At 33.9% G+C, this 202,496-nt stretch overlaps 2 protein-coding genes across 2 annotated transcripts; one reads left to right on the plus strand and one right to left on the minus strand.

The window, feature by feature from the left end:
• Positions 1 to 3,512: 3,512 nt before the first annotated feature.
• Positions 3,513 to 168,329, minus strand: stol (voltage-dependent calcium channel subunit stolid). The gene is made up of 25 exons (XM_072546474.1): positions 167,865 to 168,329; positions 153,322 to 153,403; positions 122,849 to 122,959; positions 122,355 to 122,577; positions 97,406 to 97,537; positions 77,093 to 77,388; positions 68,538 to 68,648; positions 59,288 to 59,480; positions 52,863 to 52,999; positions 49,341 to 49,421; positions 49,205 to 49,285; positions 49,074 to 49,148; positions 48,199 to 48,318; positions 48,074 to 48,145; positions 45,959 to 46,100; positions 45,858 to 45,903; positions 45,147 to 45,334; positions 37,815 to 37,899; positions 20,379 to 20,477; positions 16,747 to 16,999; positions 16,244 to 16,495; positions 12,402 to 12,516; positions 9,566 to 9,851; positions 8,504 to 8,702; positions 3,513 to 5,484 (listed from the first exon to the last, which is right to left on the minus strand). Exons 1-25 carry the CDS (start codon positions 167,993 to 167,995, stop codon positions 5,383 to 5,385), a joined length of 3,612 nt encoding a protein of 1,203 aa, XP_072402575.1. The 5' UTR covers positions 167,996 to 168,329; the 3' UTR covers positions 3,513 to 5,382.
• A 6,189-nt stretch (positions 168,330 to 174,518) lies between these two features.
• LOC140451756 (uncharacterized) lies at positions 174,519 to 179,711 on the plus strand. Its single transcript, XM_072545604.1, has one exon. The coding sequence runs from the start codon at positions 174,519 to 174,521 to the stop codon at positions 179,709 to 179,711; it is 5,193 nt and encodes a 1,730-aa protein (XP_072401705.1).
• The last annotated feature ends 22,785 nt before the right edge of the window (positions 179,712 to 202,496 follow it).

A 202,496-nucleotide genomic window follows, 5' to 3' on the forward strand; every position in this document is an offset into this window, starting at 1 on the left:
CACAGGACATGCCGCAAGCTTAATGGCCAAGTATTGGGTCTGAAACCTAACTGATCATCAGATTGTAACTCTGACACTTATTTTAGAAACAACTGAACTATGGCATAGATGCAAAACGTTGAATGTAAAGTACGAATCCAGTGGGAACTGTTTGAAACTTTTAAAACACATAATGGACTACGCCAGCATCTGTCTCTTGTATAAGGTTCAATCTGTCTTTGGAAAAAATAATACGTATGTTTTAAATAACAACCACCGGCTCAATATATAACAAATCAGTGTAAATCATTTGCTTATGCTGATGATCTCAATATTGTTGGGAGAACAGAAAACGCTGTACGAGAGGCGTTTGTAGCACTAAAAGAATCAGCTACAAAATGGGTTTAATAATAAACAACAACAAAACCAACAACACGGCCACTATTTGTTATAGAAAACGACGTTATCGAAGCAGTGAACAAATTTGTATACCTCGGAGCACTCAATAATATTGAAAATATTACCGCAGAGATAAACCGCAGAATTTGCACAGCCAACACATGCAATTTTGAGCTCAATCTCTTTCTTAAATCCTCAATTATATCGAGAAATACTAAGATATGGTTCATAGACCTGGATTATAACAAAAATTAATGAAAACATGTTTAGATGCTTCGACAGAAAAGTACTAAGGCGAATCTATGGAGGGGTGAATAACAATGGAGTGCGGTGAAGAAAATACAACTTTGAACTTTATAGAATTGAGCAGGAACCAAATATCGTATAATATATTAAGATAGGAGTCTGAGGTGGATAGGACATATAATGCGGATGGTAACTGATATGCATTTGAGACAAGTTCAAGTATAGAAATTTTTTTTATCAGTTTTTACTACATTCTGCTAGAACAGATTAGAATAATTAGATAGTTAGTTTAAAACAATTGTATAAAAACGATGGAAAAAGATCTTACATCGTTTTACATTAATATGCAAAAGTTGTGGGTTTTCTAGTTTTATATTGACAGTTAAGGATATTTTTAAAACACTTTGTATATTAACACAGACATTCTTATCTATTAACGTTCAAAATATACAATTTATTTATGTTATTTTATTTCTGTAGGTTCTTTTAATAACAAACAAATTTTTAACGTATAAAATTATGCTATAGGCTATTTCATACTAAATGACCTACATAAAAGTTTAGAAAAATTTTAAAAGATATAAATTTTACATTTCCTATTCATATTTAGGTAATATTATGTACAATGTACACGCATATAAAGAGAGAAAGAGACATTTCCAACAAGCGATTATTGTCTGCTATATGAGAAGACTCATACAACGCAACGACCCGAAACGATCAACCCTTAGACCCCATCACACAAGTGGCAAATATCCACCTATTCTTTTTTATCTTCAGTTCCGTTATAGTCATAACCAAATCACAAATGATTTAAATCTTTATCCAATATAGGCTCTATGGTTATGACAGTAAGGATGCAGATGCGGAATTGTATATATTCTAATAATTTTCTTCTAGGTTTTTGTTGTCATTATTATAAACCTTACAATTTTCCATATTTAATTTTTGTAAAACACCAAAGGCATCCAGAGAACACAAACAGATAAGAAGGCTACTTATTACTCGAACAGGCCGTAAAATCATGTTGTGCATGAATCCCCTCCGGCTGTTGGTTGGACTACAGTAACTAAAAGCTTATTCAAAACAAGAATTACCTTCAAGTTTAGTAAAATCTTGAGATAGACTCAAAGAAAAGTCATTCAAAAAAGAGAAGGCCCAATTGGAAAACTATTGGTAAATTTTAACTCTTCTCCAAACCTTTATCTAAGACCGGGAAGCTTCCGAAGTCACTTAAAGATTTTATTTGTCATGTTTTGACCGCTGATAATTTTCTTTTATGTATAGAGGGTCCATTTGTTTCCTAGAGAAACTCTCAACCATAGATCACATAAGTACATTAAGAATCATCCTAGAATAAGAACAATAACTGGTAAAAGGACATAAATGCATATTTGGTATATTTGAAAGAGTAAATTTTTCGACTGAGTAAATAGAGACCAGATGTGGAAGTTCCTAGGAAAATATGAACTCTCTGTAAATTATATAAAACTGACAAATTTGTCTTATAAAGATTACAAAGCCGCACTAGTACAGACAGGAATAAAAAAAAGATACATCGAGAGGATATATAAGGACATCAATGGACACAGATGGTGTGTTCTCTGACAGAAAAATTCCAGATTCAAATTTAGATTTTATTGCTTGATTGAAATAGTTCGTTATCTTAAATTCATATCATTTGCCGTGTGATCTTCCTTTGATTGTATGTCAGATTTCAGAGGAGAAGATAGATTTGTTACATATTTAAACCAGAAGATCACAAAGCATTCTCTCTTTCTCGAGAGCGATAGTGAAAAGTAAAAAAAATAGAAGAAAATTTATCTATTTAAAACTATCTTTCCTGACATGGCGCAAGTTTTTGATAAAGTATAAAACGAAGAACTTCATCGGTATCGAAGGGGTTGTTCTTTTGCTGCTAAGAGCAAACCAATAAAATCTCCGGTAAATGCCTAACTGATAGTTACGAATGGGTTACAGCTAAAAAGTCAGCCGGCTCTGTCAACGAATCCTACCTCCTACGTCCACGAAGACATAAGTCGCGTAATCCTCGGCAATATATGGCGTATTATGAGGGTACGTTATATACCAGAAGGAGAAGGGTGAAAGTCTGGTTTCGGCACCTTATAATCGGAACACACCATCGAACCCTTACCAACCCGCACTGAGGCAGCATGGTAAGGTATGCCTTACAACCTCTATTATGAAAGGCATATTCAAATTTTGGCCCTCATTTTCCGCAGGCCCAAATGGCCCTGAAGTGGGCAGCTTTCGGGATTAAGCCAGGAGGGCAGAGGGTGCCAAGAATCTGACATATAACTGCCACTCGCTATTAAATCAATTCAGACTTGTGAACTGGAAAAAGAAACTAAAAATATAAAATGTGACGTCATAGGAATCAGCGAAGTAAGACGGAAAGATGAACAGCTCTTAACGTCAGGAATTAACGTCAGGAAACACTTTCTACCACCAAGGAACATCAACGAGTAGAACAGGAGGTATTGGATTCCTAATTAACAAGAAATAGAAACAAAGAGTAGTAGAAATAACTAATATCTCAGATAGAGTAGCTAGCTTAACCTGACAACTATTAAAGAGATACAATATACAAATTATATAAATATACGTCCCGACTATTACTCACACTAACGAAGAAATAGAGGAACTCTACAGTAACATAACTGAAGCATTAAATAGCAATAAAAGTCACTTCAACTATTTAATTGGTGACTTTAATGCCAAAGTGGGAAAGAGAAAAGGCAAGGAACAAGTCATGGAAAAGTATGGAGTCGATGACAGAAATGAAAGGGGAGAAACACTGATTCAGTTTGGACACTACTAAAATATGCCTATTCCAAATACACTCTTTGAACCACTAAGAACGAAATTGACTTTATTCTAACTAACCAGATTGCTACAATAAAAGATTTTAGTGTAATAAATAAATTTCAAACAGGCAGCAACCATAGAATAATCAGAGCAAAAATTGTTCTAGATATGAAATTAGAAAGAATAAAATAAATGAGTAACCGGTATAAATACATTTTAACAATCTAAGAGAAATATAACATCACTACCAAAGGAAAATTGATGAAAGATTACATGACCAAATCTACAGCTCTCAATTAATGGGAATAATCCTTGATAGTGCCAAAGAAATCGGAGGCTCGCAACAACAAAATGAACAAATGTTAAATAATAAAACCAAAATAATGTTAAAAGAAAGAAGGGAAGTGAAACTAAATAACAACATACAGAGAATATAGTACACAAAACTTTGTAAGACAATAAGAAAAAGTATTGAGGAAGACATAAGAAAATACAATGAAAGACTGGCAGAAAATGCAATCGAAAACATAAAAAACTATAAGAAAACAAGAAAAGCATTAATCATTATAAAGAAGCAAATCGTTGTTTTAACAAACGAAAACACCAGAATTACAGAGAGAAAAAAAAAATAGATTTCTTGAAGAAGCAATCAGTAACCAAGTAGATGTACCAGAAGTCCTTCATTAAGGAGCAGAATCGACAATTACAATAATTAAAAGCGGTAAAGCAGCTGGAATAGATGGCATAACAGTGGAACTGCTTAAATACGCTGGCAAAAAAATCTGAAAAATCTTAGCAAGCATATTTACGAATTGCCTGAGATCAAGATGCATACCAGACCACTGGAGCACAGAAAACATATTTCTCATTCATAAGAAAGGTATCAAAGACGATATTAAAAACTACAGACCTGTAATAAGATAATCAACAACAGATTAACAAATGCATTAGATGCTGTATAGCCAAGAGTGCAAGCTGGCTTCAAAAGTAGATTCAGTATTCTGAATCATATCCATACGCTTCGAGAACTAATGACCAGGGCTAAAGAATATGAAGTACCGTTAGCATTAACCTTTCTTTCGATTCTATATATCCCAAGGCAGTAATAGAAGCTTTGACCAACCAAGGCATTAACAAACCATACATAGAAACTTAAGCAATTATATACATACAAACAAAAGCTAAGGTAAACATTTATGAAAACACTCCAGAATTTCCCACTACCAGAAGCGTCCGACAAGTAGACGCAATATCACCAAAACTCTTTACTGTAATTCTAGAAAATATATTTAGCAAAATGAACTGGCAGAACAAAGGCCTATCGATTGATGGAGAAGACCTTAGCCATCTAAGACTTACAGAGGACATCGTTCTGATTGCTAATAATCCTGCAGAATGTTGAATCGATGATGAGTTCTGTTGAATCCTTGGAGATGGCAGATAATTGCCACTCGTGTGATACGAAGATTAACTTTTTTAGATATGTGAAATTCAAATAAATGTTAACAAGCGAACTAGCTACTAATTCATATGTACTGAATAACGCGATATGGTATTTTTATTGTAATGCTTGTACAGAAATACATTACTTCCACATATCACTAAAATAGTAATCAAGTAACAGTAAGGAGTTCTTAAAAATTTGGAACTTTTAAGTGTTTTTTCAAAAATATATGATATCATTTCGAAAAATCACCGTCTACAACTTTTGATATGTACAAGTACATCAAAATTACTCCTCTATTTTATAAATTATATTAAAAATTTAACTAGTACCATTTGACTTTGTCAATACAAAAACTTTACCTACTATGTGTCTATTTGCAAATGATTTTACGTTATAACTTTATAATTAGTATAAATTATATGTGACATAGTACATTACGTCATAGTCAGTATTTAATAAACCTAGAATTTATATGAATTTAATCACGATAGACAAGCGACAAGGCAATTAGCAAAACCTATCAAAACTGCAACAACATTAGTAGGCATCCCAGATGCCTCTCCACAAAGATGAATTTCTGTTTCCTAAAAATATAAACACATTTAAAAGTTTACAACAAAACAAAAATTAATACAAACAATGATTCAGAATTATAATACCGTGTAACATTGAAGGAGCAATGTTCAGTAAAACACAAGGAAATTCATCCTTATGTCTATCCAGAAAAGGATCTAGTTGTAGCTCTGAAAGACAGGATCTTCTGATATTTTTACTACAATTGGTCGCATTGCTCCCGAAGTTTACCAAGTTAATTTGCTCCTATTCTAACTTGGCTATACCATACTGATGACAACCAAATAGTTAGGAATAAGTATTTAGGGTTGCCTTTCTACTTTTTATCTATTTTCTTTGTATTCAGGTTTTGAGTTTTTGTCAATAAATTTTCTTCATCTATGTTTATATGAGGCTACAATATTGAAGCAAATGTTGCTCGTATAGTGCGGTTAACTGATTAAGAGGCACCAAATTACATTTTGAAAGAAATTGCTGTAGATTACCTTTCTCAATGGGTTGAAAGAGAGTGAACTACAGGAAGCTTTACGACTACCAAGACCGAAAATTCTCGATAAAGCGCTTGCGATTGCCTTAGAACACGAAACAGCTAGTCAAGCTTCACAGAGCTATCGAGTACCAACCTCGCTAAAGAAGGCGACGAACAAAACGATAAACGTCTGGAGGAAATCATACGGAAAGAGTAGTTAGTAACACGATGCCGAAGAGACGCGAAAGCAGATGTTGGAATGCTGGCGACGTAGGTCACATTTGCCGTAAATTACAAAACAATATTACAACAGTCAGAAAACTAGACCAGATCGAACACAAGACTGAAAGAGTTTATTCAAATGCTAACGCTCTGTCGAGACGGCCATTCAGTGCAAGTTGTAGACACTGTATTAAATTACAGCAACGAATTTACCCCTTGAGACGAACCACCGTCATTAACGATCAATTGCCTCGTCAACTACAAGACGCCCAAGCAGATGATCCTTATATAAAAAAAACTATTGGAGGATGCGTCGAGGTGAGAAACCTTCTTGGCAAGACATTAGTGCATGAAGTCAAGTGCTACTGGTGCCAATGGAATTACCTGGTACTAAAAGATGATCTTCTGTATAGAATATTTAAGAAAAATGATGATACAGAATCTAAACTTCAGTTAATTGTACCTAAAAGGAAAGTATCAGAAGTATTGCGTCAGTTGCGGTTCATCAGGTAGACATTTTGGTATTACGAAGACTATGCAAAAGGTTCGAGAACGGTTCTATTGGGTAAACTGTAAAGATGATGTAAGGAGATGGTGCCAGAAATGTGAACTGAGCGCAATCAGTAATGGTCCAGTTAGTATAAAGAGGGCATCCATGAAACAGTATTATGTTGGTAGTCCTATGGAAACAGTAGCAATCGGCATTGCAGTTCCATTTTCAGAAACAGATGATGGAAATAAATATATCCTGGTAGGTATGGATTCTTTTACGAAATGGACTAAGGCCTATGCGATACCAAATCAAGAAGCTGTTACCGTTGCAGAGGTACTTGTTAACGAATTCTTCAGCCGATTTGGTGTTTCCTTGGATATCCACTCCGACCAAGGGCGAAACTTCGAGTTAACTGTCTTCCAAAACGTTTGTAAATTGCTTGATGTCAATAAGACCAGAACGACACCGCTACATCCCTTATCAGATGAAATGGTTGAGAGGATGAACAGAACGATGGCTAAACACCTGTCCAAAGTTGTATCCGAACATCAAAGAGATTGGAGAGATTGGAACCAGCACATTTATTTATTCCTAATGGCCTACTGCTCAGCTGTGAATGAAACTACAGGCCAGACTCCAACCTGCCTGATATTGGGCCGTAAAGTTCGTTTGCCCTGCGACCTAGAGTTTGGCTGTAGACCTTCCGAAGAACATGTTGCAAGCGAAGAATATGTCGTCCACCTGAAGTTAAGAATGAACAACAGTCATGAACGTGTGTTGCATTAACCCGATGAAGTCATGTCCTTCAAAAACAGTAGGCTGTTATTTCTTTTTGAGTGGTTTATGCAGAGCTGGAGTCCTGCAGATTACACATTCCTGGGTCTACATATAGAGTTGATGATCGGTACGCTTAGATGTAAGAAAGGAGCAGTGAAACGAAAAAGCTAAGTTTGACGTACCCCATATACGCGTGTTCGAGAACCTTTCAGATAGCGACCAAGGTACGGAAACGTTACCGTTCATAATACGCGAATAGAGGTGGTTTACTTCCGATAATTCTAGTATTCACTATAAGTATGTATGGGAGCGCTGTATGACAATAGACCCCGATGTGGGGATGAGATCCTATTTATTTTAATAATCAATCTCTTTTGCTGATGTTATTTTCTTAACGAACTCTCTCCATTTTTTTCCTGTCACGAGTTTTCTGGGGCCAGTATCTTATTCCTGCGTTTTTAACTCTTCTTCAACCTCTTGCAGCCACTTTGATTTTGGTCTTTCCCCTTTCTTTCTTCGAAATTTTATTCCTTTTTTAGAAATTTAGGTGATTTTTAATGATAATATTTTATAACTGAACAGATTATTTAGGCACATTATAAAATTATTGGTTTATTAAAATTATTGCAATATTTTAGACAAGTAAACTTCAAATAATTTTGAAATTATTCGTCATTCTTCGGTTTATGACATGACATTGTGGATTATCTGCTTTCTAACGGATTATAATTACTGTGCGAAATCAAATCCGAGGTTTTAAAAATGTAGCAAATTTACTTTTGCTCTATAGTGACTACTCCTTGTGGATGATATTAGGAAAATAATTTCGAAATGGGTAAAACTAGATAATATTACTAGTACAAAATGTCAATGAAGTATCTAGCATAATTTAAGCAAAGTGGACATGTAATCATAATATTTAAACTATATGTTTGTCACTATTTACAAGACCCGCTAACATTTTTGAAATATTACAAGAACCATATATATCTATTATCTTTATTTCCCAGAGATTTTATTTTTTAAGGATTCCAGGTATTAAAAAAATCCCTATGGCTATTTTACTTACCTCTGGATGATAGTTAATACATTTTGGAGGTCGTTTTCTATAAAGACTATCTTTTGGTTTATGGAGACAACCTCCGTTTTTGGATTCGTAACTAACTTCTTGAGGTATAATACTTAGTTGTTTGCTACCACACGAACATACTGTGTCTACTACCAGTAGTATCAAGTTGCTATGTGGTATCTTTTGTACACTAAATGGTCTAAAAATAATAAAAAGCATTGACAATAAACTTCAAATATTTGTACATTATATGTACATATTTTAGCTATAGTTACATACTAAATAGGTAAATAAACTAAACGAATGTCAAATAGTTGTTTTATGGGCAGTATAAACCTCAGTTTTAGCTTACAAGCGAAGTAGTAACAACTCCAGAAGATGCCAACCCCTAGCGTTGGCGAAACGTCGAGAATTAATCTCAGAAGACAACGGCCTAACAGCCCGAACAAACAGTTTAACAAGTTAGACGATGGCCGTGAAAGCCTAACGCATTTTATCATAAAAACTGTGTCTCTTAGCAGGTACCGGATAATCTCTGCATACTTATCATAAGAAAACATTAAAAATAGAGAATAAAAAGCACCTCTACAGACACATATTAAAATAATAATAACATTCACTCGTTTAATTCAATGGCATCTAAATGGGTGTTACACAATATTATTAGAATAAAAAGCTATACAGTGGCCCTAATATACGAGCGCCCTAATATACGAGTGTTTTGAGATACAAAAGTGTTTGAAGAACACTGACGAAAATTAAGCGCTTCCGTAAGCACTTCACCTTTTCTTATGTTTTTTCAGAATATGTATACATTTTTTTTTACTTATAAATAAATGTTTCTTCTTTTAAATACATTTTTCTTATTTAAAAACACTTTACAAAAACAACTAACGTGTTTTTGGGGACTGGAACTGATTAATGACATTTCAGTTAATTTCAATGGGGAAAATTGCTTTGACATACGAGCAATAATATTACGGAACGAATTACACTCGTATGTCGAGGTACCATCGTTTATCAAAAATAATAAATATGACATATAAATTTTATATATCTTACCTTTCACAGCCGCTACTATGACAATTCGTAAGCTTTCCTTTTAAAGGATTGCTTTGGCCACTAGTGTTCAACTTCTCTGGTTGTAAAATGTACAGGTCCACCTTCCGATCGCAAGGTCTGATGCCAACATCAACGCCTTCCATAGGATCAGACTCATATGGTGGAATAAAAGATGGTGAGTAAGTGTTAGAAGGAGGAGAAAATACTGTGTCTTGTTCATCTGTAATTTCTTCGCCAGTTGTATACTGTTCTATCTCATAATCGGAATAAACGCCAAATAGATCATCTTAAAAGTTTAAAATATGTTGGTAATATATTCATTGTTATTATAAAGATTGTATAGAGAATATTGTATAGTTTATTAGGGAAGCTTTCAGCCTACTTTATAGCTTGTGATGGTGCATAATCATGAGTATTATAACCAAATCGATTGCTAGTACATTGTTTATAGTTACAACAAAGTCACATTAAAATGAGTTTTCTTTGTGATACACTGCACTCGTGATTTTTCAATCGCTCAAAATCTTACCCAAACATTTCCTTACATCTCTACACTTTGTAGCGTTTTATTTTCGTAAAGCTTAAATTTTGACAGTAGTATACCAGGTCACGCCGTACTTAAGTTCCCATGCCATTAATTTTGTCTGGGTGTAATTATTTTAAAATTATGTAATATTTCCCATGAAATAACTGCGTACTATAAAATCAGCTGTACATTATTTTCCCAAAGTACCTAATAAGAATGTCTATATTGCCACTTAAATTCTTAATTAGCCTGGCAATTGGTTATAAAAGAACCGATTTGATCTTATTTCTTAGTTTTTTGTCACGATGGCCCTTGACGTCAATTTACAAGTTTTTTTTTTAATACAGTTCAGTAGTGAAAAACCCACGTATGTGGCAAGTTTAATTATTTTTTGCCTGAGAAACTTGAGAGAATGGTTTCAAATACCAGAAGCTGCGAACATAATACAAGCGGCACAAAACAGAGAAACCTATCGTTTGGTGGTCGCCAACCTTTAAATTTAAATTTAAAAACAATTATACGCAATAAGTAAGCTAATTAAGTGATAAGGTGAATAAGAGTTTTTTATAGGAGCCGTTGAAGTGGAAGGAACTCTCCGCTATCTTCAAGAAACGACTGAATACCGGGGGAGAGCGAAGTAAAATTAAAAATGTCGTCCAACGAACTGACGGGTGAGGGCAAAAAACTGCGAAGAGGAGATGAATAGGGTGAGAAGGAGAGAGTTTAAGAGAAGTAGAAAGGTAAATAGAAAGCCAATAAAGGGAAGTGGAGTGGAAATGGAAGAAGAGATAATGGAGATACTAAAACAGTTGGACTTAGACGTGAAAGATATTAAAAGAGAGCAAAGAAATTATGCAGAAGAGTGTTGCAGTGTGAAAGTTCTAGAATTAAGTACCAAACTTGAGTACCTAGAGAAAGAGAAGAAAAAGGATAACGTAATCATAACAGGTTTGAATATAGACTACACTATAGAATATAGATATATGCTGAAATCGGCCATGGGATTATAGAGGAAACTTTACAAAAATAGCTAGGGGTTAAATTAGCTTTTAAGATAGGGGTGAGCTTCTCTAATGCAGCTAGAAAACCAAGAAGAAAAGGAGAAATGAGAAATAAAAGAAAATTAAACGACCTTAAAGAAAAAAAATACATAAACGATGATTTGACAATGAACTGAGGAAAGAACGCAAGAGGAAATAAAGAAAAAAGCACAAGAGACCCGAAGAGATTTTAAAATAGTACAAAGAGAGGTTTCGGAAGGCAATAGATGGCAGAGTATGGAGTTGAAACCGAACAAAAGGGGAACTAGACCCACAATGAAACTTGAGCCGATCAGTAGAGATGGATCAAAGGATAATAGAACTATGGCAATGAGTTAGGACATGGAGAGATTATTAATAGGCGAAACAAGGAAAATAAGGAAAAATAAATGTCATCCAAAAGTATAATCTGGATAGGTTCCTGGAACATAAGAAGTACTTATGAAGCAGGTGTCCTAAAATATATAGTGCCAGTGTAAGGTTTCTGTGTACGGCCAGCTTATTACCACCTGATCTTCTTCTCTTTGACTACCTGAGCTGATTTTCGTTACAACTTAAAACATTTTCGTCACAACTCGGCGTTTATATCTCAAAGATATATTTAAAGAACCATAATATAAAACACTACAATATAATTATAAGATATAAAGAAGTGTCACTTAAGATATTTTGAGCAACATAGTTTAGCGAATTAATTGAGCATTAAATACGTCGGAATATTATTGTATTTTTAATGTTCATATAATGTTTAACAAATATAGATATAAATAAGATTTGTGCTAGTACTACTAAAAAATTGAGCAAAAACTGATAATATACAAAATGTTTTAAAATAGCAAGTGATGAATATAAAAGAAAAGGGATATCTATAAACTACGTCGTTGAGGGTGGGGGAGACTTTGCTTATTACGTTGGTATACGATAAGAGGGTGGAGAGGGGACATGAGTTCACATCCGACGTCGTTTGGTGTATTTCAAGTCGTCGCTGTTGTCTTTATAAATATAATTTTTTACTAGCTTTTATGATACATGCGAAAATACAGTTTTATAGTTAATTTTAAAAAATCCAGAAATACCATTGAATTTTTAAAAAAATAACTAAAAGGGGGGTAATTGCGACGTCGAGGGAGGGCCTCGACTGTAAACGTCACTTTGCGACGTAGAGGAGGGGGGTATTAAAAAGTCAACACTTTTTACGACGTCGTTTATAGATGTTCCCGAACGATCTAATAACAAATAAATACATTATCATTGTTTTTTAAAAACTTACCACTCTCATCTCGATTGTAGGCTAAAGCATTCGTGTAAGCCTTATTTAAATTCACCAGAAGAGAAAATATTGTTTGAATTATACAACCAAAAACCGTGTTGACTGGGTTAAATATCTAAAAATAATAGTTAATTAGTTATAAAGGTATATACAAAGACGACAAAGAGTCTATTATACACAAAATGTCTTTAACCGCCCCAGTGACCATTTTTTTGGTTTTAACCCGTTTGGTGACTTGCTTATATCGTCGAATTTATTGTTGGTTCACTTATTAAAGGCGTGTAAGGACCACTCATGTTGATCGAGACTCGACGTGATTATGGAGCTCGTATGCCTTGTCCGGGCTTACGGGCTTACGAGCATAGCAAAGCCCTACCTTTTAAATTACTTGTTCAGTTAAGTGGATTTCTTTGATGCACCGACAATCGTCCAATAAATGTAAGTCACTGGCTCTGAGTCACTAGAGGCCACAAGAACAACGAGCATTGCAAGCCACACGAGCCTTAATGCGTATACAGACGATTAGTGAGGCTTGTAATGCTCGATGTGCCTCTTCGACTCGTTGCCGTATTTGTAGTAATACCGCAATTGAAGATACTGGTACAAAAAGAAGGTAGCCCCACTGGTACAGATGGAACACAGAAAAAAATATGGAGAATGATCAAGGGACAAAGAAAAGAGAAGAATGAGCTAATAAAAATGAAACACATTCAAAAGCAAACATGGGCAGACTACTTTCGATCCCTACTTGCTAAAGGTGACAATAATTAATCACCAACACCAGAGGTAACGGAAAACAAAGAAAAAAATATTGAGGAGGAAGAGGTGAAGGAAGCATTAAGAAAATTAAAAAACAGCAAATCACCAGGAAAGGACAGAATACCGACCGAACTCGGAGAACCAGATCTAACCAAATAATTACTAAAACTAATCAAAAAAATAATAGAATAAAACCTAATTCCTCAAGAATGGAGATCAAGTATCCTAATACCTCTCTTTAAAACGGAAGACAAGTCGAACCCGGAAAATTAAAGTGGCATTAATTTATTAAACACAAGACTAAAATTAACAACCAAAGTGATAACAAATAAACTGATTGAAATTATAATACTAGCAGAAGAACAACAAGATTTTAGGTCGGAAAGATCATGCACCGACGCTTTATTTATAATAAGGCAAGTTCAAGAGAAATTAATAGAATACAAAAAACCGGCATATCTGTTTGGTAGTCCTTAAGAAGGCATTTGGCCGGGTCAAATTAAAGGACGTTATCCACGTATTGTACGGAAGAGATACCTTTGGGAATAAGCAAAACGATCGAAAATATCTACCAAAACAACACAATAAAAGTAAAAGTAGAAGAAGTACTAAGTGACCCTATTGAAGCTGGCAATGGGATAAGACAGGCAGAATCGCTGAGTACTCTATTTTTCAACCTGATTATGGATGAAATTATAAAAAAATAAGAATAAAAAAAAATACCAAATGGAAGAAAAACAACTTATAATAATCTGCTACGCAGAAAACGCAATGCAACTCTCTCAAAGTGAAGATGATTTACAACGTATGCTGCACCAATTCAATATAACCGCCAGAAAATTTAACATGTTAATTTCCCCAAAACAGACAAAATGCATGGTTATAACAGCAAATTTATTAAGATGTAAATTGGAACTGGGGTAGAAATTAGAAATTAGTACGATGGGGTAGAAATTAGAAACTGTGATGAATACAAGTACCTAAGTATGAAGATAACTCAAGATGGAACACTCGATGCTGCTATAAAAGACAGAAACATACAGGGTAGAAAAGCCATATCCATGATGAACGGAATTCTGTGGGACCAAACAATATCTAAAGCGAACAAACAACTCATATACAACACCATACTTAAAAGTGTAATCACATATGGCAGCGAAGTTTGGCAAATGAAACAAAGAACAGAGAAACTGTTACTAGCAACAGAAATGGACTTCTGGAGAAGAGCAGCAGGAAAATCAAGAAGAGATCGAATACCAAATGAGAGAATACGTGAAATGATGGGAGTCAAGCATATAATAGTTGATGACATAAAAACAAACAGTTAATATGGTACGGCCATGTACAGAGAATGTCAGATGACAGGATTCCAAAACAGATTTTGACGTGGACACCACAAGGGAGAAGGAAAAGAGGAAGGCCGAGAAAAAGCTGGAGAGAGGGAATTGAAAAAGAACTAGAGGAAAGAGAAATCCCTCCAGGCCTATGGCTGAATAAACAAGAATGGCGGTTAGGAGTCGGAAGGCGTCGGAGAACGCTGTAAACCGATAGTAGTAGTAGTAGTAAATTGGAACTGGAAGGTTAGATAATAGAACAAGTGATGGAGTTGAAATATCTAGGCATCACATTATCTAGCTACAGAAAGCTCAAAACAGAAGTGGAAAATCAAGTGAATAGAGCAAACAGAGCCGCAGGTTGCCTTAATGAAATAATATGGTGAATTAAAAATATCGGGAAAGAACAAAACTTGACACAGGGAGAACAAAAAGGATGTTAGAAACAGCAGAGATGAAAACACTTGGAAAAATTGATAGTTAAACACTATGGTACAGAGCTAGAAGTACAGATATACGACGTAGATAATTGGAAATTGAAAAAACTTTGCAAAACAATGTTTCTGATGAAAGAGATAAATTTTTTAAACATAAAAATGTTGATGGTGGTGTGTGGATGTGTTGGTGGTGTGTGGATGAATTGTAAATCAATAGTTTAAGAGTTTTAAGGAGTTATTTAAGATGTTGCACGGTGTATTCACTGTACAAAGATACTGTGATATGTTAGAACCAAAAGCGGGACAGCAAGTCTCTTAAGATATAATACTCCAGTCGTCAGAGACGAAAATCCCACTGAACCTCTAAAAATCATACGAACAAGCTGAATTTTGCCGAGAATATTAATTTTGGGACCCCAAAAAAAGTGCAAAAAAAGTTTAACACTTTTACCCCTGGGCTTCTTCCTAAAACCCCCCTTACAGGGGGTAAAAACGAAAAAAAAAATCGATTTACCAAGAATTTGTACACCGTAGAAAAAATTGTTTCAAATAAAAAATATAGCTGAGATAATTTTACATGAAAATGTTTATAAGCATTTTTTGTGTAGAAAAAACGCTTGAAGCGACTGTCGTTTTTGCATGTCAGTTCCCGCGCGAAATCAGTGTTCAATAAAATTTGTATCAGCTCGACGGTAAAACCTCCATATCGTTTGATCCAAATGTCCTATCGACAAAAATCAAGATAAGTTTTAAAGGCAAAGAGTGCAGCTTTCGTATGAAGTTTTTGTATTTTGCCGAGAATAAACTCAGTTTTTATAAAGGTGTTAAATAAATTAACGTGGCGCTTTTGTCATTTTTTACGATTCTCACGAGATCAATACAATATATCCCTTTTATTGACTGACCACTATAAAGTTTCGATTAGTAGAGCCTCACCTTTAAAACCTATAGCATGAAATTTTAGTTTTGAGTTTTGGCAACAATTGTGAGGCATTTGAAATATGCTTAAAAAACGCTGGATTTAAACTTTCACACAATAAACGATCTAAAACATTTAAAACTTTTTTTTTCCAATTACACTAGTACGTTTTTCAAAATAACCCGGCACAACTGGAAAGTTGTTGACCATAACCATTACACACCATGGATGTAGGTTGTAGGTTCTTCCTAGTTGTCGATTACTACATTTACTAAGTCAGCGACGGTAGCTTTTAACAATTTTATTTGTTTGATTATTTTACCGTTAGTATACAAAAGCATACATAAAATGGTATTTATAATTAAGTTTAACATAAAAAAAATAAATACTAACCGATAATTTGTTGGAACTTCCACTAAAGTGAAATTTACTATTAGAACAAGCTCCCTGATAATCGTATACTGGTACTTTTACGTAAATTCTATCTTGAACCAAAGAATCCATAATAGTTCCATCTATCTGGCCAAAAAATCGACCAGTGTCATCGTTATTTTCAGAAATGATTATAAAACCGTTATTATCCAAAACGTAGCAATCGAGTTTATCACTTGCGCATGTCTTTTTGCAAGAAGAAGATCCTGTGCACTGTAATTAAAAAAAAAAAGATTTAAATTGGATTATCAACAACGAACATTATCAATCTTCTAAAAAAGCAACGACTGTGAACTTCTACATGTTGGTAAATGGTTCATCAAGTTCTCAACCATTCACAGGTTTTCATCTATTAAGTTTACAATCAAGAATTTGTAATTGCCATAATTGATAAAATCTTCAACAAGAAAAAGTAAAATAAAAATATGATATTATTTATATTATTAATCTAATTATTGTCTTACCTTGGATGTTATGTTAAAAAAGTGCGAGGCCAAAGTGGAATGCTGGTACTGTAATCCCACAACGGCAGCAGGTGCCCTATGACCTTTATGCTCAACAAAAACAGCATGTGTGGCTGTTATTAAAGGTTTTCCATACGATCCGATATCAAAAGGTACAGAAAAAACAAAACTTTCTGGCTCTATAGAATGCTGGTCGACAGCTCTCTTATACCAAGTTTCGTCCATTGCTCTGACGTTATTTTCACTAAAATGACTGAAAAAGAAGACATCGATTGATAATTAACAATAATCACCACATAAAAAAATTAAATGTTAAATTTCTTTTACCCGTAATCGACTTATTTTTTTTTTAATTAAATTATTGTTTTTTAGTGGATCTATTGTCACTATATGCTCACAGTTTAGATTAATTAGCCTGATGAGCCATTTTCTGTAAATTTTACTCAAAATTGTACATCAACGAATATACAGAGAATGCGAAAGAAACCTGAGCGACAATCAATTTGGATTTCGTATGGGACTTGGTACAAGGGAGGCATTATTTGGCCTCCAGATATTACTACAAAAATGCCGAGATCAGCGAAAAGACGTGTTTCTCTGTTTTATCGACTACGAAAAAGCGTTTAATTAAGTAAAACACATTGAACTCATAGAAACCCTAACACAACATGGTATAGACCATAACACTGTAGCACTTATTATTAAAAAACTATATTGGGATCAAATGGCGTCGATCAAAATAGACAATCGTCTGACAGCAGAATTGCCAATAAAAAGAGGAATTCGTCAGGGCTATGTACTTTCTCCACTGTTATTCAATATATATTCCGAAAAGATCTTTCAAAATGCCCTCGAAAATATTGAAGAAGGAATAAAATTCAACGGAGAATACGTAAACAACTTAAGATACGCAGACGAAACCGTCATTATTGCCGACAGTGCTGAGGGTTTACAACGACTTTTGAATATCATAACCAAAGAGGGTTGGGACTAAATATAAACACAAATAAAACAAAAGTAATGGCTGTTACACACCAAATGTCGACATTAATATTTGTATCTATAACAAACATATAGAACCAGTACAAAGATTCCAGTATCTAGATTGCTGGATAACAAACGATCTTGACCACGAGGTCGAAATACGTGCTCGTATAGAATATGCTAGGTCCGCATTTCAACGAATGAAAAAATTCCTAATAAACTCTACGTTATCGTTGGATATCCGATACCAATTTGTAAAAACGTTTATTTATTCCATATTACTATATGAAGTGGAAACATGGACTCTCGGAATTACAAGTATGAAGCGTATAGAGACCTTTAAGATGTGGATTTTTCGAAGGATGCTGAAGATCTCTTGGACAGAGCACTGATCAACAACGAGGTGCTAAAAAGAATGGGTACTGAGAGAGAACTCCTAAATATTTATCTAGGATATATTTACAGAGGAGAAAAATACAACTTCCTACGACTTATAATGGAAGGAGAAGTGGAAGGAAGAAGAGGTCCAGGAAGAAGAAAATGCTCCTGGTTGAAGAATGTAAGAGACTGGACAGGCATGGATACACATTCGATACTAAGAACAGCTCAAGAGAGAGCAATTTGCTGTAGTTATAGCCAACCTTCAGTAAGGAAGAAGGCACCTTAAGAAGAAGAAATGTCACTATGGAAGTTTCATTGATCAATTACATAAAATAATAATCAGTACTTGAAACGATGAACAAATTTCGGGAAGAGTGGTGTATACAGTATCTCTGTATTGATGACCTAAATTAATTTCAGTAGATATAGAGAATGAAATTTTCGTTAAGTCACTATCTATCCACAGGTACGACTGTAACAAACTTAAGTTTGGGACTATGACTCATACTTCGACAATGCGCAATGATTCGTGTTTACTAGTGTTACCATGGAAACGACCAGGGTGCAGTGTGCTGCTTGCCAGTGTTAGAGTTTTACAAGTACGTATCGCAGAGAGTATTTGACTTGTTGATTTGGTGGTGTTGGATATTTTATTATTTTTTTTATATTAGTACTTAGTACATTGGTAGTAGTAATTAGTATATTATTAAGTCATTTAGTGTATCTATAGTGTGTTTAGTTTAGTTAGTAATTATAGTTATTTATCAATGTGGCTCCTAAAAGATAGGATTAAAAGGACTGGGATTGAATAGCGAAACAAATGCAATAATTTATAATGTTACTACATTTATGGAACAAGAGGTGACACATTTCAAAGCAAAGCATACCTTTAAGGAAATACGAAACATTTTTTAGACCCTACGCTGGACAGCCTACTATTTGCTGTTAACACTGGTTCACCTGAAGAAAGCCTTTCTGATAGTGATTAAAATTCAGAAATAGTGATCTTAAAATCATTCGAGGAATCATAACTAAGACAAATAAATATATTATTTAATTAGTTAAAGTAAATTAATTACTAGTAAATTATTTCTTTCAGGACGATTTTTCTTTCAGGACATTCTACAAAAAAATATACAAGAAACATAAAAAACGGCTTCGGCAACCGAAAAAATATAAAAAACTACTAACAAATTAGGGAACCATGTTGGATTTTTTGTACTCAGGACTCATACATGAAGAGCATTTGGCTGATAGTGTGCCCCTATCGCGCATCAGAGTGCTATAATAGGGGGGAAAGGTATGGTCAGGAGCATTGGAGAGCGGTGGAGCGAACAGGAACCTGTTTAATGCACGAATTAATACACCTCGCTACAATGAATTGTTACACCCAAACGTAATTTCAAGGGTCTCTCAGGCTGGATTTAATTAAATTACTTGGAATATCTAACAGATTTGTAGTAACTCTCTCTTTTATTCGTAGCCGTAGATACTGCAGCCAACTGGCTTATTGTATATTTTCTATTAATTCACGATACGCATCCCAGAATTATGAAACTCTGTTCCATAATTCACATGAAATTGAAAATAGTATGTAAATAGTAACATCATGTACACCATTTACTGGATGGAATATAAAACCGCAGAATATTTTTCGAGTGATTATGATGGTAAATTCTAAGACGCAGGGGAATTGGTAGAAAACAAGCCTCGTGGATGACGAATATCACAGAATGAACCGGTAATATAGAAAAACTGTTCAAAATACCAACTGATGCTTTACTGAGGATGTAATTTTGCTTTTGAAAAATTTTACTCAGCAACGAGTTTACGTTTAGTTTACGTTCACTCGCGGAGTAGATATTCGTTCAAACTTACATCACATATTTTGGTAAATGTATGAACGTGCACCAGCGCATTACACATTACTAAATTCCAAATTACTAAAATTAATGAGTCGGGGTAAGAGCAGCTGTGGCTATTACTTCTCTAGAGACAGGTATAATTGTGGAATTGGATGATGGTTTTGATTGTATAACTCCTGCTAAGAGTCGCTGTTGTATACTGTGTACAGTATTGGTGCCAAAACGGAACCTTGTGGTACTCCTGCTGTAGGAGTAAATGATGTAGAGAATTCACTTCAAGCCTTTATCGTGATTTTACGATAGAACAGAAATTAAACAAAGGATAATTCTAGCAAACAAGTGCTACTTTAGCCTATATATAAAAAAGTTAATTTTCTTGTATGTTTATAAATAGGTACTTACGGTTCATTTGTTTTGATATTCGTTAGGTTTGTCCACCGTAGAAGACCGCTTCTCGTAGCCACAAATGACAGCGTAGATCCGAAAATTTCGTAGCCTTGGCTGCAAAATTTTACTATGTTATTTAAGAAATAAACAGTACATTAAATACAAATCATTGCTGGCGTCACATACATCATTATCATGGAATCGTGTGGAGTAATGTATTGGTTTTAATATTATATTTTTTAGCAAAATTTAAAAATATATTGTTGGTTTCTATCTGAAGTTAAAATTTACAAAACAAGTGTTCATCAAAGAAGCTATTATGTAGGCACTTAAGTGCTGTATAATCCCGGGTTTGCTTTACGAAATGTGAGCTTGAACTCTATAGAAGGCATCTTTAAAGATGCCTCATACGTTGATGTATGAACTCATAGGTTGATCGAGCGATGAATTATGAAGTTCTCTGCGAAATGGGTCCAGAATGTGAAGTGCGCGTCACAATAAAAAAAAGAAAATTGGAGTACTTTTATTATAATATGAAAACGATGATAGGTATGGTTCACTTCAATTAATTATTTAAGGAAACGTGTTTGATAAAAAAGGCCTGGCAAGGCGAGGTATTTCCTGGCACCATAACCAAAAAACTTGGTTCAATATGTCGACCAGAGGGCTGTTTAAAGCAGCTGTAGACAAATTTTAAACCACAAGAAGAAGAAGAGTATTCTCGTAATCCATATTATCATTTCTTTTTCTTGATATTCCAGTTTTAGCTCATCCTCGTTTATTACTACTTCATTATCCTTTTGCGTTTTTACTGTTGTTTTTACGTTTCTCCATCTATGGAGAAACGTAATAGATCAATTTTGAATGAGAAAAAACCATATGTTCGCCCGAAGTCTCCGGTGAAATAAGGAAGATAACCAAATGCAATCGGATCATTATTCGCAAGACATCGCAAGCTGTCACACTTCTCTTCTGATAACTGACTATTTGGGGCATCCACCTTATATTCCTGATTTGGTACCAAATAATTTTTTTCTGAATGTTAAAAATAAGAACTGTTGATACATTTAAAAACAATAATTTGGAGATGTCTCAAGCGAAATGAAAAGTGGTTTAAATATTTCGAAAAATGTGTAGATATTTAAAAAACAATAAAGATATTAGTACTGACGAACTACTGGTTTTTTATTATAAGGGTCAAAATACAAATATTTGCACCAAACTTTGAAAAATAAAATTCATAAAAACATTATTTTTTTATTTTAGCATGTATTTAATATACATAGTGTAAGAACAAAAAAATATTTCTAATAGAGATTATTGGACAGATTAAAGGCACAATGTTAAACAACAGTTGGCAGTGCATAGGTTGTCCAGATGATTTGGTATTTCTAACAAAATTAAGAAAAGAGCGAAATAAAGTTTTTGACAAAATTCGAGGAAGGAGTTGGAAAGGACATGTGGTCTGATTTTAAACCAATTGAAAAGAATTGAAATTGAAATTAATATTGAGATAAAAGTGACAATAATAGAAGAAAATAAATATACAGTACTAAGAAATAATTGAAGAGAATACAAAAACAGTAACAAATAAAAGAGACGCAGAGAGAGAAAGAGATGAAAAACTAAGAAGTGGTAGCATAACACAATATTGAAGGCAAATAATGTGTCTAATGCAGCCAAGATCCGAGTATATGAAACAATAATTTAACAGTAATGCACGAATTTGAAATATGGACCATGAAATCTTCTTCCTCTTCTTCTTCTAATGGTACTACAACCCTCAGTAGGTCTTGGACTGCTTAATACCGTTTTTTCATTCTGCCCTGTCAGATACTTTCCTTCGCCACTGCCTGATGTTCATGGTTTTAAGATCTTCCTCTATATTGTCTATTCTCCTTTTATAGGGCTTTTATTTTGTCCTATTTGATTGAAGTTTCCATTTCTGGAAACATATTTGTAGGTGTAGTTGTCTACCTTCTGATTCTCATGTCCATTCGACTTTGTGTACTTTATATATTTTTTTTTTGTTTCATTTATATTTAGATCAAATTCAGTGGCTTCCTGTTTCAAATCTATAGCTTTTTCAGTTAATACTGAAAACTGGATCTTGTATTGATACAGCCACTCATATCTAGTTTTTTGAGTTGTTGAAAATGCTCCTTCCACCTTTTTATTAGTTCGTCTTTCTCGCTGATAATTACCCCGTTTTTGTTCTTGCACAATGTTGTTCTCGTTATTTGTGTCCTTGAGTGTATCACTTGGTTTTCTTGTAAAATTTCCTAGTCTCTCTTCTATTATTATAGTCTGTAACTTGTTCTATTTTTCTATTTAACATTTCTCTCTTTGGACTTTAGATTCCTAAACCATGAATCAAAAGAAGGAAATTAAGATCGTTGTTGAGAAAAATACCATATGGATAATGGAGGGGACGAAATAACCGAGAATTTATGGAGGGAAAATAATAATACAGACAATTAGGGCACCTTTCATCGGAACGATCACATCAAGCGTCATAGACGAGAGATGATTTTGATAACTGGTCCTCATAAGACACCTAACTCTCACTTCACGTGCCACACCCTGGGTAACTGCATTGGTCTGCAGGCTAGACTAAGTGAGGGTAGCCAGACATGGTAAAAAAGTGACCGAGTGATTGCCGTTATAAGCAATCCCCCGACTTACTGGCCACGGTTCTGGCCACTGGCCACTGGCCACTGGCGGATGAGATGATAATTGGAAGGGCACCTTTTTGTCCTAAAATTGGTAAATCGGTCTTAAAGGCGGAGGAACCTATTAACAATGGTCAACGTCATAAAGATGGAGAAGGCAACGGGGAACCACTGCATTAAAGACTCGGAGAGTACCCCTAGTATAATCAGCAATAGGATAATAAGCCAAAGAAAACATAATACTGATCATGGGATTCGGATACCAAGATCCGGCAGAAAAGGACAATCACAAGACGGCAAGGCCTTTTAGGTCGCCAACAGACGAAATCTTTGCCAATATAGTACAAAGAAAATGCTCACGATCTACACATGAAATGTTAAAACATTATACGAGGCTGGTAAGACTCATAATGCAATCAAGGAGATGAATAGACTATCAATAGACATCATGGGAATAAGCGAAATGAGAAGGACGAACTCTGTGCAATGTGAAATTAACAATCATCACATAATAATATATTATTCACGTAACTCCAACGGAAGAGACGAAAACGGAGTAGGTATAATCTTAAATCAAGAAACTGTCAGAAATCTTAAAAACAACTTGATACCTACCCAATAACAACTAACATTATCCCGGTATATGCCCATACAGCTGACAAACCAGACGACATAAGTGAAGCATTTTATAATGAATTATTTAACACCTTGAAACACCTTCCCAAAAAGGATCTACCCTTGATTATGAGTGATTTAAATACCAAGATTGGTAGGGGATAATCGGGAGAATTCATAGAACAGTTTGAGCTTGGAGAAAGAAATGAGCGAGTAGACCGATTGGGTGAATTTGTATCAAAAGAAGAGTTTGTACCAACACTTACTTCAAACTTCCATACAGAAGTTGGAAATCATCTCAAGATATTTCAGGCCACAGAGTCAGAAATCAAATAGATTACATTATGATTAATAAAAGACTCCGTAAAAGCATTACATCAGTCAAGACATACCTAGGAGCCGATATCAAGTCAGACCATAACCCATTGATTGGCAAAATGAGGGTCAGGCTAACGAAGATTCGATATATTGTCAACCCAAAATATGACATCAGGCTACTCAAAGACGAACGCACAGAACAGAGTGTAAGACAGTATATACATAGCCATTCTTCTTCTTGCAGTACCGTCTCCTATCGGAGGTTGGCTACCATCACAGCAATCTTAACTTTGTTGGCTGCAGCTCTGAACAACTGTATTGAACTGCACCCATACCACTCCCTTACATTTCGCAACCAGGAAATCCTCCTACGTCCCACATTTCTCTTTCCCGAGATTTTTCCTTGGATTATGAGTCTAAGCAGAGAGTACTTTTCTCCTCTCATTATGTGGCCCAGATATTCCAGTTTTTTCGTTTGTATGGTTTTTATGACTTCGTATTCCTTCCACATCTTCAGCAGAACATATTTATTTGTTACTCTTTCTGTCCATGGTATTTTCCACATTCTCCTGTAACACCACATCTCGAATGCCTCAATATTTTTGATGTTTATCTTTTTCAGTGTCCAGGCTTCCATGCCGTACAGCAGAACGGAGAAAACATAGCACCTTAACATTCTCGTTCTTAAGTTTATATTTATGTCCCGGCTGCATAGGAACTTTTTCATTTTGACAAACGATTGTCTCGCTATCTCTATTCACCTTTTGATTTCTCTTGTCTGGTCATTAGTATCAGTGAAGCAAACCCCTAAATATTTGTAGGACGTAACTCTTTCAATGGCCATTTAAATACCGTTATTCAAACGGATTTAATAGACCAGGAGCTTGAAAAATTGCATAGAGTTTCACAAGATATACAAGAAAAATTCCTCAAACCACCAAAAATTAAGAAAAAATCGTGGATGACAAATGAGATTCTAGATATGATGCAAGAGAAGCGAAAGGTCAAAGATCAGGAAAAGACATTATACAAAAGAATAGACAAAGATCAAAAAATTAATCAGAATGGCTAAGGACACACAGCTGAGAAAACAACGTGCGGAAATACAGCTATTACAACAGAAACAGATTCATTCAATATGCACAAAAAAGTTAAAGAAGCTGCAGGCTTATACAAGCCTAGAAGAGTTGGATGTTTGACAGACAACCAAGGTAATCCACTACTAAGTATGCAAGAGAGACTAGATACTTAGGAAGAAATATGTGGAAGTAACATTTGCAGATGAAAAGCAGATTGCCGTTGAAGACATAGAATGGCAAACAGGACCCCGATTACCATTGAAGAAGTCACGGCAGCTATTAGAAAAACTAAAGATGGTCCAGCTGTAGGGCCTGACAAATTTTATACAGAATTTCTGATACTTATTGACGAACGAGGAATAAAATGGATAACGACTATATTTAACAAAATATATATAACTGGAACTATTCCCCAGAGCTTCGTAACTATACCAAAAAAATTAAATGCAAGAACATGCGAAGACTACAGAATAATTAGCTTAATGAGCGACTTACTTAAAACGTTTTTAAAAGTGATACATAACAGAATATATAAAAAATGTGAAGAACAAGTGTCATGGACACAATTTGGATTCCGCGATACCTTAGGCACCCGAGAAGCTCTATTCGCTATACAAGTGGTGCAGGGATGGCAACTATGATGTATATATTTGTTTTATCAACTACAAAAAGGCATTTGATAGAGTAAAACATGAAAAGCTCATATCCATCTTGCAAAAAGCGGGCTTGGATGATAAAGACTTGCGAATTATATATAATTCATATTACAACCAAACTGTCAACATTAAAGTGAATGACCAGTTGACAGAGACAATCTTCATAGATAGAGGAGTGAGACAAGGGTGCATTCTGTCTCCAATGCTATTTAACATGTACTGGGAGCGTATCTTCGATCAAGCACTGGAACAACTACAGGAAGGCGTCTTAGTTAACGGGGTGCCTCTAAACAACATTAGATATGCTGACGACGCAGTAGTGTTTACAGATAGCCTAGATGGTTTACAAGCAATATTATCGCGCATACTAGATATAAGTCGAGAATATGGGCTGGATCTCAATACGAACAAAACAAAGTACATGGTAGTTAGTAAGCGCGAAGTATTAAATACACATCTTTTGGTAAACCAATAGCCAATTGACAAGGTAAACAGCTACACATATCTTGGTACTAACATAAACAGTCAATGGGACCACTCTACTGAAATAAAACAATGCATAGGGAAAGCAAGATCAGCGTTCGTAAAGATGAACTCTCTTTTCAGAAGTCACGATTTACCACTTAGTACCAAAATCTCTATCATCAGATGTTATGTATTTTCTACTTTATTATACGGAGTAGAGGCATGGGCTCTCTGAACTTCTTTAGGAAAGCTCGAGGCCTTCGAGGTGTGGTATTACAGGCGCATCTTACGAATTTCATGGGTGGATAGTGTGACTAATATTAAGAATGGGCAAGGAATGCGAGATCACTAACACAATCAAAGAGCGCAATTTAGAATATCTTGGCTATGTTATGAGAAATGAACACAGATATGGCTTATTGCAACTCATTCTTCAGGGTAAGGTATTTGAAAAGAGATGGGACATTTTTAGGGGGTCGTTTGGCCCAACATGTCACCTGTTACCATGTAACATGTCATTTGACCCAATGACGTATAAATCAATACTACAATATGTAATAACAACTTTAGAAACTGTGCCGTTAGTTCTTATCGGTGTTCAAAGCATGGGGTTTCAAATTAGGGTTGCGCCTTAGATTTCTCACTCCTGTTCCAGCAGATATGAAAGTTTGTGCACGAATGCCGTACTATATCAAATTGGTGAAAAAGTTTTCCGACTACTCCTGGTACCAATATATTTGTACGACATTAGGTCGCAGGTCATTATTTTCGTATTACCTACCTAAGTTTTGTACCTTTGCCGTACAAATATGTTTGGCCAAAAAGTCCCGGCCGGCCCCCCTTTGAGTGGTAAGTTTATTCTTACCTGCGCCTCACCTGTATCGATAAGGATTGACGGCATATTTTCTAAAGTTGTTATTACATATTGTAGTATTGTTTTATATGTGATTCATGCTGGGTCAAATGACCCATTAAACATCTTTCATGGGCTTGTAGTCTAAATGTAATTCAAAAATATATTTAACACATTCTAAAACACTTTCTAATAATTAGTTATTCCTCTTAATATTAATTTATTTTATACATTGTTATTTTATACAAAATAAGATCAAACTTGACAACTTATGAACTTGTAGCACACCATATTATACTTACCATCTTCTGTATACTAAATTATTATTAAAAATAGTAAAAACACGCATAAAATTTCAATTTCATAAAAATACAGAATATACGACGGCGGTCAGAAAAGCACTTAGCCTCACCGCCCGATTGTGCCGCTATCGCAAGACAAATTTACCATCTTGTAGTAGATTCTCGTAGACGGCTGGCTAATGCCAAAATTTCAGACGAATCAGACTCAAATTTTAGAAAAAAAGAAAAAGAGCAATATCGTTCGGTGATTCAATTCTTGTTTTTGGAAGAAAAATGGTGCAGTGAAATCAAAAAGCGCTTGGATGCCGTATACGGTAACTCTTCTACTTGAAGACGACCATGAAAAATTGGTTTAACGAGTTTCAATGTGGTTGCACGTCAAGTTTTGTTGAGGTTCACCCAGGTGTCTCGAAAACGGCTACCACGAAGAATAACGTGACAAAAATCTACGATCACATATTGGTAGACCGATTGACAGTGGGCGAGATAGCTGAGATATTAGGTGTCTCAAAATACCGCCTAGGTAATATGCTACATACAATTTTGGGCATGAGAAATCTGTCGGAACGGTGGGTGCCGCGTTTGCTCACTCTGGACAAGAAGCTCAACCGTGAGACCACTCCAGGGCAGTGTTTGATGATGTATAAGCGCAATCCAAAGGATTTTCTGCATCGTTTAGTGACCGTCGAGGAAACATGGATCTATTGGTACACACCAGAGACCAAGGAACAGGACCAAGACTGTCCTATCGGCCGGACTGGGGATGGCCATCGTTTTCTAGATAAGATTTACGTCGACTACCTGGAGAAAGGCGGAGCAGTCAGAGGGCTCTACTATGCCGAATAATTAGGCAGATTTGACGCCAAATTGCAGAAAAAACGACCCCATTTGGCGAAGAGAAAGTTCTCTTCCAACTTTATAACATGCCGGTTCACACCTCTGCCATTGCCAAGGCCAAAGTGAGATACGAACTGCTGATTTGGTCCCGTATGACTTCTTTTTGTTTCAAAACTTGAAAAAGTCACTAATCGGGCCAAAATTAAAGTCAAATGAGGTCATCGCCGCCGCGCAGGCCTACTTTGTAGTAATATCGAGCTGAAATGGGACTATGTTGAAAAATAAATCTCCACTTTTCCAAAATTTTACTTTTTTTTGTAGGCTAAGTAGCCATCGGACCGCCCTCGTAGTATAAAAATAGTGACAAAAATGTTGTTTTAAACTTAAATATTTTAGTTCTTTGATGTCAAAATAATTACTTTCCGAGCCTGTTCATTAAATCTGAATAAAATATCCACAATCAGTTTTTATTTATAATAATTTTTAATTTCGATTTGAAACTTTTATCCCTCTGTATACCAATAACAACAAAACTATCGTATATATCTATAGGAACTTTTAGTCTTATAATTTAAAAAATTATTTTAAATTATTTAGAAAATATAGTATATCAGTAACAAAATATTTACTCAGTTTTAGATCTATAAAAACTCCATATAATTTTTTGACACGATTGGACTTAATTAACCTTCTTCAACAATTAGAAGAATAAAAAATTATTAATATTAATCATCTACATCTTATACTAAAATTGACATAAATTTGTTCTAAAATAACCTTTTTTAATACATTTTGTCCTTTGTCATTTTTCTACTACTTTATTCTTTCAGTTTGATATAATGGACCCTTTATACAGCCTTCCAACTCACTCTAAGTCAAAACTCAATAAATTTTTGTTTTCCAAACTTTCACTTTAAGTAAAAACTGTTAATAATGGACCTTTTTGGTCAACCAAACCATTCTTTCACTAACTTTTCCAGATTTAACTGAATAAGATTAAGATTTTAATAACGCGTCTTACAGCTATTATAATTCTGGTTGATTATTTAGGACTGTACCATAACACATATCTGTTAGAGATTATAGACCAATACATACAGTGTTTGTATTTTTACTTTGTCCTCAAACTTCCTCTTTTCTAGGCTGTGAGTGAGAACATTTTGGCCAATCGAAAGAAACTAGAAATTAAGTAGTCATTATCCTGGGCTCTACAACCCATTACAGGAGCAGTTTTATGCTTTCCAAATCTTGGCCTTGGTTTGCCAGCTACGCACTCCTAATTTTCTTAGATTGTTCTTCACTTGGTTTTCAAATGTAGCTCTGGTCGTACGTCTCCTTCTTCCATCAGGTCATTGGTTATATGCGTTTTTTGGGTTTCGTCCCCTTCAATTTTTTACATGACGTAACTATCGTAACACGTTTATTTTGATGGAACGTACCTATAATGACATTTACTGTAGAGATGGCAGAGCTCAAAATTGTAGTGCTTGGATCATAGTTTGTTTTTCTGCATATTTATTTTATTATACAAGGTGTTTCAAAAAAGGTAACACCGTCTTTAGGATAGGTAAAAAACTGAAAAATAATTGGGGTTTGCTTTGTAAAAATTTTTGTAACGCCATCCGTTTTCAAGATAAAAGGCGTTAAAGAACAAAATATATATGCACATTTTTTGTAATGTGCAACATTGTAATGAAATTTTATACGAATATATTTTGGAAGCTGATACATCCCAGGTATGATACTCCCGAGCGCGAAATTGGGACGAGTTCGCGCATGACGTCACAATGAGAGTGATTTTAAATATTCCCCGTAAGAACATCGTCGCTCATAACACGATTAATTTTTAATAATTTGTAAAAAGTCATTTTATAGATTAGTAGAGTCTCTATTGAACTATTTCGGATTTATTGAAATATAGGTGTTTTATTATTTTGATTGAAAAAATTAATAAAAATACAGTGAACAAAAATAAATCTGTAAAATAAATTTGTGAATTTTATTTAAAACTTTTTTTTCGCTTTTCAATCCTAGGAAGGTAACCTCCATAAATTTTACGAGCTCTCTTTTTATTAGCTTGTCTTATTTGGCGTCAGTCTTAAGGAGGAGATCGAGCCCTCGTCTAGTTGCTTGTCAATAGATCAAAATAAATGATCAGTAATTATCTGTAATAAAATCGACAAAACAAACAAAACACAAGGTTTTAAGTTACTTTTTGGTTTAATTTTCTTTTATTTCTCATATCTTTTTTAAGGGTTAGTTTAAATTTCTTAATTTTAAAATATATTCGAGATCGAAAGAAATTGTATAATTATTTGTTCCACAATCCTCTTCAACTCTTTTGTAAAGCCCTTCCTGCCTTCTAAGTTGATTTATGAATAAACTTTTTGATTGTGGTAGATGAAGAAAAAAAACAGCATGAGCTAAGTTCCTTTCTTTGATTCATATTGTAGCAAATTCAAGCTGCAAATTTCTTACAAAGTCTTCAGGCTTAAAGTGTTTGGAACAAGTCCTTGAGGTTTTATTATTAAATTTGTCTTCACTGCAACAAAAAATCACCCACAGTTCTTAAGAAAACCATGAAATCTACCATGTTTTATGATTTATCAACATCTTTTGTCTGATTACCACTGAAACAACCAGCTACTGCACAACGCATTTTATGTTCAGCTTATAAATTATTTTTAGCGAAAGTCCCGAAAAATACAGGAAGGGTATGAGTATGGTTGAGTATTAAGTACTGCTCAATAATAATTAAGCATCTCTCTCTCTCTCTCTCTCTCTCTCTCTCTCTCTCTCTCTCTCCAATGGCGCTACAGCCCAAATCGAGCCTTATCCTCCTTCAAACTATGCCTCCAACCTTGCCGGCTACGCACCGATCTTCTCCAGGTTCTCAGGTCTAGCAAATTTTGCGCGTCCGCTGTCACTTCATCCTCCCACCTTTTCTATGGCCTTTCTTTTGATCTTGCGTCCTGAATTTTACTATTTAGGGCTCTTTTTGGCAATCTTCCGGTCTCCATTCTCACTACATGACCAGCCCATTGAAGAGTCTTAAGTTTAACGAATTCTGAGATCGGTGCCTCTTTGAAAAGTTTGTAGAGTCCATGGTTGTACCTGGATCTCCATGGTCCATTTTCGTTAATAGGTCCAAATATCTTCCTTAGAACTTTTCGTTTGAAGACTATCAGCTTTTGTTTTGTGTCTTCTGTCATCACCCATATCTCGCATCCATAACATACTATTGGTTTGATAATAGTCTTGTAGAGTCTGATTTTCGATCGCCAGTGTGTGTTTTTGGAACGGAATACATGGGTGAGTGAAAAGTAAGCTGTGTTTCCCTATACTGTTCTTCTTAATAATTAAACATACCGTATTTATAACTTTTTAAACACCAAAATATTGTCAATATAAAGTAGGTATACCTACAAAGCCACTATCACTTTTAAAATCGCATAAATAGTTCAGCAAAGAATCCAAAAGCTAAAAACTTAATAAAATTCCCGTTATAAACAGATATATTACAATGACGACCACTCTCACTGTGACGTCAAGAGTAGGAGATCTGCGGAAAGTGGCCTGCTCAATATCATACATACATCCCATGAATTTGTGTTTATATCTTACTATCATAGAGGGTGCTAGTAACATAATTTGTACGAAGTATTATTCAACCTAACTTTTTTAAGGGTAGAATTATTAATCAAAATTTTAAATAAATTTAAACATCATACAATTTTATATCAAAAAGGTACTCATGGTAATGAAACGATGTGCTGAACGTCCTACAGCAACAGTGTTCAACAGTTCAACAGGACCAGAAGCCCAATCCGCGTCCACTCCAGAAGAACCTGAACCCGGGAAAAACTCCGATCTCATAGAGATCGTCCCAAAGCACCCTATCGAGAGGGGGACCAAAAGATACCGGATATGGTGTAACAATGGGAGGAAGACTGTGGTAAAGATACCGCGAGGGATAGATGGCATCACAAGGCTGTAGACGTCATTCACAAAAAAAAGGTATGTTACCTTTTTTTTCCAAAGAGAAGGTTGTGTAACGATGTGCTGAACGTCCTACAGCAACAGCGTTCAACAGTTCAAACCGTGGGGGTGTCGATAATCACGCATCCATTTCCACGACAAGACGACGAGGTGGGGTCCGGAGCGGCTATTTAAAGCGAGCGGCTGGCGGAGTTAAAGGAGTCTTGTGGCTAACGCTCTAGGCTCCCTGGCTCGCTAGTGCATTGAATCTGCGAGCCAACCCGGACAGAAAGACTTCCGCAGTGAGGATTATGCTCTGTCCTTAATCAAGCACAACTCGTGGGTATAGTGGATTGAACGTTACCGTCAACTCTGACTCAGAGTATAACGTGGATCTGCACAATCGAATATTTTGATTGCGAGAGCGTTTGGCGCTTCCGCTGGACTGAAGTGGAAGCGAGTATAAGTATGCGTGCGATCGAATTCGCGTATTTCATTTTCTGTTAGTAATAATAATTTTTCTTTTACAGACGTCCGCCGGGGAATTCACTCTCGCGGGATCCAGGCGGGGATATAGAATATATTTTAGTTTTATTTTTGTACATACGTTAAAATTAATAGATTTATTTTTATTTCAACCTGTGTTTAGTTAATTACTGAGTCTGTCGCCTCGAAAGAGCTACCCGTCACAGTAAAATTTGATACTGTGTATCTTTTTCGGAATATTTAGAATTTTGAATTGAAAATTATGTAGTAATAACCGATGCTGGTATAAAGTAATGATAAAGATATTAATTAAAAAAAATCACAAGAAGAAAATTAAAATTAAGACTAAAAACATATAATAAAATTCAATTAGAGTAAGTGTTCAAAATGTCCTCCGTTTTCAGGAATTTTCCTTTTTTCTAAGGAATCCATGAATCCATGTCATTTAAGTGACGTTAAATTCTGTCTTCTAATTCTTGACGTGAATTAATCTATGTGGCATAGACTTTTTCCTTAACATACGATTAAACTGTGTAGTCCAAAGGATTGAAATCGCATTACCAAGGAGACCAATGAATAGGAGCTTCTATACCTGTATCAATCCATCGATTCCGAAAATAATTATTTAATTACGACACCTTCTATCAAAGTGCGGTTGAGCTCCATCGTGTATAAAAAATAAAGATCTTCGCTCGTTTATCGTTAACTGTGAATAAGTGATTGCTTAAAATATCGAGATACATATCACATATCACTATTTACATTTCAAGGTAGAATATGATGACCTATTAATTTGCTACCTAAAATTTCTGCCTTAGCAATAACCTTAAATAATTGTTGGTAATGTTATACTCTTTTGACTCGTGTATTCTTACGACACCAGTAGTGTGCATTATGGGAGTTAAACATACCTTGTCGTATAAAGGTGGCCTCGTCCATAAAACGAATGCATTTTAAAAAAATTGGATTGAGGGCTGTCCTTTCTTGCAATGTTTCACAAAAATCCACTCTAACCGGTAGTTCGTCTGGCAAGAGCTCTTGGACTTGTCTGTAATGATAAGTATGTAGTTGCTGCTCCTTCAGTCTCCGTTAAGTACTTGAAGAGGACGTATTTGTTTTTCTTTCCATATTCCTTACGCTGACTGTTGGATCTAGATCAAGTAAATTTAAAATAATATTTTTTTATTAATTGTTTTTGTTGTTCTTGGTCCACCAGAATTTATTTTATTTGGTCTCACATTCCTAGTTCCTCGACAACGTTTCCTAAACACCCGCCTAGTTTCCTAATTATGTTTATTAACAATCTACATCATAACATAATATTAAGTAAATGTGTTACAGGTTTTGGGCGTGAAGGAGAGACATCCAATGATCATCATCATAAGTTGCATTACAGCTCGTTATGAGCCAAAGCCTTCTTCAGAACAATCTTCCATTCGCCCCTGTCTCTGGCAACTCTTCTCCATGCTTTAACTCCGATGGATTTTAGATCATCCTCTATGTTATCTTGATACCTAAGTTTTGGTCTTCCTCTGGCTCGTCTTCCCACTGGTCCTCTTCTGTCGAAAATTTTTCTGATTGTTGTGTCTTCATCTCGCCTAATTACATGTCCTATCCATCGAAGGCGTGCTAATGTAATACATTTTACAACGTCAGGTTCCCCAGTTCTTCTGTACAACTCAAAGTTGTAGCTCCTACGCCACAAATCCTGTTCTTGGACTCCTCCATATATTTTCCTTAGAATTTTTCTCTCGAAACGTTGCAATTCTTGGTCCAATCCATCCAATGATATCTCACCTTATTCTATTTTGGTTCAGTTTTGAAGTAGGTCTTGGGGCCAGGTTCTATCTAGTCTTCATGTGGCTGGACCGTTGTTAAATAATTCCCTTACTAGCTCATTTTCATGGTGAATGGTATGTTCATGTTGTGACACCGTGGCTCGATGGATTTCTTCTCTGATGAAAGGAATGTTTAAGTAGTAGTGAAGTGATTGATTACTTACGTACCATGGTGCATCTACTATCGATCTTAGCACTTAAGGCTGGACTCTTTGGATAATATTCAGCGACGTTGGCTTTGCACAGCCCCATAGGTGTAGTCCGTAGAACCAGATGGGTTTGATTATGGCTTTGTATAGAAGAATTTTGTTTTGGATGTTAAGTTTTGATTTACGTCCAAGGTGCCAATACATTTGCCGGAATTTTAAGTCGAGCTACCTTCTTTTGGTCTGAATATGTTTCTTCCAAGTGCGACGTTGGTCAAGATGAAGGCCAAGGTATCTAGCGTCTGTTAGTGTTGGTATTCTTACATTTTCCATTCTTACAGGTGGGCATATGTTGTAACGGTTGGTAAATGTTGTTTGAGTTGATTTTGTTTTATTTACTTTTGTTCTTCATTTTATATCACTGAGTATATTCGGATGATGTTGCAGGTTTTGTGAGGCTTGTACGGGATCTTCATTTACAGCTAGTATTACTACGTCGTCAGCAAAGAAAGCGATTGTAGTATTATTAGTCTCTGGTATATCGGCTGTGTAGAGTGAGAAAAAGAGCGGCCCTAGAATACTACCCTGCGGGACTTCGGGATTGATAGGACAGAGATTGGATTGTAAGTCTTTGAATTTTACAGAGAAATATATATGTGACATGTAGGATTTAAGTAGGAGGAAATAGTTACTGGATAGTGCTATTTTTACTTTGTAAAGCAGACCTCTGTGCCAGACTTTGTCAAACGCTTGTGAGATGTCTAGAAACACAGCACTGCAATATTTCTTTTCTTCAAGACTTTTTGATATCTTATTTATCATTCGATGGATCATATGTTGGGTAGTGGAGTGATTTTCCTGAAAACCAAACTTATGTTCTGGAAGTAATGTTAGGAATTCATGATCTGCGTATATCCTTTGTAGCAGCAATCTTTCAAAAACTTTGCTTACGGTTGGAAGTACGCTGATGGGTCGATATCTCGACTCATTTGAGTATATTTTAATTAATAATATCTAATTTTACAAACAACATGGTTTCAAAAATCTAATTATTATTGACGTATCGTCATGGCAATTGGTCTTATCGTATCCCATGACAAACTTAGAGAAAATCGAGATACACTTAATAGAACTTTATCATTACTTTATACCAGGATCGGTTTTTACTTTATAATTTTCAAATCAAAATATTCCGAAAACCGTACACAGCATCGAATTTTACCAGGAGTACCTTTTTGGTGTTAAATTTAAAATTTTGATTAATAATTCTACCCTTAAAAAAATTAGGTTGAATAATACTTGGTATAAATCTTGTAACTACCGCCCTCTATGAGAGTAAGAAAGAAAAACAAATTCATGGGATGTATCAACTTCTAAATAATACTTATTCGTATTAAATTTCATTACAATGTGGTCAGTAGTTTTGTCAAAATCGTAAAAAATGTGTAACATTTTTTTTTCTTCGACGCCCTTTATCTTGAAAACGGATGGCGTTACAAAACTTTTTTACTATGCAAACTCCAATTATTTTTCAGTGTTTTACCTATTCCCTAGACGGTGTTATCTTTTTTTGAAACACGCTCAAATATTTTCAAAGCAGATTTAGCTCTGTTCGTTACTTTTCGTCATCGTCCATGTTTCTCACACCTTTTGGTTTAATAAGAGTTTTGTATAACAGTGGTTTCGTTCCTTTTTGTGATTATGCTTCATATCAAAAGATTTTTTAGTAAAAAAGTTCGATTTGCTAAATATATTCTTCTGTTAAGTCCTACGCTGATTGTATTATTCCAGTTTATTTATGAAATCTAGATATATGAACTCTCTTACATCCTACATTTTTGAATAAGCGTGTTCCCATCACTAGATCTTGGGTGCTCTTAGTTACATGTTACTTAGTTTTACTTATATAAATCTGTCCCCCATTCTTTTTGTTTCTGTTTTTTTTTTTGCTGTGAGAACTTTGATTAGGTCCGTTATTCAATTTTGCGAAAGTTTAAAGAGCTGCTCGACATTGCAAATATCTGTTCAACTCGAATGTTCTTCGGCTATGATGCTTGTATTTTATCAACTTTCCTTCATTCTCCTTTCTTGATCTATATTATTAGTTGTAAGATACTGTACTGATTAGTTCGAAGAATGTGATCTAGAGAGGAAATTTTTTGACATTTTATAGTTGTTGTGTTGATATCTGGATCCTTGTATAGTTCAAAGTTGTATCTTCTTCGCCAAATTTCAATTTCTTTTGTGCCTTTGTATATGTGTCGGATATTCTTCAGATTTCGTTTGTAAGAATATCGCGGATAAGATTGGTGAATAGATAATATTATGATATGATAAAATGCTGCTCCAAGGTAAGCAGTAACCTTGGTATAGCCTGTTGAGTAATATCTAGTCAATCTGGTCTTACCGGTTATGTACTTTTATCGTTTAGTGCTATATAGACATCTTATTGTCAATTTATACCAGGTATTAGTTAACTATTTCGCATTGCAAACAGAAATTAAAAGAATTTCTGCACGATCATTACCTTTTGCAAGGCCATGCTCTTTCACTAAATCCCGCCTCTTGCCTTTTCCTGTATTCGCGTTGAAAAGTCTTGTTAATAAAAGTTTGACTTTTCTGAAGGCCATCTATTATGTTATCTAGTTTCCCTATCTAACTTTGTACCGTATTATTTTAGCCTAGATTATCAATTATCAGGAATAGGGAGGGAAAGATAATGGGTGAATAGGAACAAACACTGGAAATATGGGCAAAACTGACCAAGTATATACTGTTATAACAATTATTTAAATCCAAAATAAATATTATTTATAGTTTTGTAAGTATGTTTTACAATAATTTGTTTTCAAATCATAAAAAGGAGAACAAACACTTTTTGGGGTGACTATTTTGGAAAGGCTAAAATATTATCACATCTAAAAACTTCAGAATGTTTATCTTTCCAAAATAATAAACATTAAAACACCACAATCGCAGGGGTCTAAACAAACTCTTTTCTAGGTATCTAAATCACATCTAAGCAAAATACAGTTCTGTCTCAAGAAAAAGTCTTTACCTTGTACCATACCACTGTACCATTAGGTTGCCAATAGGGCTAATGTGCAAAGAATTAATTAGTTAAATTATTGAAAAGGTGCAAAAATTAAAATAATTAAATAATTTCATAGCATGCATAATAAAATTTGTAAAATTACGACACTTACTGCTTGTCGGACCTAACCGGATGTTTTTCTAAACCTTCTGTTACCATAGCATCCAAAACGAGAGACTGTATTAATGTTTTGTCACCTGCAACAAATTTAGACATTAGGTATATATATAATGTTGCAATTTGGCAACTTAAAATATTTGAAATATTTATAATTCGAACTATTATAGAAACCCCATCTTATGCAAGATTTTAAAATTGTAGTAGCCAACCTCCATTGAGGAGAGGGCACTCACTTTAAGAAGAAGAAGATGCATAATAGATGCCTTCGTTCGACCGAAATTAGAGAAGAATATCACCTAGTTTAACAAATAAGCGACATTGGCGCTAGTAGTAGCTGCCACCACTGCCGAGATGACGACTAATAAGAAACACATGGGAAGAATCTCTCTTATTTCTTAGAATCACCCACGGTTCGTAGACTTACTACGGTTGCCTCTTCCGCCTAACCAATGAACATTAAGCCCGAAACTGTAAAATGGGTTTTGTATTCTTGTGAACTCTGGTGACGTAACTCAAGCATCCCCACCCCAGTCGGAAGAGGCAACCGTAGTAAGTCTACGAACCGTGAGAATCACCCGTCCAGCAGAAATGTCTACTGTTGTACACTCTACGTGGTACAGCGCCACATGGTGATTCCAAGATTGTGGTATGTTTTGTTGGCCAATTTATAATATTGTTTGCTGTTACATGAACAAGTTATGCTATTTAGGTAATATATATATAAATAATTAAGATTTATTCTATTTCAATTGTTTGTTCACTTGGCGCCAAAACCTTGAAACTCGCTCGGTTCTTAGCAGAGTTCTTTTTTGATTTTGGCGAAGTAACTATAATAAGTCCTAAATCTGGCATATAGTTGGCGCCATTGATAACGAATCTATATAAATTAGATACTACCAAAATCCATGCTTTGTCATCTGACAACATTTTAGTTCAATCTGAACGTAAGTTTATAAGTTATAGGTTTATAAGTAACCCTACTTTATTGATTAAAAAAAAATAAAAAAATTAAAATTGTGTATACAGATGAAGCCTTGCATTTTAATCGGAAAAATGTTGTGGATGTGTTATTCGGAACCAATACTTAAGAGATGGCATGCTGGCTTTACGCGTAGTACAGTCACAAACAGTGGCACACCCAGAAATGTCTTAGGGGGGGGGAGGTTTGAAATTTTTTTATGCTACCTCTATTTTGACTCCCTAAAATTTGGGTTTTAGTTTAATTTAAAGTACTAAAGATAGCGGTGCCAAAAATTCAGGTATCTGTTATCCTGCCTACCAACTAAAACCACCCTCTCTTACTTGTGCGCAGTTGACTGTCGCACGTACCGTACTCCGAAAGTGGGGTGGTCACTGTAAGGCCGATGACATTTTTAGAACACTCCTTTTTCGTATCTAGATCTTATCTATTGTTCTGAAGCTATTTTCTTGTGGCATTTTAAAGTAATCACTATTTTAATGGGAATAGGCCACAATTGAAGGTTAAAATAAGGTTATTGACGTTTGACATTAATCCAACTTGTAATCTAACTTGAGACGGCTATCGCCGTATTCCCGTTCTCCTCCGCCAATCTTCCCGGTCCAAGGCATGCTTCTCCTCCAAACCTCTCGATTCCATCGCTCTTCTAATTCTTTCATTCCATGAGCGTCAAGGTCTACCTCTTTTTCTTCTTTCAGGAGGCTTCCATTTGTGAAGTTTTTGGGGCCAACATTCGTCGGGCTTTCTCAATAGATGTCCAAACCATTTTGAACCTCTTCTTTCTATTCTGTCAATGACCGTTTCTGTAGCATTCATGTTATTTCTTATAGATTCGTTGATCTCCCTTTCCTGCCTTGATGTTTTAGCACTTCTTCTCAAATAATCAATTTCAACTGCCAACAATCTTCTCTTCAGGTCTGCGTTAATTGTCCATACTTCAGAGCCATAACAAAGAACTGATTCAATCATGGTTTGTCCTATTCTTTTTTTGTTCCTTTTGGAAATGTGATCCCACCATAAGGAGTTCAGACCTCCAACAATTTTACGTCCCTGATTAATTCGTGTTTAATTTCGGTTTCTTCCAAGCCGTTCTTAGCAATGAGTGGACCTAAATATTTGAAATTTTCCACTTGTTTGATTTCTACGTCCTCGTCTATCAACGCTTCAAACCTTGCATCTGAATTGATAACTAAGTAAATATTCTGTTTTCTTCATGCTGACTTGTAACCCCAATTTTAAATATTATCTCTATAGACGCTTTATCATAAATTCTAGATCATAAGAATCTTGAGCTAGGATGACTTGGTCATACGCAAACATCAGGGAGAACAGTACGTCATTTTCTATGGGGATTCCCATTCCCTGGCAGGGGTTTTTCCAATTTTGGAGGGCTGCCTCAATATATAAATTAAACAGTAATGGTGACATACTATATCCTTGTTTTAGTCCTTTAGTTACTTTTATTGGCTCTGATAGTCTATATCCGATTTTTAGGTAAGTAGTGTTATCCCTGTATACTTCTGTGATTATTCCTAAAAGGTATGGACTAATGTCGAGTTGTTGTTAAGCTTGCCACAATTTAAGTCTTGGAACTGTATCATACGCCTTTTCTAGGTCGATAAAGGCTAGATGTACTTCGGTACCGATCGCTATTCTTTTTTCTATTAATTGTTGGAGTATAAACAAATTATCAGTGCAAGATCAAAGATCAAAAATTCAAACGTCAATAAACTTATTTTAACCTTCAATTGTGACTTATTCCCATTAAAATAGTTATTAGATCTTATCTCTGTCGTTAGCTCAGTTGGTGTTTCTCTTCTTCTTCTTTCTTTTTAATGACTGCTCGGATGTAATTGTGAACACTATTCCATCCCTCCGTATTTCCCGTCATCTTCACGATCATCTCTGTTACAGTCACAGGGTTCATACCTATTTCTTTATACATTTTGTTTCTCTCCACTGTACATCTATTACACTCCAGCATTTTGTGAGTAACAATGTCGAAATATTTGCAGTATAAGCATTTATCTGTATCTGTCTTTCTGAACCTATGAAGATACGCCCTAAAACAGACAATCTACCCAGTCCCTTAGGCTCGGGATGAGCATCTTTGTCCACTAAGCAACATCTTCCTTGTTGTTCCACTCTTCTTGCCATCTTTCCATTGATCTTTCCCTTTCTTCTTTTTTTTATAGCTGTTGTCAAATGTTCCCTTCTCCCATAGAGATGTCTCTTTTCTACTGCTAACACATGCAGAGGAACACAGCCCGTGATAGTCCACAAGGCCGCCGCAGATACATTCCTGTAGGCGCATGCTACTCGCAACCGACTCGTTCTGTCTACTTTTTCATAAGCCTAATATTAGGTATCCATATCTAAATATAATAAAAAATATTATTAATTATTGTGTATTTATACAATAATACAATAATTATTGTATTCTACATATTTAAAGTGGTAATTTAATTATTCAATCAGCGTTTTGGATTTTTTGTATTATGTGTAAAAGTCAAGTTACATTTTCCTACTATTCTTTATATATTGTTTACTTTATATGCCCTGGGGGGGGGGGCTTTAACCCCCCAACCCACCCCCCCCCCTGAGTGCGCCACAGGTCACAAACGATAATCAATGCTCTGGTCGGCAAAATGTAACAGTTGCTCCAAAAAAACACCCACAAAATGCACCGAATGGTTTATCTATGGTAAATTCAGACTGAGTAATAAATTAAAGAAATAAAAGTTATTAAAAGGCACTCTATTTATCATTTTAAATGAATATTTGCTCATGAGATAACAGTGTTCAATAGACTTCGGGAGCTTTATTCAGCTATTTCAGCAATAAATAGGAATTTTATGTTGCTATGTAGCAAAGTTAATACATGAGTCTACCACTTCATAACAAAATCAAATCAGCAGTCAACTAAGTGGACAGCAGCAGGTAAAAGTCGTCCAAAGCGATTAAACGCAAACAAAAACTGACAAGATGTTCTTTTCGGTATTTTTTTCTTCTCTATAAATTGTCTGTTATACATCCGACCAACTGCATACAATTGTTTATTGTGCATCTTTCATTAGCTATTACATAAGTCCGCAGAGCTTCGGCAGACCTGCTATAAAGTTGGGTCCATGGTTTTTTACTCGTGTGTTATTAATACTTGGCGAGATATAACATATACTTTTTATCCAGCATCATTGCCTTACAAGCATGAAACTAAAGACAAACCAGCTACCGCCTGGTATTAAGTAAAGACAAAGGTACAAAAGATAGGTACATAAAAGACACTTGAGGACGTTTTTAGATTTTAAGTACAATTTTTGACGTTTCTGGTTGGTTTACTTGTGGCTGTCAGTTTGTTGGATTTTTTGCTGTTTTTTGTCCTCTTTTGCATTTAGAAGTTATTTATATTACACAAACAATTGTTTTCACAACTAATTTTATCTTGAAGTTTGAAATTTTATTGTAAGTGTATTTTATTTTGTTATTAATTTACATAAAAAGTTAACCTAGTTCACACAGTTAAGGAATGGTTTTGTTTAAGTTTCCGAAAAAGTGAAAGAAATGACAAAAACTAAATATTTTATTGAATTTTTTTAGATTATGCCTGGAAAAACTCTTACCTCACAAGCACAAGAACTCGTTTTAAATTTAGTCAAGTACTTTGAATTAAATAAAAGGAATGGGAACCGTTGTCATCTATTCAAGAGGTACAAAAAACACAATTTTCAAATGTGCACTATTATAAAGTTTTATAAAGTTTTATAAAGTTTTATAAAGTTTTATATATGATGATAAGCATATATATTATTAATATTATTTATTTGCCACCTTCATTTTATAACAAAATATTTATAATTAGGAACTTTTTATTTTTGTTTTTTTTTTCAATTTAAATTAAAAATACTGATAATATTGTTAATTTTGTTTTAGAGGGTAGCAGCTGCACTTAAATTGGCGAGGAAAACAGTATACAATATACGAAAAAGAAAAGTAAAAAATCCTATTTTATCTTCTCCAGAAAAAAGCAGACCTCGTTTAAAAACGAAAACTACTGATTTACCTGAGGGCAATAAAATGGCAATTCGAAATACAATATATAATATGTACCAGGATAGTAAGTAAACCAACTTTCTGTTGAGAATTACCCAACATGTTACAGTAATATATTAATATAAAGAAATTTTTAGAGAAACAGTAACCCGAAAAAGTAACCCGTGAAGCGTTGATCAATGAGCTGCAGACTAAAGAAATTGTTTCTACAAGTAAAACATCATTGAGTAGAATATTAAAAGATTTGGACTTTAAATTTAAAAAAGATGATCATCGAAGAGCTTTAATTGAAAGAACTTATATCACAGCACAACGAGCGTGTTTCTTACATAAATACAAGGAAAACACAAATAGTACATATCCCCGAGAAGTTGTATTTTTAGACGAAACGATTTTTTGGAGTGTACGTAAACCAGGTGATTATGATGGAAACAATTTATTGCGGTTCATGCTGGTTCAGCAAAAGGTTTTATTTCAGACGGCAGTTTGTTATTTTGTTCCAAATCCGTGACTGCAAATTATCACGGTGAAATGAATAGTACAATATTTACTAAATGGATAAGTACACAATTACTTTCTAATTTAAAACACCCATCTTGATTGTCATAGACAACGCACCCTAACATAGTGAAACCGTATCACCCAAATTTTAGATTGCAGATTGCAAGACTTACTATAAAACATATATTTGCAGAGATGGATATAGAGGTAAACAAGTTTTAAGTATGTAGAAGGAAGCAATTCAAAAGTCTAACCAGGTCGCAAAGGGCAAAAGTGGGTAGAATATACTAACAAATTAAATGAAGAGTCGTTTATTACAGCATCATTACAACAGCGCAGTAAGATTTTGTCGAATGCAATTGCAGTACAATAATGTTGAAAATCGGATGGGAACACACACGTACCGATTTTGCAGTATGAGTTTTACTTTCAAATCAGAACCATGTCAGATAACGATATACTTTTAGCGGCTCGTGCTCTTGGCAAAGATTGGTTTGTGAAAAGACACATACTGTCACGTACATTTATTAGAAGCATTGCGATTATATCCAAATAATTTTAATTCCCTTTTGTAACATGTTCAAAAATTATTAATTTTCTTTTTCACCAACTCTTCATTAGTATCCGCTTTCACTTCTTGAAATTTAGCGACCAAAATATTCACAGCTTTTTTTCTAGCGGTTTTATCATGACATGACGTCGATTTTATTTTCCAAAGACACTCTTGTTCTTTATAAATGTCAAAGAAATCTCTTAAAAACTTCTAACTATAAGCCCTTTTTGGAAATTTACCAACAAATGCTTTTTTTACACGATCGAATTTACGACCCAACCAACTCTGGTCGTACTGCCGCAGACTGACTTGTTTGTCTGCCGTCAAATCGCGCCGATTTGTCAAATGGTGCAAATACACGATCAAATTACGTTCAATTTTGCAGCATTCGACAAACTCGTACTGCGGCGTTGGAACGTGAGTGGTGGGCTTAAATAATTAACATTGGAGATAACAGTTCGTATTCTGAAGGTCATGAAAATGAAATATGAGAAACGAAAAACATACGTTGAAGATCTTGCAACAATATTATTTTGGCTAAATAATGTTTCATTCTTTAAATAATTTTACTGTTACCTATTACATCAATACACTGTAAATGTTATTGTATATTTAATCATATATTTTTTATAAATTGTTGATTTATTTATTTATTAACCACTAATAATATTAAAAGAATTTATTTAGCTAGTTCAAATGTAGCTGTAATTCTGAACCAAAATTTTAAAGCAAAACTAAAATTTTACATTCGATTTATTTGATAATGTCAAATTTTATAATATAATCCGTGATCGAAGCAGTAGCTACTTTCTGTCACAGTAACTGTTGCATGGAGTAAATTTACGACTTATTTCGTATGTTTTAACTGATGACGCACTGGTAAAGAACCATGGACTCAACTGTATACAAGTTCTCCGCCAACATCCAATGGACCTCTTATTTGGCCCTGGTATACCAGGTATACCATCGGACCCGGCTACGTAAGTGGTCGTTAAGTCGTGTAAGGGCTGCTTGCGCGTCCTGAAAACCCCAATACTAGACTTTAGTCAGAAGGTTACATGAACTTTACTTTTGTTTACCCAGTTGTTTTGTATCAAGACAACATTGAACTTTCTACATTTCTACATTTTGTAGACTTAGAACAGTAACTCATTTTTGAGTGATCTTCTGGGTTATCTCATTGACACTAAATTAAAAACAGAATATCTAACCTAACATAACCAAAAATAAATATCACTTACAGTAATATGCGTCCTTATCTTGCTTTGTAGAGGCATGATGGTGCTCTCTTTGTAAGGGTGACCTGGGCCTGAGAGACATCCATTTCCATCCTGGCCTTCGGCTCCTCAAGAGAAAGTGTAGTACGCGCTCTTCGGCGGTTTTAAACCACTGCTCTCCTGAAGTACCACTGGTGTATTCACAATATACCCTAAAAATATTATGATAAATTTCTTGCTTTTGTAACAAATATATAGTTTAGTATTTGTTTAATAGAGCAACTGTTACGAATATACAAGGGCTGCAAGGGACAAAACGAATCATACATATGTCAGGAATCAATTTTATTGATGAAAAGTGATTAAAAAAGCAAGAAATGTGAAAAATAAAGGAATATTTCGCTCGGGGGATATATTAATAACATAAATCAAAATTGAAAACAGTTACAAAAAAAAAACAGATACATCAAACGAAGGCAGAAAAATAATCAACGAAATTGAAAAATCTTATATCAAAGCAGTATCAATATTCTCTAAAAACGACATAAACTAGAATTTAAGAATTTAGTTACGTGGCTCTTCAATAATTTAAGATGCCATAAATCTACAAATGATCACCAAAAACTCATTTATGACAGATGCTGCTTACAAAGTTACTAAACTTACGAAACTACTTCTTCCAGACTAAATACCGTGATCTTTCATGAACTGTAAAGTACTATTTTTTGAACTTACCAGTCAGGATGTACTCTCCAGTTTTCGCCCTTAAAATAGTCACTCACTGAAACAAAATGAATTACTGCAGATATTTTCCAAAAAAAAAGTTACTTTCATACCATTCTTTTGACTATGTTTTATCTCCTGCTCAGCTAAGAGCTCATACATGCCGTAGCCTTCTGGAATGGCCAGACCTAATGAGAACGGTGTTCCCTCTATGGGATTGTAAAAATATTTATTCCTTCTAGTAGTTACTCGCCGCTGTAAAAAAGAAAGAACGATTATTTATACGGAAGAAAATACAATTAAAAAAAGTTTAGATTTACTAAGAGTGAAAGCTTTAGTTTTGAAATATCAACAATTACGCAATAAATTGTTGACAATCTTGATATTGGCAAGAGTCTTCAAACGGAACTAAAATAGCCAACCACTTAGTTAAAAGACAATAAAGGATGCGAAGAGAATATTGTATTAATTTGTGAAAAATTTTAAGATCAAAAATTTATGGTTTGATGTAGAAGATCACTCTCAAGACCTAAGCGGATAAGTTGGTATCAAAGAATAAAATAAAAGAAAAATAGAATAAAAGACGCCCTGACACAATTTATTGATGAAACTCTATGAGCTCCTCGATATGACGGATGTCGGCTCATTAACGGGTGCCCTAAGGTGATCCGTGTGGGAGTCGTGGAACCTAGTGCGATAGGGTCCTAGAGTTAGCGGTCGTCGAGAAGAGGAAGAGCAGATGATGCGTGAGGTGGGTATACCGCTGAAGATATGCTCAATCAGAGCGGTTTCGGCCTACACTAGCGGAACACAGTGTGATTGAGAGGGCAAAGGGTTTTAGTGGGTAAGCTCTCGCCCCTGCGAAGATTGCGGTTGAGTGTGTCATATGTGGCGGGCTCGACGGCCATCCCAGCGGTGGCAAGAGAATCCCACATAACCAGGAACAGGACTTGTTATGTTAGGAATTGATGAAGATTTCCCACCTCTTAAAATATGAAAAAAATGCTCATTATAGGGTACTTAAGGTTAATAAGTACTGAATAAGGGTTCCTTACTATAACAACGAATTAAAAAAACCGGTGAAAAGCTGTTAAGGCTAAAGAACTCCCTAAACCAAAACGTTTGCTAGTATATCCAGGGACCACAACTCAGGATTTGAATATCTTTTTCTACTTCTTGGAGATCTTTCGATCTGTTTAATTCTAAAGCTGCCTCTGGTTAATTTCCTGGGAGGTAGATTGTAAACTATCTCTCCATCTTTTAGGTGGTCTTCCGGGAGGTCTTGAACCGAGCGGGTTGTTTTCTAGGGCAATTTTTGGGAGTCTATTCTCATCCATTCGTCTTACATGATTGTACCACATCCTCTTACGCTGCCTTCCCCATCTTACAATATCTTGAATTTTGCACTGCTCTCTGACGTATGTATTTCTCACCCTGTCTCTTCTTCTTTTGCCCACTATTGTTCTTAGTGTTTTTATTTCGGATTTGAACGTGATCTTGGTAAACCAAATTAAGGATTGAAAGTTGGACAATCCTGGGTTCCAAGCGGGGGAATTCAAGGAAGCATTGAACATAAACAAAATCATCATAATCAGCATGATCCTCAACCTGTATGCGTTCACTGCTGGACATAGGTCTCCCTTAGCTCTTTCTATCTGCCTCTGTCTTATACGGCTTACATTTAGTTACTGCTAACATGCTTCAGATCGATAGTCCATCTGGTTGGTGGCCGTCCTCTGCTCCGTAGTGCTTCTTGTCTTGGTCTCCACTCGACCATACGTTTTGTCCATCGGTTGTCTGATAATCTGATGACGTATTCTGCCCTAAATTTTGGAGATATGAGCTAATTGTGAGTATACCAGGCACTCAGATTGAAATATGTATCATTTCTTGATCTGACCTCTTTAGCTAGGATAAATCCTTAAAATCGCCATAAGAAAGTTGATGACTTTTATCTAGAGTACGGATTTTTTGGTAAAACTTAAGGTAAGAGTAGAGTGAGGAACAGAGATCTCTCTACTAAGTGTCAGAGACAAATAGTATCTTACTCGATTCAAGAAGAAAAAGAGAAGGATCTATAAATCCCAAATGTCCAAAATACTTTAAAAATAACTAATGTTAGTAAGATGTTGCTAAGGAAGAAAGATAATAATTGTATATATTCTTTTTCTACAAAATATTCATATGGCAAGCATTTAGAGTAACTACTTTATTTAAGACCTCCTTACCATGCTATCGTAATGCACTTTCACCCCGATTTCAGTCTCGCCCTCTTTCTGGTCAATCATATCGTGCCTCAACTACAAAAAACGTATTAGTAATAACTTATAAAAAAAACCAAAAAATTACTTACATCTAGAAGAAGAGTATGGTTTTCTCGAGGACCGTTTTCATTTTCAACCAACTCCACTTCTGTTAAATCAGCTGATATGTATTTTGGTTCCAATGTGTCCTCATATAGGTCGTTATTCTCCTGAAAAATGCCCCTATAATATCTATATATTTTTATACAAAAGAACTGAAAGCTTAACGAAAATTGGTTTTTTGTGGGCTCCAATAATTTAATACCAATCCAAGAGTACTGTTAGATTACTATTCGGAAGCAGATTAGCTCCCACCTGCTGACAAAAACTAAGTGACAAATGCCGTAATTAAAGAACACAAGTACCATCGTCATCAATGGCGTTACAGCTAATTATAAACCAAAGCTTTCTTAAAAACTACTCCTGTCTCTGGAAACTTTTCTAAACTCTTTAACTCCTGAATATTTTATGTCATTCAATGCCTGTAAAAATCGTAAATGTCCAGATATTTGTTATTCATCTAGTTGTCCAGTACGATATATGTTAACACTGCACTTATTGGTGTTCTATAGATGGTTAGTTGAATTTTCTGGCAGTCTTTTTCTGTCCTAAGCAGTGATAACAGTTGATGGCAAACAACTACTCTTCAGTCAATGTCGATCCTAGATAGAAAGGTTCGTCCATTTTTAGAATGAAAGAGCCTTTAATGTCGTTCTTTATTCGAATGAGTGTTAGTTCCATTAGGAACTTCTTATTGGAAGTTTATTTATGGAATATCATTGAAAAATATTTTTCCCGCTAGCCAAGTCATATGAACAAGGTAAATAGTAATGGAAAAGAACATTAAGTACCAATAAATTGGACCCATTTTATTTCATTCAAATTTCTTAATTTTTCTTTATCAAATTTACCATTTTCCACTTACCAATGGCCTTAAATCCGGGTGATAAAGAACGTGACCATTATTGTTTACAATAAAAGAATAACCATTAACCCCAAGCTAAAACAAATTTGAAATAATCACAAAACTTTCTTGTTTAATTAGGTAAACCTTACTTTGTATGATGGCACTAACTTCTTGATTTGATCAATAGATACATCTGTGCCTACAACACCTAAAACATTGGCAACTCGAACCTAAAACAAAAATATATTCATTTCTTGTATTTCATAATAAATAATCAATCATTACAGAATGATTCCGGCGGTCAAAAACTGGAGTGGAAACGGTTGTCATGAGTTGGCCACGTTTGTCATCAGAGAAGCTGTCAGCCTGGAACAATAGTCAAATCATTATTATATTAATTTTTGTTTTCTACTAAAGATGTTCGAGAAAAATCGAAAAAACCTGTTTTTTCACAAATCAAAATCACAAATTAAGGAAAATAATACGAAAAACTTTACAGGAAAATGAAAATATTACAAAATTATATTAAAATATATTTGTCAAATGTTGATGTCTAGACTATGTATCAAGTTCATTGCTTCAGATGTTGCTACAAGGAAGTTACTCTATGGTGACAAAAGTAGTGTTGTTGTATGGTCTAGCTTTCATGACCGCAGTCACAATCTGGACACCGAATCTTACCCCAGGATTACTATTATATCATATTTTTGCTGCTCAAATATCAATTACCATAATGTTGTATGAATAATGTAAATAATATTTGCTACTACTAGTATCACTAGTATCACAACGGCATAAGGCATAAGGATGCAGAAAGCAAAGGAGAACTACTGCATTAAAGGTCTTTTGGCACTCCTAGTTTTAACTATCATAGCTGTAAATAATTTAAGTCAAAACATTAATGGTCATGGATCTCGGAACCCAAGATCCGACAAGAGAGGACAATCTCAAGACTGCATGGCCTCTCAGGTCGTTAATATGCGAAATCCTTGCAAAATAGCCACATGGAATGTTAGAAGCATGTTTGAGTCAGATAAAATATATAATGCTATAAAAGAAATGAAAAGAAGGCAAATCAGCATCCTCGGAATAAGTGAAATGCGGTGGCCGGGATCAGCAGTATGTGACGTAGATGGATATAAGTGTACCATGCCGGAAATACCGATGCCAACCACAATAATGGAGTTGCAATCGTAGTAGCAAAACACTTAGCTCAATCAGTATTAACTTATATCCCCATAGCTGACAGAGTAATGCTAGTGAAATTTAGTTCAAAGCCGTTCATTACCAATGTAATTCAGGTCTATGCCCCAACATCATCCAGTGATGAAGATAAATTAGAAGCATTTTACAAAGATCTTACTGACGCTCTAGATGTTGTCAAAGCAGCAGCAAATACCATAGTCCTCGGAGATTTTAACACTAAAGTCGGCAGAGGACACTGTTTGAACATTGTGGGGGATTATGGCTTGGGAAACAGAAACGAACGTGGAGATCGACTTGTCCAGTTCTGTCAAGAACACGATTTCATTATATCGAATACTCACTTTAAACTACCACCGAGAAGACTCTACACCTGGAAGTCAAATGCAGAATCAGAGGACAAAATTATTAGGAACCAAATCGACTTCATTCTAATAAAAAATCGATTTAGAAACTGCATCAAATCAGTTAAAACTTATCCAGGTGTTGATATTGGGTCTGATCACAATCCCATAGTAGCTGTAACCCAATTAAAATTTAAAAAGGTGATCAACAAGAAGTCTCGCAAAATATTGATACAGCCCAATTACAAGACGAGAAAGTTAAGGAATCAGTTCAAAGACAACTGAACTAAAATTTAATTTGGAAAAATATTGGTGAAAATGTCGATGAGGGCTTAAATAAAATCGTAACAACAGTAAAAGAAATCTGTGTGAGAAATTTACAAGGCAGGTCAAAGCTAAAAAAGCAGGCTTGGATGACAGATGACATATTGGATTTGATAGAAAAATAGGGACTAGCGAAAAACAAAGAAACACTTTATAACAGCATCCAAAAAGAAATTCGACGTAAAGAAGCAAAGAACATCTAACCAAACAGTGTCATGACATTGAAGAACTTGAAAACAGATACGACACGTTTAACATGTATAAAAAAGTGAAAGAAGCGGCTGGTATCTTCAATAAGAAACAAACGGCATTGCTACAGGATGAACATGGTGAAGTAATGTTTGAAGTAGAGGACAAACTTAAAGAACGGGAAAATTACGTCACGAACCTATTCGAAGACGATAGGAGTAGTTCACCTCCCGATATTACTAACTGCGACGGACCCCTAATAACACACTCTGAGGTTATAAAAGCCATATAATCATCAAAAGATGGCAGAGCGATTGGTCCTGATGAAATTCCAACTGAAATATATAAGCTTATAAATAATAGCAATGTTTTAGAGGCTATAACTTCGCTTTTCAATACCATTTATACCAGCGGACAACTACCTAATGGTTGGTCTAATTCACTGTTTATAGCTCTATCTAAGAAGAAAACAGCAAAAACCTGTGCTGATTATACAACCATCAGTTTGGTAAACCACTTATTGAAAATTTTTCTGAAGGTAATACATGGTCGTATCTACAATAAATGCGAGGAATACCTGGATGACACACAGTTTGGTTTCCGAAACGGGTTTGGAACGAAAGAGGCACTGTTTGGAATGAACGTACTTGCTCAAAGATGTCGAGATATATCTGTAGACATATACTGTTGTTTTATTGACTTTCAAAAGGCATTTGATCGTGTGTAGCACTCTATATTGGAATCAAACAACATCAATATTAGTAGATGGGGTGGAATCACAGGCTCTTAGTATTAAAAGAGGAGTACGGCAGGGATGCCTCTTGTCACCCTTGCATTTCAAAGTTTACTCCGAAAGAATTTTCAGAATAGCACTTTCTGAAAAACAAGAAGGAATACTTGTGAACGGTGAAGTCATCAATAATTTGCGATATGCGGACGATACAGTTCTCCTAGCTTCTAGTCAAGAAGATCTGCAAACGCTACTTGATAGTGTCGTTGAGAGTTTTAGGGAGGCAGGTCTGGATCTGAACATACGGAAAATCAAAATATTCGTAATAAGTAAACAACAGCATATAAAACCGTCTATATATTATGTAAATAATACAAAGCTTGGGCAAGTTGATAAAATCGTTTACATTGGACAGCAATTAAATTGTAACGCAGAAAGTCACGGCGAGATTAGATCTAGGATAAAGCAGGCTAGAGCGGCTTTTAAAGGATGTCCAAGGTGTTATATAAGAGAGACCTAGAATTGGCATTGAGGATCCTACTACTTCGCTGCTACGTGTTCTCGGTCTTACTTTATGGTGTCGAGTCCTGGACTGTGAATAAAATCGATCTAAATCGCCTTCAGGCTTTCGAAATGTGGTGCTATAGAAGAATTTTTAAAGTTTCCTGGGTTGAGAAGATTCAAAACTCCACAATACTAGAACGTCTCAGCAAGACTACTGAGATCATAAAAAGCATCAAGCAGAGACAGCTGGAGTATTTCGGACATGTAATGAGAGGTCCCAGATATAGGTTGCAACAAAATATCATGCAAGGAAAAATAGCAGACAAACGCAGTCCAGGACGAATAAGAACCTCATGGTTGAAGAACTTGCGAGATTGGTATGGTGTTGGTACAAGCATGCTATTTAGGGTGACAGTGAATAAAATTAAGATAGCTATGATGGTAACCAACGTTCTGAAAGGACATGGTACATGAAGAAGTATCACTAGGAAAAAAAAATATTGGAATACTTACCCTTCCCCCGACGTATGCAGGAGTCCAATATATAGGGTGATCATTTTGATACATCACCATTGGCCTAGCCATCACTTCGATGTAATGTAGTACGTTTTCCCGTATTTCGTCATACATTTGTATTCGTGTATAATATCCTAAAAATAAATAATATAATAACAAACAGTCAAGTTAATAAAATTGTATATCATTCTATCGTTTCCTTAGGATATTCCAGGTTTTTTAGGCTAAAAAATCAAGAAACAAATTCAATAATATTTAAAAAAAGAATAGACCCTCTATGTTTAATTTTCTCTAGTATATGATATATTATGTAATTTCGATTTCAAGGTTGAATGGTGAACTTCATGTTTTTGGACAGGTCGCAAAGTCTCGATATAATACAGATACTTTACTCTGGATAAAATTTATTAAACATTTTAAATTTTTTCTATTTCTTAAATATATTTAATATTATTTCCTTCATATTCATTCCAGGATTTAGGCATATATTGCCTGTTTCGGTATCAAACTTTCCTCTACTTAATAATTATATTCATCTATTCTGTATATACAGGGTGAGTCATGAGAAACTTTACATACTACTATTTCATATGGAGGCCCCTATGGGGAATAACAAATGACCATTAAAAAGTGTCTGCCTCCATTGTTTAATAATATACAGGGTAAGTTTGAATTTTGACTGAAATTTTTATTGGTCATAGCTTTTGAACGGTAAGTTCGATGTCTCATATTTTAAACAAACGTTACACTACTACCTCCTAATCAACTAATTTATTCATCGTAGAAAAAAATCAGCTCCGGCTTTAAAAAATTAGTTCGTTTTGTTTATAGCAAAAATTTCATCCTGTATACGGTTTTTGAAAACTGTAATAAGAATTTTATTAATTAGAAAAATACAAAATTAAAATGCCATATTTATTTCTTTCCTCACACGATTACTTAATTTTTAATTAAAAAAATTAAATTTGACTATGAATTAAAAGTTTAGCAAAGTGAACAACCCGTGTAAAAAATGCAACTTTCTTGCAAAAATTAATCCTTTTTAAACAAACATTTAATTTAACATTTAACAACCAAACCAGACCTGATTTAAACTAGAAAAAGCCAGGCTCGGTCTTAAAAAATTAGTTTGTTTTGTTTAGAAAAAAATTTCAACTGTGTACGGTTTTTGAAAACTATTCTAACAATTTTATAAATAAGTCAAATAGGGAATTAAAAAGTCATATTTTTCTACACAGAATTACTTAATTTTTGATTAAAAAATCAAATTTGACTATGAATTAAGAATTTGGCAAACTGAACCACAGATTTAAATAATTCCGTTAGCAGTTACGTTAAAAAATAAAAAAAAATTTGAAAATCTATTTAATTTATTATTATTTAAGTATTATATATTTAGTTAATAATACATATTACTTTCACAGTAATACTATTACAGCTTGTACTTTACATTTTAAATAATATAACCCTTTGCAAATTTCCACAATTTCAGAAAATACAAATTGTTTTGAATAACACTAGGTGCAACAAATTTAAGTTTGGGAATGTGACGTAGTGTTTAAAGCAGGTGGGCGGACTGTTTCTACCAGTGGCGGGCGGAAACAGGTAGATTTAAAATAATTTTTTACAAGTATATCCAATTAAGTTAACAATGAATTTGTTAATTTTTATTTTCATAGCTCATTATGAAGTTTATAGTCAGTTGCACTCGAAAAATAATGAGTAAAATATTAGTAGTACTTTAATAAATAACAAATTCCTCAATACTTACAATTTATTAATATTATTTATTAACATTACCCCGAATGAAGTGTTTCAATAATACAAAAAAATAAGTAGTTTATTTTAACTAATTAAGTAATATATTTATTTGTCCAAACAAGAAGTTAATTAGTTAGTTATGATTCCTCGCATGATTCTAATATATCTATTCCTGATTTCGAATCACAGTCTTCATCCTCAGAAAAGCTTTATTCGGATAAACCAGTATTAACAACAAATTGCGTAAGTGGTCCAGCGTAGTGTCTAACAAATGTTGTTTTTTAATTAAAATGTTTTTATAATTTTGCGCGTGTTTACATATATTAATCCACTCCTCTAATAACACTTCTTCTGAAAATTTAGTTTTTGCTATATTTTCAACATCATTTATTTTAAATGTTTTATTATGAGTTGTCACTCTACCTTTTATCAAAGCTCATATTGTTTAGATAGGGGTTTAACACCGGATGATAGGGAGGCAAGTGAAAACCTTGATGTCCATAATGTTCAAGCTCAAAATATAATACATATATATAGATGGAAAAAATGTCATAATATTACCGTAAAAATTATTTTAGAGGATTTTTCGGCAAATTAAAATAAAAATAATCATTGTATAATTTTGCTGAACGACCTTTAACTCGTTATTAGTTTCGTAGACAGTCGTTAATAAGCGTTTTATGAAATTTTTGTCAAAAATATAATTTAATTTATTATGAAACTTTAAAAGTAATTATGGCGTACATTACTGTTATTGTTATAACAATTGACTTTTTAATTATAAACATGCACCTTAAAAATTCACACGCATATTAACGCACACAGCGTTAGGTACAAATGCAGTCTCTTCTCCAGCCTGAACAATAATCAGTATTTTGTTTAGTGAACTTTAAAGTTTTTCCACTTCGATGTGCCCAGTGATATGGTGCAGTATGGCTGATGTGTACCTTTCATCGGTATAAATTATGGTTCTACCCTCAGATCAAAATTGAATTAGCGGCTTTAAAATTGTATTCGCTTTGAAGGAATATTATAACTTTTCATTAGGACACTCCTATTGTCTTCGGATTTTCGCATTGCCTTTGGATTTTCGCCACCTGCAGTTTGTTCGAGATGATTTGAAGAGTATCTGTTCAAAAGTATGATGGTTTTATTTGTTCCTATCTTTTTAGGAGCCATATTGTTAAGTAACTATTATTAATAACTAAAATAAACACACTATAGATACCCTAAATGACTTAATAATACACTAATTACTACTACCAATATACTTAACACTAATATAAAAAAAATTAATAAAATATCCAACACGATCAAATCAACATGTCAAGCACTCTCTGCGATACGTACTTCTCAAACTACGACACTGGCAAGCAGTACACTGGTCGTTTCCATGGTAACACTAGTAAACACGATTCACTGCGCATCGTCGAAGTATGAGTCATATTCCCCAACTTAAGTTTGTTGCAGAAAACATCGTCATGCATAATATTTGTTTAGTACTTTATCGTTAGTGTCATGATATTGAAGTCTCTGAATTATATGCCATTGTATTTGCCTATTTGTCTAATTTATAAAATTCTTATAAGGGTTTTTAAAAACCGTATACAGGGTGAATCTTTAACCCTGTAAGCGCGCTTGTTGCTCTCAAGCAACGTTTCAAACTGCAAAATTTCCATATTCGTCGAATTTTACCACAGTAGGACTGTGTGTTATGCAAGCAACTACCGTTTGTCTGTGATTCCGGCATGTGCGCCAACTGTATTAAACATCATTTCGATTGTGAGATTTCAACAGCAGTGTTGTAGCTCCGAAGTTCATAGTTATAAAAAAATCGGTAAGTAAAAACACGTATTTTGCTGTAATATTTTTAGAATACCTTTAGGAAAGGTATATTTATAATTTAAAAGATACAGGTACTTTCTATTTTGAGGAGTTTTAGCAAAAACTTCACCTAAAAAGTATATTGCTTAGAATCAACGTTGACGCTAAGTGGTAATGGTTATAACAACATTAATTTTCTTTTCAGAAATATGGATATCCCTTCTCTTACGTTTTATGGAGAAAAACGAGCTACGTAGTTCCTATTAGGGCAGATGTATCAGATACAGAAAGTGTATATGCTGATGAGAATGTCGAAAGTAAGCATTTTGATAAATGTTTAACTGCAGATTCGGGAGATGAATATTATGAAATTGCAAATAGGTAGAACTAAATATATGGAGTTGGTAATAGAAAAATCTGATATTGACCAGGAAGAAATAGCTTTGGAAGAGCCACAACCCAAGAAAATAAAAAAAGGAAAGAAACCAGTAGTAACATATACTTGGTCAAAAGAAGACATATCTACAAATTATGTTCCAGATTTACCTCCATCTGAAATAACTGAAATTTTATCACCACTGGAATATTTCACACAGTTTTTCTCTTTGGACTTAATGGCTGATATTGTGCACCACACTAATATTTATTTGATTGAAAAAACAGGTTCCCCTCTACAAATAATTAATGCAGAACTTACAGATATTTCCATAACTCTTACTATGATCATTATAAAATTGACTGCTATAAGTGATTATTGGGCCGGAAATACTCGAATTGACAAAATAGCGGACATAATGCCTTTACAACGTTTTACTAAAATTAGAAGGTACTTATATTTTGCTGATAATTCTCAACTATTCCCAGATACTAAAGACCGATTTTTCAAAATAAGGTTCCTAACAGAAAAAAATTGAACAAACTGTCAGAAGTTTCACCTTGGCAATCAATATTCTGTGGATGAGACTATGATTCCTTACAAAAGCACCTTTGCAGGGAACTTTAGATAATATATCAAATATAAATCACACAAATTGTTCGTAAAAGCAACTGTTTCTGGCATTATCACAGGCTTCATAGCTTATCAGGGTGCGTTAACGTTTGATCAGTTAGCGGGTACCTCAAACGAATTGACAGATATAGAAAAGGAGTTAGGTGTTGGTCCCGGTATTGTTGTTGCACTGTGTAAAGCCATTCCAAATCCAGAACAGACGGTAGTATTTTTTGAAAATTATTTTAGCAGTATACCATTACTTCCATTTAAAGAAAGAACTTTGGAGTCCACAGCTTAGCAACATTTAGAACAGATGTAATTGTCGGTTGGCCATTAGAAGCTGACAAAGTTATACAAAAGTGACCTAGAGGCGGCTCCTATGTCTATAAATCTAACTCTCACAAGAGGATGATTTTGATAAAATGGCATGATAAGAAATTTGTGTTAGGTAGTACACATGTGAGCCGGAATGACATAATAAAACAGTATAACCGGCACATAGAGGTGTGGATAAAGCTAATTCTCTTTTAGGATTAAACGGCAGTCCTAGTAGAGCTAGGCGATGGTTTTTTTTACATATCTATTAGATATGTGTGTTGTCAACACCTGGCTAGTATATAAACATCATTGTGCTGAGCTTAAAGTAAAACCAATACCTTTAAAAAAATTTAAAATGGACATAGCTGAATCCTTTTACCAAACAGTAAAAATAAAAAAAGAAGCGCCCTTCACTGAACGAAACGGTCGAAAAATTTTAACTCCTATGAAAAGCCGACCACATGACATGACTAGGAAAGACAAAGTAGGACACTTGCCTATCTATGGGCCAAAAGGGTGTGACGGTTACAGAATTAAACAGCTCTAATTTCGAATTTACTAAATGGATCGTAATTTACCAACGCTCGTTTGAAAGGTATTTAAAAATACTTTAATTTATCTGTTTCTATATTTTTTTTCTCGTTTGGTTAAATTTTGATAATTCCATAATTCATATAAAATTTTGTAACTTTTCTTTTCGTTCTTCTTAAGTTAAAATCGGTCCAGTAATCTCAGAGATATAGCTCTTCAAATGTAGTGTAAAAAGGGCTATTTTTGACACTTTCGAGGGGCATATCATAGACCCAGGGGTCGAAAAAACTAGCTATAGGCTACTTTTTTAAGATACAATAATATACTAAAATTTGGTAAAAATCCGCAGAACCCTGTTACAAAAGTGGTCGAAAAGTAAAAATATTGCTCATATTATATATATATAAATATATATATATATATATATATATATATATATATATATATATATATATATATACCATGATATTACTTTTAAATGCGAGTCTCACTATTCTTCTAAACATATTTCATGGTTTTTCGATCATCAGGAAGAACTTGTGACCTCGAACTGAAATGAAACGATCCCTCCACTTGACAAATATTATAACACAATATACAGGTGCACATTTGTAGTGACCTCTATAAGAAGAAACATGAAGTCAAAAGACTTCTCATCGACGGCGATTTAAATAAATTTTCATGCGTTGCTTCTCAATTGTGCACCGAAAGGATTATTCTACTGTTTATATTGTTAAATTATATTTTATACATAGATTTCAATAGACTTATACCTATACAAAGCTTTTGCAAGTATTACGGTCGTTTTCTTTGTAGCGGTATATTTTTCTATTCATCCATTTTAGTTATCATTTCGTAAGGAAAGTTTGTCTTATACCTAAATCATTATCAATTGCAACGTAATAATAAATAGACTCATTAAATATATGTAGGTCTTTTCATTTCCGTTTTATATTATTATAATTTCAACATAGGAAATTTAAAAAATAATACTCACCTTTATGCGCACAGGCCATCCAATGCACTTGGCTTGCACTGCTCGAGTCTTTGCCAATGAGATACGTGAACACCCTAACTGGACTATGTGGAAAGTTGTACATTTTGAAAATTTCTTTATACGTAGATGGAGGGCCGTCAGTTATTAACATTATAGCTTGGTTACATTGGCATCCCTGACCTGACCTGTTATACTATAAAAATAGCGACGTCATTAAATTGAACATAGTAGACCTAGAACTATATAGCACACAATATTTATTGATGAATAAAAATTATCTATTCCCCACTAATTACTGTAACATATTGACCATTTTTGATTATTTTTGATATAGACTTAACATAAATATAAAACAAAATTAAAAAGATATCGCTGATTCACATTAATAGCTTTTATATAGTTCAAATGGAATTGTAAAATAACTTGTACCAGATGTTGAAGAGTTGGCAATACTGCTGAAACAAATTTACTATCTATTCACAGCTGATGTTTTGTTTACTGTCAGCCTAACCTCACTTTCTGGTTTCCAGTACGTGTGCTCAGTAAATTGTACAATCGAGGTTATAAGATCTCTGCTAACAGTGTTTGTTATACTTGTGGTTTTTGTTAATAAAAACACCAAAGAAACATTACAGACTTTGTGAAAAAGGTTTATTTTTCATATTTTTGAACTAATCTTGGTGATCAGGATAAATCTTGGGCCCACATAAGGTATGTTAAAAGATCTTAGAAAATGATCAAAAAAGAAGAAAATTTTGCTGTTCCTAAGGTATGGAGGGAGCCTAGAAACCACACTGATGATTATTACTTTTGCGGTCTTAACATTACTGGCCATAACTTGAAAAACAAGAACGTAATAAGCTACCCTAACCTAATATTAGCCTTCCGACCAGTAGAGCCCGATGTAGATTTGACGGTCCCAGAACCTCCAAATGATTTGAATTCTGTTCAAACTGAAGTTTTTTCTGATGTACAGTTAGAGTTAGATGTGCAAGATGATTAAGAGTTTCAATGTGACACAAAAAATATAGGACCTAAACAGTTTACGCAGATCGAGCTTTACGACTTGGTTAGGGATCTTGGATTGACAAAAGAAAAAGCTGAATTGCTGGATTCTAGACTAAAAGAAAAGAACTTGTTGGCAGTTGGAACCAGCATATATATAGAAAGATAGAGCAGCAGTTTTGAATATTTTTTTAACAAAAAGGTAATTAAGTGTAGTAATGCTCAGACATTCCAAGTCTGATGAACGAGTTCGGTGTTGAATAAAAAAAAAGAAGACTGAAGACTATTTATTGATTCATCCAAAGATAGTTTAAGAGCTGTTTTTTTTATGCAATTGTAACAGTTAGGCATCTATGTCATTCTGTACATATGAAGGAGAACTACGAAAACCTAGAAATAGTATTATAAAATTTGCTATTCTGCTCATGGTTGGATGATAAGTGGCGACTTAAAGAAAACACGCATGCTTCTTAGTCAGCAAGGTGGTTTTACCAAATTTCCATGTTTCTAGTGTGAATGGGCCAGTAGAACTAGGAATCGCCATTGGTGCAGAAAGAACTAGCCTGTGAAGGAGTCTTTAAAACCCGGTGAGGTAAACATTCCAGCAAAAACCTCTACATATAAGGTTAGGCCTCATAAAACAGTTTGTAAAGGTATTGCCTAAAGATGGAACTTGTTTCAAATGTATGTACCAAAAGTTTCCAACCCTTTTAGAAGCTAAGCTTAGGCTAAACCGAAGCTGTAGGAGATGAAATTCTAAAAATTATGTTCAACGTTAACTTTGAAACCATAAATGAGAAAGAAGCATGGATATCATTCAAGCAAGTTGTTACAAAATCTACAAGCGGCTTATCGCAGAAAGCTATGCAAGAAGCTTGGAAGAAAAAAGAAAGGAAGAATAAACCAATTCCATCTGACTAGTGAAACCTACATTACTACACTGTATCATTGTTTCAAGTAACCTACTATAAATAAAAATCATGATTGTGATTTAACATTAATTTTACTATATACCGTATAAGGATTGTACACTAAATAAACTAAATAACAACAGTAAGCTGCTCAAAAACTATGGGCGATACAAAAAAAAAACTAAGAACGAATTTGGTTTCCGCACATAAAAATCGACAAAAATCAGCTATTAAAGTCTAAAAAATTTTTAACCAAAATTTTTTTGTTGGGCTGTGTTATTTACATTTATCTTCTTCTTGTTCTTCGGCTTTTCCCATTATGAGTTCGCCGTTTTCGTCCTCCACAGCACTCTATTCTCCCAGTCACCTTCTCTGAGGTCTCTATCTATCATAGCATTTGCGACGTATGTTTTCCATCTTGTAGCAGGTCTTCCTCTCCGTCTTCTTCCCGGCGGGTCCCAGTTTAATATTCTTTTCGGCCACCTATGCTCTGGCATTCTTTGTACATGCCCGTACCACTGCAGGGCTCTGTTTTCCAACTTTTTTGTAATTGAGCATTTTACTTCCATTCTGTTCCATATTTCCTCCGTTCTTATTCTATCCGCTCTTGTGATTTGTAGACATCTTCTCATAAAGTCCAGTTCAACTATTCTTATTTTATTTCGTATTGTTGTTGTCATTGGCCATACTTCCGCTCCATATAGGGTAATATTCATCACTATGCTTTGAAAGATCCTCTTTTTGTTTTCTTTGGTTAGAGTGTTGTTCCATATCACTCCATGAAGTGCTCTTGTGGCTTGTTTTCCCCGTGCTATTTTCATTTCTATATCTTTCATACAAGTACCATCTCGGCTAATCATTGACCCTAAATACTTAAAAGCCTTACAACTCTTAATAGTCTCTTCTTCTAAACTTAAGTTCAAATCTGCAACTTCGGGTCCAATACATAAGTATTCGGTCTTGCACATATTTATCTTGAGTCCCCAAAGTTCATATTCTTCCTTTAATTTCCTTATCATATATTCCATATCCTCCCTGTCTTGTGCAAAAATGACTTGATCATCTGCAAAAAGTAGTGAATGTAATATATTCTCTTGTACTGGTATGCCCATTGTTCCGCATTTTCTATACCATCTTTTCAAAGCCTGATCTATATATATGTTAAAAAGTGTAGGTGAGAGACCACATCCCTGTTTGAGGCCTTTTGTTGCGGTGATTGTTTTTGTTATTTCATTACCTAACTTTATTTGCACTTGTGTTTCTTTATACAGTCTTTGTGTTATATTCACCCATTTCTCTCTAACGCACATTCTTCTCATTGCTTCCCATAGTTGTTTCCTGGGCACGCTATCGTATGCTTTCTCTAAGTCGATAAAGGTCATATGTGTTTCAATGTTTTTTTCTTTGTTCTTTCCAATCACCTGTCTCATAATGAATATATTATCTAAACATGATCTGGCTTTTCGGAATCCGGCTTGTTCTTCGCTATAATGGTCCATGTGTTGTTCTAGTTTTTCTTTTATAACTGATGAAAAGATTCTTGCTATTGAAGGCATTACACTGATCCGTCTGTAGTTATTTGGTGACCTTTTGTCACCTTTTTTGAAAATCTAGGACATGTATGATAAATTCCACTCATCGGGAATCTTCTCTCCTGCTTCGATTTTATTGAACAACATTCGTATAAAGGATACTATCCTTGCGCCTCCATATTTCAAAAATTATGGAGGCGCAATTATTTACATTTATTTAAAAATAAATTACACTACCTCAAGTCATTGTTTTCATATTAGTTGTGTAATCCAGTTTTTTGTATAAATAGCTCCAAAATATCACTGCAAATGATAATTTACTAAGCGTAAGTTGTAAAATGTGGGCTTAATTTTTTACTAACTACGCGAGTGTTGGCGTGTGTTGATTTTTAGAGAGATCACTTACGAAAAGTTATAATATTATCATAAAAGGTAAGATTTTTAGTGAAATACCTATAGATTGTTGAACATCCGTTATTATAAGCGCTATTTTGGTTTATTGCAGGTAAATATGGACAAGATAATGGAAAACCAGTTACTAAAATGGTATGAAGAGATAAACAGCGATGTGGAACCACTAGATTCTGATAAGGACTTAAGTGATGTTCGTTCTGAACACAGTATCCACAATACAGATTCTGAGCAGTCCACACAAGATCTACCCAGTGATCCTGAAGATGCCATGGAAGAGAGCGGTCAAGATGATGGTTATCCAAGATTTTATGGCAAAGATAAAACACCATGGTTAAAACATAAGAAGCACACTCCCAAAGGTAAGACCAAAGCTTGTAATATTGTTACGAACTTACCTGGGGTAAAAGCAAAAGTAAAAGGCGCCAAAACCATATTAGAATGCTGGAAATTGTTTTTCTCGGATGCTATGATCAATAATATTGTAAAATATACAAATCAAAAACTGAATATGATGAGAGTGTTTTATACTCGCCCTAGGGGTTGCCCTGCTGTTGACTGCTGACGAGGAAATGCAAGCATTTATCGGACTTTTGTTCCTTGCTGGGGTAAAGAGAGCGCAACATTTAAATACTGATGAACTATGAAAATTAGATGGCACAGCTTCAGATATTTTTGCAGCTACTATATCTAAGAAAAGATTTCACCAAATAATTCAAGCTGTAAGATTTGACGACGCCACTAAGAGGCAAGAAAATTCGGCAGTTGATAATCTTGCACCCATTCGAGATATATATGAAATGTATGTCACTAACTGTTTATCTGCATACACTCCTGGATTCTATGTGACCATAAATGAAATGTTGGAAGCGTTCCGTGGTCGATGCAAATTTAGGCAGTATATACCAACTAAGCCAGCGAAATACGAAATCAAGATTTATGCCTTGGTGGACGCTAGAATTTATTTCATACAAAATCTCGAAATTTACCCCGGCAAACAACCTGAAGGACCATATCAACTACTCAACGATGCATATAGTGTAGTAAAAAGACTTATACGACTCATAAGTGGAACCGGTCGAAATGTAACTACGGATAATTACTTTTCCTTTGTACCCTTAGCCAACTCTTTATCGAACGATCATTGCTTGACAACGATAATACTTTGTGTAAAAACAAACAACAACTTCCCCCTGAGTTGACAAACGTAAAAGGAAGACCTTTATGAAACAAGTGTGTACTTGTATCATATATGCCAAAAAAACTAATAATGTACTACTACTTTCAACACTACACAGCGATGGTTTCATTGATGAAAACACTGCGTTTGACCGACAGCAAGTCAAGCCTACTACACTGATTAAATCGTAGAAGAATATTTGCACAACTCACTCCTTCCAGTAGAAGATAACAAAGAATGACCAATGACCAACCTGTGCAAGTTGTACAAGAAGCTGCACTTCAAATTTGCAACGATAAGACTAATTCTGTTATTATATTAAAATTTATTTTATTTATTTATATAAAATTATTATATTAAAATCTTAATTGAGAAAACCAATGAATACAACCTTCCGCTGTACTTAGCATTCGTAGATTATGAAAAGGCTTTCGACAGCATTGAACACTGGGCGGTGGAAGAAGCTCTGGTCAATAGTAGCATAGATTCAAGATACCGACAATTGATACATGATATTTACCAAAACGCAACCATGACCGTAATTTTGGACGACAAATTAATAACGAATAATATAAAAGTTAAACGAGGAGTCCGACAAGGCGATATAATTTCACCTAAACTGTTTACCTTGACCCTCGAAGATATAATAAAATCAACAGATTGGGAAAACAGAGGAATGTGTATTAACGGAAAGTACCTAAATCACCTTAGATATGCCGGATGATAGACTCCTGATCTTCTCGGAATGACAAGAACTAGAATTAATGCTGAATGAACTTCATGAAAAGTCACTGCAAAAAGGCCTGAAAATTAACTTCAACAAAACAAAAGTAATGACAAACACGGAAGACCAAGAGGCAATAAAAATACAAACAGAAAAAATAGAACAGGTAAATGAGTATATATATCTAGGACAAGCAATCAGAGCTAACAGAGAAAATCAAACAGCCGAAATATCGAGATGAGTAAGAATGGGATGGGCAGCGTTCGGCAAACTTTCTTACGTTCTAAAAAATCAAACAATCCCTCTATACTTACGAAGCAAGGTATAGAAAACGTAACCAGTGGATTAAACCAGAACAAAGACAGTAGACGCGATAGAACAAGCAGCAAAACTGAAATGGAAATGGGCTGGACACAATGAACGTCTCCAAGACGGACGATGGAACAATGCCATCGGAAAGTGGCGTCCATACAATGAAAAGAGATCAAGAGGCAGACCACAGATGAGGTGGAAAGATGACATCATAAAACAAGGAGGTCCCACATGGCAGAGAACAGCTCAAGATAGGGAAATATGGAGAGAACTGGGGGAGACCTACATCCAACAATGGAAGGATAGAGAATAGGTTAAAAAAAAAAGACTAATTCATCACAATCAAGAGAAGCTTTACAAGAGTGGATTTTAGATGACAATCTCAATGGTGACTTAAGACGTGAAGACATAATTAAAGAAATCTACAAGGAAACTAAATTTTTGTAGCTGGCTGTATACCATGTATCACAAAAAATTTATTTAAAAAATTCCTTTATAAACATATACCTTTCATAAAGGAATTTTTTAAATATTTTTTTTTATTAAAGAAATGACAGAATCTGATGAACACGTGACCCAGGAAGCACAAGAAGAAAAATTTTTCACCGTCAACTATGATGATGCTATATTGGATGAAAAGATAATCAATCTAGCAAAACAATGCCAAATATATAATCACTTTCGGTAATCCGGGCACTTTTGGTAATCCGACATCCTTTTGAAAGGGTGTTGGAAGATTTGAAACTAGCATTGTCTTTTGTAAAATTGAATTACACAACTTTTATGTCCGATACAAAATTATACTAAAATTAATAGTTCCTGAGATATATACAAAAAAATATGAGAAAAAATATCGAATTTTTTTCATATTTTGTTCAATAAAAGTTAAGCCTACATTTTACAACCCACGCATAGTGAAATTATCATTTCTAGTGATATTTTGATGCGATTTATGCAAAAAACTGCGATTATACAGGGTGAGTCATAACTATTGGGACATAGACTAAGGACAGGTTATTTGGACCAAAATATCGCTATTGGGCCAAATATGCCTTAATAAAATGTTGCTGAGAAAAAAGATACAGGGTGTTAAAGTTAATTTTTGTTTTTCGTTTTTTGCTAATAGTTTCCCTGTATATTTATAAATTGCTATCAAAATTGGCACAGAGGCATAATCTTAGACAAGAAATAGTATTTTATTTACAATTTTACGTTTTGTCATAGAGGGCGCCACGTGGATCATTCCTAATGATCAAATTGAGTCTAAATTTTTTCTGATGAAACTTTTTAGTAATTTTTATTAGAAAATATAACGTAAACATCATTTTTACGTAAAATTGGTACTCTTGTTTAAACATGATAATTTCAACCGTTTTCGATAAAAACGCAGTCGAACTGCTTAGAGTCTTAAAAAAGGATTTCAAATATTATTTCATTTATGAAAAGTATGCTTTGGACTGTCAGATAATTGTTGGTAAATATCATTTGTTTAGAGTAAATTATTTTTGATGTGACAGTGTAGTGTAATGTTGCATTTTTTAAAAGTAATCATTACTTTTTTTTATTGAAATGCCTCGTCACAATCATTTTACTAATGAAGAAATGCGAGATATGATTTGCATATACCCTCAAGAAAATTTTTGCGATCGCTCGGCAGCCAGAAGGTATGGAATGTTATTCGCAAACAGAAGGCAACCAAATCACAAAACTTATAAAAGATAAAATTTTTGCGGTCGCTCGGCAACCAAATCACAAACTTGCAAGATTATATCGTAGTTTAGGTGAAACTGGGTCATTTCACACTAAAAATCGGGGTGTTAGACCGAAACAAATCACACCTAATCAAGAAGATGAACTTTTGGTTCGAGTAGATGAAAATCCTGAAATAAGTTCACGACATCTATCAGCAGCAACAGGAGTAAGTCAGTCGTCTATTGTTAGAATTCTAAAAAAGAGAACCTCCATCCTTATCACTTCACTCCTGTTCAAAATTTACTTCCAACAGATCTTCCACCACGGTTACAGTTTGGCCAACGTATTCTGAATAAACATCGCAATGACAGACACTTTATTAAGAATATTATGTTCACCGACGAAGCAACTTTTACCGGACGAGGGGTTTTTAATTGGCGAAATAGTCATTATTGGGAAGAAGAACACCCGCATGCTATTAAAGCTAGACATTTTCAGCATGAGTTTAAATTGAATATTTGGTGTGGCATTATAGGCGACCAACTACTAGGGCCTTATGTTCTTCCTCCGAATTTAAATGGAGATTCTTATTTATCCTTTTTTTAAAATACTCTTAGTGATATTTTAGATGATCTGTCCCTGGATGTAAGAAGAAAAATGTGGTTTATGCAGGATGGAGCGCCACCTCATTTTTCATTAGCTGTTAGAAATCATCTTAATGACGTATTTCCTCAACGATGGATTGGCAGAGGCAGTGATTTTCAATGGCCACCAAGAAGTCCTGAGTACAACCCGCTAGATTTTTATTTTTGGGGACATATGAAGTCCTTAGTTTATGCCAATGAAATTAATACACGAGACGAACTTTGGAGATACATTCAAAATGCAGCTAATCTTATAAGGGGACAGAATAATATTTTTTTAACGTCCGAAAATCCTTTATAAAAAGAATTAGAAAAGGCATAGAAATCGGAGGAGACCATGTAGAACATTTAGTTTAAGTTTTTGTGAGTTCTTTTAAGTTAAAGTGTGTTTAGTTTTGATTTATCGTCAAAACGGAAACCTTACGTTAGTTGCAACTTTGTTTATTAGTTTGGTATTTGATAGTGGAATTGTAAATAAAATACTATTTCTTGTCTAAGATTATGCCTCTGTGCCAATTTTGATAGCAATTTACAAATATACAGGGAAACTATTAGCAAAAAACGAAAAACAAAAATTAACTTTAACACCCTGTATCTTTTTTCTCAGCAACATTTTATTAAGGCATATTTGGCCCGATAGCCATATTTTGGTCCAAATAACCTGTCCTTAGTCTATGTCCCAATAGTTATGACTCACCCTGTATACTTCACACCTAAAAATTATTTATTTAAGTTATTTAAGTTATTTTAGTGCTGATCTCACTAATGGTTTTTTCGAGATATTTTGGTTATAATATTTATCAGTAACAATAATCAACATTGAATAAAACAGAACTTACCTTCTGAAGAATTTCAAAAGCAGTCACTAATGCTGATGTAAAGTTAGCTATATTTTCGGGTTTTAACGTCCCTAAAGAGTCTTTCAAATATTTAATATTTTTGTCGTTTGCCTAAAAGAAAATCGCGTTACGGGTTATTTAATAGGAAAACTAAGAATAACAATGATAATAAATTATAAAATTTGTTAAAACCAGAAAAAAGTTTAAATTTACCTAATCGAAGAGTCTAAGAACAACACAAATAAAAAAATTATATTTTGAAGTGAGATAGATATCCAAAATGTTTAAAATTTAAATATTAAGGCATTTGGCATAAACACACTGTGAGAACCAAAACTGTAGCTTTGATAATTAATAATCTATTAACTTTTCTGGTATCTGAAAACTTATTATTATTTTGCACTTGTACTGTTTTTAGACTCACTAATTCAAATAAAACAACGAAAATTGCTAATTTCACATTCCTCAAAACACATTGGGGAGCAGTTCGGCCCTGACAAGTAAGGCCCACGCCAATTGGCTGCAATGACAACACAAATATCTGCTAATTTATGGTAAATTGTTACAACATAAAAAAATTAATATAAACAGCTTAAAACAACCTAACGTTAAACTAGAGGTCACAGAAAAATTAAATGAGGCAATAGCGGATATCACGGCAAAATCTAAACAACCGGACAGTGTAGAAGACAAATGGAATTGTATTAAAAAAGCTATCGTAACCACCACCAAGTCTCTGATCGCTTCCCAAAAGTACAAAAAGAAGAATTGGATGATGACTGACGAAATATTATCAATGATGGACGACCGCAGATCATTTAAAAACAAAGACCGAACCAAACGTCAGCAGATTAACCAATAAATACGAAAAGATTGTCGCAAAGCTAAAGAACAGTGACTGCTAGACAGGTGTGCAGAAATGGAGGAATTGGAAGAAAAACATGACCACTTTAACATACATAAACTCGTTAAAGAAGTGACAGGTCATACAAAACCTTGCAGTTTTAACAGTATTGTGAAGGACAATAAATTAATTACTGATGCCAAGGATCTACTTCAACATTGGAGAAACTACACACAGCAACTATACTCAGACAACACTAGAAGAAACTCTGAAAGAGAATATAAAAGTGAACCCTCGCCCAAAATATAAAGTCAGAAGTTGTAAGGGCAATCAAACAGAGTAAATGGGGAAAAGCACCAGGCCCAGACGACATATACATAGAGGTTCTAGCAATGTTGAGTGAAGACAATATAGACGCCTTGGTAGATCTTTTTAATGACATTTATGGGCCCGGTCAAATACCACACGATTGGCTTCAATCAACCTTTATACCAATCCCAAAAAAGCCAAACGCTAATAGTTGCAACTAATTTCGAATGATCAGCTTATTGAGCCCGGTCCTAAAACTCTTCTTAAAGATAATTCACGCAAGAATATACAACAGATGTGAAAGAGACATTAGGCCCACACAGTTCGGTTTCAGACAAGGATTTGGCACAAGAGAAGCACATACTGTCCTACTTCAGAAATGCAGGGATCAGCAAAAAGATGTCTTTCAATGCTTTATAGATTGCCAGAAACCGTTCGATTGTGTTAATCATTCAGAATTAGTAAGATTACTCCAGGAACGTTCGATAGATGAGAATGATCTTAAAATCATAAAGAACCTTTATATGAATCAAGTAGCATCTGTAAGAGTAGGACTGGAATCTACATCATATTTCTCAATCGAAACTGGTATACCACAGGGTTGTGTTCTGTCGCCCCTTTTTTAATCTTTACTCTGAAACGATTTTCGATAGAGCCTTAAGTGACACTGAAGATGGAATCAAAATCAACGGACAGACTATTAGTAATCTTCGCTATGCTGATGATACAGTCATAATAGCTGATAGCCAAGAAGCGCTACAACGACTAATAGATAGAATTAACACTGAAGGAGAACGACTGGGCTTGAGGATTAATATAGACAAGGCGAAGGTAATGCTGGTTAGCAGAACACGAAATATGCAATTAAATATAAGAGTAAACAATAAAAACATCCAAAAGGTCCCCAAGTTCAAATATCTCGGTAGTTGGATAACTGAAGATCTAGATCCAGACATAGAGATACGTAGCAGAATTGAGCAAGCCAGAACAGCATTTACTAATATGAGAACCTTGCTAAGCAACAGCAGCCTTAACTTAACGCTCCAATATCGCTTTGTAAAATGTTACATTTACTCCATACTACTATATGGTATAGAAACCTGGACCATAAAGGCCAATGTGATGAACCGATTGGAGGCCTTTGAAATATGGGTATTTAGAAGACTACTTAAAATTCTCTGGACAGATCACACAACAAATGTCGAAGTATTAAATCAAATGGGCAGAGAATTGCTGCCAATAATAAAAAGAAAAAAAACTGCTTATCTGGGTCATATATTTCGAAATTTCAAGTACCAGTTCTTAAAGCTTATTATGGAAGGGAAGATTGAAGAAAAACGGGGCATCGGAAGAAAGAAATACTCATGGCTTAAAAACATAAGGGATTGGACAAACCTCGATGCCCATGCACTCTTTAGAGCCACACAAGACCGAGAGGAGTATGCCAGAATTGTCGCCAACATCCACTAATTGGACAGGGCACCATAAGAAGAAGGTACAATATAGTTATTGTGCTTTGCATAATAGTGATAAGTAATTATTTGTAGTACTTCAGATCTACGTAACTACATTTGGCACAAGACACAAGAATGTAAATGTAAATACGTATGAATATGGAATATGTAAGAAACCTAATACAGAACAAAGCGTATATTTGCCTCGAGAATATAAAATAATCGAGTCTGTATTTACCCCAACAGTAAAGATATTTGGGAATTTTCTGACAAACTACGGAGAAATTCTAGCACGTAAATTAATTATATACGCTACTAGACTGCTGCTGTCAAACCTATGTCCCACACATTGTCATTGTCATTGAAGAATACCTAAAAAGTCTTGGTTTTCTCCAATATCCTTTTCTTCGAGCAGGTATACTAGATCCTAAATATAGCAATATCTCCACCTCCAAGCAATACACAAAAATCTACTGCAATGTCCCAAACTGAAAATCAATCGATCCATATCGAACTAGTAAATAATCTTGATAAGAAAATTAGCCATCACAAACTCCGCTCAAAAGAGAACAAGTTCTGCACTATCACTCTCTTCAACGGCACCAACAGTGGAGAAGAAAATATTTATTTTACTAAAACAAAACCAACAAATGAAAAAGCTAAAACTAAAATCACAAACACGAACGTTAAGAACCCTAAGGAAACTACAATAAAAGCCTTATTACAATTTGCAAAAAAAGTCATAAGATGAGCTTCACCTCCATATACTTTTGGCTACACAGAGATGATACGCTTTTTAGCAAATGTCTTTTTAGGAAATATACTACTTGATATTTATCTCAGTTTAGAAGAACGGGGCTTAAAAGATAGAATACAAACATAAACGTTATGAATCCTGAGGAAACTACTTTATATGTCGCTAAAGTTAGATAAAAACAATCTCGGAAGCGCACAACACAGCAAATTTAGAAAAAACAGGAGCACTACAAAAAACTTGAAATCAACAATAAATAAAGCTGTGTCATTTGTGAGTGACCCAAAAGTGGGTTCATCTCGACGTTTCGCTACAATTGTATGTAGCTTCTTCAGGAGAACAAAAAAAGAAAAAGAAAACAAAAGACAGGAAGATGGGTAGTTAGCAACGGTAACTTAGTTACTCAACGCAACCAGAGGCGAATACTAACTACCAAGATGGGCAATTGGTCACAGTAACTCAACTACTTAACGCAGCCAGAGGTGAAAACCAAATGCCAGGACAGGGATTCACGTCCAACAGCTCAGAACACTAACGCGTCGAGAGGCGGGGAGTGAATCCGACGATTACTCCGCTACCGCTCTATTTATAGTCGCGGTGACCTGTCGTGTCGGGACGTATCGGCACACTCCGTGGCGCGAACATCAAGAAGCGCGCGCTGGCCAATCATGTGGCTGCATCGTGGTAGCGGGACCGGACGGCGGCTCTAGACTGAGATTCCAGATGGGAGACAAGTAGTATCCTTCCTCTCGATTGATATTATGTGGATTTTTTCGGATCTCTAGAGATTCGCGGATTTTCCTGGAATAAAAGAAGGGGCTCTTAGAAATAATATGGGTTTTTTCGAACAATATGGAATGACCGGTTTCTTGGCAGTGTTCTGCAACTGCAGAATGGGAGAAAAGACCTGATCGAATGCATCTTTGATGCTCTTGAATCCGAGTTTTGACGGAACGACCAGTTTCGCCAATATACACTTGTCCACATGAACAAGGAATAGAATAGACACCACAGGAAGATAGGGGCGGTAATGGGTCCTTAGGAGAGGGTAGATATTGTGAGATTTTCTTGGGTGGTCGAAAAGTAGTCCTGATACCTTCTTTCCGAAGAATTTTGCCAATCCTATCAGTGACACTTCGGATATACGGAAGAAAAGCCACAGGAGTATTACCCGAAGATTCTGAATTTGTCGTCCTAGGGTGTAAAGGGGGATGTAGATGTCGGTGTGTAATATTTTGAATTGTGGACTTGGAGTAACCGTTGGCGACAAGGGTTTTTTGCAGATGGCCAAATTCTTCTCTAAGGTTGTCAGGTTCAGAAATCGAAATGGCCCGATGGATGAGAGAGTTGATCACAGAATTCTTTTGGGCAGGATGGTGGTGTGATGAAGCATGTAGGTAATGATTCGTGTGAGTCTTTTTTCTATAAACAGAGTGACTCAATCGGCCATTGGGCTTGGAGGTGACTAACACATCGAGAAAGGGAAGGGACCGATTATTTTCTACTTCCATTGTGAATTTTATACTCGGATGTATCCTAGATGATCTAGGAAGGGAGAAAGGGTATGTTGACCATGGGGCCAGATGATAAATGTATCATCAACGTAGCGGAACCAGACTTTTGGTTTTAAGGGGTAAGATTCTAGGGCTAAAGACTCAAAGGCCTCCATGAAAATGTCAGCAATGACAGGGGAAAGGGGAGAACCCATTGGTGTTCCAGATATTTGTTTGTAGAAATTGCCTCTAAAAGAAAAATATGTTGAAAGGAGGCATTTTTCCGCAAGATCTGCCAAAACCAAAGACTTGTTATCATTGGTCAAGTGATCTCGCAGAACAACTAGAGAGTCATGTATGGGGATATTGGTAAATAGGGATGATACATCGAAACTGACGAGAATGTCTTGGGGATCGACCGTGAGGGAGGAGATTAAGGTGATGAAATGTGTGGAATTTCGGACATAAGAAGAGGTACGACCAGTATAGGTCTTAAACTGATTCGACAAGTACTTTGCGAGTTTGTAGGTAGGAGAGTTAATCGTAGTCACAATGGGACGAAGAGGTACGTTGTCTTTATGGATTTTGGGAAGACCGTAAATTCTGGGGCAGATGGAGTTTTTCGGAACTATGGACTTCTTAACATCATCGAAAAGATCGGATTGTTTGATGGCATGGGAAATTTCGCGTTCGACTCTAGGAGTGGGGTCTCGAGAAATTGTATTATAACAGGATGTATCCCTAAGTAAGTCGTTTACTTTCTCTATGTAGGAAGGAGTATCCAGGATGTCTGTGGCATTACCTTTGTCTGCAGGAAGGATTATTATCTCAGAAAGAGAACGGAGATTTTTGAGAGCTATGAATTCCTCACGAGATATATTGGAAGTAGGGATTTTGGCTGTATCAAGACATTTAGCGACGTCAAAGCGGATACGGTCGGCTGGAATTTTGGGAATTGTGCGGAGTGCCGCTTCCACATTTGAAACTATTTCTTCGGTAGGAATTCTGGAAAGAGTGATAGCAAAATTAAGACCTTTAGATAGAAGACTGCTTTCTGCACTTGTTAATTGGTGAGAAGAAAGATTAACGACGGTGTTAGTAAGAGGTGAATGAGAAGTAGAAGTGGTTGAATGTGATTTTTTCTTAGATACAAGGGATTGGAATTTCTTTTTGTGAGTTTCGTTGCTTAGAAGAAGGATTTTATCGGCTTGATGATAGGAAATGCGGTCTATAAGTGACCAATCATCGACACTAAGAATACTGGAGAGTTCAAGATGCAGCTTAAAAAGTTTTTGGGATTGAAAATTAAGGGTTTTTCGAATATGTTGAATCCGTTCACGAAGTAGAGATAGGCTGGCTCGATGTAGAATTCGGGAAGAAGATGAAGAGGAAATGTGATGTTTTAGAACAAGAAAATTGGGAACCAAGTTATTATCACGACATCTAGAGAGGAAGGTGAGCGAAGAAAGTAGAGATGAAACTTTGGAGCGAAGATTGGAGAACTCTGAGGTTTTGCGGAATATAACCTCCCCGTAGAGGTTGGTCAAATGAAATCGTAGGCTTCCACGGCCAGAGTCAGAATTATAGTTTATTCGTCTTCCGGGTTTGGACCGTGTCATTTGTGAGTGACCCAAAAGTGGGTTCATCTCGACGTTTCGCTACAATTGTATGTAGCTTCTTGGAAGACGAATAAACTATAATTCTGACTCTGGCCGTGGAAGCCTACGATTTCATTTAATAAATAAAGCATTCAATAATAATTGCAAAGTTCTAGCAGTCTTTTTCGATATAAATAAGCCCTATAATTCCATTTGAAAGTATCAAATGTTTGAGAAACTAAATTCTTCGGAAATTGATGGTCATTTCATAGTTTTCGTTGAAAGTTTATACGTTGACTTTAACGAACCTCCTTTAGGAATTAGAAGAAATTGTCTCACTCTCAAAGAATCTCTCATTATCGAAAAAACCTATAATCAACTCTCGCTAGCGATTATAATTGCCCCCATTCATGAGTCATAAAACCCAGAGATACAAGCTTAACCAACTTCTCAAAATATGATTTCCCTTGCAAATTTATAGTGGAGACAGATTTAAAGGAGACATACCGCAATTATTTTTCTGTCTACACCTAAAAACTACCTTAGATGTCTCTCATTCTTCTTTCTTGGCCGTGTTTTCTATTTTCCCCCACTCTTGCCGGTCTTGTGCAGCAATCTCCCATTGTTGTATTCCCATCTTACGTATATCACCTGTTACTGCACTTTCCATCTTTTTCTTGGGCGACCAACTGTCCTTCTGCCATCGGGCATTTCTCGGAAGATTGTATTAAGTAGTCTTTCATGATTCGATCTTAGTACATGTCCTGCCCATTTTACCCGGTCTTTACAAGGCCCAAAGGTCGTCCTCAGGATTTTCCGTTTTAAGACTAATAATTTTGTTGTTTCACGCTGGATCAGTGTCCACGTCTCACTTCCATACGTTATTGTGGGGCTAATTACAGTTTTATATGCCCTTTTTTTAGCGTTGAGAGTCTTTGAGATCAATTTTGATTAAAATAGCGTCTCTAGGGAATAATACGCTCTATTTCCTGCCATGACTTTAGCTGCTAAATCTTTTTCATAACTATTTGTGGCTGTTATCACTGCTCCCAAGTTTTTGAATTCTTTGACAACTTCGAAATTGTATTCATTAATTGAAATGTTATATCTAATTCTTAGTCTTCGATTTTTGGTAACTACCATGTACTTGGTCTTATCTTTGTTGACTTTAAGGCCTATTTCCCTGACCCCACTTTTAAAAAGGGTTGACTAGCAAAGGGGAATAACAGAGGGTTAAGTGAATCGCCTTGTCTTATGCCCGTTTTGATTTGAAACTTATTTGATGTACTGCTGCCAATTCTAATACGTGCACATGAAGCCTGCAAATACATCTAGGCTAATTCTAATGCTCTAATGCCTCTAAAAACCCTTATTCCCCTGTGGTTGGTGTAGCCGTCGTTAACAATGCAGAAACTTTCAGCTACCGTTAAAATACTCAAGATATTATAAAGGCAGTGGTATTTACAGACTCTTTCAGTTTCATACAAGCAAGCTGAGAGATGAAAATTACAAACTTGCAATAAATTACAACACATCAACTCCGAGATACAGTAGTACCAAATGGACTTAATAGAAGACATTAACTCTTAAAACCCAGATGGAGAATAGAACATACCAAACACCTCCTACGCAAAGAACCCTCGATACGAGTGAATGATACGCTTGTGAAACACCAAACAAGGTCAGATATATTATTATTGATTACCCTCTGTTCTAACTCGAAAGAAAAAAAAGTGAACTCCTACGTGATATAAGCAGTAAACTTAAAAATTGTGAAAAATTTACTTTTTGAAACATGCTGTATTGTAGTTATTTGTTAGTTACTGTGCATCGGCTAATAAGCTTTCTCTGTTGATGCGGTCAATAAAAAACACAATGTTACACAAATATAAAATTTGACAAAACAGAACCCTTAAATCAATTGTTTATAGTTCGTAGAATGAATAACGATTTAGGAATTTTATCACTTATCACTGTTCAACCGGCTGTGATAAGTTTAATATTATAAATAAAGTTTTATATTTTAAGAAAACGCAATTTTCAGTATTTTATTTATAAAATAAATTCTTCTAATTATTTTTGGAATACATTATCTCTTCCTACCTGCGCTAGCTGATCTTTAAAACATGGCACACTTTCTTGCGTTGTGTCAGAAAACGAATAAATATTTACAAAATCATTATCGGATAAAGTGTCTAGAATAGCCTCTGCTGTAGCTCTCGCTAAGTTGGCTCTATGCCCTGTCATTGATCCGGAATTATCGATTAATATAACTAAGTCTTTTGGAGAAGTTGCGGCGTTTACGTACCAAGCAGAAGATCGGAAATCGTAAACGTTCCGATCACTTCTTGGCCTTTGCCATACTGTGGAGATAGTATCATCTGGAGGCCAAGCAATACCTAAAAATATTGGAAAGAAATAATTTATTAGCCTCATAGTGATACGTTCTAATAACAATTAATCGTTTTTGGCAAACGTTAAATATTTTAAGGTTCACACAAATTCTCTATTAGAAACAAGGCTAAATAAAAATCAAATACACTTAAGGATAGGATAGGGATAAAAACATGGCCACTCGTTTCTTGTGTAGGGACCCATCAAGACATTTTTATTAAGACAAACTAGACTAGGTCACGGGCAGGAGGTATTAACAAATGGGGTAAAACAGAGGTTTGGATTCTAATTACATAATGTTTGTAAACACATATTTATATACACATAATATGTACACATATATACACACATATATACATATATACATATTTAACCATATATGAGCTAAATATCTATTTTTGCTTCTAAAACAAACTTGATTAAAAGGTTGTATATTTCTTTCTCTTGTTGTGTTAATAAAGTAGGAATGTTAGTTGGTAGACTTACAAACTTTTTCAGTTCTTGGTACAGCATATTTGTATGTGCAGTATATTTTTGACACACTAAGAAAACGTGATTTATATCGGCTAAAGGTTTTTCTGGACAGTGAGGACAACACGGAGAATCTAAGATACCAATCCTTAACAAATGTGCTGGAAAGCGACCATGATTAAGTTTTAAACGTGATATAATTGATGACTTATATCTATTATAATCCCACGAATTGATGTAAGGAATGTTCGTCGGTAAAACCGGTTGAAGTTTAAAATAGAGGTTCTCTGATGTAGTTGAAAATTTACTGTACTGAGTTTCCCGTCTAACCCTTACATCAGCCTTATATAAATTAATAAGATCTGATGGATTGCACATGTTTACTTTCAATTTTGGGTCAAGTGCTTTGACTTTTTTTATAGATAGAAGAATATTTTTATTATAATGATTAAAAGGAGGGCTTTTAATGGCGTTCAAAACTGAGAGAGAGTCTGTTACAATTACCACAGATAAAGGTAAATTTATCTCGCACCAATCTAATGCTTTCCTAATAGCTATAGCTTCTGCACTGAAAATCGATAAATAATGAGGGACTTGATATTGCTCAACATGGTTAATATTAGAAACTAAAAATGCATAGCCTGTTTTAAATCTTTTTTTTGATCCATCCGTATAGATGATGATTTTATTCTCTCCTAAATTACAGAGGATAGATTTGAAAATTAATTTTGATAGAAATATATTATCTGGATAGTTTGGAAGTATAATGGTTGGTTTAAATATTAAGGCTACAAAATCGATTTCGTAAATAGGATATTTTTTGACTATGTATTAGTTCTTTATGTCTCTCAGTGTCAATAAAAGCATCAGCAAGAGGGGGAGATGTTTTAATTCTCCAATATTTGTTTGTAAGATTCTGGACCGCTATATTTGATATTTTTTTGACCATAAATCTACTAAACGTCCTATACTTTATTAGCTGTTTATTAGCTAAGTACTCTCTTCGAAGGCACAAAGGCGGTTCTAGTGCTTCAGCGAGAACTGCACAATTCGGTGACGACATCATAATTCCTAGACTTATTTTAATTGCCTTATATTGAATTCTGTCTAAGATTAATAAGTTTGATTTGCTAGTTGAGGCATAAATAGTACATCCATAATCCATTATTGAGCGGATGTATGACTTGTAAAAAGTAAGAGATATTTTAACATCTGCACCCCATTTATATTTCGAAACTACACGCAGAAGGTTAAACCCTTTCTCACATTTTTGCTTTACGTGTTTTATGTGGCTGGTCCATAGGAGTTTATTATCTATATAGATGCCAAGATATTTATATTCTTTCACTACGGGTATAGTAAAATCACCTATGGTATACAAATCGGGTGTTTTAAGTCTGTACCTAGTAAGACACATAACCGCTGTCTTTTGCTGTGAAACACTAAAACCCATAGTATGTAACCAATCACGCATGCAGCAAAAAATATACTCTAAATCTGTAATACATCGTTCATATGAACTATGGATAGTATAGAAACAAATATCATCCGCGTACTGTATAACTTTTATAGTGCCATCCATCAAACTATGCAGCTCTGCTGTGTATACATTAAATAAAAGTGGACTCAATATTGATCCCTGCGGCAAACCGTTATATACTGTTCTTGGCCCGTGGAGTACATTTCTGTGGTCACGAATATAAATTTTTCTGTTTAGAAACAAATTTATTAAGTTATTTGATACCTGTTTGCTGATACCCATTCTACACAATTTTGTTTTTAAAATACTCAAATCAACCACATCATATGCACCTTTTAGGTCCACAAATAGGCATAACATGTATTTGTTATCAGATAAGCATATTTGTGCATCTGTAACCATATGGGTCAATGCAATCATGCGTTCAAAAGTCTTGGTCAGATAAGACATTAACGATATAGGTCGATATGATGAGGGTAATTTTGGATCTTTAGATGGTTTTTTAATTAAACATATAACAATATTTTTTCAATCCTCAGCATAATCTTGTTTTACCCACCAGTTGTTAAAAAATTTTAAAATCATTTGATTAGCTGAAACTGGAAGATTGTGTAAAATTTTATATGTGAAACCATCCAAACCGGGAGCCGTGCTTCTGGTTTGGTTTAATGCCAAAATTAACTCTGAATAGGTAAAAGTTTTAGACATAGTATCTGAAGTAGAACAAAAATGAAAATTTTTTTGATTGTCTACATCGACATTAGAGACCGAAGGCGGGGCCAGCTGATTCAGAACATCCTCAATTTAATCTTCGTGCAATGGAGGTTTCTTTTGTTTATGATATTTGTTTCTTATAGCTTTTACACAATTCCAAATGTTTGAAAGGGGTGTAGATCTATTGAGTTGATTAAGAAAGGTTATCCAACTATTTTTTTGTTTTAACTTGAAAATGAGTTTAGCCTTTGCTGCAATATTTTGATAATTCAGATAATTTGTAATATTTCCTTGTCTTCTGAACAATTTAAGTGCGTGGGAGCGACTTTCAGCTATATCAGAACATTCTTCGTCCCACCAATAGGGCCTTGGGACAGAAGGAATGAAAGGCTTTTTAACGGGCATGGATGCAGAAGCTGCTGAAGATATAACTTCAAATAATTTTTTTGTTATTCGACAGTTATCTGAATCATTTAGAGATAAATTTGTACTGATTTCATTTTCAATAAATGCTTGAAAGGCTGACCAATCGGCACGACCGTCATTCCACTTGGTTGCCGGATTGATTTCGAAAGATATGGGAGCAATTTGAAGCTGAATCTGAATAGGGTAGTGATCAGAACCTAAAGTGTCTTGATATACGGACCAATTTACTAAATCTGCCAAAAAAGGGGAGATAAGAGTTAAATCAACTGCAGAGTGATTACCATTGGGATTAACTCTAGTGGGCGATCCATCATTTAAAGTAATTAGTTCCAAAAAATCTAAAGCTTCTGTTAAATCCTTTCCCCCGCGATCTTCCGGAATAGTGCCCCACCTGTAATGGTGTACATTAAAATCGCCGCAAAAAATTGTACGAGAGATATCAAACTGTACCAATAAGTTTAATCAATCTTTTTTGTGGCTGCTATGTCTGAAGGTTTGTATACTGAAACGAAAGAAATATTTATATCTGGAATAAATACTGCACATACTTCAATGCCCCTTGAAAAATTTTGAATTATTTCACTTTCTTGATAGTTAATTGTTTGTAAGATAAATATACCAACTCCACCATATCCGTCATCACGACACCTTTTAATGAAATTATATCCCTTTATATTAAAATTACTATTAGACCTAAGCCAAGTTTCGGAAAGTATGATAATATTAACATGGTTTTTATTAAGGTAATTTAACAAATTATTTTTATTAGATGTTATTGATCTGCTATTCCACTGCAAAATTACTAATTGGTTTTTAATTGTTTGTTTATTAGCCATTTTTAAAGTTTAATCAGTAAAATAGTTTTTCACTTGAATCTGATTCACTATGTGTTTCCATGGCATCATTTGGATCACTCGGAACAAACGCACTTTCTACAAAGTCCCGGATATTAGATTCCATGAGAGTATTTGGTGGTAATTGAAAATTTTTTTGAAATTTATTTATGAAGGAGGTAATTAACATTATAGTTTTCTCTTTATAGTCCATAAATTCTTCTCTGTAGGGGTTAGGTATAATGGGTTTAGGTTTTTGACTAGGTTTAAAAGATTTTTAACAGGCATCGTATCTGGTGTAGGAGAGGTTGGGTGTGTTCGTTTAATTGTTTTAATAGTATTCACTTTAGAAGCTGGTTTTGTTTTTTTAAAAGTAATATTAGATGATGAACTGTCGCCAGAAGTATTCGGTAAAGTTGGAAAATTGTTATCGTTGTTTAAAATAGAGAAACGGTTATTCGTAGCCACCTTCGCATATGATGGATTATTGTATATATTTTCGGCTTCTTTAAAAGAAATGTTTTCAACTGACATAATTTGTTTTATCCCCTTTTGCTTTGCATATACAGGACAAATACGTGAAATTGAGGGGTGGTCGTTATTATTACAATAAATACACAAATTATTTTCTTTACAATCCTCTTTTGTATGACTTGTATCTGTACACTTTTGCCATCTCTCATTTTTTTATTTACATTGTCTAGCTGAGTGGCCATATCTCAGACATTTGAAACACTGTACAACGGGTTGTATGTAAGGTTCAACATGAAAATTGCATAAATTTATTTGTATACATTTTGGAATTTCATTTCCTAAAAATTCTTCTATTATCATTTGTCTATTTACCAAAACTACGTTTCCATCAGAGTCTATAATTTTCCTTTTTTATACGATTGACACTTGATACCTGTTTGTTTGATTTGATAGCCGTTAATAAATATTTTTCAGAAAAGAAAGTATCTACCATCCTGACAACACCTTTTTTGTGAGTGTAGAATTTAGGTATAAATGCTATTAACTCATTTTTTAATATAACTTCGTGGTTAACTAAACTTTTGGCTATTTCTAAGGTATTAAAAATAACCTTTACCCTATTAACTCCTACCGGTTTAATGTCTATTACATCTTTTTTTAAAATTTCATCTTTAAGGAGAAAGTGCCCTATTTTAATTGGAAAAAGTCTCCCTAAATTTTTATTTTTATGTTCCACAAACACATAAAATGGACCATTATCTCCTGGTCTATAACTGTTATTCATATCTATTTGCTGAACATACCTGCTATTCTCACTATTAGTGTTTTTTTCATCGGGCAGCTTATCGCCGCCCGTTTTTTCTGGCATCACTTACGCCTTAAAAAACTCTAATACGCTCTCCGTAAATATCAATACCAAAACTAACAACTAATTACACTTCTTATATTTTACAAGAAACAATCACCAGCTAATTCACAAAACTCGAATACGTCCACCCACCTTGACTAACGAATTCGAGATCAAATACACTTATTATGCCCATAATACAATAATAGCAAATACCTAAATTAAATAAAAACCCTTCTTTAAAGGACATTTGTTATTTTATAAGAACAATGAAATACAAAACGGTACACAAATAAATTATGTCTCTAAATAAAGATCTTTATGCAAACATATTTGATAATTTTTAATGTGTCTGGTCCTAAGCTGAATTGTTTTTATAATGCCAACAAATCTGTACTTTACATTCACTCTAAAGTATTACTCAAACCACTCAGTTACTCGAAACTGGATTTAGCCTCCACCATAGGATCCAGATTATGACAGTAGACATAGAATAACGGTATTTATAAATTATAGTTATCTTGACCTACAAGAGAAAAAAAGAAAGAATAACCCAAGGAAGAAGAGCTCTAAGCAGATTAAATAATAATATGTGGTGGCAAAATGACATCAGCAAAGGAAGGAAAATAAATTTCTACAATGCTATCGTGAAAACTATGGTACTTTATGTAGTTGATACATGGAGATGAACAGAATATGACATATACAGGGTGTCCCAGACTAATTTACCCACGCTATATCTCTTAAACGAATAGAGATTTTCAAATAGGACAAAAAGTGATCTATTCTACTTGTAATACACTTTAATATGGCGTAGAAAAAAATCATTCCCTAAATATTCATCTCTTAGTTACAACCCCTAACTTAAATTTTTTAACAGCACCCTGTACATTTTTTTATAGTTTTGGATGTGGTCTTCTATCGTCTATTCAACAGATTTATTAAAAATAAAATCGGTTTGTAAATAATCAAGAAATCAATTTATTTTTTATTTTTGTTGTGTCCCAGACTAAATTATCCAGGCTATATTTCTTAATAAAATAGAGATTTTTTAAAGGGACAAAAACTTGTCTATTCCATTTGTAATACACTTTAATATGGCGAAGAAAACATCATCCCCTAAATATTCATCTCTTAGTTACAACCCCTAACTTAAATTTTTTAATGGCACCCTGTACATTTTTTATAGTTTTGTATGTGGTCTTCTATCGTCTATTCAATCGATTTTTTAAAAATAAAATGGGTTTGTAAGGTATCAAGAAAATATCAGTTTATTTTTTATTTTTGTTAAATTAATCAAGATAGCCTTAAAAAATAGAATAGAAAAGAAAAATCATTTATTGTCACTGAAATTAGATAAATCGTCAATATTACAAAATAAAAGAATGAAAGTAAAACAAAAACAATTTATTGCAAACTTTAAATAAATTGCAAATTGATCATACTACTCGTACAAATAAAATACAACCTTAGGAACAATAAAACTTAAAGGAACAATAAAAATAAATGCAATAAAAATTACATGAAAAAATAAATCAAAACACCAACTAACTAACTTATATTATTTACATTAAATGTTCGAATTGTAACCCACCTGCTGCAACACACATTTCGAATCGTTCCAGAAGATTTCTGGTATATGTGGCTCGAATCATTTCGGGAGTAATTTGGCGACATGCTTGTCTTATTTTTTTCTTTTAATTCCTCTAAATTTTGCGGTTTTGATTGATAAACAATATCTTTTATCGCTCCCCAAAAGAAAGAGTCAAGAGGTGACAAATCACATGAACGTGCGGCCCACATAATTTCTGGAGAGTTGTTTGCTATTCAGTGGTTATCAAAACGGTTTTGTAGGTAGTCACTAACGATTCTCGCATTATGTGGAGGAGCTCCGTCTTGTTGCCACCACATTTCTTGACGCTCATGAAGAGGAATATCTTCTAGCAAATCGGGTAGAATGTTTTCTAAAAAGTCTAAATATCGAACACCTGTTAGAGCGCCGTTAAAAAAGTAAGGACCTATAACACGGTCATTAAATAAACCGCACCACACATTTATACCCCAAATATTCTGAAATCTTGTTTCCATCATCCAATGTGGGTTCACGGGAGACCAATAATTGGAATTGTGACGGTTGACAACACCATTATTGTGAAATCTAGCCTCATCACTGCACAATATTTTTGATAAAAAAAGTGGATTATCACTGATTTTTAACATCATTTTTGCAATAAACTCAAGACGTCTTTGGTCATCACCAGTCTGTAATCCTTGAACTAGGTGCACTTTAAAAGGATGGTACTTAAAATCTTTGAGAATTCTATGCACAGAACTTTTTGGAATGCCACATTCACTGGCGAGGTTTCTAACAGACACCTTGGGATTAAAATTAATATATGCTTGTACATTAATAAGGTGTTGGTTACATCTTACTGTGCGTTCAATTGTACCTCTTTTATTATTAGGAAAATGTCCCTGTCTAAGTGAGCGTTCCAAATTCTTAAAGGTTTTTTCGCTTGGAATGTTTCGATTTGGAAACCTTTCTTGATATAATTGTCGGGAAATTCTTATATTTTTTAGGCATTCTCCATAAATCAAAATGATATTAACGTACTCGTCAGGCGAAAATAAATAAGGCATATTGAAATGTTATAGATACACAATTACAACAAATATAATTATTACTGGTCTAATACCAAACGTCAAAAATAATAATTGTTGATTTGACAGATCAAATCATGGCAACCTGAATTAAGGGTAATATCCAAGACGTAAAATAACCGCAAAAGTTCAAATATTGTGACTTTATTATAAGAGACTTTTTTGTTAATTTTTGCACACTTAATTTTGCACACTGGAAGATAAGGTATGCTCCTACAAAGACCAAATTTTGAAAAATTAAAAATAATGTTTAAATAAAAAGAGTGTGTACTTCGTACGCACGTAAGAAGTTATACTACGTAGTTAAAATAGTAAAATTTTCAATGATAATAAAGCATAATATTTCTTTTCTATTCTTTTTTTTAAGGCTATCTTGATTAATTTAACAAAAATAAAAAATAAACTGATATTTTCTTGATACCTTACAAACCCATTTTATTTTTAAAAAATCGATTGAATAGACGATAGAAGACCACATCCAAAATTATTAAAAATGTACAGGGTGCCATTAAAAAATTTAAGTTAGGGGTTGTAACTAAGAGATGAATATTTAGGGGATGATGTTTTCTTCGCCATATTAAAGTGTATTACAAATGGAATAGACCAGTTTTTGTCCCTTTAAAAAATCTCTATTTTGTTAAGAAATATAGCCTGGATAATTTAGTCTGGGACACAACAAAAATAAAAAATAAATTGATTTCTTGATTATTTACAAACCGATTTTATTTTTAATAAATCTGTTGAATATACGATAGAAGACCAGGGGTTAGGGGTTGTAACTAAGGGATGAATATTTAGGGGACGATTTTTTTCTAAGCCATATTAAAGTGTATTACAAGTAGAATAGATCACTTTTTGTCCCATTTAAAAATCTCTATTCGTTTAAGAGATATAGCGTGGGTAAATTAGTCTGGGACACCCTGTATAATGTTGTATTCAATGTGGGCTCCGAACATTTTTAACATTAACAAAGTTTAACAAATCCAGTTTTACCAGCAAAATAACCGCTTTTAGTACAGACCGATATACCTGTTTTAGCAGGTGTACAGGGTCGGACTTACTTTTCACAAACGTTTATCGAAATGAATTCAAACATGGAATCACACAACAGTTCTACAATACAAGATCTTCAAAGTCAAATAAACGCCTCACAGTCATACTCTTTGGCAGCGTCGAGAGTGCAATTTCCTTTAAAGTCCCAAGCAATTTATCCAATAAACAAATAGTGGATGATTTTATAAATAATCATGGTCAAATAGAAATACAAGGTGAAATTGTCAGAGCAAGAAAGTTAGTTACACCAGCGGAACGACTTGTGATCTCTGGCGTATGCCCTTCAATACCGCACGGTTTGCTAATCAATGAGTTACAAAAAATCGGCATAGTTCCTGTCTCCCCCATGACATTCAACCATGACATTCGACATATTTTCGAAGACAAATCTATTCAGTCCTCACAGTCTAACACTACCAGAGTCATTTACTCTTGTTTTTGACAACACGATATATAGAATATTCATTTCTCAAGACAGTTTAGTTTACTTTAGATGCAAGAAGCCAAGTCACATTGCTTCACAGTGCTCCGAACCACTAACTCAACTAAACCCCAACCAGCATCCCTAATTAAGCATCGGTATCCAGCGCAACAAATATATCCTTGCAAGCACCCAATGACACAAACCCTTCTCAGTGTTAACAAATGTCTATTTCTAATATCCCGGAGATACCGAACAAAGTAGGTGCATCAAATAAGGACAGTCACATAATTACTCAACCAAAACGTAACTTTGATGAAATTATTTCACCTGAAGCAGATCCATCTTCAAAAGAATGTAACATTTTCCACCACCTAAAGTCCAAGCAAAATCTAAAAAGGCCAAAATTAGTTCAGCAAGCACTTCTGAATGCTCATTTTCTCTCTTACTTGACCCTGCTAAAAACTTCATAGAAACTCACCCTCTACCTTTCCCTCTAAACTTTGATTAACTTAACATGCTCCTAATGAATATTACGGGATCAACAGATCCATCATCATCATTTTGGCTTTACAACCCTGTGTGGGTCCTAGCCTCCCCAAGAATTTTTCTCCAGTCGTCCCTATCCATCGCCTTCCTCCGCCAAGCACGTATTTCCATATTTCTCATATCTTGGTCTATGTTATCTAGAAATCTTGTTCTGGGTCTTCCTCTTCTTCTTTGACCAATAGGTCTATCAAGGAGCGTTTTTCTAGCTGGGTCGGTTTGCTCCATCCAACAGATCCTATAACCACAATTCAAGAATATACCACAGACCTATCAGCTTTGTCCCATATGCTCAGTCAAGTTTACCCCCATTTAAAGGAATGATCCATAAAACGTAAATTCACGTCCATAAGGAAAAAAATCCATAATTATCTTGGCAGTGAGGCATCGGACGCGGAAAGTGACACATCTCAATTAAGCCAACATTAAAATTCAAGTCTCTACTTCAGTGGAAAAAGGAATACCCTAAAATTATCAAAGCCGAATTAATGAAAGCTCAAGAAAATTTCAAAAGAATCCACTTCCTGTGGATACCATGTCATATAAGCATAGAAGGGAATAAAGAAGCAGATACTAGTGAGCGTAACGCATTCACCAGTGACGCATCAGAAACAGAGTGTCGGAGTGTCGCAGGCGATCTAAAAGTTTATTTCAAAAATAAGGTGTTAAGTGCGTGGAATCGGGAGTGCAATGACTCTAGTTCGAAACTCAGAACCATCAAAAGTGACATTTTTTCATGGAAGTCCACAGCCAGAAGTAGAAGATGCCAAACTATTATTACACGTCTACGACTTGGACAATGTAGGTATACTCACGCCTATCTCCTCTTAAATAGTGAACCTCAAAAATGCGAAACATGCAATACAGTAGACAGTATAAAGCACTTCTTGATAGACTGTCCCAAATATGTAAATCAAAGACAGTTTTACAATTTGCTAAATAACCTGAAAGCACTCCTCAACAAAAGTTTAGTTCCGGACAATTTATTAGGTTACTTAAAATGTATAAATATGTTACACAAAATTTAACTTAATTAATTGTTACAAATGTTCAATTGTTCACAAATTGTAATTAATTGTTACAATGATTGATTGTTACACATGATCGATAGCTATGGAAATCATCAGATCATGCAGAATATTACGATGGGACAAAGTCAGAAACAAATAAATAAAAGAAACTATTAAGGCTGAAAAGACCATCGTAAAAGATCAACAGCAATTAAGATTTTGTAGACTTTTAGTACGAATTAATGAGTCGCAACTTCTAAAAGCAGCGTGGAATTGGAAACCAGCCGAGAGGAAAAAACGTGGAAAACCCAAAACAATTTGGAGATCTAATATCAAGAAGGCAATAAATGAAAGAAACTTAGACGACGAAATGTGATTGTATAGAAGAAGATGAAGAAGAAGTTTAGAGGACAGACAGAGATAGATAGACAAACATATGCTATGAAACCGAAGTATTACTAACATTCACTAGTATTCTCTCCATCCAACTATGCAAAATAATATTGATCCTCTGACCTTTTTTCTCTCCAAATAATACTCTCCGAATATTATAAAAATTAAATTAAACCACGAATATTTCTCTTCTTTTGTCTTTATAAAATCAGAATATTACAGAATCCCTTTTGGCAGTATAATAACACCCTGTGGAACATTTAAATCAGATATTTTTGAATATTTCAAATATCAGAATTACACCAGAAAGTTATTATGAAAATTTTTACAATCGAAATATTTCATGTCCAGTCAATATATCCTTTTGGGTTGCTTTAATTCACTGCAATTCCTTTTCTAATACACAATTATAGCGAATAATTGTGACCATAAAAGCAAGTAGATGGAGCCTGATATATTATATGGAATGCTTGCCAATGAAATTTCCCCCTTACATCATATCAGTAAGATCTATTTTATATTTTCCTTTGACGACTCTTTATTTTGCTTGTTGTGTTCCAGTTGGTCTCAATATTTGAATTTTTAGGTGAGTTGGTTTCATTTTTTAACTCTGCATATATTCAGTTCGTTTTATCTATTCAGTCTACTCTAAACTTCCACTAATATATTTAGTCCATACAAACAAACCAAACTTATAAAGTTTTCAACTCTTACAATGGAGCAAACACTAAACTATTGATCTGAAAGAGCCACGATCCTATTCTCCAGGTGGAAAACAAGAGCACCGCGAATGAAACGATAGCTTGTGCTTCGGTATAGAGAAAACAGTGTTGCATATGAAACAGTTTTGCCTGGGATTTTACCGGGTCACGAATATTTCATAAAATAATTAAGAAAGTTTAATAAATAAGGTCATTTTGTTGCCTGTCGGCTATAAAAGTTTAGAGAATTAAGTTATAAAATTTTAATTAGCGACCATTAAAATGTAGTTATTGTCAAAACGGCACGCAAACTTGCACATTTATACACAGCTCTTTCGAAAATAGAGACCGAAACCATCTACTACAGCTTGAATAATCATATATAAACTACATGAAGTTCTTTATTAGACTTGATTTGGTATTAAGGTAGAGACAGTATCAAAGGGTACAAGAGACGAGGAACATTGGATATACTATTACTAACATATATTACAAGAGCCATCTCATCCGAATAAATATTTATAGAATTCCAACAATAACTTAAAGTACAAAGTGAGACGTCGTTGGTATTAATGAAGTAAGAAGAAAAGGCTGTAAGAAAAAAAATGACAAATAGGAGAGAACATGCTTTAGAATAAGTATATATCTCGGAAATAGAAGAACAGAACGTTGGAAAGTATTAAGAAAAAATGAGAAAAGAGAATACCAAGGACATAATATCACCAAACCTGGGAAAACTACTTTGCAAACATGCTAATGGAAAACAGAGAATTTAAAACCAGTAAAAACATGAATAAGCAGATTACAACTAAGGGTTGTATAATATTCAGGAGAAGATAGTTCAAAACACAAACCTGTTGTAGCCATAATTCTAACGAAGGAAACAGATAAAGCTGTAGAAAACGTCGTCCTATTCTCAGAGAGGATACTGAGGATACTACTAATGTTACAAAGACAAACAAAAACAATAAATGTGAATATATTACAAGCATATGCACGCAAACAAGACTATGAAGAAGAAGAAATTGAAAAATTCTAACATGATTTAGAAAAATTATTAGCATCTAAAAAGAAATACGATATCGATATTGCCATGGGAGATTTTAATGTGAAGATGGTGAAGGAGAACAGGAAGATATCATAGGAAAAAATGGTCTGGGAATACAAAAGGAAAGAGGAGATATGATGGCATCTTTTTGTTTAGAAAAGCAACCAATAATAACAAACGCAATTTTCAAACTTCCAAAGTGTAGTCTTTACACCTGGAGATCACCAGCAGATATACCTGAACGTGTAGTTCGTAACCAAATAGACTTCATATGTATAAATCAAAGATACAGATATTCAGTATTAGCAGTCAAAATATATCCAAGTGCAGAAGTACCAATAGATCACAATATTCTGCTAGGAAAAATAAGACAGATTGGTTAAAAGTACTAATGTGCAAACAGTTACTATTGATAGAGGAAAGATGTCAAATGATACCGTAAACAAAAAATAACCAGTGTATTAGAATAAAAAATAAAGCTAACATCAAGCAAAGATAAAAGTAATGAGGAAAACTGGAGCAGATTAAAGATATATTAAAGACGATTTAAGAAACAAAATTAAGTGCACTAAAACCAAGAAGAAAACAAGGGTGGATGACAGAAGAAATACTGGGACTCATGTATCAAAGAAGAGAAATTAGAAATAAAAATAAGAACGAATACAAGAGGATCCAAGTAATAATCAGGCAGAAGATAAGACATGCGAAAACACAATTTTATAGTAAAGAATATAATGCAATTGAACAATATGAAAAGAAACACGATACAATTATTCCAAAGTTTAGAAGACAAAAACGGAAACAGAATATTAGATATGAATGAACAGTTAAAAGAATTTAAAAACTACATTTCTGAATTATTTGAAAATGAAAGAGTAGAACACTATACACCAACTGCTATAACAGGTGTTTTTCAAGATATATGCTAATTTGCCGAAAGCGCCCCATGTCAGTTGTGTAGTTGTGTTATCAAACTAGGTAAACCAAATCAAGATGCTGAAATTAAAAGAAGAACACAACTGGCATGGGGCGCTTTCGGCAAATTAGCATATATCTTGAAAAACACCTCCATTCCTGTAAACTTAAAGAAAAAGGTGTATAACACATGCATACTACCAGTTTGTACTTACGGCTTGGAGACAGTAGCCCTTACCAAAAAATCTGCTAAAAAATTAGAAACAATGCAAAGAGCAATGGAACGAATCATGCTTGGAATATCACTAAGAGACAAGATTAGAAACACCGATATAAGACGTAGAACGAAGATTAGGGATATTGTGGAAGAAATTGCAAAAATGAAATGGCGCTGGGCAGGTCACGTAGCCCGATATAATGACAACAGGTGGACACGGAGAATTCTAGAATGGAGACCAAGGACGACAACAAGAAGCGTGGGAAGACCCCAAAAAAGATGGGTAGATGACATAAGAACAGTGGCAGGCAAACAGTGGATTAGATTGGCGCAAGATAGAGAAAGATGGAAGCAATTGGGAGAGACCTACATTCAGGAGTGAATGGAAAATAGTTGACAAAGAAGATGAAGCTATAACAGGTTCATTTATAACAGAAAGTGAGGTTACATGGGCAATACAAACGGCAAAAAATGGAAAAGCACTTATCCCCGATGAAGTAAGTGCTAAATATTAAAGTTTTGGAAGAAAATGGAATTAAAGCACCCTGTAGTCTTTTGAAACATATGAATATAGGACGTTGGAGGTGGATAGGGCATGTAATGCGGATAGAACGAAATGACCCAGCTATAAAAACGCTCTCTTCCAGAGAAGAAGAAGAAGAAGATTCAGAACAATGTTCCTTAATAACATCAATGAAGACATGAGAAATATGGTAATACGTGCTTGGCGGAGGAAGGTGATGGATAGAGAGAAATTGTTGAGGAGGCTCGAACCCACGCAGGGTTGTAAAGCCAGAATGATGATATGGTGGTCTTTTTAACAGAATTTATGACACTGGGATATTACCAACTGATTGGCTTAAGTCGACATTTGTCACAATACTAAAGAAACATCGTGCAAAGACATGCAGCGATTATTAGTAACACTCAAATCGGATTTAGGAGTGGCTTGGGTACGAGAGAAGTCTTGTTCAGTATCCAAGTTCTCATCCAGAGATACAGAGATATAAATCAAAATATATAGATCTGTGCAATCGATTTTGAACAAGCTTTTGACAAGGTCTAACATACCAAAATGCTAGAAATCATGAAAACAATTAGATTGGAGTATAAAGACCTACGAATAATTACAAATCTATACTGGCATCAAGTGGCAAGAATAACAGTTAAACAAGAACTTTCGGATAAAATAAATATAAAAAGAGAAGTGAGACAAGGCTGTATACTATCGCCTTTACTCTTTAACTTGTATTCAGAAGAAATATTTAATGAAGCCCTAATGGAGACAATAGAAGGTATTATTGTTATTGATTTAACCGTAAATAGTATTGGAACTGTCGCTGGGTCGACAGAGTAGGAAATTAGGAGATCCTTAGAAGCCTGAATCAAACAACACAACTTCTCAATATATTACGGAGACGCAAGCTGGAATACTTCGGTCACATTATGAGACACCCTGAAAAATATGAACTTTTAAATTTGATCACTCAAGGAGAAATCCAAGATACACGTGGTCTTGTTGGAACAAGAACATAATAGCTGAAAAATATAAGATAATGGTACGGAAAATCGACTACATCATTATTTAGAGCTGCTGTCAATACAGTCACGATAGCGAATATGGTAGCCAACATGATATCCAACGATTGATAACGGTCATGCAACGAGAAGAACAAGGAAAGAACTTAAGCTCCCTCCCTCAGACTAAATCTTAAATAATTGAAGGATGTGTTTGTAAATCACTAAAGAATGAAAAAGCGCCAGGTCCAGGAAATCTAGTACTAGAACTAAGAAAAAAGAAACAGAAAAGCTATACTCTCTATTGAAAGATCTGTTTCAGGAGTGTATCAATAAATTGGAAGTGCCAGGAGAATGGAAAATATCCTATATATCAACAATACACAAAAAAGCGGACAAAAGCAACTGTGATAATTACTGGGGAATCCATGTATTATATGTTGACTTAATCTCCCTAATACCAAGTGTATTCGGCAATCATCTCCAGCGTATCTATGGAACTTTAATATAATACATTGGAATGTCCTTTGTGACATTATAATGTGTTATTATATCTGATTTTTTTCCTGTCTTCGAAAACTGCGGAATGTTGGAGTTCGGAAGATAAGAGATTTCGAGTAGACATAAACTGTGAAGGGATGCACGTTCTATTCCTTTGTAGCGTTCCGCATAGTCTTAGTTTCTTGTTGGTGAGATCTTCTGCTAATTCTAAAAAAGTGAAGAAATTATCCGTAATAATTTCATTCCAGAATGGAAACCAAATCTAAAACTACCCTTCTTCCGTAGTAGAGTTTCGAAGAATTTTCTTATTTACCCAAATAAACTTGTTAATTCCCACAATAAGCGGTATCAATATCTGCAAGACACCAGATCTTAATCCCATATTTTGCCGGTTTGCTTTTCATGTAGACTCTTAAAGGACATCTACGAAATGGCACTAACTGTTCATCAACGGTAAGATGAGAACCGGGATCATAGTGATTTTGACAATTACTTACGAACATTTCAATCACGTTTCGAATATAATAGGTGCCAGTTTGTCGGTTTGTCTACGGTATTCCTGAATATCTTTATAATCAAAACGCATCCAGTTGGTTATTTGTAAAAACCTGGTCCATGGCATTGCTGTAGAATATAGCGGTCTCTTCAAACGATGGTCATCTTGTCATAGCATTCCTACAGGCTCTCGATTATTTTGCAGGGTACCAGCGCAGATTAACAGTCCACTATATAGACAAAAATAGACAGTCTGTCACCAACATTGTTCAAAATATACGGAAAGAGCACTAGCTATTTGGAAATAAAAATGCTAAAACCTTTGCCCATACCTTTGGATGACGTTACAATGTTATATACACTGTCGTGTGCAGACGATCAAATTATTATAGCACAGGATATAGACGATATAGAATATATGACACGCAAGATGGTAAAGGAATTCACGAATATGTCATCAGCTACCCCTCATGTACCTTTTAGAACTTTTAAATATCTGTATAGATATTTAAAAGATTTTTACGTGAAATCGATGAGTTTTTTCACAGATAGATTGAACTATGAGTGAAGGAGGAATAAAGGTTTGGCAGCAGTGCTATTCTCTGAATGGTTACACCTACAATATAACTGCATATTCAGGAAAAGATATAAACAATGCTTACAATCAAAATATATTGATGAATTAGTTGTATTTAAATTATGCGAAAGTTTTCAAAGTCATATTGTGCTACTTGCTATCGACAGATTCTTTACAAGTGTAAACATTTTGAGGAAGTTTCCATGTGAAGTACTTGGAACTTGCATGAAAAACAAGAAGAATATTTTCATAAATCAGAGACATTAAAAGCAAAAATATGGTCAGAAAAAAGAAGTAAGGTGCCCTAATATTATAGATACAGTGAATAAAACAATGGGAGAGGTGGATCTAGCTGAAAAAAAGTTCAGGTATATGACTTCTATAGTCATAGTGAAAGAGAATCTACAAGCTGTGTGAAAGTCAAATTTCCCCCAACCAGTTCGGGTTCACAAATGCTGTTGGTACTATACGCATGTCTGGTTGATTACGAGAAAGCGTTTGATCCAGTACAGCACGCCAAGATGATGCAAATACTAAAAGAAACAGGAATTAACAACCAAGATCTAAAAATAATTAGAAGTCTCTACTGGAATCAGACAGCAAATCTCAGAGTTAAAGGTGAACACACTGACTATGTGAAAATCATGCGTGGAGTGAGGCAAGGCTGTATTTTATCTCCTCTAATTTTCAATCTGTACTCTGAATGAATATTTATCGAAGCTTTGCACGAAACTGAAAAAGGTATTCTACTAAATGGTTGCCGGCTAAACAACATCAGATATGCAGATGACACCATATTATTTGCGGACAACTTAGAAGACCTACAAGTTCTTATGAACAAAATCACGTATTACAGTCAACAATATGGACTCAATATAAACGTTAAGAAGACAAAGCTTATGATAATTAGCAAGAAAAGAATAACAGAAGGTTAACTCTACGTCAACCAATCCCCTGTAGAAAGAGTGACGCACTACAACTACCTCGGCACCATAATAAATGAAGAATGGACCAACAACCAGGAGATTAGAGCACGCATCGGAAAAGCTAGATCCACCTTCAATGGGGATGGGGGCCTTCTTCAAAAGTCACAACCTCTCTCTTAATACAAAGGTAAGAATGCTACGATGCTACGTCTTCTCTGTCCTTTTTTATGGTGTTGAATCGTGGACCTTAAACGAAGATATGTGCAGAAAACTGGAAGCACTTGAGATGTGGCTATATCGGATAATGATTAAGATCCCGTGGACTGACCGAGTCACAAATGAGGAGGTCCTCAGAAGAATGAATAAGAATCGAGAAGTACTGACCACCATCAAATCTCGACAGTTACAGTTCTTCGGACATATTATGCGAAATGAATCCAGATATACTCTCCTTCAAGCCATCCTGCAAGGAAAAATATTTGGAAAACGAGGTCCAGGAAGAAGAAGAACATCTTGGTTAAAGAACCTCAGAATCTGGTTCAATACAACATCTGTGCAGCTTTTCCGCGCTGCTGCAGATAAGATAAAGATTGCCATGATGATCGCCAACATTCGTAACGGATAGGCACATCAAGAAGAATATGACTTCGACAGAAAATCTACAAAGTGGTGGAAAAAGTTTTTTAAAAAAGAAAACCGCAGAATTTCAAAACTTTCTGGCAAATTTCGCTAAAGAGATAGTTTTGGTCGGACGACAGATTTGGCTAAAGTTACAAGGAAGATATGTGCTACAAACTGGTTTCGATAACAAAAAGCCAAACTTCTACTAAATATTGGAGATCAGATGCCAATTCCTACCTGAGATTGATGGTGCTACATAAAATGTTCACAAGAAAGGAAAGATAAAAAAACCAAGTTTTTTTGGTGATCTTCTAGCGTTCCACTTGGCACAGATTGCTTCACTCTGTATTATTCATATTTTCAAATTTTTTTTTTTTAATGTTGTATAACTCTGTATTGTTTAATTTTATAATTTTTTTTGCAAATAAATGAATATTTACCTCTATGCTTACACTTTAGTATTTTGAATACCAATGGGATATATTATACTTCCATATACAATTGGGACAATATGTCCCATCCGTATCACTAATCATAATAAATCAACTGACCCGAGCGTATGCGTACCAATAATAATGATTCTAGAAAAACATTTCTATTTTATTTGGACCTTTTACAGCGCAAGAAAGATGCTATAGAGTCCTACTGCATAGCATGTATAGATGCTATATCATTGCAATGTATGTGTTTATAGAAAATGTATATATATTTTGCCCACTTTTTAAGCGATTTGTATATAAAATTAGAGTTTATAACCATTTCTTCAATTCCAAATAAAGAGTAGTTTGTAGGACAAAGATCACGCGTCACATAATACCTAAAGTAATAAAATCTTACCTTCCTTTTTATTTTCATATAAAGATCGGTATATATTCATGCATTAGAAATGTAATTGCTACACCATTTTTTTTCTAAATCGGAATATAATTATGTGTATTTAAAAGTTTAATGATACTCTAATATACTACTACTATAATTGCTTGTAAATTAGTCTTGGAGTTTGTACTCCTACATAATGTTGCCTTACAAGTTGTAAACAAGCCACGCGATCTTGGAAAACTTTGTTCGAGCACTTTGAAAAGCTCATGTTTTGGCAACTTTGGCAATGTTTTATTTATCTTTTATTTAAAACACTATATTTTAAACAAAAGTTGTCAATACTGCTTATTCTTACCTGGATATCTTCGTAAAAAACCTGTGGAACTTCCAAAAAACTGCCATGATAACGAAGGATCTCCTTCGTAATTGTTAATAAATAATGGATCTAGGTTTTCAGACCATTGTATTGCATTCATAACATCGGTATCTAGAAAAAAAGAAAATACATCAGCTTACTGTTTTTCTGGAATAAGCAATAAATAATGGTTAAAAGAAATTATATAACCAATTCGTCTCAGAATATAAGTATATTCATAGCCGATAAAACATTTGTCCATGTCACTGGTCTACTACCAATTGAAATTGATTTAAACGGAACCTGGGAAACGATTACGACATGTTCTAAATGAAACTACAAAACTAATAACACTAAAAAAGAAACAGTGGATGACGGAAAGGACAATTAATTACTAATATGCTCTCGAAGAAACCAAATTGTAAAGGAAAACAGAAAACTGTTTTTGCTTGCTTTTCTTTAATTTATGTAATTTAGATATGTTTTTGTACATACTTATGACAAATCAAATAATGAAAAAGAAAATTTTTAAAGTGTATAAACAATTTATTTCCTAGCTAAGCGCTTTCGCCTTACAAAGTCATCTTCATAGCTATAGTCAAATTCTTAAAATATCACTGCTAGAAAAGATCTCATTTGGTAAAAAAAAATACATATTTTTTTAACCTATTTAAAATATTCCATTGAAAAAATGGAAAATGGAAAAATGAAACACAAAAAAGACTATATACTGGACTCCACAAAAACACATTAAAAAATTTGGTTATGGTATGGGTGTCAGAACCCAACCATTTGTTGGAGTTGAAGCAGCATATAGAATAGATAAGATTAATTTTACAAGTATCATGTATCAATTGATACAGTTCAATGCTTATAAAATATACAATAAATTCTGGTTGGGAAGAATGGAAAAACAAGTTTTGTGACACATATGCAGACAAAGGATGCTCCAATGAGGTATGCCATTGAGTTCAGATACATAAATGATATTATGGTATTAGAATATGCTCTTAAAAAAGAGGGACTGACTACAAATAAAACAAGTTCTTTTCTTCTTCTTTTCCTTTTATATAGACTCTGTACGTTTTTCATTGTGCCTCCAGTAAATTATCGTTCCATCGTTTTCGTAGTCTTCCTACTGATCGTGTTCGTATTATTTGTTACCCAGTTCTTGATGTTCTCCACCTTGTATTTACGTCGTATATCTGTACTTCTAGCTCTGTCCCATAGTGTCTTGCCATTAAGTGTTTACATCTCTGCTATTTCTAACATCCTTTTTGTCCTCTCTGTATCAGGTGGTGTTTCTGCCGCATATGGCATTATTGGTCTAATGACTGTTTTGTAAATTCTGCCTTTCAGTTATTTCCCGATATTTTTATTTCACCATATTGTTTCATTCAGGCAACCTGAGGCTCTGTTTGCTCTATTCACTTGATCTTCCACTTCTATTTCCAGCTTTCCGTAGCTAGATAATGTGATGCCTAGATATTTAAACTTCATCACTTGTTCTATTATCTGACCTTCCAGCTCCAATTTACATTTTCGTAAATTTGCTGTTGTAATCATGCATTTTGTCTTTTTGGGGAAATTAAGATGTTAAATTTTCTGGCCTTTAGATTAAATTGGTGCAGCGTTGTAAGTCATCTTCACTATGAGAGAGTGTAAACCAGGGATTCCAGGTCTGGGGATTTTTCCTCAAAATTGGGGAAAATTGATAATCTTTGGGGACTGGGGAAAAACTTTTTTAAAACGACTAATATCTGGGGAAATCAAACTGGTTAAAATATGTTATTAAATTTAGTAAAAAATAGTTATTTTTGAAAGTCCAGTAGTTATGTGACTATTAAATAAAATTTAGATTAAATAAAGATAAAATCGGGGTGACTGATTCCACATACAGGCTACACTCAATACAGCTTGGTGAATTGGCGCTACCGCGAACAATGATATTGCCTGGGGTTCCTTGACACTGTCATCTATTATGAACCACCTGTGTATGTCCGAGTTTCATCGACTTACAAGAAACAAATAAAATTATCAATCCTTTTTATATATAATATTAAATAAACTTTAATAAGATAAAATCGGGGTGACTGATTCTACATACAGGCTACACTCAATACAGCTTTGTGAATTGGCGCTACCGCGAACAATGATATTGCCTGGGGTTCCCTGACACTGTCATATATTATGAACCACCTGTGTAGGTCCGAGTTTCATCGACTTACAAGAAACAAATAAAATTATTAAGACTTTTTAGGAGTCATGAACCATTGTCATTTGTCATTATCTGTAATTCTATATAATAACTGTCATACTGTCAATAATGTTAAAAACAATGGACTGCCGGAGTTATGACGTAGATTTTATTGACATCTGTCAGTTTCACTTTCCAAACAAACGTTGTTTAGTGGGGATAATTTGTATTTTTCGTTATTTTTTCATTTTTTTTACAGAATCTTTCCACTTTTTACAATATCTAAGTATTCTAATAGTTACTACAACAATTTTACAAGGTTGTGTAAATAATAAAGATTGTTGTTTTATAAAAATAGCAATAAAGTGCATATATCAATAAAGCAAGGTTAGAATTTCTTTAATTTAATCTTTTAAACTATATTTCATAGAAATGGAACATTGAATTATGATGGCATTATCGTAAAAAACACTATACTTAAAAAGCAGCAGAGGACGCAAAATATTAACTTTATAAAAATTAAAAAGTCTTGAGATTGGGCATTTCAACTTTTTTTTGGAAAGTAATAATAACAATATGGCCGCCGTGACATCACACTCCGGTCAGTGTCACCAATAACATATCTCTGCCAATATTACTTTACAACGCTTCTCATTTATTTCGAGCTTCTGTCATATGTCATATAATCCGTGTATAATATTAATATACGCCATATGACAGAAGCTCGAAACAAACAAGAAGCGTTGAACACTCACATGGTTGGATATAATATCGGTAACCTACATGGCAGGCAACACACAGTGCAACACGGGTTACATACATGTAGCAGACCATTTGTTAAAAACGGAAATATATAGATCTGGAGAATTCTGTTCAAAATCTGGCAGCTTTTAATACACAATTTGAGAAAATAAATTTTTTGAGCCTGGCAACGCTGGTGTAAATAAACAAGTTGTTAGATAGAAAAATCATTATTGATTTGATATCTGTCAGACTTCCAAATTATATAGCTGACCGAATTGATAGAGACACTTTAGAAGAAACTGAAGATTTATCTAATGAAATAAGTTTAATCACTCCACGCACCTCAAATGAACATTAAAAGGATATGTTTTTTATAAATCGTTTAAATAACATGATAATTTTAAACCGTAAACTACTGCAAATTGTTAAAATTTATAGTGATTCTTACTCTAGCCAGTGCATTAAAATGTATAAACACTACTTCAGGAGTGTTTTTTGGGACATCTAGGATAGTGTAGTATCATACATAAACAACTCAAAATGTTTCATTGTAGTTTTCAACTACAATTTTATCGTTCATAAAGAAACTATTAGAATTGTTGATTATGAATCTAGTAAAATAACGAAATGGAGATTTTATCTTACGGAAATATTCAATTATTTTAATGAAAAATAAAATATTTGTGACTTGTTTTTATATTTTATAGATAAAAGAAGACTTAATGAACACTTTCTTACAATTAACGACAAACTCGAAACTTTAGACTTTAGAGTTGTTTCCCTATGGAACTGAGGTAACGATCTGTATAGAATAGAATAGAATTTATTTAGTCAATATACAAAAATAGTTTTGTTTTTGACAAGTCAAAGGAATAGTGATAATGTACATACATACATATAAAATTTTTTTTGCGAATTTAAACATTACAAAAAGATATTTAATATTAACAATTTAAGAAAATGTATTTCCCCGATCAAATGCTTTGGTTAAATCTTAAAGCCACATAAATGCCAGGTCCAAAGTTAAAGACAGAGAAGAGTTTGCAATTGTAGTAGCCAATCTTTATTGAGGAGATGCCACTTTGAGAAGAAGTACGACACCGCTGATAGAAGGAATCTCTATAGTCTAGTCGTTAGAAATTTGACCTCTAAAAATCATACGAACAAGCTAAATTTAGCTGAGAATGTCAATATAGAAGTTTACTACTTTTTCCCTAGGGCTTCCCCCTAGAACCCCCCTCGTAGGTGAAGGAAACGAAAAAATCAATTTATTAAGATTGTTTCAAAAAAAGGTAACCCCGTCTCTAGGGTAGGTAAAAAACTGAAAAATAATTGGGGTTTGCTTAGTAAAAAATTTTTCAAATCATGAATGTGTTGCTTGTGTGAGTCCATTTCAAAAGGTAAAAGAAATAATAAATTAGACTTACTCACAATCAATTTAATTTAACTGTCCAGACGACCGGTTTCGCTTTCTACAATATGCAAAGCATCTTCAGGTCACGATACAAAGTTAAATAAATGATGCCGGTACTCTATTAATTGATGGTTGAAAGAACATGGTTCAAACTATCTTGTATTGTTGATTGGAGAACTCAAGTCTGCTATTGTAATTGTTTGACAGTAAACGGGGAAGTTCTTGAGGAGACAGATTTTATACAATGAAGTAGAGATAGGTGTAATGTAATTGTTTGTTTGATGAAAGTAATGTTCTATACCATTAAGTTATTTAAAAGTTATTTATATTTATTCTAGAGATATATTTATGAAATGTGTGTTATTTATTGAGATTTTTGTTTTTGAAGGTGACAGTTGTAAGACAATAAATGAGAATAGATGTACAAATTGTGTGGGTGTGCAATTATATCAGCTTGTAATTATCAAATTTCTTTGATAAAGTTCTGTTGCAATATGTGGCATATGGTTGTAAAGTCCAATATATAAAGTTAAAATTAAAACTGAGGACACTTTAAGACACACAGAAAACACTTAAAAACGGGGGGACGAAACAGACATTAAATTTAAAAAAGGGAGGATTTGAAAGTACTACATCTCTTACATGGAGACAATGAGTTTTTTTTTTAATTTTTGTAACGCCATCCGTTTTTAAGATACAGGGCGTTGAAGAAAAAAAAATTTACGCATTTTTTACGATTTTGCCGAAACTACTGGCAACATTGTAATGAAATTTTATACGAATATGTTTTGGAAGCTGATACATCCCATGAATTTGTTTTTATATCTGATTCTCATAGAGGGCGCTAGTTACACGGACCGTACTAAGTATTAGTCAATATAACTTTTTTAAGAGTATAATTATTAATCAAAATTTCAAGTAAACTTAAACACTATTCAATTTTACACGAAAAAGGTACTCTTGGTAAAACTCGATACTGTGTACCGTTTTCGGAATATTTTGATTTGAAAATTATGAAGTAATAATTGACGCTGTTATAAAATAGTTAGTAATTAAATAAAACTCACAAGAAAAAAATTAATTTATGACTAAGAACATAAAATAAAATTCAATTACAGTAAGTGTTCAAAATGCCCTCCGTTTTCGCGAATACACAAGTCTATTCTTTTTTCTAAAGATTCCATTAACCTTCTAAAAGGTAGGGGATCAGCTATGATGTCATTAAATTGACGTTGAATTCTTTCTTTCAATTCTTGACGTGAATTTACCTCTGTAGCATAGACTTTTTCCCTAATATACGACCAAACTGCGTAGTCCAAAAGGTTAAAATCGCATGACCGAGGAGGCCAATGAATCGGAGCTTCTGCACCTCTACCAATCCATAGATTCGGAAAATGATTACTCAACCAATTACGACACCTTCTATCAAAGTGTGGTGGAGCTCCATCGTGCATAAAAAATAAAGATCTTCGCTCGTTTAGCGTTAAATCTTCTAATATCTCGAATAAGGAATTGTTTAAAAAATCAAGATACATATCACCATTTAAATTTCCAGGTAGAATATGATAACCTATTAATTTGTTACCTAAAGTTTCTGCCCAAACATTAACTTTAAATGAGTGTTGGTAATGTGATACCCTTTTGACTCGTGGATTCTCATCACACCAGTAGTATGCATTATGGGAGTTAAACATACCTTGTCGCGTAAAGGTGGCCTCGTCCGTAAAAAGAATGCATTTTAAAAAATTTGGATAGTGGGCTGTCCTTTGTTGCAATGTTTCACAAAAGTCCACTCTAACCGGTAGATCATCTGGCAAGAGCTCTTGGACTTGTCTGTAATGATAAGGATGTAATTGCTGTTCTTTCAGTATCCGCCAAGTACTTGAAGAAGAAGTATTTGTTTGTCTTGCTATATTCCTTACGCTAACTGTTGGATCTTGATCAAGTAAATTTAAAATATTATTTTCTTTATTAATTGTTCTCGTTGTTCTTGGTCTACCAGAATTTATTTTATTTGGTCTCACATTCCCAGTTTCTCGACAACGTCGTTCAACGGCTCTAAATGTTTTTTTACTTGGTAAGTTTCTTCTAGGAAACTTTTTTGCATAACGTGTCACAGCTGCACTAGAACATCCTAAACATTCGCCTAAGGTTAATAACATGTCAGTGTATTCAACATTTGAGTACATTTTGATTTGATTTTACAAATAACAAGGCTTCAAAACTCTAATTATTGTTGATTTATCGTCATAACAATCAATAAATGTCAGATTTCCATGGCACATTTGGAGAAAATAGAGGTATACCTATTAGAACTTTATCATTACTACCAGCATCAATTATTACTTCATAATTTTTAAATCAAAATATTCCGAAAACGGTACACAGTATCGAGTTTTACCAAGAGTACCTTTTTCGTGTAAAATTGAATGATGTTTAAGTTTACTTGAAATTTTGATTAATAATTATACTCTTAAAAAAGTTATATTGACTAATACTTAGTACGATCCGTGTAACTAGCGTCCTCTATGAGAATCAGATATAAAAACAAATTCATGGGATGTATCAGCTTCCAAAACATATTCGTATAAAATTTCATTACAATGTTGCCAGTAGTTTCGGCAAAATCGTAAAAAATGCGTAAATTTTTTTTTTCTTCAACGCCCTGTATCTTGAAAACGGATGGCGTTACAAAAATTTTTTACTAAGCAAACCCCAATTATTTTTCAGTTTTTCACCTACCCTAGAGACGGGGTTACCTTTTTTTGAAACACTTTGTAGAAACTGACTTCATTTGCGGCAAAATATAAAATACAAAAAGCTACTTACTTCACATTTAAAAAGCATTTTCATTTTTGTCGATGGGACAGTCTGATCAAAAGTTATCGAATTTTTACAGTCGAGTTAATATAAATTTTATTTAAAATTGATTTCGCGCGTACCTGACATTGAAAATCAGCAGTCGCTTCAAGCGTTCTTTCTAAGAGAGTGGTTCCTTCTACTGAAAAAGTGCTACGAAACATTTTTGTTTAAAATTATCTCAGCTACATGTTTTATCTAAAACATTTTTTTTTGTTACGGCGTATAGATTCTTGGTAAAACGATTTTTTCCGTTTTTACTCCCCTACTTAGGGGGGTTTAGGGGGAAGCCGGGGGGTAAAAGTGGTAAACTTTTTTGCATGTTTTTTGTGATCCCAAAATTGACAGTCTCAGTGGCATTTTCTTCTCGATGACTGGCATACCAGAACAAACACAACAACCAGAAATAAAGAATCATCTAAGTTCTAGAAATGCAAAACTATTTGTAAGAGTTAGCTATTTTGTTGGTTTTAAGTTAGTCGAAGTCAGTTGAATTTGAGTCGTAACAATTTTGACGTTTTAAAAATTATTTTGAGTGACAATGAACTCTAAATAATTATATGTTAATTTTTTAAGTTATCAAGTTTTTAGATAAACGGTTTCAATACTACATTAAAAGAGTTATAAAATACGTATCGCATTATCAGTCATCTAGTCTAGGAGAGCCGGGGGGATTGAGTGTGCACTTTTATCCTCGGTACCTTGACGTTTCTTATATTTTTTGGTGCGTAGAATCGATTTTTCGAGGGTACCAGGTTGAAAACCCGTTAGATAATTTGTTATTAACAATTTAATTGTTTAAATGATTGTATATCCTAAACTATAAGAGATATTTAATTTTACCAAAATGAAAATTGTTCTTTTTGAAAAAATTAACAAAACGGCGTTTCGTAAACTCTAATTCGATTGTTATAACCGGAGTTATAACAAATTTTATTTAAAAATAGGCGTTCGATGGGGCTTTTCCAATTATAACTGCTTTCATACGTGCGATTAAATTTCCTCTCATTTTAAGAGTTATTGTTTCAGCCTCAAAAAAATTTGCAAAATTATTTTATCTTTATGAATAAAAAAGTTATAACAATAAAACATTAAAAATTTCACTAAAAAGTTGCGAAATAATTTGTTAATAAAAGATTTAAACAAAAACAAGCTATAAGCTTGAAAAATCTGGCTAATGGAAGTTATAAAACAACTCAAAAACACATTTTAAGCTTTGGTAAATGTTTCTATGTTAATTTTTGACCAAGATATGGAACTTTCAATAACGCACTCTGAGGCGCACGGTCAGCTCGCAGCGAATACGGGAGCCCGTATACCACGCGCGTATATCAATTTTCAATATCTCGTCAAAATATTAACATACAAATATTTACATAGATACATTTAGAAAGCTTCAATGTTGGTTTTGACTTGTTACATAGCTTTCATTAACCAAACTGCCAACGTTTACGGCTCAATTTTGTTTAATACTCTTATAAACAAGTTAATTCACCATTTTTTAACGAAAATTTTACCTATAAACTGCTAAAACTTTTTTTATTTATAATGATAAGTAATATGTAGCACTAAATCTATATGATTTTACGTATGTATTGGTTTTTATTCGCTTTGAGCTGACCGTGCGCCTCAGACTGCGTTGTTAAAAGTTTCATATCTTAGTAAAAAATTAACATAGAAACATTTACCAAAGCTGAAAATGTTCATTTTAAGTTGTTCTATAACTTACATTAGCCAGATTATCAAAGTTTATAGCTTAATATTGTTTAAAGCTCTTATAAACAAATTAATTCTCAACTTTATAGTGAAATTTTTAATGTTTAATTGTTATAAATTACACTCTGGGCCAAAAGTAACCGGCCACCTTAAAAATGGGTAATTTTTGATGTCTTATATCTCCTAAACCTGTTGTCCGATTTAAGTGATTTTTTTAATATGTTATAGCCTTATTGCTTGATAATATCGTTATAATAATATGGTTGCTAAACAGGTAAATTTTCATTGTATACCGGGTGGACGAATTAAACTGTGTTTTTTTCTTAAAGTTTGGATCACCCTGTGGAATATTCTAGCATTTATAAAATATTGAAATTAAAACTTAACTTTAACCTCATGTTTTCTTAACATTTTGTTTTTTATTCATTCGCTTATGTTGGATAATACAAAAGTTAGGTAGTTTAACAACTATCCATGTTTTTCATCAATACAGACGATTTAACTCACCAGCAAAATTAACCCCTTTATCTTTATTATTGATTTCTTTACATTACCTGTGACAGTTTGTTTCCTAAATTTGTGTCATCGAAGGATTTTTGACATATAGTCGTTGTACGACATTGTTGCAACTCTGTTTCCGTGTTAATAACAATTCTTGAACAATTTGTAATTAAAATTCAGTTTGTAATTAAAATTAACAATTAAAATTGTAATTTTATATCCTTGTGAGCTAATATTGTTTAAGTTGAAATTTTAGTGCTTATTTATTGTTTGTGATTTTAAAAATGCCACTCATTCCAACTGATGCTGCTAGGGCAGTGGTTTTAGTTGATGCTGGTTACAGTCAACGTCATATCGCTGGTATACTCGATGTACCCAGAACTACCGTACAAGATACCATCAAACGATTTCGGGAGACAGGGTCGTACAACCGCAGGCCAGGTCAAGGCCGAAAACGATGCACTTCAGTTCGAGATGACTGCTTCATTGTCACTAAAGTATTGAGAAATCGCTTTTGCACCGCTCCTGAAGCTCGTAGGACTCTTCTTGAGGTGAGGAACGTTAGTGTGAGTAGACAACGATTAGAAGAAGACTGTCAGAAATAAACTTGAGGGCTTTTCGTCCAGCTCGCGCACCACAACTGCTCCCACAACACCGTAGGGCTAGACTTCATTTTGCGCGAGAATATGCTAACTGGACTATGGCGGAATGGAAGAATATACTGTTCTCAGATTAGAGCAGAATAGCCCTAAAAGGTCCAGATGGACGCCAACGTGTCTATAGGCGTCAAAATGAAAGGTTTTCTGCATGCGCTATAACCAAAACAGTGGCTTACCGAGGAGGGTGAATAATGATTTGGTGAGGTATTTCTTATGAAGCGCGTACTGATCTTGTTCTGTTCGGTAGAGGCAGTGTGAATGCCCAAGAATACGTGCAAGAAGTTCTCCAAGACCATGTCATGCCTTTTGCACCATTCATTGGTGATAACTTCAGACTAAAGCATGACAATGCACATTGCCATACAGCAAGATCTACCCGTGAGTACCTTAATGAGGTCGGGATTCAAGTTCTACCATGGCCAGCACACAGTCCCGATCTTAACCCAATTGAGCATATCTGGGACAACCTCAAAAGATAGATAAGAGCAAGAGTACCTTCCCCTGCATCCTTTGAAATGCTGAAGACAGCTGTGGTAGAGGAGTGGCACAATGTCCCCCAATCTGGTATCCAGGATATCATGAATGGATTGCCAAACCGGCTCCAAGAAGTCCTAAGGACTAGAGGCGGCAGCACCCATTATTGATACCCATTTTTTTGTTCAATTAGACTTTGATTTCCAAATAATTGTTAATTTGAATTTTCTTCGAAGATGTTCTTCATTGGATTTTTACTGCAACAAATGACTTTTTTTCAAAAAAAATATTTTTTTCTCTTCCGCGGAGATAAAAATTGATAAAAAGCATCTCTAGTTGTTAAAGTACCTAACTTTTGTACTATCCAAAATAAGCGAATCAATCAAAAAACAAAATGTTGAGAAAGCATGAGGCTATAGTTACGATTTAATTTGAGTATTCTACAAATGATAGAATATTCCACAGGGTGATGCAAACTTTAAGAAAAAAACACAGTTTGATTCGTACACCCGGTATACAATGAACATTTACCTGTTTAGCAACAATATTATTATAAAGATATTGTCAAGGAATAAGGCTATAACATATTAAAAAAATCACTTAAATCGGACAACAGGTTTAGGAGATATAAGAAATAAAAAATTACCCATTTTTAAGGTGGCCGGTTAATTGTGGCCCAGAGTGTATTTATTAATAAAGATGAAATAATTTTGCAAAGTTTTTTAAAGCTGAAACAATAACCTTTAAAATGAGAGTGTTTTGAAAGTTAATAGCACGTATGAAAGCAGAGTTATTCTTGGAAAAGCCCCATCGAATGCCTATGTTGCAATTGTTTTTCACAAAATTTGTTATAACTCCGGTTCTAACAATTGAATCAGCCATTTTGTTAATTTTTTCAAAAAGAACAATTTTCCTTTTGGTAAAACGGTTTAGGATATACAATTATTTAAACAATTAAATTGTTAAGAACAAATTATCTGACCGAGTTTTCAGCGTGGTATTCTCGAAAAATCGAATCTACAAACCAGAAAACTTACTTACAAAAACGTTAAGGTACCGAGGGGACACAAAAGAGCATACTTATCCCTCCCCACGGCTCCTAGAATAATCTTAAAATATGAAATATTTTATAATTAACGAGGCAAACTATGCCATCACATATCAGATTTGTCGCAAAGGTGTTTACGTTTGTAGAAGTAACTGGTAGGCCAAATCCGAAGAAGTTATAATATGACACATCTTGACGGCGGAAAAAACAGTGGCGGCTTTTGGGGGTAGGCAGGATAGGCCGGGCCTACCCAATAGTTTTGAGCTTTAAAATTGAAAAACATATATTCAAAAATTATGTTAATGCATGTAAATAATTTTTAAATGTACTAAATCACTTAATGCATTAGCGTCCGTTAAAAGAACTATGTTATATTACCACAGAAAGCATCGAATCGTATTCAGGCATTTTAAATATCATTAATAGGCCCGATCGGAACTGGCCGACCCAGCTCATATGAGATCCCCGTACAAAAAGCGTTTGAAGTTAAGCAGATTGCCGGACAACGATTTATATTGTCGTGTTTATGCTTGTTGTTTAGGCACCAGACGATCGGGCCTACGCCGATCATCGTTGTCACTTGTAACGTAATTATCGAATTGTAACATAAATTTTCTTTTAAATTATGATAAAAAAATATGTAACATAATCTATAATTGTAACATATTTTTAAACAAACAACACAATTGCAAACAAGTGCACGGTTGCCCAAATAAATTTAAAAAAAAATCGTAAAATTCGAAAAAAAAGATTCCCACTCTCAAAAAAAATGTATTACACACACTGGCGGCTACAGAAGTTTTTTGGGGTGATCATGGATCTTGAGGGTGATTACTTTTCTCTGATGCAAGGTCACTTTTAGTCTTACCACCAATAGGATAAGTGGGTTTTCAAATATTTTTAGGGGGGGTGGTCATGACCCCGTGACCCCTCCCTCTGGAACCGCCACTGATTACACATAGCTATTTGTAATTTGCTGGCTTGGCCTACCCAAAATTTTAACACACCAGCCGCCACTGGGAAAAAAGCGTTTAAAATCCCTTTAGCGTTGCCTACCGTATAGCATTTGCATAATAAGCATGTCATTTAAGGTTTATAATAATTTTTAGTATGAAATTTACAAAACATCAGTTTGTTTTATAAAAAATTTGGAGGTTTTGAACTTTCTTTTTCAATTTTAAAATATTAAAGTCGAGTACACGAGAAATAAAGTGCAAAATATATTTCCTGCCAAAAGTAATTTGAAAAATGTCAATATTTGCTCATGCTTTGAGTAAAAAAAACAACAAAATACCAATATTCCCGTTTTACTTGTGCCTCCTAGCAAATATTTCTGGAAGCAGTATGCAGAGTATGTCCGGGATAAACTTCAAGTATTTTTGATAGACGTAAAGCCTGCATTCGGTTTCTCTCAAACATGAAGAGAGTATTTCACATTTATGTTTTCGACCAATAAAATTTAACAATATTTAAATGAAATACGTATTTTGGAAGAAGTTCAAGATTTACTTAGGTATTTTATGCTATTTTTCGACTAAAAACCACCTGAATTTAGTGGTTGTTTCAAATCTACCGCCATTCGATTAGTATCCAGTTACTAAAAAAAAAAAGTTGTATATGAAAACATTAAAAATCTTTTTTTCTTACTTATTTCTCTGTAAAAGCATGTTTATCTGTTTATCCTTCGAATTGGACATATAATATACAGAAACAGCGAATTAAAGAGTAGTGAGAAGAGTAATAGACACGATACACAAAATAGTGGTACATTTTGAACTACTAAACTCAAGAATTCTGTAAATTGAACTACCACTTTAACAAATACTAATTATTAGTCAAATTTACGTATCCATAGAGGGAACTGCAGATAATATTATAGAAAACATTTACAAATAATTACTTATAGCCTGGTTTTGATAAATTTTGTGATAACAGTATTAGCCCAGTCTGGTTATACAAAAATCATCGATTTCACGGCAAAATGTTTCGCAGATATCTGAAGCTTTTAAGACATAGGTGGGGGTTACTAGATGACGAATAGATAAAAAGATACTCCTATTTTTACCTTGCGTTTTTTTTAAACAATAATTTATAGTCAGAATTTGATTTTTTATCTATAAGTTTTTTCCCTTATATTTTAAATAAACAATATTTATACCATTTTTTTATATCAAGAATATCTTTATTTTCCCGTTTTTTCAATTAAAATTGATAAATAATTTACGGAATTATTTGCAAAAAAGCAGTTTTTTTGCACTAATTTATAAATTTAATTAATTTTTTTAAAAATGTATTAATAACAAAATAAAATGTTATTAATACATTTCAACATTGAGGAATTACCGTCCTTTAAATTTGTGCGAAATTAACCTCCGATCGGTCATATAGTTTAAAAGTTATTCAATTTGTTTATCCCTGGGACTAATTATTTAAACCATTGAACTTGCATTATTAATGATGCTAGACACATTTACTAAATTTCATAGGATTCTTTAAGACTTAAACTATCTCAGAAGTTAAATGAATATTGAGTTTTCGTCGAAATTATTTACAAAATAAACGTTTGAAAAAGGGGTATGGTTTTTACTTATAAACAATTGTAATAACTTCTGTATTTTTCAAGCTACAGACTTGTACGTACAACAGTTAGATAGCTGGTAAAAAAACTCACATTTAACAAAAAAGATAAACCTTCTATGAACAATAGGAACGAAGTTAGCGACAATTTGTTTGTTAATTATATCTCGATTGTTTATAAACATTAAGAAGTAAAATTTGCACAAATTTTGAATGAAAATCTAAACTTTAGATTGAATTTTATATCTATCAAATTCATCCAATTTTTCGAAACTTAAAACCTTTCGAAACGAAGTTACTTTCGAAAGATCGACATAGGAAAGTGGAGGGGAAACTGTTTTAGCTCCTCGCTACAAAATTTAATATTATGGTTACGGATTTATCATTCAAAAGCTTCAACAGTTCTGTAGGAATTTCATCAGGTCCATTTGCTTTTCCATTTTTAACGTTTCTTATTGCGTATTCTACTTCTTCTTTCAATATGTCTGGCCCAGTTGCATTGATTATCTGAGTTAAGTTGTTTCTATCGACTTCAAATAATTCATTCAGATATTCTGTCCATCTTTTTATTTTATTCTCTAGATCTACAATAAGATTTCCATCTTTGTCCTTAAGTTTACCTATTTGGCATTTCTTTATGCTTCCTGTTATCTCTTTTACTTTTTTGTGCATATTGAACGCATCGTACTTTTTCTCATAGGTTTCCATTTCTTCACATTGTTCTTTAATCCACTCCTCTTTGGCTTCTTTTATTCTCTTTTTTATGTGTTTATTTATTTCTTTGTATTTGTCTGGGTAATTCTTCATCTTTCTTCCTTGTTCCATCAAGTCTAGTATATCTTGTGTCATCCACCCCTTATTCTTTGTTGTGGTTTTTGTAAGATGTTTCTTTCCTGCTGTTTGTATAGCTGTATTTATGTTTTTTAATTTTTGGTTAACATTGTTTGTATCGTTAATTTGTTGCTGCACTGAACGGAGGTTTTCATTTATTTCTTCTCCTGTTTCTTGTCGTATATTTTTGTTTCTAAGTTTATTTAAATCTAGTGCCTTTCTGTGTCGTCTTCCAATCTTTTTTGGTCTCGCCTCTATCACAGTAACTACCGGGTTATGATCTGAGCCTATATCAGCTCCTGGGTACGTCTTAGTACATTTAACAGCATTATGATACCTCCTTGCTATCATAATATAGTCTATTTGATTTCTCACTATTTTTTCTTTGGTATGTTGTGGAGATGTCCATGTATATAACCGTCGAGGAGGTAATTTGAAAAAGGTATTTGTTATTACGAAGTCTTCACTTTGGCAAAATTGAATCAATCGATCTCCTCTGTCATTTCTGTTTCCAAGCCCATATTTTCCTACTTGTTCTCCTACCTTACCTTGACCCACCTTGGCATTAAGATCGCCCATTAATATGTTAATGTATGGAAAGACTGACTTAATAAGTGAAGACAAACAACCTGCAACATAAAGGTTCAGACCTGATAGTGAAGTCGAATAAATGAACCAAATTTTAACTTTTAAACCAATGTATGTAAATAAAATGATGAAGTGATGAAAAAATCGACTTATTTTATCAAAGCAGTAAGGCAGATTAGATTAATATTGTATATCATATTTGTAAGAAAAATAGAATAAAAATCAATATTGTTAATTATAAAAATACAAACAATTATAATTAATATAAGGAATATAATAATATAATGTGTAAAAAATTACCTGAAATTTAATTTATAAAATATATAAGTATTATTACATCATTGATATAAAATGAAAAAACATATGTTGATTTTCCGGGATTTTCCGAGATTTATGGGGGGTGAAAATTATGTCATCATTTTTAATACTGCGACAGACTATTCGAGCAAATTAAAAAAAAGTAAGTATTTAGGGTGAATTTCAAATGTACTCAATTTTTCCGAGTTTTCCCATATTTTCCGGCCAGTGAAAACAATGTAGTTATTCATATTTCGACGAGCTACCCCAGAATAAAAAAAAGAGGCTTGTAGCTGCAAAGGAAGCCGAGATAATGTAAACTTTTCCTACGTGTTGCAATTTGAAGTTCCGATGCCGAAAAAAATACGGAGCTGAAACAGATATCCTCTCCACTTTCCTATGTCGATCTTTCGAAAATACCGTCGTTTCGAAAAATTAGATAAATTTTATAGCTATAAGTTTCAATATAAAGTTTAGATTTTCATTCAAAATTTGTGCAAATTTTACTTCTTAATGTTTATAAACAATGGAGATATTATTTTTAAAAAAATAGTCACTAACTTAGTTCCTATTGGTCATAGAAGGTTTTTTATTTTTTAATGTGAGCTTTTTTACCAGCTATCCAATGGTTGTACATACAAGTCTGTAGCTTGAAAAATATAGAAGTTATTACAATTGTTTATAAGTAAAAAACACACCCCTTTTTCAAACGTTTATTTTGTAAATAATTTCGATGAAAACTCAATATGCATTTAACTTCTGAGATAGTCTAAGTCTTAAAGAATCCTATGAAATTTGCTGAATGTGTCTAGCATCATGCATAGGGCAAGCTCAATAGTTTAAATAATTAGCCTCAGGGATAAACAAATTAAATAACTTATAAAATATTTGACTGATCGGGGGGAAATTTTGCACAAATCTAAAAAATGGTAATTCCTTGAGGTTTAAATGTATTAATACCATTTTATTTTGTTAATAAAAAAATTAATAAAATTTATAAATTAGTGCAAAAAAAACTGCTTTTTTGCAAATATCTCTGTAAATTATTTATCAATTTTAATTAAAAAAACCAGAAAATAAAGATATTCTTAACATAAAAAAATGGCATAAATATTGTTTATTTAAAATATAAGGGAAAAAATTTATAGACAAAAAATCAAATTGTGACCATAAATTATTGCTTAAAAAAAACGCAAGGTAAAACTAGGAGTATCTTTTCATCTATTCATCATCTAGTATCCCCCACCTATGTCTTAAAAGCTTCAGATATCTGCGAAACATTTTTCCACCTTTTTTTTTAACCAGACTGGGCTATATGTAATAAACAAAAAATGCAAAAGATTAAATGTTATTTTTTACTAATCTAATATCGCTATTTGATTTTAAATACACTCCGCCAAAAAAATATCGCATTACCTATGAAACTGCAAATTTTGTATTAAAAATAATTTAAAACATGGATTTTTTTACTGTTGTTTTTTTTTGTTTTTTAAGTACGTAACAAGTATTAAAAGAAAAATGCAGAATGTACGAAAAACAAAGGTTTTATTTAATTTATTTCATAAATTAGAAGTAAGCGCACAAACAGCATTGAATAAAAAAAACTAAAAATCAAAAAACGTTGTGGCATACTTCCAATTAATCTTCTTAGATAATCTTGATCGATATTATCCCATTCTACGGTTAACAACCGTTGCAGGTCATGAAGATTAGCTGGAGTCACATTACCAGATCTCACTATTCTGTAAAGATGGTACCAAACATGTTTTATTGGATTTAAGTCCGGGTTGTGCGCTGGCCAATTCAAAACTTGTAAATTTACCTCTTGAAGGTACTCGGTAACGATTCTTGCGACGTGTGGGCGTGCATTGTCATGCATTAAAAAAAGTCATTACCAATAAATGGGGCGTAAGGAACAACATCAAAATTTCTCTAATGTACCTATCAGCAGTTAAAGATCCTCTATCTAGCTGTACCAATTCGGTTTGACTCCTAAGAGATATTCCGCCCCAGAGCATAATAGATCCTCCTCCAAAGTTTGTCTCCGGTCTTAGGTTGCATTGAAAATAACGCTCGCCATCTCGTCTATAAACTGGTATTCTTCGATCCGAAGTGTATAAACAAAATCTTGACTAATCCGTAAAGAGTATGTTACCCCAGTCGTCGATATTCCAGTTTACGTGTTCTCTTGCAAATGTTAGACGTGCTATACGGTGTTCCCTTGTAAGTCTCGGGGTAGTGGCAGCTACTCTGCCCTAATTCCAGACTGTCTTAAGATGTGCCTAACAGTTTCTGAAGACACACGTACATTTCGAGTCTCGGCTATGTCATGATGACTTGCAGTCTCTTCGACGCAAAGTTACAGCTGTTACAGCTCGTCTTTCATAAAGACCAATCTCTCGGTGCCTTACTACCACTCGTGATACTGTCGACTGATTTACACCGACTAAATTTGCCACATATCTCTGACTCCTTCCGTCTTAAATGAGGGAAATTATTCTAACCACTTGATCTCTCGTTAAATTAAAATTTATATTGTCACGACCATCCATACTCAATATTTAATACGAAATTTTAAATTAAACGCAAACTGTATACTTTTTACAAAAATAAAATAAAGACTGATAATATAAAAACCAGACAAAAGAACAATTAACATTTTTTTTAACAGTAATATTTATTCTAGCCTTAATATTCTTAAGGGCCAGAAAGAAATAGTTTAAATTAACCAAATGCTATCAAAAATTTGTAATTTTATAAGTGATGCGATACTTTTTTGGCGGAGTATATTAAAGGTGAAAACCGATACATTATTTGGAAAAGTGACACAATTTTACTGAAAAGGCAAAGAAAGTCCTTTAAAATTAGGGTTTGTAAAGTTATTTTGGGCATCATTTACAATTGGTCTGGGTGAAGATACCTACAAATGAAGCTCGCAGAACGAAATATTGGTGTTTAGTAGTGTTGCCATGTCCTTATAGTGTATATGTTATATGAATCAAATACAAAGAGAGAAAGCTTTTAAAAATTACGTTTTTATTATATTATGTTATGGATTCTGCAATTTTATAATTTATATAAAACACGAACGAATAAATATTTGTTTCTTTTGATATTGCAGTTAATTATTAAAAAAATTTTTGGCAATTGCCTTTTAATAGATTAGCGGATAGATTTGGCAATAGAGTCAAACCCTCAAACTATTATTTATACTGAAATATTACTATTTATTTTTAAAAACTGTTTTAAAACTATTTACTTTAGAACTATTATTTTTTATATATTTTATAGCTCCGTGTTTAGTTGTCTGTCTCCCATCGTTCGCGTCCCTAGGTGGTGGATAGGGGAACACCCTAACTGGTCCTAGGACGGGTGGGTAGATGGGAAATAAAAATACCAACCGCTAACCAAATTAGACTAGGGTATGGCAACCCTAACACAAGAGTCCCTGGCCCTCCAGGCTGGGGGTTGGGATAGAGACTGACAACCCCTTTCTGTAAAAAAGCACATGTTACGGACCCTCAGGAACTATTAGCTGAACGGAACTCACGACGACGACTCGGCAAACGAAAAATGGAATTGAGATTAGGAACATTGAATACCCAAACCCTGTACCGAACTGGGGCACTCACATCTTTACTAGACGTAGTGAACACGAAGAAAGTAGATATTTTAGCACTACAGGAAATGCGGTGGATGGGAACTGGCACTCTTGACAAGAAAACCCATTCCATATAATATAGCTGCAATGAAAGCCAACACATGGATGGGGTGGGATTTATTGTAACCAAAGAACAAAAGGCCTTATTATTGACTTTAAAACCTACAGTCAACTAATGTGCTATTTGTGCTTAAAAGGGAAATTCTTTAATTACAGTTTGATTAATGCACATGCCCCAACTGATGACAAACCAGAGGAAATAAAAGAACAGTTCTTCGGAGACCTAGAGCAAGCCCGCAGAAGATATCCCAGAAATGAAATTAAGATTGTATTAGGTGACATGAATGCAAAAATAGGACTAGAGCGAGTTTTCATGCCCACGATAGGAAAGCATAGCCTACACAACATCAGTCCCGATAATAGATTACGACTGATAAACTTAGCAGCAGCACCTATTTTAAACACAAGAACACACACAAGGTAACCTGAAACCCTCCTGATCGAAGAACAAGCAACTAGATTGATCACATCTTAATAGACTCAAGCCATGGAACAGACGTAATAAACTGCAGAAGTTATAGAGGCGCAAACATAGACTCAGATCATTGCCTAGTGATCTCAACATTAAGGGTGTAGAATTTCAAACACCAGTAAAGAAAATAAAACTGATAGAAATAACGGAATGTACAAAAGCTCAGAGATACGACAATTGCAAAACGGTACTCAGAAAACATTACCAACAGGCTAAGGAATCAAAATGTAAATAAAGAAGGCCAGACAGATATAGACTCCTACTGGACCAAAATAAAGGAAGACGTTGAAGCAACAGCAAAAGATGAAATATGATCAGAAATTTGTGCCCGTAAAAATAATCGGTTTGACGATAAATGCAAGAATGCAAAAAAAAAGAAAAAATTAAGCCTACAGAAAGATGCTTAGCCGACGAACTAGAACAACTGAATTACCAGCCAAAGAGAAGAGAAGAAAAGAGGATACACAATAGAAAAAAACGAAATCACTTAAATAAGGAAGTTAAATATATAGAAAACCTCAACAGAAAGCAAAAATTCAGAGCATTATATAAGAAAGTTAACATCAACAGAAAAGAATTCAAGGCAACCACAAGACAATGTAGAAGTCAAAATGGCGACCAATTAACAACAAGGAAATATGTATTAAATAAATGGATGGAATACTTTAACTTGGCAATTAATATGCAGGAAGAAAAAAAACCTGGAAGACGAAAGAGATAAGGTAAGGAGAACAGAGAGAGGAAAGAGGAACCACCAACGATTTTTGAAGTTAAAGATGCACTTAAAAACTAGCCAGAAAAAAATCACCCGGAATAGATAATCTCCCAGCTAAACTATATAAAAAAGGTGGCCACGAGACCATAATGGCATTACAGCAGCTTATAAAAGAAATATAGACACAAAAATCCCTCCATAATGATTGTAATATTGGAATACTTTGCACCATACACAAAAAAGAAGATACCTTTGAATGCTTTAACCACAGAGAAATTCAGCTTCTAAATGCAGCTCATCACATATTTATAGACTACAAAGCAGCCTACGACTCTGTGAATAGAAGAGAAATGTTCTAAGCAATGAAAGAGCTAGGAATACCAAATCAGTTGATAAATTTAACAAAACTAACTCTTGAAAAAGTTGAACGTAGAGTACGAATTCAGGGGGAACTATCTGAACTTTTTAAAACAAATAACGGGCTGCCCCAGGGAAACCCTCTTTCCTGTTCAATCTGGCTATGGAAAAAGTAATACGTATGTCACAAATCACAACCATTGGTTCAATATATAATAAATCAGTGCAAATCCTTGCCTATGCTGACGATATCAATATTGTTGGGAGAACAGAAAACGCTGTACGAGAGGCATTATGTAGCATTAAAAGAATCAACTACAAAAAGGGGTTTAATAATAAAGACCAACAAAACTAAGTATATGAAAATAAGCATGCAACCACAAATCCACTTGTTATAGAAAACGACGTCATCGAAGCAGTGAACAAAGTTGTATACCTGGGAGCGCTCCTTAACACTGAAAACAATTTCTTCTTCTTTTGGTGCCTATCCTCTGTGCATGTTGGCAATCACGTTGGTCCATACAACTTTGTTGACAGCTGCTCTAAATAGATGTATGGTAGTCATTCCTGCCCGCTGTCTGATGTTCTTCAACCACGATGTCCTTCTACGCCCTTGAGATCTTTTGCCTTCTATCTTGCCTTGTAAAATTAGTTGAATTAGTTGATACTTCTCATTGCGCATCACATGCCCTAAGTATGTCATCCTTCTGATTTTCACGATACACATAATTTCCAGATCTTTATTCATACGTAGGATCACGTTGTTGTTTGTAACATGATGGATATAGGAAATTCTCAGCATGCGGCGGTAGCACCACATTTCGAAGGCTTCTAATCGTATGGATGTTGCCTCCGTCAAGGTCCAGGCTTCGAATCCATATAAAAGGGTAGAAAATACATAGCATCTCAAGACTCGTGTTCTTATATCAATGTTCAGGTGCATATTACATAAAATCTTCATGAGGCGATTTAAGACAGCTCTCGCTTTTTCTATACGACATCTTATTTCCTGTGAGATGTCCCATTCCTTATTTATACTGCATCCAAGGTATGTAATTTTGTCGATTATTTTCAAGGGTTCATTATTAGCTGTGAATTGGTGCTGTATTACGTCGCTTTTACTTACCACAAGAATGTTGGTCTTCTTACAGTTTAATTTCATGCCGTATCTGTCACAGGCTTTCACTACACGGTCTATTAATGTTTGCAGATCCTCCGCATTATCAGCAATCAAAACCGTATCGTCCGCATATCTTAAATTGTTTATGATTTCACCATTAATTTTTATAGCTTCTCTTAAACCATCAATAGCTTCCCTGAACAGCATTTCCGAGTAAGTATTGAACAACGTCGGTGATAAGATGCAACCCTGACGTACTCCCCGTTTTATCGTGAATACTTGTGAGGTTTCGTTGTCTACTCGTACAGTTGCCCTTTGCTGTAAGTATAAATTTTTATATATATTTAGGGATTCTACAGTATTCACTGCCTTCCCTCGCTCAACCGTTTCCATCTCTCTTTGTTGTTCCATTCTCCATCGTTTAGGCCTCTCTTATTTATGGCGTCGTCTACTTCGTTCCTTCAGGATTTTCGGGGTCGTCCTCTTTTCCTCCTTCCTATGGGGCTCCATTCGGTTATTCTCTTTATCCATCTGCTGTCGCTAGTTCTTCTTACATGTCCATACCACTTTAGTCTTTTTTGTTCTATATATTATGTTAGTATGTCTGTTATAAATTTTTAATTAGGCGTAAATCTTTGTCATCAATACTAGATTCTTTCAGTATCTGAAATAATTTTTGATGTTGCACCTTGTCAAATGCTTTTTTAAAGTCTATAAAACATGCGTATACTTCGCAATTTACGTCTCGAGCTCTTTGTATCAATACTTGTATGGAAAATAGGGCCTCTCGCGTTCCCAGTCCGCTTCTACACCCAAACTGAACACAGCTAAAGTTCTCTATACATATATGCGAGAGTGAATAACAGAAAGAAGGATTTTGAGTGCATGGCTTATTAAGCTTATAATTCTGTAATCAGAGCATCTGGTGGCATTTGTCTTTTTGGGGAGAGGTATGAAGGTGGAAACTAGCCAATCTTTAGGAAATTCTGCAGTTTCATAGATTTTGTTCAGTAGACTCGCTAGGAGTTTGAGTTGGTTGTTTTCAAATAGTTTCAATATTTGAGCTTTGTTGGTTTTTAGTCTTTTTATTGCATATGTTACTTCACTGAGCGTTATTTCTGGTCCTGAGCATCCAGAAACACTGACTTCTGTCTCTTGCTCTTCCTTGAATAATTCTTCCATGTATTGCCTCCATCTCTCAAGTATTCTCCCATTTTCGTAAAGCAGATTGTTGTGCTCGTCTAGTATTAAGTTGATGACTTCGTGATCCGTTTCCTCCCGTTAAGTTTTTGATCTTTTTATGTAGGTTAAAAGTGTCATGCTTCTGTTCTAGGGATTCTATTTCTATGTATTAATCTTGTAGCCATGATTCTTTTGCTTCTTTAATCTTTTTCTGAATGATTTTGTTTATTTCTTTGTCCCTTTCCTCATTCTTATTTTTATGTTTCGTTCTTCCATTAGCTCTAATATTTGTATAATAAAACTCAAATAATAATTATAATAAAACTCTACAAAACAATAATACGCCCAGTCCTAATATATGGTTCAGAGACCTGAACTCTAACAAAAGGTAATGAAAACATGTTGGGATGTTTCGAAAAAAAAAGTACTAAGGCGAATCTATGAAGCAGTGAATGACAATGGAGTGTGAAGAATACGATACAACTTCGAACTTTATAGAATATACCAGGAACCAGATATCGTAAAACATATTAAGATAAGACGTCTGAGGTGGATAGTGCATGTAATGCGGATGGAACAAAATGTCCCAGCTAGAAAAACGCTCCTTTATAGACCCACTCGTCAGAGAAGAAGAGGAAGACCCAGAACAAGGTTCCTTGATAACATCGATGAAGACATGAGAAATATGGGAATACGTGCTTGGCGGAGGAAGGCGATGGATAGGGACGACTAGAGAAATTCTTGAGTAGTCTAGGACCCACGCAGAGTTGTAAAGTCAGAATGATGATAAAGATATCATATAGCTTTTAATTGCATATTATGTTTCATTTGTCACTTCCAAACATCAATATTTCGTTGAGGCTATCTTCATCCAGACCAATTGTGGGTGATGTCCGTTATTTTTGTTAATTATTTGCTTAATTATTAGCAAAATATTACTTTCCTCTTATTAGAAACTTTGAAGTTTAATTTCCTCAAATAACACAAAACCACAAAACAGAGAAGAGTGGAGAACTCATGAGAGGCCTTTGTCCAGGAGTGGATACAAACAGGCTGAAGAAGAACAAGATAATAAATACAAAAATACTTTGTCAAATTAAATAACAATTGATAATAATAGATATTCAAAATCGTATTACTGAAGGCTTTAATATTATTCGAATTACTCTTGGCTATTTCCTGAAATGTACTTCTTGCCTAATTTATATCAATCATTTATTTTTATTAATTATTAAAAACAGGAGCGTCACCAATAAATTTCACTCACAGAGTCACAGCTCGTCTGTCAAAGTGCAATACTTTGTATCTCAATATAGGCAACACTTTTCACATCTTTTTATTGGAATTTTAAGTTCTAAAATTGTATTACGAAATGCCTATAAGAAAAATCCAGATTGCTTTGGAAACAGTTTATAGATTATGCAAAACAATACAGTTTTATGATTTTTCTACATGTAACACAAATATAAAAACTTACCACTTTCGCCAACGTTATTAGGCATAAGAATAGAACTAAGAGTTGTATTAACAGGAAGATGGTCGAAATGAGCATTTGGAGTGAGAATCATTTCTCTAGTGCCTTCGGCAGGTCTACCATCATCGCCGAACGCATTCAGTCTTTTAGCATTATAAAATCGGAACGGCTGGCCATTGTCTGATCGAGGAGTCAATGCAGCTTGTTCCGCTGAGTCCATTATCCTCTGCAAAGAAAGGATTCTGTTAGGTACAATACAACGTGCTCCATTATACATTTAAGTACAAACGTTTTCATTGATTTTGTTTTTCATTGTAGGTTTTTGTTTCCCTTTCTAATTATCTTACAAGTTAAACGTTTAGAATTTTAGAAATAAGAAATAAGAAATAAGAAAATAATTGTTTGTAAATCGGATTAATTCCAAATGTAAAAATAAGGCAAACAAAATAATGAAAATAAATAAAAAAGATATATGAAAATAGTTTTATATGACTTACCATAACAGCACTCATTTTGAAGTCCATCATGTTTTTTACTTCCATAGCCATTTCTCTAATTAATATAAGTCCATCTTTTCTTACAACATCTATATCAACGTCATGGTATTTCTGTAAATAAAAAAAAAACATTAATTGTGATAGTTAATATAAAAGAATTTATTAATAAATTTATTATTATCCAGTATTTCTTTCTACTGTTCTAATAACCATTTGCCTATTTTTTTCGCTTATCTTTCATCTACCAGTCTGCCTCTATAGATAATATTACTAACTGAAGAAACTATATAATACAACAAATCACGATTTTTCTTCATCTGTCAAAAGAAACAACGTGTGATAAATGCACTACAAGAGGAACAGAGAAAGGTGTAAATAAGCCAGAAAGAATTTTTTATATTTGCACTGATAGTCTGCACCGATATACAGATATACAGAAAATGGAAGAAAATCTCCAAAGCAACGATATAAGAGAAGCATATAGATATCTACGCAATTTAAGAGATACAAACCCCGATCAAATCTATGCAAAAATCAAGAAGGGCAAATAACCAGTGATCCAAAAGAAATAAAATCAGTCTGAAAAACCTATTTACAAACTCTCCTAGGGACGCAAGAAAATGAAGAGCTTATTGACATGCATCATATTGAGGGAGGCACAAAAAATATAGAACCCCCGACGATGGAAGTGGTAAAACAAGCAATACGAGCACAGAAGAATAACAAGGCTCCAGGTATTGACAACATCCCCTCTGAGCTATATAAATTAGGTGGCGAACACCTAGTAAGACAAATGCATATGCTTATGAACAAGGTTTGGAATGAGGAAAAGATCCCTAGCAACTGGAAAACCGGGATTATATTACCAATCTATAAAAAAGGGGATAAACTGAAATACAAAAATTATGCGGCATAACCCTCTTGTGCACAAGATACAAAGTTTTTACTTATATACTAAATATATTCTATCTATACAGCCCTTGCTGTCCAATTTTGGACATACGCCTCCTCTTCCTTCTTCTACGTCTCTCTATTGTAGGTAGTTTGTATCCACTTCGGGCCTGCGTGTTTCTTCAAGTCATCTGACCATCTCATTTGTGGCATTCCTCTTTTTCTTTTGTAACTATATGATCTCCAGTGTATAATCATCTTATTCCATCTGTCGTCTTTCTCTCTTATGGTATGTCCAGCGAACTTCCACTTAAGTTTTGCTATCTGCGTTAATATATCGGTCACTTTTGTTTTGTTGCGGATCCAAGTATTTCTTTTCTTGTCTGATAGCCTGATGTTCAGCATTTGCCTTTCCATGGCTCTTTGGGTCTTTGCTATTATAAACGTCCAAGTTTACAAAGGAAAACATGGAAACAAACGTAGGTAAGAACAGGAAGTATACATTGGTTGAAGACTGTTGTTTTTAAATATTGAGGGAATTTTCTATTTTTTAGTATATAGGAAAGTTTTCCGAAGGATACCCAAGCCAACCGTATCCTTCTCTTTATTTCTCCGGTCTGATTTTCTTTATTTAATTAACTAGTTGTCCCAAATATACATATTGTTTTACTTGTTCTATATTTGTTTGTGCAATTGTAATTATTAATTCTTCTGGTTGGTTGGTCATAATTTTCGTTTTATTATAATTTATTTATAGACCTATTTTTGTTGATTCGTTATTTAATTCATCCATCATATTTTGTAATTACAAAATTTAGATATTTTTAGACTAGATATTTTTGTACTTATGTCCTATTTAGATAGGTATAGTTAGTATTTTATTAATATGGAAGAATTAATAAAGCAGTGATAATAAACATGACAACTGTACATTTTTTTTACAAAATGCTTCGTTTTATAGATTCAATTCACGATGAAAGTAATGGGCAGAATCGTGAAGATGCAAATGATGACAATATCAGTTTTTTAAGTGATAGCAGTGAAAGACCACTATTTGGAGAAGGCCATGATTCTGAAATAGACAGACATTATAATCCTGAGGATGATGAACAATTTCGTAATTCTTCTTCAGATAAGGTAAAAGTTATTATTTAATAAATCTGAGGAGGAATGACACACTTCGTTGTCTTATTAAATTTATATTATAAAAATATAACATTTACATGAATGATACGATTTAATTTTTGTTTTTTTGATTAACGGTGAATATTTTTCAGATAATACAGAAGAAGAAGGGAGACCTGGACCATCCAATACTTTTCCTCTTGAACCTCAATAAGGGAAAAAAAGCTAAGAAGAGAGGAAACATGGAGATGTTATAAGAAAAAGAAATTGAGAAACACAGGGCAGGCTTATCTGGATCGTAATATGAGGCAACACGAGTCAAAAAAGTTACGTGAATATAATCACCGGTGTAGGTTTCATTGCAATAAAAAGATTCCTTACGAACAGAGGGAATCAATATTTAATGAATATTGGAAGCTAGGTAACTGGGAACTTCAGACATCGTTTTTAAATAGTGCCTTAGAATTGCAGCCTGTCATGAGGAAGAAAACGACAGCAGTCAGTCATAAAGACATATCATGTAACTATAACCTCGGTGGTCATAGAGTGTGCAAGGTTTTTTTTTAAACTCTTGACATTTCTAACAAAAGGATAAGGAATTTTATTATTAAAAAAAAGATAAATCCATCTAGCATATCACAACGTGACAAACGAGGAAAGAAGGAACCGCCAAACAAAATTCCAACAAGCAAAGTGGAGATAATTATGGAGCATATAAGAAACTTTCCGACTTACTCAAGCCATTACAGTAGGGCTAAATCTCCAAACCAAAGATACCTAAACCCAGGCTTGAATGTGCCAATTATGTATAAACTGTATGAAAAATTTTGTAGAGAAGAAAAAAATGTGGAACCTGAAAAAGAAAGCTTTTACAGATTTATATTCAAAACAAAATTCAATCTAAGCTTCCACAGACCTCACACCGACTCCTGTGTCACCTGTGCCAAGTTACAAATAAAAATTATCCACGACACGCCTGGTGAGAAGCAAGCAGCTGAAGTTGAAAAAGAATTTCATTTAAGGAAGGCAGAGGCAGCTAAAGAAGCTAAAAGAATGTGCAAATTATTAAAAAAATGACAGTCAAGTTGCGATATGTTTTGATTTGCAAAAGATGATGCCGACACCTTATGTGACAAATTTAAAGGTCTATTACTTGCGCCAACTCTGGACATACAATTTGAATATTCACAACCTAACAAGTGAAACTGCTCACATGTACATGTGGCACGAAGGACAGGCAGGTAGGGGCTGCCAGGATATAGCTTCTTGTTTGTTAAAATTCGTTCAGAGTCTTCCTCCGACTGTGAAACACATCTCTGCGTTCAGTGACAACTGTGGAGGCCAAAACAAAAGTCACCTAATTGTCAAATTTTGGCTTTATATTATTAAGAATACCCAAATTGAAACTGTTGATCACCACTTTCTAGTCGCTGGACATTCTTACAATGAATGTGATCAAGATTTTGGAATCATAGAACCAAAAAAGAAGAAGAACCAACGTGATATCTATGTACCAGAAGACTGGATAAATCTGGCTGCCTCAGCAAGTAAAACATTTATTGTGACTAAGTTAATGGATGCAGACTTTATTGATATTCAGTTACTAAATCAGTACTTCCGGAAAAATGTGCCAGGTATACGAAGAATGCAGATATTGCATTATAACAGGGCAAACCCAGACACCCTTTTTTATAACATAACATCAGCTCAGGGTATTATGCTTTACTAAAAATTGCCAATGAAGAATCAACGAGCAGGTAGAATTCCTGATCAGCTTCCTATGTTCCATCCAGTAATTGAAAAGCCCAAGCTTAAATACAAAAAGTATGAAGATCTGATGGAACTCTTGCAATTCGTCCCATCGATATACCATGAATTTTACCAAAGCCTATCTCACGAAACAAAGACTGGAAAGCCTGCTACAGGTACTTTTGTAGACAATGAAAATGATGATAATCACTTTGGTAACAATGTTTATGACACAGACGACAGCAATTAAATAGTTTAAAGTGCCAACATATTATAATATTTTCTGTTTTAATACCTTTCTGTTTTAATAATAAAATAAAACCACTTATGTATTTTTGTGCACATTGAGCATTTTCATTCTCACAAAATTAATGAGAGGTAAAGGGATCTATGTGCGCACCATCAATTATTTTTTACACATAAAACAATAACCAAATATAGTAATATTTTCTGCTATTGGTAATAAAAATCTAAAGACCTGATTATCCTTCTTACCTGGTCAAAATGATGCGATTTTAATTTTTCCTCTTACAATAATCGTCCGACTTTGACTTGAGTTTTCTCAAAATGTTGATTTTACTACTTAGACCCCTTGAATTCTAGGGGCCTCAAATATATTATACTAAATATATTAAACCGGTTTCCGACAATTTAGATCTACAACTGACCAGCTATTTACAGTGAAACAAATTCTAAACAAATTGTGAGAATACAACATTGACGTCCACAACATATTCATAGATTTCAAACAGACCTACGACTCAATTAAGAGACAAAAATGATATCAAATATTGCATAGCTTTAACATCCCCCAAAAATACATCCAACTAGTAAAAGCAACAATGGACTCATCAACAGCAACTGTCAGAGTACAAAATGAGCTCACTGAGAACTTTTCAATAGTCAAATGGTTAAAACAAGGAGACGAGCTGGCACCGAAGCTATTTAACCTGACTCTTGAATATGTGATAAAGTAGCTAAATATAGGAAGAGATAATCTCCTAACAAATAAATTAATATAGATTACCGCCTATGCCGATGACATTAGCATCATGTCTTATAGAATAGAAGAGGCGGAAGAAATATATTCACAATTAAAAACAAGGGACAGAAGAGACCGGACTAGAAATAAATATTTAAAAGACAAAAAAAAAACTAACACAGACAAGAGCTAGGGGAAACAGGCGCACAGTTGGAACACGGATGGAATAGAAGAACCAGAAATTCGAAGAAGAATAGTAAAGGCTTACTTTTCACTCGCCCATATGTTCCGCACGGGGCCCTAGATTAGTACAAAGATAATTACTTGGATAAAGGATATCAGTACAAGGATAATAAGCAACTACACTTGGCAACAGGTTTATTGCGGTTTATGATTATAATCCTAAGCATACACAATGGGTCTCTTGATTAATAACATTAAAAGGTAGACAACTATTAAAATCAACAGAAAACAAAAGTCTTGTCTTTATATCAACAGGTGAACCAAAATATTTTCCAACTGACAGAATTAAAATCCATGATTTTGTTGACTTTGGAATTTACAAGGGAATTCACTAAAGTTGCGTGTTGACAAACTCTTGTCTTGAATTGTCCTCTGCTCTGATTATTTTCCAATTTTAATTACAATCAGCACTGATATAATGCAAAAAGAACCAGCACCAAGCTTAGGCAACAAATACACTAATTGGAATGATTTTCGTGAATATCGGAATACCTTGTTGGATTTCTATTCCTCTTAAAACTAATGTTGAAATAGAGAACACAGTGGAATATTTTACAAGATCTATACAGAAAGCGTTATGGGATACAACTTCAAGTCAAGTCTCACGTAGCACACCTCAAAAACTGAAAATAAAGAAAATCTGGCAAAGAACTCGTACTCCTGGAGACAAAAGTTAATTAAATCAAGCTACCCTAGAACTCAAGGTTTTACTAAATACTAATAAAAACAATGAAATTCAAAACTATCTTAGGAACTTAACAGCTTTTGAAGCTACTGACTATGATTTGAGGAAAGCTGTAAAAAAATAAAAAAGGCCCTAATTTAGCAACCCTTCTATACGTAGTCCAGATGGCAATGGGCAAAAAATAATGAACACAAAGCCAATGTTTTTGCCTTCCACTTAGAAAAAGTCTTCCAACCATATCCCGCTGAAAATAACTTCGACATTGATGACAAAGTGAGAGCGTTTTTGCAAACCCCATATGAACTGGAATTACCTATTCAAAATTTTACCGTTAGTTAAATCACAAGATCCATTTCTGGCCTATTCTCATTTTATGCCATCCACAGTTAGTTTTTGTGTACCCAATCTTCACGTTTTTACCTTCAGCTCTTAATTTCTTCTCTCTATTTACAATTTCCTGCCTCATGTGTCTTTACTTTTCGATTAAGTCATCGTTAAAGATCTTTTCTTCAGTAAGAAATCTGAGTTTGTTTTTTTTTCTTCTTGCCTTGTTTTTTTTTTGCAATAATCCTTTATTTGTACCAGACATATATTGTTTCTTAGCTTCATTGCACATTTTATTTCGATATCCTCTTTTAGGTACTTGTGTATAAAATCTTTTAAATTATTTTTTAAGAGTGTTTCATCTGTTGCAACAATTGGAAGACCCGTAATTACTGTGTTATTTCTTTTCATCTATTTTTCAATTCTTGCTACTTTGTTTTCAAAATTTCAAAATGGGTTAATTTGTTTTTTGTTTCTTTCAATTCTTGGTTTATCTTTATATTTTCTTTTTTCAGCACTATCATCTCTTTCCTGTATTCCTTTTTTTCAATCCTGATTTCTTGCAGTTTTCGCATCATCTTCTTGAACATACTTAGAACGGCGTCCTCATCCTCTGAATCGTTTTTCCTTGGTTTGCTCTACAGGAAAGTTAAAGTTGACCCTCTATCTTTTCTCTTCTTGCCTTCTGACGCTTAATAATAACTGTCCGTGTGCATCATATCTGTTTCTACGAACCATGAAAGGTACTATATTCGCTCCAACCGCTCAAAAATTCAGTTCTTATCAGTCCTCAGTTAGCGAAATTATTTTTAACTTTGGCAACGTCGCAAATCTAATGGACAGAATTCTACTAATATGACTGTTTTGAATTTTAAATAACCTCACTTATTCTTATCACTTTAAACACTAGTTTTTACTGGAAGCGAGTTTTATTTTTAAAAATTTCTCACTGCGCTATTACAAAATCTTTATAAATTCACATATATAAACAAACCGTAAATTATTTTTTGCTACTAATCGCGACATTTGGGGTTTTAGTAGGAGAAACACAAATTTACTTTTATCTGCTTAGTACACCGTTCTATGTTACACTCGTTAGATGTTAAACAATAAGAGAGATAAAACGCATCCTTAGCGTACTCCCTTCTATAAAGTACAATCGTCATTGTACAATACAATACAATTGCTAGTAAGGTGAATCAAATGTTTAGGTACACTCATTGTCGTCAGTATATCCCACCTAACATTATCCAAGGCCTTTGGATAATCAATAAAACATAAATATCGGGATCTGATATCGTCTGACTTTTTCTATGAGTTTCTTACATAAACTATTTGTTCTCTAGTACCTTTACCCTTCACAAATCTAGCCTGCTCAAGTGATATTTACCGAGTTATGAAATTTTCTAGACGACGTTGCAAGATGTAGAAGATCACTTCATAAAGACTATAAAATATAGATAAAATACGGGGATAAAAAATAATAAAAAACCTCACTGTGTCAAATCTCGTTATAATAGAATACGGGTGAAAAAACAAAGATAAATTAAAACTGTTCTCTAAAGATAAATAGAATTCAATCTCGGGAGGCAAGAATGATAGAGAACGTCCGAAGAAAAAGGTAATATGAATGAAACATAAAACGCTGGAGTAAAAAATAAAAATTAAGAAGAAAAATATGGCAAATATAATAAGAAATCAGCAAAAGGAAAAATATCATACACTACAATATAGAGAGACTTATTGGTTATGAATTTGTAAAATCAGCAAGAGACCAACTTCCAAACGGAAAAAGAATAAGCCGATATTAAACGACAAGACCGATATTTTATTTTCAGATTGAATCCACGCGATAGCGTTAAAGTGACAATCAGCACCGTGAGCAAGTAAGAACCTGGAACTGTACTAGTTGATCGATATTTCCAACCGCTATTAAAAGCAGCGCATCAATCAGAGAAGGATCAGCCCAATATAATACAGAAACCGGAAGTGTTGCGATATCCTTCGAAGATCTGTATCAATGCTTTTGTGTTTCGTTTTAGGAAATGGCTTGGATTTATTTAAGACGGTTGTTATCTTTATTTAATGACGTTTTCTTTCTCTCGTATTCGAGATTCGAATTTTATGTTTTGAATACATTATCTCAAAAATATTAAAATATTAAAATTTTAGACCATTATCATACAGTCGTATTTAACTTAATTTCTCATTTTTTAAATTAAATTGAATAAAGTTTGAGAAATTTGGAAGAAATACAATAATACACCTATTTCAGATTCATAAAAAATAGGGAAGTAAATAACAAAATCTTCAGATTGCATCATTTCTGAGAGGATATTGTAAAAGTGCATATATTTTTATGAAAGACTTGATTATTTTGAACAGAAATGCAGATTACTTAAAGGTGGTTTAATTTATAAATATTTTAAATTTTATGAGAAAAATTGTCATTCATTAGCTTGTAAAAACTTCAATGCAGCTGTTAAACGTCTGCTCTTATTTTATCTTTTATTACTTTCATAAAAAAAATTCCAAAATATATTATCGTCCAAAAATAAGCCCTATTAATCTATATTCCTATTTTCGGAATATTTTTAAAAGCTTTCCAGTTAAACTTATCAAAAACATCCTGTTTGATTTAATCTTTGCCATCTTTTTTGATATTAATCTTTGAAACTTTCCTAAAGTTTTAGCTAACATGTGACACTTTTTAAGCAATTTGTTTTGATTTGATCGTTTTTGCTATACCTTTTAAACACAACTTTAATCCTCAGTTTAACATGAGAGTAGATGCGTACAGGAAGTTCGATAAAAGACTGCCATGTTAAATCGATTAAAACTAATAGTGCTTAAAAAAACTCAAGGATAATGTATAAAACAAAGATGGTAGAGAATGTGAGGATTATACAAGAAATTATATTTTTGAAAATATCAGGTGCAAGCTAATACTTATTGAATGCATGAAAAACATGGCATGAACTACTTTTATTAGACTAACGTTAACTTACTATCAACAAACGTTAGAAGAAGTAGATAATAAAGAAAAAAAGACACCTAGAATATCGAGATACCCGTAATGGACGTAATCAGAACTTTAAGAAAAATTACCGATATGAATACTGAGAAAGACGGGAGTTCAGGATATAGTCCAGAATATTAACACAACAAAGAAAATGGAAAGAACACGTCAATATAATGTATTCAAAAAAATTTTTAAACTGCATCTTTCAAATAGACCTAGAAGATATGGACAAAATAACCCAGTGCAGGTAATGCAGCAATCCATTCATGAAATTTGGCAATAATTACCGTGTATTTCACTATATCCCACATTGACTTAAGTAATGAATGTGTCCACGATTTTCCACTCCTTTATACAGGGTCAATTTTGTAAATTTAAATAAAATGTAATATTTTTTATTTTATTTTCGAATTTTACATGAAATTTTAGATAAAATTTATTTAAAATGTGTTCTCTCTCTGATACACAGATGCGTAATTCAATTGTGCGAGTCACGTTCGTCATGGTAAAGTGCGATGATAAGGGAATTAAGAAACCACTCACGTCTCCCAGTATTGTAGCAATAACACCGATGTGTTTGGCCGATACGGTGTCGGTGATAAGTTCGGCCTCTTTACGAATACAGATAGCTGGCAGTGACGTGTTTTTTTTAACATGTTACCCTGATCTGTGCAGGTTTGAAGTAGCTGATGAAATAGTTTTTATAAGTAAACAGTTTTTAATTAATTAATAGTTTGAGCTCTTACTGTGTGGAATTCCATTACATAAAATAATACTCTCGACAACTTAAAAATTCCAGTTTATTATAAATTAACTCTCTCTCTCTTCCGACACCCATTGCAATAATAACTTGTGGCATTGTTCTTGAATGAACTGGCGAATAGATTTATAATTGTAGCAATTACCATTGATATTTTATGTTGTTTTAGTCGATTTGAGTCAGTCATTGTTGGAATTTGTTCCGAACAGTTTTACTTATTATTTTTTGTTATGAATAACTAATTGTTCTATTTAATAAAAAAAATGCCGGGAAAAACGATAACAGGAGAAATGCGACAATGTGTAGTTCATTTATTGGAGTATGTTAAAAAAGAAAAAGAAAACAACGGACCTTTGCTTTCGTTATCATCGGTACATAAACGAGTAGCGGACGCTTTGAAAATCAGTCTTCGCACAGTGACAAGAATAAAGAGTGAATACAAGACAGGGGCAGCTCTTACTACACCAGAAGAATCACGTAATGTACAAGAAAAAAAGACTAATGATGTCAGCGATACTATAAAAGGAGAGATTAGAAATGTACTGTATGGCATGAAAGCAAAAGGAGAGCACGTTACAATTAAAGTTCTAAATACACAATTAAGAAACAAGCATCTCTATGACGGTTCTGATACAAGTTTGTGGCGTCTTATGAAAAATTGTGGGTTTTCATACAAACTAGAAAATAGTAGACGAGTGCTATGTGAGAAACCATGTATTGTCTCCAAACGACTGTATTTTTTGAGGCATTATATGAGAAATTTTTTAAGTCCAAGCCCACTTCAGTTCGTTTTTTTAGATGAAACATGGATATTCCTAAAAGGGGCATATAAACGTACTTGGCAAGATGACTGTGTGAAAAGCATCAGAAAAGGACACGAAAATACAGGTTAACGCTTTGTTGTTTTACATGCCTGAAGTAGGCAAGGATTTGTTAAAGATGCTGGATTACTGGTTTCTACGAAATCGAAGAGTGCAGACTATCATGATTCCATGGATAAAGAGTCTTTTAAAAAGTGGGTCTCCGAAAAGCTGATACCAATGTTGGAGGAACCATCTCTAATTATTATGGATAATGCCTCATACCATAGCTCTTTAATAGAAAAGTTACCGAATGCCAGTTGGAAAAAATCGGACTTACAAGAATGGTTACGAGCGAAAAAAATAATTTTTGACGACGATTCGGGCAAGACAGAGCTATTGAGTCTTTGTCGCCAGAATAAACCACAAAATACCAGGTACGTTATAGACGAGCTACTCCAAGAACATGGGCATCAGGTTTTGAGATTGCCTCCATATCACTGTCAATATAATCCGATTGAGTTGGTCTGGGGCATTTCTAAACAATACTATGATCGTCATATTGGAGAACATGGACGTGGAGATGAAACAGTGAAAAAAGTTTGGGGCGATGCATTAGCTGAGGCAACACCTGCAGTGTGGGCGAGTTGTGTTAACCATACTGAAAAATTAATTCAGGACGACTGGGCAAAAATGGTCACATATGATGAAAATGAAAGTAGGATTATCATCGATTTGGCAGAAGATTCCAATGATGAAGACAGTTCCAGTAAAGACGCTGACTGATTAGCTAATTAATCAAGGTCAGTACGTTGTAACAGTTTAGAATTCGCCACAGTGCTTAAAACTTAAAAAATCTGTATCATTTTTTAATTAAAGTGGGTTAAATAATTAGCACTTTTTTGGGTATATTTCAAAATCCTTTTAAAATGTACTTTTCGTTATATCCTGTCCTATTGTACTGCAAGCTAGAAAAATACTTCTTCGCAATTTATACGTATATTCCGTTATTAGAAATTTAATGAAAAATAATTTATAATTTTCTTTTATAACTATTATTTCGTTTGACATGCTACATTTTGCTCCGCCACTGGAGGAGGTAAACGAATCGAGCTTAGACAAGGAAAGACAGATGAAACAACTTATTGCAAGTGTTTTTACACGCACACGCCAAGAACGATGAAAACGATTATACCACCAAAAGTATTTTGGAGATATTTCGATTTTTATCAAAGTTTTGGAAAAATTCTAGTCCACTTTGAATACCGATCTCCATTAATAACGAGGCTAGTATCGCGAAATTATAAACAGTTAACAACAAGCGCTTGCCCGTTAACTCGATATGTCCAACTCATTGATATATCATACAGGGTGTTTTAAACTTAGCCGCCAACAAGCACAATTTAAATCATTTATAAGTTGCTTACATTAAAGAGAGCACACTATACATTTTCCGCTGTATTTTTTTAAGCCAATTCGTTTGGAATCGGTATTCCCTATACATTTGAGATATTTCATTATATGAGTTAAAACATAACAACACTTAATTATTTTAATGTAGTAAAGGGTATGCGATGGCTGTCAAAGATTTGATAGTTAGAACGTTAATTGTTTATATGTATTGTTTTGACAGTTTTTTTGTGCCAGTTTGTATTTGATAGTGAATAATGACAAATGCATGATTTACTTATGAGGATTGTTTAAATCTGTATCTTAAATTATTATTCACGGTGAGTGTAATAAGAATTTTTTTTCTATTTAAAACTGCTTCAACCACAAGGGTTATTAGTAATGGTCGATTTTACAGATAACATACATATAAAAAGAAAACAAAGAATACAATTAGATTTTGTTGATTAGTCCTGAGGAAACCAAAAAACATATGGTACGATTGTGGTCACTATGTTCACTTAGAATATCTTTTATTTTTGTAGGTAACTGTTTATGTTGTCTTTCAAATGCGTACAACGGACACTCCACTAATAAATGATGTACTGTTAGATCACTATCATACGCGTAACACAAAGGTATTTGTTGCTTCTCAACAGGAAAGACATTTTTTGTCCAAATAAAATTGTAGAGATCTAGTAGATACTGCTTGCCTTCAACAGGTAAGGCTTTAAGAAATACGGTTGGGATGTTGTCAGATCCGGGACTTGAATTCTTTGATTGGTTAAGAGATTCATGGAGCTCGTCTATTATGAATTTCACATTTAAAGGTGAACTGGTGTGATCATCATAATCGATGTTAGACCCATCAATGTTCTTTTTATGATTTAAAAAATTTATTGGTAAGTTTTCGTCACTCGACTGTTTTTGGTATGTATTTGCTAGAACTGCAGCGATCTCCTCTTTTAATGAGTATGTTTTAGTATCTTGTTCTAGGTAGTGGATAGTATTGAAAGATTTATTTCCATACATCCTGTTGACCATTTTCCAAACATCTGTAGTGGGAGTAGATGAGTTTATGGAAGATATATATTTTTCCAGGCTTTTTTTTTACTCTGCTTTAGGACATATCTGCAGTAAGCCCGCAGTCTCTTAAATTCCAATTTATTGTTTAAGGTTGGGTATCTCTTAAGCTTGTATAAGGCTCTTTTGGAATCTTTTGTAGCTTTTTCACATGCAGCATTCCACCAGGGGAATGGATTATGATTTTTTGGGAGAACTACAAAGCCAATGGATCTATGTGCAGCAGAAGTTATGGAGCAAAAGGAGATATCAAGTTCAATATAGATTCTGAAATTAAGGAAGAGTAAAGAGGCCAATTGGCATTTTTCAATGACCATTTATCAATGGGAATAGATGAGGGCCTGTGGTTAATATTAGATATTAATATAGGAAAATGATCGATTCCATATAAATAAGACACAACTTCCCAAGATAATGATAGCTGTACAGAAGGATCACAAAGAGATAAATCTAGTGGCGACCCATCACCTGTAAAAGTATTAAATCTGGTTATGCGTCCGTCATTCAGAATATTTATATTAAGTTCTGATGTAATTTGTTTAATTTTACGGCCTAGAGAGTCCACTTTTTTAGCTCCCCATAAAAAATTATGAGCGTTGAAATCACCTACTATTATTCGAGGTTGAGGAATCGATTCAAAAAGATTAACTAAGTTATTTTTAGATGGATCTTGGCTAGGAGGGATATAGATATTACAGATACTTACTTTTTGAGGTCCTTTAAGAATTATGGCTGTTGTTTCAAGATCAGTTTTTAAACGAATTAAGTCAACTTCGAATGATTTATGGATATAGATAGCTACACCTCCACTAGCATGGCATCTAATCGTTCTATTCTTAAAATATGGTGTTTAAAACATAGTTTTTAAGATTTTGACACGAATTTTCTTTGAAATGTGTTTCTTGCAAACATAGGATGGATGGATTAAATCTATTTATATGAATTTTAAGATCTTCTAAATGGATATGGTACCCATTTAGGTTCCATTGAATAATAGAATTGAAAATAGTTTAATTAATAAGTCTCCAGACAGGAATCGCTAGGATCATCGGTAGAACTTTTACTTGAAATTAGTTTTGTAATTTTGTTTTTAATTCTAGAACAACGGGATTTAAGATATCTTGGGCTTAACATAGGATGTATTTTCTTTAGAAAGTTTATCAATCCTTCGATATCCTCCGAGTAAGTTCTGGCGGCACTGAGAGGATCTGAAGAACCATGCGCAGTTTCAAAGAAGACAATAAGTTCTTTTTGTGTTAAGTATCCATTGTTGGAGTTTTCCTTGAAGAATTGACTGGTGCATTTGGTAAGATCTTCTACTAGGTTTCTGTTGTTTTCTTGTTGAGTTTTTGGTTTTTTGCTTCGTGGCTTCGGTTCAACGAAGGCATTTTCGTTGCCTCTTATTGGGGGGGGGGGGGGAATTATTTCAGATGCATTTCGTTTAGGGTGCTGAGATGAGGATGTATCTTGATCTAAGGTATCCATTTGAGTCTCATTGGGCAGGTCGCAGTTTATCGGAGTATGCTTATTTGATTGAGAGGTAATGATTTTTCTAGACGTCTCAGCCTAGAGTAAAAGAGGATTGTGTAGAGGAATTTATCGACAAAGGAGCTGATTGTTGTACTGTTGTTTCAGTCTCAGTAGGAGAGGATTGTGTAGAAGAAATTGTCGAAAGGGGAGCTGATTGGTGTACTTCCTGTAGGGAGTTTAGATGAGCAGTATTTTGGATGTTGTTTGAAGGAGTTTGATTATTTTTATTGGGACACTGAGATGCAAAATGTCCTTGATGCTTGCATAAGTAGCAACATTGCTTTTCGATGGAAAAGAAAATTCGATAGTTGTTATCCTCATGGTTAATTAACATAGAATCGGGTAATTTGTCGGAATTAGTTGGCGCTATAAAAGTGTATCGTCGGAAACTCAAGATATGCTATCCTGAGAAAGTCAATTGGAGTTATTAGATGTATATAAGTTTTTCGATTGTTTTTCTATAATGCTGTGCGGAATACTTGGACATACGTTGGAAATAACACAATCGTTCATTTGGAGTTATTAGTCTTCGGGCTTGAATCCGTTCTTGATTAATTACTACAATCCCATTGTCATTTGCTAGTAACTCATCGACTGTCTGTTCACTGGTAAAGAAGATACAAATACGATCGTTTATAATTTTAGAAATAGAATGTACTTTTCTGGGATCTACTTTACAAGTTACTGCATTAAGGTAAACTTCAATATTAGAATGTGGGAGTGATTGAAGTAGAATTGCTTGTTTTTTGTTTGAAAATTGATGTGTAGGTTGATTAAGAGCTGTAGAATATAATTTTAATGGTTGGTTTACAAGTAGATTGTCAGAACTTTCCATGGTGGAAGATCCTGCCGCTGAATCCATTTCCATGCTTGGGCTAAGTAACCTGAATACAGCCCTGGTGCTTATAATGGATCATTACCGGAAGGACTGGTAATTAACCTCACGCCAAATCGGCAAAATAGATGTTTATCCTTGACAAAAATTAATAAAAATAAGCCACCAGTGTTCAATGACATAAACGAAATTAATGTTTTGGGTTATTTTATGGCCTCTCCAAATGCCTCCATAGAGAGATCTTACTTTGTCGTGGAGAACAATTTATCTCATTAAAAAAAAACCAAATGGAAACTATTTTCATATCATTTGGTGTAACACTATGTAATCTTTCCCGAATGGTACAATTCTGTGAATGGTTTTTATGAAGACACAAGAGGATGAAAACTGTCTAATGAAAATCCACATGTTAGTAGAGAACGTTTTTTCCAATATACTTGGAGTTAGAATGTTTTTATGCAATAAAAGACGATAAACTTTTTGCAATAAAATTTTATGATGAAAATTTAAATGGTGAAAGATATTGCCAGCTTTTAGAAGAAGCCATACGACCGGAGTTACATACTTTAAGAAATTGAGAAGTGGCTTCAGCTTGGTGTCAATATGGAGCATCTTATAACTTTGGGCCTTTTGCTCAGCATCTTTACATGTTTGATGATAGATGGATTGCCAATTAGGGTCAGTTAGGATGTTAGCTCGCTCTCCTGACTTGACTCCGTTAGATTTTGGGATTTGAAGTTACACTAAAAATCAGGTATTTCCCAAATCTGTTACAAAAAAGGAATATATGATGCAGAGAGTCTTACTTAGGCTCATTATAAAACTTTATTTGTTTAATACTATTTTTAGTTATTTTAGTTTGTAAGTTATCCAACTAAATTAAAACAAAATACTTCACCTAGTCAACATTGTTAATAATATGCACAATTAATAATCGTTTCATGATATTGGTTACTTTACAGAAATATTAACTTATGAAAAAATAATAAAACGTCACCTTAAATAATGGAAATCCGGGCCTACTCTTTATTAATGTTGAAATAATTAAGTGTTTATGGTGTATTACACAAATTTTATCAAAATTTTTTTGTAGAATTCAAAAATAAAATAAAAAATATCAGGTTATAATTAAAAATAACAAAATTGACGTCTAGTGATGGTATAATTGGAAGTGCCACATTCATGACATTATATTTCAGCTCAGGGTCATCCAAACCTACATTTTAATCAAAACTTATCGCGCCACACCCTGTATTTTTAGTCAAAAGCAGTGTTTCTCCCTAAACTTAACCTCCTTAAACCTAAAACAAGATCGCCATTAGTACGAAAAGCCGCACACATACATAAAACCAATGGCACGAAGCGATAAAGAAAAATCAGAATTATTTGCTGTACATTTAGCAACAGTATTCCAACCACACAACAATGAAAAAGATCACGAAATTATTAATTATTTAAATTTAGAACAACTATCAGTAAAGTAAATAAGACTAACAACACCAAAAGAACTTAAAAAAGAAGATATTTTGAGACTAAATATCAAAAAGTCACCAGGAATTAACCTAATAACACCAAAAATGCTAAAAGAATTACCCAAAAAGGGTATAGTAATCCTTACGTATATATATAAGGCAATATTAAGGTGTAATTATTGGCCTTACAATCTAAAAATAACAGAAATACTTTTATTCCCAAAACCAGGAAAGGATCCCAGTGAAGTCTCATTTTATCGACCTACGAGTCTGTTATCAACAATCTCAAAATTACTAGAAAAACTTTTAATAAAAAGAATAGATCTAGACTTTACTGGCGCAGACTGGATACCAAATTATCAGTTTGGATTTCGACGAGATCAACTATCCAGCAATGCCACCAAATAACCCATAAAATCAATTCCGCATTAGAAGAAAAGGAATATTGCTCAATGGTATCACTAGATGTGAGTCAAGTTTTTTTATAAGGTTTGATATAAAGGACTTCCTTATCAAATTAAACAAATAATACCACAATTCTTTTAAATACTTACATCATACTTAAAAAACCAACAGTTCAGAACAAAAGTAAATGGAGAAATATCCTAAATGCATCCCATTAAGGCGGGAATTCCACAAGGCAGCGTCTTGGAACCTCTATTACATTTATTATATACGTCTGATCTACCAACTTCAAATAACGTAACAATTGGTACATTTTCAGATGCCACAGTAATACTCATAGGCTATAAACACATCAACATAGCTACACAACTTCTATGAGCTTGAAAACTGACTAGAACAATGGAAAATAAAAATAAAAGAAAGCAAGACAACCCACATTACTTTCAATTTACGACGAGAAACACCATCAAACATATATATCAACAATGAGGAAATACTCAGGACTAAAACAACCAAATATCTTGGGCTACATCTGAACCAAACCCTGTGTTGGAAAAAACACATCAGTAAAAAAAGAAAACAAATACAACTAAGACAAAATTTCATCAATTGGTTAATTGGAAAAAACTCTAAGCTGTCAATAAATAATAACATTTTAATCTATAAAATAGTTATTAAACCAATATGGACATATGACATAGAGCAGTGGGACTGTAGTAGTAAATCCCAATATTGCTATAATGGAAAGATGGCAATCAAAAATCTTAAGAGCAATAATTGTTGATGCTCCCTGGTACGTAACCAACCAAAGAATCTATAAGGATCTCAACATCTAAACAATAAAAGAAGTAATCTAGCAAAAAAAAACATACATTAAAAAAGTGACCACACACTCCAATCCATTAATTTCCGCAATACCTCAACATCAAGTTATCAGAAGACTAATGCGACGTTGGCCAACAAATCAGTAACATGTACATGTGATTATCTTACTGAAAGGGACCACAACACGCCAGAATCAAAGGACAGTACCTAAACTCATCACATTATCTTATAGAATAGGTACATTTGTTTATTATATAGTTATAATAAAAAAAATAAGTATCCAATTTTTCCCTTTTCCTTTATTAGAATCTTTTCCTTATAATAAAGTCCATTTTTGATCTCACAATGAACTATTGAGACTTGCATACAAATTGAATGTATCTATTTGTTTTATGACCAAATATTAACATAATGGTTAAAATCAACGTTTGACATAATTCCATAGACATCAAATCCTCAAAATTGCGAAAATTTCAGACTTCTTAAAATCTAGTCTTCAGACTACTATAAAAGCAAGTAAACTTACTAGTATAAAGAATGGGCAAGATCGGTAAAGATGGAAAGGGCATACAAATTTTTTCAATTGTATACTGAAATCAGACATCAGGGGTGAAAATTTATAATGTTCTGACGACTGTACCATTATTTGATGTCCTAAAAGCAGTTCGCAGGGGTTGTATCCCTATCACCAATACTATTGAAAATATAGTATGTTGAAAAAAATCTTAATAATAGCCTCCAAAAACGAAACGAAATGTATTGTTAAATAAAGTCAATGACAAACCTAATAATATGACTATTGTTCTGAAGACAGTGTACATTCTCACATTTTAATTTTTATACTATAGTTTGGCTACGATCCGACAGATGGCGATACTGATAATATGATTTAAAATAAAATACCTAATATTTGTTATAAGTTTTAATTAGAAGTAATGTTTAATATAAAAATCATCGTAGAATTGTAGAGATGTGCAAAAATGAGTTCAATTATTAACCTTTGATTAGTTGGGTAACCACTATTTTTTTTGGCAGAGTATTTTGCAGCCTGTTTGACGAATAATCCATAATTATTTATGTTGTAAGTATGTAGAATCCTACTAAACAATAGTGAAGGTGTTGTAACAGTAGAGAAAATTAAACAAATTAGTTGTAACAGTGTCAATTTGAGTTTATTGTGGCAAATATATACTGTTGTGATAAAATAATTTACTAATAGCTATTGATGGAGTATGAAAGGTCAAAGAAAATTGGTTAAAATCACAGTGTGAAGTGATAGAGTTCTTGGAACAAAACACGATACGTTTAATATGTATAAAAAGGTTAAACAAGCAGATGGTCTTTAGAAATACAACACAGCCAGAAAACTGCAAGATCAACAGACGATCATTATCACAGATAGAAATCAAGAAATTTGCATTTGAAACAAATACTTCTAAGAACGTTTTGATGATAATATGTCCGAACAACCTCCATCGTACATATGTAATGACCACTTACCAATCACATCAGACAAAGTGGAAAAATCAATAACACATCTAAAAGATAGCAAAACTCCTGGAACTGACAATGCATAATATACCTACAGAATCCATAAAACTATTTAACAGCGACGGTACTCAACTCTTAACAAAACTATTTAACGACATATTTAAACGGAGCAAACCAAGAGCATTGCTGAAGTCGGCGTTTATTACTTTCCCAAAGAAAACAAAATCCGTATTCTGCAATCATTTTCAGACCATCAGCTTAAAGTTATTTCTAAAAATCATACATCAAAGGATATATTATATAGTGCTAGCCAAAATTCCTCTCCCCACTCGTATCTTTTAAGCGGTTATGCTTTTAATAGTGAAATTTGAAGAGAGAAAATAAACGGACGTTGGCTTCTCGACTAGTAGGCTACTAGTAGCTTGACAAAAATATATTCAAAAAACGAAGAAAAAAAAAAGCGAAAACGCGCGATTTTTTTTTATACCATAACTTTTTTCCAAGAAATACAGGTATAGCCATTCTTTATAGAAAAAAACTTCTTTCCTTCTACTTCAAAATGACGTTTAGTAGAAGTCTTTAGGTTTCACAGTGTCCAAGATATGATTTTTCAAAGTTCGTCACTCACACCGTTTTTTGGTAATTTGTTCTATCCTTTTGCCAATTTTTTTTTTTTTTTTGGACTGAGGTGGAAAGGTTCTAAACCGACTAGGGAAGATGTCCCTAGTACTGTTGGATTCGATCCGGAAAGGAGCACATGCTAGGACATAGCATCCAAAGTATGGATTATATGCGCCACATGCACCCCTGACCAGTCGCCTACCAACTAAAAACCACCTTGTGCAGTCTGAAAATTTGGGAGAAAATTGTAAAGGGGTTCTTACCTAAAAACGATAAGAACCACTTAAAATGATATGCAGAGACGGTAATTGTGGGGAAACAAAATATGGGTTCATAAAAAGTGCAGGTGTGTTCAGCCTGACAAGGAAGGAATGTGAATTAAAAGAGGCATGAGGTCGTGAAAACTACGTACGTAATATAATTACAGATCTGGCTGTAAAGGTGCCGTCTATTACGTCGTGCAGCCGAGCTGTAAAGAACTCATGACAGCGTATTATGTAATTTGTTACCTCAACCACCCTGTTCCTGTCTCGCTCTTTCTAGCGTCTCCTTTTTCTTTATAATTTGCGTAATTATGTCGACAGTAACATCGTAGGATTCTTTGTTTTGCGTCGCTTTCTGTATCAGATTGTTGGGCGTTATCGCTCCTAGCCTTGATATTAGATTATTCCGTTCTCTTTGGAAAGTAGTGCAAGCAAAAATGCAGTGTTCTGCGTCATCTATGACACCACAATCTATACACAAATCATTTGTTGTCTTCTTTATTCTATACGTGTACGACCTAAAGGAGCCATGGCCGGTGAGAAATTGTGTAAAAAAATAATTTAACCTTCTGAACCTACATTTAGACCAAGTTACCACATCAGGGATTAGCATTTTGGTCCATTGTGCCTTCTCCGTTTGTGCCTCCCATTCATTTTGCCATATTTGGAGCATATGTGATCTTACTTCGGATTTTATTTCCGGTAAATGACCGTTTTCTCTGTTATATAAAGTGTCTCTTTCTTTAGCTAGGAGGTGAATGGGGAGCGTACCTGTTATGACCTGTAGGGCAATCGTAGAAGTAGTCCGGTATGCGCTTGCTACCTTTAGTAGAGGCTTCCTTTGTGCCTTTGCAAGCAGTTCTTTATACTTAGCCATTCTCAAGGCTTCGTACCATACGGGAGCGCCGTATAAGAGGGTAGAATGCACAATCTGAAGGTACATTCTTCTTTTGAGGGTACTTGGACCGCCGATATTTGGCATAATTTTTATTAATGCCGCGGTTCTCTCTTCTGCTCTTTGGACTACTTTCATCAGGTGCTTTGTAAATCTTAGACCTGTGTCTAGTTGGATGCCCAGATATTTAGCACAGCATCCTTTTGCCAACATAACTTTTTTCTATGCAGTTTTTTAGTTTTTTAGGGGCAGCGGCTTTTTTTAAGGGTTGTTTTTTAAGATGAAATAAAATACATCACATTTTGATTAAAAAAATTATTGTAATTATAGTTTCAATGAAAAAAAAAATACTACAAGTACCTATTCGAATTTCTTCGTAAGGGATGATTTTTATAAGAGTAGAAATTATATGGTAAAAAAATTAAAACAGTAAAGCAATCTAAATTAAATGTCACTGTATAATTAAATAATTCCAAATTGCTTGAATTTACAATTATACGATTTTTTCTAATAGGGGTAGTTTTCACCCCTAAAAATAAAGGCAACCAACGGCGCAAGTCCAATTTTGAAGCGTTAAGTAAGTAGAACCTAAATCCAATTTTTCATTTTCATTTTCATTTCAATTCAAATTTCAATAAACAATTATCAGCTGATATTTTAAGAATACAAACGGAAGCAAAATGTTCAGATATTATTAATTTAACAAACGATGAAAATTTGATAAATATTGAGAATACAAATTCGGTTACAAATAATAGTGAGCAAGAATGGAAAATGGTTAGACACAAAAAAAGGAATGGACATTTTGTTAGGTAATAATGAGAACTCAGAAATCAGTGGTGTCCCAAAATTTAGCCATCTCCATGTTACTAGAGTAGACCAACATACAACGGCAGAAAATCTTAAGAAGATGTTAGAAAAACTCTTTCCAGAAGTAACGTAAGTAATGGACCCAAAACTATAGCCAGTAGGCTCCTATGTAAGTAGGTTTTTTATGAAGCGCCCAACACATACGCAAATAAAGTGAAGTATGAAGAAATGACTTTTAAACAGGAAAAAGGAAGGGATGAGTACGATCTCCTACTGTCAAATATTCAGGGACTAAATCAATTTAAAATGGATTGTTTATTTGCTAATTATAAGCAGTCTGATTTGAAATTTTTTTGTATGACTGAGACGTGGTCAGCAGATGGCGAGGTGATTCATTATAGATTTCCAAATTTTAAAATTGTAAATTCTGTTAGTAACTTCCAATATAAATGTGGTGGCGTTGCAGTTTGGGCAAGGGATGATATGAAGGTTAGTTCCATTTTACTCGATCAGTACTGTGTTGAAAAAGACATTGAGGTATGTGGGCTGAAGTGGCATTATAATTCAAATCAACACACACTTTTAGTTTGCTACAGATCTCCTAAAGGTAAATTTGATGTATTTTATGAAAAACTTAATCTTATTTTAAATTCAAATTTTAAACCAAATCAATTCATATTTTTAACAGGCAATTTTAATGTAAATTCCATGACACTAAATAATTCACACATCAAGCAGGGTTTAGGCAAAATAGAACTACCATTGACCAACTATTTACAGTTAAACAAATACTAGCCAAAGCATGGGAATATGACATGGACGTTTACAATCTCTTTGTAGATTTTAAACAAGCCTATGATTCAATAGATAGAACAATTCTACCTAATATATTAAAAGAATTTGGCATACCATCAAAATTAATACGACTAGTGCAAATGACAATGACTGAAACAGAAGCATAGGTATGTATTCAGGGACAGATCACTGATGCGTTTACGATAACGCAAGGACTGAAACAAGGCGACGGACTAGCTCCAACGCTCTTTAATCTTGTTCTTGAATATGTAATTAGACGGTTGACGGTGAGCGGAAATAACATACTTTCAAACAAGTCTACCCAATTAGCAGCATACGCAGATGATATAAACATAATGAGCAGAACAGTGAATGCAGCGGAAGAAACCTACGTTGAGTTGAAACAGAGTGCAGAAACAGTAGGGCTAGCAATAAATACAAATTAAACAAAACTACTCATACAAACCAGATCAAATAGACCGATGCAATAACACTTTATTGACGATATAGAACATGTAAATAGATTCACATACCTAGGAATGGATCTGGTCGCAAGCAATGAAGAAGAACCGGAAATAAATAGAAGGCTTGTGCTGGCAAATAAAGCCTATTTCGCGATGGGCCACATATTCAAATCGCGAGACGTACACCGGAAAACAAAACTCCGGGTCTATAAAACAATAATCAGGCCCATAGTAAGTTATGGTTGTGAAACATGGGTGGTGACACAGAAATCTGCCAATGCATTAGATGTGTTTGAAAGAAAAATATTACGTAGGATCCTGGGCCCAATAAGTGAAAACAACAACTGGCGAATTAGGTATAATAGAGAAATATACGAGCAATATAGCGAACCAACTCTAGCACAACATACTAAACTGCAGAGATTAAGATGGGCAGGGCACGTGGTCCGCATGCATGAGAATAGAATCCCCAGAAAATTATTAAATGCAAGAATGCAGGGAAAAAGACCTGTTGGAAGACCTAAAAAGAGATGGGAAGATGAAGTCGATGAGGATGCCAGGAACTGCCTGGGAACGCGTTCATGGAAAAGAACAGCGGTAAATCGAGATGATTGGAGAAGCCTGTTGAAGGAGGCCAAGGCCCGATTTGGGCTGTAGCGCCATTGGATGGATGGAAATAATTCACACAGATTTTCTGGTCTACTAGCATCTTATAGTTTGTTACCCAGGAACTTTACACCTACAAGGTCGACTTCCACATGCGGAAATATTTTAGATCAGGTATATACAAATTGTGATGATTGTATAGGTACTGTAAATGTAAATACTGAATCAGATCACGATATATTCCTTATGAGGTTGAATTTTATTAATCTAACCATGACATCAGTTCGAAATACTTTCAGAGTAACACATGAAGGCGCAACAGATGCATTCAACAATCTCTTGAGTAAAGAAACATGGCAAGATGTTTATCATGCAACTGATGTTGATAGTAAATATAACGTCTTTCATGATAAATTACAGTTCTATTTCAATATTAGTTGTCCTATTAGAAAAACCAAACATTACCAAAACAAAAAAAAACATGGGTCACACAAGAAGTAAAATATTCTTCAGATAGTCTGAAGGATTTTTATATTTTGAGTAAGGCATACCCTGAGCTAAAAGCTCTATATAGACAAAAAAAATATCAGCACAAAGTTCTTGTTGAGGCCACAAAGGGTCAGTTTTATTTTAACAAAATCTCTGAATCCTCTAACAAAAACAAAACCACATAGGCTGTTATAAATGACCTTAATGGAAAACAAAAAAAATCACATAAATTTTTTTCTAAAAATAGGTGATACTAGGATTACAGATTCAGATATATCAAACAAATTTAATGATTACTTTATTAAACTTTAATTTAGTAAAATAATTAAACCAAATTTGAATTTTCAGCATTCCAACGATTTTGTTCAAAATAGTTTATTCCTATCTTATGTAACAGAAGAAGATATCTTAGACATAATAAAATATGGAATTAAAAACAAAGCATCGTGTGGTTTTGAAGAAATATCAGGTATAGTAAGTAAGAAAATTGCGTCTTAGATTTTGACACCACTTGCTCACATTATAAATGCTTCTTTCAATACTGGTATTTTTCTCAGTATGCTGAAAACTTCTATCATTTCCCCGGTATTAAAACAAGGTGATCCTAAATCAATGACAATTTTTTAACCATTGTTTGTTCCATCTGTGATATCTAGGATTATTGAATATGCAATGCTAAAACAACTTTTACTATTTTTAGATATCAACCAAATTATCACAAAGCATCAACATGGATTTCGAAATAAATTTTCTACTTCCACAGCCATTAACAGTTTCTACGAGGAAGTCTTAATCTCAATTGAAAACTGTGAAAATCCAACTGCCATTTTTTGTGACCTCAGTCGTGCTTTGGGTTGTGTGCAACACGATGTACTCCTCGATAGATTATACAGATATGGTGTTAGGGGAGTTGCCCATAGTTGGTTTGGTTCCTATCTGAAAGACCGGCACCAAATAGTTAGAGGGAAAAATAACTTTTTAAGATTTCAATGTCTGATTCGATTGTTAATAAGAATGGAGTACCACAGGGCTCCATATTGAGCCCGATATTATTTATTTTGTATATTAATGAACCACCATATGTAATGTCTGATGCATTTGTATCAGTTTATGCTATATCGCGATAAAGACATAAATTTTTACAAGATAAAATAACAAACTCACTGAATACCTTCTCTGATTGGTCCAGTAGTCAGTCGCTCCTGTTCAATGTTCACAAAATTAAATTTTTATCATTTACATCCCGTTCAAATTCTACTAAACCTGATTTAAGTATTTCCATCAATGGTGAGGGTATTTTGAGTTGTAGCGATAGTTTTTAGGAGTGACTTTCGACTTTCATTTATCTTTTAAGACTCACTTGTATGTAAAAACTCAATTCTAAATGTTATCAATTGAGAAATTTGCAATACTATACAATACAAGCAATACCTTCGTCTTTTTTATTTTTCTGAGGTACAATCGACAAGGAGTTACGGTAAAACTGTCTAGGGTGGCTCTTCTAATATAAAGGACGTTTTCAAGGCCCAAAAGCATATTGTCAGATGTATTGCAGGTGTTCCGTATGGTTGGTCTTGTAAAAACCTATTTAGACATTTAAATATATTAACAGTGTATGGAATTTACATTTTGGAATTATTGATACTAATTCATAAAAATAAAAGAACTTTTTATGTAACAGTAATATTCATTCACACAACACAAGAAATAAGAGACAGTTTATAGTACCATATCGACATTTAGAAATAAGTAGGAAGTCATCGACTGTCTGTGGTTCACTACTGTATAATCAACTTCAAGTTCAATTAACCTCAAAAATTTAAAAACATTAATTCAACTACAGCTTCTAAAAACCAAGTCAAAGAGTACCTAGTGACTATGTGTCCTTATACACTGGGTGAATATTACGAGAGTGTATCTGTGAATGCTCAAGCTGCAACATAACCAAATTTAATATTATTTTAATTATATGTCTATATTGTACGTTTTTATGTATTTTAATCTTTTAAATATTTTTAATGTATTGTTTCCATTTTTTTGTAATGTTTAATGTTTATAATTTTAGTTTTGACTTGCTGTAAACATTGTTGTACCTTACAGTCAAATAAACTATCTATCTATATATCTATCTATGCAAATCAGTGGAGACAAGGTATTCGATGATATTGTTTTAATTATAACTATTTTAAGGGGTGAGATTTAGGGGTTACACTGTGACAAAATGTTGTTTAATGTTTTATGACATTCATTCACTTCATTAAAATATTATTTAAATCAATTTCCGGCTTTAATTTAAAATTATAGGATTTTTTCTGGTAGGGGTAGTCTTCACCTCTAAAAATAAAAAGCAAACAACGACAGTGGAGTCTAAGTAGAACCTAAAATCAAATTGTTATGCAATTTGGTGGTGACACGGAAAATTACACGATATCGTCATACTCGTTCATTTACTGGCCTGATAGGTAGATAATAACATTTCGGTAGAATTCAACATACTGTGAATATTGTGAATTTAACACTGCAGGAGATGAACGATTGATCACAACATACTGGAAGAACATGGGACTAAAAGAAAAATTGACATGATTAATTCAGGGAACGTGAGATTGCTTTAATTTTTGTAATATTACATTCATTATCAATCATTAGCGAATTCTACGTTGTTTCAGAATTTATATTCTTGTAATAATTGTTTAACGATTTTTTCGCAGATAAATATACCTAATGAAGAAATTAACAAATATTTCGTTATTTTTTGCGTTTTAAAACAGATAACATAAACTATAAGCACTGCACTAAAAAGCGAGTTAATTATTGTAAGTTATGACATAGATGTACGTCTATGTAAAATAACATACACTGCTTTATTTCCCAAGAATTTTTCATTTGGAATTACCGTAAAGAAAGTAAGTAGCTAAGTTTTTTCTTATGTTATTACTTAACAGCATTCTCATAATTATGCATGAAAATTTTGAAGAGATACCTTCTTACACAATTGTTCTATTGTTTTCTCCTTAGTCTAACCTGTTGGATAACAACATTTGATATATTTCACTGATATTTCGTTTTAAGACATTGTTCACAAAATATGTGAGAAAAAAATTAGTTTGTTTCCTTCAGACTTAAAAAATACTTTCTCGCAAAATTACAGATATTTAAAATATGTATAATTATACTAAAAATACATCAACTTGATATTTACAGATTTTTGTTTTCTAAGAATGAGAATAAACTATGCCGCATTTCTACAAACTGAAAGCACGGTAGGCTGATTATCCACACGAAAATTATCTCTTACAAAGTAATCCTAATAATTTCACCAGTAAATACTAAAATTCTAATTCCAAAGCAGATGTTTGTATTTTCTGACATACCTCCTCGTTTGAGCACAAAATAAAATAGAGTAATACAGTTTAAATACTTTTTTAAATAAAATATGTACTAAAGGATAAGGGCAGCGCCGGATAAATGGGCGGGAAAGCCCGGGGCGCCAAATTTTGAGGGCGAGAATATAGAAATAAAATATTTTCTTACATTCATTATTTTTGTAGATTTTAAAAATTAAAATTTATCATTTATCATAAGAAGTTTATTATACCAACAACATGAGGGTACTTTGTATTCACTTGTTGAAGTGGACCTTGTTTATGCCTGATGGCACATTTGGTAAATATTTGTTCTACTGCCTCCATCTTCAGATCTCGGTAGATTCAGCTGTTTTTTACGTATCATGGGGCATCAACGCTGCTCCTTAGTACCCTATTTTAAAACCTCTCTATTACTTCAATGTTTTTTTACTGGCGCTATTCCCAGAGCTGTGCGCCGTATGTCCATATTGGCCTTAGTATTTGTTTGTAAATCAGTAGTTTGTTATCAATGAATAGTTAAGTTTCTTCTTCCAAGCATTCAGTTGATCTTTCTAAATTTTATGTTGAGTTCATCTCTCTTCTTTTTAATGTGAACTTACCAACGCAGTCTCTTATCCAAATGTAACCTCAGGTATTTTGCGTAATCTGCAATAGGGACATGAAAGTTATCTATTCTAATAGGCTAATTTAATTCTCTTTGTAGCCTTTATAACTGATGCACTTGTTTTATACCCTAAATTTTAATTCTCCATTTTTTTATCCAATGATTGACTTTATTTACTGAGATCTCTTCTTAATGGTCTTCTCCAACTGATAGGATAGCTTGATCGTCAGCGAAAGTACCTATCATATTATGTTTAAGGTCTGAAATATCATATTGTATTGTATAATAAGTCGAGTAGCAATCCCAGTACCCTACCTTGCGGTTGCCCCGATTTGATTTCTTTCAGTCCAGAACAGGCCTTCACCTGCTTGACTCTGAAAAATCTGTTTAAAATGTAAGTTAAAATGTAAAGAATAGTTTTATTTTCATTTTATTTTTTAAATGCATGTTTACAATCTACTCATAAACAGTACATTGAGTAATTAGTAAATGTGATGACAATATAGACTTTATTTGGGTATCGTCCAATGACAGTTCTCCATTTTCACCCGTGTAACCAGGTCTTCTAGTGAAGTCCTCTTCAATCTTCGTTTCTCCATTGGTGGCTGATATAATTCACTGATAATTTGGCTGTGGTGCGTTGAAATAAGAATTTTGGCCTTGTTGGCGTGAAGTGATATGGCATCCTTTACAGTTGGTGCTTCTAGGTCATTGTGGATGGTTGCGTTGTTCACATACCAAGGGGCGTCAGCTATTATACGCAATGTGGTTTTCATTGGCAGGTCTGCAAAATTTTATGTTTGAAGGCTTGCTACAGCCCCAGAGTTCTACGACGTAAGTCCATATTGGTTTTAGTACGACTTTGTAAAGCAGTATTTTGTTCTCCAATGACAGTTGTGACTTTCTACCAAATAACCAATTTATTTGTTTTAATTTTATATTGAGCTGAGATGTTTGGCGTTAATGTGTTGCTTCCGGTGAGCTTTCGGTCCAAATGCGACCCAAGATATCTCACAATGTCTGCAGTAGGAATAGAGCATTGTTTAGACTAACTTGTGGACAAGTGCGTCTTCTTGTTGTTAATGTGATTTGAGCTGATTTTTCGTTATTGTCTTTAATCGTCAACCAATTCTCTAATGTATGCAAGTAATTTTGTAGCTTTTCAGATGCTATGTCTGGGTCTTTGTTTAAAACTAAAACGGCTGTATCATCGACAAAAGTCGCCACTGTGACGTCATCTGTAATAAGTATGTTAGCAGTAAAGATTAGGCCAGTGTCCTTAAAGGATGGGGACACGAAGAAAAAGAAGCATTACAAAAAACATTGTGTGTCATATTATTTTTTAAATAAATAAATTTTTACACAGTTCTTTATTGAGTAATTTTGGTTTTTTGCCCTTTTTTAATTTTCAGTACATATGTATATTCTTGTATGAAAGGGTGCCAAATTTTGATTTGCCCGGGGCGCTCAAGACCCTAAAATCGGCCCTGGATATAGGCCAGTAAATAAACGAGATATACAATAATAACAGCATTTTAGATAAAAATTGACAGTTAAGAAAAAAGTATATTCGTATAAAAAATCTAATGGAAAATGAAAAATGAAAAAGAATAGAATGGATCAGACAGAAAACCAAGGTTACTGATGTAATCCATAGAATTAAATCTTTAAAATGGCAGTGGGCGGGACATTTAGCGAGAAGAACTGACAATGGGTGGTCCACTAGAATTACACTGTGGTATCCAAGAGGCGTCAAGAGGCCAAGAAGACGTTAAAATTTAAGATGGGACTATGACATAAGAAAACAAGCCGGTACATCATGGCACAGAACAAGGAATTTTAGACAATCGTGGGCAGAAATGAAGAATGACTATGTAAGGGAGGCTGCACCATAATCGGTAGAATATGCTGAATATGCTATTAAACCTATGACTATTTAATACTTACTTTTTGCAGTTCCTTCATTCGAGTCGTTAATTTACCATATTCCCAAAGATCAACTCCAAATTTGAGCGCCCAATTTTTCACCCTGAAAATATATAAATTGTATTAACTAGTATTTACCAAAACAGTAACACAGTATGATTTTACAAAGATCATTATAAGTTATCTATATAGACTGTCCAATGGAAACACATTGGGATTTCCATTCAATTGGTTATTTAGTTTCCATGTAAATAGAACTTATTTTTAATTATTTATTTATATTGATAAGTACTACAGACGCATTTGTCAAAAAATAAACGAGGTCTACAATAATCACAGCATCTTAGATAAAAATTGAGAGTTAATAGGAAAAATATATTTGTATAAAAAATCTAATGGAAAATGAAAAATAGAAGCAACATTCCAGCAGAAGAAGAAATGTGTCAATAAAACAAATATAGCAAAAAAAATTATACCGTGGAATGATCTTTTTCCCTTAAGTATCGAATAATTAAATATATAAAAATGTATAAGAATTTATTTGATACGCCCCTGGCTGGTACGTAACAATAATCTGAAGTTTTTTTTATGTAGGTGTATATGCAAGACATATAAAGAAAATCTTAACTGCTTAGTGTCTATTTGCGTCTTATAATTAAATAAATTCACACAAAAATTTGAAGGCTCTGCAATTTAAGGTCCATCATCGAATCTAAAGCGAAGTTAAAAAGAAAGAAGAAGCGAAGAAGAAGTGAAGAAGCGAGGAAGAAATTAGGGGAAGCCTGTGTTTAATTTTGGACGCAGAAGGCTGAATAATGATGATGATACAGGCAATAAAAAATATATCAAAAAGAATAAAATATTTCTTTGATTCATTAATGTGACAAACGGAATCAAGTAATCTTGTAAACGGGCAATATTTTATAGCACTGAATATTATAGCTTGATTTTAATATAAAACTTCTGCTGGCATGTTGCTACGGAATAAAATTTGCTTGCTTTTTGAAGAGATGTTCTTTATCGGTTTTTTGTTTATTATTGATAAAATTTTGATTATTTACTGTAGATAAAACCACATGAGAAACCAAGAGATCCAGTTCAGGATCAAAAATGTCAAGAGCCCAGACAAGTACTGTTTACAATTTTTTTTTTTTCAGTTCCGAATGTCCCATATAAGTTTTGTTAATAGACCAGAGAAATTAGTACATAGAAATGACTTTTTCGTGACACTCTTTGACACAGGTATCTAACAATTGCTTTTGATAACAACAATACGTAATAAACACAATATGCAAAAGGATAAACGTCATTTTTTAGAGACGAGCGAGCTCATGGTAAACTTTAACGAAATAGAACCTTTTCCATCCATAAAAGTAAATATCTACTAACGACTAGCGACATTTACTAACGAGAATATAAATCGGAAATCGAATTTAGGATATGGCCCAGACCTGTGTTTTCTAAACGTTGCAAAACAAACAGACGACCGATGCACAGAAAATGCTCTGGCAAGTTGTATCCACGTCATACAAATTGGTCTAGGCAGAATTCCTTTTGTGAAAACGACTTTCTAATACTCCATACTAGAGTAAAATGTAAAGTAAAATAGACAGGTAACGTTTGATTTTGTTACAGCGTATCACCATTCGCTGATATGCAAATTTCTGCCTCTTCATCTCTTGGCCAATAAATAATTTAAATATTTACTTTTATATAACAAAATCAGAAATCAAAGAAGCCCTGAAGAAAATGAAAAATAATCGAACCCCGGGTGAAGACGGAATAGTATCAGAAACACTAAAAATTGGAGGGGATATATTACTTGAAAAAATTAAACAACTTTTCAATATCTGCCTTCACAGCGCCAATATTCCAACAGACTGGAACAACGCTACTATGATTCTGTTACACAAAGCAGGAGACAAAGCAAATTTAGAGAATTACAGACCGATTAGCCTCCTCAGCCATATATATAAGTTGTTTACGCGAATACTAGTTAAGAGAATGGAAAGAAAATTAAAGACTTATCAACCAAGGGAACAGGCAGGATTCCGAAAAAGTTACGGAACAAATGACCATTTACAAAGTATAAAAACCCTAATATAGAAAGCAGTGGAATACAATAAACCTCTAGTTCTAATATTTATCGATTTTCACAAAGCCTTTGACTAAGCAAAATATTACAGGCATTTAAAGAATGCAGGCTAGATTATAGATATACTAAATTATTATACAAAATATACCTGCAGGAAACAACCACTGTCAGACTACATACTAACAGTAGTCGCATAAAAATAGAACGGGGGGTTAGACAAGGAGACCCAATGTCACCTAAACTTTTTAATACGGTGCTAGAACATGCTTTTAAGAATTTGGATTGGATGAGAAAGGGAATAAAAATAGATGGAGAATATCTAAACAACTTACGATTCGCCGATGATATACTTATAATAGCTGAAGATCTAGGTATGGCAAGAGAGATGGTACAGGAACTCGTTGTGGCTACAGAAAGTGTAGGTTTAAATATAAATATCTCGAAAACAAAAATCATGACCAATTTGGTACCCAACCAGAACATCAGTATTGGGGGGAAAGAAATAGAACTCGTAGATAGATATAAATACCTGGGACATGAAATTATGATTGGCAGGGATAACCAGACTCATGAACTGAAGAGAAGAATCGGCCTTGGGTGGGCAGCATTTGGAAAACTGAGAGAAACTTTTAAAAGTGAGCTGCCCACATGCCTAAAGAGAAAGGTATTTGATCAGTGCGTCTTCCCAGTCTTGAGGTACGGAGCAGAAACACTTACCTTAACAAAAACAGCAGCTACCAAACTGAGAGTCACGCATAGAAGAATGGAGCGGTCCATGTTAGGTATAACTCTGCGAGACAGAATAACCAACGAAGACATCAGGAGAAGAACCGGAGTGACTGACATCATCGGAAAGATAGCCAGACTAAAATGGAGATGGGCAGGACACATAGCCAGAATGACAGATGGGCGATGGACAAAGAGGTTATTGGAACGGAGGCCAAGGGAAGACAAGAGAAGCGTCGGTCGACCACCTACAAGATGGACTGACGATTTAAGAAGACTCAATAAAAACTGGATGAGAGCGGCGCAAGATAGACGGGGTTGGAAACATGAGGAAGAGGCCTATGTTCAGCAGTGGACTCTTGAGGCTGGATAATGATGGGTGGAAAAGGTTTTATTTCGTTAAAACTTACCATGAGTTCGCTCTGAGAAAGCCAGAATACATTTTTGTAAAATGTATTCTGAAAAGATATTATCTATAATTATAATACTCAAATATTTAAGTTGTTTATTGTTATAACCTTTTCTACTAATTATGATAAGAGAAAAGTAAAAGTTTGCAAAATCAATATTTATTTTCAATGGTTTAACAAAATATCCGGTTCCATAAACAAATCACAAATCAACTAAATGAATTTTTATGATTTATTCCATAAGGTACCAAAATTAAAAATAAAAAATCAATTTTCATCGAAAGAACCAGAGATATTGCGACTTTTACAAATTTGAATTTACAAATTCAGTTTTTATAATAGTAAAATCGTTCGCTTTTAAAGGAATCTTTTTAATTTTTTTTTTTTTTAAACTTGAACTTCTAAACTTTCAAATGGTTCTTTTTAAATTGCTTATTGAGTATAAACAAAGCCCAGGTGAATATTTAAAAACAAGGGCTAACTTGGATTTTAAGGGTCGTAAGACATGTTTTTTAATTCGTATAAAAATGCCAACATGGCGAATAAAAAAAATAACTTTCCATATGTTATTGCGTCTAAGTTATTTTAAATGTTTATGAGCTTATAATTATAGTACTCTTGCAAACCTATTGTACAATATTTAACATAAACTTTTTAATAGTTAAATGATTTAATTTGATAAACTAAGCGTTTTTCTTTAATTTGGTGCTTTCAGCCAAAATTTATTTTCCCCAAACGTTATTTTCCATGAAAGATGAAACTGCTGAACGGCCCTCAGTCTCCGGTGGCTTCAACACCCTCAACCAAGGTAGCGGTTGGAACAGGTTTGAAGCAGAGGGTGCTAAGAATCCCCGGAAAAAATCAGGTTACTACAAAGAGCGACAAATGCATATTACTTCATACAATGTTAGAACTCTTATATCAGACCAGAAGATGATGGAACTGGAGGAAGAGTTGAAAAACATAAATCGGACTTCATCAGCCTCAGTGAAATAAGACGAAGAGGAGAAGCCCAAATTACTCTTAAATCAGGTCACATATTTTATTTTAGAGGTGAAAAAGACGCTTCAAATGGTGGAGTAGGATTTATTATACATAGAAAGCACATACAAAATATAGTTGAAATATCAGTATAAGCCCCAGAATTGTATATCTCGTCTTCAAACTAAATGCGAGATATAACCTTAAGGTAATCCAAACATATGTTACAATATCTCGGCCACGTTATGAGTAGGGAAAATGTGTTGCTACAATGAATAATGCAGGGAAAAATACAGGGAAAACGAAGTATTGGAAGAAGACGCATCTCCTGGCTCAACAATCTGAGAAAGTGGTATAATTGCAGTTCCATCGACTTGTTCAGAGCTGCAATCTCAAAAGTGAAAATAGCTGTGATGATTACCAACCTCCTTAGAGGAGACGGTACCTAAAGAAGAAAAAGAATCCAGACATATGCTCCAACGACTACACACTCGGATGAAGAAATCGAAAAATTTTATGAGGACCTAGAAACAGTGTTACATGCAACACCAGCATATTACATAATAATTATGGGCGACTTTAATGCAAAAATGGGGTTTAGACAAGATCATGAAGAAGTAGCAGTGGGTTAGTATGGCTATGGCGAAAGAAATGTACGAGGGCAAAGATTGCTGAACTTCCTACGCAAGGAAAATGTATTCATGATGAACTCTTTTTTCGATAAAAAGCCCCAGCGTAAATGGACATAGATGAGCCCAGATGGCAGTATGAAAAATGAAATAGATTATATCATAACAAACAGAAAAGAAATAATCAAAGACATCTAACTCAACAAATTTTTCATCTAACACACAACATAAATTGGCAGCCTATCATAGTATGTTACATAGATTAACAGAAATTCCGATGTCAAAATATAACTTCGTAATGGATACAACGAACAAACAATTAATAAAATTTTAAATCAAAAACTACACAAGAAAGCCCTGAAATTAGTATTTCCACCACCCAGAAGAAAAAACCCAGTACCTTCTGCTGGATTACATATACAGGCAAAATATCAACAAAAATAGCCAAACACATAACAAAAGAAAGGAATAACACCAGCTTTCAGAATAAATAACAATTTAGGCAAATATATTAAAAACAACAAGAGCCAAAATAAAAAGCACTTACACAGTGGTGTATACAAACTTAAATGTGGCGATTGCCCAAAAACTTACATCGGTCAAACTGGTAGAAATTTCACCTTCTAGATCATAATCATTCTTTTAATGACGAATTTAAAATTCTTCACATTTAAAATAAAGGCCTTAAGCTATCTTTGTTAGAATCTATGGAAATTAACAAATTAAAAAGCACAAATATAATTTTGAATAACCAACTTGACACAAACAGTTCTCCCATCCTCAACCTATTTCATTAAAGACTATAAAGTGTAAACGCATGCCAAAAATAGATCACTACAGGATCATAGCGACAATGCGCTGTCCTGAGTTTCTGCAATCGGTTAGTAAACCATGTTGGGGTTCTATTACCCAGGACCTCCACATGAAGAGCATTTGGCTGATAGTTGTGCCCCTATCGCGGATCAGAGTGCTATAGGGGGGAAAGGGATGGTCTAGAGCATTGGAGCGCGGTGGGGTGACTCCTATATTTACACGAGTTAACACACCTCGCTCCAATGAATTGTTACACCCGAACGTAATTCTTAGGGGTGAATGTCTCATAGGCTGGGTTTAATCAAATTGCTTGCTTGAAATAGATCACTTGAGAAAGGAAATCAGCCGAAACAGCTGTAGTGATAATAAATAATAAATTTTGTGGAAGTTTTTGAAAACAAAGTTTTCAGTGTTTTATTGTAAAATAAATAGTTTATGCAAAGTTTTCAGTGTTTTATTGTAAAATAAATAGTTTATGCATAATAACATTGCAGATAATAGCTTTTTGGGATAAAAAATTTTAATTTTGCAATAATTATTAAGTGAGTGTTTTTGAAATTTTTGAAGTTGTATATTTGTGATATTGTCCTTATTCCGATGCGAATTCAAAGTTTTTTGTGCATTTTTAGAAAAGTTAGTATTCATTTTCAAAAAATCGCATTTTAAAGCTTTTATTATTTTGCAATAATGTAGCAACAAATTAACAAAAATAAGTTTACAAACCCTCATTTTAAATGATTTTGTATGATTTTTTGGTAAAATGTCACTTTTCCATATAATTTATCGGTCTTCACCTTTAGTATTTAAAATCAAATAGAAGTCTAAAGGCTCGTACAGACTAGCACACGCATGCGGGAGAAGCCACGCATATGCGTGCGTACTCAAACCATTCGCGCTCAGAGCATTCGTTGAAATTAGAAATCACCGCATATGTATGCGTGCTCAAGGCGCTCCATCCATTCGTGAAAAAATGTCTGAGGAGCTGCTTATGGTTAGTGTGGCGTTTGTAGTTATTAGTTCAATAAAAAAGAAAAAACAAAGGAAAAATAGGCGATGGTGGACGACGCATTTATTTAAAAGAAGAACCCTACAAATGAATTCCGATTTACTAGTAGATTAGGCGTTAGAATCTAATACTGGACAATTTCTGCTCATTTTCTTCTTTACAACTGCTGAATCTATATCAAGATTTCTTAAAATCAACTCCCTTGCATCTTCTTTTTGTGTTTTTGAATAATAAAACTTATTTTGTGGATCCCATAATTTTCTTCATATAAATCTATTAATTGCAAACATTGTTCATTTGACCACTCCATTTTACACATAAGTCAATAAAATGAATAAGACTCAATAAATCCGAACTTGTCTTGCAAATGCAACGAATCCCCACGCTATCCGTCTAAATTGAGCGCGAACGCACACGTATGTTTCTTTGATGTGTGCGAAAAAACCGACACCACTCTGGCTCGCAGCATGTGTGCTCAAGTCATTCGCGAGAAGCAACGCATGCGGCGAGAGGTTACGAAAGCGCCGTCCACATTTGCACACGTATGTGTATTCGTGGCTGCTCACGGCATGCGTTTGTAGGTCTGTACGCGCCTTTACATTGTGTATATATTTTTTGTTAGTAAAAAATTACGTTTAATCTTTTGCATGTTTTGTTTATTACATATTGTCAATACCAAATTTATCAAAATCAGTTGTAAGATACCTGTATCAAAGAGTGTCATGGGAACATCTTTAGTTCCCTGGTCTACAAGTGTATGTCGATGGATTACATTTTTTATAACAAGCGACAAGTCCTTGATTTTAATTACCTTAAAAAATACTGTTGAATTATAATCGAGCTTAGATAAAAACGGAGCAAATTTACTACAAAAATATTATAAAAGCAGTACCAGAATAGTAAATATTGAACAGAGTGGTGGATTGGATTTGTTTTTTAAATTTAAATTTTTCTACACATACTTGGGACTACTTCTTCAATCTACTCTACTTGTGTGGTTATTGAACAATATATGCGTTTATTGGCTATGTAATTAAAAACGTAAAATAAGATACACAATATTTAATATCAGTTCAAGGCTCTGGCTATAAATATTTCTTGACCAACAGAACAAATATAGATTTCACTTAATAAAACATTTCCAAGCAAAAATACAAAACATACACATAAGTTTTAAAATAACCTTTGTTAAACGTAAACAAGTTGTAATAAACAAGTCGATATTTTTGTGCGACCTGAAAAAAGATTTCTCATCGTTCTATATAAACTTTTATATTATATACCATAAAATCCAAAAAAATTGGTTAAAATGGAAGGAAAATAATATATGCCTTGGCAACAAACAGATATCGTTGCGAATTAAGCAACATAAATTGTGTACAACTGTAGATATATAGTGTTTTTCCAAATATTTATTTATATGCTGATATAAATTAGGTTTTGGTCGACACTATTAGACTACAAGCCCATGGGACATTTTGAAGGGGTCATTTGACCCAGCATGAATAACATATAAATCAATACTACAATATATAATAACAACTTTAGAAACTATGCCGTCAATTTTTATCGGTACAGGTGGCTACACAGGTAACATAAACTTACCACTCAAGGGAGTCGCGGGGAGTGGGGGGGGGGTCAGGGCCGCCGCTAAGGTATTATCCGCCCGTGTGCAACTTAATATTTACCGCCCCCCTTCCAACACTTTAGACATACATACTATTATTTAAAGAAATGTGCAGAAGATGCATAATATAACAATAATAATTTGTAAATAGATAAATACTTACTTAAACGGTTAGACTAATCTCCATGATTCAACGTCCATATATTATCCTAATGTATATCCTAATATCACATCCTAATATCCTAATTTAAACGTCCATTTAATTAAAATAAACCGTGAATAGAAACATAAACACATAAAAAAACTAAAAATGCATTTTTCGGGCTTTCGTCTCGGAAAACTTTTTGACAATATGAAACTTTACTTGGATTCATATTTGCAGACCATTTTCCGGGATCATCTGAAACCAAGTATATGCTGGAGCTTCCTACACTGTAATCCAAATTAACTGGAACATTAATTGTTCTGTCTTGGTTGGTGGTTTCAGGTTCAGGCGTTTTAGCATCAGCACTCGCACTATCGCTATTATTGTCATCAAATCCTCCGTCTCTATTCATAGGAATATTCAATTGTTTGGTACTTTTTTCTATGGTTTGGACTTCGCTTGAAGTTGAAGGTCCTAAATTTATATCCGAGTCGTCTATATATTGTTCTGAAGCTATTTTCTTGTGGCATTTTAAATTAATTACTATTTAACTGGGAATAAGCCACAATTAAAGGTTAAAATACGTTTATTGACGTTTCAATTTCCACTTCGGAAATCGTTCTCAAAATACAAACATTAGTAAATTAAACAAATTTTGTTTTTGTTACTTAGTGAAAAATTCTTCTATTAATTTAATTTTATCTGACTCATCTATATTGACAATTCAGACATACATTATACATTTTAAAGTAGACGACTTTAAAATGATATTGCCAATATTGTTGAGTTGCGTTCCTGGGACGACTTTACTTATAAGATAGTTCATTCGATTACATGAAATCAACTTTAACTTGAGAATATCCGTCAAAAAAGATCATAACATGTTATTCGTCTTTAAAAAGACAAATACATGCCATGATGACATCATTGTGTTGATCTTATCTTCTCAAATCAATCTCATCTCAATCAATCTCAAAAAAACAAAAAAAAAAAAAAAAAAAAAAAAAAATTAAAGAAGCGGCTCTAATTATGCTAAATGAGACCAATTGTGTCGCGAATTCCTCGGCAGAATGTAGTAGGATCTGGTTACCCATATTGAAAGAGGAAGTTATTAAAAAGAAAATACCAGTATTGGTAAGTCAGTAACATATAGAGAATACATCATTTATATTTTTTAAATAACAAACATATACAATCGGAATTTGGTATTTATTGAAGGTAAAATAAATGCAAGATCAAATACTTACCATGTCGGGATAGTATTATGAGGTTTTTTTCCTGGTTTTTCCCTCATAATTTACTATGGAATCACTAACAGGAGAATTTTACTGTCATCATGGCATGTATTTGTCTTTTTAAAGACGAATTACATGTTATGATCTTTTTTGACGGATATTCTCAAGTTAAAGTTGATTTCATGTAATCGAATGAACTATCTTATAAGTAAAGTCGTCCCAGGAACGCAACTCAACAATATTGGCAATATCATTTTAAAGTCGTCTACTTTAAAATGTATAATGTATGTCTGAATTGTCAATATAGATGAGTCAGATAAAATTAAATTAATAGAAGAATTTTTCACTAAGTAACAAAAACAAAATTTGTTTAATTTACTAATGTTTGTATTTTGAGAACGATTTCCGAAGTGGAAATTGAAACGTCAATAAACGTATTTTAACCTTTAATTGTGGCTTATTCCCAGTTAAATAGTAATTAATGAGTCTTCTATATTTTCATGGATGTTTTTCATCAAAAATGATTCCAGTGCACCGCTAAGTTTTTTTTTCTCCTCAGTTTTTGCCTCTTTTATTTTTCTATATTAAAAGCCTGAAAGTCGTTTTTTTTTCTTTCGGACATTTTGAAATTATCACTTAAGAACGAAGCCGGGCAAATTTTACAAAATAAATCCAAAAACACTTCAACTAAGTTGTCCAAATAATGTTTCTCCAAAAAATATGTAGCCGTAACGCGTATACGAATAAAATTGCTCTGATCTCGACGTTACTTCGAAATATAGTACCTACTGTGCAAAAGAAACGGGTACACTACTATATTTTACAAACAAAATCGTTTATCAAAAGCGTGTCTAAATTCATCGAATTCCTAACTAAGACTGAACATAAGACATAATAACCCATCTATAAACATAACCATAGGAACAATATTATAACAGAAACTTTACAACTACTTGACTAAATTCTTGTAAAGTATCTACATGTGAAATCCCAAATAACTAAAGTCCTACAGCCGCCAGCCGCTTTGAATTAAAAAGTATTCCCGAAACTGCTTTATGACTGTACCTGCAAAAGGGCGGCAGTTCATACAATAAATAATATTTTCTGACATTTTTTTTAGATTAGGATGAAAAAAAGAAGTATACATGATAAATGAAACGCATTTGAGTATTATCACGTAATGAATAATTATTATTGTTTAGAATATTAGAGTTCACAGAATTATCTGAATCATTACTATTTAATTATTTGAATTTATTTTCGTTTTAAAAGAATATTATCATCAGTGGACTGCTTTTGGCCGCCCCTATTGTTGGCCGCCCGTGTGCGATGCACACTTGGCACACATGGTAGCGGCGGCCCTGGGGGGAGGGGTTTTGGTCAAACATTTTTGTATGGCATTTATAACTTAGGTAGGTAATACAAAAATAATGACCTGCGACCGAATGCCGTAAAAAATATTGGTACCAATAGCAGCGACAATCTTTGATTTTCGGACAATTTTGACCCCCTTTTTGGGTAATTTGATACAGTCCGGCATTCATACACATAGTTCCGGATTGTTATTAAGATTACTGTTTTTGCAGTGCCGTACATATCGGCTGGTACAGACGTGAGAAATCTAAGGAGCACCCCTCTATTTTTAAGTAGTACAAATTAGGTCATTTGAGCCAATATGAAACTGACTGATTTAAATTTAGTTGCAACATTTTTAGACATGTACATGTTTTACGGTACATGTGCTTATGAAAGGAAAATTCATTTCCCTCTTGTAAGTGGGATATTACGATCAAAAATTTCTGTACAGCATTGATATATTTTGTCAATATTGACATCAATTATCCACAAAAACAAAATGCTGTACCAAAAAAAAATGGTTCTAAATGGCTTTAAAAGTATTATAGTCCAGGTTGTCAGACTGCTCCCGTAGGAAAAATGTTTCTCATTTAGTTTCTTTACGGATTCCTGTTCAAAAATGCCCCCTATAAAAAAAATTTTAGTTAGAAATTGTTTGAACAATTATTTTAAACAAATTCCAAAAATAACCGATTTTTACACCGAGAAACATTTTTTTAAATTTCTTGGGTCATTTTAAACAAAAAAAGTAATTTTTGTCTAAAATTGATAGTTTTCAAGGTATAAATAATTTAAAATCTCAAAAAAAAAAACCAAAATACGCACTTTCGAGGTTGGAAAACTCATATGGAAATTATTATTTTTCAGGTTGCCAAGTGCCTAAATTGAAGGGAAATTTTGAGAAGGTCTATTAAATTTGTTTTTTCTCTTCAGTTCCAAGAAATTTATCTTAAGATAATTAATAATAATAAGTTTTGTGGTGGGGCCCTTGGTCAATGCTTTTTGCTGATGATATTGTGTTAGTAGAGAAGAGCAAAGATATCTTGAAAGGTTGGAGAAACGCTATTGAAGAGAGAAGACTTAGGATTAGCAGGTCGAAAACGGAATAGGTGTGGTTAGGAGGTAGAGGAATGATTGGGGACATAGAATTGCTTGGAGAAAAACTAGGAAGAGTAGGAGAATTTAAATACTTGGCTCCTACTGAAAATGGGTAACTAGATCGGTAAATTTCCCACAGGATACAGGCTGGTTGGTTTAACTGGAAGCGAATAAGCGGGGTACTTTGTGATCGAAAAATCGGCGAAGGGCTGAAAGGAAAGATATACAAGAGTGTGGTGAGACTTGCGTTGGTGTACGGCGATAAAGTGTGGCCTGTAAAGAAGATTTAGGAAAAGAAGATGGAGGCAGCTGGAATGAAAATGTTACGGTGGATGTTTGATAAGACTAGAAAGGGCAGGATCAGGAACGATTTGATCAGGGAAAGAGCCGGGGTGACTACAGTCTCAAAAAAGATTTAAGAACAAAGACTACAATGGTTTGGTCATGTCAGATGTAGAAATTAAAATTAAGTGGGATGAAGGATAGAGGTGTTAAAAGTTTATGGAAGGAGAGGTAGAGGAAAACCGAGAAGGATGGAAGGATTGTGTGGCAGAAGACTTAAGGGACAAAGGTTTAGGTCAAAAAGACTCTATGAACAGAAATGAGTGGCGACAAATAGTAAGGAACAGCAGCCGCTGATAAAGGAAAAGCCGAGGAAGTAAAAGAAGAAGAAATTTACTAAAATATAAAACACAGAATTCAGGAAGCAACACTAAAAGTCATTGGTGTTAAAGAATGCAAAAATTCATGTTGGTGAGATAATTTAATCCAACTGTAGTAGAAAAAAGAAAATTTTAGATCTGAAGGATGATGAAGACTGAAAGAACTAAAATAGATATTGAACATATAGTGAAAAAAGAAATTAAGATAGCAAAAAGCAAATCATGTGAAACCCAGTGTGCTGAAATAAGCTCAGTGGTAGGGGATGTAGGTCTAGAAAAACTTGGCAAACTATAAGCGCTCGTAGAAAAACCACAAATGACAACAAAAATAAACTTTATAGAAAAGGAAAGGCTACTATGGCATGCTATTTGAAGAAAGACGTGGAGAGTGTTTAGACACACAATTAAATCTGGAAGAAACAAGGATTAGCGGAGTAGATACCATAACTATCAAGTTAATTAAACATGTAATTATAAAAACATATAAACCGCTTTGTGTAGTGTCAAGAAAGAGAAACGGTACCAAGGAATTGAAAAAACTCTTACATAAATTCCATTTATGAAAATAGAAATAGGAAAGACTGCAGTAGTTTTCGGGGCATTATCATTACATTCTAATGCTATATTAATTAATAAATGTAGAAACCCATCTCTATTGTATTCGGACCTTTTACAAGGTAAGGAAGGCAGATACAACAATTTGAAATGTACTGTAAATATTTATGGAAACATATTAAAACCTGCATAAACTTTCTAAGCGTTTAGCAAACATAATTTGGGTTTATAACTCTTTATCAACACTAAATAAAGTTTAAGCCTTTTTTCTGTCCTTTTTTCAGATCAGAATGTCATATAGTTTCGGTACTACCTTCTCTAGTTTGTGAATCTTTAGCTATTTTAATCTCTTAATTGAATAAGTAGCAAATAACATAGATTCGATTAGTGTATGTTATGATTAACCTATTTTGGTGGACAACATAAATCCTAAATCCATTTGTTATAGAATAAATACGAGTGCATTAGTTCGATATTTTTCTATTTACAATTAACTGCAAACACGTGCAGCGATTCGCAATATAGAGATGCAAAATAAAAGTTTTAAACAGACTGGTAGAGTTTGCAGAAATAAGTAAAAACCTGTTAAAAAAAATTTTGATACAGTTGTCATAAATGAGGAGATGGATTTTAATTCATTTTAAAAATGACAAAAAATTAGAAGTATTGAAAAGAAATAAACATAAATCACGTACAAATCAAATTTGCCCATTAAAATGTTTTTCACCAAAATATTTTATAATATTAGTTTTCTTAAGAATATATTTTTTTAAATGTTTATTGCTGTTTTGTTTTCCCTCACTCTTTTTGACAATTAAAATAAAGTAAAATTTCTTCTGAGGCCCTTAGGTAACAGGAAACTAGAAAAATAAGAATATACTCTGTAGGGTAGGTAACTAAACTAAGTTTTGACACTAAAGTGGTCGATAAAGTGCCATATAAGGATGAATATATCAGATATTAGCGTCTTAAGACTAATTTAGTAAGGAAAATGTATGAAAAATGTTTTATTATTATTTTACAACTTCACTAGCATTGTTTGTTTCAATTTGAAATTTTTTTATGACTTAAAGGAAGTTTTTAATCAACGTCCGTGTGTAGGAAAATCGTTCGTAGTAAAATGGTTGTAGATGTGCGTAAAATCTAAGACAAATATTCAATTATAATAAAACTTATATGATTTGCTATATGTTGCGTTTGTTTTTGACGAAGAAGTGTTTACTTACTCGTTATGTGGTATGTCCTCATCTTGTTCGGGAAAAACTCGCATTATTTGTGTGAGAAATAAAAGCAGCAGAAGCAGAGTTTTCTTGTATGGATACGAGTTCGGCAATACATTTTTGGTTTCACGAAACATGTTCACTCCACTTCTATCTACACTACTACTAGGTCAATCTGTTGACTAACCAATTATTCTGCATTTTCTGATACTCATTTCTTTGGATAATGGTCACTGTGTCTGATAAGTTGGTCGATGCTGAAATTTTATTCACTGATTTCACATGTTAGTTTAGTTACCGAATCACTGTTGACTTCAGTTATAGTAAGTGGCAATGCTTTTGAATTTAGTAGACCCGGTCGAGTTACAATTTTTGGCTGTAGTACACACCCCGAGTCTCCAATCCGCCGATTCTACTTTGGATTCGTATGCAATTTCTGCGCAACGCGCAAACGCCGCCACCCTTTCAATCGATATTGAAAAATAGAATCATCTACAGAGGGTTATTTTAATTCATAACCCTTTTTATTATTTACTATTAAATTTATTTACTTATTTTTTTAATCAATCTATTCAATTTTAATCAAACATTCCCCCATTATTTATCTCATTAATAAAAATTCGGGATTATTTGCTTAATAACTCAAAAAAAAACAGACGACAGTCAGTAGTAACTGCTTTATCTTTATCTTTTAATCGAGAGAAATACTTTTACAATATTTATATAGAAAGACAGAAATAGTTCAGCAGGATTTTTTTTCTTACTAGATATTTCTGACAAGTGTCATTTTCAAACTTGTTCAATAGAGGGCGCTTAACTATTTTTCTTAGGTAATAGACGGATTCCATCATCAGTTTTATTGTGGTTATTAACGTTTAGTCTTCACAGCAGAAATTCCAATAACTAAATCAGGTTTTTTGGCTTGGTTTACTATTCTTTTCCATTTGTTCCTCTGTGCAGCTTTATTTTTCAAGTTTATGATTTAAGTTCTATGTCTTTTTAACATCCTTCTGGTTTTCGGTCTCCCTTTCTTCTTCTTTTCTCCTATTTCTCCCGATAGTATTTTTTGGGTAGTCTGGAATCGTTTAAGTATTACGTAAAGCAATTAGAGGGGTGGGAGTATTGTTAAATGTTACGGTGCGTTACAGGGGTGGGAGGGGGTTCAAACAAAGCGTTACGTAACATTGTTTTTTTACTTAAAGAAAAAAACTATGGAATTAAAATCTCTCAAGTTAGCAATCCTTTTCGTTTATGTTTTACGGGGAATGCCTCGATTGTATTGTTATTTTGTTTATGTTTGACGGGAAATCCATCGACTGTACATCCTTTTTTATTTTGCTTTCGTTATCAGTAATACGCAGCAACAAATTGATGTAGTCAGTGTTGTTAAATTTAATTCACATTGTAATGCCATCAAAAGTTAAAAAAAAACATGAAAATTGACAACTAAGATGTTTCGGTGGAATACAGAAAGCTGATTAAATGCGCAGACGAATACTGCTGTTGCCACTCTGAAGCACAAATAAATATATTAGTTAATGAATTTATTATTAAAAAAAGTTAAAATACAAGAATGCATGAGAGAAACCATAAGGGATGAAGCCAAAAATGTATTTGAGAATAAAGTAGGGAAAACTTTACAAAATGTAAGGTTAGAAGCAAAAGAGATGTGGTAAGGGGAGCAGACGAGAGGGAAGAGAAAACACCAACGATTCTTGAAGTTAAAGATGCAGATAACAAACTAGCCAGGAACAAATCACCCCGAATAGATAATCTCCCAGCTGAACTATATAAAGAAGGTAGGCATGATACTATAATGGCATTACAGCAGCTTATAAAAGAAATATGGACATATAATTCTCTCCATAATGATTGGAATATTGGAATACGTTGCATCATATACAAAAAAGGAGATATCTTTGAATGCTCTAACCACAGAGGAATTACACTTCTAAATGCAGTAATATAAAATATTTTCCACAGTACTATGTCACCGTATGGTACCAGATGTAGAACGGATAGTAGGAAAATACCAGGCTGGTTTTAGAGGTGGTAACTCGACAATTCGTCAGATTGCAACCCTGAAACAAATTTTGGAAAAAACACTGGAATATGGCATTTATACTCATCACATATTTATAGACTACAAAGCAGCCTACGACTCTGTGAATAGAAGAGAATGTTCAAAGCAATGAAAGAGCTAAGAATACCAAATCATTTGGTAAATTTAATTAAACTAACTGTTGAAAAAGTTGAGTGTAGAGTACGAATTCAGAGGGAATTGTCTGAACCTCTTAAAACAAATAATGGGCTGCGCCAGGGAGACCCTCTCTCCTGTGTACTGTTGAATCTGGCTCTGGAAAACTAATACGTAAGTATTACTTTTTCCAGAGAGAACGTTACGGTACGTTTTATGGGGGGTTAGGGGGGGATCAAAAATATTTAAAAATTATGTTACGTAGTACTTGAACGCCACCTCTCGTAATTGGCATACTTTAGATATTTCCCAACGATCTCAGTCTTTGTGATTTTATGATCACTATGATATTTTATGACACCATAGTATTTGCGGACAACTTAGAAGACCTACAAGTTCTTACGAACAAAATCACGTATTACAGTCAACAATATGGACTCAATATAAACGTTAAGAAGACAAAGCTTATGATAATTAGCAAGAAAAGAATAACAAAAGGTCAACTCTACGTCAACCAATCCCCTGTAGAAAGAGTGACGCACTACAACTACCTCGGCACCATAATAAATGAAGAATGGACCAACAACCAGGAGATTAGAGCACGCATCGGGAAAGCTAGATCCACCTTCAATCGGGTGGGGGCCTTCTTCAAGAGTCACAACCTATCTTTTGATACAAAAGTAAGAATGCTGCGATGCTACGTCTTCTCTGTCCTTTTTTATGGTGTTGAATCGTGGACCTTGAACAAAGATATGTGCAGAAAACTGGAAGCATTTGAGATGTGGCTATATCGGAGAATGCTTAAGATCCCGTGGACTGACCGAGTCACAAATGAGGAGGTCCTCAGAAGAATGAATAAGAATCGAGAAGTACTGACCACCATCAAATCTCGAAAGTTAAAGTTCTTCGGACATATTATGCGAAATGAATCCAGATATACTCTCCTTCAAGCCATCAAGGAAAAATATTTGGAAAACGAGGTCCAGGAAGAAGAAAAACATCTTGGTTAAAGAACCTCAGAATCTGGTTCAATACAACATCTGTTAAGCTTTTCCGCGCTGCTGCAGATAAGATAAAGATTGCCATGATGATCACCAACATTCATAACGGATAGGCACATCAAGAAGAAGAAGAATGATATTTGGTTCTCTATACATATATTCTTTTTAATGCAATATACAACACTGGAGTGATTCCCGCAGACTGGCTCAAGTTCATCTTTGTTACAATATCTAAAAAACACAATGCTAGAAAATGGCTCAAAATATCATCGATTAATTAGCCCAATGAGCCACACTCTTAAGATTTTCTTAAGAATACTTCACAACAGAATTAGACTCATATGCGAAGAAGATCTCGAAGATACCTAATTTAGTTTTAGAAATACTATGGGAACTAGGGAGGCATTTCTTGCGATAAATATCCTATTACAAATTTTCCTTGATCAAAGAAAATATGTATTTACATGCTTCGTTGACTTTGAAAAGGCATTCGATTAAGTACAGCATGTAAAATTATTGCAGATCCTAAAAAATATAGGAATAGATAACAAAGATATTCGTGCAAATAAAAATGTTTACCTGAATCAAACTGCTATCGTAAAAATTGAAGACAATTACACCGACGAAGTCTCCATACAGGAGGTTGCATTTTCTCTCCAACATTGTTCAATGTTTACTTGAACCAACTATTTAAAAAGATACTTGAGAGATAGCCATATGAAATCAAAATCAACGGGGAACTACTTAATGTAATTAGATACGCGCACGATACAGACATTCTGTCAAAAAATATTGAAGGTCTCCAAATTCTGCTTTATCGTATTCACGAAGTAGGAAAGGAACTTAAAATAAACTCACACAAAACCAAATTTTTAATCTTTAGTCGGAACCCACATTCAGATGCACCGCTTCAATTCAATGGAGTCCAAGTTGAAAAAATTCACAAAATTACATATTTAGGAACTGTCATAATGGATCAACTAGATCCAGACATAAAAATAAAACAAAGAATAGCAATTACTAAAACTACTTTTATAAAACTGAAGACTTTTCTTTAAAATAATTATCTTAGTTTAGAACTAAGACAAATAATGGTTAAGTGATATATTTGGTCTGTAATTTTGTATGGAGAAGCAGTGTGGGCACTAAAAGTATCAAGTATGAACAGAATTGAAGCACTGGAAATGTGGATTCATAGACGAATGCTGCAGATACCTAGGACAGCAAGAAGAGTAATGAGGAAGTACTAAGGAGGGTCAACAAAGATAGAGAATTGCTAAACACCGGAAAATGCCTTATCTGGTATATATAGTGAGAGGAACAAAAAATATTCCTGTATGGACTCAGATATCAAATACAGAACAATTATTCCATGTGGTAGACGATCGAGAATCCTTTGCAATGGTGATCGCCAACGTCGGATAACTCTGTATGGCACGTGAAGAAGAAGATACATCTTCTCTAGTTCTATATCTGGTCTTTTTATCCACATTGCATTTCATAGCTTTTCTCCAAATATTTTCCTGAGGACTTTTCTTTCCTACACTTAGAGCAGGACTTGTTCATCGTCTATGTTTCACTGCCATATAATGCTATAGGTCTTATCACTGTCTTACTTATTCTTATCGTGACCTTTTGAGATATGTTTTTACTTCTTAATATCTTATTTAAAGCAAAGATACAACTATTACCAGCCATAATTTTTGCTTAGATTTCTGTCCTCATATTTGGTCTCCTGGTGAATGTCGTTCCTAGGTACTGGAATCTTTCTACTTCTTCGAATTCATATATTTTTCCTTCTGTGATTATTGTCAGGTATTGTCCTTGTATGTATTCTCGGTTTGCCCATTCCATATATTTGGTCTCTTCGTCGTTTATGTATATCCCTTTCTTTCTTGCTTCTAGTCTTTGTAGGATTTCTTTTAATTCTTGTTTATTTATTTATTTATTTTATTTATTTCATGAAAGTATAAATCTCACTTATAAAAATGCTAAATATGCAATTATTTACCCTGAGCGAAGGCTATGTGGGTCAAATTAGAAAAAAATATTTAATACAAACAATAATATAATTACTTTGACACAAATGTTAAGTAAGATGATGTTCAACTGTGCAAACAATTTCTACATGATCTACAGATATTATCATTATTGATATTTATTTAACAGAAAGAAAACTCAAACTTATTATATAAAAAGAAAACGAAAAAAATAACAAATGTAAAAAATGTCAGTGTGAGGGGGTTATAAAATGGTTCTCATAAATTAGACTGACTTTTCTATTTTCGTTTAAAGGCATTGGTGTTCGTTGCCTTCACTATGTTTGGGATCAGGTTTTAGTATTTTATTCCTTGTACCAAAATGCTTCGTTATCCTGCAGTTGTGTTCATTGCTAGAGCTTTAAGGTGGAATCTATTTCTTACGTAATATTTGTGAACTTAATAAGTGGCAGTTGTTTCCATATTAGAGTGAAATTTCTCCATTTGACACTAGTGTAAGAATGTACATACGTACAAGAAGATGCAATATTCACAATGCTCTTCACGCAACCTGTTAAGATTGTGATTCATTCACTTAAAAACTAAGCCGGTCCTGTGTGTGGCTGAACTCCACTGACGGCAGTGGCGCATTGAAAGAAGTGTAAAAACAACCGCATGCGCAAGAAAAAAGACAGATGACTTTAGAACATTACAATTTTTGGTTACATTAAAATAAGACATACATATTTAGTTTTAATTATATTAGTTTATTAGTACATTCAGTAGTGTTAATAAAATCTCAAATATAGTGCAATCACCAGTTTTTTATTACTACAGTCCATCTATATTGAAGTCAGAATTAACATTTGGTCCTTCGAGCCGGATAAAATTGGATTGCAGCTTGAGATTTTGCACGTGGTTTATGGAATGGCGCCGGTAATACAAGTAGGTCAAATCCATTTTACCTAAATTCCTGTCGTTGTAGAGTTAATTAATGCTGTTTCAATTTGCAGTCATTTAACAATTGTCTATACATATAATACAATATCAATTATCAATACAAAATCAAATATATAATACAATATCAATTCTACTTGTAAAGCTATTTTCAATGTTTTTTTCCATTTAAATGTGTATGTTTTATTTCCATTTTATTATTTTTTGAGTTTAATATTTCTATATTAAATACACATAGCTATTATAAGGGTATCTCACTATTATGTTCATGTATGATATCGAGAATTAAACCATTAAACACAGTTAAACGCAATTATAGTCATCTCAAATTCCTAAGGCAAAACAACAATAAAAAGTGATTATAAACAATTACAATTTCAATATTAACATTCAGCTACTTCTTATTTGCTGTAATAAATATATTGGTTATAATTATAAAAGTTATCGATTTATTCATTGAGCTCTAATAAAGTTGGATCTATTACTATTATATACTAAATAATTATTCTGCATAAAAGAATACAGGATGGCCGCTAATTTAAATGCAAAGATACGGAAGCGTGGAAGTATTAAACATAAGCTAACTAAATTTCAAAACTATTTTGAACCATTATATAATCGATTTCTAACAAATCAAGAATTTGATAATAAAGAGATAATAGAATTAAAAATCAGATTAAGTAAAGTAGAATCATTAGAAACGGAATTTGAAGAGATTCAAGCCGTGATTGAGGACATTTGTCCAGACGATGAACTTGAGGCACAACGTGAAGAGGCAGACATATTTTTAAACACTCTAATAGATTGTGTAGCTAGGACACAAGAGGTTGTTAAAAAGATTGAAAGTAATTCAATTCCCCAAACCCTAGGGTCAGTAAATAATAATAGTCAATCTTTTAACGAAAATGCAATTAAATTACCACCCATTAAATGCCCTTCTTTTAATTGTGAATTTAGTAAATGGCTAGAATTCAAAGATACATTTGAAGCACTTTTTCATAACAATCTTACGCTTTCAGAAATTCAAAAATATCACTATTTAAGGTCATGCTTAGGTGAAGAAGCCTTGAAAATTATCCAAAGTTTAGAATTTGCAGCACATAATTACCAGGATGCCTGGCAGTTATTGTGTGACCGATTTGACAATAAAAGATTGTTAGTTAATAATCATTTAAAACATTTATTTGAAATTGAGTCCTTACCCAAAGAATCAGCAGTAGGGTTAAGAGGGCTTATTGATTATGTAAACAAGCATATTAGAGCGTTAAAAACATTGCAACTTCCTACTGAGCATTGGGATGCTATGATTGTTCATATGATTTCTTTAAAGCTAGATAAAAATACAAATCGGGAATGGGAGCAATCACGTACAGATAAGATGTTGCCGAGTTTAGCTAGTTTTTTTGAGTTTTTGAAAAATAGAGCAGATTTTTTGGAAACAATAGAAACAAATAGCACTAGAGAAAATAAAGACACGCGACTAAGTGGTCATAAAAGTAAAACACGTCATCATTCATTTTTAGCTAGCAGTTCAGAAAATACTTGGGAACTAAAATGTAATTATTGCAAACAAAAACATTCTATTTATACTTGTGACCAATTTTTGAAATTGTCAGTAGCTGAAAGATGGCACAAAATAAAACAATTGAAACTGTGTACTAATTGTTTATGTCATGGCCATTTTAATACACACTGCCAGAAAGGAAACTGTAAGTTTTGTAAGGGTAAGCACAATTCATTATTACATCATAAGAAATCTAACTCCTTTAATAACAATTCTGCTGATAATCAAAACAATTCTGAGGATTTTGTTAACTCAGAATCTAAAAAAAGTGATCAGTTCAATGGGTCATCCATTATTTGTGGTAATACTGTATTTAATGACAATTATGTTATTTTACCTACTGCAATTGTTGATGTTCAAGATAAGACAGGTAAATTTCATAAAGTCCAAGCCATCTTGGATGTGGGTAGTCAGTGTTCATTTATATCTGACAATTTGTGTAAAAAATTAAATTTGAAAACCAATCGCATTGATGTATCAGTATCTGGTATCGCTGGTATTAATTCTAATTTACGGTACAAATGTGAGGTACTAATAAAATCTAATATTCATAACTTTCAAACTGTCCTAAACTGTATCATTGTTGAAAGAATCTCAAGTAATTTACCATCTTGTAACTTCGATATTTCTAATTGGCACATTCCTGAAGGCATTGCACTTGCTAATCCTATGTTTAATTGTCCTAGAAATGTTGATCTATTAATTGGAGCGGATTTGTTTTGGGAGATTGTACTAAATGAAAGAATAAACCTCGGTCGAAATCTACCTCATCTAGTTAATACTGTCTTTGGCTATGTAGTATCAGGTCCGATAAATATTCCTATGAAAAAAGAGGTTAATTGCAATTTTTTAATAAATGACGATCTTCAAAAGTTCTGGTTTGTCGAGGAGATTCATCATGAACAGAAACAGATGTCACAGGAAGATTTGTTTTGTGAGGACTATTTCAATAAAACAGTTTCTCGAGATCCTTCTGGAAAATTTATTGTTCGTTTTCCACTAAAATTAGAAGCCACTCAATTAGGGGAATCAAAAAACTTAGCTGTTAAAAGACTGCTGTTTCAAGAGAAAAAATTGGAAAAGAATGATGTTTTAAAAAGCAAATACTCTAAATTTATGGATGAGTATTTAAACTTGCAACATATGAGGCAATTAACACAAAAGGAATCCAGTCAATTTCGATGTTTTTTACCCCATTTTGCTGTTTTCCGTGAAGACAGTCTTACTACTGACGTTAGGATTGTATTTGATGGTTCGGCTAAAACCGATTCTGGGATATCATTAAATGATATCCAATATACTGGGCCAGCCATTCAGAATGATATATTTAAAATTATGTTGAGGTTTAGACAGCACAAGTTTGTTGTAATTGCTGATGTGGAAAAAATGTACCGTCAAATTTTGATACACCCTGAAGAAAGATATTTACAAAACATTCTTTGGCGACAAAATCCTAATGAGGACCTCGCACCATTTGAGTTGCAAACAGTTACTTATGGTACGACTAGTGCTCCCTATTTGGCCATAAAATGCATAAAACAATTAGCTTCTGACTATAAACATGATTACCCAATTGCTAGTGAATTGATTGACCGTGACATGTATGTAGATGATTTAATAACTGGCTTCACCAGTGAAGAACATGGAATAGAAATTTGTAATCAAATTTCGATGATATTAAAATCAGCTTCCTTTAAATTAAGAAAATGGGCTTCTAATAGCCAAGATATTTTAAAGGGTTTACAAGATACATCTGATGAGTTTAGTATATTGGAACTAGGAGAGAGTGATAGGCTTAAAACTTTAGGAATTCAATGGATTAGTAATACTGATGTATTAACATACAATGTTTCAACATCCAGTAATAAACAACCTATTACTAAAAGAAGTTTACTTAGTAATATTGCTAAGATATATGACCCTTTAGGTTTAATAAGTCCATGTATTATTCTAGTTAAGATATTAATTCAACAATTATGGTTGCTTGATTTAGATTGGGATGATGAACTACCACGAGACCTGCTCAATAAATGGGTAACATTTAAATCAAAATTGTCTGTTCTTAATAAAATAAATATTCCCAGGTATATTATGTGTGATAAAATAGTTCACATGGAGCTGCATGCCTTCAGTGATGCTAGCAAAGATGCTTATAGTGCAGTTTTATATGTTCGAACGGTTGATGAAAATGGAACAGTGTATGTCAGATTGCTATGTTCCAAAACCAGAGTGTCACCTATAAAAGTATTAACGGTTCCTAGATTAGAGTTATGTGGTGCTTTAGCACTAGCTCGCTTAGTCAATCAAGTGTCAAACGCACTTACATGTCAATGTAATGTTTTTTATTGGTGCGATTCTCAGATAGTATTGTGGTGGTTGAATACAGAGGCCAATAAACTACAAGTTTTTGTAAGCAATAGAGTCTCAGAAATTCAAACGCTGAGCAATATATCGAATTGGAGCTATGTCAATACTAAAGAAAATCCTGCTGATGTAGCATCTCGTGGCATGTATCCAGATGAACTATCCAATTGCAAGGTATGGTGGAATGGACCCTCATTTTTATATGAAAAACCATTCTGGCCACGATTATTTCAAGCTGGAGATAACAAGGAGTTTCCAGAAATCCGTAAAATTTGTCACACGCTTGTTGTTACCGAACAATTATTATTGTTTCACCGGTTCTCCTCTCTTAATAGATTAAAACGAGTTTTTGCATATTGCTTACGCTTCATTACAAACCTAAAGGAACGTACAAGGACAAAAGGTCCTCTTAGCGTTCTAGAGATGGAAAACAGTATGTTATGTTTAACTAAATTAGCACAAAAGGAAAGTTTTAAAAATGAAATTTCTATTATTAGTCAACAAAAAAATTTGCCTCATAAACATAGGTTACTTTCTCTAAGTCCATTCTTAGATTCAAACAGTTTTCTGAGAGTAGGGGGTAGACTTAAAAATTCCTCTTTGTCATTTGATGAAAAGCATCCATATCTCCTAGATGGTAAACATTTATTCACTAAATTAATATTTCACGCCGAACATTTACGATTACAACATGCAGGTCCACAACTTTTATTGTTTTCAGTACGTGAGAAGTTCTGGGCGACTGCTGGCATGTGTCTTGCCAAGAAGGTGGTACGAAATTGCATACAATGTTTTAAAAATAAACCTAGACAAACCGCCTCAATCATGGCTGACCTCCCTAAACATAGGGTTCAAATTTCAAAACCTTTTGCAAATACTGGAATTGATTACGCTGGTCCAGTACTGTTGCGTGATAGAAAGGGCCGACCTTATAAAACTTATAAGGCATATATTTGTTTATTTATATGTTTTGCCACTAAGGGTGTTCACATTGAGCTGGTCACTGAGTTAACGAGTGAAGCATTTCTTGCTACATTTAGAAGGTTTGCCGCTCGACGTGGTACTCCTAATCATTTATATTCCGATAATGGATCTAATTTTGTTGGAGCTTATAAAGAGCTGCAAAAGTTATATAAGTTTTTAGAAAATTCTCAATCTGAGTTTGTTACAATCTGTTCACAGCAAAAAATTTCGTGGCATTTTATTCCACCAAATACTCCACATTTTGGAGGTCTTTGGGAGTCAAATATCAAAAACATTAAACATCATCTCCACAGAGTAATAGGAGAATCTATTTTAACATTTGAGGAGTATTCAACACTATTAACGCAAATTGAGGCAACATTAAACTCTAGACCTTTGTATCCTATGTCCTCAGATCCCAACGATTTAAACCCAATTACCCCTTCTCACCTATTGATTGGACATGCTCATACATCACCTCCTGACCCACTATATGAAAGTATTACAATTAACCGGCTGTCCAGATTTCAATTATTGCAGCAAATGAATCAAAGCTTTTGGAAAAGATGGTCCTGTTTTTATCTCTCTGAACTGCAGAAACGACACAAATGGAAAACTGGGAAAATGGATGTCAATATTGGTGACCTGGTCGTCGTAAAGCATGATAACCTGCCTTCTATTAAATGGATTTTGGGAAGAATTGTTGATGTCCATCCAGGCGATGATGGTGTAGTGCGGGTAGTGACTATAAAAACTTCGCAAAATACTTTTAAACGGGGTGTTTCGAAAATTTGTCCACTCCCTTCTCCTAATGACGATGTGTTTTGATAAGAATTTTTGAACATGCTGTTCAAAAGGGGGGAGTATGTTAAGATTGTGATTCATTCACTTAAAAACTAAGCCGGTCCTGTGTGTGGCTGAACTCCACTGACGGCAGTGGCGCATTGAAAGAAGTGTAAAAACAACCGCATGCGCAAGAAAAAAGACAGATGACTTTAGAACATTACAATTTTTGGTTACATTAAAATAAGACATACATATTTAGTTTTAATTATATTAGTTTATTAGTACATTCAGTAGTGTTAATAAAATCTCAAATATAGTGCAATCACCAGTTTTTTATTACTACAGTCCATCTATATTGAAGTCAGAATTAACACAACCCTAGAAAATATATTCAGCAAAAACTGGTAGAACAAAGGCCTATCCGTAGACGGAGAATTACTGTCATCTAAGATTTCCAGACGACATCGTTGTGATCGCTAATATTCCTGCAAAACTATAAGAACTTATAAGTGATCTAAATGCAGCTAGCAATGAAGTTGACCTAAAAATGAGCTCATGAACCATGTACAATGAGCTAACAGATGTTCAAGATGTAATAATAAACACTATATTTGAGACAGTAGACGAGTATGTATAGCTGGGACAATTAATACATAAATCTGGCTTCTTACTTCCAGAAATCAACAGAAGAATGAAACTGTCTTGGGGATCTTTTGGTAAAAATGCTGTAATATTTAAGTCCCAAATCTCACTCCACCTGATGAAAAGAGCATTCGATCAGTGTAAACTACCAATCATGACATACGGTTGCGAAATTTGGACACTAAAGAAAGAGATAATAGGGAAACTCAAAGTCACTCAAAGGTCAATGTAGTGATGTATGTTAGGCATAAAACGTAAAAATCACAAAAGAATAGAATGAATCAGACAAAAAACTAGGTCATTGATGTAATCCACAGAATCAAATCTTTAAAATGGCAGTGGGCTGGAGATTTATTGAGAAGAACTGAAAATATATGGTCCACTAGAATTACTCTGTGTTATCGAACAGGCGTCAAGAGACCAAGACGACGTCCAAACTTAAGATGGGACTATGACCTAAAGAAAAAAGCAGGTACAACATGGCATAGAGCAGCAAATATTAGACAATCGTGAGCAGAAATGAAGAAGAACTTTGTAAGTGAGACTGCACCATAGTCGATAGAACACGCTAGCAAAGACGATGATGAAAATATGGTAATAACAACTTGTAGATAATCAACTCATAGTAATTCGTCCCACATAATTCCACCTAAACAATAATTAATGACATCATATTTATAATTCTTAAAAGTAAAATAATATTGTGGATAATTATTATTGCGGTTAATATTCCCATATATTAAAGAAGTATGATGCTTATTAGGAGTAATTAGATCATAAACTGATTTTTTTACAGTAAGAATGTTATTCGAAAATACTAAATCTAATATAATTCCGCTATAATTGACAATATTCGCGCTCTTAAAAAGACCATTGAATGAAGCCACGTTTGAAATTGAATCGATTGTATCAGTTTCACGAGCATTGGCTAGTTCCGTAGGCTATTCAATTGCTGTGTACAATTCGGCAGTTTTGGCATAACAATATGTTTATTTTTATGTTTTTTAATTGTATTTTAAGTCCGTAACGGGATTTCAACTTTTATTTATACGCTATTTGGTACACAGTTTAAGTGCTGTGAATCTGACCAAATATACAAAATAAAAAATGCAATTAATAATTAACAAAATGAGCAGAAAGGTAACTTACCTACTTATCTGGGTTATAAGCTTTAAGCCCGTATAATGGTCGGGAAGAGGAATTATTCAAACATTTTGATGGTTTGTACTATTTCTTATTAGTTAAATTAAAATGACATATTTCGGAGGAGGTGTAATCAAATTGTCGCTTTTGTTACTTAGTTATTACTACTCGATATATATTTGACAATGAAATTTGACAAGAAACTACAATGTAGAAAAAACAAAACAGGCAATAGAGCAAAATAAGAACATGAAAGTTTTGAAGAGGAGCATACAAAAGGGGAAAATAGAAATTAACAAACAGAAACAGAACTGGAGAAGAAACAACGAACAGAGATGAAATATTAAGAATAGTCGAAGAGTTCTACACAGAGTTATATAGATCAAGAAAAAAAGATAACAATGCGGAACCTCCAATTACACTAAAACTGGGGTATTAAACCAAGGATCAGATTTAATGCCCGGTATAACAAAATCAGAAATCAAAGAAGCCCTGAAGAAAATGAAAAATAATCGAACCCCGGGTGAAGATGGAATAGTATCAGAAGCACTAAAAATTAGAGGGGATGTATTAGTTGAAAAAATTAAACAACTTTTCAATATCTGCCTTCACAGCGCCAATATTCCAACAGACTGGAACAACGCTACTATGATTCTATTACACAAAGCAGGAGACAAAGCAAATTTAGAGAATTACAGACCGATTAGCCTCCTCAGCCATATATATAAGTTGTTTACGCGAATACTAGTTAAGACAATGGAAAGAAAATTAGAGACTTATCAACCAAGAGAACAGGCAGGATTCCGAAAAAGTTACGGAACAAATGACCATCTACAAAGTATAAAAACCCTAATAGAGAAAGCAGTGGAATACAATAAACCTCTAGTTCTAATATTTATCGATTTTCACAAAGCCTTTGACACAGTTGAGCTAAGCAAAATATTACAGGCGCTTCAAGAATGCAGGCTAGATTATAGAGATACTAAATTATTATACAAAATATACCTGCAGGCAACAACCACTGTCAGATTACATACTAACAGTAATCGCATAAAAATAGAACGGGGGGTTAGACAAGGAGACCCAATGCCACCTAAACTTTTTAATACGGTGCTAGAACATGCTTTTAAGAATTTGGATTGGATGATAAAGGGAATAAAAATAGATGGAGAATATCTAAAAAACTTACGTTTCGCCGATGATATACTTATAATAGCTGAAGATCTAGGTATGGCAAGAGAGATGGTACAGGAACTCGTTGTGGCTACAGAAAATGTAGTTTTAAATATAAATATCTCGAAAACAAAAATCATGACCAATTTGGTACCCAACCAGAACATCAGTATTGGTGGGAAAGAAATAGAACTCGTAGATAGATATAAATACCTGGGACATGAAATTATGATTGGCAGGGATAACCAGACTCATGAACTGAAGAGAAGAATCGGCCTTGGGTGGGCAGCATTTGGAAAACTGAGAGAAACTTTTAAAAGTGAGCTGCCCATATGCCTAAAGAGAAAGGTATTTGATCAGTGCGTCCTCCCAGTCTTGACGTTGGAGCAGAAACACTTACCTTAACAAAAACAGCAGCTACCAAACTGAGAGTCACGCAGAGAAGAATGGAGCGGTCCATGTTAGGAATAACTCTGCGAGACAGAATAACCAACGAAGACATCAGGAGAAGAACCGGAGTGACTGATATCATCGAGAAGATAGCCAGACGGGGACAAAGGGGTTATTGGAATGGAGGCCAAGGGAAGACAAGAGAAGCGTCGGTCGACCACCTACAAGAGGGACTGACGATTTAAGAAGACTCAATAAAAACTGGATAAGAGCGGCGCAAGATAGACGGGGTTGGAGACATGAGGAAGAGGCCTATGTTCAGCAGTGGACTCTTGAGGCTGGATGATGATATATTTGACTACGGCGCAGCTTGACTATGTAACTATTTAAAAACTGATAACGGTACCTGACAGTGGGAACTTACTTTCGGGAACTACGAACTATATAAACTGTATTGAACTATTTATCTGAACTGTATTTTTGAACTATATTTCGGTACTGGTTTTCTTAATTTAAATATATTCTCAATAAATCTACTTCCATGGGCTACCATAAAATTGATTATTTTTAAAATTTGAACATTAAAAATTCAGTGGGAATTCGACTGTTATTTTTCTAACTGAATTTTAAACATCAACATCAAACATTTACTTTGTATATTTCGGATAAAATTTTAATAGATTACACCCAAACAAAGAAAAATTGATATTGTTTATTTCTAAAATCAATTTTATTTGTTTTGCTAGACGATTTCAGAAAGTTGTATTATTTGTATGTCGTAACTTATTAGGGTTGCTTTATTATATACATATACAGTTGGTACAGAAAATAAGAAACATAAAAGAGAACGAAATAAGAAGAGAATGGCAACTGTATATATTAGAGTTGTTTAAACATGACAGAAATATATTACCGAATCCTACCAAAATTGTACTAACGGTCCAGAAATTAGGCAGAGGTAGAACACGCTTTAAAAAACTCTAAAATTAGGAAATCTTGTGGTCCAGATGATACACCAACTGAGTTGCTAAAGCTAACATAAAAATACTAGTTAAACTATTTAATGCAATATATAACACTGGAGTGATTCCCACAGAGTGGCTCAAGTCCATCTTTGTTACAATACCTAATCAAAACAATGCTAGAAAATGCTCAGAATATCGATTAATTAGCCTAATGAGCCACACTCTTAAGATTTTCCTAAGAATACTCCACAACAGAATTAGACTTAAATGCGAAAGAAGATCTCGAAGATACCCAATTTGGTTTTAGAAATGCTATGGGAACTATGGAGGCACAATTTGCGTCAGCAAATTGTGTTTTGCACAAAACATCCTATTACAAAAATGCCGTGATCAAAGAAAAGATGTATTTGCATGCTTCGTTGACTTCGAAAAGGCATTCGATAAAGTACTGCATGTAAAATTAAAGCAGTTAAAAAATATAGGAATAGAGAGAAATTTGCCATATTGATCGCCAACCTCAACAGAGAAGGCACTTAGGAGGAGGAGTCGTAACCCACATGCAGATGCAGAGCTTCAATTAAACGGAGTCCAAGTTGAAAAAGCTCACAAAATTACATATTTGGAAACTTTTATAACGGACCAACTACATCCAGACATAGAAATAAAACGAAAAATAGCAATAACTAAAACTACTTTTATGAAAATGAAGATATTTCTTTGCAATAATCATCTCAGTTTAGAACTAAGACAAAGAATGGTCAACGACTATATTTGGTCTGTACTTTTGTATGGAGCAGAAGTGTGGACACTAAAAGTATCAAGTGTGAACAGAATTGAAGCATTGGAAATGTGGATTCACAGGCGGATGCTGAAGATACCTTGGACAGCAAGAGAAACTAATTAGGGTCAAAAAACATAGAGAACTGCTAAAGACTGTTAAACATCGGAAAATGTCTTATCTGGGACATATGGTGAGGGGAAATCGATATAGAATATTACAACTGATCCTTAAAGTCAAAATGAAAGGCCGTAGAGGTGTAGGAAAAAAACAGGTTTCTTGGTTGAAAAATATTCGTGAATGGATTGAGATAAAAAAATATATTTGTTTCAATGAATATTGATTTTTTTTGCGGCTCACCTAAAGTTAAGCATTGTTTATTTGGCCCAAGATATCCTTTGAGTTTAGACACAACTATATAGACTTTAGATATGCCCAACAAACAAGAATACACCACGACTCAAAGAAGACTCTGAGAAACATATCAATATTATATCGTCAACGAACCTAAGATATCTTACATAATGAACTAAGTTCTTAATAACCTTTACAAAATACATAACACGAGTAACAAAGGATATTCTTTTCACGAAATTTGCAACTCTTCTTATAATAATGGATTACGTCTGCGTTTTTTTATTTAAATTATATTGCATAAATGTTTGTGTACATACAAAAGCATAAAAATATACGATATATCGACAATGTTGCCTTTGAAAATTAATGTTACGTATGATTATTCAATTAGCAGTTCTCGTTCTATATTTATTTTAGAAGAAACTTATTTGAAGGTAAGCTGTGGAAAATTACGTTGTTACTACTTATTGTATCAAATACATATATTATTTACTACATGTATGTAGATGTGTATAACTGCGCAGAAACAGCAGCTAATTCCATTTGAAAATCTTGTTTATGTAAGGAGGAGAGTTTTCTTTTAAAATTTCTGGTGTGTTGTCATATTTTTCATAATATTTCTCTTCTTCTTCTTCTCTCTAGCATTATAAGCCGGGAATGTTCTTCGCTGACTTCATAGTCTGCATCCACTTGCTGTGGTCTATCATTATTTTCTCTACTTCTTCTATAATATTGGAAAATGTTAGAAAAACTAACTGAGAATGTAACAAAACTAACTATAGATGTCCAAGAAGTAAAGGATGAACAGAAGCTGTATAGCCAGAAGCTTAAAGAACTAAGAGAAGAAAACATAATTATTAAAAAAAGAAAATAAGGAACTGAAACAGAAAGTGGGCGAAATGAAGGAGAGAATGGGTAAACTAGAATGAGAAGTGGAAATGGAAAAACAAGAAGAGAAGAAATATGGACTTGAATAGAGTAGCGAAATTCGAGAAAGATAGAATTAAAAACAATGTGGTAATAACTGACCAAATTCTTCCAACATAAACTGAAAGTGAAGGGCAAAATTAAAGACACAAAGAAGCTAGGACCACAAAAGGGCATTATAGAGATGGAAAACTTTGGAGAAAAATTAAAAATCCTCAAAAACAAATATAGGTTGAAAGAAATTAAAGATCAATAAATATATATATATATATATATATATATATATATATATATATATATATATATATAATAAAACTTTATTTTACATAACGTGTCAGTCAATAATACCTAACTACTTTATATATATATACATATATATATATAAGCATTGAATTGAATACTACTGATAGGGAAATCCAGATGATAATTAGACAAGAAGCAAAAATTTTTAGATCCGCAGGTAAACGAGTAAAGACAGCATACAGGAAACTGATAATAGACGAGACAGTATGGAAGTGGACTCAGAAAGATCATAAACTTGTGGAAATGGAGAAAAACAAAACAGCGATGAACGTGGATCCAAAAAACTAGCAAAAACATAAATAGAACAGACAACGGCAACTAATTTGGTAATGAATAAGAACAAGATTAAATTTGATGAGGGCAGCAAGGAAAAAACAACAAAATATAACATACTGTCCTAAGCTCAGGGAATAAAAAAGAAAAAATATAAAGGAAGCAAAACAAATATACTAATAATAGCAACATGAAATATTAAGACGTTAAGAAGGACTGGAAAGATGGAAGAAGTAGCAAGAAAGTTAAAAAAAATAAACAAAAGACATCTGTGTCATACAAGAAGTAAGATGGGAAAAAACAGAACAAATCACAAAAGAAGAACATGTATTTATGTACAGTGGAGATGGCAAACAAAGCAAGAATGAATTGGGGTTTACATAAATAAAAAACTCACATCATAGCAAAGTTTAATCCGATATATATTGAGGATCGCCACACTGAGACTGAAAATAGAGAACACTATATAACACTAATAAATATATATGCTCCAACTGAAACTTCCAATCCAACAGAAAAATATGAATTCTATGAAATTCTATGAAAACCTAAATGAAGCATGCTACGAAATACCAAAAAAAGACATGTTATTAATACAGACAGAAAAAGAAAAATACCCTTACAAGACCTGGTCGGAAACTGAAGAGGAACTCTACACGAAAAAACAAATGGCAATGACCACAGAATCTGTCAACCCGCAGCAACACTAAATATGACTTTTCTATCGACAAAATTTGAGCATCCAAGAAAACGTAAATACTAGACACGACATCTTATATCTTACAGAGGGACAAACGCGGACACAGACTGGTTATAATAAAAATGAGCGCCCTCAGATGGGAAAAGTAATATCAAACTAAAACAAACTATAATAAATGGAACTCAAAAGCATTAGAAGAGACTGAAATAAGAGAAAAATTTGAACAACAGATGAATGAAAATATATCCAACTTTATGCATCAACCCACAAACATAAACGAAATATGGCAAGAATTAAAAAGCAAAATAAATTAAACAACAAATGAAGTAATGGAAAAAAAACAACAGAAAGAAATAAAGACTGGTACGACCAAGACTGCGAAACAGAGAAAACACCAAAAAACTCCGCCAGAATGACATGAATCAACATCCCGTCAGAACAAAACAGGGTAGAATAAAAAATAGCTAGAAACAAAGCCAGCGCAACAATTATAAAGAAGAAAAATAAATGGTTAAATGAAAATCTAGAGGATAGTGAAAAAATTATAAAATAAAACTATTTTACAAAAAAGTCAGAACAACAATAAATACGCCCAGCAATGGAACAAGAGGGCTAAAAACCCAAAAAGGAGAAACAGTATTTGAATATAGCAGAATTTGGGAAGAATATTACGAAATAATGCTATTCACTACGGAGGAAACACAGTGCAATGAAGAAGTAAGGTCAATAGTACAAAATAACGACGAAACGGAAATTCCCACAGAAAAAGAAGTACCTACAAAAAGAAATTAAAAACCTCAGAAATGGAAAAACAGGAGGAGAAGATGAAATAGCAGTGAAATTAATAAAATACGGAGGAAAGGAATTACACAAATAAATAAATAAGCTAATACAACAAATATAGACACAAAACTCACTACCAAATGATTGGAACAAAGGTCACCAGAGGATAAACGTTCCTGAGCTTAAGAATCATATTTGGATTAGCAATTGAATGTTCCTTAATGACCTCTTTGTTCCTGAATGAACTTAACGTAAGATTACAAAGTCTGGACAAAATGATTGAGGTTATGTTTGGATACAGTAAACTTCAAATTTTCAAGCGAGATATTGAAACTAGAACATATAAGTATTTTCCTCGCATAAAACAATATTTCGAAAAGGCAACAACACCGTGTGAAATGGGTCATTTACTAGAATACGAAAAATTCATTAATTCAACAGTTCAGTGAAATATTCAATCACTTTAGAAGCCTAAAACATCCTAATGTAGTGGATGGATGACAATACTTTGAAATTAAAAGATTTTCAATAGATGTAAATTGACCATTTAGATTTGTCGAGTTAAGATCATCATCATCACTGGCTCGACAACCCTTTTTGGGTCTTGGCCTGTTCCAGGATTCTTCTCCATTCTGATCTATTTCGTGCTTTTTTTCTCCAGTTTTTTATTTTTAAGGTTGTTATATCATTTTCTATTTGTTCTAAGTATCTCAGTTTCGGTCTTCCTCTTGTTCTTTTTCCTACTGGCATCTGTTTGAATATTTTGTTTGGTATTTCGCCTTCTTCCATTCTTTCTACATGTCCTATCCAACGCGGCCGTCCTATTTTAATGAATGTTATAATATCCGGATCCTGGTATATTTTGTATAGTTCAGAGTTGTATCGTCTTCGCCATATTCCGTTTTCTTTTGTGCCCTTATATATATGTCGCAAGATTTTTCTTTCGAAGGTGGCTAACAACGTTTCCTCTCTTTTAGTGAGTGTCCAGGTTTCTGAGCCATATGTGAGTACCGGTCTTATTAGGGTTTTATATATTTGGCATTTTGTCTTTCTTGCGACGTTATCTGATCTTAGGTGTCTAATTAAGCCATGGTAACATTTATTTGCAATAAATATTCGTCTCTTCACTTCCTCCGTAACGTTATTATCAGACGTAACTAGGGATCCCAAGTATATAAAGTTTTTTACCCCCTCTATGTTGTACTCTCCTATTGTTATATTTTGTGGCTGCCTTATTTCTGCGTTTTTACTTACCTGCATATATTTTGTTTTGGTCTGATTGATTTTAAGACCACTATTTTGTGCAGCTCGTTCTATTTGGTTGTATGCCTCTATCATTTCTCTTCTGGATCTTGCGATTATGTCAACATCATCTGCAAATGCTGGTATTTGCACGCTTTTATTAATGATTGTCGAGTTAAGATCAGTACTTAAAAATATGTAACGGAATCGTTTGAAGAGTGAAAATGAGTACAACTACGAAGAAGAAATTTTGAAGTCTTGTAACGGATAACCTGATACCTGTACTTGGATAAACTGGAAAGATTTAGCAATGAATTTGTTAAAATTTTTTTTTATCCACATATTTTTATGAGATATTGTTCACAGTATTAACCCTTAAGGGGTACGGTGAAATAAAGTTAGGTAAATTGTTTAGTGGGGTCTCCGCGGACCTCAGACTAAAATATTAAATAAAAATGGAAATTGCAACTTTTGAACATTTTATTTAAGACTAAAAAACATATAATATATATATATATATATATATATATATATATATATATATATATATATATATATATATATATAACTACATAGTATAGAATTGTTTAGAAACATTTGGAGCAAACTATATTTCTGTGAATGGTGCATATGTGATTTCGGCATTTTTCACACACTTGCTTAGTTTTTTTGTCAGCTTGTCTTGGACAAGCTCCTTGATAGACCTATTGGTCAAAGAAGAAGAGGAAGACCCAGAACAAGATTCCTAGATAACATCGATGAAGACATGAGAAATATGGAAATACGTGCTTGGCGGAGGAAGGCGATGGATAGGGACGACTGGAGAAAAATTCTTGGGGAGGATTCACAGGGTTGTAAAGCCAAAATGATGATGATGATGTCTTGGACAAAGGTGGCATCTTAATTTTGTGACTGTCTCAGGTTCAACAGAGGGCGCAGGAAGTGGAGTAGCACCAAGTTTTATTATTGTATCTCTTAATTCACGACTAAGTGGTCTAATATCACGGCGCTCGATATGTGGTTTCACTAAAGTTATTTAAATTTTTTTTAATATTTCTCTGTGCTATATCGTCTACATAATCGACTTTTTTGTTGCAGTTAAGTATTATCATAGCATTGATTCCTACTATATTTAGAATTGTGTTAAAAATTTCCAATGGCCAACGACGTGTTTTTCTTGAAACTGTATAATTAGCACACAGTTGATCTAGTGCATTTACACCGGCTTTATGAGCATTATAGTCCATAATTAGATCAGGTTTATTAGTGGCCTCATTAATTTTCTGATCTTGATGCACGTGGAGAGCAATGCTACAGCCCGATTTCTTTTGGACACATGAGAACAAATAGTTATATTTTCATTATATCCAAAAATTAAAGAGGAAACTGCTCATTTTCTATTGTTTTTAAATTCAGGAAAAATTTGAGGCTTATGTTGCTTCAAAGTCCCTACAACTTACTAATGTTTCGCTTTCAGTAAATTACACAGTTCTACGGACATGAACTAATTATCGCAACTAATATTTCTATTTGTACCTTCAATTGGGATTTTTGTTTTAGAACAGTTTGAGTTAGAACTGATAATGTTCTGTCAGTTTCATCATCCCTGTCTGTGTACATAAACGCAATGTATAAATAGTAAGTTCTGGGAATCACATAAGCACAATATTTTTAAACCATATTTTGCAGGCTTGTTATGTATGTACATTCGAAACCTTCATTTAACGCGAAAAAGAACTAACATCTGAACGATAGTATGATTTACACCGGGTATGTAATACTTGTGAACATTGGATATAAAAATGTACCATATCTCCCTCACTGCAGCTAAACGGTCGTTAGATTTTCTAGCTTCTCTAATAGTAATACAATTAAACCTGCTATCCTCAGCAAAAAGTCTCAAAATATTTTCGTGGTTGGACTTCATTACACCAGATAAATACAGTAATTCAATAAAAGCTTTTAATTCGATCATATCCAGGTTGGTAAACGTTGGATGAGGAGATTTATGCTGAAGTCTCGAAATTTCTATTTTATTGTTGGTACGCATCAAAATTATTGTAAAAATTCGTTTGTGACAAATAACTGCCATGTTGAGAAAATATCGGATGGATCAATATTTTTTGTACCAGATACTAAAAGAACTATTTATGAGCCCTTGTACGAGTTACTTTAGATGATTCTTTTTTCCACAGATAACAATTTTTCTTACCAAAATAATATTTAATAGCTGAATACATACACTCCCGTTCATCATCATTTTTTGTCGGTCTATCTTCAGCTTCATCTTCTGAATTATCACTTTCCAGCGACGCTGCCGATGAACTGTCGTGGTCACTAGGTATAAATTCGTCCGTATCTGCATTACTGTCTACGTACGAGTTATAAAATCCTGGATCTTCTACTATGGAGCGCAATTCATCATCAGTTGACGCCTTCGATGAAGCCATCCTAAAGTGAATATCCTAAATTCAAATTCACGATTTGCCTATTCAAAATAATTAGACATAAAATTATATAAAAAAAAAACTAAATTTAAGTGGATAAAAATACTTTTTTTGACTGAGGTGGAAAGATTCTAAACCGACTAGGGAAAATATCCCTAGTACTGTTGGATTCGATCCAGAAAGGAGCACATGCTAGGACATAGCATCCAAAGTATGGATTATATGCGCCACATGCACCCCTGACAAGTCGCCTACCAACTATAAACCACCCCTTCTTCGCACAAGGCACCCCCGGACGAGTTCAATCGGTGAACGAAACATTGAGATGCCTTGTGCAGTCTGAAAATTTGGGAGAAAATTGTAAAAGGGTTCTTACCTAAAAAGGATAAGCACCACTTAAAATGATATGCAGAGACGGTATTGTGGGGAAACAAAATATGGGTTCATAAAAGTGCAGGTGTGTTCAGCTTGACAAGGAAGGAATGTGAATTAAAAGAGGCATGAGGTCATGAAAACTACGTACGTAATATAATTACAGATCTGGTTGTAAAGGTGCCGTCTATTCCGTCGTGCAGCCGAGCTGTAAAGAATTCATGACAGCGTATTATGCAATTTGTTACCTCAACCACCCTGTTCCTGTCTCGCTCTGTAACAGCTACAGTAACATCGTAGGATTCTTTGTTTTGCGTCGCTTTCTGTATCAGATTGTTGGGCGTTATCGCTCCTAGCCTTGATATTAGATTATTCCGTTCTCTTTGGAAGGTAGTGCAAGCAAAAATGCAGTGTTCTGCGTCGTCTATGACACCACAATCTATGCACAAATCATTTATTGTCTTCTTTATTCTATACGTGTACGACCTAAAGGAGCCATGGCCGGTGAGAAATTGTGTAAAAAAATAATTTAACCTTCTGAACCTACATTTAGACCAAGTTACCACATCAGGGATTAACATTTTGGTCCATTGTGCCTTCTCCGTTTGTGCCTCCCATTCATTTTGCCATATTTGGAGCATATGTGATCTTACTTCGGATTTTATTTCCGGTAAATGACCGTTTTCTCTGTTATATAAAGTGTCTCTTTCTTTAGCTAGGAGGTGAATGGGGAGCGTACCTGTTATGACCTGTAGGGCAATCGTAGAAGTAGTCCGGTATGCGCTTGCTACCTTTAGTAGAGGCTTCCTTTGTGTCTTTGCAAGCAGTTCTTTATACTTAGGCATTCTCAAGGCTTCGTACCATACGAGAGCGCCGTATAAGAGGGTAGAATGCACAATCTGAAGGTACATTCTTCTTTTGAGGGCACTTGGACCGCCGATATTTGGCATAATTTTTATTAATGCCGCGGTTCTCTCTTCTGCTCTTTGGACTACTTTCATCAGGTGCTTTGTAAATCTTAGACCTGTGTCTAGTTGGATGCCCAGATATTTAGCACAGTACGTAGGCTCTATACTTGTACCACCTACTACAAAAGCCAGGTTTGGGCGGGCTCTAGGGCCTTTCAAGATCAGAATTTCGGTTTTTTCTGTTGCTAACTCTAGATCTTGTTTTACCATCCATCTTTTGACTTTTCTACAGCTTCTGTTGACTAACATTTCTAACTCCAAGTTATTGTTACACTGAATGAGTAGAGCTAAATCGTCTGCGTATGCAATAGCTTTGGTCTCTGCTCCATAGTCGATTTCTAGGATTTCATTATATAAAATGTTCCAAAGCATTGGTCCTAGTACGGATCCTTACGGTACACCTGCTGATGTTTTCAGATCTTTAGGTTTTGCCACTTGGACATACCTTTCATTGAGGTAGTCCTTAATTATATTGATCAAATAATCTGACACATTTGCTTTTTCCAGTGAGGTGATAATGTGACCCCAGTTGGCTGAGTTGAAAGCGTTTCTCACATCAAACATCACGAGGGCGGCCCATTTCTTCCTCGTCCTTTTTACAGTGTCAACTATTTCTTTTACCGCATCGATGGATGATCTAGATTTTCTGAATCCGCACTGTTTGTCAGATATACTTCCATTTATCTGTAATTCGTCTTCTAGGCGATTTTTAATAAGATTTTCATAAAATTTCCCCAGGCTGTCTAGAAGGCAGATCGGCCTGTATGAGTTGGAAATCTCGGGATCCCTGCCCGGTTTAAATATTAACGTCAGTCTTGCCTGTTTAATCATTATGGGAAACATTTGCTTCTGGAGGAGTTCATTGAAGATCCTCCGAACCATCTCAGGATTTTTCTCTATGTTGGACTGTTCTTGGTTTCACCGGTTGTGCTCCCCTCACAATATTAGGGACCAAGACCAGTTACTCGGCCCTCCCACCGGCGTCGAGGTAAAATCACAGTCCGGAGAGGGGGATAAAAATACTTACATTAACGGTACAGTGGGGTCTTTTAAGATTTTTCGTTACTGTTTCTCTAAATTAGAATTTTAACATGTGTTGCATATCAAACCATAAAATACAAGTAATGCAAGATTACATAAAGTCACAATGCCACCAATTAATTAGTAGCAAAATTACATTTCATATTCTTTGTCCTGGGGTCCACTGAAACCCACAATACCATTTAAGCGTTAAATAATATAATGAGGCCAGGTACCCCTGAAATAAAATTCTTCGTTTTTTTTATTCTAATTTATATTTTTACATAGTTTTCTGAATCGAATGGTATATTGAACTTGATAAACAGAAAAGTCTTTATTACCAAAAAAATCAAAAATGCTGCGCAAACTAAATATTCCGTCTTAACGTAAGCCGTCTTCATCAAACCATTTTCAGCGTAACGTAATACGCTGAAAATGGTTTGATGAAGAATGCGAGGATACCTTAAAAGAAGCAAACAAAAGAAGAATCGACTACCTAGCAAACCCGACGGATGAAAAGCGTGAACAATACAATAGAGAGAGAGCCTTAGCCAGAAGAACAGTAAGGAGAAAAAAGAGACAACATTTACAACAACAAATTGAAAAAGTAGAACGTGAACACGGAAGCAAGCAAAATAAAAAATTCTACAAAGAAGTAAGACAACATAAGAAAGGTGCATATATAAGAACACCGAACTTTGTGAGAGATAAAAATGAGCAAATGATTACAGCTGAAAATAAAATAATCTAAAATAATAAGTCTTCTAAATGTCCAGGTAGACGCGGATGGAAATAAAGCAAATTGTGAGTACCAAACGGCCGAGATAGAAGTACCCCCGCCAAGCCTGGAAGAAATTATCACGGCGATAGAAACCTTAAAAAATGACAAATCCCCGGGACTAGACAATATTGATGCAGAACTGATTAAAAAAGGAGGGCATGAACTTAGAACTAAAATACACCAATTAATGAAAGAAGCCTGGGAACAAGAAATAATGCCAAAAGAATGTAGTGGTTGTATTATCGTGCCAATACATAAAAAAGGCAGAAAGGATATATGTGGCAACTACAGGGGAATCTCACTAATCGGTACTACATATAAGATATTAGCTTCAGTTGTACTAAAACGATTACTGCCATATACAGAGGAAATTATTGGCGATTACCAATGCGGCTTTAGGCCTGGATCAACAATCGACCAAATATTTACTATCAGACAAATGCTAGAAAAGTATTGGGAATATAATAAAGAAGTACACCAGATCTTCATAGATTTCAAACAAGCATATGATTCCATAGATCGCTTAAAACTGTGGAGTGCAATGATGGAGTTAGGCGTACCAAAGAAGCTGACCATGATTGCGCGAATGTGTGTCAACAATTCCTTTGCACAAATTAGAATAGGAGGCAAAACTTTCGGCATAAGCACCGGACTCAGACAGGGAGACCCGCTGTCCCCATTACTATTTAACCTAGCATTTGAATATGCAATGCGAAAAATCTATAGCAGAGTCAAACCAGACATAACTGCCAGAGAAGCAAAGATTATTCTCGCATTTGCAGATGATGTAGATGCAGTAGCACAGACAACACTGGAAGTTAAGGATATAGTATCAAACTTTGAAGAAGCAACACTAAGCGTAGGCCTGAAAATAAACGAAGAAAAAACTAAAAACATGGTCGTATCAAAAAAGGAACGACAGCGAATAAGACAAAACATTACCATAAACGATCATAATTTTGAGGTGGTCAAAGAATTCAAATACCTAGGAGCAACAATTACCAGTGAAAACACAGGAGAACGGGAGGTTGAAATACGAATACTGGCGGGGAATAAATCATTCTTTGCCATTCAAAATCTAATGAGGTCAAAGCTCCTCTCAAGGCGTGCCAAAATCCAAATGTACAAAACCATAATACGACCAGCAGTGGCATATGGAAGTGAAACATGGACATTGAGAAACAAAGAAATCAATAAGCTATTAGTATGGGAACGCAAAATCCTGCGAATTATATATGGTCCTTGCAGGGACAGCGTGACAAATGAATGGAGGAGCAGATATAACAATGAAATAGAGACTCTCTTCGGGAAAGAAAACATCGTAAGATACATAAAAGCCAATAGATTAAGATGGGCAGGCCACGTGGTACGGAGTGATGACGACAGACTGATTAGCAATGTGTTTTGGGAAAGACCAGATGGTAGAAGATCCACAGGAAGGCCTAGAAAAAGGTGGAAAGACGCAGTCAGGGAAGACCTGGAGAAGATGGAAGTAAGGCCATGGGAAATAATAGCACAGGATCGGAATCAATGGAAGGCAATAGTAAACGCGGCAAAAACTCATGAAGAGTTGTAAAAGCCAATGATGATGATGATGTAATACGCTGAATGGACTAAAAGCTATTGCTATGATGAAAATAAATGACTGAAAAAAGCAACAACTACTAGAAAAATGTGTAAGTTAGCTAAAACAAAAATGTACGAAAAAAGCTTACGGTTCCAAAAAGGATAGGGAAGAATATGAGGCTGGAGGGTTCTAAATCAGACTGTTTTAGTTTGTGGGCTCTCCTAAAAAGTTGCATTTTTTTAACTTAAGAACATGTAAAAAAAAAGATTACGACTTGATTTTTTTACGACGTCCCGCATTATATAAACAACATTCTAAACCAGAGTTAGATATTAATATAATATGATTTTAAATAATAAATAAAAATGTTCGTAAAAACGAAAAAAAAAATTTTTTTAAATAAAAAAAATTTATTAATTAATGAAGTTGTGCGGTTCATGGTGGTTCAGAATGTGTATTATATCATTCAAGAAATGACTACAAAGTTTGGTAGCCGAGAGGAAGCGATTTATAAAATAAAAGTTCCTAAGTAAAGAACAAAATAGAACAAAATTATTCACCTGAAATAAAAGATTTAACAGACAAGCTTTAGCGCCAAAGAATTTTCTTTATCAATGTTATACTGTATTTTTGTTTTTCTTTAACTAAAAATATTATTATTAAAAAATTATAAATATTTCGATTTTTTAGTCTTTACTTTTGTGGTGTGTGACACGCCACGAAAATTTTGTTTCGATTCAAAATTTGACACACCGAGCTCAAAAGGTTCACCATTACTGTCCTTGATAGATCACCTTCTTATAATGCGTTTAGTTCATCTTCTTGGGACAACCTTTATAATATTACCTTCTTCAATATGATCCTTTTATTGTATCTATATTATTTGTGTAAGAAAGAAATTTTCGATATAATCCTGAATTCCGATGCTCGAGTTGTAATATAAAAATATAACATTGTAGTGCTCGTTACTGTTTTTATACTCATAATATAAAGTTAATAGCTTTAAACAGGAGGTTAATGACGTGAACAACACTTACATTGATTTACAGCGATTTGACGCTCATGGACATGGACAACGAGGAAAGGATGGCGTAGCTGTCGAAGAAGGCAGAATAGATTTATCTATACATTTTATTAAATAGACTATTTCAAATAATAAAAAAAACTTCTTGACATAAATATAATGCTACAACATTAGATCCTACCATATTTAAGATGCTACCTTTTAATTAAGGAACATTTTTAAGAATGAGTATTTAAGTATATGAGAATGAGTATAACTATAATAAATATGGGAGGTGAGCATTACTTTATACTGGAAGGGTTTGTAGGAAAAATCAATAAAATACTTTAATAGTGACGGCTGGAAGATAAGATTAAATTAAACCCCATCAAAGATAAAGACTCAGAGTTTTTTCTTCTCTGAGAGCCGGCTGTAACACACCAGTCGTAATGCGACTTATTGGTTTATTGTATATTTTCCATGAACTCATAGCATATACCCTCTCGTAGCAACAGTCAGTTTCACTGAAGCTACCTTTCTGTGCTGAAGGTTCACTTGTAGAGCCCTGACGCCCCTGAATAATGTCATTCAGACTTATTTGGGATATAGACCGTAGTCACTTTTCTGCTCGTTCCCTTAAATTTTTATTTGTGGACTCAAGTTCACTTTTTTTGTTGGACAGAATAGATCTCAGTGTGTTAGTTGTTTTGAATCCTACTTATTTCCTATCCTTTTCAATTTTTCTGTTTCTACATTGTCTGTGATATTTTATATTGTCTTTATATATTGTTCCCATACTTCCTTTATTTTGTTCTCTTCAGTAAGTATTCCTCCATTATTATCTCTTATTATGAGTGTTCTTCTTTGTCTGGTGTTGCCTGTAAGTTCTTTCATTTTTTTATGTAAGTTTGAGGTGCCATATTTGTTGCTGAGTTCTTCCAGTTCCTAGCATTGTTTGTTCATCCATTCCTCCTTAGCCTTTCTGATTTCATAGTTGATTTTATTTTTGATGGTTTTATATTTATTTTCATCTTTATTTTTGTATTTTCTTTTTTCAGTTATTAGCTGAACTATTTCCGGTGTCATCCAGTCTTTTTTAGTGGTTTTCTCTTCTTCGCCTAGGACCTCTTTTCCCGCTTTTAGTATGGCTTTTTTCATATCTGCCCATTCCAGGCTTCCTTCAGTTAATTTATTTATCTCTGCGATTAGTTGCTGTTGGCAGTTGTCGTCTTTTAGATTTTTGATGTTTATTTTGGTGGTTTTAACTTTTTTCTCCGGTTTTCTGAGTTTAATTTTGACGTTTGCTAATAATTGATATTCATGTAGAGTAAATATTTATTGAAATATCTTCGCCCTAATGATGTAAAGTCAACAAATATGTTTATGGTTTCTTTTAGACTAATTGTACAGTAAACAAACCAAAAAAACTTGTCAATAATGTGGAAGACGAGGTACGTTAATCCATAATATTATAAAAGATCACATAAAAATGTGTAATTTTAAAACTCAACAGTGAGACACTAAATAAATCAATAACTTTTAATATGTAATATTGCATCTAAATTAGGGCAAGCCGGTGTGATAAAAAGGAAATAGAAAGTGGTATAAAATAGAAAGACGGAATATTGTGAAATAAATGAACAGAATTGCGAGAATGTAAAACGGATATAAAGCTCAACCGATTTATAAGATTTCATGAATAGGTTGGATAACATTCGGGAAAACCTAATCAAACTGCATTGTGAAGAGGACCTCCAAAAGAAACTAAAGAGTGCACCAAAATCTAATAATCGGACTCAAGGTATACACTACCATTTTTTAAAGTTATCTCAACTTAAAAAATAAATGGAAATGTCAAAAATTATTCTTCAATATTTGCATTATCTAGATACATCCACAAGGTACAGAAAATCACAAGGTAAAAAAAGAAAATATACAAGCAATAAATATAGTGTCAACGGCACTATACGCGCCAACGGCAGATAAAGATGAGGCAATCAGCGAAGAATTCTACGAACAACTGGGAACCTGATAAAAATAACAAAAAAACATGAAGTAACAATAGTGATGGGAGATTTCAATGCAAAGGTTGGCAGAGGCAAGGTGAATAAGATCGTGGGAAACTTCGGCCTAGGGGAGAGAAACGATAGAGCTGATAGATTTACATGCTTCTGCCAGGACTATAACCTGCTGTTAAGTAATACACTCTTCAAGCTCCCCAAACGTCGACTTTACACATGGAAATCTCCCGCTGACTCACCTAACAACATCATAAGGAATCAGATAGATTATATAGCAGTACCAACAAGATATAAAAACATGATAAAATCATCAAAAACGTACCCAGAAACCAAAAACCAAAAACAACTAGGTAAGAAAATAAACGACATTAACGAGAACACGTCGGACATAATAGAGAGATGGGATAAATCGAGGGAAATCTTATCTCAGAGCCATCAACGATCTTAGAAACATGGATATCATACATAGAAAAATTATTTGCATCTGACAGGACTGATGATCACCTATATGGAGAAGGAGAAACAGGTCCTTCAATCCTTAAATCGGAGATAGAAGATGCAATTGCAGCACTAAAAAATAATAAGTCAACAGGTCCGCACAATGTACCCTGCGAAATATTAAAGATCCTATGTAAATCAGACAAACAGTTCCTTGATAATCTAGTTGTACTTTTTAACAACATATATAATAGCGGTAAAATCCCGGAGAACTGGCTACAGTCAACATTTATTACAATCCCGAAGAAACCAACTGCCCAGATCTGCGATGACTACCGGCTTATAAGCTTGATCAATCATGTCACTAAAGCGTTCACTAAGATCATTCATAGAAGAATAAATGTGAGTCAAATATCGATAGACTGCAGTTTGGTTTTCGAAAAGCACTTGGAACTAGAGAAGCAGTTTTCGCTCTTCAGGTACTTATACAGCGGTGTAGAGACGTTGATAAGAACGTGTATTTGTGCTTTGTGGATTTTAGAAAAGCATTTGACAATGTCAATCATGGACAATTGATGGATATTCTGCGAAAGACAGGTATTGACGACAAGGACATTCGAATTGTGGCAAACCTATACTGGGGTCAAACAGCAAGAGCAAAAATTGGCAACGAACTCACTGGAAGGGTGCAGATCAAAAGACGTGTCCATCAGGGGTGTATCTTATCCCCACTCCTATTCAATATTTATTCCGAGGAAATATTTAACAAATATATGGAAAATGCAAATGAGAGCATAAAAATAAACGGTGAGTTAACGAACAATATAAGATATGCCGACGACACGGTGATCCTTGCTAGTACCATAGACGAATTATAACAGGTAATGGAAAGAGTTTATTCAGTTAGTGAGGAATACGGCCTGAGCCTCAACTTCGAGAAGACAAAGTGGATGCTGATAAGCAAAAAGCAACAACCTGCTCGACAATTACGGATAAGTAACATACTAATTGACCATGTAGAATCTTATGTGTAATTTGGCACCAACGTAAATGCAAAATGGGAATAGGCTACAGAAATTAAGGCGGGAATAGAACGAGCTAGAGCAGCATTTAACAATACGAAAAAGCTCCTCATAAGCAAGGATTTGTCTCTTCCCCCAAAACTACGTCTAGTCAAATACTACATTTTTCCGATCGTACTATATGGTATGGAGGCCTGGACGCTGGCAGAGACGCTCACGAGAAAACTAGAAGCATTCGAAATGTGGGTGTACCGACGCATTCTTCGTATATCCTGGACCGAACCTGTCACCAACATAGAGGTACTCCAAAGAATCGGAAAGGAGAAAGAAATCCTGAGCACAATCAAACAAAGAAAGCATGAATATCTAGGCCACATATTGAGACACGATAAGTACCGTCTACTGCAAGTAATTGTCCAGGGGAAAGTAGCCAGTGAGCGAGGGCCAGGCAGGAGAAGACACTCGTGGCTCCAAAATCTGCGGAAGTGGTTCGGGCTCACATCGGTCGAACTATTCAGAAGCGCTGCAAAGAAGATCAGAATTGCCATGTTGATAGCCAACGTTCGCAACGGACAGGGCACATAAAGAAGAAGAAGAATAAATATAGTACAGTATATTTAAAGAACACAAAGATAGCAAATTATAAATAGAAAAAATTTGAACAGTCGCTTTATACTTTGTTTACAAATATTCATTAATGTGAATTATTCTGTTCATTGGAGAATGTTTAACAAAATACACCTATGAAACTTGATTGTTTTACTTTTTCGTACATTTCTAAGTTTTGTGACGACCGAACCTATAGTTTTGTATCTTCTGACTATATTTCTTACACTAAAACGTGACACATGCTACATATTCGCGATTTCCGAATTGGATTTTCCAGAATTAAAAAATCTAATAATGATTAAACAAATTTTCTCATCGATAACTTTACCTCGACCCATTGTACAATCCACAAACGGCAAAAAGCTTTACAGTACTACAAAATACATTTGACATTAACTGGCAATATTATTGTTTTAATGTAACTTTTCCAAAGCTGCCTCTGGATTCAACATAATTATGAAAAAATCAACGTATTATGTTGACATAAGTGAATGCATAGCCAGAGTTTATTGAAATTTTTGTTAATAAAAATAAATAAAAAAACATAAGGGTAATGTTTTTAATAAATATTAATAAAAATGCCGTATTAATTAACATGAGAACTTATAAAAACATGCAGAGTATAATTTGTTTATGGTAATCGACTTAAACTTCAAATAAGTGGGACAACTTATATGGGAAGGGGTTCGTATACATATGAGGTGGCTTATTTCAAAAAAAGAATGGTTCTCATTTATTTGTACAAAATTTTATATGATTATTTCATTTCATATTTTATTAGCATGCTTGTAAAACACTTACTGATAGTTTAGTTTTTGAAGAATATATCGCTTGTGCACCGTCAATAAATCCATCCTCACTACCAGCTTTGATTATGATATATCTGTAAAAAAAATTCTATAA

Source organism: Diabrotica undecimpunctata, chromosome 10 (assembly GCF_040954645.1).
Source record: "Diabrotica undecimpunctata isolate CICGRU chromosome 10, icDiaUnde3, whole genome shotgun sequence".
NCBI classification, from domain to species: Eukaryota; Metazoa; Arthropoda; class Insecta; order Coleoptera; family Chrysomelidae; genus Diabrotica; species Diabrotica undecimpunctata.

Coding starts and splice junctions, on each gene's coding strand:
- stol (XM_072546474.1), bottom strand. CDS start 167,995: ATGTTTCGTGAAACCAAAAATGTATTGCCGAACTCGTATCCATACAAG. Junction 68,649..77,092: donor TTAAAGATCAGCTAGCGCAG/GTAGGAAGAGAT, acceptor ATTTTCTTTTAG/GCAAACGACAAAAATATTAA. Junction 9,852..12,401: donor CTACAATCGAGATGAGAGTG/GTAAGTTTTTAA, acceptor TAAACTTTTAAG/ATGATCTATTTGGCGTTTAT.
- LOC140451756 (XM_072545604.1), top strand. CDS start 174,519: ATGGCCGCTAATTTAAATGCAAAGATACGGAAGCGTGGAAGTATTAAA.